This window comes from Dryobates pubescens, chromosome 22 (assembly GCF_014839835.1).
Source record: "Dryobates pubescens isolate bDryPub1 chromosome 22, bDryPub1.pri, whole genome shotgun sequence".
Lineage (NCBI taxonomy): Eukaryota > Metazoa > Chordata > Aves > Piciformes > Picidae > Dryobates > Dryobates pubescens.
In genome coordinates this window covers 4,018,450-4,269,750 of record NC_071633.1, presented here as the reverse complement: position 1 = coordinate 4,269,750, position 251,301 = coordinate 4,018,450, and the positions used below count along the sequence as shown (strand labels likewise).

The following is a 251,301-nucleotide window of genomic DNA, read 5'->3' as shown; positions in this document are numbered from 1 at the left end:
CGGGGCTGCGGAGCTTAGTTCCACCCAGCGCAGGCAGCTGCCCGCAGCGCCAAGCTGCGTTTGGGCGCTCAGTGGGGCTGCGGAACCTGCCCTTCTCCCCCAAAACTCAGCCCAGCTCCTTCACATCACACCTGGGCACTGCGGCTGGAAGCAGAAATCCTCCTGTCAGGCTTATTAAAGGCACAGCGAAAGCCAAGGAGACGGCGGCTAGCAAAGCAGAACGGTGGAAATCGGTTTTCCAGAAAAGATCACCCCACCGGCCAGACGAAAAATGCCCTCGCCTTGCAGCAGAGCATTTTACAACACACCTACTACTAACTTGTCCTGCTGCTGCTTCCAACGCATTCAAATACAGGGCCCTACCTATACCACAGGTATATAATAACAATTACAGTACACACATACACTATTCTCACACATACACACCGTCTGTGGAGGTTGTTGTAAGTTCCTCTCTTCAAATACACTCCTCTGCCTCTGTTCTACCCTCTGCTCTCCCCCGCTCTGATCAGAACGCGAGGGGCACACACAGAAGCTGGTTTCATTGGGGAGGGGAACAAATCGGTGGTGTTTTGTTGTGTTCTTTCAGAACAGAAGGATCTGTCGGGATGCAGGCAGCGAGCAGGGTCGTTAGCTCAGTTATGCTGCCCTTCAGCTCACATTAATGCCTCTGCAGGCATGGGACAAATTAAAAGCGACAAGGCAGCAGTCCAAGAAGAATTTTGGTCTCGAAGACCCTCAAACCTCATCTGGATTCGCAGGGTTGACTTATTTTGTTTTTTCAGGAAATTGACAAAACTCATTCTTCACTTTCTTTTCTAAGCGCTATTTTTTTGCTTCTTCCATCAGCACTGAAACGTGAAATCGAAATTTCACCCCTGGAAAAGAGGAATTGATCTCCTTTACTTTCAGGAGAAGCAGAGGCACCCCGCTTTGCCTCTCACTCCCAGAAAGGGCTCTCTCGCTAGGGCACGGCCAGGGGGTCTCACTGAGGACCGGAGCCGAGGACTTGTGCTTGGACAAGAGGGAAACCCACAGAGAAATTCATTCGGATTTCAGACATGAACATTTTCCCTAACTCTTCTGGCTATGGAAAGTGCAAATGAAGTGTCCCCAGCGCCCTGCTTATCCTCCATTCAGGCTTCAGATGGAGTCACGTCCCCTGGTCTGAAATGCTTAGTTCGGAGTTACAGTTCCCTTCAATACCGAACAAAATCCCTCCAACGTGGGCTTTCAACACCCCAGTTAACCACCAATAAGTTAATTTAAATGACTTTTCTCACCTCACCTCCCAAACACCTGTCCCGGGGCCAAATCCCCCCTCCACAGCTCCGAAGAAAAGTACCTGGCTGCAGCTCCCACCAAATTCTTGCTAGCCTCTCCCTCCCTCTTTGTGTGTGTGTGTGGGAGGGGGGAGGGGGGACGGAGCGGGGAGAGAGGAAAAGGTGGTCATCCACCCCCGAATAAGCCTGCCTTGCTTGGAGGAGTCCCTGCCCGCTTCTCAAAGCTGTGGCTACCGGTACAGGTCCCCGGGGGCCACCAGCCACTGATGATGGGATGGGAAGGGGAAAGGTCGTGGTCCTGGGAAAAAAAAAGGGGGGGGGGGCGAAGGGAAATAATAATTAAAAAATATTAAAAAGGGGGAAAAGGTGGGGGAAAAGGGGAAGGCACAGCCCCCACCTCCCCATTCCCCCAACCAACTCTTTATAGGCGGTCTGTTTGCGGTAACCCCCGTGCGGAGGCAAGGCTGCCCGCAAACCCGCATCCACCGCAGCCTGCGGAGTGGGCGAGCAAGTGCCTCCGTCTTAATTACTTTGTCAAGGATGAAAAATAGCAATTGATTTCTATTTCGTGCCTGGCTCGTCATCCCTCCTCCGCCCCTGCCCCCTCTTTGTGGGCAGGCAAACGCGCAAACGAAGAGGTAAAGCTGACACTGCGGGAAGGGCGTAGGGCTGCGCCGGGACACCCCGGAACCCTCTGCCTCGGAGGGTGCCCCCTCGTTCTCCCTTCCCTCATAATGCACACTCCTGCCCTTACACCGCATTCGTACCTCACCGTACCTCAGCGGGGGGGGGGATAAACCAAAACACAACACCCCAAAATCCCCCCAAACCAGCAAAACCAAACGAGTCAGATGACACCTCTCCAAAAAAAAAAAAAAACAAACCCTAAACAAGCCTACAAACACCCTGGGGTTCCCTTCTCTGCCATACAATCCCTGTCTTGGCTACTTTCTAACGGCGTTAAACGCTGCAGCTATTGCTCTTGAACTCGTCTGCCTGCCTGCCTTCCCACTGAAAAGTTTGCCTAGAACGGATGGAGGCAGTCGCAGTAAGAAACTTCATCCTCTTCCCCACCCGTTTTCTCCCGGGATTTCCAGCTGCAGCCTTCACACCCTCTGCCAGCAGACACCCTCTGAAGTCACGGCGTATCCATCCCGGCATGGCACACAGCGCAGTAACCCACGCACGGGACCTTTCCTTCCTCCCTCCGCTCCTTGGTCTCACCTTTTTTGTTTGTTTGTGTTCCTTCCCCCTCTCTCGCCCTTTTATTATTTTTATTTTTTTTTGGCACGGAGCTTTCCAGCAAATCCACAGCAAATCCAGAGCAAATCCAGAGCAAATCCAGCAAACGCCTCTTTGGTGGTTTCCCCCCCACCCAGAGCTCAGCCCTTTAAACTCTCCCTTAAGGCTAAAAGGCAAATGCAGGATGAGGACGGCTGTGAGGACCTCAGGGAATGCCTTTAAATACCCAGTTAGGACATGCGCTTGAAGAGCCTTTTTGTTAAAGGTAATTGGATTAGAGAGGTGTTAAACGTTCGCTCTGAAGTGCCCTGATTCCATCTGTACTTCGTGGATTTGGTGTGTTTCCATCCGATCATTACACTGAGGAGTAGGTGACACTGAAGCCAGGCAAGTCCCCAGCAAGTGCCAGGAGCTCTTTCTGCAGCCGGAGGGGTGGGCAGATTCCCGTCGGGTCTCTGCGCATGCAGACCCCATCTTCAGCTGCTCCCTGGGGAGTTAACCTGCTTTCACCTAGGGAGTGGAAATCGTACAGAGAAATTCCAGTGCTGGGTAACTTCGGCACGTTACTATATCTGTGTTAATATATATAAAGCCTTTGCTTAGAGCCAAAGGTTTTAAACCATTCTAATGATTTAACTGTAGCAATACACATGGCAAAGCCAAGAGCGTTCACTCTGCTGGAAATCAAACCCAGTGAAAGCAGGCATCGACGAGCCAGATTCTTCACCTTCATTCTTTTTTCTATTTGCCTTTTCATTCTGTCCCTGTACAGGAATGTTTATAGCTTTAATTCAACTGAGCAGTTTTCCTGTGCACAGAGCATGGACCTCTTCTCAAGACAAAGCTTCACCTTATCAGGCTGCAGTACTTTGCCTCTCTCAGTTAATTATGTCCATATAAAGAAGAGACTGTAAAATCTCTCAAGTGATAATTACCTGTTATTTCTCTCCCGTGAAACGCCTCAGGCTGAGGCTGCTATTTATTAGCTCTCCTGTACACTTTCTGAGGAGCTGGCTTCCAATTGCCTTCACCCACATCGCTCACTGGCTGCCCCTCGGGTGCCCAGATAATCCGACAAATAATCTCGGGTGCCCTAAATTGTGAAAAGGAGTCGGTTCGCCCAGGGATTCAACTCCTTCCGTGGAGCTCACCGGCAGTAACAGAATGAAAAGAAAGAGGGATCAGCTGGGGAGAAACCAGAAGCAGCTGGAGGAAATTTCTGCACCACTGGCCAGGCATTTCTGCTCCTAACAACCATTTAACCCACGCATAGATGTTTCTTCATTTGTCCAGACATTTGCCTTAGCCACAGGGCTCCGATGTCATAGTATCATAGTATCAGTCAGGGCTGGAAGGGACCACAAGGATCATCTAGCTCCAACCCCCCCTGCCATGGGCAGGGACACCTCACACTAGATCAGCCTGGCCAGAGCCTCAGCCAGCCTGGCCTTAAACACCTCCAGGAATGGAGCCTCAACCACCTCCCTGGACAACCCATTCCAGGGCTTCACCATTGTCATGGGGAAGAACTTCCTCCTCACCTCCAGCCTGAATCTCCCCACCTCCAGCTTCATTCCATTCCCTCTAGTCCTATCACTACCTGAGATCCTGAGCAGTCCCTCCCCAGCTTTATTGTAGCCCCCTTCAGATACTGGAAGGCCACAATTAGGTCACCTGGGAGCCTTCTCTTCTCCAGACTGAACAGCCCCAACTCCTTCAGTCTGTCCTCACAGGAGAGGTGCTCCAGCCCTCTGATCATCCTCGTGGCCCTTCTCTGGACACCTTCCAGCACCTCCATGTCCCTCTTGTAATAAGGGCTCCAGAACTGGACGCAGTACTCCAGGTGGGGTCTCACCAGAGCTGAGTAGAGAGGGAGAATCACCTCCCTTGCCCTGCTGGTCACACTTCTCTTGCTGCAGCCCAGGCTCTGCTTGGCTTTCCGGGCTGCAAGTGCACACTGAGAGCTCCTGTTGAGCTTCTCATCCACCATCACCCCCAGGTCTCTCTCCTCAGGGCTGCTTTCCAGCCAGTCCCTGCCCAGCCTGGATTTGTGCCTGGGATTGCCTCCACCCAGATGCAGGACCCTGCACTTGGTCTTGTTGGACCTCATGAGGTTGGCTTGTGCCCACCTCTCCAGCCTGTCCAGGTCCCTCTGTATGGCATCCCTTCCCTCCAGCTGTCTGCTGCACCACACAGCTTGGTGTCATCAGCAAACTTGCTGAGGGCGCACTCAATGCCACTGTCCCTGGCACCCACAAAGATGTTGAACAAGCCTGGTCCCAGGACTGATCCCTGAGGGACTCCACTTGTTCCTGGCCTCCACTGGGACATGGGCCCATGGACAGCCACTCTTTGGGTGCAGCCATCAAGCCAGTTCTTTATCCATCTAGTGGTCCACCCATCAAACCCATGTGTCACCAGTTTGGAGACCAGGATGTGGTGCGGGACAGTGACAAAGGCTTTGCTCAGGACCAGGTAAACAACATCAGTTGCTAACTCAGTCCAAATCAGTGAGTGGGTTGTAGGACATTCAGAACCTTTAAGGCCATGGGTTAAATCTAACTTAACATTTGGCTGAAGAATAAATGCTAGGGGTGAATCTTCAGCTACAGCTTTTCTCATGGGGGCACCCATGTGGAGGACATTAGTAATGACTCCTTCCTGAACCAAAGTGGTCCCAGCAAACTTGGACCACTTCTGTGGGAATATGCTGATCAACTAATTGCAGACTCCTAGCATAAAGTCCAGAGAGAGTCCCCAGCGTGGGGACTAAGCCTTGGGTACGAGCAAGCTGGGTATGCCAGCACTGTGGCAGCAGGGAACCACTCCATGGTTGAGGAACAGCAGATAAGGACATATTACACAGCCACTTTTCAGCTCCATTACACTGTCAGATGGCTCAAAGGGGCTGGCATCACAGCAGAGAATCTGCCTTACAGCTTGTACCCATGTGGCTGTTATTCAAAACTTCCTCAGCTGTTAATCAAAGCTACATCATCCCACAATGTCTGCACCTCACCAAGGGCAGACCTGTGCTCTACAGCCCTACAGTGCTGCTTCTGGTCATGCTGAACTGGACTCGAATTGTAGCATACTTTCAACCTGAGTTCTGAAGTGAGAACCCCAATAATATTTGCAACTAAAAAAATTGCATTACAAGCACAATTTACTCCCCAGGACAATCTGTGCATTCCATGGATTTAAACCAGGCACTGAAAGGCTGATAGAAAAAGCAAGCTTCTACCAGCTGACACACCAAAATCAGACTCAAGCATTGCCTGGAGCATAAATCTTCAAGCAGCTGGGACAACATTGCTCTCCTAAGCTACAAGCTGAATTATTTGAATGGCCACTTTGTTACTGCCTATGGTTCATCTTCTGAAATTCTGGGTGACTTCAATGTGGGATCCAAATGCACTTACTGCCTCGTGAAAAATTCACATGAACCACTACCTCAGCTGATGGGAAACTGAAGCCAGACCTAACTGTCAAGATCATTTTCATGCTAAGCTTCCCAGCTCACTCCTGCACTTGTCAGTGAGATGGTAAGAGAGGTGAAAAAAAGATCACCAGAGTTACTTCAGTAGCTGGTTTGTCCTGGCTATCTTTCTTTACCCTTTCCTAATAAAGCCACATTGATCTGGGACACTCAGAGGGTATTTTCTCATCACATTGCCAAGAACATCCAATATAGCTAAATACCATAGTTTCTGCAGCTGAAGAAGCAAACAGACCCAGCACACACTGGAGAAGGGAGGAACTTCCAGGGATGACATGAGACTGGAGCTTAGCTCTGCCAGCAGTCTCCCAGGTGACCTCAGGCACATCACTTCAACTGAGAGTTTGACTGAGTGTGGACAGTAACATCTGCCCTCTCCCCTGCTGTTCAGCAATGTACTCTTTGAGCTCAGGTCTGACTCTGAGGACTTAAACCACTTCCATATCCCCTTGAGTGACTTCTCAGTAGAGAGGCCAACAGTCTGGGCTAATAACATTTATATAGCTAACCTGAAAAAGCATTAGCCACCTTGATTTTAGGCAAATGCATGAGCACAAGGAGTTGAAACCTTCCCACTCCAAAAAACTCTGCTCTGCTGCTTTGAGACTAAGCCTCCAGTTCTCTTCAAATTGATCAAACAAACCAAAAACAAACACACACCTAAGGGAAACCTGCAATTCACATATCTGCACCTCCTGCATTGTGATTATAAAGTCTCTTACAGCCATAAGCCATCCCCTTTTAATTGCAGTGGGGCAAATGGGTTAAAAAAGGGACACTTTGCATGTGATGAAAGGCCTGGAAGAGACTTTTTGACAATGAAACAATCAAACAGTTGCTTCACAAAAGCACAGAATGTTAGAGGTTGGAAGGAACCTCAAAGGATCATCCAGTCTGACCCCCCTGCCAGGTCACCTAGCACAGGTCACACAGGAACTCACCCAGGCAGGGTTTGAATATCTCCAGAGAGGCAGACTCCACAACCCCTCTGGGCAGCCTGTTCCAGGGTTCCATCACCCTCACAGTGAAAAAAATTTCCCTCATGTTTCCATGGAACTTCCTATCCCTCAACTTCCACCATTGCCATTGTCCTGTCATTGGGCATCACTGAGCAGAGCCTGGCTCCATCCTCTTGGCACTCACCCTTTCCATCTTTATAACCACAAATGAAGTCACCCCTCAGGCTCCTCCTCCCCAAGCTAAAGAGCCTCAGCTCCCTCAGACTCTCATGAGGAAGGTGTTCCACTTCCTTAATCATCTTTGTGGCTCTATGCTGCACTCTCTCTAGTAGTTCCTTGTCCCTCTTGAACTGAGGGGCCCAGAACTGGACACAATACTCCAGATGCAGCCTCACCAGGGCAGAGTAGAGGGGCAGGAGAACCTCCCTCGACTTACTAACCACAGCCCTTCTAATCCCCCCCAGAATGGCACTGGCCTTCTTGGCCACAAGAGCACATTGCTGGCTCATGGTCAACCTTCCATCCCCTATGACCCCCAGGTGCTTTCCCCCTTCACTGCTTCCAGCAGGTCAGTCCCCAACCTATACTGATACTTGGGGTTGTTCTTTCCCAGGTGCAAGACTCTACACTTGCCCTTGTTGAACTTCATTGAATTTCTGCCAGCTGCTTGCAGGCAGTTGCATTTCCTTTCTGCCACCTCACTCTGGCTGTGGGATTTGGCCAGGTGAGGAGATGAGGTCTGCTGACTCACTCATGCTGTCCCCATCCCTGTCCCCAATGAGGAAACAGCCACGGGGCCACTCAAACTCGGTCTTGCATGGTATGGTCAAACATGTGGGACAATTTATGCCTGCACAGATGTATGCAGTATATCCACCTGGGCAAGCTAGTTACTTCAGTGTCAGCATTCTCATCCCTCTTATGTCAGAGGAAATTTTTCAGGGCAGCAGTCATCACTTCATAAAAACTGTTACAAAACAGACAGCACAGGGACACCTTTGATCCAGAGGATGGCTCCTGCCTCTTTCTACCCAATTTGCTCACCTTCAAGCAACACACCATTACTCACATTCGAGCAACACCATGTAGATAGACAGACAAATGAAATTGATTTTGCTGTCTGGAGACTTTAAGCTGCAGAATTTCACAAGCCTTGGCCAGACATTCCTTTCTCCAAAGTCCTGTGAGGATTGACAGTTATTAGTGGTTGCACTTCAGACAAAAAGAAACAAAGCCTGCTTGATCTGTAGCAGGCAGAGAGGCATATTGTGCAGGCAACCAGCACCAGAACAAGAGGACACAGTCTCAAGCTGCACCAGGGAAGGTTTAGGCTCGAGGTGAGGAGAAAGATCTTCACAGAAAGAGTCATTCGTCATTGGAATGTGCTGCTCAGGGAAGTGGTGGAGTCACCATCCCTGGAGGTGTTCAAGAGGGGATTGGACGTGGCACTTGGAGCCATGGTTTAGTAGTTATGAAGTGTTGGGTGAGAGGTTGGACTTGATGATCTCTGAGGTCTTTTCCAATCTTATTGATTCTATGATATTCCAGGTATCCCACAGCCCTGATTGAGGAAAAGTAAAGAACCCCCAAAGAAAGTGAAGCAGCACATAAACACAGGCTTCAATACAATCCTGATCAAGACAAACACCATATGGAAGCATGTGTCAGATACATGAGAAAAAAAAATGCCCAAACCAAACCAAAACCAGGATCAAATCAAACCAAACCAAACCAAACCATCAACAAAGAGTACAATCCAAGGAGAAGTAGCAAAAAGGTCTGCAAGACAAAATTGGGGTTTAATCTTGGTTTGTTTTTCTTTTACAGAGATGATCTAGACATGATCCAGACACTCCCAGCAGCTCATGGTATCAGCTAACAGAGTGAGCAGTGACCCAGGAGCTCTTTAAGTTTTGTTTATTAAGCATAGCAAGAGCTGATGCCAAACTCAGATCTAGTTAAAAGAACCAAGAGGACTCGGCATAGGGCTTCCCACTGGATAGTCCCAGGTGTGATTACCTAGAAAGCTTGTAACTGGAGCCACAGTACTAGAGACACCCACAGAAGGTTCTTATGACCCTTTCAAATCCCACACAGTCAGAGGGAAGCAAGCTGGTGCAAACCACTGTGCAGAGGATGTGCTAGAGGAAGGCTGAGTGTCATCCGTGTGATGTAGAGCTGGCCTTTCCTCAGACCCACACGTAACCCCCTGTAAAAATCCCCCAGGTCATAGCTCCTACTCTCCCTTCTGTTTCCATGCTACTGAGCATGAAAAATAGCTTCACAGTGCAAGCTGCAACAGGCTGGCAGGGAGGGAGAGGGAAAAAGAAGTAAGACTTGCAGAGGCTTCAGTGAAGTACAGAAGAATACGACGGGATCTGGTGAGGGTTTCTTAAACCACCCAGAGTTCTAAGTTGAGATAATGACTCTACCTGGGTCCAGGAAGGTATTTCATTGCCTTTTGTCAACTTTTCCTCCCATCCATACTATTGCTACCATCAATGCATCTGCATCACTTCCCTTAATTCAGCTTCAGGTAAATTACACTTCATAGAATCATAGAATGGCTCAGGTTGGACAGGACCTCAGAGATCCTCTACTCCAACCTCCCTGCCATGGGCAGGGACACCTCTCAACTGGACTTAGCTGCTCAAGGCCTCATCCAACCTGGCCTTGAAAACCCCCAGGCAGGAGGAACCCACAACCTTCCAGGACATCCTATTCCAGAGTCTCACCACCCTTGTACTGAAGAACTTCTTCCTAAGATCCAGTCTAACCCTGCTCTCCCTCAGCCTAAAACCACTCCCCCTTCTCCTGTTGCTAGACACTCTTATGAAAAGTCCCTCTGCAGCCTTCCTGTAGGATCCCTTCAGGAACTGGAAGGCAGCTCGAAGGTCCTCCCAGAGTCTTCTCTTCTCTAGGCTGAGGAAGCCCATGTGCTCAGAGAGTCTTCTCTTCTCCAGGCTGAACAATCCCAGCTCCCCCACAGCAGAGGTGTTCCAGCTAAGCAACTCCAGCTAAGAGTTTATCCTGTATGGAAGGCAGGGAAGAGCAAGCAGAGGTAAGACACTGTGGAAAGAGACTATGTCTTTTGAACAGATGCACACAACAGGTCAGCTTTGTCCCCCATCCTTTCTGGCTCTCCACACCAGTGTCTTTTCAAAGAGACTGGTGAAATATTGCTCAGTGCATAGTAAATGTCAAACAAACAAATCAAAGTTTGACTCTGGACCATTTCCCTTCTCCTCCCTTCTCTGCAAGCTGCACATATCAAAGAGTGAATGCAGATGGGGAAAGTGAGTTGAAAAGCTGTGTTTGTCCTCTTCCTAAGGACTGGCACACAGCAGTGGTTTTATTACAGCTGGCAACAACAGAATTTGCTGAAAAATAGAGTGACTTACTGAAAACCAGGTCTGCAGCACTGGTAATACATTGGCCACTGACTACTGGGAATGGCTTCCCTTTTGCTGGCAATGCTGTAGAAAAGATGTTCAAACACATGGAGTTATTGAAAACAGTCAAGCACAGAATGGTCCCAGAGGAGCCCTGGCAGAGCTCAGGAACAACACTCATGTTCTGGAAGGCATATTTTATCAACAAACTCCCCTGAAAGTTTGTTGAATGCCTTTCCCCAACTCTGAAGACCTTCAAAGCAATTACTTGTTTTGCTAGGAATAAATCCCCGTGGCGTAACTACTCAGCCATCACTTGCTTATCCCACTGACTGAAGGCAGAGTTTCAGATGGCAGCTCCCAAAGCAGGCTACAAGATGATCTCAGGGTGCTGATTCTGCTATGGTTTCCCTGTTGACAGCTCCCTCATCCAATTCCTTCAAGAATGTCTCAATTACTTCAGGAGTAATTAACTGTCATATGGATGAAGAAGTCAGGCATGAAGCATCTGATTCAACACTATAATTGTGTGTGGAAAAAAAACCCCATAAAATTGCATTAGGGTGGTGGATCATCCCTTAAGTCCATGCTGTAATCCTTAGCTGGATGTTGAATCCAGGTTTTAACTGGAATTGACCAACAGAATACATTGCAAGGCAGACTGAAAGTCATGAAAAATTAAGACTTTATTCCTGCCCATGTCTACTGCCTGTGGCTTTCCTCCCCTACCCCTCCTCTTTTTAATGTAAGAAGAGAGGAACAGAGATCACACAGATCAAGCTTTTAGGAAGAAATAATATCCAGAAAGTCTGTTTTAGAGAATACAATCTTAAACTATGGAATCATAGAATAGAATCATGGAATCAACAAGGTTGGAAAAGACCTCAGAGATCATCAAGTCCAACCTGTCACCCAACACCTCATGACTACTAAACCATGGCTCCAAGTGCCACGTCCAATCCCCTCTTGAACACCTCCAGGGGCAGGGACTCCACCACCTCCCTGGGCAGCACATTCCAACGGCTAACAACTCTCTCTGTGAAGAACTTTCTCCTCACCTTGAGTCTAAACTTCCCTTGGTGCAGTTTGAGACTGTGTCCTTTTGTTCTGTTGGTGCTCGCCTGGGAGAAGAGACCAACCCCCTCCTGGCTACAACCTCCCTTCCGGTAGCTATAGACAGCAACAAGGTCTCCCCTGAGCCTCCTCTTCTCCAGGCTAAACAACCCCAGCTCCCTCAGCCTCTCCTCACAGGGCTGTGCTTGCAGCCTCTCCCCTGCCTCATTGCCCTTCTCTGGACACCTTCAAGAGTCTCAAAGTCCTTCTTAAATTGAGGGGCCCGGAACTGGACACAGGACTCAAGCTGTGGCTGAACCAGTGCTGAGTTCAGAGGCAGAATGATTTCTCTGCTCCTGCTGGCCACACTATTTTTGATGCAGGCCAGGATGCCATTGGCCTTCTTGGCCACCTGGGCACACTGCTGGCTCATGTTTAAGCAGCTGTCAATCAGCACCCTCAGGTCTCTTTCTGTTTGGCAGCTCTCCAGCCACCCTGACCCCAGCCTGTAGCTCTGCCTGGGGTTGTTGTGGCCAAAGTGCAGCACCTGGCACTTGGACTTTTTGAATGCCATCCTGTTGGACTCTGCCCATCTGTCCAGTCGGTCGAAGTCCCTCTGGAGAGCCCTTCTGTCCTCTAACTGATCAACATCTGCTCCCAAGTTGGTGTCATCTGCAAATTTACTGATGATGGACTCAATCACAGTATCACCAAGGTTGGAAAAGACCTCAAAGATCATCGAGTCCAACCTGATCCCCTCATCCAGATCATCAGTTAAGATACTGAACAGGATGGGGCCCAGCACTGATCCCTGGGGGACACCACTAGTGCCTGTCTGCCAGCTGGATGTGGCACCATTCACCACCGCTCTCTGGGCTCAGCCCTCCAGGACACTGGAGAGGGGCCTTCCCTGAGGCTTGGCAAAAAGGTAAACTCCTGTAAAAATAAGAATAATAACAAAAAAAACCACACCTCAGTTTCAGCAGAGCAATAATATATATATATATATAATATATTAAAAATATAAAAATAGATAATATATATTTATATGCATACTATATATATATAAAATATATAATCACTTCAGAAAATGTTGATCACAGCTGAACAGAAGGAGATGATCATTTTTCCCTCAACCTCCTCTACTTCTGACAGCACTAATCTTTATTGGAATGTGCATAATTCCATGAAACCACTCTCCTTCCATCTTCCTTACTTGGCTGTCGATTGCAAGAGATGTTGGTTTGTCCTAGGTGACAAATAAAACAGATTGCAGCCACCCATCTCCTGCTAGGTGGCACAGTCCAGGGCGCTGTGATCTGGCACCCTGAAGGTGGTCAAAATGCCAGGCAAAGCAACGGCAAGAGCATTACCCTCTTTGTTCTCCTCACCTGCAGTACTGTGTACAGGTCTGGAGCCCTCAGTATAGGAAGGACATGGACCTGATGGAGAGGGTCCAGAGAAGGCTACGAAAATGATCAGGGTGTTGGAGCAGCTCTGCTATGAGGACAGGCTGAGGTAGCTGGGGGTGTTCAGGCTGGAGAAGAGGAGGCTCTGGGGAGACCTAATAGCAGCCTGCCAGTCCCTGAAGGAGGTCTACATGGAGGATGGAGAGAGACTGCGAAGGCCTGCAGTGACAGGACAAGGGGCAATGGCTTCAGACTAGAGAAGAGCAGATTTAGATGGGATATCAGGAACAAGTTCTTTACTATGAGGGTGGTGGAACACTGGAACAGGTTGCCCAGGGAGGTGGTTGAGGCCCCATCCCTGGAGATATTCAAGGTAGGGCTCGACAGGACCCTGGGCAGCCTGATGTAGTTGGGGATGTCCCTGCTGACTGCAGGGAGGTTGGACTGAATGAGCTCTGGAGGTCCCTTCCAGCCTGGATCATTCTATGATCCTACCTCTAGGGACACTGCCTAGTATCTGTTGCTCTGTTTTGGGGTCTCTGCAGACACAACAGCTGTGAATGCACTGAACACACAACGCTCCCAAAAGGAACATCAATGCCTCTGTTAACACAAGGCAAGAGACCTGAGTTTCCCTCTGCTTCATCTCAGTGGAAGGCTTTGCATTCTTTGTGGTTTCAACTCACCAGCAAGCTCTGTAGCACAGCTGTAACATCTGGGGTGCAGAGAAGTCCTCCTCCTCCTCACATCCAATTTTCCAGCTGAGTAGACTTTGTGTCAAGAACATCCAGGGTGGTGACAGAAGTCAATATTATTAAGAAATACCCTTTCTTCAGTGCTCTTCCTTTGCATAACCCATCACATGCTTTAATCAAAGGTCAGTTCTACTTACTGAATCCTACTTATATTTCAGGCTTAATTACCTAAACTGTCACTACCCAAACTGGATCAACATTCCTTCAAGGGAGCTCTCTTTGTGGTACTTCCTACTCAGGACCTGCTGCCAGTACATGTTGGGATGTGATGTGCTGGACAGCAGCCCCATGGAGAGGGGCCTGGGAGTGCTGGTGGATAACAAGTTCTGCATGGGTCAGCAATGTGCCCTGGTGGCCAAGAAGGCCAATGGGATCCTGGGGTGCATTAAGAGTGTGTCCAGCAGATCAAGGGAGGTTCTCCTCTCCCTCTATTCTGCCCTGGTGGGACCTCATTTTGAGTACTGCATTGAGTTTTGGGCTCACCAGTTCAAGAGAGACAGGGATCTGCTGGAGAGGGTCCAGTGGAGAGCGATGAGGATGATTAGGGGACTGGAGCACTGCCCGATGAGGAGAGGCTGAGGGACCTGGGGCTTTTGAGCCTGGAGAGGAGAAGACTTAGAAGGGATTTAATAAATGTTTACAAATATCTGAGGGTTGGGGGTCAGGCTCTACTCATTTGCTCCCTGTGATAGGACAAGGAGCAATGGATGTAAGCTGCAGCACAGGAGGTTCCACCTCAACACAAGGGGGAACTTCTTTACTGTGAGGGTCACAGAGCACTGGAACAGGCTCCCCAGAGAAGTTGTGGAGTCTCCTTCCCTGGAGACTTTCAAGGCCTGCCTGGATGCATTTCTGTGTGACCTGAGCTAGGCTGTATGATCCTGCTCTGGCAGGGAGGTTGGACTTCCAACCCCTGGTATCCTGTGACCCGTAGTTCTCCAGCACATCTCCTTTCTCTCCTGCCACCCTCAAGCTCCTTCTTTCAGCCAGGCAGACTGCAATGCACAGGCAGATGTAAGGCAGTAAAAGTTGGTAACTCTAAGCAAGACAGACTTTAGAAACTACTGTAAGTAGCAGTCCCAGAGGGGGTGGTACTAAGGAGCTGGCCAAACCTGTAATCACTTGTTGGGACAGCACTGGATGCACTGTGTCCATTCTAGAGATTTTAATTTTCTTAAAATCCAGGTCAATGAATATATACTGTGGGTACCAGTGGCTAAAGTGGAAACAAATTTAAGCCAGCTGTGATGAAACTGAGAGGAGCAGACATGGCACAGATGATATTCTGGTAGCATGGCATTATGAGATGGAATTTCACCAGGGGAAATTTCCCCACAGTAGGGATCTTCTAAGCAACTGAATCACACATCTCTTTGTTACTCACTGCACATGACAGATACTATAGAATCATGGAATGGTTTGGGTTGGAAGTGACCTCCAAAGGTCAGCTAGTCCAAACCCCCTACAGTCAGCAGGGACATCCTCCACTAGAGCAAATTGCTCAGAGCATTGTTGAGCCTGACCTTGAATATCTCCAGGGATGTGACCTCAACCACCTCCCTGGGCAACCTGTTGCAGTGTTCCACCACCCTCATGGTGCAGAACTTGCTCCTAACATCCAATCTAAATCTGCTCTTCTCTCATTTCAAACCACTGCCCCTTGTCCTATCACCACAGGCCTTGGTAAACAGTCCCTTTCCAGGCCCCCTTCAGGTTTCAAGGCACTTGGGAAAAAAAATCTATCCCTTAATTTTGCACAGCCCATGACACATCTCCAGATGCCAGAGTGGTAGGGAAGAAAAACACAAAAAGGGAAAAAATAAAAGAAAATGGGCATCTCCAGACTTGCCTGGAGGAGGAAAGGACTACTTGAAAAACCTCTCAATTACCACTGCTTCAGCATCTGCCAGTGGAATCCAAGGAGAATCATTTCATTTGGGTTGCAGCTCTTGCTTGGGAAAGGCTAACTTCACTTAGTGTGTTTTCCATGGGACATATTTGCTCCCACTCAGTTTCCACTGATGTTTGGAGTGGTACCCAAGTGGAAAATAGAATGAACATGTTGAGTAAGCTTTATTCCCCTTTAATTTGTTATTGCTGTCATTAGAGTCTTTTAATTTTACTTTGGCTAATTGTTACAGAAGAGCAATGGAAACGTTGCAAATCTGTAAGTTGAGTGTTCCCTGGCACAGTTTTTCCAGGGGGTGAGTCTTTTTCATGGAGCATGGAGGAGTCCAGAGAGTGCTGGAAACTGGAGGCATTAGCCAGCCAAATAAAATGAGTAACACTGGTGCCATTCACAAAGGGATCTCAATGAGGTTTCTGTTTTGATGTATGAGAATTAACAAAGTTGATTAAAATAAAAGCATCAGAACTAGCTGGTAAGCATCAGGGAGCAATCTGTTCCTCACAGCTTCGTGTACTGAGAAAGCCCAAGCTTTTCATAGACTCATAAAATTGTCAGGGATGGAAGGGACCTCAAGGATCAGCCAGTTCCAACCCCCTGCCAGGGGCAGGGACACCTCACAATACAGCAGGTTGCTCACAGCCACATCCAGCCTGGCCTTATAAACCTCCAGGCATGAGGCTTCCACTACCTCCCTGGGCAACCTGTGCCAGTGGCTCACCACCCTCATGGGGAAGAGCTTCTTCCTAACATCCAATCTGAATCTACCCATATCTATTTTTGTTCCACTCCCCCTAGTCCTATCATTACCTAACCCCCTAAAAAGTCCCTCCCCAGCTTTCTTGTAGCCCCCTTCAGTACTGGAAAGCCACAATAAGGTCCCCTTGGAGCCTTCTCTTCTCCAGCCCCAACTCCCTCAGTCTGTCCTCATAGGAGAGGAGCTCCAGCCCTCTGCTCATCCTTGTGGCCCTTATCTGGAGGTGCTGGAACATGTCCAGAGCCTTCCTGTAATAGGACTCAGTACTGGAGCCCCTATTACAATATTACTTCCTCTCCACGTGCACAGTCCCTCACTAGCAGTAAGGTTTCTTCTTGCCCCTTTGTGCCTTTCCCCCTCAAAAACACTGCTTCTAAGTGTGAAGTTAATCATCCACCTATGACTTTTATGCAAGCTCAAAAAGTAGCAGACAGCATCTGTTTAAACTCTTTTACCAAACCTGGAAAACTGAACCAGCTTCAGGTTCCCTTCCAACTATGTGAAGGCTAACTCCAGCTGACTGCTTTTCAGCCCCACTCAATCAACAGCCCTTTTGCAAATCTCCCTGCAGTGGTCATAACATCCCACATAAGCTCTGCTCTATGTTTCCTCTTCTCATGGAATGCAGTATTAGGCTTTTAACTGGGTATAGAATCAAAGAATCATATAATGGCCTGGGTTGGAACAGACCTCTGAAGGTCATCCATTTCAACTGCCTGCAGTCCCCTGCAGGGACACCCTCCACTAGATCAGGCTGCCCAGAGCCCTGTAGAGCTCCACTTTGTATATCTCCAGGGATAGGACCTCAACCACAGAATCACAGAAACATTCAGGTTGGTAAAGAGCCTCAGGATCACCAAGTCAAACCATTGATCCTGCTCTGCAAGGTTCACTCCTAAGCCATATCCCCAAGCACCACATACAAACCACCCTGAAACACGTCCAGAGTTGGTGACTCCACCACCTCCCTGGGCAGCACATTCCATTGCCTGACCACTCTTTCTCTGAACAAACTTTTCCTAGTGTCCAGTCTAAACCTACCCAGTGGCAGCTTGAGGCCATTCCCTCTTGTTCCATCACTAATTACCTGTGAGAAGGGACCAGCACCCTCCCTGGGCAACCTGTTCCAGTGTTCCACCACCCTTATGGTGCAGAACTTGCCCCTAACATCCAATTGAAAGCTGCTCTTCACTCATTTCAATCCATTGTCCCTTGTCCTATCACTGCAGACCTTTGTAAACAGTCCCCTTCCAGCCTCCTGTGGCTCCCTTCAGGTTTCAAGTCATTTTGGAAAAGGTCATTCTGCCCCTGTACTCAGCACTGATTAGGCCACACCTTGAGTCCTGTGTCCAGTTCTGGGTCCCTCAGTTCAGGAAAGATGTTGACTTGCTGGAACATGTCCAGAGAAGGGCAACAAAGCTGGGGAGGGGTTTGGAGCACAGCCCTGTGAGGAGAGGCTGAGGGAGCTGGGGTTGCTTAGCCTGGAGGAGGCTCAGGGGAGACCTTCTTGCTCTCTACAACTACCTGAAGGGAGGTTGTAGCCAGGTGGGGGTTGGTCTCTTCTCCCAGGCAACCAGCACCAGAATAAGAGGACACAGTCTCAAGCTGCACCAGGGGAGGTTTAGGCTGGATGTTAGGAAGAAGTTCTTCACAGAGAGAGAGATTGGCCATTGGAATGTGCTGCCCAGGGAGGTGGTGGAGTCACCATCACTGGAGGTGTTTAGGAAGAGACTGGATGGGGTGCTTGGTGCCATGGTTAAGTTGATTAGATGGTGTTGGGTGACAGGTTGGACTTCACGATCTCAAAGGTCTTTTTCAACCTGGTTAATTCCACTCCACTCCACTCCACTCATTGCCCCTTGTCCTGTCATTGGGCACCAATTTCAGTTTTGGTTGCCTGTGAGAACTCTTTAAAAGCAGTTCTTATGTAGTTAATCAATGCTGTAAAAGTAGGAAACTGTACTCCCAAGCCTGGTTTCTGAAAACAAACCCATCACCACGTCAGCCTTCACACAAGGCTTCAGTTTCCACTCTTGATCTTCCCAGCTGCCCCTCCAGTAATAGTGTGAGCTCTTCCTACTCCTCCAGCAAGTCACTCACTGCCTGGCTGTGACATTCTCCTAACCTTGGGAAATATTCACTTCAGCAATTTTTTTTCTTCAAATAATTTAAACCAAGGACAGAAAAAAACCCCTTAAGATACATCACCACAGGGAATTTCAGGCACTATTAAACAGAGAAACATCCTTGAAAGAGAAAAAGAATGGGTAAAAGCTTACCAGCAGCCTACCTTTTGCAGTTAGCAGCTGAATCTCCCAAACCAGCTTTCTGAATCCTCCATAGAGCTTTCTCTCTTCAAAGCTGAGGCTTTGCTTTTGTCTGGATCACAGGAGCTGGGTCTACCTCATTACAGCATACCCCACAGGAGTAAATTTAGGAGGTCAAACTAAGAAAAATCCTATTAGAGACCCCAGCATGATGCACACTAAGAGATACTCAGTAATGAAGGACCAGGAGCATCCAAGTTTGTCTTGCTTAGCTGCTCACTGGTGGGCAGAACCAGGAAGTTTTACAGCTAAGGCAGTTAAAACCTTTCAAAGCACTGCAAAGGACAAGGAAGATTCAGTAAGCAAAAAAAAATCATTGAAAGAAAAGGAGGGAAAAGCCTGTAGTTCAGCATCTAAATAAGAGTGGAGCCACAAGCATCCATGCTTTTCAGGTGGGGTTATCTTCCAGCACCTAGCACTTTGGGCACAGATTTGCAAGCAGCAGAAGGTAGGCCAACCTCCAGTTTTATCTGAGTAGTGAAAGTGCTTTTATGACCTACTAGTCAACCTTAATGCCTCTGACCTTGGGCTAAGTACAATATAAATTAGTCAAGTATGAATAAAGATTGAGAAGTGAGACTATACCTTGTGAAAAAGGTTAACTATTGGAGGAAATACTAAAAAGAAACCCTTCTGTATATGCAATGCTCTTCAGATATCCTTAACTTCAGCATTAAGCACAACAAACCCACTTACAAGCAATGGGAACACAAATGAGCCACACGGGAGGACTGCAAAGAAGTTGTCCAAGCAGCCAGGGAACAGGTTAGGAAAGTGAAAGCAGAGAGAGAATTAACCTGGCCAGAGCCATAAAGGGGATTAAGAGGTTCTTCAGGGAGATCAGGTGCATCTTCAGGTACATCAGGGCTAGGGAAGATGTGGGGCCTCTCCAAAAGGAGAGCAGAGACCTGGTTACAGACAGATATGGAGAAAATTGAGGTGCTTCACAACTGCTTTGCCTCAGTGTTCACTGGCAAGGGCTCTAGCTGCACCACCAAGCTCCAGAAAACACAGGTAGGGAGTGGGTAAAGATCTGCCCACCATAAGTGAAGAGTGGGTTTGAGACCATCTAAAGAACCTGAAGGTGCACAAGTCTGTGGGCCCTGATGAGATCCACCCCAGGTCCTGAGGGAACTGGCAGATAAGTTGCCAAGCCACTGTCCATCATATCTGAAAAGTCATGGCAGTCTGGTGAAGTCCCTACTGACTGGAAAAGGGCAAACATGACTCCTATCTTCAACAAGGGAAAAAAGGAAGATGCTAGATACTGTAGGCCAGTCAGTCAGACCACAGTGCCCAGCCAGGTCACGGAGCAGATCCTCATCTGTGGCCTTCCTGACAGCCTAAAAAGATCTGCAGCAAATGTACAAGATATACTGGGGGTGTTCAAGAGGGGACTGGACGTGGCACTTGGTGCCATGGTTTAGTCATGAGGTCTGTGGTGACAGGTTGGACTCGATCTTTGAGGTCTCTTCCAACCTTGGTGATTCTGTGATACTGGAAAGCATAACCTACTGATAAGCATCTAGTTCTGAACCAGACTGCCACTGGGTGGAGGCCTAGCTGTCAATGCTTGTTGGGATGTTGGCTGAGGCCAGGTGTGGCCCTGCAACGCCTCGGTCTCGCTTATCACAGCAGTTAGCTGCAGATGACTTCATGCAACGACAAGGGAACTGGCAACTGCACCACACACCATCCTTAGTTCATTTATTTAGCTAAATGTAACCCAAATGTGATACCAGGTTTTTAATTACAGAAGTGTAGCAAAAATAAAGTCTTTGCTGCTGCAATCCTGCAGTTGGAATTCCAAAACTTATCCCCCCCTGGGATTTTCCAGCTACTCTTGAGGTGTGCTCACACACAATTCACCTCCTTCTTTCCTCATTAAAACAAACCACACTAATTCAGGAGGATTTTGCCCATTGGAGAGTATGACATCGAGAGATCATGTTTATTGTTCCTCACAGCAAGCCTTTGTTGTGTTTTGTTTTTCTTCTCATCCAGCAGGCTCATGTAAAGCAAATCCTCTTTCTTGTCTTCCCCACCTCAGGTGGAACAGCTGCTTTTGTCCTCAGTCTCCACAGCCCAGCGTGAAAGCGTCCAAAGGTATTCTCAGGTCGAGGGAAGCTTTGCGTGTCCTGGGGTGTGCAAATGCATACACAGATCCAAGAGTTCACCACTTCTGGGTACTTACAAACAGTTATCAACAGCTACACCTAGCAGTTAAATTTGACCTTTCCCCAAGTCACATGCACAGAGTTCTCACTGCAGGCTGTAGGTCTGCTGCCTGTCCTTCACGGCAAGGGTTATGAAGAGGGACCGTGGATCCTTCCTGTTTTTGCGGACTGTGATCTTCCCTCTCAGGGCCTCTCCTGCAAAAGCAAACCAGAAATTACTATGGACTTACATTACTGAGTCACACATAGTAACAGCAAACCTGCTGAAGGCAGTGGAACATCTCCCTGTGAGGACAGGCTGAGTGAGATCATAGAATCAATAAGGTTGGAAAAGATCTCAGAGATCATCAAGTCCAACCTGTCACCCAGCACCTCATGACTACTAGACCATGGCACCAAGTGCCACATCCAATCCCCTCTTGAACACCTCCAGGGACGGGGACTCCACCACCTCCCTGGGCAGCACATTCCAATGGCTAACAACTCTCTCTGTCAAGAACTTTCTCCTCACCTCCAGCCTAAACTTCCCCTGGCACAGCTTGAGACTGTGTCCTCTTGTTCTGGTGCTGGTTGCCTGGGAGAAGAGACCAACCCCCACCTGGCTACAACCTCCCTTCAGGTAGTTGTAGAGAGCAAGAAGGTCTCCCCTGAGCCTCCTCTTCTCCAGGCTAAACAACCCCAGCTCCCTCAGCCTCTCCTCACAGGGCTGTGCTCGAGGCCTCTCCCCAGCCTCGTTGCCCTTCTCTGGACACATTCAAGAGTCTCAATGTCCTTCTTAAATTGAGGGGCTCAGAACTAGGACAATTAATCTATAGTTTGACCACACAAATTTTCAGAACTGCTACAAAGTGAATTTTGGGATATAGTTTAAGATCTGTAGTAACAATTTGTGAACCACTCATCACGACTAAAGAGCCTCTAAGAAGCAAAATCCCACAGCTTGCTTTAACCCCTGCTTCAACCTTACCATTTAAAACATTCATAGGAAATAACAAAGTACAAAAACTTTAAACAGAATTTCATAAGTGATAGCTGATTTCATAGAACAGAACCCTCAGATTCTGCTGGTGAAGGCAGCTAATGAAACAAAGCATTCCCTTGTTCTGTTTCCTGTGCAGTAACTACACGAACCCTGCCTTTCTAAACAGCCTTTTCAGAGGGCCGAAGCAAGCAGCAGCAGTGCAAGCAAGTAAGAGAAAGGCAGCTCTGAACAATTAATCAATGTCATGTAGATAGAAAATGACTGATGTTTTTTCCCCCCTTCTGCTGTCCTGTGAGCTGCCTGGAGGAAGCTGTCTCTGGGACACAGCTGCATCACCTTGCTCTTATCACGCTCAGCTGAATGCAAGGAAACCACACGGTGCCATTGCAGTTTGATTAGGACAAAACTGAATCCATTACCACCCCCTTCCTGCATTTTTATTACCCCTTGGGGAGCCCTGAAATTTGTCCCCAAAACAGAACAAAAAACCAAACCCTTCCAAAAGCATTCAGCAGGAGTGCTGCACAAGCTTGCTAGCACAGGGGGCAAAAAAAAGGCATCCCTAGGTCCACACTCACCCACTGCCAAATCACAGATGTCTACAGCAGCCCCAGTATACATGCTCTGAACACCCAAATAATTCATTTTGGTTCTGGCTTGTATGGTCAGTGAAGCTGTAATCAACTGCATCTTTCACTTGTTTGTGCAAGACAATCATCCATCAGGCAAGCCCACAGGCTGTGAGCAAAGCATCCAGCTCTGGAGCCCTCAATACAGGAAGGAAAAGGACCTGGTGGGAGCAGGTCCAGAGGAGGGCCACTATGCAACAGTGGGGTCTAGCATGCAAGTGAAGAAGTGGAGTTCTCAAAAGCATTACTCCAGAAGAGCTGGCTGGAAGGTACTTTCCATATTCAAAACAAAGCAAGATAAAAAGCATTTGGAGTGGGACCAAGTAACTTACTCTTAATCCTCCCATTTCATCTTCTTGAACTGCAGGCACTTGCAGCTGTACTCAGGCTGACACTTCCCACTTGGCCATGACTCTCACCAAATCCCCGAGGCAATGAGATCCAATGAGAGCAGCAATCACTGCCTTTTGGTATTACCCATCTGATCTAGGACAGCCTCCTTCCACCAGCTGGCTGCTTCTAGAAAGTAAGCAGCTGCTTGCCAGCTCCTTCCCTGTCACACCACTGTTTGCCCTCTTCTGAAGTTCTGCCTTCTCCTTTTCTGCTCTGTGTATCCTCTCTGAAGAGCTTTTGTACCCAACTGGCAGTTTTGACTCCCAAAACTACAAACCAGGCTGCTACAAAGAAGTCTGCACAGCCAGCTGAGTAAGGTAAGGCAGCCTTGTATGGCTCCCTAAGCTCATGTGCACACACTGCAGGTGCCCAGGATTTCAAAGGTAGCTCAAGAACCAGAAACAGTTGTCAGAGGGAACAGTGACAGCCAGATACGTGGTCCTCTACAATACATGGCTGCAGAAGCCAAACTCACTCACCTAGAACCAGCTTTAACTCACTGATTTTTGTAGTAGAGATCCTAAACTGTGCAGCCTTGCCCCAACCTCTCACTAGCTGTAACAACTTTCAGAGGAAAATAGATTGCTGCTGTATGAGCAGCATACTTGCCAAGTGGGGCACACAGAACAGCATGAGAAGCCCATCCAAGATTTCCTGCCTAGGTACAGAACTTTCAGTCTCTTTCAGCAAGATAAACCAGCCCTAGCATGAGATTCTTTTAATTTAGTGCCTCAAACATTTCCCAAAAGCCAACAGGATGATTTTAAACTGCAGATTTCATAGAATCATAGAATGGTTTGGTGCAGAAGGGACCTCCAAAGGCCATCCATAGAATCATAGAATTGTTAGGGTTGGAAGTGACCTCAAGGATCAGCCAGTTCCAACCCCCCTGCCACGGGCAGGGACACCTCACACTACAGCAGGTTGCTCACAGCCACATCCAGCCTGGCCTTCAAAACCTCCAGGGATGAAGCTTCCACCACCTCCCTGGGCAACCTGTGCCAGTGTCTCACCACCTTCATGGACCCCTCCAGTCCAGCCTCCCCGCAGTCAGCAGGGACATCCCCAACTAGGTCAGGCTGCCCAGGGTCTTGTTGAGTCTCACCTTGAGTGTCTCCAGGGATGGGGCCTCAACCACCTCCCTGGGCAACCTGTTCCAGTGTTCCACCACCCTCAGAGTGAAGAACTTGTTCCTAACATCCAATCTAAATCTGTTATTGCTCCTCATCCTTCTTGTAACCCGCTTCAGGTACTGGTGGCTGCTCTTAGGTCTCCCTGGAGCCTCCTCTTCTCCAGGCTGAACACCCCCAGCTCCCTCAGCCTGTCCTCATAGCAGAGGTGCTCCAACCCCCAGACCACTTGCGTGGTCATCCTCTGGACCCTCTCCATCAGGTCCATGTCCTTCCTATATTGAGAGCTCCAGACCTGCACACAGTACTCCAGGTGAGGTCTCAGCAGAGCAGAGCCAAGTGGCAGAATCACCTCTCTGGATCTGCTGGCAACGCTGCTTTGGATGCAGCCCAAGCTGTCATTAGCCTTCTGGGCTGCATGTGTAAGTTTCAAAGCTACAACATAAGAGACACAGGTTTTAGTGTGCTCTCCAAATTCAACTGCTAACAATTAGTAAATGTGAAAAGCAGGCATCACTTCTGGAGGTACTGCGTGCAAGCCAATAAGCCACAGCTTTCTACAGACACCGCGCTGCAGCTGCAGACAGGCAAAACAGGCACTCAAAATCTCAACCTGGAACCAAATTATCCAGCTGGGATGCACAAGATTGAAGCATTTCAGCAGAAGACTGAAGCATTCAGACAGATTGATTGTGCTGGTGTCATTTGCTCGCTTTTTACAAGGCTCTCCAGGCAGACAAAAGAGCATTTTTCAGTTTGTAACTTTACAGCTACCCAGTTATGGATACTGGGGAGTTAAGGATAATCAAGGATTTTACAGGGGCTTAGTCATGTCAGTTCTGCTTCAGCTTTGCTGTGCTAGCCCCTTTTAGCACCACAGAAAGACAAATCAAGGTTTTATTTCCACTGCAAGGCAACAGCAGGAACATAAACCGCCGACAAGATGATGGTTTACTGCTAATAGGCTTTGCCTGCATAAGGGCCTGGGTTTGAGCTTAAACACACTGCTCAGGAAAAGATTCTGTGGACCCCTTAAATTGATCACAAAAAATTATTTTATTTAGTAGAATCATAGAATTGTCAGGGTTGGAAGGGACCTCAAGGATCAGCCAGTTCCAACCCCCCTGCCATGGCCAGGGACACCTCACACTAGAGCAGGCTGCTCAGAGCTACATCCAGACTGGCCTTAAATACCTCCAGGGATGAGGCTTCCACCACCTCCCTGGGCAACCTGTGCCAGGGTCTCACCACCCTCATGGGGAACAACTTCTTCCTAACATCCAATCTGAATCTACCCATATCTATTTTTTTCCCTTCCCCCAGTCCTATCACTCCCTGACACCCTAGAATGTCCCTCCCCAGCTTTCTTGTGGCCCCCTTGAGATACTGGAAGGCTACAATAAGGTCGTGTCAGAGCCTTCTCTTCTCCAGACTGAATAGCCCCAACTCCTTCAGTCTGTGCTCATAGGAGAGGTGCTCCAGCCCTCTGCTCATCCTCATGGCCCTTCTCTGGACACCTTCCAGCACCTCCAGATCCTTCCTGTAATAGAAGCTCCAGAGCTGGACGCAGTGCTCCAGCTGGGGTCTCACCAGAGTGAAGCAGAGGGGGAGAATCGTTTCCCTCAATCTGCTGGCTGTGCTTCTCTGGATGCAGCCCAGGAACCCTTGAGATGAATGCTTGAGACAACCAGATGAGAATGCTATTCTGTATGTAATTTTTGATTTTTTTTTTTGCTTGTGTAACTCAGCAGGGGTATTTCAAACAAACAAACAACAGGAAAATATTGCTGTTTGGACCATTAATAAGAAAAGGCCACAGCTTTGGCATCCCAATTTCAGTTTTCAAAATAAAGACATTTTCTGGCTAATAAAAGGGCTAAGTGAAGCTCTGGACTCTGCAGGGAGTCTACAATTCAATATTCTTTTGTCTGAGAAAATCCAGTTTTTCTGGCAATATCATCTGTTTTCTTTCTCCAGGTTCTACTGCTTGCTAAGCAGTTAGAGCATAGCCAACACGCTGACCCTATCCTCTTTTACTTCATTGTACAGCAGCTTCAAGTCTCTCATCACAGTCTGTGAGGAAGAAAATCAGCTTTTCAGAAAGCATCAGTAGTAAAAGGCTACCCCTCCCTTAAATCTAAACCAAATCAACAGAAGTTTTCCATTAAGACTGTACAGAAAGCTGTCCACCATAGGCAGGTGCCAAGCTGAAGCTCAGTGGCAGATCAGAAGTATTAATTAGGTATGACTTCCACTGCCTCACTCTCCAGATCCCTGGACCTAGTGTACACCTCTCCCACTTCACCCCAGAGACTGCAAACCCTGCACACATGGTGTAGGCTGTGGCAGGAATGGCAGAGGGGGGAGGATCACTTGCAAGCCCCATTCTTTGGCTTCTAGTGGCTTGATTCTGTTAATAGTTAGAGATCAAAACATTCAGTCTTTTTTATGGCTGAGAAAATAGATCTATTTTTACAACAAACAGCCTGGCATCAACCAGCTGAGAAAATGAGCTAGTTCACACTGCAGAACAAACCAATTTTGCCATGGCATAAAAGGAGCTTTTTCTTGTTAAATACCCAACAAGTTCAGATAGCTGTAAGCTCAACCTCTTTTACAGAGCAAATCCAAACACAGCCACTGCTTTATAACCACTTCAGGCACATCTCCAAAAGCAATAAAGCATCTGATAGAGACTTTTAAGTCAGCCTCACTGTTCTCCTCAGAATGAGAAATCTGATGGCACCATTTTTCTTTACTGGGGGACACAAACACCCACTGCCCTGTCTGAAAGATGCTTTCAAGACAAGCAGACATTTTAAATGCATTTTCTACCACCAGATTCTTCTTCCATAACCTATTAAGACGGTGAGAGCAAATGAGATTTGTTGTGGGAATCATTTTAAGAAAGATGAGCTAATAAAGGGAAAGGAAGGAGTTAAGGCAAGAGTGATCTTGAAGGTCAGCTGGGTTGTGTTCACTGCTTCAAAGCACACCGTTTCTGGGGTTGCCTTCAGAAAGTCACTGCACCTGGACTACGATTCTAGAGCCAGGCACACCTCCCAGTGATTCCACACATTTGGTAAATGTCAAATGATCTATGCAGTATTAAATAATGTGCAGACTGTAACAAATGTCATGGCACTTAAGGAAAAAATAATCTCTCACTTCACACTGTGACATTGAAATTTAATGAGTTGCAGCAAGGAGACCTTAGTCTTGTCTAGAGAGAGAAACTGAACAGAACACAAGCACCAGTGCACCAATGTATATGTGCACCCCAAGGAGTGGCAGGACCTAGGAATATGCAGCTGGCAGATTTACTTACTAGTTCTTTTTTAACACTTATGTGCTTTTAGAGGTATTTTTTGTTTAAATTTAATGGTAATGATTGCCCATTGGAATGGGCTGCCTGGGGAGGTGGTGCAGTCACCATCATTGGAGATGTTTAGGAGGAGACTGGATAGGGTGCTTGGTTGCATGGTTTAGTTGGTTAGGTGGTGTTGGATGATGGATTGGACTCAATGATCTTGGAAGGTCTCTTCCAACCTGGTTTATTCCTTTCCTATTCCATTCCTTTCCTATTCCTTTCCTTTCCTTTCCTATTCCTTTCCTTTCCTATTCCTTTCCTATTCCAGCAGTGTAATGCAACTACTGTTGCACCACAACTGAATTGAAACATACCTGCTTCTACAGGAATTGGTTTCTCCAGGAGAAAAACTGTCTGTTTCCAGTGTGTCTTGGTACACTGGGGACCAGTTGAAAACAAGACCTGCAGTGGAGGAGTTCAAGAGCTTGATTAAGAACAACATTTTTGATATCACACCACATCAATCAATTACCAAACACACGCACATGAAGTGGTTGCTGCAGCAAAAAGAGATCCACTGCCAAACACCCTGAGGCAGAATAAAATGCAAAACTACCCTCATGTCTCAAATGCTTAACCCCAAAGACTCACCTTGTTGTGACAGTTCCTCTCAAAAAACACATCAAAATAACCAGCAATTGCCTATTAAGAGAAAAGAAAGAGAGCTAAATGCACATGAAGGAATAATAGTGGCACTCAAAAAAGAGGTCAGTCATTAATACATACATTTATTGTGAGTTCTACTCCATTTCAAGCCTTTACTAAGTGGGATGAGCTTAGCCTGATGCTAGAAATCTTAAGTCAAAACCATCAGCTGCCATTGCACCTCTGAGAACGTTCAGCCCACTCTAACAGCCTTTTATTACATGATCAAGTTTTAGTCTGAGCTTCCAAGAGGAGCCCCCCACCCTAACTGCACCTAGAGTGATGTATTTAGAACAAGACATTTAGGTGTGCACAAAATCCAGTCCTTGTCCCTAAGGTTCACTACACAGAGAGGCAGTAGAAGGCACTCTGCACGACATGTTCACTCTGCATAGCTCAACACTGTTTGCCACCCAAGCTCCCTCTGAACAGAGACAGGCAATATTTTCCTTCCTCTGCTACATAGAATACATAGAATAAACCAGGTTGGAAGAGACCTTCAAGATCACCGCGTCCAACCCATCAACCAATCCAACACCACCCAAGCAACTAACCCACGGCACCAAGCACCCCATCAAGTCTCCTCCTGAAAACCTCTAGTGATGGCGACTCCACCACCTCCCCAGGCAGCCCATTCCAATGTGCAATCACTCTTTCTGTATAGAACTTTTTTCTAACATCCAGCCTGAACCTCCCCTGGCGCAGCCTGAGACTGTGTCCTCTTGTTCTGGTACTGCTTGCCTGGGAGAAGAGACCAACATCCGTCTGTCCACAACCTCCCTTCAGGTAGTTGTAGAGAGTAATAAGGTCACCCCTGAGTCTCCTCTTCTCCAGGCTAAGCAACCCCAGCTCCCTCAGCCTCTCCTCATAGGGCTTATGTTCCAAACCCCTCACCAACTTTGTTGCTCTTCTCTGGACTCGTTCCAGCAAGTCAACATCCTTCCTAAACTGAGGGGCCCAGAACTGGACACAGTACTCGAGGTGCGGCCTAACCAGTGCAGTGTACAGGGGCAGAATGACCTCCCTGCTCCTGCACACACAGATAAGGAAAGATTCACAGATGCTTCATGGTGGCCTTTGCAGCAGTTAATAGTTTCTAATAGTAACTCTCCACAGGATTCCTTGGAACAGGTCTTCCATCCCTCCTGCCACCCCATTCCTAACCTCTGAAAGAGCCTCTCTCTTCACTGCAGAATTCATTAGTGGAACTTTCCTTCCAGCTTGAAGAGGGAAATACAGAACTGCACACTGAACAGTATACCCACACTGTTAGTTACACAGACTTTTAATACTGCTCTACTGATCTTTGAGGTCTTTTCTAACCTTCTTGATTCTATGATTCGCAGAAATTCAAAGCATTCCAGTGAACTGGACAAACAAGAAACATTCCAGTTCCACCTCAGAAATCCTGTCCATATCACAGTATCACAAAGGTTGGAAGAGACCTCGAGGATCATCGAGTCCAACCTGTCACCAACCTGTCACCACAGACCTCATGACTAGACCATGGCACCAAGTGCCACATCCAATCCCCTCTTGAACACCTCCAGGGATGGGGACTCCGCCACCTCCCTGGGCAGCACATTCCAGTGATGAATGACTCTCTTGGTGAAGAACTTTCTCCTCACCTCCAGCCTAACCTTCCCCTGGCACAGCTTGAGACTGTGTCCTCTTGTTCTGGTGCTGGTTGCCTGGGAGAAGAGACCAACCCCCACCTGGCTACAACCTCCCTTCAGCCACTCTGACCCAGCCTGTAGCACTGCATGGGGTTGCTGTGACCAAAGTGCAGCACCCGGCACTTGGACATGTTAAATCTCATGCCCTTGGACTCTGTCCATCTGTCCAGCCTGGCAAGGTCCCTCTGCAGAGCCCTTCTACACTCTAGCAGATCAAATCCTGCCCCTAGCTTGGTGTCATCCGCAAATTTACTGCTGATGGACTCACTCCCCTCATCCAGATCATCAATGAAGATGTTAGAGAGCATGGGGCCCAGCACTGATCCCTGGGGCACACCACTAGTGCCTGGCTGCCAGCTGGCTGTGGCACCATTCACCACCACTCTCTGGGCTCAGCCTCCAGCCAGCCAGTTCCTAACCCAGCTCAGTGTTGCTGTCTAAGCCAGGGGCTGCCAGCTGGGCCAGGAGTTTGCTGTGGGGAACGGTGTCAAAGGCCTTGCTGAAGTCCAGGCAGACTACATCCACAGCCTGCCCCACAGCCACCAGGCAGTCACCTGGTCATAGAAGGAGATCAGTTTGGTCAGGCAGGATCTGCCCTTCCTAAATCTATTCTGGGTGGGCCTGATCCCTTGGCCATCCTGTAAGTCCTTCATCCTGGAGGAGAGCAACACCCCTCTATTAGCTTTTCCATCCAAGGGAACTCCAGATGAGCCTGGAAAGTTCTCCACTCCCATGTGTGCAAATATTCTTAAAAACCCACGCAAACCAAGCCAAAGAGAACCAAGGAGACAGCGAAGAACCTCTGTGACAAATGAGCACCAGGTGCTGGAAACTGTGACTCTTCTGTCCCTTAAGTATAGTCCTATCACTCAATGCTGAGAATCTCATTCCCAAGTGACTTACAGCCTTGTCTCCAGTATGTCTTTTTGAGCAAAGGTTTTGACAAAGTTTTATTGACCGATCAGACTGCTCTTACTGATGGCACAGTCTTTTCTGGATGTTAGTCAGAGATCTGCTAAGTCATAACAATATTCTTCAGTCATCAGGTCAATACTGTTGATATGTTTACAAAGAAGACCTAGGGTATCATTACTGCAGAAAACAAGGTTGCAACAACAAAAAAATATGTTAAGAATTGAGGGTGGGGGAAAAAAAAAACCCTGGCTTCCAGAGAAAACAAGACAGTAAAGCGACAGGTTGGATCAGAAAGCTAAAAGCTGCAAGCAGACATACCTGGAAGGAGGCTGCAGCAAGGTGGGCTCTTTTCTCCCAAGTAACAAATGATGGGACAAGAGGAAACAGCCTCAGACTGCATCAGGGGAGGTTTACATTGGATATTTGGAAAACATTCTTCCCCAAGATGAAATTTCAAGCCCTGGGTAAGGCTGCCCAGGCAAATAGTACAACCACTGTCCCTGGAGATACTTAAAAGATGTGCAGATAGGGTGCTTAAAGACACAGCTTAGTGGTGGAGTGACAGTGCTGAGCTAGTGGTTGGACTCCATGATCTGAAAGGTCTTTTCCAACCTAAGTGACTCCATGTCACTAGCAAAGTATTCCTTACATGTTAACTTGTTCCTAGAACTCATTATAGAATCATAGACTGGGTTGGAAGGGACCTCCAAAAGTCATCCAGTTCAGCCCCCCTGCAGTCAGCAGGGACATCCTCCACTAGATCAGGTTGCCCAGAGCCCTGTCCAACCTCACTTGGAATATATCCAAGCATGGGGCCTCAACTACCTCCCTGGGCAACCTGTTGCAGGGTTCCAGCACCCTCATGGTGCAGAACTTGTTCTTAAAATCCAATCCAAATCTGCTCTTCTCTCATTTCAAACCATTGCCCCTTGTCCTATCACTGTAGGCATCTGCAAACAGACTCTCTGCAGCCTTCAGGTAGTAGAAGTCTGCTCCTGGGGCTCCCCAGAGCCTTCTCCAGGCTGAACAACCCTCAGCTCCCTCAGCCTTCACTACTCTACAACTACCTGTTGTAGCCAGGACTCTTCTCCCAGGCAACCAGCACCAGAACAAGGGGACAGAGTCTCAAGCTGCACCAGGGGAAGTTTAGGCTCGAGGTGAGGAGAAAGTTCTTCACAGAGAGAGTCATTCGTCATTGGAATGTGCTGCCCAGGGAGGTGGTGGAGTCACCATCCCTGGAAGTGTTCAAGAGGAGATTGGACGTGGCACTTGGTGCCATGGTCTAGCCATGAGGTCTGTGGTGACAGGTTGGACTCGATGATCCTTGAGGTCTCTTCCAACCTTGGTGATACTGTGATACTTCTTTGATAGTTTTGTGCTGAAACATGCATTACAGACCTTTCAGACTTAGGCACATCTCAGTGAAAGAGTTCTGTACAAGTGAAGTTTATGAAGGGCATTGAGACACTTGAATGTGCCCAGAGAAGGGCAATGAGGCTGGGGAGCAGCCTCAAGCACAAGCCCTACAAAGAGAGGCTGAGGGAGCTGGGGTTGTTTAGCCTGGAGAAGAGGAGGCTCAGGGGAAACCTCATTGTTCTTTACACCTGAAGGGTGGTTGTAGCCAGGAGGAAGTTGGTCTCTTCTCTTAAGCAACCAGCACCAGAACAAGAGGACACAGTCTCAAGGTGCACCAGGTTTAGGCTGGAGGTGAGGAGAAAGTTCTTCATGGAGAGAGTTGTTAGCCATTGGAATGTGCTGCCTAGGGAGGTGGTGGAGTCACAATTGGAGGTGTTCAAAAGCGGACTGGACGTGGTACTTGGTGCCATGGTTTAGTCATGAGGTCTGTGGTGACAGGTTGGACTTGATGATCTTTGAGGTCTCTTCCAACCTTGGTGATCCTGTGATACTGTAACACCTTAAAATTCCAGCTTGTTTTACAGCTGCTGCCCTGGGTTTCTTGTTCATCTGTGGGTGGGGTTTTTTTTAAAGCATAACTTATTTCTTCCATTCCAATTTTCCTCATCCTTTTTGTGCTCCACCTTTGACAGCTCATTTACAACCTCACTAATGACTAATCAGCAAGAACTTAAGGCTTTTCTGAGAGAATCTTTCAAGTGCCAGACTCTTGAATACCATGAAAGAGGAAAACAAAAATAATGACTTCTAGGCTGATAATAAATAACTGCAACTCCAACCTGACACATGCTCCGGCCTCAAAGGATGTTAAATATTAGGAAACACTGCAGAAATATTATTCTTCCTGTTTGCAAATAAATTGCCTCCCCTGGCCAGGGAGGTGGTGGAGTCACAATCACTGCAAGTGCTTAAAAAGAGATTGGATGAGGCACTTAATACTGTGGTTTAGTTGATTAGATGGTGTTGGGTGGTAGGTTGGACTTGATGATCTTAGAGGTCTTTTCCAACCTGGTTAATTCTGTATTAGCAGAGCTATGAGGACAAAAACCCTAACCCCCAAACCCAGTCTCCATACTTATCCAGGGAACTAAGAAGGTTAAATAACAAACTAAGGAAATAATTAGGAAGAGATGTACAGTACTGAGGCTGCAAAGCATCACCCCATAAAGGTCAAAGAGTTCACTGAACTAAAACGTTACTGAAATTACACAGTAGCAGCCACAAACTTTCAGCCCATTTTGCCAAACCCAAGTTCTGATGAAGGGTTCATGTAAAGTATCTTAAGGTCTGCATCCATCACTGAGGGTTTCTAAGGTGTTCATGCAAACATATGAAATAACTGTAACTGAAGCATGTCCTCCCAGGAAGATTTGCTGGTCTTAAAACACATTTTTCTTCCCTCCCAGATGAATGATTTTGAGCCTTTTCCTTCCCCCATTATTCATGTAACATGTACCAAAGACATGAAAACCACAGAATGATTTAACATGTGTAATAGATGAGTATTAGTATATTTTATTTATCTTCTCCCACTTGGAGCCCTTAGCTGGAACAGGAAGAGGAGTCTACATTTTAGATCGAAAATAGCTGAACACTAAGGCTAAGAAAATGGCTGGCTGTGCATGCAGCATTTTAACAGGATAAAACAAATGAGACTGCTTGATTCCTTCTGAGAACTCACAAAGGCAACCTTACCAAATCACTTAGGAGCAAGGAAATTAAAAATTATCATCATTGCTATCACCTACAGTGAGTAATTTATCATTCCTGCTCTTCACTAGTATCATGTTCCAACAGTGAGTGGCTACAACAAATACAATTAGACAGCTGGCCACAGAAGTGGGAGATAATGTGCTTTTGATGGAGTTTATCCAAGCATGGAGATGGAATGTTTGTCATCCACACAGCAGAGCTGCTGCATTTTTATCACAGGGAAAAGAAACCCCTTGCTATCCAAACCCCAACATCTTTGTGCTTTAAGAAGCCTAAGAAGCTGGAGCTCACCGCAGAGGAGGCTACCAACAATTAAACAGATAAGAAGGACCAGTTCTGGTTTGTACCAAGGTAAAGCAGTCTTTCCTTGGAACAGAAACTGGGCACTCTAGGTGTCATTAACTGTACCCAAAGCTAGACTTCCACCTTCAAATATGTAGTTTCTCACCTGAGATTGGAATGAAAGGCCTATATATGCTAGTACTTACTACTGGCTCCCAAGTGGAAGAGTGGACATGAAGAAATGAAACTGTCCAGCATTTATGATGCTTTTTAACAAAGAGTTCTCCTTCATGAAAATTTCCTCCAGTCATCTCAGCTTCCTTTATCCTCCTGAAGATTTTAATACATCAGTGTGGTAGGTTTTTTTCAACCCACCAGAGTCAGTCACTACCTTTGGTTCATTATCCTTCTTTCAGCCCCCTCCCTCCCTCCCACTTTTTATACACATCCCCTGCTCTTTGACAAGATCTCCTGGGAGCAATGAAGAGATGCTGCCATTTTCCTCCCAAGGGATATTGGTATTCAGCTAGGAAAGATCAACCTTGATGGACTCCCAGGGGAAATGCTCCCAAACAAAAGAGTAAGCTTGTCAATTGATTTCTACACTGAGAGTAATCACCATTATATTTTATCTCAAAAGCTCACACAGTGATCAACTCAGGATACAATTAATGGAATATTTTCCTAGCAGCATCTACTGACTGATATTAGCCAGATGTCTCATTAAAATCAGCAGTGACAAACCCTAGCTCTTTACCAGGGAAATGCACTTTTGCAGGCTAATTAGATTTATTTTTGGTCATTATCTTTGAATGAAATCAAGTCAACTCACACTGCAAGTGCCTCGAAACAATTTCATGTAACGGTTCCATGCAACTGTCTCATGCTTTGAAAAAAAAAAAAACAAACCTTCCATCTCTGCAAGCTAAAATAATGATAAATAAACTTAATGCTAGAAGATACCACTTTGTGGTAAACCACAGGAGGGCTGGAAGAAAAAGCCACAGAAAGAATGTGTGCTCTGGCGAAGCCTTGACAATGCTCCCACTACCTTCTGCGAGACAAAGCACCACATACAAGGTCCCATTGGAAATGTTTATTTGTTTTACTCAGTCTTTCCAGGTGCAGTAGGAAATTTCTTCTTCAAGGCTTAATTGACTGAACACCTGGAAGAAAAATCTATGTAGGGGAATAAGTATTTTTCTTTTGAATGGATATGACTCAAGAAATGCTCTCCAGGATCATCTGCAGTACCCTTAGGATGCACCTACAGAGACACATGAGGCTGACCTGCTATGACCATGACCCAATCAAGGGGTTTTTTTTGGCCATATCTAATTATCACCAGTTTCACCCTCCCAGGTGAAACTTTCCTGTATCCTTCATGAAATCCTCCCAGAAGTGTTCTCCAGAGCAATTTACAAGAACAGAAATTGAGTACAAGGAAAATTCACAAGAGGTCAACTTCTCTGGTGAGAATGAAAATAAACACAGAATTTCAGACAGGATCTACACAAGGGAGGAAAAAAAACACCACAAACAGAAAACCTCTAACAAACAAAACCACCACAAAACCCCCCCAAGAAAACAAAACCCAACATCACCACCACCTCCAAAACCCACCAAAGTGAAAAAACCAAACAACTAACAAACCAAAACCTGAGGGACAATTAAGGTCAGATTTTAGAGGCATTTAACATCTTGCCACAGAAATGAGAAGTGCAGCCTCTGCTGCCTGAGGGCTCCTGGGGGTGTTCCAAGTCATAATCAAAGCAAATGTGTTTATGAGCTGGTAAAAAGACTGTATTATGGCTCTGACTCCTGTCAGCTTTTACAGCTTGCTGCCCTGTTACCAAAACCATGCAAACAGATTGATGGGAGGAAGCAAAACAACCCCAACATGGATAATGCCTCCAGAGATGTCAGCAGAACATTCAGCTCCTGAAAGATTAACAATATGCTGCATAGAACAATGGAGGAGACCACAACTCTTCTGAGTACTTGCTAAATTATTTTCCACCAGGGCCAAACTGATGCAAATCCAAGCTGGGCAACAGCAACCAGGCAATTCATGCTGCCACCACGTTTCCATGTGACAATGTCCATAGCATACTCCTCTGCAATCAGGCACAAGGGGAAAGCAGCAGCATGGAAACCGCCTCCCTACAGCTCAGTGTACCTGATCTGCAGTAGGATCCACAACAGCACTAACACATGGCTGTTCACCTAAGCTTTCCATGTGTCTGGGTTTCCAAGACAGAGCACTTAACAGAGGAGGTCCCTGCATCTGGATCAGGCTAAACCCAGACACAAATCCAGGCTGGCTGCAGTAAGGGTTGAGAGTAGCTCTGAAGAGGAATAAAAACAAACCAAAACAAGACACTTGGGTGTATTGATTAATGAGCAGCCCCCCATGAGCCAGCAGTGCCCTCATGCAACCCAGAAGGCAGCTATGTGCTGGGCTGCAGCCAGAGGAGTGTGCACAGGAGGGCAAGAGAGGGGATTCTGCTCATTTATTCTGCTCTAGTGAGACCCCACTCCAGCAAAAGAAGGGCACAGAGCTGTTGGAGAGAGTCCAGAGAAGAGCCACAAAGATGATCCAAGGGCTGGAGCACCTCTGCTATGAAGATAGGCTGAGGGAGCTGGGGTTGTTCAGCCTAGAGCAGAGAAGACTCCTGGGGACCTGGGGGCCTTGCAGTACCTGAAAGGATCCTACAGGAAGGCCTGAGAGGGACTTCTCATAACAGTGTCTAGAGACAGGACAAGGGGAAATGGTTTGAAGCTGAGGGAGAGCAGGGTTAGACTGGAGCTCAGGAAGAAGCTCTTCAGTACAAGGGTGGTGAGATTCTGGAAGAGGTTGCCCAGAGAGATTGTGGATGCTTCCTCCCTGGTGATGTCCAAGGCTAGATAAGATGAGACCTTGAGCATCCAAGTCTAGTTAAGAGGTGTCCCTGTGCATGGTGGGGAGGCTAGAGATGATCTCTGAGGTCCCTTCTATGATTCTAGCTCTGCTTGCAACACTGGTCTGAAGGGAACACTTGCCTGCTGATGATTAAGGCCAGGCCTACTACAACCAAACAGGTTTTTATGGTTTTATGGCACAGAGCAGGCTGAGAAAAAGCTGCTTTGAAATGAACTTCAGTTTATGAGCTAAAAACTTGCTATGTGTAGAAATGTACAAGGACAGATTTCAAAGCTATGTTTTTAGTGAAGCAGAAGCATTTCCAAATGCTCATATTAACAAAATGCCAACAATCACAAGAGAAAAGCAAGCAGCTTTCTCACTTTGTGGCAACAGATGAAAAGCCAGGAGCACCACAAACCAGATGCAAACAGCAAACCATCAGCTGTTCTTCTCAAAGGATGAACTGCAAGCTTAAAGCATCTCCTCCAAAATTCTCAATATAAATAATGGACTTTTATCGTTCATTTACTGCAAGGTTAGGCAGCCTGATATGATGGATGAACTGTCAGCCCCCAACTAAACTTCTACAATCCATCACAGAAAGAGTGGAAATTTCACTCAGTGTCAATAAACCTAAATGATGAAGTGCAAAAGACTTCAGAGTTCTGCTCATTTTTTAGAAGCTGAATTCACCACAAAAGTTCAGAGCCCCTGCCCATCCCTCCCCTTCTCCCTGCAAGCCATAAAATGCAGGTGTGTATCTTGATTTGTTAAGTCAATGATACTATAGAACCATGGGACAGAAATGAAGGGTTTGTAAAGGTCTTGTCCTAGGGATAACAATGTTTTTGAAGTAAGCTATTTTACCCAGATTTCAGAAAGATCACCAAGATTTTCAGTCTGGAGAAGAGAAGGCTCCCAGGTGACCTCATTGTGGCCTTCCAGGATCTGCAGGGGGCTCCAAGAAGGCTGGGGAGGGACTGCTCAGGATCTCAGGTAGTGATAGGACTAGGGGGAATGGAATGAAGCTGGAGGTGGGGAGATTCAGGCTGGAGGGGAGGAGGAAGTTCTTCCCCATGAGAGTGGTGAAGCCCTGGGATGGGTTGTCCAGGGAGGTGGTTGAGGCCCCAACCCTGGAGGTGTTTAAGCCCAGGCTGGCTGAGGCTCTGGCCAGCCTGATCTAGTGTGGGGTGTCCCTATCCATGGCAGGGGGGTTGGAACTAGATGATCCTTGTGGTCCCTTCCAGCCCTGACTGATTCTATGATTTTGTAAAGGTTTCTGTTTAACTAATCACTTATTCAAATATAGCCACATTAAGAAAATTAAGCCAGGGCTGCACTGGGGCCTGGTCTCAAATCAAAGCTGATCCTGCCCTGAGGCAACTCAAATTATTCTATGCTTTCATGACAACTAAAAATAGACTTTTTGGGTGTGTTTGAATACAGAATAAACACAGAATCACAGAATTAACCAGGTTGGAAAAGACCTCAGAGATCATTGAGTCCAACCTACCATCCAACACCACCTTATCAACTAAACCATGGCACCAAGTGCCTCATCCAGTCTGTTTTTAAACACCTCCAGTGATGGTGACTCCACCACCTGCCTGGGCAGCACATTCCCATGGCCAATCTCTCTGTCTGTGAAGGATTTCGTCCTAACCTCCAGCCTAAACCTCCCTTGGCACAGCTTGAGACTGTGTCCTCTTGTTCTGGTGCTGGTTGCCTGGGAGAAGAGACCAACCCCCACCTGGCTACAACCTCCCTTCAGGTAGTTGTAGATGGCAATAAGGTCTCCCCTGAGCATCCTCTTCTGCAAGCTAAGCAACCCCAGCTCCCTCAGGCTCTCCTCATAGGGCTGTGCTCGAGGCCCCTCCCCAGCTTTGTTGCCCTTCTCTGGACACATTCCAGCAACTCAACATCTTTCTTAAACATTTGAACAAACCCCTTTTCTTTCAGAAAATGGGCTAGAGAACAAATCAGAATTACCCCAATGTGTGAAGTCTCCTTATCCTTCCCTTTCCTCATCTACCTGTAACACCATTACTGGAGTTTCACGTCCATCTCTCTTTACAAAAAGGCCTCACTTGACATCTCTGTACTGCAGAAACAAATGTTTCAGGGGAAGGACTGATGATAAATGAAGCCTAATGAGTGCACTGTCTATTAGTCCAAGGAGAGACTGACCACAGATGAAGAGACTAAAATTGTCTTACCGTACACTTTGTGCTCGTTGTAATCTTCAGGGTGAAATCTGAAGAGAACTCCAAGTCTGGAGTGGATGCAGAATTGCAGTCAATATGCTGTTGAAAGGAATCACAGAATGTTAGCAGTTGGAATAAAGCTCAATGGTCACCTAGTCCAACCCCCATGCCAGAGCAGAATCACCTATACCAGTTCACACAGGAACACATCCAGGCAGGTTTTGAATGCCTGCAGAGAGGGAGACTCCACAACCCTCCTGGGCAGCCTGTTCCAGTGTTCACCCCCACAGTGAAAATTTTTTTCCTCATGTTTACATAATACAGTTCTGTCAGTACCAGTGTTGAATTTAAGATCTTCCTTTGGATGAAGGTTGTTCAGTTGCACCCATAAAGAAGACAACTATTTGAGTGTAATACTATTCCAGCTCTTGGAGACTCAAACCCCACTGAATCCTACCTGCACACTGCTGACGTTAACACAAATCACAGAATCACCAAGGTTGGAAGAGACCTCAAAGATCATCAAGTCTAACCTGTCACCACAGACCTCATGAATAAACCATGGCACCAAGTGCCACGTCCAATCCCCTCTTGAACACCTCCAGGAATGGGGACTCCACCACCTCCCTGGGCAGCACATTCCAATGGTTAACAACTCCCTCAGCGAAGAACTTCCTTCTCACCTCGAGCCTAAACTTCCCCTGGTGCAGCTTGAGACTGTGTCCTCTTGTTCTGGTGCTGCTTGCCCAAGAGAAGAGAACAAACCCCTCCTGGCTACAACCACCTTTCAGGTAGTTGTAGACAGCAATAAGGTCTTCCCTGAGCCTCCTCTTCTCCAGGCTAAACAACCTCAGCTCCCTCAGCCTCTCCTCACAGGGCTGTGCTCAAGGCCTCTCGCAAGCCTCACTGCCCTTCTCTGGACACATTCAAGTGTCTCAATGTCCTTCTTAAACTGAGGAGCCCAGAACTGGACACAGGACTCAAGGTGTGGCCTACCCAGTGCTGAGCACAGGGCAGAATGAATTCCCTGCTCCTGCTGGCCACACTATTCCTGATAGAGGCCAGGATGCCACTGGCCTTCTTGGCCACCTGGGCACACTGCTGGCTCATGTTCAGCCAGATTACAGCACTGACATTGTCAGATGAAATGGCAACCTGCATTTCAGTATTTATTTATTGACATAGTTTGTTTGTGATTTTGTGGGGTTTGTTTGTTTATTTGTTCATAATTAATGGTTTTTGAAGAGCAGTAAGCTTCAGTTTTCAGTTAACAAAAAATCCCACCACCTTTTTTCCCCTGCATGAAGCTCTGGAGTTAGGCACTCAGTTAAAATGCTTTATCCAACAGCATCATATGCTGTTAGAGTTCAATGTCATACACATTATCAACCAGTATTTGGTGATGCTGTCTCATCTTTCTTTGGGAAATGTTTTGCTTCCTGAAAAGCTGCATTGCAAGCTACAAAACCCAATCAGCAGCTAACCTGAAAAACACAATACAACACCTTCTGAAATAATCACCTGATAAATTGGAACCTGCTTTCAACTTTCCCTCAAAAATGCAACCCATTTGTTCTGTGAAATGGCTATTGATCAAAACAATTTACTTATAATGCCACTGTTGCTCAACTCATTAATTTTACTACTCTACTCTGCACTGTAACTCCAGCAGCCAGCCTCGTGCACTGACTTTAGGTTATTTTAAAAGCCAGGGCTGCTAACGAGACCAAACCAGTCTAAAAGCATTAAGCGTAACACTTAGGGGCAATGCTGCGTGATGACAACATCTGCCAGGCACATACACCTGAGCTGGACACTGCTCAGGACAGTATGCATTAGAAAGGGACAGCAGCAGTACAAGTAAAGCATTAGGCTTCTAAAATGCCAACAGCTTATGAACTGCCTTTGGCATAGTTAACTATGCCAGGCCCTGGCTTGGACAGCAGCACTCTGTGCTGGGTTAGGAACCGGCTGGAGGGCCGTGGCCACAGAGTGGTGGTGAATGGAGCCACATCCAGCTGGCAGCCAGGCACTAGTGCTGTCCCCCAGGGATAAGGGCTGGGCCCCATCCTGTTCAGTATCTTTACTGATGATCTGGATAAGGGGATTGAGTCAGTCATCAGTAAATTTGCAGATGACACCAAGTTGGGGGCAGGAGTTGATCTGTTAAGAGTGTAGAAGGGCTCTCCAGAGGGACCTCGACCAACTGGACAGATGGGCAGAGTCCAACAGGATGGCGTTCAACAAGTCCAAGTGCCAGGGGCTGCACTTTGGCCACAACAACCCCAGGCAGAGCTACAGGCTGGGGTCAGAGTGGCTGGAGAGCAGCCAGGCAGAAAGGGACATGGGGGGACTGGTTGACAGCAGCTGAACAGGAGCTAGCAGTGTGCCCAGGGAGCCAAGAAGGCCAATGGCATCCTGGCCTCTATCAGGAATAGTGTGGCCAGCAGAAAAAGGGAAATCATTGTGCCCCTGTACTCAGCACTGGTTAGGCCACAGCTTGAGTCCTGTGTCCAGTTCTGGGCCCCTCAATTTAAGAAGGACATTGAGAGACTTGAAGGTGTCCAGAGAAGGGCAATGAGGCTGGGGAGAGGTCTGGAGCGGTGCCCTATGAGGAGAGGCTGAGGGAGCTGGGGTTGTTTAGCCTGGAGAAGAGGAGGCTCAGAGGAGACCTTATTGCTGTTTACAACTACCTGAAGGGAGGTTGTAGCCAGGTGGGGGTTGGTCTCTTCTCCCAGTCAACCAGCACCAGAACAAGAGAACACAGGCTCAAGCTGCACCAGGGGTAGTTTAGGCACAGTAGGACCATAGAATCCAGCACACATCCTCAGATACACATCCAGAGGGGTCTCTGGGCAACCTGTCACAGCATAAGTCCTGCTTCAAGTCCACATCATCACTGAATGACTGCAGGAGAAGGAGGGGACAGGCTCTGCTCATTTGTACCCTGTGACAGGACAAGGAGCAATGGCTACAAACTACAGCACAGGAGGTTCCACCCCAACACGAGGAGATAGGTACCTTAATAACAGTGGCTGTAGAGATCAGTGTGCTTGGATCCAGCACCTCCACCACAGCCTCGGGAATGACAGCCTTCTTCATGCAGGACATGTCAAAGCCATACACATCTTCCCAGAAAAGCAGTTTCTCCTCATGTTTATTCATGTCCCCAACAGCTACCAGACTAATGTTGCAGCTGTCAGGATAAACTGTAAGAACAGAAGCACATCAGTGACATTTTGTTTTAGACATGCATAAAGAGGACTTTTCCCCCCTCTCTGTGAGCGACTGACATCTTAGAACAACAAATGAAGGAACTTTTTACAGCTTTGGGAGAAAACACTTTCTTTGCTACTTTGTTTTCTGGAATCCTGTCTGTCTAGAGAAGAGACTAGACCCTGGAACTTCATTTGCCCACACTACTCTGACAACAGGAATTCCTGTTCATGATAAAATATCTTTGCAGTTGAATCCCATTGCCAGCAAATAACTGGAAAGTTGATGTCTGGGGGGAAAAAAAAAAAGAAAAAGAGGAAGTAATTTGTAACATTCTATTCTGGCCTCTACACAGAGACTGTCTCAAGGTGTATTTAGCAACTGTAGACAGCCCAGAGAGTGGTGGTGAATGGTGCCACAGCCAGCTGGCGGCCAGTCACTAGTGGTGTGCCCCAAGGATCAGTGCTGGGCCCTGTGCTCTTTAACATCTTTATTGATGATCTGTATGAGGGCATTGAGTCCATCAGCAGTAAATTTGCTGATGACACCAAGCTGGGGGCAGGAGTTGATCTGCTGGAGGGCAGAGAGGCTCTGCAGAGGGACCTCGACAGGCTGGGCACATGGGCAGAGGCCAAGCACAGGAGATTTAACACATCCAAGTGCCAGGTTCTGCACATTGGCCACAGCAACCCCAGGCAGTGCTACAGGCTGGGGGCAGAGTGGCTGGAGAGCAGCCAGGCAGAGAGGGACCTGGGGGTGCTGGTTGATAGTAGGCTGAACATGAGCCTGCAGTGTGCCCAGGCAGCCAAGAGGGCCAATGGCATCCTGGCCTGCATCAGGAACAGTGTGGCCAGCAGGAGCGGGGAGGTCATTCTGCCCTGAGTCCTGTGTCCAGTTCTGGGCCCCTCAGTTTAGGAAGGAGGTTGACTTGCTGGAGCGTGTCCAGAGAAGGGCAACGAAGCTGGGGAGAGGCTTGGAACACAGCCCTATGAGGAGAGACTGAGGGAGCTGGGGTTGCTTAGCCTGGAGAAGAGGAGACTCAGGGGTGACTGAAGGGGGCTACAAGAAGGATAGAGAGAGACTGGAAAGACCTGCAGTTACAGGACAAGAGGCAATGGCTTTAAGCTGTTGAAGAACAGATTTAGGTTGGATGTTAGGAACAAGTTTATTACTATGAGGGTGGTGGAACACTGGAACAGGCTGCCCAGGGAGGTGGTTGAGTATCTCTTCCCTGGAGATGTTCAAGGTAAGGCTTGAGAAGGCCCTGGACAGCCAGATCTCTTTGGGGATGCCCCTATTGACTGTGGGGAAGTTGGACTGGATGACCTTTGGAAGTCCCTTCCAGCCTGGACTATTCTATGATTCTACACAACCTTCACATCCGTGCTTTCCCTTCTGAGGATATCTTGGGATGTATGGAGTATAGCAGTGGAAGACTGACATCTGTCTTTTTAACAGCTGCCTATAGCAAAGCCAGGCAATCTCTTGGCAATCTCCACCTCCTGCTGACAGGGAAAGATGCAGAGAAACAGCTGCTATGCACGTGGTTGTCCATAGCACTATAAAGTATTTAAAGCAGCTCAATTGAAATTTCTCTAGCTTTCTTTCCACAAATTCCCAAGTTGTGTTTTTTAGAGTTTTAAAGCTTTTAAAGTAACCTTAAGCTGAATTCTTACCTAGGTTCAGAGAAAAATGCCTACTAATAAACACCTTATTTTGCTGTGTGTTTGTTTTTATTGATGTATTAAAAGTGGCAGTGCTAATAAAACTGAAGCTGTTTCACTATCCCTCCCCAAAATCTGGTGAACTGTAAAATTAATTTTGTCTTCAGGTCTCCTTGAAATTGCCAAAATGAGCATGGGGAAATCACTGGTACAGCACAGTGAGTCAAAAAAAGCAGTCGTTTTTGCCTTGTAAAATACTGAAGATAGAAACAGTAAATTGAAATTAGACCTTTCATACAGGGAGTAGATGTAGCCTGAAGGAAACATCTTATACATATTGAACAGAATAGAACAGAACAGAATAGACCAGACCAGGTTGGAATAGACCTTCAAGATTATCGAGTCCAACCTATCATCCAACGCCATCTAATCAACTAAACCATGGCACCAAGCACCCTATCAAGTCTCCTCCTAAACACCTCCAGTGATGGTGACTCCACCACCTCCCTGGGCAGCACATCCCAATGGGCAATCTCTCTTGCTGGAAATAACTTCTTCCTAACCTCCAGCCTAAACCTCCCCTGGTGCAGCTTGAGACTGTGTCCTCTTGTTCTGGTGCTGGTTGCCTGGGAGAAGAGACCAACCCCCACCTGGCTAAAGATAAAGAAGAGGCTTTAAAGAAGCCTTTTTTCGCTCATATGGAGACTTTACAGCAAGCAACCACCTTTACAGCTGGAGTTTATACAAAATAGGAACTCACTGCCATTCTTCTCACTCTCCAACTGTTTAAACCAGAACAAATAAATGAGTGTCTGAATGCTTCAATTAGAATCCCATTAGTAAGCTATCACCATCCCTACTTTGCAGATGAGGAAAACAAAGCAGAAGGTTTTTCCAGGTAGAGCCTACAATTAACTCAGAACTAAAAAAAGGCAGTTTGGTGAGAACCAAAGCAGGAAGGTGTTCAAGGTGTTCAAGCCCCATGAGAAGAGGCTGAGAGAGCTGAGGTTGCTTAGCCTCCAGGCTAAGCAAGAGCAGAGGTGGCTCAGGGGAGACCTTATTGCTCTCTACAGCTACCTAAAGGGAGGTTGTAGCCAGATGGGGGTTGGTCTCATCTCCCAGGCAACCAGCACCAGAACAAGAGGACACAGTCTCAAGCTGCACCAGGGGAGGTTTAGGCTGGGTGTTAGGAAGAAATTCTTCACAGAAAGTGATTGACCATTGGAATGGGCTGCCCGGGGAGGTGGTAGAGTTGCAATCATTGGAGGTGTTTAGGAGGAGACTTGATTGGGAGCTTGGTGCCATGGTTTAGTTGATTAGATGGTGCAGGATGATGGGTTGGACTCAATGATCTTGAAGGTCTCTTCCAACGTGGTCTATTCTATTTTGTACTTGCAGTTTAGCCTGTTAAGAGTAACAGTAGAGTAGACAATTCCTGTTCATAGATTCATAGAATGGTTGGGACTGGAAGAGACCCCAAAGATCATCCCATTCCAACTCCCCTGCCATGGGCAGGGGCATATTCCACTAGACCAGGTAGCTCAAAGCCTTAGCCAGCCTGGGTTTGAACACTTTTAGGTGTGTTCAGACTTCACCGAAAGAAATTCATGGTCCACAAACAGGGCACAGGCAAAAGGCTACAGCGATACATCAACTTTCAAATGCACAAAGCCAGCCATGTCCACAAGCACGTGCTACCATGAAGTCTGACTGGAAATGTAAGCATGCTACCTAAGTATCAGCCTAAATCATCTGAACACTGTCGAGTTTTGTCAGTGTTTTAAAAGCCTCTGCTTAAAACGGCATTTGCCACTTCACCCCTTATCCATTCCTCTGGAAATCCTCTGCTCTTTCTGCAGCCCTGGAAGGCTTCCCTGTGCAATCCTGGCAGATTTATCCTTTGGGCTTTTTAATTATTTCCCCCCCCCCAACCTTCTTTTCTGATTAAGCCTATCATTTAGTAATTATTCCTTCTCACAGGTGAAACGAACACAATGCTGATTGGACAGAAGCACACCCTCCTCACCCTTCCCACTGATTCATCGCTTTGACCATCTGTGTCCTTCTCGACTCAGTGCCCAGAAGTCATCTGTCACTGGTAACAGCTCACGTGGTGAGCAGAACACGATGGGAAATCCTTTATCCCTCAGCAACGCCTCACAAACTTCAGGATGCTGAAGGGTAAGGCAGCAATACTCCAGATAGATGGAGATCATTCAAAGCGAATGCCGGCGTCGCTCTGACGTGGACAAACAATCCTACGTCTTGAATGATGCCCTCCTTCCCTGTGCCCCTCCTCACCAGCGTGCACTGCACCCAAGTGCTTGCAAAAACCTACACTGAAGCAAGTAACAACTCTGAAAGAACAAACAGATGGGTCCTGGGCAAGCAAGAATTTTATGTTCCCAAACAAAGCAATTATATACTGTACACATTACCCTAGCCAGTTTGGCACAGTCCACTTCAGCATGCCAATAGGCTACATTGAAGCAAGGATGACATGACTGACTGCACACAAGTCTAGAAATTTGGATTCTATTCCCAGCTCAATCACAGAAAGATCTGGCCAAATCACAGCTGCTTCCACTGCTTTTTTTTTGAGTTTTCAATCAGCCCCTGTAATAATGGTCTTGGGCTCAACAGTACAAAGTGGCTTGAGACCAAATGAAGCTTTATGGCAGATGGAGGAGTCTCTCTGGTGAGACTTCACCTCAGAATGAGCTCTTAGTTTTGCCTGGTTTGAATTTGGATGTGCCCGTGGTTCTGCTGCTGTTCATCCACACTGCAGATGTGTCTGCCTTGCTAAACTGGTTGTGGAGCAGCTTCCTCAGCAGTTTCAGGCACAGCTCTTTACCTGTGGTAGGAGCTGGCAGAACAGCAGTTACCCACAGGCATCTTGAAGAAACAGTGTGCGGTGGGTTGAAACTTCCCCTCCAATATTAACTTTGCCAGATCAGCTCAGTTGTTCCATATACAGCTGGCCACACCAATCACTGTACAATGCTGTATGCTTTGGGAAGACTCAAGTAAGGGCCCAAGAGCACTCTCAGGCCACGAAGGGTAAGTGTACTGCAGAAGCAGCATATCCTGTCTCTCAAGAGAAGCTTTGGGAGGCACAAGCCACTACCAGAGGTACCAACACCACAAATAAAGAACGAGGTATCAGTGCAGTTCAGAGGGCAAACATTTCTGGCCCCTTTCAAAGGCTTTGGAAGTAGCAACTAAAAAAAATAAAAGATAAATTCCCTACCATTTTAAGAGATGTCCCCAGATTTAATTTCACTGCAGTGTGTTATCAGCATTCATCTATACAGAGCACACCACAGTGTGTTCCAGAGCTGGCTGGGCTACTCCGCATTAGTGAAAACAATGAAAGCTCTCCTTCTGACATGTTGGTTAAGTGGCTTCTAAATATTTTTAAGATATGAACAGCAACCTCTTGCTTGCAAATTCAGCTTTGTGGCCAAATGCTGAACAATGGCATAAAGCCCCTTTTCCTCTCCTGCACTTTGTAGCACACAAAAGCTCGCTGCGAAGGGAAGCGCTGCAGTGAGCACTGTTACACAGTCATTAATCCAATCATTAAGTCAGTGTAGTGAAACTAACTATGTGCATGGCTAGCACAAAAGGGGGGGGGAAAAAAACCCCAAACCCACCAGCCCAGACTGATGACTACGATTGAAAAGGTCAATATGAAATACAATACTGACAAAGGAATTAAGAGCAAGGAATAAAGCAAAGGCAGAACTCATGCAGCAAATGCATCATGTGAGGAAGAGGTATTTATAGGCATTTAAACACTGCTTAAGATGACACTATCTAGGCTACTTAAAAGGACAGAAAGACTTCCACTTCAAAATAAAACCTTTTGTTCTGTCACTTCCCTACCCTTCAGCCATGACAGAAATAAAGTGTCTGTTGCCACCATGACAGAGTCAATATGCTGAACAGAAACAATGTCATTCCATCAGTTATTTCACATGGAATCTTCTGTTTGAAGCTATGTTTTTCCCCATCCAACTTCCCTCCTGGAGGAAGATATCCTATCCCCTTTTCCTCTAATTCATATTAGCTTCTGGGGGTGACTAAAATCTTGTCTCTTCTGATGTGATTCAACAAAGATAAAATCATCTTTGCTGCTTGCCCAGACAATAGCTGATGTGTATTGGGCAGAGCCACTGGAACGACTCTTGGGAAGGTGCAAGGATAAAGATTGCTCACTGGACTACAGCTGGCCTGACAACAATAGACCGAGGCCACTGTTCCTGTCCTTCAGGAACATGCATAAGACAAGATCATCCCCACCCATCAGGTACCCTGGAAAGGGAGGATGGTAAGACAATGGATTCACCACCTGGCCACTGATGTGTATTGGATGTGTGGGCAGGTAAATGGAGGAGGAGGCAGAGCCCCCCCCAACTTTCCTCCAGACCCCTGTCCAAACACAAAGGAATACACAGGAAGATTTCCTGGGGAACAATACCTGGACACATACCTAAGGACTGAAAACCTGTATAAAAAGACCTGAGCAACTACTGGCTCGGAAGAAGAAAAGCACAGAAGGAAAACATAGGAGGAAAAGACCTAGACAATGCCACTGAGAAGAAAAAAGGGTGAGAATACCAGGACAGAGACATCACCATGTAGCTTGGAAGAGGCAGACCAAGAGGAACCCTCTCCCCATGTCCTAAGTTCCACCTGCTGCAACTCATGGAGCTGGAGAGGCTGCTCATGAGGACAGCACGTCCAAGCTGCAGCACCCTTCTTCTACAGCCTCAAACTGTCTTGGGGGGTGAGTAGTGTGGTAATATAATTCCTTTCCTCTTCTCTCTCACCCTCTCTATTCTGATCCACCCACTTCATTTGTGTAATAAATAGCCTCGCTGTTGATATTTTGGCCTCATTTGTGCCTCTAATTTCATAACACAGGAACATTCAAAAGAACTGAGGCTCTTTCCCTCTCCAGACCGAGACAGCTTCCTCAATATTGTATCTCAGAGAGCAGAACTTCTTCTCCTGTTGGTAGTTAGGCAGAAACTGGGATTTTGACGGAGGAAAACAAATGCCCATAGAAGTGGAAAGAAGTAGGGAGGAAAAATTTTGACTGTACTTAAGAATAAATAACCCCCTCTATTCTTAAAAACATCATTAACATGAGACCTTGATACCCTGCCTAATGTTCTTCTATTACCCATACAGTAAATTAATGCCTTGAAGCTCACAGTAATGGAAACATTTTTCATTTAGACGAGCAACTTTCTCATCCATGCATAGCTTACTCTGAGTCTCCAAATTCATTTAGTTTCCCCCCAGAGCTAAATTTATTAAGAGAATTATGCACACCAACCTGAGCCTCCCTCTGCCAGGTACTTGTCCTTTGCATAGATGACAGAATCCAGCATTGACTCGAAGAGAAGGAAATAACCCTGTTTGTAGGAAAGGGGAAAGATTTAATAATCATTACGCTGCTTCTCTGGCCTACTTAATCAATCTACAGATAGACTTCATCAACACAGCAATCACAGAATATTAGGGGTTGGAAAAAGCCCACTGAGTCCAACTCCCCTGCCAGAGCAGGATCACCTGGGGCATATCACACAGGAACATGTCCAGGTGGGGTTTGAAAGTCTCCAGAGAAGGAGACTCCACTGCCTCTCTGGGCAGCCTGCTCCAGGGCTGTGTCAGCCTCACAGCGAGAAAGTTTTTCCTTACGTTCACGTGGAATCTCCTCTGCTCCAGCTTGCACCCATCATTGTGCAGCACTGACCAGAGCCTGGCTCCATCCTCCCAACACTGCCCTGCACATCTTTATCAAGAGGAAGGAGGGCAGCCCTCAGGCTCCCCTGCTCCATGCTGAAGAGCCCCAGCTGCCTCAGCCTGTCTTCACAAGGGAGATGTTCCACTCTCTTCAGCATCTTTGTGGCTCTGAGTTGGACTCTCAAGCAGTTCCCATCTTGCCCTGACCAGCCCAGGACTGAACACAATATTCCAGATGCAGCCTCACCAGGGCAGAGTAGATGGACAGGAGATCCTCTTTGCACATAATCACCACAGCCCTTCTAATGCACCCCAGGATGCCATTGGACTTCTTGGTCACAAGGGCACACTACTGGCTCATGGGCATCCTGTTGTCCACCAGGACCCCCAGGTCCTTTTCCCCATGCTGCTTTCCATATCAGCATTGTCACTTCAAAACTTTAGTTAGGAAAAGTAACATTTTCAGTTTCCCAAATTGCAAGTATCTAGAAGTCAATGAACAATTAATTAATAAACCATAGGCAATAAATATCCAATCTACACCTCACAGAGTCTTAAAATAGCAGGAGAAATCAAATTCAACTCAAACCAAAGGAAAGGTTGTATGCATTGATTTTTCAGTATTAACTCTTGAAGTACCACACACAAGAAAATCAGATAAATTACCCCAAGAAATTCCCTTCCCACTTTTAACTTCAACTAACATGAAAATTGTCAGAAGAACACCAAATGAGGTACAACTTTGGTACTTCACATTTGTAACCTCATGGTACCCTGTACCATGAGGCAAGGCTCACTAAGACAGGTGGAAAGAAATCATACACCAAAGACAGGGGTTCTCTAGATTCCCTGCATCATTTACCAGCACCTGAACTCAAAAAGATCACAGGATAAAACCAGAACTAGATTTCACAGAATCACCAAGGTTGGAAGAGACCTCAAAGATTATCAAGTCCAACCTGTCACCACAGACCTCATGACTAAACCATGGCACCAAGTGCCACGTCCAGTCCCCTCTTGAACACCTCCAGGGACAGCGACTCCACCACCTCCCTGGGCAGCACATTCCAATGGCTAACAACTCTCTCAGGGCTTGGTTTTGGGATTGATTTTACAGCAGGTTAATCAAATTGCTATAGAATGACTTATTGTAAACTTCACCCAGCCATTTTCTGCAGCAGGGAAAAAACCCCTCCTTCACTGAACACTTTTGAGATACAAAACCCATTGCAGTATTACAGACAATCAGTGTTTTGTTTTATTTACACTGGGATTCTCAACTACTTCTAAAGAAACTGCAGATTTTCTAAGAGATGAACAGCCCTTAGCCTTGCAGTTGATTTACTGGTTTTACACCCTTCCTATCTTCCAAGTCTGAGGATGATCCTTATTCTTACTGGATGCTGTAACACATTTCATCCACCTACACCTGCTTAGGACACCAAATCAATTAAGACAAATCACACCAGCATTAAGGTTTGGATTTTCACAGTGTCCTAATTCTCACTCTGCTCAAAACACATCTTAGCCCTATGGCTTGATTTATACATTGCCAGTAGGGAACAACAAGACAGACAACTTCAAGTGCAGGCTCTGGACCTTCAGTCCTACAAGCCCAATCAGCAGTAACCTGTGAATCACAGAGCAGCTTAGGTTGGAAGGGACCATAGAGATCATCTAGTCCAACCTCCCTGGCACAGGCAGGGACACCTCTCAACTAGACTCAGCTACTCAAGGCCTCATCCAGCCTGGCCCTGAACACCCCCAGGCAGGAGGCATCCACAGCCTCTGTGGGCAACCTGTTGCAGAGTCTCACCATTCCTGCACCGAAGAACTTCTTCCTAAGATCTCATCTGACCCTACTCTCCCTCAGCTTCAACCATTCCCCCTTGTCCTGTTGCTGGACACCCTTATGGAAAGTTCCCTTCCAGCCTTCCTGTAGGACCCCTTCAGGTATCGGAAGGCAGCTCTAAGGTCCCCCTGCAGTCTCCTCCAGGCTGAACAATCCCAGAAAAAGCAAACCTAGGCCTTTTATCTTTCATCTTTCCTACACTTCCCTACTTGGACAATCCCCTCCTGAGCACTGCCAGGGATGGTAACTCCACCACCTCCCTGGGCAGCACATTCCAATGCTTAACAAGTCTCTGTGAAGAACTTTCTCCTCACTTCAAGCCTAAACTTTCCCTGGCTCAGCTTGAGACTGTGTCCTCTTGTTCTGGTGCTGGTTGCCTGGGAGAAGAGACCAACCCCCACCTGGGTACAACCTCCCTTCAGGTAGTTGTAGACAGCAACACGGTCTCCCCTGAGCCTCCTCTTCTCCAGGCTAAACAATCCCAGCTCCCTCAGCCTCTCCTCACAGGGCTTGTGCTCGAGGCCTCTCACCAGAGGCCCCCTTATGACCTTTAGGGACATCTTGTGAGGTTTCTAAACCAAGTCCCAAAATGAAGACTGCAGCTTAGTGAGCAGTGTGATTTTCAGTAAGCTTTGCAGAACAGCCGCAAAGGCCAGGAGCTCCAGCTGCAGCAGGCAGGGATGATTATTATGCCTACAGCAAGCCAAAAGCACAGAACAGAACCACAGCTTGCTTTCTTTTTTCTTTTTTTTTTTCAATCTTATTCTTGCAGTTTTAAAAATAGAATTTGTTTAGGTCATAACATTTCCTTTCCAATGCTAACTGAAAATGAGGTGCTTTCACAGCATTACAAATGTGACATTAAGACTGGTAAGTGAGAAATGGACATTTTTATGGGTCAGCTCTTCACTTACTTCTTCCTACCTAAACTGGCCATCACCTAGAACATCTGTGTGGCAGTATAGAATAGAATAGACTAGAATAGTATAGAATTAACCAGGTTGGAAAAGACCTTCGAGATCATCAAGTCCAACCCATCACCCAACACCATCTAACCAACTAAACCATGGCACCAAGCACCCCATCCAGTCTCTTCTTAAACACCTCCAGTGATGGTGACTCCACCACCTCCCTGGGCAGCACATTCCAATGGCAAATCTCTCTTTCTGGGAAGAACTTCCTAACATCCAGCCTAAACTTCCCCTGGCGCAGCTTGAGACTGTGTCCTCTTGTTCTGGTGCTGGGTGCCTGGGAGAAGAGACCAACCCCCACCGGGCTACAACCTCCCTTCAGGTAGTTGTAGAGAGCAAGAAGGTCTTCCCTGAGCCTCCTCTTCTCCAGGCTAAGCAACCCCAGCTCCCTCAGCCTCTCCCTCACAGGGCTGTACTCAAGGCCTCTCCCCAGCCTCATTGCCCTTCTCTGGACACCTTCAAGAGTCTCAATGTCCTTCTTAAATTGAGGGGCCCAGAACTGGACACAGGACTCAAGGTGTGGCCTAACCAGTGCTGAGTACAGGGGCACAATGACTTCCCTGCTCCTGCTGGCCACACTATTCCTGATAGAGGCCAGGATGCCATTGGCCCTCTTGGCCACCTGGGCACACTGCTGGCTCATGTTTAGGCGGCTGTCAATCAGCACCCCCAGGTAGCTCTCAGCCACTCTGACCCCAGCCTGTAGCTCTGCCTGGGGTTGTTGTGGCCAAAGTGCAGCCCCTGGCACTTGGACTTGTTGAATGCCATCCTGTTGGACTCTGCCCATCTGTCCAGTCTACCATAAGATTGGTGTACCAAAACAATTTCTTCTTCTCTTCTCACTTCCTCACTCTGGAGAGATACTAACTTGCTTCTGCTTGACCTTAGCTGCATTGTTTTGGTATTAATATTCCTCTGCTCCTTTCTCCCTTCTTTTGTACAGGGGTCAGAAAAGGAGAAGCTAATAGCTTCTTGTGTTCTTGTGCTGTTTGTTAATTGTAAATACCTGTAAATATTGTACATCCTGGATATTTTGTACACATTCATTGCATTCCACTGTAGATTGTGGTTTTCCCTGTAAATGCAGCTTTCATCTGCTTCCAGATGGGCTGGGCTGGACAAGTTAATGTTGGGGGGTGAGGGGAGGAAATTTCAACCCACCACAATCTGCATAGCAAGTGCAAGCAGCACAGCTGGAAGTCACACTGTCTCAGTGGCCCAGCCAGTGAGATTCTCCCTGTCCTTTCCCCAGCCTTTCCACGCTGGCACTGCTGGTCCTCCTCCAGCTCCCAGTTCTCACTTCCCCCCCCGTTCACTACAGCGTTCCTGTAAGTTAGATAAGGCATCAGTGGTGCTGAATCAAGTCATTTATTACTCACACCGAAGGCTTTGCTCTGTGTGCTCTGCTCATCTGTAGTGTAATTTAGAATGTAATTTCACAGGCTGCTGCCTCACCTGTAGGGGTGCTGTCTGGGAAGAGAATTATACCTGATGCCTCCTCCTCGTGATGCTCTGGGGCACTCTTGCTTCCACCCCAAGAATGTTCAGGGGTTTGTTTTTGTCTTTAGTGTGTATTAGCATCCTTAAAATTAATTACTGCAAAGGGATCTCCAGGATACAAATCTGTGGCTCTGCATATTAATAATTCAATTTGCTAGTGGCTAAACTAAGAGACATAAAAGAAAAGCTGGCCATTTGGTTTTTTCCCCTCCTCAAAATCAATGTGAAGTTCCTTATATTTAACATTTTCAAAGCTGAAATGAAATGGCTGTTCCCCAGCTAACAGCAGACACACATGCAAGCAGATCTGGACAAGAAGAGAACTACACAGCACTGAGGAATTACTCCCTTCAAGCACAAGCCTGTCCTATGCCATGCAGGCAACCAGTGACAGAAGAAGAGGACAGAGTCTCAAGCTGTGCCAGGGGAAGTTTAGGCTGGAGGTGAGGAGAAAGTTCTTCCCAGAAAGAGGAATTTGCCAATAGAATGTGCTGCCCAGGGAGGTGATGGAGTCACCATCCCTGGAGGTGTTCAAGAGGGGACTGGATGTGGCACTTGGAGCCATGGTTTAGTTAATCATGAGGTGCTGGGTGATGGGTTGGACTTGATGATCTCTTGAGGTCTTTTCCAACCTTATTGATTCTATGTCTGTCCAAGAAGTCAACTATCATAAACACAGCAGTCCACTCACACATTTGAATCCAGAGGAATGCGAGTATTCATCTGGAATACTGTGTCCAGTTCTGGGCCCCTCAGCTCAAGAAGGGCCTCAAGGAACTGATGATAGAGTCCAGAGCACATTCCAATGCTTAACAACTCTCTCAGGGAAGAACTTTCTCCTCACCTCCAGCCTAAACTTCCCCTGGCACAGCTTGAGACTGTGTCCTCTTGTTCTGGTGCTGGTTGCTTGAGAGAAGAGACCAACTCCCTCCTGGCTACAACCTCCCTTCAAGTAGTTGTAGAGAGCAATGAGGTCTCCCCTGAGCCTTCTCTTCTCCAGGCTAAACAACCCCAGCTGCCTCAGCCTCTCCTCACAGGGCTGTGCTCAAGGCCTCTCCCCAGCCTCGTTGCCCTTCTCTGGACACTTTCAAGTGTCTCAATGTCCTTCTTAAACTGAGGGGCCCAGAACTGGTCAACATCTTAAATCACAGAATGTTAGGGGCTAGAAGGGACCTTGAAAGATCATCCAGTCCAACCCCCCTGCCAGAGGGTCACCTATACCAGGTCACACTGGAATGCATCCAGATGGGTCTTGAATATCTCCAGAGGGGGAGACTCCACAACCTCCCTGGGCAGCCTGTTCCCAGCTGCACACCAAAAGAGCAGAGAAGTGATAACATTGCTGGTGCTGGCAAAAACAATTAAAATACTTCCAGGCAAGGAAATACAGTTCCTTTATAAAACCCATTTTGCTGCAAGGCCATGAAAGCATTCAGCTACTTAAAATGCTCCTGACCCAGCATTATTTAAAAAAAAACAACACAGAAAAGCTCAATTCTTACACAAAAATAGACATTATTACTCTGTGTATTTAGAAACAGAACACTTGTACTCCTAGAATGGTCTGGGTTGGAAAGGACCTCTGAAGGTCATCTAGCCCAACCCCCTCTGCAGTCAGTAGGGGTATCCTCTACTAGAGCAGGTTGCTCAGAGCCTTGTTGAGCTTGACCTTGAATATCTCCAGGGATGGGGCCTAAACCACCTCCTCAGGCAACCTCTTCCAATGTTTCACTACCCTCATGGTCAAGAGCCTATTCATGCACCTCCAAATGCTAACAAGAGACTATTAAGACTGCAGAAAGACAAGTAAGTGTTAAAAAGAAACACCATCACTGCATATCCATCATAGAAACAAGGGAGATGAAGGAGAGAAAAGATGGTTTCTAGGGTTTCAGAGATGCTCACTTCCTTGCTCTTTTCTCTAGGTCCTGAGTACCTACCATTCACAGCCCATCCTGGTATTACTTCAAAATTGTGTAATAAAAAAGGACAGGGGGGAAAAAGTATTAGCTACTTGAGCAATTACATGACTAAGAGACAAGAGCACTGGATTCAGTGCCTAGTTTATTTTAATTGAGTCCATTTCCTTCCCAGCTCTTCCTTGTGTAGAACTCGGCATACTCAGTACCACAAAGCACTGCATAAAGCAGCAGTTTGAGAACACACTGTACTCTTAACACTGTACTGCAGACAACCCCCTCAGAACATTGTCTCCCTTACAAAGGGAGAAATGGAGGCATTCTTTAAGCTAATAGAACTCTCAACCTCTGGCTTTCTAGCCTTAGCTACAGAAAGGCACCAAAAAGTTAGCAATAGGAAAAAACATAAATTTGCAAACAGAGGCAACTGGGGAAGAACATTCCAGAAAAACACACTGCACATAGAATGATAGAATGGGGTGGGCTGGAAGGGACCTCTAAAGGTTATCCAGTCCAACCTCCCCGCAGTCAGCAGGGACATCCCCAACTAGATCAGGCTGCCCAGGGTCTTGTTGAGCCTCACCTTGAATATCTCCAGGGATGGGGCCTCAACCACCAATCTGGGCAACCTCTTCCAGTGTTCCACCACTCTCATAGTGAAGAATTTCTTCCTAACATCCAATCTAAAGCTGTTCTTCAACATCTTAAAGCCACTGCCCCTCATCCTGTCACTGCAGGCCTTTGTAAACAGACTCTCCCCATCCTTCTTGTAGCCTCCTTCAGGTACTGACAAGCTGCTGTCAGGTCTCCTCAGAGCCTCGTCTTCTCCAGGCTGAACAGCCCCAACTTCCTCAGCCTGTCCTTGCAGCAGAGGTGCTCCAACCCCTTGACCATTCTCACTGCCCTTGTCTGGACCTGCCCCATCAGGTCCATGTCCTGCCTAAATTCAGCTCCAGACATATACACAGTAGTCCAGGTGAGGTCTAACAAGAGCAAAGCGGCAGAAATACCTCTCTGGATCTGCTGGCAATGCATCTGGATGCATTCCTGTGTGACCTGCACTAGATTCTATGTCCTGCTCTGGCAGGGGGGTTGCACTCAATAATCTCTGAGGTTCCTCCCAACCCCTAACATCCTGTGATCTTTTGATGCAGCCCAAGATGTGATTGGCTTTCTGGGCTGCAAGTGCACACTGTCTGCTCACGTTCAGCTTCTCATTCATCAGCACCCCCAAGTCCTCAGGGCTACTTTCTAATACCTCATCCCCTGGTCTATATTGATAGGGAGGGTTGCTCCGGCCCAAGGTGTAGGAATAACAGTAGTCCAGGTGAGGTCTCACCAGAGCAGAGCAAAGTGGCAGAATCACCTCTCTGGATCTGCTTGCAATGCATCTTTTGATGCAGCCCAGGATGTGATTTGCCTTCTGGGCTGCAAGCTCACACTGCCTGCTCATGTCCAGCTTCTCATCCATCAGCACCCCTAAGTCCTGTTTTGTTTCTAGCTGAGATGCAGTTGGTTAAGAACATTCCAGAAAAAACCCCACTACGTGCTTCTTGCTTCTTTCTGCACTCATCCTTTAGAGAGGCAGCCTATGAACTTTACAATTACACCACAAAATCCATGTGCAATAATAATGCAGCCACCTCTGAATGCTGATAGCAAATCTTTTCCTGCCCAGCACTCAGTACAACCAAAATTTAGCTTTCTGGTGCTCTAGACATAGCTCTAAAAACAAGCACTGTTCAGTGCTAAGCAAAACAAAGCTGTGGCCCCACAAAAAGCCTAATCTAAAAGCAACTCATTTGCTAAGCAAACAATGACTGCTCCCACTAAAATCTTCCTGCCAGTCTGCAGTGACTCTCTGAATAAAGAGCTGAAAAACTTACATACTGGATTCCTTTGGCTCTCCAGCATTTTCAAGCACTGACACCCACATTATTTACAAAGATTTCAGTGGTCAGTATCATGCAGGGAAGGAGAAAGAAAAGCAAATTCACAGGCAAAAGCCAGACAAAGAGGAATCTTCATTTGCATCTAAGCAACATAATGTTCCTTTCTGGACAGCATTGGAACAGCGTGCACCCTGTCCAGCTATCAATCTTACTTCCACACCATTGCCCTCTTTATCTCTGTATTGCAGCAACCTATAAAATGCTAACATTCTGGAATAGTTAGAATACCTAATTAAGTGCAATGCACATGGCCACCTAATTATGGCATTAAAAGGTGAATTAGCACACAAATGGGAAACATGGAACAGTCAGCCTACAAGGGCCGCTCCTCAAAATCCTTCCACCTCACCTTAGAGGCACTGATTTACAGCATCACTTCAGATCTTAAGTGCCCAAGGTGCTTTTAAAAATCAAATCTTGGGTTCCAGAATGAGAAATGTGATTTGGAGGACATAATTCTTGGTGCTCATATTAGGTAACTGATCAGAAGCCTCCCTATAATTAAACTCCTAGTGAAGTCACCACGCTGCCAGAAGTCACCAACCATAACACACTATTTTTAAACCACTATTTTAAGCCAATGGCTTAAATCCTTTGTTTGAAGCTAGTAGTCTCAGCAGTAAATTAAGCTCATTCTTCAAAAAGTCTTTACTGTTAGTAGTGAGGGAAAAAAAAACCACTTTTGCATATTTTCAACTCACTGAACAAGAAGATAATAAATTAAAAAGAAAAAAAATGCCCCAAACCCAGAAAAAAAAAATACAAACCAAATGATTTCTTTCCACCTCTGCCTGGAAACTAGTTTGATATGTATGGATCCATAGTGAACTTGCCCAAAGGCTCTTTTATGTAAGTAGAATCACAGAATTGTTAGGGCTGGAAGGGACCTCAAGGATCAGCCAGTTCCAACCCCCCTGCCATGGGCAGGGACACCTCACACTACAGCAGGTTGCTCACAGCCACATCCAGCCTGGCCTTCAAAACCTCCACAGATGAGGCTTCTACCACCTCTCTGGGCAACCTATGCCAGTGTGTGATCACCCTCATGGGGAAGAACTTCTTCCTAACATCCAATCTGAATCTACCCATTTCTAGTTTTGTTCCATTCCCCCCCATCCTATCACTACCTAACATCCTAAAACATCCCTCACCAGCTTTACTGTAGCCCCCTTAAGATACTGCAAGGCCACAATTAGGTCTCCTTGGAGCCTGCTCTTCTCCAGACTGAACAACCCCAACCCTCTCAGTCTGTCTCCATAGCACAGGAGCTGCAGCACTCTGCTCATCCTCATGGCCCTTCTCTGGATACCTTCCAGACCCTCCAGATTCTTCAAGTAACAGGGGCTCCACAACTGGATGCAGTAGTCCAGGTGGGGTTTCACCAGAATGGAGCAGAGGGGCAGAATCCCCTCCCTTGACCTGCTGGCCACACTTCTCCTGATGCAGCCCAGGACATGATTTGCTTTTTGGGCTGCAAAGTTCACCAAAGGGAAAAAATGCTTAAGGGAAGTTTCCCACCACAATTTTGGCAGGAGATAGACTTATCCAGTTGCTATGAAATTGAGCCTGGCACTGGGTCTTGTCACATAGATTTCTTTATTAGGATAAAGGGCAGGTAGCAAGTAGAGCTGTGTAACAGTCACCAGCCAGCACACTAAAGAAAGGCAACAGGCCCAGAACTGAAACCCAATACATTCCAGGAAATGGTCCATTTACACACTGCATGCTGCATTTCCTGTTGGACATCATCTTATTATGCACTTGTAATAATCACTTATTTTAACCTCCCACTAAAGAACTGCATCAGTAGTAACAACACTCTTGTCAAGACCTCCATTTGCAGATCTCCAGTGCTTGTGCAGCTCACCTCATGGTCATTCCAAGCACAGTCAGGGTGATCTTTAGCTGTCTTTGGAGTCTAAAGGTGTTTACTCATCAGAATGATCTAGCTGGATGACTAATGCAGTATTTCTCCATTACTTGCAACAGAGTAGCTCAGCAGATCTATGCACTCACTACATAACAGCAACTTAATGCTGTACCCAGCCTGCACAGCTGTAGAGAACCCATCACAAATAGAAGCTGAGTGAGAAGTGGCTCTAGAGCAGTCTCAAGGAGGACTTGGGAATGTCAGATGGTGATAAACTATACATAAGGTGGCAATGGTTGCTTGCAGCCCAGCAGGCAGCCATGTGCTGGCCTGCATCCAAAGCAGAGAACAGCAGGACAGGGAGATGATCCTCACCTGCAGCACTGCCTCCAGTTGTGGTGTCCCCAGCATAAGAGGGACATGGATTTGCTGGAGCATAGCTAGAAGTCCACCACGATGATGAGAGGGCTGGAGAACCTCCCCTGTGTGAACAGGCTGCGAGAGTTGGGGCTTTCAGCCTGGAGAAAGGAAGGCTCTTGAAGAGACCTTAGAGTAGCCTTCCAGTACCTGAAGGGGGATGCAGGAGATCTTGGGAGGGACTTTGTATAAAGGCTTGGAGTGACAGGATAAGGGGCAATGGCTTGAGGAGGGCAGATTTAGACTGGAGATTAGGAAGAAACTCTTCACAGTGAGGGTGGTGAGACACTGGAACAGGTTGCCCAGGGAGGCTGTGGATCCCCCCTCTCTGGAGGTGTTCAAGGCCAGGCTGGATGAAGCCTTGAGCAATTTGGGTTGGTGGGAGGTATCCCTGGCCATGGCAGGAGGGGGTGGAACTAGATGATCTTCAAGGTCCCTTCCAACTAAAACCATTGTATGAATTCTATGAACCTTAACTTAAAAGCCTGTGAACAAGAGGAATGAGGAGTTACACCTGAGTACCACAACCAGGACTGTCACCCCATCTCCCACACTGTCAAAGGCACTGGTGCAAGCATGACCATGACAGAATTTTGGTTGAAATAGAATTCCTTAAAGATCATTTTTCAACTTAAACAACTGTTTTGGTTTTTTTTTAAAGGAAAATAACTATGCCTTGAAAAGAACATTCATGCACCTTACCATCCATTCAGATACAATTACATCCACTTTCTCCAAAGGCAGATCTACTTCTTCAATTCTTCCTTTGACTAATGTAATTATGTCTTCAAGTTTATTTAATCTGTAAGCCACAACAAAAGCAAATTAGTTTTTATGTCCAATTTCTGCTGTCAAGAGAGATTTACTGATATCTTGTGTTTTATAGTTCTGCCCCCAATAACTTTCTAATCAAGGAAGCATTAAAATGTAATATCCCTCTTCTCATGTTGCAGAGGGAATGCTTTTTTTTAAGAGCCAAAAATTGCAGCAGATCAGGTGCCAGACAAGGATGGCAGACAGTAGATCTGTATCCCTCCAACATGCTGTGCATGCAAACCTGTTAAGCTTCAGCAACTAGGGAAACAGAGAAGAGGACAATTTGAAAGGACACTCCTTTTGACTTGGAGTTGCTTGCTCCTAGCTCTCCTTCTCTGACCCTGTAGCATGAGTGATTAGAGCCCACTCATCACAGCAGGACAGCAGTGGAAATTAACTTCCTCACAGAGCTGTTTTGCACAAAGTTCCTTTTTTTCTTTTATTTCACAAAACTAGCTGCAAAGTCACTGAGCATAAACATTCCCTCTAGATCAGGACTGGAATTGTTCCACAATGAAGGCATCCTTCCTGCTGTGATTCTGGCCAACATCATCTGCAGTGTCTAGCAGCTGCAGTACTCAGGGATTACCTTGTATGTAAGTAATGGTACAACCATCCTGTATGTAAGGAGGAAGGCACTGGATGTGACTAAGGGTAACAAAGTTGGTGAGGGGCTTGGAATACAAGCCCTATGAAGAGAGGCTGAGGGAGCTGGGGTTGCTTAGCCTGGAGAAGAGGAGGCTCAGGGGAGACCTTCTTGCTGTCTACAACTACCTGAAGGGAGGTTGTAGCCAGGTGGGGGCTGGTCTCTTCTCCCAGGCAACCAGCACCAGAACAAGAGGACACAATCTCAAGCTGCACCAGGGGAGGTCCAGACTGAATGTTAGGAAGAAATTCTACACAGAGAGAGTGATTGCCCATTGGAATGTGCTGCCTGGGGAGGTGGTGGAGTCACCATCGTTGGAGGCGTTTAGGAGGAGACTTGATAGGGTGCTTGGTTTAGTTGATTAGGTGGTGTTGGATGATGAGTTGGATGTGATGATCTTGAAGGTGTCTTCCAACCTGGTTTATTCTCTTCTATTCTAAAGGTTTTGTGACAACAACTGCATGACAGTGAAATCACCAAGTGCATACATTCTTGACACTTATTTTTCCTTCTCTTTAGTCTTGCTTGCACTTACCATTATCACATAGAGTGGTTATGCTGACAGAGGGCAGAAGAGTATTCCCACCCATCAAAACCAAATTTATCTTTCCACTGCAGTTCTTATCTCTGCCCCTTCCCTCCCTTTGCCTGATATCTTACTCTCACATTCAGTCTGGCTTTCATTGCAGACCAGGATCACATTAAAAATGCAATCTAAAACACAATGGCAGAATGATCAGAATGAAGAGACAGAAAGGAAAGGGTCAAAGGGCTACTTGAACATGTGGGCTGCTGGAAAGATCAATTAAATACACACAACAGTCTTCAGTTGGAAGAGTAGCAGTTCATCATGATTAGCATATTTAATGCTGTAAACAGAAGTAAAACCAGAAGTTCAAAGTGAGAAATGAAATGCTAAAGAGCTATCACTCACAACAGTGTTTTAAGGAGGACAAAGAGAGATCTAAGGATAACTTCCTTAATGACCAAATAAAAGGACATGATTTAAAATGAAAGAGGAAAAATGACTAATTCATTACACAGCTGCATATCCAGCAGGTTGAGGGAGGGGATTCTGCCCCTCTGCTCTGCTGAGACCCCACCTGGAGTACTGTGTCCAGCTCTGGAACCCCTATTACAGGAAGGATCTGGAGGTGCTGGAAGGGGTCCAGAGGATGAGCAGAGGGCTGGAGCCACGAGGATGAGCAGAGGGCTGGAGCTGCTCTGCTATGAGGACAGACTGAGGGAGTTGGGGTTGTTCAGTCTGCAGAAGAGCAGGCTCTGAGGAGACCTAATTGTGGCCTTCCAGTATCTGAAGGGGGCTACAAGAAATCTGGGGAGGAACTTTTTATGATGTCAGGGAGTGATAGGACTGGGGGGAATGGAACAAAACTAGAAATGGGTAGAATCAGATTGGATGTTAGAAAGAAGCTCTTCCCCATGAGGGTGGTGAGACACTGGCACAGGCTGCCCAAGGAAGTGGTAGAAGCCTCATCCCTGGAGGTTTTTAAAGCCAGGCTGGATGTGGCTGTGGGCAACCTGATCTACTGTGAGGTGTCCCTGCCCATGGCAGGGGAACTGGATGATCCTTGAGGTCCCTTCCAACCCTGACAACTCTGTGATTCTAATTGTAAGGTAGAAAAACCTCAGACAAACCAGGATAGTTTACACACTGCAGGGAAAGCTGCTGAAATGCTCTTTAGGAAGTATGCTTCAACTTTCTAGTCTAGCATAATAATGATGAATGACAAAGTCAAGTTGTTCACTGCACTAGAAACTTTATGGGCAGCTATTGACAGTAAGAGGCAAACATTTAGTGAAGAGTAAGTTCACAGTGGAACCCTGGAGGAGAATCATGCTGCTCAGGCCACTTATTCCACCTTACTTACACAGGTGGGTTGCACTGCTTCCAGTAATTAGCATAACAGAAAGCAACTCAGATCTTGGGAGAGACAAAAGCTCGTGAGCACACACCAGAACCACAGGTGGCTGCACACTGCTGCAGTTGGGTTTAAGCTGCAGAGAGTTGTTCAGTTGGTCAGCTATATTCCTTTAGGACAAGGAGGTTTAACAAGACAAATACAGATTGTTTTGGTGTCAGCTGAAGACTCGAACGCAAATCGAAGCTTTTATAGCAGGAGGTAACTACAAACGTGTGGCCTTACTGCTGGTTCACTGTGTACTCCAAGTGGCAGTTCATCACTCTTAAGAGTTTTGTTTCATTCTTTCTCTTAAAGGCCTTCCCTTCTCCTCACCAAAGGCAATGTGTTGGCTGATAGTTCTATCCTCCTCTAGGTGTAAATCAGACATAAAGGACTTTTTCCTGCACTTGTTGAAAGATATAAGCAATCCCAAGTTTGTCATCTGGTGCATTAGCAAGAGAACACTACTTCATATTTGTAACTACTCTGAAGATGTCAAGGACTCCTGGGAAAAATCCTCTTTACAGAACAGGGTTTTGTACCATAAAAGCTTTTCAGCTGCACCTAATGCTTAACACAGTGCTTTTCTTCAACAGGCATCTCTTTAGCAGAGTAATTTTACAGCAGCCAAGTGAGCAGTGTTGCATCTCCAGTGTGTGAAGTGGCATCTAACCTAAAAATTCTGCCTAGACAACCTTAATTTTGCCTGACTTATGCTTGCATAAAAACTGTCACTCCCAGATTTCTTAGTACCTTCCTGGGTTTTCTTTTTCACAGTTGCTTTTGCAAGAACAGTCAAAACATGAAAACCTACTCACCTCAGCTAGCAACAGTCCACATTTACATTCACTTTTCTCCTCCTTCAGGCTAGGAAATCCTTTTCAACTGTTCAGATGCCATTGCTTCATACACTCACAGTCTCCCTTAATACCCTCCATAAAGTATATTGCCAAAATGTGGAGTGGATAAATGAACCATTAGATGGGTGGGAAGCTGTCTAGACCATGAGCTTTGAAGAGGTGAAAGGAGGACTACCAAGTCTAACAGGTAGCTGGGTATCAGAGGTTTTCCTCAAGGTTCAGTGATAGTCCTGATACTAATTAACACCTTTATTAGTGACCTCATGGGATGGAATAAACTCTCAGCAAGTCTGTGGATGATGCTGAATTAGGGGGGAGCAGCTGATAAGCTAGAGGGTAGGGCTGCTGTTTAGAGGGACCTCAGAAGGCAGATATGGGCTGAGAGGAACATCAGAGATCCAGTAAAGGTAAAGACCTACACTTTGGCTGGAATGACCCCACGAAACAGTACAGGCTGGCTCCTGCTGGTCAGAAATCAGCTCTGCATGCTGTTCCTCACCCTGTCCTGACAAGGGGCCAGCTGGTGAACCAGCTGGACATAAGTCAGCAGTATGCTCCTGCAGCAAAAGTGGGTTTAGATGGTGGGTTGATGTGCCAACACACAGCGAGTGCTAGGTGATCAGGAACTCATACCAGCATGTCAGTAAGCTTTTACAGAAGTATTCACATTTCCTACCTAACAATGTCCATGGCTTGATAGATAATTTCAGATTGGTCCACTCCAATCACTTTCTTTGCACCTGCTCTGGCAGCAAACATGGAGAGTATTCCAGTTCCACAGCCAACGTCCAAAACCACCTGGAACAAACGAATGGAGGTAAAAATAAACTTCTCATCTCCCTTGCTACAATTTTTCTACACATCCCTCTCCGTCAGTGAGACACCATATTCCAACAGTAACACCAAGACATCATTGGAATCAGACATATGCAAGTCAAACTGCAGTTCTCTCTCTGCACTGCCTACTACCTTTTACAGACAGACAATGAAGCAAACTAGCTCATAACATCCATTTTCCAGATCTTTCACCAGCTTTGTGGTCCTTATCTGGACCTGCTCCAGCACCTGAATGTCTTTCTTGTAGTAAGTGCCCCAAAATTGAACATGGTGCTCAAACTTCCATGACATTATCTTCGGTAAATCATCCTGCACTGGTTAGGCCACACCTTGAGTCCTGTGTCCAGTTCTGGGCCCCTTAGTTTAGGAAAGATGTTGAGATGCTGGAAGGTGTCCAGAGGAGGGCAACAAAGCTGGGGAGGGGTTTGGAACACAGCCCTGTGAGGAGAGGCTGAGGGAGCTGAGCTTGATTAGCCTGGAGAAGAGGAGGCTCAGGGGAGACCTCCTTGCTCTCTACAACTACCTGAAGTGAGGTTGTAGACAGGTGGGGGCTGGTCTCTTCTCCCAGGCAACCAGCACCAGAACAAGAGGACACAGTCTCAAGCTGTGCCAGGGGAGGTTCAGACTGGATGTTATAGGAAGAAATTCTACAGAGAGAGAGTGATTGCCCATTGGAATGCACTGCCCAGGGAGGAGGTGGAGTCAGCATCATAGGAGATGTTTAGGAGAAGACTTGATGGGGTGCTTGGTTACATGGTGTTGGATAATAGGTTTGGCTCAATTATCTTGAAGGTCTCTTCCAACCTGGTTTATCCTATCCTATCCTATCCTATCCTATCCTATCCTATCCTATCCTATCCTTCCCTTCAAGGCCCCTTCCAACCCCTAACATTCTGTGAATATTTTTTTCCAAAGGCATCATTAAATCACTCTGGGACCAAGCCCACACTTGAGAATGACAATCTCAGTTTATAAAACATTTCAAGGCAACAATGCAACCTTACTGACAAACCTTCCAGCTTATGAGCTGTTGAGCATTCTTGCTTTGGCAGAGCAAAAACCTCACAGCTGTGCTTTTAAACTTCACCTGACAAACGGCATCAAAGCAAATACTTCCATGCTCTGCACAACAGGGCTGACTGCCTTCCCTTGTAGACAATTCTCTGCCTTCTGATGAGGGATACAGAACAATGACTCTGAAGCCAGCATGAATGAAAACAGCCAGTTATCCTCAGCAGCACAGTCTGAGCTCTGCTGGGGCGTACTGGGAAGCAGGACCCCTATCACGTAATACTCCAGTAGGTGTCAATTCCACAACTCATTCACAGGTTACATGTAACTATGTCATGGCTACAGGAATCTCTAGGCTGAAGTCTTCTGAATAAGAAGTAAAAAAGGCAACAAACAAAAAAACCAAACCCAAAAATCAATGTTCCTGCAGCAGCTGAAATCTCACACCCACCACCATCATCTATTCTAACGCTCTGCCCATGGCAGTTAACAAAAGAGCTGAGCCATGAAAGCTGCAAGTCAGAGCCAGGAATAAACCTCTGTGAAAGAATGATCTTGATGCACAGTTGCATGAAAGAGAGCAATCACCACAAATTGGAAAAAAATCAAAACAGACACCACTTTGGACAGCTGCCCTGGTCACTTAAAAACCCAGATGGAACTCATCTAGCCTTAGGCAGGGGATAAGGGTGGAGAAAAAGGCACAGGAGAGAAAATATACAAGCTGGAACACATCTGAGGAGGGGAAAGACAAGCAGAATGATCACCAATTAGCCTAAGGACAAGGGTCTGCAGCTGAAGTATTCTTGCCGTGATCACATATGGACTCTCACCAGAGATCTGGAGTAGCTGGCCCGGCAATTTGACTATACCATAACACAGTGCAGCACCACATCCTTCTCTGCAGTCTAATCAAAAATGATATTCTGCTTGCTGTAACAGGGGGAAAAAAATTACTTCAAATTCAGAACCACAGGAGGTCTGGTAATGTGGCCAATTACATCAATTCTATCAATGAACTTTGAGTGGGAAGGGACTTTGGACAAGGGTTTGTAGTGATAAGTCCCTGAAGGTGTTCAAAAAGGGACTGGATGTGGCACTTGAAGTCATGGTTTAATAGTCATGAGGTCTTGGGTGACAGGTTGGACTTGATAATCTTTGAGGTCTTTTCCAACCTTCTTGATTCTATGATTCTATGACAAGGGGCAATGCCTTTAAGTTTGAGGGCAGATTTAGACTGGAGATTAAAGAAATTCTTGACAGTGAGGGTGGTGAGACACTGGAACAGGTTGCCCAGGGAGGCTGTGGATGCCCCCTCCCTGGGGGGGTTCAAGGCCAGGTTAGATGAGGCCTTGAGCAACCTGGGCTGGTGGAAGGTTACATGTCCAACCCCCCTGTCCATGGCAGGGGGGTTGGAACTAGATGGTCTTCAAGGTCCCTTCCAACTGAAACCATTGTATGAATTCTATGAACCTTAACTTAAAAGCCTGTGAACAAGAGAAATCAGGAGTTACACCTGAGTACCACAATCAGGACTGTCACCCCATCTCCCACACTGTCAAAGGCACTGGTGCAAGCATGAGCTGGGCTGGTGGCAGGTGTCCCTGCCCATGGCAGGGATGTTGGAACTGGAGATGATCTTCAAAGTCCCTTCCAGCCTAAACCATTCTTTGAAGTCAGCGCAATCTCTCCTCACTGCAAGTGACATTACCAATTCCCAGGTTCAAGTCTCTTAACAACCCAGTCTGGAGAGTCTAAACAACAATCCATCAGCTGTGTCTGAATTCTTGGCCAGTTCTAATCACACAGTGCTTCTAGGATGTTTTTACTGTACCAGGCACAAACTGAAATGCCCTTAAATCCCAGTAAAGGGGCCGTCTAAGACAGATTCTGCTTAACAGAATAGACAAGGAAGGCTCAACTTAACCCCTCCAACATAATTAATGACCATCCTGACATGGCACACAGAACAGTGGCAACAGTGATCAGCACTTCTGTTATCAGCACTTTGCACCCTCCAGCAGTTCAGCAGCACTCCACCACCTCAATAAAGCCGGAGCACGTTAAATCAAGCCTTGTCACTGCGATTCTCCATTCCCAAAGCTACCAAGTAGCCAACCTGAAGGATTTCTACCACTGGAGGGCGGGGGGGGGGGGGAAATGCAGCAGAGAAATGATTGCATTTTCTGAGCTGTTTTACCTACCTTGTCCTTGAAGATCTGTGGGTTTTGATAGATGAAGTCTCGATAGCTTTCTGTGCGCACTTTATCCTACGATTTTAAGAATAAACACCTGGTCATTTTCTTCTGTTGAGGTACAGCACATTGTTCCAAAAATGGATGAAGATTCACTTTTTAACTTGGCCTACAGACATTGTGTGGCTACTGCACTTACAAAGGCTCTGCAGTCACAACACTTCCCATGCAATAATCTCTGGAGACTTCGTCTTTGCACATGAAGTCAGCTGAGCCTCCGGAGCGCAAAGAAATCAGCTTACAGCTCCCTGACCTGCTGCAGTTGGATGTTTCCAAGCTCTTAACACCCCTTTCCAGGAACAGAGTGGCAATGCTGCACCAGCTTTACCTGACAATGGTAAAAATTTGAGCCACAAGCCTATAGACATGTTTGGGCCATTTTGTTTTCTGCCACTGCTGTGACACACAGATTGCTTCAAAAGAGAGTTATGGATCAGATGAACCTTTTCTATTTCTGAACACACTGCAGGCATGCAAATCTGATGACAAGCTACTAACTGAATAGGATAGGATAGAATAGGATAGGATAGAATAAACCAGGTTGGAAGAGACCTTCAAGATCATCATGTCCAACCTATCATCCAACACCACCTAATCAACTAAACCATGGCACCAAGCACCCTAGCAAGTCTCCTCCTGAACATGAAGCTGCAGAGGCCATGCTGTCCAAGCCCAGTAAAATAAACACACAAACTCAACTATAATAGAACATGACCTGAGAAGCTGGAATGTTTTCTAGCATGTAACTAAATATTTGTAGCATATTAGTGTATGAGAGCTAGCAGCATAGCTACAACTACCAGCAAGGTAAGCTATCAAAACACTGATTCTCTTAACATGCATCAGCAGGTACACAAGCTGACAGCCAAGTATAGGGTTTGGAATTGCTGTTGCAGTTCAAGTGTCAGAACAAAGCAAAAGAAAAATGAAGTGATTTTTATCTAGCACAGTCAAGCCTATAAATAACACTGAAGTATAAAATCCCACTGTGTATATTTAAATTGCTATTTTCCTACTATGGCAGGTAAGAGATTTTTATAAACAACAGAGTAACTAACAGTTCTGGGCCCCTCAGTTTAGGAAGGACATTGAGACACTTGAACATGTCCAGAGAAGGGCAACGAGGCTGGGGAGAGGCCTTGAGCACAGCCTTATGAGGAGAGGCTGAGGGAGCTGGGGTTGCTTAGCCTGGAGAAGAGGAGGCTCAGGGGAGACCTCATTGCCCTCTACAACTACCTGAAAGGTGGTTGTAGCCAGGAAGGGGTTGGACTGTCTCCCAGGCAACCAGCACCAGAACAAGAGGACACAGTCTCAAATTGAGCCAGGGGAGGTTTAGGCTCGAGGTGAGGAGAAAGTTCTTCACTGAGAGAGTCATTTGTCATTGGAATGTGCTGCCCAGGGAGGTGGTGGAGTCACCATCCCTGGAGGTGTTCAAGAGCGGATTGGATGTGGCACTTGGTGCCATGGTCTAGTCATGAGGTCTGTGGTGACAGGTTGGACTCGGTGATCCTCAGGGTCTCTTCCAACCTGATACTGCAACAATAGAGTAACTAACAGCAACAATAGAGTAACTAACAGCAACAATAGAGTAACTAACAGCAACAATAGAGTAACTAACAGCAACAATAGAGTAACTAACAGCATTTTTTTCTCCAGGAACAAAATCTCTTTTATTAGAATAAGATCAAAAGCAGAGACTGAGAACCATGAAGAGGTTCATAAAAATTCCAGAGGCAAAAACTGTTCTGAGGCTTGAAAATCCTACAAGCCCATGCTTCAATTAAATTCAACCACACACATGAGACCCAAAGAGACAGTGATGGTTCTAGAAGAATTGTACTTTTAAACTGATACATCATTAAGATGAAAAAAGGGGAGAGAGATCCTTTTAAACCCATGCTGGTTTACCTATGACGTTAGAGGAACTATTTTTAGTCCTTCCCCTCCATTGCAGTGTATGACAAAATTTGCTGAAGTAACCAAAAAAAAAATCAAATAAAAATCAGAATGTTCAGCATCAATCGAGAAGGCAGTCAGCTGGAAAGCTCTCAGCCCTACACCCTGCCCACTCACACTGCCTCAGCACTGCCCCAACTCAATCGATGCAGTTCCAGCTGCCGTCGCCACCCCATGCACGGCTGCCCGAGTAAAGCGCTGTCATTCACTTCAGGTCCCTCTATTCATCAATCCCATTCTCCCACTTCCCATTTCAACCTCATGCTTTTGTTTGCTTGGTTTTAAATGAGAAATGGTGGGGATGTTTATTAAGATGACAGGCAAGAAATTCTTGAGGAAGCAAAGGCAGCAAGGGAAATGTGAACCATTTGGCCAGTGTAAAGTAACAGCTCTCTTGCCTCACCTCTGAAGCACCTGCAGCAAAGCTCACAAATTGGAAACTTCATCCAACCACTACCAGGCTTAAGGAAAACAAAACTAAATTATATAAATAAGGAAAAACAAAGAAAAAGGCAGGGATGAAAAATAATTTCATTTGCTAGCACACAGGAGAAAAAATTCAGTGCACATGGGATAAAAAGTAACTGGTTTCCTACATTTAGCCAAGTCCAAAGCCTTCCTAAAAACACTCCGACAAACATGCCCTCAAACCAAGAAAAGACAATTTTGGACCAATTGCCTTGTGCAGAGCTGTGTGATTTTGCTAATCAAATTGGTAAAGAGAAAAGCTTCCTCATCCTATAGCCTCTGACATCTCTAATGACATCTTTACACAACTGCAGAACCAAGCTTCTAGCATTTTTATTTGTCTTCAAGAGTAAAATCATCTTTCACTGTACATTCCTCTGCAGGCATCTCTGTGCTTCTGGAAAACCTGGCCCCTTCCTTTAAAATTAACCTCACACACATCCTATTTTTTTGCACCCCCATGCTATTTTTCAACACCCATTCACATGCATTTCTACACAGGGGCCATTAAATGATTTCCAAATCAGGAAACTCTATGTGCTTCCTGCACAGACTAAGTCACTTCATAACTCTGTGTTCTACCTTTATCTTAGAATAACAAAAATGTTTGTGTCTTTCACAGCTATGATACTTTCTAGGAAGCATTAGGAGACTTTGATTTCCAGGCCAATTGTAAGTTGTTGGGGTTTGTGTTTATTCAGAAGTTAAGAGGGCAGACACAGTTCTGCTTTTCAAGAGTTCAAAGCATGGATCTTTTTCCTTTCACCTTTACCATCTACAAGGTGTACATGATTTTTCTAGCTGTTCAATGTCATGTTACCAATACCCTGAACTATGCACAAATAACTTCAGTGTACCTAGTGCAAAAGGAAAACCACAGTATGGCAAATTCCAGTTGTTCAGAAAACAAACTAAAGGAAAATATTCACTGTCTGTGCCATGTTTTGCCCTTTATCTTTTCAGCACCAGGGAAAACGCTGCTTTTGGCAAGGTAAGGCTGTGGTACAGATGCTGCAATATATCTTCAAGCCTATCTAGAAATGATTTCATGTTCCTCGTGCTTCCCATGATGTAAATAAAGCTGACAAAAAGCTCTCCTAACCCATCTCCTAGGGGGAAAAAAATGTCACGTACAGAAAGGGTTAAAAATGCAGCTGCTCTGCAGTATATTTATGGGCCCACAGCCCACTTAGTTCCATCTTTTCTCTTCAGTCCTACTAAGACGCAGTCGAGATGACTTTCTAACCTTTAGCATCTCCTCGTGTATCCCATAATGCCCGTAGGAGCTGAAGTAAACACCATCCTCATCCTCCTGAAGGTCTGCAATGGCGCTGGATGACGAGCTGCTCCCCACGTCTGCCTTCAGCACAAAATCCTGGGCAAATAGTCTGCAATCGGTTTGAAATACACCCTTGAAACACGTTTACGGGAGACCACGGAGAGCAGGGGGTGAGGGGGGAGAAGGGGCTGGAGAGAAGGCATCCAGGCTGCAGCGGAGCTCCGGCAACAATGGCACCAGCGTGAGGTGTGCACCAGCTCCCCCTGCCGGCTCCTCCGGCCCACTGCACCACCGCGCTCCAGCCGGCACCCTCCGGCGAGGGCCCGCAAAGAGCAGCAGCAAAAACCCGGGGACTTCATTTCTATTCTGAAGGAGGAATTATCTCTTTTGCACTCCCTAGGACAAAAGCCAGCACCACAGTGGTGAGAACGAGACGTGGTTTAGGCTGTGTAACACAGAGACAGCCTCAGCGCAGCAGCACAGAAACTACGACCAATGCACCACTGCAGGACTAGGGGAGGGTTGGAAGCACTTCAAAAGTAAAGCTTTTGGGTGGAAAGAGAGAATCATAGAACAGTCTGGGCAAGAAAGGACCTCCAAAGCTCATCCAGTCCAATCTCCCTGCAGTCAGCAGGGACACCTCCAACTAGATCAGGTTGCCCAGGGCTTTGTCAAGCCTCACCTTGAATATCTCCAGGGAAGGAGCCTCAACCACTTCCCTGGGCAACCTGTTCCAGTGTTCTACCACCCCCATAGTAAAGAACTTGTTCCTAATATCCATTCTAAATCTGCTCTTCTCTAGTTTGAAGCCATTGTCTCTTGTCCTGTCACTGCAGGCCTTTGCAAACAGTCTCTTCCTTCCTGTAGCCCCCATCAGGTACTGGAAGGCTGCTCTTAAGTCTCCCCAGAGCCTCCTCTTCTCCAGGCTGCACACCCCCAGCTCCCTCAGTCTGTCCTTGTAGCAGAGCTGCTCCCACCCCCTGACCATTTTCATGGCCCTCCTCTGGATCCTCTCCATCAGGTCCATGTCCTTCCTATACTGAGGGCTCCAGACCTGTACACAGTACTCCAGGTGAGGTCTCACCAGAGCAAAGTGGCAGAATCACCTCTCCAGATCTGCTGGGAATGCTGCTTTTGAAGCAGCCTAAGATGTGACTGGCCTTCTAGGCTGCAAGCTCACTGTCTGCTCACATACCAGGGCTTAAATTCAATTTATTACTTTGATTTCATGCTGCTTATTTTTCCTCCTCCCTGATATGCATGCTCATTTATCACAGCAGTTTTGATGACAAAACACACAAGTTGAGAGCTTTACCATGAAAACACAATTAAGAGTTGACAAGCAAACAGCTCATACTATACCTACAATGAACTGAAAAAGCAAACATGCTTCAGCCAAACAATGTTCCCCCAAGCTCTACAAGGCCAACATCAAGAAAACTTGCAGCCCAGACCATTCCAAAGCTCACTTTCCTAAACAGGAGCTTAATGTATAGTAGCTACATTTAACATCTCATTACCAGTGCCACCCTTAGAGAGCAACAAACCCAAAAGTACCAGTTCAGTCCTGATGCATCACATACTTCCCTGCTAAACTAGCTTGGATAGAGAAGAGAAAGTGGCAAGGGAGCTTGTATTAAAGCTTTACCACTATCTGAAACTTCCTACTTCTGCTGACATGCAGGCACAGTCTGGATCTTGTTTTTAATACTGCTCTTTGCCATGGCAGTTTGCATTCTCCTTACTTTTAAGTAAAGAACAAGATGACAAAACCCTAAGCCTGCAAAACAAGAGATTCTGTGACATATGATTAAGCACAATCAGCCTGCTCTAAGATTTAAACCCACTCTTAAATGCAGATGTCTTTAAAAAGGATTCAGCCAACAGTTCCTCCAGCCTATGTATGTAATACAAGCACCAAGTAACATCTTGAGGCTGAACTTGTGCTCCTGACTTTTTAATTAAGAAAAAAAAGTAAGGACCCCAGGGATCAGTACTGGGTCCAGTTTTGTTCAGTATCTTCATCAATAACCTAGATGTGGGGATTGAGTGGACTCTCAGCAAGTTTGCTGATGATAGGAAACTAGAGGGGTGGCTGACACCCCTGTCAGGCTGTGGTGCTATCCAGTGAGATCTGGACAGGCTCAGAGGTGGACAAAGGGGAACCTCATGAAGTTCAAAAGGACAAGCACAGAGTCCTGCACCTGGGGAGGAATAACACCAGGCACCAGTACAGACTAGAGGTCATCCTGCTGGAAAGCAGCTCCATGGAGAAAGACCTTGGAGTCCTGGTGGACAGCAAGTTCTGTGTGGGACAGCAATGTGCCCTTGTGGCCAAGGGGGCCAACAGCCTCCTGGGCTGCAGCAAGAAAAGTGTGATCAGCAGGTCTAGGGAGGCTCTCCTCCCCCTCTACTCTGCCCTGGTAAGGCCACACCTGGAATACTGAGTCCAGTTTTGGGCTTCAAGAGTGGCAGGGTTCTGCTAGAGAGAGTCCAACTGAGCACAAGGAGGATGATTGGGAGACTTGAACATCCCTCCTACGAAGACAGGCTGCAAGGCCTAGGGCATCATCAGTGCTTAACTTCATCTCTAAAAGACTAAGGGAAAAAAAGTCTGAAAACCAAAGAATGGTCTGAAGCAAAATTCATGTTTCTGGGCCATGTGCTTATAGAAGTCAAACCTACAGTCCCAACACAAGTCATGACTGTTACTTCAGTTACATTCTAATACTTCTTGGAATTTCTATTGCCTTTGAACATGAGTATCTCATCTCACCTAAACCACATCAAATAAAAAGAAGCCTAGAACTTCAGTTTGAAACCTTACTTCATTTTCTGTAGATCATCTTGTGCTCTAGCCAAGGCTGCTTCTGCAAGTCTTGCTCTGTGTTCTGCATGTTTTAATTGTTCAAGGAGCATCACAGACTCATTTAAACCATTACAGGGCAAAACGTTTGCAGGCTCACAAAGATCTTCTATGTCTGATGGAACAAGGAGAGAAAAAAACCCCACAGTCAGATGTTTCTTCACAGCAGCTCGTAAGTATGTTCTCAGTGTCACTGTTTCTGTCTTTAGATGACTTGAGCAGTCTGTTTCCCAAAAGCATTACTGAGTTTCATAGGATTAAATGAAAAACAAGATACTGCTTAGTAGATGAAAATATGCTAGAGTCAGAGAATGGGTTGGGTTGGAAGGGACCTTAAAGATCAGCTAGTTCCAACCTCCCTGCCACAGGCAGAGACACCTTTCACTAGCCCAGGTCCCTCAAGGCCTCATCCAACCTGGCCCTGAACACCTCCAGGGAGAATAGAATAGAATAGAATAAACCAGGTTGGAAGAGACCTCCAAGATCATCGTGTCCAACCTATCATCCTACACCACCCAATCAACTAAACCATGGAACCAAGCATCCTGTCAAGCCTCGCCCTGAACACCCCCAGCGACGGCGACCCCACCACCTCCTCGGGCAGCCCATTCCAATGGGCAATCACTCTCTCTGTGTAAAACTTCCTCCTAACCTCCAGCCTAAACCTCCCCTGATGCAGCCTGAGACTGTGCCCTCTGTTCTGGTACTGGTTGTCTGGGAGAAGAGACCAACCTCTGCCTCACTACAACCCCCCTTCAGGTAGTTGTAGAGAGCAACAAGGTCACCCCTCAGTCTCCTCCTCCCCAGGCTAAGCAACTCCAGCTCCCTCAGTCTCTCCTCATAGGGCTTGTGCTCCAAGCCCCTCACCAACCTTGTCGCCCTTCTCTGGACACCCCCCTGGGCAACCTGTTCCAGTGTCACACCACTCTCACTGTCAAGAGCCAAGCTTTAAGTTAACAAAGCAAATAAATCCAGAATTCAGGCTTCTTTAGAGGCCAGTGTTTGATTACTGGTTATTTAATACATCAGATTTGCTCTGTAATCAACTGCAGACCTAGCCTCTATTTTTCCAGCTACACTGTGAGGCCAAAAGTGCTGTTAAAGGCAAAAAAATGTATATACATTAAAAATTTCTTAACTGGACAGTAACTCACAAATTTCAGTCCAATTCCTCTGGCTTTTAGAAAGCTTATGAACACATAAAACTCAAAGCAGCCTAAGCAGAATGAATCCAGATGAAATATTGCTTTGTAACTACCAAAACCCAGCCTCACCACCAGGTGCCATTCAACTCCTGGTAAATTCAACTGGTGGTTTCAACAGATGTTAATACATCAAAAATGGTGCTGCTGTGGCTTTGGATATAGTTAGGGGTTACTGCCAGCTTAGTGGGGGAAAGACTTCATTCCAAACCCCACAACAAAGCAGGTGTCTATTCCTTTTAATAATGGTAGAGTGACTATTTAGCCCATGGGACCATCTCTGCTATTATGCAGCAGGGTTTGCTTAAAAAAAAGCAAAACTGTATTCCAGACTACACAAAGGATGGGAAAAAAAATTCCACAAGCCCTAAGCACCTCCTGGTTTAGGTCAAAGAAAGATGCACCATCAAGTGCTAAACAGGAAGAAAGTGAGAGGGCAGCAAAAATAAGTCCAAAAGTCAGGACCACAGAATCACAGAACTGTTAAGAGTTGGAAGGGACCTCAAGGATCATAAAATTCTAACCCCCCTGCCATGGGCAGGGACACCTCACACTACAGCAGGTTGCTCACAGCCACATCCAGCCTGCAAACGCCTCCAGGGATGAGGCTTCCACCACCTCCCTGGGCAACCTCTGCCAGTGTCTCACCACCCTTGTGGGGAAGAACTTCTTCCTAACATCCAATCTGAATCTACCCATTTCTAGTTTTGTTCCATTCCCCCTAGTCCTATCATTATCTGACACCCTAAAAAGTCCCTCACCAAAGCAGACCATCTGATAGACTATCATGGAGAGGAACAAAGGCTGATTGGACTGATCACTAGAACCACTAAAGTAGCAGGAATCTTCTTTCCAGCTGCAGTGTCTTACACTGAGTTGGTCCAAAATGGATTAAGATCTTTTCCAGAAGGCAGATTACTTACTCCATCACTGGAGGTGTTTAGGAAGAGACTGGATGGGGTGCTTGGAGACATGGTTTAGTTATCAGATGGTGTTGGCTGGTAGGTTGGATTCAATGATCTCCAAGGTCTCTTCCAACCTGGTTAATTCTATTCTACTTATAGAATGCATTTTTTAATTAATGCAGCTGATCTTAAATACCTACACTGAGAAACTTTAAAAGCTTCACAAGTCTTCCAGGGAAGTGAAGTGCCTCTTTGACCTCCTTAATCACTATGCACAGCATCTCTGCTATGAGCACCCTATCCACAGCAGGAGAATGCAGGTAACAGAGCAGGGCTAAGGAAATCTCAGTCATTAAAAACAACAACCTGTAACACATGGTACAAACTTCAGAGCATGACTTAATGCCATTACTTCAGCTAGCATGTGCATTTTCTCATGTACACAAGCCAACTGAACACCAACTCTGCCAATACCACATCTACCCCATAATGCAGTAGAGTCACACTGAAAATATTTACTCACCAAACTGAAGCAGGAGATCATCTTCCAGCTCTGGTTTCAAATATTCCTCTCCTTCCCAAGGCAGTGGGCTGCTGACTGAACTCAAGTATGTTCCTGTTGGTTTCTAGGCAGAAGGAAGTAAGTATATAAGCTCAATGTCCATAAAAACACCAACCTTCCAATCTCACTCAAAAAAATTAAGACAAAGCTCTGCTCTTCCACCCATGAAAACCACTCTGCTAACATCCTGTTTATTGTGTTGCAAAGGCTGGGAAAGGTGTTATTTTAAACCAGGAACAGTGTTAACAGTGAAGAAATGAACTTCTGGTTTCTGTCTTAGCTCTGACAAGTCCTCACCTTAGCACACTGACAATACAACCATGATGGCCAGAGAACAGCATGAAACTACATCTATGAGCTCATCAGCCCCAAAGCCCAGGAAACTACAGGATCAAGGAACTGAGTACAAGCAGCAAAGCACAAGAGACTGACAGACACTGAAGGATGCTTGTAGGATTACACCACTGCCAGGAATCAAGTTTACTCAGGTGTTTGACTGTGTCAGACCCAGAACTTACAAGACAAATCAACAAATCCAAGATACTAGCAGAGTCAAGTGTGTCTACACAAACAGTGCTGTATGGACAAGAGTCAGAAGCACCACAGCCTCTCCTGTTTGCATCCTGCCAGCTAATACTTTGAGAAAAGGAGAGGTCAGATTCCATTCCTGTGCTTATCCTGCACAGCTAGTTAGGCTTTCAATAACTGTTTGATTATTTAAGACTTGAGGATTTAAGTTGAAAATGCTTAATTGCATGAGATGGTATTAAAGCTGAACCTAAATTTTTCAGGGAACCACCAAAGGAGATACTTCAAAGTCAGAGAACACACAAAATATGCCCAGGCCTAAATTAAAACTGAAAATTTCCATCAGCTTTCCTGATTCTGCTATTGCTTTGGCAGAGATGAATTGAAGCATCTGTGACCTAAGGGATCATGTGCTGCCCTTACTAACAGTGCAGCTCATGTCCCCAGGAAAGACTCTTTTGCACCAACACATGTGCAAGGACTGAGAAACTTCAGTCATCAAGAAGTGAACCCACTGCTGGAGTGAGACAGAGCAGAGCCAGAGGCCAAGAAGAGCAAAACAATACATAGAATACATAGAATAAACCAGGTTGGAAGAGACCTTCAAGATCACCGCGTCCAACCCATCAACCAATCAAACACCACCCAAGCAACTAACCCACGGCACCAAGCACCCCATCAAGACTCCTCCTGAAAACCTCCAGTGATGGCGACTCCACCACCTCCCCAGGCAGCCCATTCCAATGTGCAATCACTCTTTCTGTATAGAACTTTTTCCTAACATCTAGCCTGAACCTCCCCTGGCGCAGCCTGAGACTGTGTCCTCTTGTTCTGGTACTGGCTGCCTGGGAGAAGAGACCAACATCCGTCTCTCTACAACCTCCCTTCAGGTAGTTGTAGAGAGTAATAAGGTCACCCCTGAGTCTCCTCTTCTCCAGGCTAAGCAACCCCAGCTCCCTCAGCCTCTCCTCGTAGGGCTTATGTTCCAAACCCCTCACCAACTTTGTTGCTCTTCTCTGGACTCGTTCCAGCAAGTCAACCTCCTTCCTAAACTGAGGGGCCCAGAACTGGACACAGTACTCAAGGTGTGGCCTAACCAGTGCAGTGTACAGGGGCAGAATGACCTCCCTGCTCCTGCTGGCCACACTGTTCCTGATGCAGGCCAGGATGCCATTGGCCCTCTTAGCTGCCTGGGCACACTGCAGGCTCAATGTGATACTGCAAGTCTGAACATCCTCTTCTAGAAACAATAGAACTCATAATGCAAACTTTTTCACACCTATGTAAGCCAATCAATAGCCATTTTAATTCCTAGGCTTTCTTATTTCCAGATACAGAATACAAAGTTTCCCAGCTAATACAACAGGCAAACTGCCAGCACAGCATTTCCCATTCTCCAGACAGCTTACAGAAGTGCTAGGTGGCACACTTACCTTTAATCTAACAAAGTTTATTAGTTTCACATATCCATAAAAATCAAGTCCTGAAAAGAAAGAAAGGGGAAGGCAAAAAATTTAGAAGAGAGCTTACATTATAGGAAACGACACACACTTCACAGCTAATCATTTACAACAAAGCAGGAACAAAACCTTACCATGTTTCTTGATCACTTCACAAACATTAAAGTGATGCTCTGCTTTGCAGTGGGAGAATACATCTTCAGCAGAACTGAAGAACCTGCAAGTAACAACTCAGTCAATACACAGTACTAACACGTTCAGCAGTTGGAACACTGTTAGGAGTTAAGTGCTCTGTTCTGACCTAGGAGACAAAGAACACATTTTTGCCTTTAAGATGAAGAGGCAGCTGCTTACTCAGGTGATTCACAAAGAATCACTCCCCTCGACTGCTAAGTGCGTTGCAACAAAATCTTATCAATCCAATACCTGTGTTTGACAAGCCCACAAGCCCTGCTAACTTCCAAAAAGCCCTTAAAGAGTTAAGCCCAAAATCTAAGCAGCACACATCTGTGAGGCAGCCTGGCCAGCCGGATCTGCGGCATCAAAAGAAAGCTTTTGAGCTATTTACTAACAAGACGACAGAGAGAATCCAAGAAGCTTTTCATATTGATTCAGGACCAAGACAGACAATTATTACTCCCTCCTTTAGTCCAGATTTAACAGACTTTTAGCTCTCAAGATGCCGCACACACGATCCTAAGCCACAGAGCAGTGTCACAAGTCAGTTAGTCTTTATTTCCCTGCCGCGGCCGCCTCCCGCAGGCAGAGTTTGGGCTCCCGCACCCAGGAAGCCTCTCGGCCGGTGAGAGAAGCGCAGAGCCAACGAAAACCCACCGCGGCCCCACCTGTCGCAAAAGAGACAGCAGGTCCGCCGGTCCTCGGCGGTGCCTTCCCCTTCCATCTCCTCCTCCTCCTCCTCCCAGGCGTCCTCGCCATCGGACAGCTCGGGCATCTCCTCCTCGGCTGCCAGCCCGCTGGACCCTGTAGAACCCACAGCAGGAGGCCGTTACTGACAGCGCGATGAAGAAGGAGGCAAGCAGGGGAGAGAAGGAGAAGGAAGGGGAGGAAGGAAGGCGGCGCTCGCCGCAGCGGGGTACCTGCAGACGCCGCCCGGGACTCCATGGCCGCGGCCACCGCTACACGTGCGCCGCTTCCGGGTGCTGGCCCCGCCCGCGCGTCGCCACGGAGGGGCCGGTCCTAGAGGGCTAGCACGCCCCCTAGCGAGGGCCTCCGGCCGCTGCGCTTGAAAGGCGCGGGAGCGGCGGAGCGTGGGGTGGCGCCACCTTGTGGAGATTCCCCTGCCGCCTGCTGGGCGCTCTCGGGAGCAGCTGTCGTGGGTCACACCCTCGGCCAGCCTAAAATACCGAAGATTGGTGCTGCTGACGGGTTTGTGATTTTTACAAGTAGCGGGGCTGCGATGGGAGAGTTCAAGGAACTAGCACACCCGTGTCGGCTTTTACACCAGGGTTAGCCACAGGCTTTGGTAACCGAGGGTCTGGCTCAAATGCAAAAGTCAGAAAGTGGATTATAAAAGTAAATCTACAGAAAAACAAAGCACCCCCTCAGGCACCCGACATGGAATTAGCTACATCAAATTACTAAATCGAAGGATCCAGCCCTGCAGAAGAGTTACAGTAGTTTTATTTTATTTTTTTTAATAACATTCTGTACTTTTCATAGAATCAGTGAGGTTGGAAAAGACCTCAAAGATCATCAAGTCCAACCTGGCACCCAACATCTCATGACTACTAAACCATGGCTTCACGAGCCACATCCAATCCCTTTTTGAACACCTCCAGGGATGGTGACTCCACCACCTCCCTGGGCAGCCCATTCCAATGGCTAACAACTCTCCCAGTGAAGAACTTTCTCCTCACCTCCAGCCTAAACTTCCCTTGGTGCAGTTTGAGACTGTGTCCTCTTGTTCTCTTGCTGGTTGCCTGGGAGAAGAGACCAACCCCCATCTCACTACAACCTCCCTTCAGGTAGTTATAGATGGCAATAAGGTCTCCCCTGAGCCTCCTCTTCTCCAGACTAAACAATTTGGATCACTCACTCTCTGTGAGGACATTAAAAGCAACCCTTTTCTCTTCACCCTTTCAATTAGCAAGTTAGGATTGCCTCTGCTTTGACACTTCAATTCAGGAATCCAACATGTCCTTTAAAAGTATACTTGCTAGACTCCTCCACTTCCCATGTTTGTTCCACAAACACATTGCAGTGTGGTCTCACAACACATCAAAAGGCTTCCTTTTTTTCAAACGAAACTACCAGACTGCTCCAGGACCTAACTACAGCTCCTAGTCCAAAGTTAAAATCTTGAAGCATCCAGGTACTGAGTTTTCAGCACCAAATATTTTGCTGCACCACACTACTTGCAAGGACAGACATGGCAATAGTCTCCTCCCTTTTAATCTCCAGTCTTAGAATGGAATTAACCAAGTTGGAAAAGACCTTTGAGATCATCAAGTCCAACCTGTCATCCAACACCATCTAATCAGCTAAACCATGGCTCCAAGTGCCTCATCCAAGCTCTTCCTAAACACCTCCAGTGATGGTGACTCCACCACCTCCCTGGGCAGCACATTCCAAAGGGCAATCTCTCTTCCTGGGAAGAACTTCTTCCTAACATCCAGCCTAAACCTCCCCTGGTGCAGCTTGAGGCTGTGTCCTCTTGTTCTGGTGCTGGTTGCCTGAGAGAGGACACCAACCCCCACCTGGCTACAACCTCCCTTCAGGTATTTGTAGACAGCAATAAAGTCTCCCCTGAGCCTCCTCTTCTGCAGGCTAAGCAACCCCAGCTCCCTCAATCTCTCCTCTTATTTATCCTAAGCAGCTATTCTATATTATATTTCTTTAGCAAAGGCTTAGTCTGCAGCAGCACTCAATCTAGATCCATCTGTTACAGGAGCACTTCAGCTTCAATTTCCACTCAACCAAAAAGGTGGCTTCTCTGGCTTCTCTGCTGGAAAGATCCAGAGCAGGTTAACTGAATTCTAAAGTGAAAGAGAGCAGTGGCATTAGTGACAGCTCCCTCTCCCTCCACGATAGCCACGTAGGACACAGGACTTGCCCTCCCTGGATGGTCTTAGACAGCAGGTTGTTTGGTCCTTGGGGGTGATGTCTCCTTTCCACCTCCCCCTGCCTCCAAGTGCTCTCTAAAGAGAAGAGGTTCATTAAGGCACCCTGCTTGCAATGTGATCATCACATTTGACATCTCCCCTCCAGATGTGGGGCCAGGACTTCCAGGGCTTTGGTATTAATAATTCTGTGGGGTTTTTTTTGCTATGGCCAGAGCCTGACACAGGCAGCTCTGCTGGCCAGGAGAGGCCTCTACCTGGCATTTCAGACTGGCAGGAATAACAACTTGATTGGTGCTTTTCCTGGGCTGGCTTTCAGCTTTAATTGTGCAAGATGAAAGAGGAGAAAAATGTTAGCAACATGAGGCAGGAGGGAGAGCAGAAATAATTGCAATTGCATTTAGTCAGTGATAAGAATGGCTGCTGAGCTGGGCCTGGGTGGTTTCCAAGTGCAGCGAGAGCCAGCTTCAATTTCACAGCATAAGATTTCCTGTGCCCTTAAAATAACTTTTCCCTGCCCCCAGGGTGTCAGGGGAGCTGAAGAACAATGTGTGACCCTTCCTAAAGCAGCCCCACACTGCTCAGTCCTCATCTGGGGGCTGTTTTGAGAGTGGTTGTGTCACATAGCATGGTAGGGGTTGGAAGGGACCTCTGGAGATCATCCAATCCAATCCAACCCCCCTGCTAAAGCAAGGCACCCGCAGCATCTTGCCCAGGATCACGATGGCCAGGTAGGGTTGGAACCTCTATTTAGCCAGATTTGGCGACGACGGAGGTTCTTGGAATCAATACGGCTGACCAATATGATCGGGTATTGATCCTTTATTGTTCCAGTATTGCAGGCCTACTGTGCTTCCATGGCACAGTAAAGCATGGAAGGAAAGGAGATAGGACAGGCAGGAAAAGAAGAAGTGTGTAGCACGGGAACTGCTACAATTTATATAACCTTGGTGTGCCTTGTTGGCGTGGACTCATTGGTTCCCTATGAGTGACCACACATCACACTATTATAGATTATTGGTCCAACTACAGATGACACACGAGGTTTGTTGATGCAGGTGCATGTCCTGTTGTCCCAAGATAACTCACTATGTTTCTAGCTACCAGCGTCTTGTTTTAGTTACAGTGCCGCAAGCACAGCACTGTTTTGGTACACTGGTAGCTGGCTCTGCACTTCTGCTGAGCATGGCCTACCACCATGTCAGGCTCTAAGGCCTGCACTGCCAGATTGCTCACACCGCTCGTAGCTGGCATTCCCACACCACTCCAGAGAAGGAGACTCCACAACCTCTCTGGGCAGCCTGCTCCAGGCCTCCAGCACCCTCACAGCAGAGAGTTTTCTCTCAGATGGAACCTCCTGGCTTCCAGTTTGTGTCTGTTGCCCCTTGTCCTGTCACTGGGCACCACTGACAAGAGTCTGGCCCCAGCCTCTTGCCTCCACCCTTTAGCTGGACATTGATCAGATCCCCTCTGGGGCTGCTCTTTTCCAGGCTCAACTGCCCCATGTCACTCAGCCTTTCCTCTTCACAGAGATGCTCCAGGCCCCTCAGGGTCTTTGTAGCCTCCACTGGACTCTCTCCAGTAGTTCCTTGTGTCTCTTGAACTGGGGAGCCCAAATCTATGCACAATACTGCAGATGTGCCCTGACTAGGACAGAGTAGATGGGAGAGGAACTTTCATTGATCTGCTGGCCACCCTCTTTTTAATGCACCCCAGGAGACCATTGACCTCCTCGGCCATGAGTACACCTTAGTGGCTCATAGTGAACTTGCTGTCCACCAGCACACCCAGGTCCTTCTCTGCAGAGCTGCTTTCCAGCAGGTCAACCCCTCACCTGTACTGGTGCAGGGCGTTGTTTCTTCTGTGTTGTACCAAGGCACTGAGTCCCAGCTGAGAAGGCTGGAGCAGAAGGGAGGGGATGCTGTGCAACTGTGGTGTCCCCAGGCTGGCAGCAGGCAGGGCAGAGCTCACTCTCCTCAGTGTCCAGTGAAGAGCAGCTTTCCCTAACCACTGGGCAGAGCTGGGACCTCTTTACTGTCAGGGCTAATTGCTCATGTGAGCTGTATTTACAGAAGCTCTGTTTGTGCAGAGCCAGCAGACAAACAGACTCCTGTTCTGCCAGGCACCCTTTGTAATAGCTGGGGGATGGGAGGACTTCAGTGCAGCCATGGCAGGCCCAGTTTGTTCTGCAGGCATCAACTCTGCACCAGGCTGGATGGTGCCTGTGGGATGCTGAGCCCATGTCCTGCTCCCCAAACTCAGCAGGAGTGAGGTGCAGAGCAGCTGGCCAGATCCAGCCCACTGCTTGCTCTCAGCACAGCTGAGGGCGCACAGTACTCCAGGCTGGGCACTCGGGGTCTGCGAGGAAAAGCTTTGGCTCATGAGTCTCACCATCATCCCACAAATCCAGGGCTGCTTCCATTTCACAGAATCAGAATCAAGTTGGAAGGGACACTGAGGATGATCTGGTCCAACCTTTCTAGGTGATGGTGTAGGTGGAATAAGCTGTCCCAGCACCCTGTCAAGCTGAGTCTTCAAACTGACCAGTGTGAGCGACTCCACTGCTTCCCTTGGGAGAGGATTCCAATATCCAACAGTTCTCATGTGGAAACATTTTCTTCTGGAGTCCAATGGGAATGTCCTCAGCAGTAAATTGGCCCCATCACCCTTTGTGTTCTCCATAGGACTCCTTGTAAAAAGGGAGTCTCCATCCTCCTGGTAGCCACCCTTTATGTCCTGGTCCATGGTAATAAAGGTCTCTTCTGAGCTTTCTCTTCTCAAAGCTGAACAAACCCAACTCTCTCAGCCTTTCCTCATTTGTCTGTATGACTGCAAGGAGCAAGCTCTACCTGTGCATGTGCTCATCTCCTTGCTCTGCAGAAGACCTTATGCAGGCTTTGAGGTCACTCTGGAGGTGAGGTGGTGAACTGCTTTGTGTGTAGTCATACCAGAGAGACATGCCAGAAAGTTGCTCCTTGCAGATAGTGTCAAGGGCTGGTTCAAAGCATACAGGACTCTGACAAGCAGCCTGACAGGCTCTGCTCTCTGCTGGTTTGTGGTTTTTTTTCTGAGGTGAAGGCCTTGGGGATTTTTGCCATCTGGGAGAAAGATGCAGCAGTAGGAAAATAACACCAAAAAATTCTGGCACCATCTCCATCTTCCAGCTAAACCAGTGGGGATGGGCAAGCCCTGGCTTCCAGTCTGCATGCAACACCTTTTGCTCATGGGTACCCTACAACCCAGCCACACTGAGTGGACATGCCTCTCCATACTTAACAAATACATAACCTCTTTCTCACTCTGCCCTTCTCTCCACCCTGACACAGGCAGAAGGTTAAGAATAATTTTAGGGAAGAGCTTTATCAGCAAGGAAAAGTACCACCAACTACAACAGCTTCTCCTTTCTGAGGGGTCATTCAAACTGGCTAATGCTGGTCAGGCGTGGGTTTGATGACAGCCTGTCCACAATGACGTGGCATCACCAGCACTGGGACAAAAGGAAACCCACACTCATCCAGCTCACAGATTCCCTGACACAGACAGTTCAGCCCAGGCATACTGACCCCATGGGTGGCCACTGATGTGTCTGAAGCTTCCCAGCTGAAACTGGAACCCTCTTGGCTACTCTTCAATTCACTGAAGCAGGATTTTTGTGTTGCCTGCTTGGAAGAACAGAGAAACCCACTTAATTGTGAGCACTCCTAAGCAAGGAAGGTTTCTGAGCGCTCACACATCATCTCTCACAAGGTTTCTGATGCAGAGGGAAGCGTTTCTTTCATTTTTCCAGATGTGGAAGCTGAGTCGTGAGGCATCGCTCAGTCATACCTAATTAGTGGGGGGAAAAATAGCACCCAGTCACCACAAGTCTCGTGCTGTAACAGCCACTCAGAAGTCATGGTCTAAAAGGGGAAATGCCCAGTACTTCTCCTTGTCTGTGACTGGGAGAGACTGAACTTTGCTCAGCACCCCCTGGAAACACAGACACCCCCCAAGGGCAGATTTTTCAACCCTCCTCCCTGAAGCTTCAGCCCTCTCTCAGCCATATTTCCCAGCTAGTTCAGGACCCAAAATGCCATCCCCCCTCTCCCCCGCCAGCTGACTCCTTGGCAGGATTGATTGTCCTGTTGCAAGACTGTATCTAAACCATCTTACTATTACTGGCAGCAGTCAATATTTATAACCACTCACAGTGTTTATTTATAAAGAAATCAAACGTTCCAAGCCAGAAGAGCTGCTGTTATTAGGATCCAGCATGATTAACAATCACATTTGGGGGTTGCAGGCAGACCCACGCTGCCAGACTCATGCACTTTGCTTTTTCTACTGGCTCTGCAGGAATTTGAACCATAATATGTTTCATGGGCAGGGACAAAGACGTTTTGTCTCAGCAAAGGAGTACGTGGATGGTTTCGACTTAAAGAGCCAGTGCTGCATTCAGAGCTTCACAAACACATCATTTTGATCCCAAGCCCATCAAGCCTGCTGCATCTTCTCAGTGAGGGTGGATCTCCTCCTGCTGCTGAAGGCCTAGATCTGAGCAGCAGATTTGCAGCTTGCTGAATAATGTGTCTGTGTCAGGGCAGCCATCACCTGCTCTGCTCCTCAGCTACCCATGGGAAATAGCTCAGCCAGGCAAAGGCAAAGCCACATCTCTGCCTGCTGTGGCTTCTCAGCTGCCCACGGTAAGGTGATCTCCATAGGAATGATTTAGCCTCAGATCGAGAGGACAGGAAAGGAGAAACTTGGACCCGTTGGAGCAGGGACAGAGGAGGCCACTATAATGATCCAGGGGCTGGAGTCCTTCTCTTCTGTGAGGACAAGCTGAGAGAGTTTGGCTTGTTCAGCCTGGAGAAGGCTCCAGAGAGACCTTCTTGTGGCCTTTCAGTACTTGAAGAAGCCAAGAAGACAGCTGAGGACAGACTTTTCAGCAGGGCCTGTTGTGACAGGACAAGGGATGATGGCTTTAAACTAAAAGAGGGAGATTTAGACTGGAGAGAAGGAAGAAATGTTTGACACTGAGGGTGGTGAGACACTGGCCTATGCTGTCCAAAGATTTAGTAGATGCCCCATCCCTAGAACATGTGAGGTTGTCTGGGGCTCCAAGTAACCTGCACTAGTTGTGGATGTCCCTGCTGACTGCAGGAGGTTGGACTAGATGGCCTTTAAAGGTCCCTTCCCACCCAAACCATTCTATGAAAACTCATGCAGCCCTAAGTGATGCTGTCACCTCCTTTGCCTGTTCCTTCAGCCCTACCACAGCCACTTAGGGTGACAAGAGGGAGCGTGCAAAGCTGTTGTCAAATGCCAACTATGACACTGCTCACTCAGCCCCACATCAGACCTTTGGTGGAGAAGGAGAAGGTTGCCCAGGGAGGTGGTAGAAGCCCCATCCCTGGATGATTTTAAGGCCAGGCTGGATGAGGCTCTGGGCAGCCTGATCTAGTGGAGGGTGCCCCTGCAGATGGCAGGGGGGCTGGAACTAGATGATCCTTGGGGTCCCTTCCAACCCTGACAATTGTGTGACTCCATGAAGGAGGGACAGGTGTTTCTGATGCAATCTGCCAGGAAGGGAGCAAAGTTCAGCCCTGCTCCTCAGCACTCAGCCACGCAAGGCAATGTTTGCCCACCTGTGCCTTGCACTTTTCCTGCTGCAGGAGGTAATGACAATAAAATCAGAAGCAGTAAAGGGACCGAGCTGCAGAGAGATCGGTGCCTTGATTACTTCCTCATAGCTACTTGTCCTTTGCGGCGCTGCTTAATTGCCAGATGGGCAAAGCCAGCCGACTGCAAAGCCAATGTGAGAGGCAGCTCTATCTGACAGACGTTGTCTGTGCTGCTATCAAACATCCTGTTTTGCACAAATCTGGTCATGAGAACTGTGGGAGGGAAAAACAAGGAAAGAAATCTTCAGGCTTGCTGTTCCGTGGCGGCTCTCAGCCAGTGCTGAGCCAGTCTTGGGACTGTAGCATCACTCTTCAGGGGTTATGGGACCAAACAGAGCCCTCTGACAGACTGGGACAGCTCTCAGGTCCATGCTGTCTTGTACCTTGGCTTTTATACTGAGCTCTGCAGAGCTTTACACCACTGCCAAATCCTCATGTGAGAGCTTTGTCTGCCCCAACTCCTGTGGTCTGCACTGCATGAGATCCACCCACAGCCTCTCATCAGTCCCCAAAAAGCTTTGGAGCTGCTGAAGAACACCTGGGCACAAAGCCACTCTCTGCCTGGGGATCATGAGGATCAGGGCATGCACTTTTTTGGGTGTCCTCTTGTGCCAGCCAGGTCAGAGAATATGAGTGGAAGAACAAGGTGGAGAGGAGCAAGTGTAGGCAATACTGCCAGCGATGGGCAAAAGCTGGACAGTCCTGATTCTGCACCACAGCCACTCTTGCCCAGACTGCCTGGCAATAACCTTGCATTTTAAATCCTGTTAGGCACAAATAAACTGTGGGACAATAATCCAGGGAAGAGTCAGGGCAAAACTCTCCAACGTCAAGCACTACAACCCCCCCATGATCCTCTGCACTTCCTAGCATATCTGTATGCCAAGAACCCACCTTATATTGATGCCCTGCAGGTTCTCACAAGCTTGTTGCCCTCAACGAGGAACACCCTTTCTTTAGGCATGTGCACAGGGCACAGCACAAAAGAGCCCTGCATTCTGCCAGGCTTGCTATTGTCAGACAAATAACTTTGTAAAGGCTGTAGAAACAGAAAGGGAGTTGCAGAACAACCGCTGGAGACTGCTCTTGGATTTGCACATCCTTTGCTCTTCAGAGCTGCTCAGAGAGGAACCTGACTAAACAGGCATGAATGGGTCGGCCAGAGGGATTTCTGGGGTTCCCAGTGGCCGAGGGGAGAAGGGAAAAAGCAGGAGGTGCAATGTTGATTTGAAAATGCAAAAGGAATATAACAGGATCACCTTAGGTGAGATACAGATCAACACCTTCTGTGATTGGAAGGGGAGATACAAATGATTAATGAGCTGGATGTCCCTTGTCGGCATTTCTTTTGCACCAGTAATTCTGCTAGTGCCAGTTGCCCTCTATTTTCCTTGATACAATCAGGAGGCAAACAGCTAATCTGACATGACAAACTCATTGTATCAGAAGTCATCTCTGCTTTAAAACTTGTGTCATATGACTGAGCACCCTACTCCTGGTACAATGCAGCCCACAGTAAACTTGGATGGAGCTCATCCTCCGATGCCCTGCCAAAAATATTCCTAACAAAGGGCAACAAGAAAACATAATTCAAATGAGGGACATCTGTTCTCAAATGTTTGCAGATAATGACTGGATCAAGTGTCTGCATAAAGGATAATTATTTTCTGCAGATGGTTTGATCTGGTGTTTCAAAAATCCTCGTCCCAGTCACCCGGCAAAGTACGTGGGGTTGTGCTGCGGGGGACCTCTTTCTGATCCTCTGCTACAGCTTCTAAACGCAAAGATAAGCAAAGCTGGAAACAATTCAAAGATAAAATGCAGCCTTAAAGGCAAGTGCTCCAGCTGAACACGGGCAACGTGCATTTCAAACTTCCACTCGCCCACCACAGAGAGCTCTCAGGAGGGTGGCACAATAAAGCAGTTAGGTGCCGTGCAAAAGGGATTCCCAACAGATTTCAGAGGGAAGGTCAGCTCCAAAAGTGATACTGCAAGATGGGTTTTAATACAAAATGATTCTCCCACCTTTCCTCAAGACAGGGGGATACAAACCAAGCATGACCCAAGCACGTTCCTATCAAATCAACCCTGTGACACCCCCCTGCGATGCATCACTAGCCCTGGGGTAACACTGAAACTGTCACTGGAGTCAGTGTGATGGCTGGAGACCAGCTCATCTTCCCTGGAGAACTGGAGCCATGGGTGAGTGCTTGAGGGATGAGGGACTCTGGGGACTCTTACATCCACAGAACACAGGGCTGGGACACCCCATTTGTCCCCCCAGCATGGTGGGATGGAGGGCAGAACAGGGGAGCAGGATGATGGCTTCTGAACAGCTTCTCAAAGATGGCCCTTCCTCAAAAAGCTGGTGACCACAGGGAGTCCAATGAAGTAACTGTCACTGTCCCATAACACAAGTAGCTTTTAATATATGTGCCCAGAGCGTGGCATCACCCCCAGCACAGCTGCCTCTGGAAACATCTGAACCCTAAGCAGGTGCTGCTGATCAGAGGAATCGGTGAAGAGGACATCAGCCTCACAGCTTTTTGAAATGTTGTTCTGCAATGGTTTCCACAGGAAGGATTTCTCCTCTTTGAAACAGGATAATTTGCATCTCAAAGAGGTGTGGTGGGGGCTGTCTGTGGGTGTGGGCAGGTATCATCCCTTTGTTTTTGTGGAGTCCTTTTTTCTGGGGTGGGGAGAGAGGCCACAGACACCCTGCAAAGGGGAACCAGTGTTGTCTGCCAAGGGGCCGCTAATACACCAAGCTCTGCTAACCTGAGCTGCCTCTGTGTGCTGGGACATCCCAGGATGTTGGTTATCTCTGTAAGGAACTGAGAAAGGAAGGCTTTTGAGTCAGAGGAGATTCTGGAGCACAAAGTGCATCCAGTAATGGGAAGGACAAGGTGGATGAGCGAAGATGCCATCTTCTGTCCCATGTTCAAGGTGGTTCCACATTTCTCAGGGTGCTGCAATAGATGAGAACAGTGGTCTCTGTGCAGGAGCACCTGGGAGGTTCTCCTCTATTCTGTCCAGTTCTGGGCTCCCCAGTTCGAGACAGGGAACTACTGGAGAGTCCAATGGAAGCTGGGAAGATGCTGAGGGGACTTGAGTATCTCTGTGAGGAGGAAAGGCTGAAGGACATGAGGCTGTTGAGCCTAGAAAAGAGCAGACTAAGAAGGGATCTTCTCAGTGCTCAGCCACAGCTAAAGGGTGTGGGGCAAAAGCCTGGGGCCAGACTCTTTTCAGTAACAGGACAAAGGGCAATGGGCACCAGCTGGAACCCAGGAGGTTCTATCTAAACAGGTGGAAAAACTTCTTTGGTATGAGGGTGCAGGAGCCCTGGAGCAGGCTGCCCAGAGAGGTTGTAGAGTCTCCTTCTCTGGAGAGCTTCCAACCCCCCCTGGCCATTGTGATCCTGGGCAAGCTGCTGTGGGTGCTCCTGCTCTGGCAGGGGGGTTGGACTGGATGACCTCCGGAGGTCCCTTCCAGCACCTACTCTTCTGTGATTCTGTGGGTCAGTGCCTGGTTGCCCTGTGGGTGCTCCAGGCTTCCATCACCCTCACGAATTATTGTAGGGTGATGGTTGCCTTTGAGGATCTTAAAGGTCTTTTCCAGCCTTAATGATTCTGTAATCTTAAAGGTCTTTTTTTCAACCAAAATGATCCCTGTGCTCCCTCAAGGGCCTTGACACTGGGGTCCCATCAAGGGGGACAAGAAGGGTGCTTGAGGGCTGAGTTCCTGGAGACAACCCACAGCTCCAAGCCGGGAGAAAGCTCCAGGGGAACCACCGGGGTCCCTCAGGCCGCCAGCGCGTTAATGGCGGCAGCCGAACTCCACTTCCCAGCGTGCCGCGGCGGCGGCGGGGCCGGGGGAAGGCGGGGGCCGGTTCCGGGTTGGCAGCCGCTAGCCCCGTGTGTTTACTTCCGTCCGCCCCAGTACGGGAGTGTCAGGCTGCGGAGGGGACCCGCCGGCCGCCCCGCCCTGCTGGAGCCCGGCAGCGGTTGAAGGAAGGAAGGAAGGAGGGAGGGACCGAGCTTAAACGAAGGAAGGAGGAGCCCGGCCCCACGCCCGCAGCGGTCCCCATGAGCGGGCGGTGAGCGTGGAGTCGGCGGCCGCGGGAGCTTCCCGGCGCGGCGGGACCCAGCCATGGACTGGCTCATGGGGTGAGTGTGGGAGCGGCGCTCGCCGAGGCAGGTTGCTGCGCTCCCCTGCCGCTCCGCTCGGGCTGCCTGGGGAGGGGAGCCGGACAACCTGCCTCGGAGAGAGCCGTGAGGGGCTTGCGAAGGCGCTGGCCGGGTGCGGGGCAAATGACTAATCAGTTATCGGTGGTGGAGGTGACAGCGGGAGGAAGCGTTCGAGCCGAGCTCTGGGTGTAGCCGGTTTGTCTTGGAGGGGAGGAAGAGGTGCAGAGAAGCCCAAGCCTCGTCCCAAGCTGTTGTTGTCTGGGAAAAGTAACTTTTCGTTCCTTTTCTTTTTTCCTTATTTTCGGTTTGTTTTGTTGTGTTTTTTTTTTTGGAGGGTGTGTGTGTTGTGGGGGACGAGGGAAGGAATGGGGGATGTAGGAAGGCTGAACGCTGCAGGTCTCCCAGTTTGCCACCAGTATAAGTGTGGGGTTAATCCCTCTGCGGCAAGAGCAGCACTTGGAAGCGAAGGGCTTGCCAAGGTTTAAATGGCTTTCTGTGGAGAGGAAGGAGAGACCTCGGTAGAGATTAAAGCCAAATGAGAGCCACGCCGGGGGGTTTGGGATCGCCTGGGATTAATGGTGCTAATTACACAGAGACAGAAGGTAAAAAGCGCTTTGCTGCTGGTTTTAGGACTGGAAACCTCCGTGCAGGAGAGAGATGCAGTTTGATGGGAGTGACTTTGCTATGCTACCAGTATCCCAAGCAAGATAAACTCAGTTACTTCTTGCATGACTTGGTGCTGGTGACCTGCACTCAGGTGAACTGTGAAGAATCCTGCTTCAAAATTGCACGAGCAGTAGATCTATGCTTCAGCAAAACCAGTATTGCAGTGATAATTCATTGCCCTTAGTTTCTTCTTCACAGTAGCTTGGTCTCCTTCCTGAGTGTGAGCTTTACCACCTAGGTTGCCTCCTTTTGTAAGGTGATGTGCCTAGAATCCAAGCCATGGTTTCTCAATGTGATGGATTGGATTACACCAGTGGTCTTGTTTGCTGGTGCCAGCACAGCACTTGTTACTCCCCTTCAAACTAGATGTGCTCAACTCTTGAGCCAGTTGTCAGTATTAGTTACGTTTTCCTGCGGGCTTGACCCCTCAGTCTGATGGAGTAAATGCTGAATATGGGGGAGATCTTTCTGGCTGAGCAGCAGAAATGCTGTATTTACAGCAGGTGGAAGGAGTCGGTGTGCCATGTGCTGCAAGGCTTGTGCCTTCTAGCTCAGAGGGCTGCACTCTGTTATTAGGTGATCTGATCGAAAACACGAATGACAAGCTTGCTATGATTTGGTTCATCACAACCACGAAGCACAGGTGGGATGGTTTATTTGCTTTGTAAAAGTGAAAGCTGAAGCATTAAAAAGTGTCCCTGTAATAGCAGCAGCAGCAGCAAAATCAAACCCAGGACTTAAGCAAGACATTTGGCTGACTCCAAACGCCTCATTTAGGCAGTTGCACATATTCTGAGTGAATCTTGCTGTAAACCACAAAAGGATCGATGTTTAGTTTAGCCAAACTCTCAGGATGCTATAATGCCATTTCTCTTATGAAAAATATCTTGGGCTTTTTGAAGCTGCTATGAAAAAATTGGCATTTGTTCTGGACTCTTTTACCCGAGGTGGGTGGACCCGGCCATGTGTGGAAAAAGACTTGCCTGTTTTCCCTGCTGTAATGGGAATGGATCCTGAGTCATTTGTGTCTTGCTTGCTTGTTCTCGGCTGTTTCCTGATACAGTTCTCGCCTGACCAAACCCAGTATTGTCCTACTGATGCTCTTAATGTTTTCTCCTGTAAAACTTTGTTCTATTTGTGTGAATTTTGGGGGGGTGGAGTATGGCAGGAAGGACGAACGTAGATATTTTGAAGGGGGAAAGGGTGGGAGGCCCGGGGGACCCTTTCTTATTCTGTCCAAGTTATTAATGTTAGCAACTGTGTATCTACATGGAAACATCCTTCTTGGTGTTTGAGAATGAAACTGAGGACGTTCATCTGCCAGGGAAGAAGTTCGGGTAGTGTCACTCAGCCTGTCAGTGAGAACTTCAGCTGTTTGGGAAGCTCTTTGGGAACTTCAGTTGCATGAGAAGGAAAAGAAAGAGACTCACAACTGGTCACTCCCAGCAGCTCCTCGGTTTGCTGTCAATGCCTCTGGACAGCAATTGGTATTGGGCTGCTTCTTCGTGTTGTCACTCTTTCCTGGAGAGGTGTCACCTCTCACAGAGGTACCGTGATCTCCCCCATTCCAAACTGCTTTGATACCCTGCAGCTTTCCAGTGCAGCTTCCCACGTGCTTTCCATGCCCTTCTTGTGTATGTTTCATGGGTTGTGCTTTCTCTTAATCTTGAGAAACATTAAGAGAGAAATGTTGAAAGGGTGTGAGAAACACCCTCTGTGTTTTGACTTTGTATTACTGAGAAGTTAATCTTCAAGTGCAAGGGTGTTAAAGCAGGCAGCAGTAGCAGTTGTTTCTGCTTTCTCTACCCTTGAAGCTTGTGTCCCCTAGCTGACTTGAGAGTGAGATCTGGGGTTTGGTTTGTTGTTTTTTTTTCCTTGCTGGTCCTTCCCTTCACTTGTGGTCTCTTGGAAAGTGGGGGAAGGGCAAGTTCTAATCATACCAGAAAGGCAGCAGCCCGAGTGTCTCTGATCGCCTCAGAGTGCTTAATACACAAAAAAACGGAAGCTGAAGCTTATAAACAATAGTGAATTTATTGGGGATTAACTCACAGCTCTAGGCTTAGGTGGTCACACAGCAAAACTTCTCTGGGTGCTGCCTTCTGTTCAGTCAACTGCTTCAAAACCCAGTGGAGTCCTAGGGAAGAGAGCTAGAAAGAAATGAGCTGCTGGCATCTCACAGTGCTCAGTTGAGCACCAAAATAACCCCCAAGTCTTTTCTGTGGTTGGTGACCTATCTTTTACCCTTCTACGGAGCTTAATACTGGTACTGGTGGAAGACTTGGTTTCTGCAGTGCATTCTCTCAGTTAAAAAAGACCACTTTGAGCTTTGTTTTTGTAGCTGTTGTACATAGGATGTATTTTTAGTGCAATTTTAACTCGAGGTCAGTGTTGCTTAATTGCTTCTGCTCACCAGCATCTGACAGAGCTCTGCGTTACCCTCTTTGAAAGAGATTCCGAACTTTGGTGTTACAATTAGCATTGATCTGCTCTTGAAGTTCAAAGCAGCAACAAAGGCAGGCATTGTTCCTTCACTTATGAAACTTGCTTGTAGAGTTGTTCTAAAACCCAGAATTAAAAGGGAAATGTATTAGTGCTGCTTAGCAAACCTGACATGGTGTCAGTTATTTTTAATCTTCAGCTGGAAGGTCTGTTACTGTAACACATCTTTTCATAAGAGAGAAGGAATGTGTCCTGCTCTGTGAGCTGTTATGTAAAAAACAGGGAGAGAAACAAAACTGCTTTACCCACAATTAAGGACAAAACATCATGTGGGTGGGCTGCATCTCAACTGTAAACTTTGGAGTTTAGCAGGTTAACAGATTGAGAGTAAGGAAGCTGCAGCAGTGTGATATGGTTGTGATGGCAAAACACCTCTGTAGATGCTTTTTAAACCTGGGATATGCCTACCTCTGCAGAAATGAGCTGCTACTTGAAAAGCTTTCAGCATGTAGACCAGCACTATCAAAAAAGACCCCTAGTGAAGGAAATGGGCAGGGGGGGAGATGCTTCTTTTTACCCTTTGCAAGGAAGCCTCTGCTTCCCGCGACTCTTACTCAAGGATGCTGAGTTTTGCCTTGTGCTCAGAGGCATTCAAGAAGTGCAGTGCTACCTCTCAACTCTTCCATGAGGGTTATTTTCAGTTGAATGTGTATCAGTATTTTCTCTGCATCAGAGGACTGTGTTATTCCAGGATCAGTGTAAGCATCTCTCATACTTTGAGCTGCAGTGCCCTTCTGGTACCAGTAAGGTGGCTGTGCTCTGATGCCTGTGGCTTGGCTTCACTAAGAACTGCTCAGAGAGGAGGCTGCAGCATTTAACAGCTTGTTAAAAGTAACATTTTAGCTGGGAAACTTTTGCTGTGTAATCAAACTTTTTTTTTTTCCTCTCCAGTCAGCAGGGTGTGTAGCTCTTGCAGGGAGGGATTTAGGAAACAAGTTGTGGGAGCATGCTGACTTTACCCAAGTGTATTATTATCTCTTTGCCTTTTTGTACCTCACAGTGACTTGACAAAGATTCACAGCTCCTCCTTCCAGACTTAACAGTGTAAGTGGAATAAAAGAGAAGGAGCTGCAAGCAATAGGGATTCCTCTAGTCTTTAGTTTAAGTTGAATCATAGAATCAATAAGGTTAGCGAAGACCTCAAAGATCATCATCAAGTCCAACCTGTCACCCAAGACCTCATGGCTACTAAACCATGGCACCAAGTGCCACGTGCAGGTCTTGCTGTCCCTATTGTCACACCATCTATCTGCTCTTTCGTATGTTGCCTTGGGGACTTGGAAAGGAGGGCCTAAAAATGATCAAAGGTGATCCTGTTCTCATCTCTCACATCTTCAGCTTTAAGGACAGTTAGAAAATAATGGGCTGGAAAGATCTGGAAAGTTCAGATGGCAAAAGAAAGAAGCAAACTCCTGGTCAGGGTATTTGTGCCTGAAGACGGCACTGACAGATTTGGGCTGCTCAGGTGCTCTGTGATCTGCAAGGTAGAGCAAGTGGCTACAGCTGTAGCCTGAAGAATGTGTAATCCAATGTAACAGCCTTCACACTTGGAAATTTTGTTCCATGATGGCAATTAATTCATTAGAAACACCACAAATATACACTGCCTTGCGTAGAACTTGGTCTGTTCCACGTAGCAAGTGACAGGATGAGAGGGAATGACCTCAGGTTGCACCAGGGGAGGTTTAGGTTGCACATTAGGGAAAGTGTCTGGGGAAGAAGAGGGTTGTCAAGCTCTGAAACAGGCTGCTCAGGGCAGTGGTGGAGGTGTTTAAAAGCCTTGTAGATGAGGTGCCTAGGGACCTGGTCTAGTCATGACCCCGCAGTGCTGGGTTAGTGGTTGATCATAAAGGTGTTTTCCAACCCTAAACAGTTCTGTGATTCTGATTCTATAGTCTTCATCTGACCAGGAGAAGTAGCTGGAAAATGTGTCCTATTGAGGCAGTACAGTAACTGTACAAATTCAGTCTTCTTGAGTATGTGCTACACTGAGGAGTTTGAACTGACAGCACAGGAGGACTTCTTGAGGTCTGGGCATTGCTAGATTTGTCTAGTACCTAAGGCCTGTGTGTCAGACATTTATTTAGCTACAACTATCAGGGGTATAAAAGAAAGTAGAGCTAGAAGCTGTTCCTCTTGTTTTGGGTCTAGGATTTGGCCACAATATCTCATCAGTGATTTCTAAGGTGAGAAGAAGAGTAACATATACTGCTGCTTTGTTGTGTTTCAGTATGAATGTATTAAAAACATTTGAAATGATAGAATCCCAGCATGGTGGAGGGTGGAAGGCACCTCTGGAGACCATCTAGTCCAACCTCTTGCTAAAGCAGGGTTACCCACAGGAGGTTGCCCTGGATCACAATGTCCAGGTGGGTTTGGGTTCTCTCCAAAGGAGACTCCAATCTCTCTGGGCAGCCTGCTCCAGGGCTTCAGCACCCTGACAGAAAAGAATGTTTTCCTCCTCAGATGGAACCTCCTGGGTTCCAGTTTGTGTCTGTTGCCCCTTGTCCTGTCACTAGGCAAGGGTCTGGCCCCATTGTCTTGTCCCTCGCCCTTTAGCTCTTTAGTCTCAATGCTCAGATTCCCTCTCAGTCTTCTTCAGGCTGAACAGCCCCAGGTCCCTTAGCCTTTCCTTCTCACGGAGATGCTCCAGTCTCTTGGAAGTGTGTTTAAAGAGTTTCCTCATAAGGCTTTAAGACATTGGCCAGTTCAAGATACACAGTGGTGAAATGTGAGTTGTACAGAAAAGTCCCAGCCTTGAGCTGAAACAGCAAAGGACTAGATGTGAAAAAAAACATACTAGTCTGCTAGTTCTGAGTCAGGAGAAATCCAGCATAATCATTTTTCAGCTGTGAGACTAAATCATTGTTGTGTTAGAATGGGATGCATTATAGAATCAGAGAATATCTTAACTTGAGAGGGACCCATGAGAACCATCGTGTCTGGTAATTGTAAGGAGTGTGTCATGTGGTGGGAACAGTGGGAAATGATGCAGCACATGGAGCTGTCAGTCTGCCTGACAGCTGAACCAAGAGGAATGCTGCTGTCTTTGCCTAGCAAACCTTTGTGTGAACAGGTAGGAAATGATTTTGATTCTAGATGCTTTTGGAAAATTCCTAATTACTTCTCCCCCTTTGCTCTTGTGTGACCCCACCGCAAATACTGCATCCAGTTCTGGTGTCCCCAGCATAAGAAGGACACAGAGATGCTGGAGCAAGTCCAGAGGAGGCCACAAAGATGATCCAAGGGCTGGTGCACCTCTGCTATGGGGACAGGCTGAGGGAGTTGGGGTTGTTCAGCCTGGAGAAGGGAAGACTGAGGGGACCTTAGAGCTGCCTTCCAATACCTGAAGAGATCCTGCAGGAAGGCTGCAGAGGGACTTTTCATGAGGGTGTCTAGAGACAGGACAAGGGGGAATGGTTTGAAGCTGAGTGAGAGCAGGGGTTAGACTGGCTCTGAGGAAGAAGTTGTTCAGTACAGGGGTAGTGAGACTCTGGAATAGTTGCCCAGGGAGGTTGTGGATGCCCCCTCCCTGAAGGTGTTCAAGGCCAGGCTGGATGAGGCCTTGAGCAACCAAATCTAGTTGAGAGTTGTCGCTGCCCATGGCAGGGGATTGGAGTAGATGATCTCCAAGGTCCCTTCCAACCTGGGCCATTCTGTGATTCTAATTGTATCAAACATTTCTAGAGAAAGGAACAGCACTGCAAGTTCTTCAGCTGCTGCAAGCATGAGGAATGCTTTCCCCTTCCCTTCAGTCAGAACCAGTGAAGGAAGTCTCCTGCCTTTTAAGGCAGTCTTGCCCCTAGAAACTGCTGCAGCCTCTCACTTTTCACAGCATGCACAGTGTCTGTACTTGTGTTTTTTGACTGACCTCATGACAGGTGTTTCCCTTGCTTTGCATTCCCTGCCAATTCTTGGCTTCCCAGGCTATTTTCTCTGCTTTGGGGAAGCTGGAAATAACTCAGAACCAGTAAACCAGACGTGACCAGTCCCATTGAGCAGGAGATATTCATGTGTTCCTGATTTACTTCTATGTATAGCTGTAGCATTACCAGGGGGGTCCCTGGTTGTTCTCCCCACGTACAGGGGTCTGGGAGGTTTGAACTAGGGGAGTAGGAGTCCCATGGAAGAGACAAAGGGTAGTGGGTATGAATTACTGCTGGGAGATTCCCATTGGACTGTAGAAGAAAATGTTTCCCCATGAGAAGAGTTGGACATTGGAATCACATCTCAAGGGAAGGAGAGAAGTCTCCTACATTGGGCAGTTTGAAGACTATACTTGTCAGGCTGCTGGGACAGCTCATTTCAACTATCACCTAGGAAGATTGGGCCACATAATCTTTGGAGTCCCTTCCAACTTGGCATTCTGTGATCTTTAAGGTCTCTTCCAGTCCAAATCATTCTGTGATCCTGTGAAATGTAGGTCTATCTGTGAGCCACCTGCCCTCAGCTCACTGCTGACTTGTGAGACCTCAATTTTAATTCATAGATTTACCAGCCATGAGCAGGATCTTTGCTAAACCAGAAGTTACCTGTGAAAACAACTAGTAGAACAGGTAAAAGCATATGTCCATTAAATATTAACTTTTAATATTCATTAGTATAGTAGTGGAAAGTGCTGTTACTTTGAATCACAAGTTTCCAGGGCTAGCATAGTTGAGAGTAAGAGAGAGCCAGGAGTGGTTGTGAGCGATCTGAAACTCTTCTGATGTCTTGTTTGTTCCCTTAGGTCTCGCTGGTTCTGAAAGTTAGCACAGCTGAGGTTGTCACTGTTAAGGCTTTTCTGCTGTAAAGCTAGACAAATAAAAACCCTGCAGGTCCTTGCTCCCTGAAGTGTCCTGGTGTGGTTAATTATTGATTTCTTGGAGAAAAAAAGCCAAATAACCCTTGCATTTTGAAGCCTGTGTTGCTGCAGCAGACCACAGACTGTGTGTCAGTTGGGTAGTTGCTTTCCTTTGCTCATGTGAATACTGGCTTGGTCTTAGGATCTTTTTCCAGCAAGGGTTTTTATTGAGGGACATGAAGAGTAGATCAATCTCAAGGTCCCTTAAAGCAAAATGAACTGTTGCTTGCTTGTTGAATGCTGTTGAGCATTCTCAATTGGCAGCAATACTCATTCTCTCCTTGTCTCTCTGCAGGTTACCCTCTTCTCCTTTGTGCTAGCATAGAATCCTGGAATGGTTTGGGTTGGATGGGACCTCCAAAGGTCAGCTAGTCCAATCCCCCTACAGTCAGCAGGGACATCCTCAGCTAGATCAGGTTGCTCAGAGCCTTGTTGAGCCTGACCTTGAATACCTCCAGGGATGGGCCTCAACCACCTCTCTGGGCAACCTGTTCCAGTGTTCCACCACCTTCATGGTGCATAACTTGTTCCTGTCATTTAATCTACATCTCATCTTTTCTAATTTCAAACCATTAACCCTCACCCTGCCACTGCAGGCCTTTGGAAACAGTCCCTTTCCAGCCTTATTGTAGGCCCCCTTCAGGTACTGGAAGGCTGCTATTAGGTCTCCCTGGAGCCTTCTCTTCTCCAGGCTGAACATCCCCAGCTCCCTCAATCTGTCCTTGTAGCAGAGGTGCTACAGCCCCTTGATCATTTTTGTGGCCCTTGTCTGGACCTGCTTCCTCAGGTCCATGTCCTTCCTGTTGAGTGTGTTGAGGGCTCCATAGCTGAAAGCACTACTGCAGGTGAGGTCTCACCAGAGGCAGAGTCAAGTGGCAGAGAGGCAGAATGACCTCTTCTGATCTGTTGGGTGTGCTTTTTTTTTTTTGATGCAGCACCACTATTTAGGAAGACTGATAGGTTAAGATGTTTGTCTAACTGAAAACTAATCTTTGTATTGCTTTTTTTAACCTTTTTTCCCCACCACCCCCCCTCCTTTCCTGAGGTTAATTTTCAGCTAAATGAGTTGCCTGCAGCCTGTTTGTATAGCCACATGAATGTTAACAGCACTAAGAAGCTGCTGAGAACAGGGAGCTTAGGGAACATTCTTTTTTGGTGGCAGCAAGGACTTAAATCAATTGAATGTAATCATGTAGTAATGTGATTATTAGTGGTAATTACTCTGCAAATAATTAGCGATTTTCTGGTGATGTATCCTTCTGCTTGGGAGAGCTGCAGGATGGCTGGAAGCAGGAGATGCTCTGCTGCTGTTTCGGAGCAGGTAATGACTTTGGAGCAGCGTTTTGTCCTACTGTGTTGCATTCAGTGTATGGCTAAGCTAGAAATACAGTGAACTGGGTGTTTCTGAATGAGCTCTAAATGACCTTTCATCCACCTGAGAGAAGTGCTGGCCCTGCCACGGTGTGACTGTGGAGGAAGGTGGCCTTGTGGGTGCCTGGCTGAATCCAGCAGTCTGCTTCCAGAGCGTCTGCAGAGTGCTTGGTTCATGCATGATGGCCTACATAGCTCTGCCATATTTCACTGGCAGTTTCCATCTGTTACAGCTACTGGATGTGGGCCCAGAGCAAGCAGACTTGAAAGAGTAAAATTACTGAGGGCCTGCACTTTGGAGATAGCTGTGTATACAAGTTTGAACTCGGGGTTGCCAGATCTGCATATCCTGCAATCATTGCTGACCTATTAAACAGCTTCACTGTGGGTTTCTGCTGAAGGGATCTTGTGCATCATTTTAAACCCATCTACAATCAGTGATAAGGTTGTGAAGCTTCCTCCTTAGGTTCATTTCTTTTAATGCCCTCCTTCTCCCCCCCGCCCCCACCCCCCCCATCTGCAATTAAAAACTTTGATGGTGGCCTTCATTCTACTAAGCTTTGTAATGAAGAGATGTGATTCTGTGAATTTATTTTTGCAAGCCTGTTGTTTACTGTAGTTACTGGAGACTGTTTCATCAGTGAGACTGCTCAAGGAAGAACTGTTGTGTTCCAGCACTTCAAACAGTTTTAGTCTTGGAGCTTCCCTCCTCGTGAAATAGTGTGCAGTGGCTTTAATTTTGGAGTTGGAATGCTGAGTATCACTCTAAGTGCTGAACAGCACTATAACAATTTTAGCATTTGGAGGGGTAAAAATATGGCAGTTTTGTCTGAAGTTAGTTGCCTTGGATTCTGCTGGCCAAGAGAAACTGTTCAGGATGCAAGCCCTTCACGTAATCCACAAAGCTCTGGTTCTGGTGGTGGAGAAAGAGCTATCATAGTATCAGTCAGGGTTGGAAGGGACCACAAGGATCATCTAGTTCCAACCTCCCTGCCATGGGCAGGAACACCCCACACTAGATCAGGCTGGCCAGAGCCTCAGCCAGCCTGGGCTTAAACACCTCCAGGGATGGGGCCCCAACCACCTCCCTGGACAACCCATTCCAGGGCTTCACCACTCTCATGGGGAAGAACTTCCTCCTTATGTCTAGCCTGAATCTCCCTACCTCCAGCTTCATTCCATTCCCCCTAGTCCTATCACTACCTGATATCCTGAGAAGTCCCTCCCCAGCCTTCTTGTAGCCCTCTTCAGATACAGGAAGGCTACAATGAGGTCACCTCAGAGCCTTCTCTTCTCCAGACTGAACAGCCCCAACTCCCTCAGTCTGCCCTCATAGGAGAGGTGCATTGAACACACACACTAAAAACCAACAGCCCAAACAACCAGAACTTAGATACAACTTTGAAGGCCCTGAAGAATGTCAGAAATTAAACTGGAATCAAGGCAGGAATGACTGTCATAGATCAAATTCCTTCTTCCTCTGAGCATTCAAAGAGTAAATCCATGAGGCTAGAATGTAAGCATGCAGAAAACTCTGTAAATGATTCAGGTCTGGTAACTGAAGCTCTTCAGAATGCATCTGCATACTTTTCCTTTCCAGGTTAGAAAGGTGTTCATTGAATGTTTTTATCATCAGTGTTCAGTGCCTGGGTCAGTGCTGTCCTTTCTCTACACTGAAATGATTGGGACTTTCACCTGAGAAGCCTCCCAGTGTTTCTACAGGGAGCAGAGAATTTGTGTGAAACAAGTTGCAAAAGGTGAGCTTGAGTCTGAAGATTATTTTTTAACCACTCCACTTTACAACTCTAATATTCCTTCAGTCTAGAATCTCCTGGTTTAAAGAGCTGCTTTCTTTCCTGTGGCTCTTCATGACCCAGCAGGGAGTTGTTCAGGAAGAGCTTTGTTCCCCAGAGTCTCTCTTAACAGGTTATGCAAAAGTAGGTTTTTTTACCAGGAGGTGTTTGGTGTCTGCTTTGCCAATGGGCTCAGGTTACAGAGTTAACTCTGTGGTTTCAGGTTTGTGCTAGAAAGCTCTTTATCATTTATCACACCTTTTCAGGCAGTCTTTGCCCAGATAGTATCCAGGTGGTGCTGGAACTCCAGGCCCTAACCTTCATGATTGTCGTGTCCAATAAAGCATTAGTGTATGGCTGCTCTCCATCAGATGTCGAAGAGACTGAGTTTGTAGGAAGGGTTAATAACTTGTATTAGACCAACAGATGTACTTGGGGAAGGGAAAAAGGCTTCTGGGTGTGCTTTGTATCTCTTGTTGACAGACTGTCTTGGACAAGCCTGTGGTGGTGCTACAGCTCCTTGTCAGCTGGCTAAATCTCTCCAGGTGATTGAGCTGGGGACTGGCTCCTTTTTAAGGAGCTAACCAACCTGCATTCCGAAAGCCACAGGTGGGCCCTGGTTTTGCCGTTTTAAGTTTATCAGAATGCCTTCTGGGGAAGGAAAGAGATTAGAAGATTTGCTGGTTCTGGTTTAGAGTATCCAGATCCTTGCATATAGCTAATCCCCTCTGCTGTTGTCTTTTCTTTTGTTCCCTGATCCAGCTTCTCTGGGTTCATTTGCAATTCCTGGCTGGGATGCAAGTGCTAACCTGCAGCTCTGACGTAGTTACAGGTCCTGGCTCTGTCCCTGTGCATTTTTTTCTGTTAGCTAACTGATTTTTGAGGTTTGGAAGAAGTCTGGCTGCTAAGATATGGGCAGAAGAAAAAGCAAATGGGAAACTTTAGCCTAAACAGCTGGTTGCAATTCTAGTTTTAAGCCTGTAAGGTAGAGGGGCTTTTGGATTTCTCTCTGCTGCATGGTTTTTGCAGGTATTAAGGAGTCTTCTGCACAGTATTCCTGGCTGGGCACATAGCAGTAGCTATTATTGTGTCCCCTCTTCACTTGATCATCGTGGTGGTGGGGGTGATGAACAATTTCTGAAGTCCAACCTGAAAATTCAAGGTTTTCCTGATGGATTTATCATATGCCTAAAAAGAAACATTAATAGACTTCTACCATGTGGCCTGGCATAGCTCAGGTCTTCACTTTGGTTTGTGGGTACTGCTCAAAATGCTGACTTTGGTGATTTGCATCCTTGTAAGCTCAGTGTGTGTAATGAGGTATCTCACTTGCCCCACCCTGAGTATGAAGGTACTGGCCCAAGTTACTTGAGCTTGTTGAGGCTTGAGCTGGTGGAGCAGAGTGCTCTGGAAACTCCTCTAGGAAGAGGAGATTCTCTGTTAATGCTTCTCATGCACAGCTAGGTACTGAAGAGCAAGGTAACAGGCAGTGTGGTTAGCTTAGTTTGTAAAGGGTGACCTTTATAAGGTGGTGGAGTTTGTTCTGGGCTTTTCAAGTGCTTGGAAGTGTTTTCCAAGCTTGTTTCAGGCAGGATCTTCCCAGTCCTCCACTCAGATGGAGGAAGCTGTTGCTCTGTGATGTAACTCTCCAGGTGGGCAAAAATATTATCTACAATGTTCAGGCTTGCATTTTCTCATGATTGTTAATAGAACCATAGACTAGAAACACAGAATGGTTTGGGTTAGAGGGGAACTTTAAAGCCCATCCAGTCCACCCCCCTGCAGTCAGCAGGGATATCTGCTGCTAGAGCAGGTTGATCAGAGCCCCAAACAACCTGATCTGGAATGGTTCCAGGGATGGGACATCTTCCATCTCTCTGGGCAACCCAGGACAGGCTCTCACCACCCTCAGTATCAAACATTTCTTCCTTCTGAAGTCTGAATCTTCCTCCTCTAGTTTAAACCATTACCACTTGTCCTCTCACAACAGACCCTGCTCAAAAGTCTGTCTCCAGCTTTTGATGGACCCCTTTAAGTACTGAAAGGCCACCAGAAGGTCTCCCTGGAGCTTTCTCTTCTCCAGGCTGTGCAACCCCAACTCTCTCAGCCTGGCCTCATTGCTGTGGCCTCCTCTGGCCCTGCTCCAACAGGTCCCTGTCTGTGCTGAGGACTCCAGAGCTGCCCCAGCACTGCAGGGGGGGCCTCAGCAGAGCACAGCAGAGAGGCAGAATCCCTTCCCTGCCCCTGCTGCCCACACTGCTGGGGATCAGCCAGGACAGGCTGGGGCTGGGCTGGCAGCGCTTGCTGCTGGCTCATATCCAGCTTTTCACCCACCACCACCCTTAAGCCCTTCTCCACAGGGCTGCTCCTTTTTAAGTTCATCTTGGGTGCAGGTAGGGTGAAAACTTAGTAGTTTGGGTGAGTATCCTGGAAATTCACCACCTGGCTAATGGAGAACTGCAGTTCATGAAGCACTTAGAGTTTAGTTATCCTGCTACCTTGCAGGACAAAATCCCTGTGAGTTGGGGGGGTGGAGGGAAATATCCCTCACTTATGTTTTCAGTAGAAATGTCTGCAGTTGTTTTTCCAAGTAAATCAAGACATCCTTGCTACTTAGATGTGTTAAATTCCCATGTTTAAACATTTTGAAGTATGGGCCCCCCCCCCCTTTTTTTTTTTTTTTTTGGTTTTAATTTATTTTCTACTTGGCAAAAACATCTTGAGAAGGAAGTAACTTCATCATCAAGACAGCCTCATTTCAACACATTGGTTCTACTTGCTTAGGGTGTGTCAGCTCTCTGCAGGATTTCTGTGCCAAGGCAAAAATGTAAAAGAGAAAGGGTGTTAAATATTTCTGTGGGCATCACAAATTAAAGCTCCCGTGAAGGTTGCTTCACTTCTGAATGACAGCTTCCTTGAAGGTTTTAATGTGTTTTAACAGCTCCAATTCAAATTCACCCTTTTAACTTGTTTTGACTTCCTCTGTAGAAAAACAGGCCTGCAATGACAAGCAGCAAAAAAAGCAAGCCCTGGGAGTGCAGGAGGAGGATCACCGGGCTGCTGGTGCCCGGTGTTGAGAGCGGCTCTTTGTGTTCGAGCGAGCAGTCAGCAACGTGGACAATGGGATTGAGGCACCCTCAGCAAGTTTGTGGGTGACACAAAGATGTGTGGCCCAGTTTGACATGCTGGAGGGAAGGGATCCATCCAGAGGGGCTTGGACAGGCTGGAGAGGTGGGCCCAAGCCAAACTCAAGAAGTTCAACAAGGCCAAGTGCAAGGTTCAGCGCCTGGGTCCAGGCACTCCCAAGCACAAATCCAGACTGGGTGGTGAGTGGCTCAAGAGCAACCTGGAGGAGAAGGACTTGGGGGTGTCAGTTGGTGACAAACTCCCCAGGAGCCAGCAGTGGCCACTGGCAGCCCAGCAGACAGCTGTGTGCTGAGCTGCAGCCAGAGCAGGGAGAGCAGCAGCACAGGGAGGGGATTCTGCCCCTCTGCTCTGCTCTGCTCAGCCCCCACCTGCAGCACTGCCTTCAGTTCTGGGGCCCCCAGCACAAGGAGGATGTGGAACTGCTGGAGCAGGTCCAGAGGAGGCCCTGAAGATGATCAGTGGGCTGGAGAACCTCCCTGTGGGGACAGGCTGAGAGAGTTTGGGCTTAGAGCAGCCTTCCAGTATTTGAAAGGGCTACGGGAGAGCAGGGGAAGGACTTCAGACAAGGGCTTATAGTGCTGGGAAAAGGGGTGATGGCTTTGAGCTGGAAGAGGGCAGATTTAGACTGGAAATTCATGACACTGAGGTTGAAGCACTGCAAAAGGCTCCCCAGGGAGGCTTTGGATGCCACTGCCCTGGAGGTGTTCAAGCCAGGCTGGATGAGGCCTTGAGCAACCTGGGCTGGTTGGAGGTGTCCCTGCCCGTGGCAGGGCGTTGGAACTGAATGATCTTTAAGGTCCCTTCCAACCCAAACCATTCTAGGAATCTATGAATTTGAGCAAAGAGGAAGCAAATATAGGCATAAGGATGGTGCATCTAGATGTAATAAAGCTTTGGTAGCACATACATCATTTCCTGTCTGGAAATCATGGAAGATAATCAGGATTCCTTTATCATTCCTAGAGCCTGATGGTTGTATAAAATCCTGCCCACAACGTCATTACAAGCAGCTCTGTAGCTGTCCAAACCAATGCATGAAGAGCTGGGATCTGGGGAATTCCAGTACATGCCTGACCTAAAGGAGTGATTTATCCTCCACGCAGACACACATCTGTGGCCCCATTCCTGTGCACATGGAGCTGATAGATACCTGCAACATGCTCCCCGTGCCTCACAGCATGCTCTGTGTTGGGGTTTGCTGGTTAACTGTGGCTGGGAACACAGCAGGGACCTGTGTGTGCCTGCAGCTGCAGGGCGCTCAGAAGTGAAGGGACCTGGGGAGGTTGTGACTTTCTGTGACAAGACTGTGATAAGCTGGTCTCTTCCTTGAAGCAACAAGTGATAGGATGAGAGGTTATGGCCTCAAGTTGCATCAGGGGAGGTTTAGGTTGGTCATGAATGGAGATTTTCTCACCTTGAGTCCTGTGTCCAGTTCTGGGCCCCTCAGTTTAAGAAGGACATTGAGACACTTGAAGGTGTCCAGAGAAGGGCAACAAGGCTGGGGAGAGGCCTTGAGCACAGCCCTGGGAGGAGAGGCTGAGGGAGCTGGGGTTGCTTAGCCTGGAGAAGAGGAGGCTCAGGGGTGACCTCATTGCCCTCTACAACTACCTGAAAGGTGGTTGTAGCCAGGAAGGGGTTGGTCTCTTTTCCCAGGCAGCCAGCACCAGAACAAGAGGACACAGTCTCAAGCTGCACCAGGGGAAGTTTAGACTCGAGGTGAGGAGAAAGTTCTTCCCAGAGAGAGTGATTGCCCATCGGAATGTGCTGCCCAGGGAGGTGGTGGAGTCCCCATCCCTGGAGGTGTTCAAGAGGGGATTGGATGTGGCACTTGGTGCCGTGGTTTAGTCATGAGGTCTGTGGTGACAGGTTGGACCTGATGATCTTTGAGGTCTCTTCCAACCTTAGTGATACTGTAAAGAGGAAGGGCAGTTGGGCAGGGATTCTCAGTCTTGCCCCCCATCTGAGCTCCTAAATCCCAGTTAAGGCTCAAACCACCACACATGTCCAGCTTCTCATCCACAACCCATGGACTTCTTATGTGGGGAAATGTACATGAGGCTTGGAAGGACCTAGCAGCTGTGGGACCAACTAATGCCAATTGGATCCATTTTCCCACTGGCTATTAATACTGTGGCAGCTCATGGGAGCCGTCCCTGTGCCTTGTTTCCCTAAGAGCCCTGGAGGCCACTGGTGTGGGTGGAGTGCACAGGACATGATGTAAAACTATTGTGAGATAAAGCTGTCCAAAAAGGAGTCTGATCTCCCAGGAAGACAATGGTTATCACCTAGCTGTGGGCTACTCATTAACTTGGGGTTCCTAAAACAAATATCACTCCAGTGGAACTGCCAGCTGCCAACATCAAATGTTTGCTGACTTTTTAATCTCCTTTTTGGATATGCTGCTTTGTGCCAGTTTGGGGGAGTTCAGCAGTGAAATGACAATGTGAGTGTCACAGCAGGCAGGCACTCTCTCAGACCTCCAAAGAAAGAATGAATTGTCCAGAATGCTCATTACAAAATGGAATCCAGAAGAGCTTCAGATGAAGTAAATTTTAATAAATACTTGTTCTGCTTCATGGTGTGGAAAAGCAGCAGCAGGTTTGGGGTGGAATAGCTGCAGGCTGGGGTCAGAGGTGCTGGAGAGTTGCCAGGCAGAAAGGGACCTGGGGGTACTGGTTGATAGTGAGCTGAACATGAGCCTGCAGTGTGCCCAGGTGGCCAAGAGTGCCAATGGCATCCTGGCCTGTGTCAAGAACAGTGTGGCCAGCAGGAGCAGGGAACTCATTCTGCCCCTGTGCTCTGCATTGGTTAGGCCACACCTTGAGTACTGTGTACAGTTCTGGGCTCCTCAGGTTAGGAAAGATGTTGAGATGCTAGAAGGTGTCCAGAGAAGGGCAACAAAGCTGGGGAGGGGTTTGGAGCACAGCCCTGTGAGGAGAGGCTGAGGGAGCTGGGGTTGCTAAGCCTGGAGAAGAGGAGGCTCAGAGGAGACCTTCTTGCTGTCTACAGCTCCCTGAAGAGAGGTTGTAGCCAGGTGGGGGTTGGTCTCTTCTCCCAGGCAAGCAGCACCAGAGCAACAGGACACAGTCTCAAGCTGTGCCAGGGGAGGTTTAGGCTGGATGTTAGGAAGAAGTTCTTCACAGAGTGATTGGCCATTGGAATGTGCTGCCCAGGGAGGTGGTGGAGTCACCATCACTGGGGGTGTTTAGGAAGAGCCTGGAGGAGGCACTTGGTGCCATGGTTTAGTTGATTAGATGGTGTTGGGTGATAGGTTGGTTGATGATCTTGAAGGTCTTTTCCCACCTGATTAATTCTATTCTGTCTAAAAGGGGGTTAAAGACCACTGCTTTGCCAGCAGATTCAGACAATAAAGAATGGTTTTGGCATCTTGCATGACAACAGAAGATCTGAATACTGATAAACAGGAAAAAAAATTTGCATGTGGCCCGTAGCTGGGCTGTGGGATTTCAATGGTATGATTCACTAAGATAAATATTATAGCCCTGTAAAGATTAACCATGCTAGCAAGAGGACCAGGACTAGTTAGGATCATACTGGTTTCCAGTCCAAGCATCAAAGCAGAGTGGTCAGAGCCAGCAAGAAATTTCTCTTGGGATATGGTGTTGGGCAATGTGCTGCATTCTCAGAGATGCATGGGGCTTTCTGAATGGCTTTCATGGTGGCAATGCTGGCAACAGAATGTTGGGCTTGGTAGGGTGCTGTTTTGCATTATGCATGGTGCTCTGATGGGGAGGCAGATAGCCAGAATGTATTTACCTAATGGCATGGCAGACCTTCATCTTCTGTTTGCAGACACCTCCCCTGGCAGTGGACAGGAAGTTGAACTACTTCATAATCATCTAATTGTTAGAGGGTCAAAAATCTCCTTCCCTTCTAAAGTAACCTTTGTAGCACTCAGTTCCAATGTCTATTTCTTTCCCTGAAAATACTAAATGGATTGGTAGGTGATTTGATTTGAAGTTCAGAAAACAGCAGTAGTCATGGAATCTTCTCCTGATTTTTAAGTCAGGGCTATCTGTGTTGTGCAGAAAGATGAAGAAGTTGATCTCCCTTCTTCCTTGCTTTAAAACTTTGGACTTTTTGAATGTGTCCAGAGAAGGGCAACGAGGCTGGAGAGAGGCCTCAAGCACAAGCCCTACGAGGAGAGGCTGAGGGAGCTGGGATTGCTTAGCCTGGAGAAGAGGAGGCTCAGGGGAGACCTTATTACTGTCTACAACTACCTGAAGGGAGGTTGTATCCAGGTGGGGGTTGGTCTCTTCTGCCAGGCACCCAGCAACAGAACAAGAGGACACAGTCTCAAGCTGTGCCAGGGGAAGTTTAGGCTGGAGGTGAGGAGAAAGTTCTTCCCAGAGAATGTTGTTAGCCATTGGAATGTGCTGCCCAGGGAGGTGGTGGAGTCACCATCCCTGGAGGTGTTCAAGAGGGGACTGGACGTGGCACTTGGTGCCATGGTTTAATAGTCATGAGGTGTTGGGTGACAGGTTGGACTTGATGATCTCTGAGGTCTTTTCCAACCTTATTGATTCTAAGATTAAGCCAACATTTTTCAGATATATCTTTCACTGACCCAACTCTCCTGTTTGCTTGTTTCATTCTTGCTTTTGTTTAGCAGACCTGCTAGCTACCTTTCAGTATCTGAAAGGGACTTACAGGAAGGCTGGGGAATGACTATTTAGAAGGGCCTGTGCTGATGGGATGAGGGGCTGTGTTTTGAAACTGGAGCAGGGGAGATTTAGGTTGGACATCAGGAGGAAGTTTTTCACCATGAGAGAGGTAAAACACTGGAACAAGTCATCCAGGGATGTAGTTGAGGCCCTGTCCTGGAGACCCTCAAGATCAGGCTTGATGTGTCTGTGGGCATCTTGATCTAGTTGGAGGTGTCCCTGCTGGCTGCAAGGGGGTTGCAAAAGATGATCTTTGAGGCTCCCTTCCAACCCAATGCAATCTGTGAATCTGTAATTGGAGCATTTGATCCCTAAGAATGACAAAGTCACTCTTCTTCTGGTATTTACTGTTCCCTCTTGCAATGTCACCTTTGGGACCAGGGCTGTCATCACCCACATGTTAATCCTTGCTGTGACTTCTCGTGGCACTGCTAATGCAGTGAGCGTGGGGGAAAGAAATGAAATTGGTTCTGGGAGGAGAAGATTTGAAATTCCATGGAATAAAATTTATCCCAGGATGTAAGTATTCAATAGTGGTGGTGCTCTTCCTTCTTTACTACTTTCCTGGAGGTAAAAATACCCCCACACCTCTCTGCCCTCCCCAGGAAGGAGTAAGAATTAAGATGGAATCCATTTTGAACTTCAGCAAGCATGGACTGTACATTTGGAAACAAGACCACTTGGTTACAGATCTGAGTTGTGTTACTGATCTGCTGTTGTTTCCCTAACCTGAACTTGCTTGCTGCTTTTATGAAGCTCTCTCTCACTATCAAATATTTACTTGCCTTGGGGCTGTGTTTTCAGAGAGGACAGGTGGTCCATTGGCTTTGCTCATCCTTCAGTGGCATCCTGACATGTATTAGTAGGGCTGTGGTTAGTAGGTCAAGGGAGGTTCTCCTTCCCCTCTACTCTGCCCTGGTGAGGCCACATCTGGAATATTGTGTCCAGTTCTGGGCTCTTCATTACAAGAAGAACCTCAGGGAAGTGCTTGAAGGAGTCCAGCACAAAGCTGCTGAAGGCAGTGGAACATCTCCCTGTGAGGACAGGCTGAGGGAGCTGGGGCTCTTTAAGCTTGGAGAAGACGAGCCTGAGGGGTGACTTCATTCATGTTTATAGAGATGTGCAGGGCAGTGTCAGGAGGACAGAGCCAGGCTCTGCTCAGATTCCCAATGACAGAACAAGGGGCAATGGGTGCAAGCTGGAGCAGAGGAGGTTCCACATAAACCTCCTCTTTTTCACTGTGAGGGTGACAAAACACTGGAATGGGCTGCCCAGAGAGACTCTGGAGACATTCAAAAGCTGCCTGGACATGTTCCTGTGTGCCTCTCTCTAGGTGATCCTGCCCTGGTCGGGGAGTTGGAGTAGATAATCTTTTGAGGTCCTTTCCAACCACTAACACTCTGTGATCCTCTGATTCTTGGCTCTGCTGTGCTGCCTCAACAATTTAAGTGCTTAAAAGTTGCACATTCCTCTTGGCTAGTCTGAGCTGGAGTGTCTTGAGCTTTACTAAAGCTTTGTCACAATCTGAAGAGTTGGTTTCAGTCTAGGACAACTTTTTGTAGTGGGCTTGTTGGTAGTTTGTTTGGCTTTGGTTTTTGATTGGTTTGTTTTTTTATTTAGTTGTTTTTAAATGAAAACCAAACTCCAATATAATGTCCATGTTTAAGCACTTTGATAATTATAACAATCTCAACATGGTGGAGGCTGAAAGGGACCTCTGGAGAGGACCCTAAAGTGGGGGTCAACCACAGTAGCTTTCCCAGGATCCCAGTGTCCAGGTGGGTTTGGAATAGGTCTAGAGAAGGCAACTCCTCAACCTCTCTGGGCAGCCTGCTCCAGGGCTCCAGCACCCTCACACCAAAGGAGGTTTTCCTTACATCTAAATGAACCCTGCAGTGCTCCAGTTTGTGCCTGTTATCCCTGTTCCTGGGTGCCACTGACAAGAGTCTGGCCACTTCTTCTTGTCCCCCACCCTTTAGCTATTGCTGAGCATTGAGCAGATCCCCTCTGAGGCTGCTCTTCTCCAGGCTAAACAGACTCAGGAGCCTTTCCTCCTCAAAGAGATGCTCCAGGCCCCATAGCACCTTCATGGCCATTTCCCAGACTTGCTGCAGGAGTTCCCTGGCTTTAATAATTACAGAATAGAATAGAATCAATAAGGTTGGAAAAGACCTCAAAGATCATCAGGTCCAACCTGTCACCCAGCACCTCATGACTACTAAACCATGGCACCAAGTGCCACATCCAATCCCCTCTTGAACACCTCCAGGGATGGTGACTCTACCACCTCCCTGGGCAGCACATTCCAATGGCAAATTACTCGTTCTATGAAGAACTTTCTCCTCACTTCAAGTCTAAACTTCCCCTGGTGCAGCTTGAGACTGTGTCCTCTTGTGCTGGTTGCCTGGGAGAAGAGACCAACCCCCACTTGGCTACAACCTCCCTTCAGGTAGTTGTAGAGAGCAATAAGGTCTGCCCTGAGCCTCCTGTTCTCCAGGCCAGCAGGAGCAGGGAGGTCATTCTGCCCCTGTACTCAGCACTGGTTAGGCTACACCTTGAGTCCTGTGCCCAGTTCGGGGCCCCTCAGTTTAGGAAAGATGTTGAGACACTTGAATGTGTCCAGAGAAGGGCAACGAGGCTGGGGAGAGGTCTGGAGCACAGCCCTGTGAGGAGAGGCTGAGGGAGCTGGGGTTGTTTAGCCTGGAGAAGAGGAGGCTCTGGGGAGACCTTATTGCTGTCTATAACTACCTGAAGGGAGGTTGTTCTGGAGTGTCTAGAACTGGACACAATACTCCAGATGTGACCTGAGTAGGACAAAGGAGAGGGGGAGGAGAGCCTCCTTCCATGTACTGGCCAGAGCCTTTAATCTTTCAGTAGGAATTACCTGAGCATCTGGAAGTCTGAATGAAAAAGATCGCGGATGGAAGGTGCTTTCCCTAAATGTAATTGCTGCTTCCCATGATGTAAATGAAGTGAGTGTTCTTTCCCTGTAAATACTAATGGTGAGGAGCCTTGAGAGGAATGAAGAGAGATGACTTTTTGTCTTTGCTTTGCTTGATGGTGGGATTGTTTTGTTTTGGGTGCTTTTTATTTAATTCTCTTTGCATATGCACAAGGAAGATCTCAACACGCTTGGTGCTTCTGCAGGTTTTATAGTCAGTTGCATGCTGGTTTAATCCTAGCTTGATTTTATTGGTGTGGCATAAATACAGGAGGAGAAAGTCTTGATTAGGAGACAGCTAAATTGTATCTCAGTGTGTAGTTGAAGAAAACCATGGTTCAGTTGGGTGCTGCAAGGGGTAAACCCTAAGCCAGCCGGTTCAAACAGCTGATCAGTTGAATGCTACCTCTGGTTTGTTGGTCTCATGCTGAGAACAAATCAGGTTTGTCTAGTGACTGGAAATGACCTTTTTATGTTCCTTGGAACTGTTTTCACTTCAGGCTTTTGCAAACCCACTGCTCTTCTCTGGCTTTGTTCTTTCCCAGGTTTGAGTCCAAGTGTGAGCAAACCATTGTGTGCACATCATTGTGTAGAGAGATCTTTATGAGAGTTTGGATTGGTTTAATTAACTCCCTTCCAAAGGTGACTCAAGTCTGACAGTGCCCAGCATTGAGGCTTGCACCTCAGCTACTCCTGGTAAGGTTCCATCTCCTTACAATGCCAGTAGAACTCCACTCCTGCTTTTATATTCTCCAAAATCTCCTGGGGAAGATTAGGTGCTCAATCATCTAAAGGATGACCTCATCCTGTGCCAAAGGGGAACTGAAGCTGTAGGAGCTTTTAAGGGCCTTGGAGATGGAAAGTTGTGAGGATTTTCCAAGTGCTGTGTCTCCTTTGTCTTTTTCTCTCTTGAAGGCATGGTGAACCTTTTAGCAAAGCATGTCAATGAGCTGCTGATAAACTGTTTGGGCAACTTAGAAAACATTTCCCAGGTGGGAGTGGAAGGGAAACAAAGAAAAGTTACAAACCCAGAGCCTGCTTCCTCTGCTCCACTGTGGCAGCAATGTGTTTGTGACCTCCATGATGGACTTCAATCTGATACTTCTTGAGCCCCTCACTCCAAGAAGGACTTTGAGGTCCTGGAGTGGGTCCAGAGAAGGGCAATGAAGCTCATGGAGGGTCTGGAGAACAGGGCTGGTGAGGAGCAGCTGGGGGAACTGGGGCTCTTTGGCCTGGAGAAAGGGAGGCTGAGGGGAGACCTTCTGGCCATCTACACCTCCCTGAAATGAGGTTGGAGCCAGGTGGGGATTGATCTCTTCTCCCAAGTAATGGGACAAGAGGAAATAGCCTAAAGTTGTCAGGGAGGTTTAGGTTGGACATGAGGAACAATTTCTTCCCTGAAAGAGTGGTAAAGTCCTGTAACAGGCTGCCCAGGGCACTGATTGGATTCAGTGATCTTGGAGGTCTTTTCTGGCCTTAATGATTCTGTGGAAGCAGGAGGTTCCCCTTTTGCAGGGGAGAACCCTATAGCTGCCTTCCAATACCTGAAGGGATCCTATAGGAAGGCCGGAGATGGAGTTGTCATAAGGATGTTTGGAGACAGGACAAGGAGGAATGGTTTGAAGCTGAGGGAGAACAGGATTAGACTGGATCTGAGGAAGAAGTTGTTCAATACAGGGGTGGTGAGACTCTGGAACAGGCTGCCCAGGGAGGCTGTGGATGCCCCCTCCCTGAAGGTGTTCAAGGTCAGGTTGGATGAGGCCTTGAGCAACCAAATCTAGTTGAGGGGTGTCCGTGCCCATGGCAGGGGGGTTGGAGTAGATGACCTCTAAGGTCCCTTCCAACCTAAGCCATTCTATGATTGTCTTAAGCACAAGTAAGGATGTTGGTGTTCTGTGTTGATCTGTTAGAGTACAGCTGGGGCTGTTCTCAGTGTTTTGGGTGCTGCAGCAAATAAACGTGGCGATCAAAATCTGGAGTGATTGTCCATGTGCCACTGGAACCTCTGCTTGCTTTAACTCTAATTACTGTGCCTCTGAGGGAGATATTTTTACACAGCATCTGACAAGCCAATACCAATTTCTGTCCTGTGTGTCACTGTCACAGCTCCTTTGTCATAGCTCAATATTAGGAGAACAAAAGAAAGTGAGGGACCCTGGTGAGGGTGTTGGAGAGGGATTAGCAGAGCCTCGTAGCTATGGAGTTAAGCTGGGCTCCTGTTTTCACTACCAGTGACATCTTGATTTATGCATACTGGGGATGTTTTTCAACACCAGAAGCAATAGGAAAGAAGACAGTTTGCTTCCAGCCTGTGTTTCCTGCAGGGCTTCTTGGCTTTGCCTTTCTTTCAGACAACAGCACTGGGAGCACAATCTTCCTGTTCCCTCCTGTTACTGCTGTTTGTTTGTGTGTGTGAGGGGTTTTGGTTTGTGTTTTTGTTTTGCTTTTTTTTCCCCAGTTATGTAAAGCTCCAGGCTTGGGTCTGGTCTTTCTCCTTGTTCAGATCTTCCTTGAAGATGTGAGCTGGGAATCTGCATGCAAAAAAACCCCTCCAAAACAAACAAAAAATCCCAACAAAACACCCCAAACCCAACAAAATAGTTTCTTGCACACATCCTGTTTTCAAGTGATGTTGTTTCCTTCAGTCCTGAGCTCTGCTGGGGACATGGCTGGAGGGGTGACTTGTGCTTGCCTCCAACTGGATGATCTTAGAAGGTCTCTTCCAACCAAAACAGTTCTGTGACGGAGCTGGTGTGTGCTCTGGGCAGAAGTGTACGCAGTTCACAAATGCACTAAGAGCTGGACAGCCAGCAAGGTTGTGTTAACTACTTACTAGTGGGTTTAGAAGTATTTTGTGGTGTTCCTGACACTTCTTTATGGTGGGGAAGCACCAGAGCAGGCTGCCTGGAGAGCCTGTAGCGTTGTCTTCTCTGGAGACATTCAAAACCCACCTGGATGTGTGTGTGTGACCTGCCCTAGGTGACCCTGCTTTGGCGGGTGGGTTGGATTCAATCCCTGGAGGTCCCTTCCAACCCCAAGCATTCTCTGCTTCTGTGACCTGCCCTGGGTAATCCTGCTAAGGCAGGGTGGGTTGGACTAGATGGTCTCTGGAGGTCCCTTCCCATCCCTCAAACTGGTTCTCCTCCCCATGCAGTCAGACTCGTGGTTCTGGGGGGTGGTTTTCTTTCTTCTCAGGCAGCGTGGTCTGGTAGCAGTTTGAATATTCACGCTGTCATTGTGGAACAGAGTAACCACAGATGAACTTGCAGCACAAATACTGAGAGCAGCAGCCTGGAACAGAAATAGAAACTTCTGCCTTCCCACTGCTGCCTTTATTTCAAACGTGCAGATCGAGGGAAGCAAGCCTGCAGAGCTGGGGGGGCTTTGCCATAAACTAAGAGTTAACTGCTCTGCAAACAAGCCTCCTGCCATTACCCAGCACTTCTGAGGGGCCTGCTGCTGGTTGCTTCCTAAAAGGTGCTACCTGCCCTGTGGGGACAGGTTCAGAGAGCTGGGGCTGTTCAGCCAGAGGAGCAGGCTCCAGGGAGACCTGAGAGCAGCCTTCCAGTACCAGAAGGGTGCCTACAAGAAAGCTGGGGAGGGATTTTTTACAAGGGTTTGTAGTGATAGGAAGAGAGAATGGATTGAAGCTTGAAAAGGGTGGATTTAGGCTGGATATTAGGAAGAAATTCTTTACAGTGAGGGTGGTGAGGCACTGGAACCTGGTTGCCCAGGGAGGTTGTGGATGCTCCCTCCCTGGAGGTGTTCAAGGCCAGGTTGGATGGGACCTGGAGCATCCTGGCCTAGTGGGAGGTGTCCCTGGCCATGACAGGGGGATTGAAACTAGATGATACTTGAGGTCCCTTCCAACCTAAACCATTCTGTGACTGTATGACTGATTTCCAATCCTACTGGTGCAACAGCCCATTCCTGCCATGCTGCAGTGCTGCTGGGCATTTCAAGGTCTGCTCAGTGGAAATACCTTCAGATGATTTTGCTGATGGGTTTAGGACAAGAGCAGAATGATTGGTGGCAACAAAAAGAGGAGCTTTCAGGATCTATTCTATCTGTCAAAAGCATTCTGCTGGGAAGATGACACTAACCTCTAGCCCTGTCTCTGTGGTCTTTGGTATTAAATTGCTAATACAAGGTGCTGATTAGCATCTCCCTGCTCAGTGAAATGGCTCTTGCTTCATCTTCTTTTGTAGGCTGCTGTAAAACAACCTCTTAGCCTAATGTAGTTAGTGTTGATAAAAACTAAAGTATCCATGTTAAAAAGTGTATGAGCATAAAAGCTTCCCTGGCCCTTGAAGTGCTCTAAAGCAAGTCCTTTTTTTTTTGCTACAGATATAGATTATTTAACTGTAATACTTCAGGGATGGATTTCATCTTTCAGCCCTTCCATGGGGTTTGTGTCACTCATTTCTTAATTTTGTATCACCTGGAAATGGTGATATCCCATAGAATCATGGATTGGAAGGGACTTCCAGAGGTCATCCAGTCCAACCCCCTCTGCAGTGAACAGGGACACTTTCACTAGATCAGGTTGCTCAGAGCTTTGTCGAGCCCTACCTTGAATATCTCCAGGGATGGGACCTCAACCACCTTCCCAGGCAACCTGTTCCAGTGTTCCACCACCCTCATGGTAAAGAGCTTGTTGCCTAACATCCAATCTAAATCTGCTCTTCTCTAGTTTGAAGCTGTTGCCCCTCGTGCTGTCACTACAGGCATTTGCAAATAGTCCCTCTGCAGCAGCCTTGTTCTCCTTGAGGTATTGGAAAGCTGCTCTAAGGTCTCCCTGGAGCCTTCTCTTTTCCAGGCTGAGCAATCCCTCAGCCTGTCCTCATAGCAGAGGTGTTCCAGCCCTCTGATCATCTTCATGGTCCTCCTCTGGACCTGCTCCATGAGGTCCATGTCCTTCCTGTGTTGAGGGCTTCAGAGCTGGATGCAGTACTGCAGGTGAGGTCCCATCAGAGCAGAGGTGCAGAATCACTTCTCTCCATCTCTGGCCACACTGCTTTTGATGCAGCCCAGGCTGCCATTGGCCTTCTGGGCTGCAGGTGCTCATTGCAGACTCCTGTCTGCTGATGACACCAAGTTGTGTGGTGCAGCAGACACGCTGGAGGGAAGGGATGCCATCCAGAGAGACCTTGACAGTCTGGAGAGGTGGGCACAAGCCAACCTCATGAGCTTCAACAAGACCAAGTGCAGGGTCCTGCATCTGGGTGGAGGCAATCCCAGGCACAAATCCAGGCTGGGCAGTGAGTGGCTGGAAAGCAGCCCTGAGGAGAGAGACTTGGGGGTGCGGGTGGAGGAGAAGCTCAACAGGAGCTCTCTGTGTGCACTTGCAGCCCAGAAAGCCAAGTAGAGCCTGGGCTGCAGCAAGAGAAGTGTGGCCAGCAGGGCAAGGGAGGTGATTCTCCCCCTCTGCTCAGCTCTGGGGAGACCCCACCTGGAGTACTGCCTCCAGTTCTGGAGCCCCTATTGCAAGAGGGATCTGGAGGTGCTGGAAGGTGTCCAGAGCAGGGCCAGGAGGATGAGCAGAGGGCTGGAGCACCTCTCCTATGAGCACACACTGAAAGAGTTGGGGCTGTTCAGTCTGGAGAAGAGAAGGCTCCGAGGTGACCTCATTGTGGCCTTCCAGTATCTGAAGGGGGCTACAAGAAAGCTGGGGAGGGACTGCTCAGGATCTCAGGTAGTGATAGGACTAGGGGGAATGGAATGAAGCTGGAGGTGGGGAGATTCAGGCTGGAGGTGAGGAGGAAGTTCTTCATTGTAATAGTGGTGAAGCCCTGGAATGGGTTGTCCAGGGAGGTGGTTGGGGCCCTGTCCCTGGAGGTGTTTAAGGCCAGGCTGGCTGAGGCTCTGGCCAGGCTGATCTAGTGTGGGGTGTCTCTGCCCATGGCAGGGGGGTTGGGACTAGATGATCCTTGTGGTCCCTTCCAACCCTGACTGATTCTATGATACTATGTCCAGCTTCTCATGCACCAGAGCTCCCAAGTCCTTTTCTGCAGGGCTGCTTTCTGTCACCTCACCCCACAAGCTGGATTGGTCATAAGGATCTCTTGGCTTTGAGCTAACACATGTAATAACTTCTCACTTGAACAACATTTGAGGCTGGGTGTAGTGAAGCAGCCAATTTACAATGTGGAGATTGTTAATGATCCCAATCTTTTTTCTCATGTTTGAATTTTCCTCTCCTTGCTAGAATATTTTGCATCATTCTACAGGAGAAATGGTGCTAATGTTTGTTTTGTCTTAATAATGACTAAATCTGGTTTGGAAAGTTCCTCTCCCCTAATTCCTATCTTTAAAGCCTTTGTGCTGGTTCTAATTAGTAGGTATTAGCATATGCATCGAACTGCAGAATGTACAAGTGCTGTTTGGGAAATTAAATGCTAGGTTTAGCTCATAAGTTGGAATTACTTGGAACAAAACATGAGCAGAGTGAAGTAGGAAAGCTATAAAATTGTGGCATAACATCAGCATCAATAAAAATCTGTCATACATCCCCAGCTTTCCCTCTCCAGTTTCCATTCAGCTGGGGAGAAAAGCCCCCAAACAAACAGAAATGCAACAAAAGTGTTGCTGCTCTTTGTGCCTGAGCCTGGGGATGGCAAATGTGGGATTAGCAGTGTGGAGTTGAAGGCATAAGAACTTTCAAGTGCTTTTATGGCATTGAGAAGGAGGCAGTGGGGCAGAGCATTTGGAGGAGGAGGAGGATTTTCCTCTTGAGGGCACACCAAGTGTGTATTTGTCTTGCCAGTTGCAATAAAGGGCTACCCAATGTAGGTGCTGGTACCACGGTGTCTGTGGTAACCACAGCCACAGGGCTGGAAGAGCAAATTTAGCCCCAGTGAGTGCTGGCTGCAGTTAAGACCTGTGCCCAGCTTCTTCTAGAATAGAATATAGAATACAATTAAACAGGTTGGAAAAGACCTTCAAGATCATCCAGTCCAACCTATCACCCAACACCATCTAATCAACTAAACCATGGCACTGAGTGCCTCATCCAGTCTCTTCTTAAACACCTCCAGTGATGGTGACTGCATCACCTCCCTGGGCAGCACATTCCACTGGCCAATCTTTCTGTGAAGAATGTCTTCCTAGCATCCAGCCTAAACCTCCCCTGTTGCAGCTTGAGGCTGTGTCCTCTTGTTCTGGTGCTTGCTTAGAACAGACCCCACCTGGCTACAACTTCCCTTCAGGTAGTTGTAGACAGCAATAAGGTCTGCTCTGAGCCTCCTCTTCTCTAGGCTTCAAACTGGAAGAAGTTTGATTTAGATGAGACATTTGGAAGACTAGATGATCATAGTATCATATTATCAGGCAGGGTTGGAAGGGACCACAAGGATCATTGGATCATCTAGTTCCAACCCCCCTGCCATGGGCAGGGACACCCCACACTAGATCAGCCTGGCCAGAGCCTCACCCAGCCTGGTCTTAAACACCTCCAGGGATGGGGCCTCAACCACCTCCCTGGACAACCCATTCCAGGGCTTCACCACTCTCATGGTGAAGAACTTCCTCCTTATGTCTAGCCTGAATCTCCCCACTTCCAGCTTCATTCCATTCCCCCTAGTCCTATCACTGCCTGAGATCCTGAGAAGCCCCTCCCCATCTTTCCAGTATCTTCCAGATACTGGAAGGCTACAATTAGGTCACCTGGGAGCCTTCTCTTCTCCAGACTGAACAGCCCCAACTCCTTCAGTGTGTGCTCATAGGAGAGGTGCTCCAGCCCTCTGCTCATCCTCCTGGCCCTTCTCTGGACACCTTCCAGCACCTCCAGATCCCTCTTGTAACAGGGGCTCCAGAACTGGTGGGGTCTCACCAGAGCTGAGCAGAGGGGCAGAATCCCCTCCCTTGCCCTGCTGGCCAAACTTCTCTTGCTGCAGCCCAGGGTCTGATTGGCTTTCTGGGCTGCAAGTGCCCATTGAGAGCTCATGTTGGGCTTCTCATCCACCAGCACCCCCAAGTCTCTCTCCTTAGGGCTGCTTTAAGGTCCCTTCTAAGCCAAACCCTTCTGTGATCACACACAGACTATTTATTCCATAATTCAGTGAGCACTTTGGGCCCACTGGACTGCTACGAGAAGTCATCTTCCACCTTTCCAGCTGTTAATTCCCCTCTCTGCCAACTCAAGGGCTTCAGGGATCTTATTAGGAGTGGGATTCTGCTAGTGAGGTGGGTTAAAAAGTTAGTGAAAAGAAAGCAGCATTTTGGTGTAACTGGGATAAGTTTCTAACCCAGTTAACTGTAGTGCTGCACTAACACCTCTGCAGGAGAGAGGCACAGAGGCAAGATTGAGAGACCTGGAGTGGTGGAGGGCGAGTGGAATCAGCTCTAATGGTGGCAGTGACATTTTTGCTGGCTTAATGTATTTGTGGAACTGTGACATTAGATGCTGTGGTCCCTCTCAAACTCATTATATACCAGACAAGATGAAACATTTTTGTTTCTATAAAAGATGCTGAAAAGAATCCATTTTCAGTTGACTAATATGACCTTTGAGAAATAATTGCTCAAATGTCTGTAAGGTTCTTCCTGTTGTTTGCTGCAGCTGTGGATCCAGAAATGTCCTTGGGACATAATATGCTTCTGTTTGGAGGAAGAAAACTAACTTCAAATCTGATAAGGCCACATCTGGAGTACTGGGTCCAGTTCTGGGCTCCCCAGTTTGAGAGAGAGGGAAGGAAATGCCAGAGAAAGGCTATAAAGATGCTGAGGGGCCTGGAGCATCTCTGTGAGGAGGAAGGGCTGAGAGCCCTGGGGCTGTTGAGCCTGGAGAAGAGCAACCCCAGAGGGGATCTGCTCAATGCTCAGCAAGAGAAAGGCAAGAGGAAGGGGCTGGACTCGTGTCAGTGGTGCCCAGGGACAGGACAATGGGCACAAACTGGAGCCCAGGAGGTCCAATCTGAAAAGGAGGAAATATTTCTTTGGTGTGAGGCTAAGCAGCAGTTACCAGCCTGGACGCTCTCAGCTGCTTGTCAGCTCCCAGGTATCCTGGTTAGAGGACACAGTCTCAAGCTGTGGCAGGGGAAGTTTAGGCTTGAGGTGAGGAGAAAGATCTTCACAGAGAGTATTGCTAACCCTTGGAATGTGCTGTCCAGGGAGGTGGTGGAGTCACCATCCCTGGAGGTGTTCAAGAGGGGATTGGACGTGGCACTTGGAGACATGGTTTAGTAGTCATGAGGTGTTGGGTGCCAGGTTGGACTTGATGATCTTTGAGGTCTTTTCCAACCTTGTTGATTCTATTCTATGATTCCATTCTATTCTAATTGCTGTGGATCTCAGGGGGGTTTGCTGTGGTGATTTGTACAGATCTGGGTGGGCTTTAGGGGGAAAAATGGTCATTAGGTTGATGTGTCTTAAGAGGTGCTTTAGCTCACTTCTTGTCAGTGTAGTTTTTAGCTGAGATTCAGCCTTTTCAAGTTGATCAGCATTGTTGGAAGCACAGTTTGTGGATCAGCTTATTTTCTGCTAAAATTAGATGAGCTCTCTTTTATATTCAAGTTGCTTTGCTACAGCAAAGTCGAATGCAAATCAGACTCATTCTGTATCATTTCTTTTCTGTTCTGTCACCTTCTATGGTAACAGCCACCAAAAAAAGCTCAACTCCAAGTTATATCACTCTTTTTGCTAGGTATTTGTTATTGACATAACACTCCCTAACTGGGCTGCTGGGTGTCCTGGGAACAGGAGTGGATTCCGTGCGTTGGGTGGCCAGATAGCTGGAACACCTCTGCGATGGGGACAGGCTGAGGGACCTGGAGTTGTTTAGTGTGGAGAAGAAGAGGCTCTGGAGGGACTTTAGTACTGCCTCCTAATACTTGAAGGAATCCTACAGGAAGGCTGGAGAGGGACTTTTCTTAAGGGCTGTCTAGTGATAGGACAAGGGGGAATCATATGAAACTGAGGGAGAGTAGGTTTAGACTGATTCTTAGGGACAAGCTCTTCAGTATGAGGTGGTGGGAGTCTGGAATAGGTTGCCCAGAGAGGCAGTGGATGCCTCTCCCTGGGGGTGTTCAGGGCCAGGTTGGATGAGGCCTTGAGCAGCCAAGGCTAGTTGAGAGGTGTCCCTGCCCATGGTGGGGAGGCTGGGGGGGGATGAGCTCTGTTTCACAGGTAATTGATGATAGAACAAGAGGGAACAGCCTCAAGCTGCACAAGGTTAAATTTAGGCTAGACATAAGGAATCATTTTTTCACTGAGAAAGCAGCCAAGCATTGGAACAGGCTGCGCAGGGAGGTAGTGTCACCATCCCTGAAAGGGTTTAAAGGTCATTTAGATGTGGTGCTTAGCGATATAGTTCAGTGGTGAACTGGGTAGAGTAGGGCTAATGGTTGGACCTGATGATCTCAAGGGTCTTTTCCACCTGGAATGATTCTGTGGTCTCTCAGATCCCTTCCAGCCTGAACCCTTCTGTGAGTGACTTTAATAAAGCTCACTGCCCACTGCTGGATGCAAGTGTTCTGCAGGAAATCTCACTTATTGAATATGCAGTTACAGCAGAATAAATTGTGTGTTCTCTCTCCCAGTGCCACAGATGGCAAATTCATGCTGGTCAGGGGACCGAGGAGAAGTTAGGCAGTGGGATGATGTGCATGCCATGCTGTCCTTTTCCACATGCTCCCAGCCAGATGTTTGGTGATGTGCAAATGGAGCATACAACTTCTAAACCAGAAATGCATGCAGTTCACCCCTCTTCCCTGCCCTGGAAGGGAAGGGAATACTGCAATACTGCACCCAGTTTTGTGCTCCCCAGTTTGAGGGAGGCAGGGATCTGCTGGAGAAAGTCCACTGGAGGCCATGAGGATGCTTGCTGGACTTGAAGATCTCTCCTGTGAAGCAAGACTGAGAGGCCTGGGGCTATGCAGCCTAGACAAGAGAAGGCTGAGAGGGGATCTGATCAATGTCCATAAATATCTGGGGGCTGGGTGTCAAGATGAAGGTACCAGGCTCTTTTTGGTGGTGCCCAGTGATGGGCAAGGAATAATGGATACAAACTGGAACACAGGAGGCTCCACCTCGACATGAGGAGACACTGCTTTATGGGGCAGGTGATGGAGCCCTGGAGCAGGCTGCCCAGAGGGCTTCCGGAGTCTCCTTCTCTGGAGACTTCCAAAACCCACCTGGATGCTTTCCTGTGTGACCTGCCCTAGGTGGTCTTGCTTTGCAGGGGGGTCAGGCTTGATCTCTAGCAGTCTCTTCCAACCCCTACCATTGATTCTATGAAAATCGCTTCCAACAGAACGTTCTTAATTCCCTCTCTCTGCAAGTTGTGCTTTGTCTTGCCTGTGACTCACTGAAGATGACTGTCAATTCGTTCAACCTGAAGTCACCCAGCTGCTCTAGAGAGCACATTGATTCCTGTGACTCAGTGACTGCCTCCTCTCTAAAAAGGGCCTGGTTTGGGGCCCCCTTTCCCCCAGTACTCTGTGCCTGCAGGGTGCGAGGGGCAGCGCCTCAGGCCGCCCGTGGCGGGAGCGGGAGGGCCGTGCTCGGGCGCGCTGCTGCCGAGCTCCCCAGGGCCTTGTGAAACGCAGCCGCGGAGCTTTATCAGCGGCAGCTGGTTTTGTTCTCTGGACGGATCCATCTGGGGCCAAGGGGGGAGTGAGCAAGCGCTGGTGGCTTTGAGAGATTAGCTGGTGACGGTTTTGCTTGGGAAGGGTACCAAGTTGGAGCAGAGCTACTGTGGCAGAGATAGGAGGGGAACAGGGCTGGGGAAATATACCCAAGCTCTACTAATCTTTGTGTGTCAGAAGAAGCCTTCAGGATTTGGTTATCTGCCTGCGGGGCTAAGTGCAGCCTTGATTAGAGGAATGCCCAGCACTTCCTAGCTCAGTAAAGCTCTGGCTGTAAAGAGCTGCTGCAGCTGACGTTTGGCCATACAAGGGCTAGCTGAGGAGTTGGAGCAGCTGTGTCCTTGTGCAGCCCAGAGGGAGGCTGCTGGCTTTATTGGATTACCTCTTGTCAGATCATGGCAGTGCACACACTGCTGAAATCCCTCAGGGCAGGCAGGGAGTGGCCAAGAACCATGGCTTGGCTTAGGTAAACTGATTTAGACAGCAGGCTGAGTTCTTGTCCCTCTGCCCCTGAGAAACATGAGAATGCTTTACCGAAGGGTAACACTCAGGCTTGAAAACCTTCGCTGCTGCTGTGGTATTTTGTGGGCAGGAGATGTGTGGCAGGTAGGAGCTGGGCAGAGGGCCTGCAGCAGCTTCAGTAGTGTCTGTGCTGTTTGGCTTCAGGAGGTGGTAGGTGAGACCTTGCTTTTCATGCTATTCCTATTTTTTTGCTGCTTCTTTCTTCTCCCCCCCCCCCCCCCCCCCCCCCCCAGTATTTGGAGACAGACTTCTCAGTGCTCTTGTGCTCTATTTGTATGCTCAGGTTTTTCATCAGTTTCTTAGTATGAGCTGCAAGCACTTTGCTCTCCAGCTGAGCAGAAGAGAGCTGAGAAGACTGCCTTTCAAAGAAGTACCATATTTGGGTTGACTCTTTTGGAACGGACAGCCCCTAGCAGAACATTGCTGCCTGGTTGGTTTGTCATCTTTAGGAGACTGGGGGATTCTGCACCAACAACTTCTCTCTGCACTCAGTGAGTGGGGGACAAGAACTTGCATAGAGCCATAGGAGCTCTTTGTTTGGAAGAGACATTTAAGATCATTGAGTCCAACTGTTTATCTGTCTCTACCAAGTCTGGTGCTAAACTGTGTCCCTCAGCACTGCATCTTTTAAATGCCTCCAGGGATGGGGATTCAACCACCTCCCTGTGACAGTCTATGAGAACCCTTTCAGTGAAGAAGTTTCTTCTAAAACCCAAGATGAACCTCTCCTGATGCACCTCGAGGCCATTTCTTCTTACCCCATCACTTGTTACTCAGGAAGAGAGACCGACATCCACAACTTTGGGGGGGTTGAGGTGGGCTGAAGTTTCCCCCAACATGAACTTTGCCAGACCATCTCGGTTAGCAAGCAAATGAAGCTGTATTTACAAACAAAAACTACACTATGCAATGAATGTATACAAAATATCCAGGACTTACAATATTATGCAGATACTTACAATTGATAGACAAGGACCCTCCATGCCAAGGACCAAGGGAAGCTACTAGCTTCTCCCTCCCTACCCCCATTACCCCCTGTACAAAAGGGACAAGAGAAAGGAGCAGAGAAGTTAGACTTAGCCAAGGCCAGCCAAAAGCAGGTTCTCTCTCCTGAGTGAAGCAATACCAGCCAGAGATCAGAAGAGAAGTCAGAAGGGAAGACTTATGGCACAGCTCCTCTTATTCCAGATATTTACCCAATGAATTTGTTTAGAAGAATCTTTTGTTTTCCTTTTTACCCCCAATAGTGATTGATTTAGTTATCTTTTTCTCCTTTTCTGCTCTAAATCTGTAACTAAATTTTAAAGGCATAGCCTAAGACCACCAGAGGGATGAGAGAGACAATTGATGGGGGGGGGCAGAGACATACAGATATGACTTTTAATGTTGATAATAACAAACTGATTGTTGAAAATGTACTTAATAAATCAGCTCTGAGTGGGCCCAGGTAACCTTATTGATTCTATGATTCTAAGTGTAAAACTTAAGTTTTGGAAGCTGCTTGGAAGGGGTTTGTGGAAGATAGAATAGAATAAACCAGGTTGGAAGAGACCTTCAAGATCATCGCGTCCAACCCATCCGCCAATCCAACCCACCTAAACAACTAAACCATGGCACCAAGCACCCCATCAAGTCTCCTCCTCAACACCTCCAATGATGGTGACTCCACCACCTCCCCAGGCAGCCCATTCCAATGGGCAATCACTCTCTCTGTATAGAACTTCATCCTAACATCCAGCCTAAACCTCCCCTGGTGCAGCCTGAGATCACTAAGTGAAGAAGCTCATAGCACTTGAGTGATTCTCTAGTGATAAACTCTTAACAGGGGAGGTTCAGGTTGGATCTTAGGAGCAATTTCTTTGCTGCAAGTGTGGTCAGGCATTGGAACAGGCTGTCCAGGGAGGTGGTGGAGTCCCCATCCCTGGAGGTGTTTGAAAAACATGTGGGCATGGCACTTGGGGGCATGGTTTGTGGGCATGGTGGTATTAGGTGGATGGTTGTACTTGATGATCTGGGAGGGCTTTTCCAATCAAAACAGTTCTCTGATGGAAGAAGTGCTTGGAGTGATCTGAGTGGATTTGCTCACTTCGAAATGCTACATCCAGCCCTCAGTTGTTTCCTAAAATCAAGGCTTATGAAGCCCTGTGCTTTAACTGTGAATTGTGCAGGTCTTTGTCCTTCCTTGCTGCTGCTCGGTGTAATTTGGAGCGCTTTACAATGGTAATGAACTTGGCAAGGGAAGAGCCCTTTGCCTGCTGCCAGAGGAGAGCAAATAAACAAATAAGGGAAACAAAAGGAGCTGCCTGGCTGTCCCCTCGGCGGGTTGCAGGAGCGGCTGGCACCGCTGGCCATGCTGGCGGAAGGGTGGAATGTCCTGCCGAGCACTCCACGCAGATGGCCTGGACCCCGGCCACCCCAGCAGGGCAGAAAACACCAGGCTCTCAGCCCTGCCTCTTGGGATTGAGTTGGAGCTGAAGCTAGCTTTCCAAAGTGGTGCCTCATCAAATAAAGCTGGCTTGCTGTGTGGTCAGGAATGACACAGTGGCTTTGGTGGTCTTGCTTGCACAGGAGGAGTTGAATTCTTCCATCAGACATAGGTTGGTGGGATCTTCATCTACAGGAAGATGTTGATCTTTCCTTTTGGGGTACCTTGCAGCTAAGTTTTGGTTTCCTCATCTGAAGAGGGCACAGGCATCATTAGGAAGAAATTCTTTACAGGGCTTGTAGTGATAGCATGAGAAGAATGGATTGAAGCTTGAGGAGAGGAGATTGAGACTGGAGATGAGGAAGAAATTCTTTACAGTGAGGGTGGGGAGACACCCTGTGTTGCCCAGGGAGATTGTGAATGCTCCCTCTTTGGAAGTGCTCAAGGCCAGGTTGGACTTGATGATCTTTGAGGTCTCTTCCAACCTTGGTGATTCTGTGATATGGCCATAAGCAGCCTGGTCTAGTGGAAGGGTCCCTGCCCATGGCAGGGGGGTTGGAAATAGATGCTCTTTGAGGTCCTTTCTGACTCAAGTCATTCTATGATCACCTGAAAGGAACATTTTTTCTGTAGTCACCACTTCTGGTTCTGAGCAAAATGCCAGCCTTCTGCTTTCAAGAATGGCCACATTGTGCTTCCTGTGTAGCAAATACCCCTGCAGATCTCAGGAATATTTGGGGCAGCGTTGTACTTCCAGACTGAGTTTTAGATGTTGTTGTGAAGATCAGTGGTGACTTCTAGAATCACAGAATCATTTTGGTTAGAAAAGACCTCCGAGGTAATTGAATCCAACCCTTCTCTACCTCCACCAAGGCTGGTGCTAAACCATGGCCCCCAGCACCACATCTCTGCCTCCTATAAACACTTCCAGGGATGGGGATTCAACCACCTCCCTAGGGAGCCTGTTCCAGTGTTTAAGAATCCTTTCAAATGAGGAGGTCCAAAAGGAAACACACCTTGTAGTACTCTTGCAGAAGCTTCTGCTCTGAAACTCTGAACTGGGATTTGAGTATTTTGTTTTGGGATTGACTGCAGAAGAAATGTGCTGGTTCCTGCAAGACCAGGTACTCACCTCAGCTTATCTTGGGATTTTGCTGTCTGCAGCACTGACTATGACAACATCTTGAGCCAGCAGTGTGCCCAGGTGGCCAAGAAGGCCAATGGCATCCTGGCCTGCATCAGAACAGTGTGGCCAGCAGGAGCAGGAAAGTCATTGTGCCCCTGTACTCAGCACTGGTTAGGCCACACCTTGAGTGCTGTGTCCAGTTCTGGGCCCCTCAATTTAAGTAGGACATTGAGACTCTTGAACATGTCCAGAGAAGGGCAACAAGGCTGGGGAGGGGTTTGGAGCACAGCCCTGTGAGGAGAGGCTGAGGGAGCTGGGGTTGCTTAGGCTGGAGAAGAGGAGGCTCAGGGGAGACTTTATTGCTGTCTACTACTCCCTGAAGGGAGGTTTTAGCCAGGAGGGGGTTGGTCTCTTCTCCCAGGCAACCAGCACCAGAACAAGAGGACACAGTATCAGGCTGTGCCAGGGGAGGTTTAGGCTGGATGTTGGGAAGAAATCTTCGTAGAAAGAGGGATTGGCCATTGGAATGTGCTGCCCAGGGAGGTGGTGGAGTCACCATCCCTGGAGGTGTTTAGGAAGAGCCTGGATGAGGCACTTGGTGCCATGGTTTAGTTGATTAGATGGTGTTGGGTGATAGGTTGGACTCAATCTGAAAGGTCTTCCAACCTGGTTTATTCTATCGTCTTACCATTACTCACATCTGCAGGTAGCATGGGAGAGGAGTGGACCTCTTTCCTGGTAGCTTTCAGTATTGTTTGGTCAGTGGGTGTTAAGGAAGCAAAACCCTGTGCCCTTAATTGAAGGAGGCAATAATGATGCTTTGTAGTTATTTAGCCGGCAAAATGTGACATCAGGCAGGAAGCAGAACACCCTTTCCTTAATTGAATGGTGCTTTGGAGCCATCTAGTAGGCAAAGGCTGTGCTTAGCCTCACGTATTGTTTGAGGGTCTGGAGAAGGAGTAGCCAATGTTTGTGGGATGAGAGAAGATGACTTCACCTAATTCACATCTTGAACGCTGGCCGGCTTCTGTTTTGGGGCCCTCACTACAAGGCAGACATTGAGGTGCCTGAGTGGTTCCAAAGAAGGACAACAAAGCTATTGAGGAGTCTAGAGCATGAGTCTTCGGGCAGTAGTTGAGGCAGCTGGAATTGTTCAACCTGGAGAAAGACCAAGGGAAGATCTCTTTGCTCTCTACAGCTCCCTGAGAGGAAATTTGAGCCAGGTGGGGCTTGGTCTGTTCTCCCAAGTGACAGGACAAGAGGAATGGCCTCAAGTAGCCCCAGAGGAGGGTTAGGTTAGACGTAAGGAAGGATTTCTTCCCTGAAAAGAACAGGTTGCTCAGGGCAGTGGTTGAACTATCATCTTTGAAGGGATTTAAAAGCCCTGATGTGCTGCTGAGGGACACTGGTTTAGCATCTGACTTGGCAGTGTTGGGTTAAAGGCTGGACTTGATCTTGAAGGTCTTTTCCAGCCTGAAGGATTCTGTGATTCTCATTCTAATTCCTGAGTGTCATCTTTGTGAAGCACAGGGTCCCTGTGTTCAGTGCTCCCCAATGCTTGGCAAGGAGTTGTTCCTCACCACTGATGGACACCTAAAAGCTGGGGCATGGCTTCCCCGAAGCATTTAGTGACTGGAATGACTGTGCCCTTCAGAAACACTTCAGGGAGTCTGTTTGCACCAAAGTATCTCCAGAATACAATATAAATCTGTGTATTAGAATAACAAAACATGAATCAGATGGCAGCTTAAAGCCAAATCTTTCTAGACAGCTGCTGAAAGCCTTCTGAAAGGGGGCATGCACCCATTGAATGAGTACCTGCCACCTGCAGGCCCCCAGTTCAGGAGTGCAGATGGAGAGGTGAAGCTCTCCAGTCTTCTTTTGGTTTGCAGGATTATTCTGTGGCCTTGTGTGCTGGTTCATGGGGACTGTGACAACATAACCAGGGAGCTCAGAGCATCTCTCTGATGAGGAAAGGCTGAGAGAGCTGGAGCTGGAACCTTGAGGAAAGGCTGAGAGGGCATCTTCTCAATGCTGAATAGCTAAAGGGTGGGGGGCAAGCAGATGGGGCCAGGCCCTTGTTAGTGGTGCCCAGTGAGAGGACAAGGGGCAATGGGCACAAACTGGAAGCCAGGAGGTTCCATCTGAACAGGAGGAAAACTTCTTTGCTGTGAGGGTGCTGGAGCCCTGGAGCAGGCTGCCCAGAGAGGTTGTGGAGTCTCCTTCTCTGGAGAGATTCCAACCCCACATGGCCCTCATGATCCTGGGCAAGCTGCTGTGGTGCCCCTGCTCTAGCAGGGTGGTTGGTCTAGATCTCCAGAGGTCCCTTCCAACCCACACTGTGCTGGGGTTCTGTGTAAGATAGAGGCAATTCCCTGTGATGAGAAGAAGCAGCAGCTGCTGGGTGAGTGTATTTTGTTGCCCTACCAGAGTTTGATTCCCATTTGGGTAGCACACCATGGACCTCTTTGATAACTCTGTGGCACTGGGTCCTTCATGTGCCGGGTTTTGCAGGGTGGTTACCTCTGTGTTATTGCCACCCTGAAAGTGAAAATGGAGAAACCCAGCAGTGCACTACAAGATTTGGTGTTTTGCTTCAACCTGTAGCTCTTAATTTCTTGCTGCTGATGTTTTAAATCTTCATGAAACCCTGGTACAGAGCAGTTTGCTTTGCTTGTGCATTTAAACCACATTCATGTACAAGTTTCATGCTGATGTTGGCTCCAGCTGTGCTGGGTTTCTAATTCACTCTGAAGTGTTGTTTGTTGGTTTTTTCCCCCCTCAGTTTAACATCACTTTCATAAACAAATAAGGAGACAAATCCCTTGCAGTGCCACAAAAATGGAGACTTGGCTCTCTGTTGAAGAACTTAGCTTTTTTAAAGGTTTCTTCTATCTTTCATAATGTCTGTTCTCAAATGTCCAAAGGCAATAACCAAAACCATGCTGGGTAATTAGAAGAGAAAAGACCTGCCTGCAGCTGTATTATTCTAACTTTACCTTCCTGCTAATTACAGTTGGGGGGGAGAGGGGGAAATCACCTCAGTCACTTGAAGCAGACAGCAAACCTGCAGCTTTCCCCATTGTTCTCAGCACTCCTTTGCCTGCTTGGTCAAGCTGAAGGGTGAAGTCTGAAAGTGCATCCATAAAATCACAGAATGGCTCAGGTTTGAAGGGGCCTTAAGGATCATCTATTCCAATCTGCCTGCCACCTCTCAATTAGACTTGGCTGCTCAAGGCGTCATCCAGTCTGGCCTTGAACCACCCCCAGGGAGGAGGCATCCACAACCTCCCTAGGCAAGTATTCTAGAGTCTCACCACCCTCATACTGAAGGGCTTCCTAAGATCCTGATTTACTCTTCCTTAGTTTCAAACCATTTCTCCTTTCTCTACACACCCTTATGAAAAGTCTCTCTCCAGTTCTCCTGTAGGCTCTCTTCAAGTATTGAAAGGCAGCTCTGTGGTCCCCCCGGAGTCTTCTCTTCTCCAGGCTGAACACCCCCAGCTCCCTGAGCCTATCCTCATAGCAGAGGTGTTCCAGCCCTCAGATCATCTTTGTGGCCCTCCTCTGGACTTGCTCCAATGGCTCTGTGGCCTTGTGTAGATATGTATTGTACCTATGAGTGCTCCAGTTCTCTGACCAGCTTGGTAAGACCCAGACTAAGTATCTGCAGGTTATCACCACACTGAAGTGTTTTAACATCATTGTTATCAGTAGGTCTTAATGACTCACCTGGGAGTTCCCCAGTTTAGAAGTGGAAAGTGGAAGACAAAAAAGGAACTGGAGAGACGTGTCTGAAGTCACCAATCCATTAGCATGCGGTGGTCAAACTGAATGTCAAGATCTCAGAGTCCTAGGCCAGCACTCTGCAGCCACAGCAAGAAAAGCTGAAACCCAGTTAGTCACAGGAGCAGCTCTCCTTCCAGGAAAGAGTATTTAGCACTGGACCTGGTAGAGTTATGGCAATGTTTAGGCTGGAGGTGAGGAGAAAGCTCTTCATTGAGAGAGTCGTTTGCCATTGGAATGTGCTGCCCAGGGAAGTGGTGGAGTCACCGTCCCTGGAGGTGTTCAAGAGGGGATTGGATGTGGCACTTGGTGCCCTGGTTTAGTAGTCATGAGGTGTTGGGTGACAGGTTGGACTTGATGATCTTTGAGGTCTTTTCCAACCTTGGTGATCCTGTGATTCATGATCTTAAAGGTCCTTTCCAACCTAAAGAATTCTCTGATTCCATGATTCTGTGCAGTGTTCACCAACATTTCTTAGTAAATTCTCCTGGCCAGTATTTCTAGCAACATGGACACAGAATTCTCTTCCTTCCTCCTCTGGAAATGTAAGGGAACCTACTTGCAAAAAGCAAGATTAGATCCTCATCTGAAATGGTTCCTCAAGGACTCAGAGGGTGGAGGTCTGGATAACTTCTCACATCTGCATCAAGAGGAGCATGGCCTGCAGGGCAAGAGAGAGGATTCTGCTCCTTTGCTCTGCTCTAGTCAGACCACAACTGTGCCCAGTTCTGGTTTCCCTAGCCTAAGAAGGACACAGAGCTGTGGGAGCAAGTCTGGAGGAGGCCATAAAGATGATCCAAGGACTGGAGCACCTCTGCTATGAGGTTAGGCTGGGATTGTTCAGTCTGGAGAAGAGAAGCCTCTGGGGAGACCTTCTGGTGACCTTTCAGTCCTTAAAGGAACTGATCTGAAAGCTGGGGACAGACTTCTGAGAAGGGCCTGTTGTGACAGGACAAGGGATGATGGTTTAAAAGAGGGAGATTCAGACTGGAGAGAAGGAAGAAATGTTTGACATTGAGGGTGGTGAGACCCTGGCCCAGCTTGCCCAGAGAGGTGGGAGGTGTCCCATCCCTGGAACCATTGCAGGTCAGGTTGTTTGGGACTCTGAGCAACCTGCTCTAGTTGCAGATGTCTCTGCTCTCTGACAGGAGGGATGGACTTAAATGACCTTCAAAGGTCCATTCCAACCCAAACCAGTCTGTGATGCTGTGACTGGAGAAGGAGCAAGACTCAGAAAATTCATTTTCAGCTGCTGGAAGGAATCTGGCAAATAAGTGCTTTTAAAGTGTATGCTTTAAAAGTGCCTCTTGGGTGTACATTTTGTACTCTCCAATCTCAGAGGGATGGTTTTGCTCTGTTAATATTCTGATTTGCAGAAATGATATTGTAGGCAAGAGTGGGAGGATCCAAGCACTCCTGGATTCCAGCTGAATGGAACAACTCACTGCAGACCATTTGAAGAAGCAAGCTGGAATATTGTTGTGCAGATGGATTTATGTGGGCTTCTGGAGAATGATGCTTCATCCATGGAACCTCTTCTCTGAAATGGGGAAAAAAAATCTGACTTTCTTTCCTGTCCAACATGCTTCTATCTTAACTGCTTAATAAAAAATAACCCTACTGCTGTAGCCCCTCAAATAAATGGTCATGAGGATGATGTTTTCAAATGCAAAGATTTGGATTCAGCTTGGCTTGCTTATATGTTTCCAGAGTAAGTAGGAGTTCATAGAATCAGAGAATGGTAGGGAATGGAAGAGACCTCTGGAGATCATTGAGTCCAATCCCACTGCCAAAGCAGGATCACCTAGGGCAGGTTACACAGGAATGCATCCAGGTGGGGTTGGAGTTTCTCCAGAGAAGGAGACTCCACAACCTCTCTGGGCAGCCTGCTCCAGGGCTCCATCACCCTCACAGCAAAGAAGTTTCTCCTCATGTTGAGGTGGAACCTTCTGGCTTCCAGTTTTGTGTCCATTGCCCCTTGTCCTATGACAGGACACCATTGAAAAGTTCTGGTGCCCTCTTTTTGAGGTGCTGTTGTGTTTTGTTCCCAAGCTGTGTGTGAAGCACCACCAGAGGCTTCAGATCCATGTGGCGTCACAATGAAGTGGATGAGTTCTGGCAGCATTTGCAGCTGAAAGTTCTGAGCAGTGTTTTGAGGACCTCAAGTCTCAGAGCAGCTCAATCTCCTCCTTGCAGCACATTTCCAAGGGAGCCTCTGTGGAAGGCAGTGATGCAGCAGGTTTGTCACAGGGGGATGTGTTTTACCATTCTGGATGTGGTGGTTTTAACTTTTGGGCCAGAATATCTCCAGGCTTCAGTGAGAGAAATGTGACACTCTTGAGTCCTGTGGCTTCAGCTTAGGTTTCCATCGATGCTGTTGCTCAGGCTTTGAGTTTTTTATTGTTGCTCTGCTGGTAACATGAGAGCTGTGAGGATGTTCTTCACTAATAATTTTTCCACAGTGATCTGGGACATGTTTGTTTGGTGAGGATCAGAACAGCAAACACCAGCTCTAAAGTGAGTTGAAGGTGCTTGTGTTTAATTGTCTGGAGCATGCAGCACCCTGGTTTTCACTAAGAGCCCCTCCACTTCACTGTCAGCTCTGTCTGCAGTGCTTATGCCTGGTGGGTGATGTGTGAGGTAACTGGCTCAGTCAGAGTGTTCAAGGGCCATGTCCCTTTGCTGTGCACTGCTTCATCTTCACAAACATTTGCAAACCCTAAAAGGTGATGTAGTAAGAAGACTGAGGCCAGCGGTTGAGGGAGGGTCTCCTTTCCCTCTACTCTGCCTGAATCAGGCCACACCTTCAGTAGTGCATCCAGCTCTGGGCTCCTGAGTTCAAGAGAGACAAGGAATTACAAGAGAGGGTTCAGTTGTGGCTACAAAGATGCTGAGGGGCCTGGAGCACTTCTGTGAGGAGGAAAAGCTGAGAGCCTGGAGAAGAGCAGCCCCAGAGGGCATCTGCTCAATGCTCAGCAAGAGCTGAAGGGTGGGGGGCAAGAGCGTGGGGCCAGACTCTTGTCAGTGGTGCCCAGTGACAGGACAAGTAGTGGGCACAAACTGGAACCCAGGAGATGAGGAGAAACTTCTTTGGTGTGAGGATACTGAAGGCCTGGAGCAGGCTGCCCAGAGAGGTTGTGGAGTCTCCTTCTCTGGAGAGATTCTAAACCTGCCTGAATATTGTGATCCTGGGCAAGCTGCTGTTGGTGCCCTGCTTTAGCAGGGGAGGTAGTCTGAGTGATGTCCAGAGGTCCCTACCAACCTCCACTATGCTGGGACTCTGTGAAGGTAATTCTTCAGAAGATTGCAGTACCTAAAGGAGTGACTTCCTTCAGAAAGGAAAGTGAGGTTGGGCTGAGAACTTTATTTAAAAGGAAGACCATCACTAACTTTAAGTATCTCAACTATTCAGTCATCTCTTTCTGATCTGTGGATGAATTCTGCTTCAGCTTTTTAGTTTAAAGCCACCTTTCTGCTTGTAAAAAATACCATCTGATATATGAGGTACAATCTCATTACACAGGGAGATTTTGCTTTGCCATTGGCCTGTCCTTAAGCTGCTGCCATGAACTGACAGCTCTGCAGAGCTGCACAGCTTCTTAAGCTTAGCCAGTTATAACTGGTATTATACTTGTTATAAATGGTATTCCTCATAATGACCTTGGGAGGTCAATACTCTGCTTCCCAGGCCTAGGTGGACAAGACATAGAACACTGTGCTGTGGATCTCCTCTGCTCTGCTCTTGTGAGGCCTCACCTACAGCACTGTGTCCAGTTCTGGTGTCCCCAGCATGAAAGGACATGCAATGGGTGCAGAGGCCACAAAGATGATCAGAGAGCTGGACCACCTCCCATGTGGGGACAGGCTGGGGGAGGTGGGATTGTTTAGCCTGGAGAAGAGAAGGTTCCAGGGTGACTTCAGAGCAGCCTTTCAGTACCTGAAGGGAGCTACAGGAGAGCTGGGGAGGGACATTTCACAAGGGCTTGGAGTGATATGATGAGGAGCAATGGGTTTGAGCTGAGGAAGGGGAGATTGAGACTGGAGATTAAGAAGAAATTCTTAAGGGTGAGGGTGGGGTGACACTGGAACAGGTTGCTTGGGGAGGTCATGGATGCTTCTCCCTGGCGGTGTTCAAGGCCAGGTTGGATGAGGCCTTGAGCAACCTGGGCTGATGGAGGTGTCCCTGCCCATGGCAGAGGGGTTGGAACTGGATGATTTTTAAGGTCCCTTCCAACCCCAAACCATTCTGTAGAATCATAGGGAAGCAGTGATCAACCTGAGCTGTTCTTAGACATTTCCCCAGGAAGGCTGTGCAGCTCGAGGCAAGCCAAGAAGATCCATGTTTACATGGAGGAGGATGCTGCTGCTGTTGTGAGTTTAATTCTGGAAGCATGATGAGAATGAGAGGAAGTGGAGGACTTCCTGCATTAGTTTTTGTGGCTTTGTGAGGGGCCTCTCTAAGCTGCAGCTGTGTTGCACAACTGATAAAAGCCCTGCTAGGTTGGGATAAGTCTCCTGAGATGTGAGCTAATGCAGCTCTTTTAGCTATGTGCAGTAGGGTTATGTTTTATGAACCTGGAGTCAACCCCCTGGCAGCAATGGCTGTGCCTGGCCTCTGTATGTCACCTTAGTTTCTTGCTTTCAGATGAAGTCATGCCAGACTGTATCCTCAGATAGGATTCACCCTTTGAGAAAAGCTTCCACAGTAAGTTCAGCATGTGAGGAAAGGGTCTGTAAGGTGGGAGAAAGAAAAGAGCAATGGGAACCCTTAACATAGTGGCAATATGTCCCCACACAACTCTCTAGACAAGAAAGCAGGGGAGGAAGCTCTTAAACAGAGTGGTAAAATACTGGAACAGATTGCCCAGAGATGTGGTTGAGGCTCTGCCCATGCAGATATTCATGGTCAGACTTAATGTAGCCCTGGGCAGCCTGCTCTACTTGGAGCCCCTCAGTTTAAGAAGGACATTGAGACACTTGAATGTGTCCAGAGAAGGGCAACAAGGCTGGGGAGAGGCCTTGAGCACAGCCCTGTGAGGAGAGGCTGAGGGAGCTGGGGTTGCTTAGCCTGGAGAAGAGGAGGCTCAGAGGAGACCTTCTTGCTCTCTACAACTACCTGAAGGGTGGCTGTAGCCAGAAGGGGGTTGGTCTCTTCTCCCAGGCACCCAGCACCAGAACAAGAGGACATAGCCTCAAGCTGCACCAGGGGAAGTTTAGGCTGGAGGTGAGGAGAAAGTTCTTCCCAGAGAGAGTTGTTAGCCATTGGAATGTGCTGCCCAGGGAGGTGGTGGAGTCCCCATCCCTGGAGGTGTTCAAGAGGGAATTGGATGTGGCACTTGGTGCCATGGTTTAGTCATGAGGTCTGTGGTGCCAGGTTGGACTTGATGATCTTTGAGGTCTCTTCCAACCTTGGTGGTACTGTGAGCTAGGTGCTCTTTAGGGTCCTTTCCTACCCAACCCATTCCATGGTTCTGTGATTGATGACTGTGTCAGACTTGTGCACTTTGAGTTTGCAAAGTGAATTGGTGAAACATTGCAAAATTCCTGTCATGGTGGTGACTGTTGAAGTGTTACTCATGTGGTTCTGTTGCAGGTTTCACTCAACTATCTTTAGTGTTTTCCTCTTAACTCCCAGTCTTAGTTTCTTTTTCACCTGTGTGTCCTTCGGACTTCACTGTAGGATTGAAGGGGAATTGGAGGCCAGTATGTGAGACATTTATTTAAGGTATAAGGGGAGATGAAGACTGCATGGATTGGAGCTGGAGGAGGGCAGATTTAGACTGAAGATTCCAGTGAGGGTGGGGAGACACTGGAACAGGTTGGTCAGGAAGGTTGTGGATGTCCCCTCCCTGGAGGTGTTCAAAGCCAGTGTTGTACCATAGCCAGGCCGGATGAGGCTTTGAGCAACCTGGGCTAGTGGGAGGTGTCCCTGCCCAGGGTGGGGGAGTTGGAGCTGGATGATCTTCAAGGTCTCTTTCAACCTAGACCATTCTGTGAATCTATGAATCTCTTAATTTCCCCTCTGGCTTTGATCTCTGTGCTTTTGTGGGGGTGTGATTTTGTACCTTCTTGACAGCAGGGGGAAGTGTTTTAGAAAGTCCATCTTTGGGAAGTGATTTTTACCCAAATACAGCTGAGAAGTGTTCCTGTGCTGGTCAGGGAGAGAGCTTTTCAGAAACAGTACAGAGTTTGGGATCAGCTCAGCCTTGCTGCCTGGCACTGATTGTGATTGATTTATTTTTAATACACTGTAGTCAGGTTAGGAGTGGGGGAAAAAACCCTTGGGTAAAAATTTCTTGCTGCTTCTGAGTATTTGTTTTTCTCAGAGAAGAGAATTCCTTGTGAAAAGCAACTTGATTTTCCTGTCATTGTGCTCTGCTGCAGGTGTGGATATCCTGTATTAGAGCAGGCCAGCTGGAACAGTACTGGTTCCCAGGAACCCAGTGGGTGTGTGTTTGCCTCTGATAACTGCAGTCTGCTCGCCACTGCTTAGTCACTGATAACTGAGGACTCTCCTGCTTTCAGTGCAGAGTAAGATCATAGTGTCATAGAATCATAGACTGCCTCAGGGTGGAAGGGATGACAGAGGTCATCTACTCCAACCTGCCCATGGTAGGGACACCTCTCAACTAGACTCAGCTGCTCGAGGCCTCCTCCAGCCTGGCCTTAAACACCCCCAGGAAGGAGGCATCCACAGCCTCCCTGGGCAACCTATTCCAGAGTCTCACCACCCTCCTATTGAAGAACTTCTTCCTAAGCTCCAGTCTAACCCTGCTCTCCCTCAGCTTCAAACCATTCCCCCTTGTCCTGTCTCTAGATACCTTTATGAAAAGTCCCTCTCCAGCCTTCCTGTAGGCTCCCTTCAGGAATTGGAAGGAAGCTCTAAGGTCCCCTCAGAGTCTTCTCATCTTCAGGCTGAACGACTCCAGCTCCCTCAGCCTATGCTCATAGCAGAGGTGCTCCAGCCCTTGGATTAGGTCATCCTCTGGTTATGATGCTGACACTGCAATTAGCTAGAGACAGAAGATTTTCTTCTGAGATACCGAGTTTGTGGTTTCGGTTACTGTAAAAACAAAACCCAGCCACCAATAAAGCAGAGAGGAAAGGCAAGGATGGCAGCAGCACTCTTAAAAGCTGCTCCATTATGTAACATTAGGATGAAAAGCAGTAAGGAGAAGCTGAATTTTCCGAGTCCAGCTGCTTCCCAGGCTGCAGTGCTATAGATAATGCACAAATAATTGATATCAATGTGCGCTGAGAGCAATGCTTGCATCTTCCAGCTGCTTAAAAAGGCTGGCCACTAGAAGTTGTTCACAGGCATTGCAGGCCATGTGTTTGCCTTTCTCCTCCTGCTGTGTTTTGATGTCTTTCTCAGCAGTTTTACTTTTGAAGCTAAGACACAGATTTCCTTTTCTTAAAGAGGCTCATACAATCCTTCCAGTTGGAAGATTCTCAAGATCAAGTCCAGCCGTTATCTGACTCTGCCAAGGCTGGTGTTAAACCATGCCCCTCAGCACCACAGCTCTGCCTCTTTGAAACACCTCAAGGGATGGGGATTCAGCCACCTGCCTGGGGAGCCTGTTCCCGTTTTTGAGAACCCTTTCAGGGAAGAAGTTTCTTCTACTATCCTAGCTTACTATCCCAAGTTTCTTCTACTATCCTAGCTTACTATCCCTTACTATCCCAAGCTAAACCTCCCCTGGTGCAGCTTGAAGCCATTTCCTCTTGTGCTATCACTTGTTACTAGGAAGAAGAGACCAACACCCACCTGTCTTCAGCCTCCTTTCAGGGAACTGTAGACAATGAGGTCTCCCCTCCGGAAACCTCATGTAGGAACTGACCCTTCCCCACAGGCTGTATCAGGTGGGAGAACTAAGTTTGCTCTCAGTTTCTCTTTGTCTGGCTTTGAGGTTTCAGTTCTTTTATCCACATGGGTGTAAAAGTTCAAGCCGTGGGCCGGTCTGCCTGGTCTCCTGCACGGGCTGGGATTGTTCTCAAGCGCTGGGTGAGGACAACGTGCCAGAATACTTCAGTCTTCTCAGGCCTCATCAAAAAGATTTCCAAGGTCAGATAGTGGCCTAATTAAGGAGAAAAATCTGTTTTCTTTCTGCACATTCATTATCAGAAATACTTTACATTCCATGTCTTATTATTTCCATTTATTGCATCACCATCACCTTCCAAGGGAGGGACTGAGACTCCCAGTTAGTCTCTTCTCCAGATAATTTGCTCTAGGCAGCTCCTTCTGGCTGTAGTGCTCAAATTGTCACAGTATTACCAAAAAAACCCAAACCCAACCAACTGAAAAACAGGCAAGGGCTTGGTTTTTTAACTACTTCACCTCCTTTGCTGAACATCTGGATCACTTCCTCCTCCTTTCTATATCTGTGAGCTGCAGACACCACAGCCATAGCTGCACTTCAGCTGTGCAAGGAGTAGCAGCGAGGATACTGGCAGTGGAATTGAGACCTTTGGTTATTAAATAGCTGGAAATGATGTAACCCATGGAGAGACTTGTCAGGAAGCCTGAGGTAATCAGTCATTGCAGTCTTTGCTTACCTGGCTTCCTTTTAAACACACAGAAGAAACCTGCATGGATTAGAGGTCATGGTCTGTGTGTTGCTGCCCCAGAGTGCATCATGGTAGCAAACCTGTACATCTTGTTCTAGGCTCTCAAGTCTCTCAGGGCTGTAGTTCCTTAAGAAGGGTGGAGATTCACAGAATGGTTTGGGTTGGAAGGGACCTTAAAGATCATCCAGTTCCAACCCCCTGGCCATGGGCAGGGACACCTCCCACCAAGCCAGGTTGCTCGAGGCCTCATCCAGCCTGGCTTGAACACCTCCAGGGAGGGGGCACCCACAATTTCCCTGGGCAACCTGTTCCAGTGTCTCCCCACCCTCATTGTCAAGAGTTTATTCATAAGCTCCAGGCTAAATCTCCTCTCCCCAAGCTTCAATCCATTGCCCCTCATCCTCTAGTTGAGGATGCCCCTGCTTACTGCAGAGGGGGTTGGACTAGATGACCTTCAGAGGTCCCTTCCAACCTGGAGCATTCTATGATCCTGTCACTACAAGCCCTTGTAAAAAGTCCCTTCCCAGCTTAAACTTGTTTTGTTTTATTACTGCAAGGTGAAACAAACACATTTCTTGTGGTTTAGAACAGAATAGAATTAAGCAGGTTGGAAAAGACCTTCGAGATCATGGAGTCCAACCTATCACCCAACACTATCCATCCTCTGGGTGTATTATCTGCCCAGAACACTCTTCTTGTCATCACACCATTTGCCTGTAGCTCCCCATATAGCCTGGCAGCCTGAATCCAGCCTGACTTTTCTGAAGCTTTGCTGTTTAAACTATTCATGATGGAGAAGATGTGCTGAAAAGCAGCTTTGGAATATGCTGTTGTTGACAGACAGGTCTCACCCGTGGCTCCTCAGGGGGATTCCTGGAATGTAATGAATTCCTCTCGTGCAGGATGATAAATCTCATTGAAGCTGTGGATTACAAAAATTACATGTCAGTTCCTGCTAGCCCCTTCTTATGCCTGCAGACTAAGTGTTGCAGCAGGCAGAATATCTCCCAGCCCAAGAAACTGAGCATATGGCTGCTGAAGTAAAGGAGTGATAAAGCACAGCGAGGCTGCCAAGCAGAAAGATCCTGCTACAGTGACAAAGCATGTGGCAGCTCTCGGGGCTTGCAGACAGATCAGCAAGCCATGATGCTTCTGATTTCCAAAGAAGAAACTGCTGGAACCATGATGCAGTTTAATCTCAACATGACTAACTTGGACTGGGCTGGATGTGTTTGTTGCTTCTTACTGTTGCAGGAACAATTTGGCTTCATGTTTTTGGTTTTTTAATAGATTCTTTTTTTTTTCAATGTTGCTATCTGTAGGCTTCCCTCAAAACAAAAAGAAGCATTTCCAGAAGGTGCTGCTTTTCTCAGCTTCAGCATGTTCCTCCAGCTCTGTGGTAATGAGGAGTACCTTTCTGTAAGGGAAATGTGGTCTGTCTGCCCTTAAATAGAATAGAATAGACCAGGTTGGAAGAGACCTTCAAGATCATCACAGGGGTCCAACCTATCAACCAATTCAACCCACCTAAACAAATAAACCATGGCACCAACCACCCTATCAAGTCTCCTCCTGAACACCTCCAGTGATGGCGACTCCACCACCTCCCTGGGCAGCCCATTGCAATGGGCAATCACTCTCTCTGTATAGAACTTCTTCCTAATGTCCAGACTAAACCTCCCCTGGCACAGCCTGAGACTGTGTCCTCTTGTTCTGGTGCTGGCTGCCTGGGAGAAGAGACCAACATCTGCCTGTCTACAACCTCCCTTCAGGTAGTTGTAGAGAGCAATAAGGTCACCCCTGAGTCTCCTCTTCTCCAGGCTAAGCAACCCCAGCTCCCTCAGTCTCTCCTCATAGGGCTGTGTTCCAAGCCCCTCACCAACTTTGTTGCCCTTCTCTGGACACATTCCAGCAAGTCAACCTCCTTCCTAAACTGAGGGGCCCAGAACTGGACACAGTACTTGAGGTGTGGCCTAACCAGTGTGGTGTACAGGGGGAGAATCACCTCCCTGCTGGCCACACTGTTCCTGATGCAGGCCAGGATGCCATTGGCCCTCTTGGCTGCCTGGGCACACTGCAGGCTCATGTTCAGCCTACCATTGACCAGGACCCCCAGGTCCCTCTCTGCCTGGCTGCTCTCAGCCACTCTGACCCCAGCCTGTAGCACTGCATGGGGTTTTTGTGGCCAATGTGCAGAACCTGGCACTTGGATGTGTTTAATCTCCTGCCCTTGGCCTCTGCCCATCTGCCCAGCCTGTCGAGGTCCCTCTGCAGAGCCTCTTTACACTCCAGCAGATCAACTCCTGCCCCCAGCTTGGTGTCGTCAGCAAATTTACTGCTGATGGACTCAATGCCCTCATCCAGATCATCAATAAAGATGTTAAAGAGCATGGGGCCCAGCACTGATCCCTGGGGCACACCACTGGTGCCTGGCCACCAGCTGGATGTGGCACCATTCACCACCACTCTCTGGGCTCAGCCTCCAGCCAGTTCCTAACCCATTGCAGTGTGCTCCCATCCAAGCCATGGGCTGACAGCTTGGCCGGGAGTTTGCTGTGGGGGATGGTGTCAAAGGCCTTGCTGAGGTCCAGGTAGGCTACATCCTCAGGCCTCCCCACATGATTAGTCCTGCAAGTGAACTAATCCAAACCATCACATCTGATATTTGCACACAAGCACAGCTGAAGGTGGGGACAAAAGGAGGTTATTCAGTGAAGATAGTTCAAGGTGAGCAGCCTTAACTGATGGGGTTCACGTGGGGGTCACAGTGCAAACAGTGGCTTAGAAACTTCTATATATTAGATGTCATTTCCAGAGTCATAGAAAGGTGGGGATTGGAAGGGACCTCTGGACATCACCCAGTCCAACTCCCCTGTTGAAGCAGGGGCACCCACAGCGACTTGCCCAAGATCACAATGGCCAGGTGGGGTTGGAATCTCTCCAGAGGTGACTCCACAACCTTTCTGGGCAGCCTGCTCCAGGGCTCCAGCACCCTCATACCAAAGAAAGTTTTCCTTCTGTTCAGATGGAACCTCCTAGGTTCCAGTTTGTGCCCATTGCCTCTTGTCATGTTGTTGGGCACCTCTGACAAGAGTCTGTCCCCAGCCTCTTGCCCCCTGCCCTTTAGCTCTTGCTGAGCATTGATCAGATCTCTGGGGCTGCTTTTCTCCAGGCTCAACAGCCTCAAGTCTCTCAGCTTTTCCTCCTCATAGAGGTGCACCGGGCCCCTCAGCATCTTTGTAGTCTCCACTAGGCTCTGTCCAGTAGTTCCCTGTTTCTCTTGACCTGGGGAGCCCAGAACTGGACCCAGTACTGCAGACATGGCCTCACTAGGGCAGAATAGAGGAGGGGAGGAGAACCTTCCTTGGCCTGCTGGCCACATTCTTCTTGCTGCAGCCCAGTATGCTAAACTGCTGCAGTTCTGATTTCATGAGGAGTTAACAAAGCCTAATTTAAACAAGGGCTTTCCCCATGCCAGCAATGACAGCTTTGCTTTGGCCTGCCATTTCCTTAAGGTCTCCATCTAGTTGTTAATTCACAAATGGGCTTTTGGCCTCCTGTCCATACAGAGTGGCTTTGTTACCAGTGATTTTTTTGTTCCTGCTCCATGAACTAAAAAAATGAAGATAAGCTTTCACATTTTGGGGTAAAGATTGACTGGGGGAGATGTTTTTCCCCACCTAAAGACATGAGGGATTCATCTTAACGGCAGCAGTGTGCAAAAGTGAGGTTAAACTGGTTCAGATTATGTACTGGGGTTCATTTCATCTACTCTAATGGCTTGAAAATCTGTTAATAAATTTCATCCTGGTTTCTTCTGCTCTAGCTGGGCTCTTTTTTGGGTAACAGCTACCAACACTGATCATTCTAGAGGACTTCATAAAGGCTGTGAACATTTTTCTGCCTTTTTTTTTAGTTATGTTTTGGTTTTTTTTCTGTATTAAAAGGGACAGCCAAGATCTGCCTTGAACAGCCTAGGCTGGCTTCAAGTATTTTCTTGACAAGAGAAAGCATCCTCCCCACAGAAGTGTTGTGTGAAGTGAAAGGTCATTCAGAGTTGCAGCTCATATAGAGAACAGGAAGAATAAAATATTCAGTGTTATTTAAAACAAGCCCTTCTGTTAACCTCTGCTCTTGAACATGCACTCTAAGAAATGGGCTGCAGGGACACCACGCAGCAGCAGGTCAGGCCCTCTTCCCCTTGCCAGTTGAGTCATCTCTCTCTATTTTTTTCCCATATGATCATTGCTGAAAAGTGAGACAGGGCTCTGGATTACCCTGTGTGACATGATGGTCACTGCCTTTTCAGGGAAGAGGACCTGTGGGCCAGCCTCTCTGGGCCAGCAGCCAGAGGGCTCATGCCAGTGCTTCCATGGAGGCTGAGGCACTGTGGGGAGGTTGGAGTGTACTGGATGATTTTGAGGGAATGGAGTCAGGCTCCAGATATGGAAACTTGCTGAAGTGCACCCAGTGTCCTCACAGCACCTTTGAAAAACCTGCTGGCTGCTGCCAGCTGGGATTTGGGGCTGAGGTGCAGGTTCTCCCAGTGCCTGGGCATCAGAGCTCACCTGCTCCTGAAGTCATGCACTTCAAACCATCCTAGGGATCTATGAATATGGCTTGGAAGGGACCTCAAAGATTGTCTAGTTACAATTCCCCTGCCATAGGCTGGGACACCTCCCACTGGCCCACATTGCTCAAGGCCTCATCCAGCCTGGCCTTGAACACCTCCATGGAAGGGGCATCCACAGCCTCCCTGGGCAACCTGTTCCAGTGTCTCCCCACCCTCACTGTAAAGAATTTCTTCCTCATCTCCAGTCTAAATGTGCCCTCCTCAAGCTTCAATCCATTCTCTCCTACTCTATCACTACAAGCACTTGTATAAAGTCCCAGCCTGCTTTTCTTGTAGCCCCTTTCAGGTACTGGAGTGACATGATTCTGTCTTTTCTGCAGGTTCTGAGGTGCTGCATTCAGCTAGTTGAAAACTTTGTGCTCCCTGGTCTTCCAAGCCAATGTACTGTTCAGCCAAACTAGGTTTCTGTTGCTGAAAGCTCTACATCTTCAGAATATGTTCATTATTTCAGTCCTCAAGTTAGTCAGAGTTTCAAATTGTTATGAATATCTACATCTCAAAATAGAGCAACTGATTGTGAAAGGACAAGAGGAAATGGCCTCAAGCTGTACCACAGAACGTTTAGGTTGGACATGAGGGAAGTTTTCTTCCCTGAAAGGGTTGTCAGGGCCTGGAACAGAGTGCCAAGGGCAGTGGTGTGCTGCCCATCCATGGGTGGGGTTTCAAAGCTGTATAGATGTGATGCTGAGGGCCGTGGTTAGTAGTGACTGCTGGGTTAACAGATGGGTTCCATGAGCTTAAGTCTCTTCCAACCCAAATAGTTCCATGAAACAGAAATGTTACAAGGTTTGTATCAGAGAAAGTAATGTGCTTGCTGTTAGCAGTCAGCTTTAATGATGATATATTTATTAATTCAATGCATTGAATCAATGTGCTTGTGTGTTCTTGAAATACCTGGGGTTTACTACCCAAAAGAACATCTCATGATGCTGTTGTGTGACTGGGGCACCGCAGGTGACAAAGGAACACTTTTAAGCTCCTTATTTGGGGGGTTAATTTTGAACACCTCACTTTCTATTGTGTTGTTTTGTATGGTTCTCTGGTTCTTGTGTTGCTAAAAACAAGCTGCCTGCAGTGCTCCAGTGCAGCAGCTCTTGCATTCTGCAGTCTGCATGTGCTGGGATGGTGTTAGGGCATGGAACCATGGACATCCATCTGATGCTTCTGTCTCGTGGGGAAGAAGCAGCAGGAAAAAAATATGATCGCCCAGAACCATGCCTACGGCAAAGGCTTACAGATAAGAAGGAAAAGCACAAAGCAGAAAACCAGAATGGTTTGAACGTTGCTGCAGCCTTCATGTGCAGGCTCCTCTCTCAGCAGAGGGCACTACTGGTCCAGTCTTCTTCACAGAGCTCTGGAGGCACAGGGTTGTGCTGTTAGAACCCAAGCTTTTAGGAGTGGCTCAGCGCAGACATTCAGCTGAGTTTCTAAGAGCTGTCTGGAGGAGGGCTGTGAATGGCTTTCAGAATACCTGTGTGAAATTTCAGTCCAGTTCTGTTAGTCATTGAGCTATTCTCAGTGGTCAGGTTGCTATGTTCTTTGTTGGCCACATAAATCCATCTGTGATTCCCTGGGTTTTGTGCTTACAAATAGAACAAATCCCAGAACAGAACAAAGAGAACAAGTCCCAGTCGTGCAGAACAGTGCCCGGGAGGCAGCCAGCACAGTGAGAACCAGCCCTGCTGTGGACTGCTTGTGCTATCTGCTGGTTCAATGCAGGATGACAATTCCATTGCCACAAATAAACCCAGCTTCTCATCCCACTGCTGTTCCCCAGGCTGCTGGCGTCTCTGCTGGGGCAGACTGCATTTCAGAGGGGCTGCCTTACCGTGTGTCTGATGGCAATGTGTAAATGCCAAACACATTGTGAACGGCAAGCTCTGACTCTGCCCCTTGGAGCCCCTTTGTATTTTTCTAGGGATCTTCCACACGGTGGAGCTTGAAGGCTCTGCAGCTGGGAATTCTTCCCTCTTGACTAAGCAGAAAGGTGGATGGAGTTTATGGGATCTTTTAAACCAGATACAAACCGACCCTCTCAGAGCTTTTCAAGAAAGTGGGTGGGCTTTATTAGAAACAACAGGCTCAACAGATATTTTGTGCTCTTGAATATGTCTGAGTCACAGGAATTAATGTTGTAAAGGAGGAAAGGAGGGGTTGGGGGGAAAAAATAGTTCTCATTACTTATTTATTCCTTTGGAATTACTGTTTCTTTGCTTCCAAACTGACTTGAAAGGTAGGCAGTACTGGATTGAGGAGAGTAATATCAAAATGCTCCCTGAAAGAAGAGGGAACTTTAGACAGGAGCTATTCCAGTAGATGAAAGAAAGGCAGAAAGCGTGTTCCTTTCTTGTGCACAGCTCTTCTTTCCAGAATGAGCTATGGATGCCCTTTCTCTAGGAGAGGAGCTTTTTCTGTTTCCCCTCTGCCTGCCAGAAGTTGCATTTTGCTGACTTCTGGAAAAGTGCTACCAGGATTTCAGGCTGTGTTGCAGGCATTGGTTATCTTGGGCTTCCCACCTTCCTTTGAGTATCCCAACTGCGCGCTACTCTCTCGCCCTCTTGTCGGAAATCCCCTGCTGCTGAAGCTGTTGGAATGGAATTCATCCTCTGCTGGCTGTGCTGCTGCTGGTAAGCCAGTTTTGTACATGAGCTAGCCCAGGCGTGTGTGGACAGGAGCAGCCTGCAGACAGACTGGGGGAGAATTTAGCTGGAGAGGGGGAAGGATGACTGGAGCTGGGGGAGCAGAACGGAGGGAGAAACTGAAATCTGCAATGTCTTCACTGTCCAGTTTTTCTGCCTCAAGCTAGCTTTTCTCTGGTGCTAATGTGGGACAGCAATGTGCCCTTGTGGCCAAGAAGGCCAATGGGATCCTGGGGTGCATTCAGAGGAGTGTGTCCAGCAGATCAAGGGAGGTTCTCCTTCCCCTCTGCTCTGCCATGCTGAGACCTGACCTGGAATATTGCATCCAGTTCTGGGCTCCCCAGTTCGAGAGGGACAGGGATCTGCTGGAGAGAGTCCAAGGGAGGGCTACAAGGATGATGAAGGGACTGCAGCACTGCCTGATGAGTAAAGGGTGAGAGAACTGGGATTTTCTGGTCCCGAGAGGAGAAGACTGAGAGGGGATTTAATCAATGTCTATAAATATCTGAGGCTGGCTGTCAGGAAGGGACAGGGACAGCCTCTGCTCACTTGTGCCCTGTGACAGGACAAGGGGCAATGGATGGGAAACTACAGCACAGGAGGTTCCACCTCAACATGATGAAAAGCTTGTTTACTGTAAGGGTCACTGGGGCAGGCTGCCCAGAGGGGTTGTGGAGTCTCCTTCTCTGGGGACTTTCAAGCCCCATCTGGATGTGTTCCTGTGTTACCTGTGCTGGATTCTGTGGTCCTGCTCTGGCAGGGGGTTTGGATTCTGCAGAGGTCCCTTCCAACCCTTAACATCCTGTGTTCCTGAGTAATGTGTTTGCCACATCTTTGTGTGGAGCAGAACTTGAGGATGGAAGCAGTTCACTGAGCACTTGTTACAACAGCTCATTCCCTCTCATCTTCCTTCAATCAACTCCTGCATTACTTTCACTATATTTAGACCATTAGTGCTTTCTACAGGGTCTGCATTTTTGTTTTGTGCTTGACTTGAGTTGCAGTTGAAGGTTGTAGAGCATTCCTGGTCAAGGGAGGGGATCCTGTCACTCAGCTTCTCTCTGCTGAGACCGCCCCCCTGCAACACTGGGGCCAGCTCTGGAGTCCTCAGCACAGACAGGGACCTGTTGGAGTGGAGCCAGAGGAGGCTACAGCAATGCCAGGAGGGCTCCAAGCCCTCTGCTGTGAGGCCAGGCTGAGACAGTTGGATTGTTCAGGCTGGAGAAGGTTCCAAGGAGACCTGGTGGCCTTTTGGTACTTCAAGGGGCTGAGCAGAAAGCTGGGGACAGACATTTGAGCAGGGCCTGTTTGTGACAGGACAAGGGGCAATGGTTTGAACTAAAAGATGGAGATTCAGGCTGGAAAGAAGGAAGAAAATTTTTACCCTGAGGGTGGTGAGAGCCTGGCCTGGGGTCAGAAAGGTGGTGGGTGCTCCATCCCTGGTACCATTGCAGGTCAGGTTGTTTGGGGCTCTGAGCAGCTTGCTCTAGTTGCAGGTGTCCCTGCTGAGTGCAGGGGGAGGTTGGATGAAATGACCATTAAAAGTCCCTTCCAACCCAAACCAGTCTGGGATTCCATGAGTTCCTCGAGATAAATTATTGCTGTTGTCATTTCCATGCCTTGCAGCTGGTGTGCTAGCATGCAGAAGACCAGAAATCAGTTATCTTTATTTTGTGGTAGGACCCTTGAGAGCATGGAACAGAAACTGCAGATCAAAAATCCCCTTTCTCCATTCCTTATGTTGCTACCCCTCCCTCTTCTGATGGTCCTCTCCAGTTTTAGGCACAGAAAATAACATATGGCAAGTGCAATAGAAAGCAGCTGTTCTTTCTGCCTAATTACAGTGAGTGAAGAGCCTCTCTGGACAGACTGACTGCTACTGAGCTCTAGGCTGCACACAGACCAGTGGCTGAACCAGTCTGCGATGCTGCTGGATCTGCTGCAGATCCCAGTCAGAGCTGTTTAAACTTCAGTTCCCTCCAAAGACTGTGAGAGCATCTGCATGAAGAACTGTCTAAAAACTATTTTGCTTTTAGATCTACCTCTTGGGTTTTTTTCAGGTGTTGTCATCATGCCATGTTTAGGTATCCATTTGGTACTGATTAGATGTGAAGGTGGTTAGACACTGGAACAGGCTGCCCAGGCAGGTTGTGGATAACCCCTCCCTGGAGGTGTTCAAGGCCAGGTTGGATTAGACCTTGATCAGCCTGGTCTAGTGGAAACCGTCCCTGCCATGGCAGAGGGGTTGGAACCAGATGATCTTTGAGGCCCCTTCCAACCCCAACCCTTTCTGTGCATCTCTGTATCTGCTGGTGTGGATGATGTGGCTGTTTGGACAGTGTGTGAAGAGCCTTTCCCTATAATATGATGTTAGGTTAGATCTCTGAACCACAACCTCAGAATAGATATGGGACATGCAACAAAGAAATGAGAAATGAAGTAATAGGAGCAGGGTGTTGGAGTGAGCTTGAAAGCCTGGTTTTATTTTGGGGTTTTTTTTTGCCCAGCTCTTATGGGATGTGGTTGTGTATGGCAGCAGTTCTTGCCCTTCCCTCCCACTGCTTCTGCCAGTATGGATATCCAGTTCCAAGGACTCTGAAGTGCTCCACCCCTTCTGTTTCCTAGCTCTAGCAGAAAGTACCTTTCTTTCCTGAAAGCAGCAGTGTCACAGGGTTTGCAAGGGACTTCAAGATTGAGTCCAGTCCTCCTGGTAATGCAGTGTCACCTAGGGCAGGTCACACAGGAACACATCCAGACAGGTCTTGAAAGCCTTCAGAAAAGGAGGCTCCACAGTCTCTCTGTGTTCCAGCACTTTTACAGTAAAAAAATCTTTTCCTCCTGTTGAGGTAGAACTTCCAGTGTTCCAGTGTGTGCCCCTTGCCCCTCACCCTATCACAGATAGCCATATCAGTTACTTAAATTGTAGAGGGAGGCTTTCCCATAACCCTTACATTTTGTAGGAGAGGAGGGTTCTCTAGCAGTCAGTTCCAAACTCCACTCCCTGTGTCTGGAGCTGGATGAAAAAAATTACTCCCTGCCCACACAGCTTTACAGAAACAGTGATTCTGACAGGGAGTTTCAGGGGGAAGAAGAGATAACCAAGCACAAGAGATCCAGGGTATATTTACCAGGAGTAAATGTTTCTTTTTTATATTCCACAGGCCAAGGCCCTATTGACCAAACCCCCCCTGAGCAGACAGTTCAGAGAAATTCTTCTGTTGGTAACTGAATACACTTGTCTGGGAGCAAAGATTTTTCTTAGCACTTATTAGCCCAAAGATTGGAGTTGCTTTATTTAAACAAACTTTGGTATGAAGACATCAAAATAGCAGCCTGAACCAGATGCTTCCAGGGAATACACACAGAAAGGGGCTAAGTGCAGCCTTACCACCCTTAGAGAATGGAACAGGCAGTTGGTGGCTGCTTAACTGGATTCTCCTATGGCCTCTGTTTGCTGCAAGCCCTGTTTTTCAGAAGAGAATGTGGGAAAAAAATGCAGTGTTGCCATTTTAGCTGCAAATCAGTGTGGAAAAAGTCCCTGTGAGGCTTGTGAGGAGAGATGAGGGATACAATGAGATTTTAGGCTGATAGGGGAAAATGTCGTGGCTGGGAACGTAGATGCTGTCTGCACTAAAGCTGCCTATGGATTCAGCATCTGCTTTTTGCAGGTTTCCTGTCCTGTAGGTTTATTGTCCCATCTTCTGTGTTATTGTCTTGATGGAGCGGGTACAGAGGAGGCCACAAAATCATCAGAGGGCTGGAGCACCTCCCCTCTGAGTACAGGCTTGAGGGAGCTGGGGTTGTTCAGCATGGAGAAGAGAAGGCTCCAGGGGGACCTCAGAGCTTCCTTCCAATACGTGAGGGAATCCTACAGGAAGGCTGGAGAGGGAGTTTTCATAAGGGTGTCCAGGTAGAGGACAACGGGGAATTGTTTGAAGCTGAGGGAGAGTTAGACTGGACATTAGGAACAAGTTCTTCACTATGAGGTTGTGGGAGTCTGGAATAGGTTGCCCAGGCAGGCTGTGGATGCCTCCTCCCTGGGAGCGTTCAAGGCCGTATCGGAGGCCTTGAGCAGCCAAGTCCAGTTGAGAGGTGTCCCTGCCCATGGCAGGGCGGCTGGAGTAGATGATCTCTGACATCCCTTCCAACCTGAGCTGTTCCCTGATTCTGTGATCATGTAGAACTAACTGATACAGCAGTCATCAGCTCCCTTTATCATAACCAACGTTCATTCACATTTGTCCTTTTACTCTGTTAGCATCTCCTGGTTATTGTCTTCAGGTGTAACTGGAGTCACCATGATTTCCTCTCCACTTCCCCTCACTCACTTGGCTCCCATGGACTTCTCTGTATACTTAGTTCTGCTTTTTTTGTTAGGTTTTCTTCAAAGCATAACTTATTAGATGAGTTTTAAAGGAAATACTGCATCTCTCTTCATTCCACACACACATTCTGGAAGCTATTCAGGCACTAGGGAGCCAGGTAGGGAAAGGTTGGTGTGAAAGCTCAGTGCCAAGGGTGTGACACAGCTTCAGAGCAGAGGCCAAAAGTTTCTCTCCATACTTCTTGAATTTCAATCTACTCCCTGTGAAACATCCTTACAAGTCTCTGGTGTCTGTGTGGCAGTTCAGGCTGGGTGCCTCCTGTTGCTGCCACACAAGTTACACCTCCGGTGTCCCCAGTGTCCAGCCCTGTAGGTGGACACAGGAAACAGCCTGTTTCATACCCACAATATCCTGCACCCTGTAAGTCCATCTGCAAAGTCATTCTCTTCCTTTTTCTTCCCTCTCTGCTCCCGTGGGAGATGCTCCCTATTGGGTAACAGTGGGGGAGTATCTCAAGGCCTTAGTCCTTTCTAGGCCTAATGCCAGGAGGAGAGGGGGAGTGGCAGTCTCAGATCTGGCCAGCCTGAGACCAGCCTAGCAGTGGAGGGGAAGAAAGAGCCCTGGGGATTTTGGGTACACCCTCAGGTGAGAGAAGGGAAGTGTTGGGGGCCTTTGGGTGTGCTGTGAGGGACTCTGTATGCTTTGGGTTTCTTTTGTCACTATGCTTGTAGCTTTCTGTAAAACACCAATTGGTTTTCCATTTCAACTTCCCATCTCTTCTGCAATCCATTTGTGGTGTTGTGTGTCAGCAACCCTTTCCAAGGGCAGGAGAGGATCTGCCTGGCCTCAAACCCGGACAATCTGTTTAGCAAATCACTGAGTGAAGCAGAGAGAATCTCTCTTTCCTGTGGTGAGGGGATGTATGCAGCCTGGGCTAGTGTGAGGTGTCCCTGCCCCTGCCCACCGTTCTATGATTCTGTGCTTCAGACCATGATGGGGTGGTTGACTGTCTCTCCTTATGTTGCATTGCCTCCATAGCTGATGGACTTAATTTCCTGTGACTTCAGCACCTGGCTCACTCCACTGACGCTTTTGTTACCTGACTCATACTAAGGTTTCTAGGTGGTCTCTAACTGATTTCAGTTTTAGATTACATAGTTTTTGGGTCATATGTTCTATTCAGGGAATGGGGTGATGTTCTAGTAGTAGTCAGCTGTTGGTTGTGGTTGTTTAAACTGAATTTAAACAATTTCTACTGAACTCCTCCTCTTTGTTTTTTTTCTTCTGTTGAGAAACTAAAGAAGGGAGGAGATAAAACAGGAATTTAAAACCAGTTCATCAGCTGCAGCTATTACCTGGTAAATGACTGCAGATCACACAGTGGTTATTTCATAAGGGCAGATAAATCTCAGTTAGACAATCCTAACTATTTCTGGGAGGAGCTATGGATATGACCCTAATGAGCTAATAGATCCCACTCTTTAAATGAAAGGAGTTACCTCAAAAAGCTTTGAGCTATTGAAATTGGTTATGAGCTTTTATGCATCTCTCTCACAAAGATTGGTTTCTAACAATGGACATATATTCAGGAAGATAAAAACAGAGTATAAGTGATAGAAGTCTGGCCAGGGTGTCTAATAGAGCTTATTTATAGCACTTGGTTTTCAAATTATCCCTTGAAGCAGTGGTGGTTTTCCACCTGCTCCTTCCACAGATTGCATTGGATTGGAAGGGACCCTCAAAGGTCATCTTGTCCAACTCCCCTGCAGTCAGCAGGGATACCTCCAACTAGATCAAGCTGCCCAGGGCCACATCCACTCTGATCTTGAATGTCTCCAGGGACGGGGCCTCAACCACATCCCCGGGCAACCTTTTCCAGTGTCTCACCACTCATTGTACAGAACTTCCTCCTGATGTCCAACCTAAATCTGGCCTGCTCCAGTTTCAAACCATTGCCCCTCCTCCTACCACCACAGGCCCTTCCAAACAGTCCCTCCCCAGCCTTTCTCTAAGTCCCCTTCAGATATTGAAATGCAGCTCTTAAGATCTCCCTGGAGCCTTCCCTTCTTCAGGCTGAACAGCCCCAACTCTCTCAGCCTGTCTGCATAGCAGAGGCTCTCCAGTCCTCAGATCATCTTTGTGGTCTCCTCTAGACCTGCTCCAGCAGGTCCATATCCCTTTTTGTGCTGGGGGACCCAGTGCTGGACACAGCACTGTAGGATGAGGTCTCACCAGAGCAGAGTGACAGAATCACCTCTCTTGAACTGCTGGCCACGCTGCTTTTGATGCAGCCCAGTATATCATTGGCCTTTTTGGCTGCAAGTGCCCATTGCTGGCTCATGTTCAGCTTCTCATCCACCAGCACCCTCAAATCCTTTTCTGCAGGGCTGCTCTCCATTTCATCACCCCCCAGCCTGTAGTGACAGCGAGGATGCTATTGTACGACGATAACTTTTTGGTGGTCAAAACGAGACTGAAGTTCTCCTCGCTCAGGCAGTGTTGTGACAAATGCAGCTGATAAAAGGGACAGGAGATAGTCAGCTACCATTTGACATCACTGCTAAACCTGAAGAACCAGAAGTGGACTGAAAAAAATAAAACCAGCATCACATGCATGCAGTGCATAATGTTGCCTCTAGATTGTGTTGCTTTTCCCCCCAAGGAAGGTGCTTTCTTATTTTATTAGCTTTCAAAGGACAAGGCCACATTTTACCTAATTTTCCTCATCACTCTTCTGATCATTTCCTTTGAGGAGCTGGATTTTTACAGTCCTGCCTGAAACTGGGAAGTTTTCTGGGCTGCTGCAGCTTCTCCTTAACTCCTTTCCTATTTCAGTTGGGTTTTACTGAAGATCTGGGCCCCTCCGTTTAAGCAGGACATTGAGACACTTGAACGTGTCCAGAGAAGGGCAACGAGGCTGGGGAGAGGCCTTGAGCACAGCCCTGTGAGGAGAGGCTGAGGGAGTTGGGGTTGTTTAGCCTGGAGAAGAGGAGGCTCAGGGGAGACCTTCTTGCTGTCTACAACTGCCTGAAGGGTGGCTGTAGCCAGGAGGGGGTTGGTCTCTTCTCTTGGGCAACCAGCACCAGAACAAGAGGACACAGTCTCAGGCTGTGCCAGGGGAAGTTTAGGCTGGAGGTGAGGAGAAAGTTCTTCCCAGAGAGAGCTGTTAGCTATTAGAATGTGCTGCCCAGGGAGGTGGGGGAGTCCCCATCCCTGGAGGTGTTCAAGAGGGGATTGGATATGGCACTTGGTGCTATGGTTTAGTCATGAGTTCTGTGGTGACAGGTTGGACTTGATCTTTGAGGTCTCTTCCAACCTTGGCGATCCTGTGATCTCCAGTTTTTGTTCTTTCTCTTGCAGTTCATTTCCTAAATGAATCTGTCTAGCCAAGAGCTACATTAGTCTCCCTGATAGCTCTGGTCTTTAAGTGGGGTCCTGGCTTTGCTGACTGCATTTGCTTTTAGAATAGCTGATGCCTAAATATATTCTGAAGCTTCCAGATTTATTTCAGATTTAAATCCTCTTGGGTCTTGCAAGTGTTGTTTCATTTCTGTACAAAATCAATCCAGTCATGTCATAGCCATTGGTATGAACAGAGTTAGAGGAATGCTGAAGAGACCTTACTTCATCTCACAAAACTGCTGTTGAGTGAAGCTTCAGTTGGAAGCAAGCACTGGTTTTTAATTGCATTTTTCTACTGACTTTGGCAAAACTTTGAGTTTCTCAAACAAGAGACTTCAGTCATGCTCTGAAGCTTGTATGTGAGTGTATGGTGTTGGTGAGAATGCTGGGTTGGCCTTTGTGAATACACAGCAGTCTGCTTCTGTTGGCCCAGTGCAGACAAGGACTGGGTATTCCAGAGAGGTCCAGTCTGAAAGGTGATGGTGGACCTGGGGATGTTGGTAGACAACCAGCTGAAGATGAGCCAGTGTGTGCCCAGGTGGCCAAGAAGGCTACCAGCATCCCGGCTTGGATCAGGAATAGTGTGGCCAGCAGGACCAGGGCAGGGATTGTCCCCCTGTGCTTGGCACTGGTGAGGCTGCACCTTGAGTACCAGGTTCAGTTTTGGGCAAGAGGAACATTGAGGTGCTGGAGCAGGTCCAGAGAAGGGGTGATGAAGGGTCTGGAGAACAGGGTTGGTGAGGGGCAGCTGAAGGACCTGGGGTTGTTTAGCCTGGAGAAAAGGTGGCTGAGGGGGAGACCTTCTCACTCTTCAACTCCCTTAAAAGAGGTTGGATCCAGGTGGGGTTGGTCTCTTATCCCTAGTAACAATCAACAGGACAAGAAGAAACATCCTCAAGTTGTGCCAGGGGAGATTTGGGTTGGACATGAGGAACAATTTCTTCCCCAAAAGGGTTGTCAAGCCCTGAAACAGGCTGCCCAGGACAGTGGTCAGGCCTCCATCTCTGGAGGGATCTAAAAGTCATGTAGATGTGGGGCTGAGGGACATGGTTTAGTGTTGGGTTAATGGCTGGACTTGATCTTAAAGGCTTTTTGCAGCTGAAATGGTTCTGATAGTCTAATTCTATGGCCCTTACTGAACTTGAGTATATGAACTACTGTGTTTGTGTCAGAAAACCTCTTGCAGGTGACAGAGCTCAGCAAGACCCAAACCTATCACCTACCTTTGCTCTTAGGGCATCTGCTTTGCAGGGAGGCAAAACTGAGGCTCTGGCTGTCCCTTGTAGTATTGCTTAAGCCTCCTTTCCTTTGCCCTTTCATTGGCTTTCTGCAGCTTTGTAGGGAGTAGATTGTACAAAGCATGGCCCTGGAAAGCAGAGGCCGTTAAAAGGTTTAAGACAAATTTGTTTGAGGACAAAGAGGGCATTGAGGAGAGCTGTGGAGAGGGATTGAAGGGCTTTTGCAGTGCAACAGAGCCTTGTCTGTGCAGGACTCGGCCTGCCTCTCAGTTCCAGCAGGCTGCTGAGAGACAGGCCAAGAAAAGACTCTCCAAGACCCTGTTCCCTTCATCTCAAGCCTGCCATCTGGACAGAGGATGGCTAGAGGGTTCCTGGAACATATAGAAAGGAATCTTGAGGGCTCAAAATAAATGCCAGCGGAGACAGGAAGCGTCTGAGACGCAGGAGGGTTGGAGGAGGGGAGCTGCTTAGCGTCACTGCTGGGTAGGTCACAGTGCTGGTGAGGGTGAGACAGATAAGGAGAGTCTCTCTACTGCCCTTTGAGGTGCTCAGCCTTTCCTTCAAGCCTCCCTCCCTTCACTGCTTTATAGATGTGAAGGTAATTTGCTTGTTTGTTCCATGGCTTCATCTGAATGATTTGGATCTTTTTTCCCTTGCAGGAAAGGGTGCTGAAATTTGTAGCACTTGGCATGCTAGGGACTGGTGATAGAGAAGGTTTATGGAAAGACAGAATGGTGCCAGCTGGTCTTACATGCTATCTTGCTGCTGCTGTGCTGGAGTTGTCACAAAGCTGTGTGTTACTTCAGCATGGTGTTTGGTGGGGGCTGTGGCAGTCGGCTCAGATGATGTTACGAGTGGACTGTGCTGCCCTGAACGATTTTTCTCACATAGTAAAGCCAAGGAGCTGGGGAATTTTATTCCTTTAGAACACTTATTAAAGTGTTACAGTGCTGGAGAACAATATCCTTCCTTTCTGGGTCATGAGGGTGGCATGGTCTTTGTACCCTTCCCAGAATGGAAATGTCAGCTCATCACACCACCCGTCTTTTCTTCCTGTAAGAGCCTCTTCCACCTCCAGAGAAACCTTACAGCGAGAATTGTTTGCATCACCTGTTGTGGGGTAGGGAGGATAACCAGGCAGATAATGGTGAAGGGTTTTGCTTTGTGTGCTGGCCTGTGGGTATTCTGCTGAAACAAGGTAGGTTTTCATTTCTCAAGATATTTTAGAGCATGTGGCCATGAAGCAGCTCTTTATCAGTGAAAGGACAAGAAAGAAACAAGATGAAGAAACAACTCTCCACAAGATTTCAAGGTCATTATCATCTAAAGAATGCTCTCAGAAGGCCGAATCACTGATAGTAAGTTAGACTTTGTGCATAACTGAGTTATTTGCCTGCACTTGGTGCTTCTGAAAAGTGAAAAACGAGAGGATTTTCACCTGTGTAGCCCTTGTGACTGTGTTGGTACACTTCTTACTGCTGGCCTTGGAAGTGGAGTGTGCTGCTGCTGCGCTGGAGTTGTCACAAAGCCGTGTGTTACTTCAGCGTGGTGTTTGGTGGGGGCTGTGGCTGTCGGCTCAGATGATGTGGACTGTGCTGCCCTGAATGATTTTTCTCGTAGTAAAGCCAATGAGCTGGGGGAACGGTTCCAGGGATAGGACATCTCCCAAAACTGTTTTGGGACCCACTCAGGGCAGCCAGTGACTTGCAGTCCCCTTTCAATGGCTCAGTTCTGGCACACTTGGGTTTGAACTGTCCCAACATGCTCCTGGTGCTCCAGATCCCAAGCTGGGGTCTGCAGGATTCTTTGGGAACGGACCCTTGCCTCTGGCAACATTCCACGACTGCAAAGATACAGCCAGACGATTGCTGTTAATTTGCCTTTATTTTTAAGGTAAAGAAGTGAGTTTTACTCCCATTACAAGTGAATGCTAAGCTTGCCCCATCTCTTTAAACATCTGACAGAAGATGGTGTCGGCTGGACAAGGGCACGGTCTGCAAATGGCCCATTATGAGCTACTCAAGCTCCTGGAGTTTGGACTCTTAGCATCAGACCCTACTATGTAACCTTAAGCAAATGAATCCATTTTTGTGCCATTTCTCTGTCTAAAAGTGGAGAGGGCTCCACATTGCAGAGGTGTAAAGGCCTTGATTAAGGATGTGATAACTGTCCTGTGGAAACTATGCTAATTAGTGTGGCTTTTGCTGGTGGTGTGTTCCCTGCACGCAGACAAGACTGCTTTCAGGACTGTGGCTTGGTAATTTCAAGCAAAATTACATGAACGTGGATCCAAAATTCCTTTAAAGGCAATCGAGTCCATTTCCACTTCTCTCTAGTCTGAACCTCCATGTTTAGTTCAAACCATCACCCCTTGTCCTGTCACGGGAGGCCCTGATAAAAAGTCTCTCCACATCTTCTTGCTAACAATTCTCTTCCCCATCTGGAAGAGGGCAGATTTAGACTGGATACCAGAGGAAATTCTTTACAGTGAGGGTGGGGAGACACTGGAACAGGTTGCCTAGGGAGGCTGTGGATGTCCCCTCTCTGGAGGTGTTCAAGGCCAGCTTGGATGAGGCTTTGAGCAACCTGTGCTGGTGGGAGGTGCCCCTGCCCATGGCAGGGGGGTTGGTACTGGGTGATCTTAATGGTCCTTTCCAACCCAAACCGTTCTGTGATCTTTCTTGTAGGCCTTTTAGGTTTTGAAAGGCTATGACAACAATACCATCAATAAAACCTCAGCAAAATAGTAGCTGCTCCAGAATAGCATGTAAGGAAAATCCCCCTTCTCAGTGTGCTGCGTGGGCTTCCTCTTGCCCATCTGCTGGGAAGCTAAAATTATCTGTAGAGTGGGTTGTGTGCTTTGGCTTTTGAATCAATTCTTCTGAATCCTGAATGCAAACTGACAACTCTGTGGCTGTGACCCTGGACAGCATGCTTCATACATCCAGGATTGGGGTGGAATCCCCAAGTGTGGCAGTTGAAACTCTCTGAAAGGGCACGTGTCTGGAAGCAGCAGCTTAAACAGGTTCCCTTGAAAATGAGTTCCCAACCTCTGTGACTGTCATGCCTGGATTTCACCCACTGCAGATAATGAATAGAATGGAACAGAATAGACCAGGTGGGAAGAGACCTTCAAGATCATCACATCCAACCTATCAACCAATCCAACCCACCTAAACAACTAACCCATGGCACCAAGCACCCCATCAAGTCTCCTCCTGAACACCTCCAATGATGATGACTCCACCACCTCCTTGGGCAGCCCATTCCAATGGGCAATCACTCTCTCTGTATAGAACTTCTTCCTAACATCCAGCCTAAAAAAAAAAGCTGTGCTGTAGTGGAATTATGTGGGCAAATCATAGAATTGCTTGGTTGGAAAAGCCCTCTAAGATTGAGTCCAAGCATCAGCCTAACACCACCGTGGCCATTAAGCCATGTCCCAAAGTGCCACGGCCACACCTCCAGGGATGGGGACTCCACCACCTCCCTGGGCAGCCTGTTGCAATGCCTGACCACACTTGCAGGAAAGAAATTGTTCCTCATGTCCCACCTAACTCCCCTGGTGCAGCTTGAGGCCACTACCTCTTGTCCTGTTGTTAGTTACTTGGGGAGAAGAGGCCAGCGCCAGCCTCACTACAACCTCCTTCTGAGTAGCTGTAGAGAGGTGATTATGGTTGGACTTGATGATCTAAAAGGACTTTTCCAACTAAAACAATTCTGTGAATGAATCTGTGGTGAGCTTGGGGAGGATGTGCGAGTGCAAGCTTGAACAGGAGATTGAGAAAGTGAGGGCCTGACCCTTTTGTTTCAAAGGAAAATGATTATAAGGACGGAGCCCATAGCTGTGTATCTTACTCCCTGTTGTCACTAACCTATATGCTGCATGCAGTCTGTCTTAGAATATTTAGATCCTTGTGTTCCTGGTAGCTCTGGTTTTTTATTGATTTGTTCTGTGTTTGACCAAAATTGCAGCCCTTTAAAAAAATATTTAGAATCATAGAATCGTTTTGGTTGGAAAAGGCTTCTAAGATCAAGTCCAAACATTATCTAACTCCACCAAGTCTGGTGGAGTCCCTCAGCACCACCTCTCTGCCTCTTTTCAACACCCCCAGGGATGGGGATTTGACCATCAGGTGAATAAACACCCCCAGGGATGGCGATTTAAAGCATTTCCCTTCCTCCCCTTTGTTCGAGGTTCAGTTCAACAGAAAGTTTCACCTGCGGAATGCCAGCTTTCCGGGTTGGAATCTGGCTACTGCTTCATTCTGAACAAAACCAATCTGCTTTTGGTTTGGTTCTTTGTAGCAGAAAAAAATGCCTTGCAGCTTTTAGCACCTTGGTGTGAGACCACTTAGCTCAATGTGAAAAGAAGGGAAAAAGGAAAGCAGCAAGTTCTGCCGCAGCAAACTTAACTGCTTTGCCTTTCTGCTTGCTTTGTAGGCTTCAGGGATTGGTAGGTGCCTGATGGTGTGTGGTTAATTTTAGCTAATGTCTCTTTCTCAGACGTTCCTCTCCTGATCTCCCTCTCTGGCACTTCCAGGCTTTCTCCTGGATTGTATCACTGGCTAAATTTTGCAGCAGGGACTTTTATACCAGCTGAGCCTCCTTGGGTGGGGCATTTTGGTAAGTCATACAGTTGTTTCCTGTTCTTGGGCTGACAGGGCAGTGCCTGCTCTAAATTACCTGCTTGCTCTCATGCCAAGAACATCAGTCCTCTATTACTTATTCTGTTACTTTATGAACCTCCCTTTCAGATGGGCAAGGTTTTGGGGACTGATCTGAATGGGGGTCTTCATGCTCTGCAGCCCTGTGCCACAGTTACATAAATAGCTCTTGTCCACGTGGCTGGACTTAGTGCCCATCTGGGTGAAGCAGGGCAGCTCTCACCTCTCACTGAAGAATTTGCTTGGCCACAGCATTTGTTAACCCTCTGTAAGGACCTCCCTTCAACACTGAAATGATTAAATTCTGTCTTGCTGCTCCTGGTTTTAAAGCCCAGGAATCGTTGCAGATAAGTTACAAGTACTGGGGGGGAGCGCTGTGAAGCCTGACGCCAGCCCGGGCATGACACTAACTCCTTTGGACAACCCTTCCAAAGAGCCACTTGGCCCTGTGCATTTGCTCCAAACCAACCTCCAGGAAGCTGCCCAAAGTTGGGGGGATCAAAGCAGGCAGGGTGCCAGAGGTTTGTGTTTCAGACAGCTTGGCACAGGCTGAAAGCTTGGGCTTTCCTGTACTGAGCCGTGGGCAGATGTCCATTAGGAATGATTAGGCAAAATTCATATAAAGGCCTTATAAAATCTTGTGGGTTTGGGGTTTTTTTTTTCTTCCTTTTTTTTTTTTATTTTTTCCCCTCCCCTTGCCCTATCCTCTTACTTGAAGCTTTGTGTGGGTGTGTATTTTTTGCTATATTTATCAGCCCTGGCTTTTGCCCTGCTGGGGCAGAGCCTGCTCACCCACCCTTTTCCGTTTCCAGGCGGATTGCTTTGCTGTTAGTTCAGCTCTCCAGCTTTCTCCACCACTCTCCTGTTTTGCCTCTTGTGAAAGGCCTGCAATAACCCTTTCAGTACTGCTGGCATCTGTGCTTTAAGTCAGGACTAGCTGTTGTCATCATGTAAGAAAAATCGCCTTCAGAAGTAGATTAAGGACTTCTCCTGTGTTTCAGCTCTCTGTACGTACGCAGGGCATGGGATCTGGCTTTCACCTCTATGTTGGCCATTGAGGTGTCCCCACTGTCACAGGCTGAATATCATCACAGGGTGTCAGGGATTGGAATGGACCCAAAGAGATCAAGTCCAACCCCCTTGCCAGAGCAGGACCATACAATCTATCTCAGGTCACCCAGGAACACATCCAGACAGGCCGTGAAAGTCTCCAGAGAAGGAGACTCTACAACCTCTCTGGGGAGCCTATTCCAGTGCTCTGTGACCCTCATAGTAAAGAAGTTCTCCCTTGTGATGAGGTGGAAGCTCCTGTGCTGCAGCTTAAATCCATTGCTTCTTGTCCTGTAACAAGTGAGCAGAGCCTGTTCTGTCTCTCCTGACCCCCAGCCCTCAGATATTTATAAACATTTATTAAATCCCCTCAAAGTCTTCTTCAGACTAAACAGCCCCAGGTCCCTCAGTCTCTCCTCACCAGGCAGTGCTCCAGTCCCCTAATCATCCTTGCAGCCCTCTGCTGGACCCTCTCCAGCAGATCTCTGTCCTTCTTGAACTGGGAAGCCCAAAACTGAACGCAATACTCAAGATCAAGTATCACCAGGGCAGAGTAGAGGGAGAGGAGAACCTCCCTCGATTTGGCTCATCAACCATCCTCACATTCAGTTCAACCCATGACACCCACACAGGGCTTTTTTATTCTTTAAAATACTAAGTGAAGTCAGAACCCCTGCTGATGTGAATTTTCTTTACAGCTTTGGCAAAGAAATCCACTCAGAGCTGGTGCTGAAGCAGCACTGTCACAGAATCCCAGCATGGTGGTGGTTGGAAGGGGCCTCTGGAGATCATCCAGTCCACCCCCCTGCTAAAGCAGAGCACCCACAGCAGCTTGCCTGGGATTACAATGTCCAGCTGGATTTGGAGTCTCTCCAGAGAAGGAGACTCCACAACCTCTCTGGGCACCCTGCTCCAAGCCTCCAGCATCCTCACACCAAAGAAGTTTTTCCTCCTGTTCAGATGGCACCTTCTCAGTTCCAGTTTGTGCCCATTGCCTCTTGTCCAGTGGCTGGGCACCACTGAAAAGAGTCTGGCCCCAGCATCTTGGCCCCCACAGGTCATTTAGCTCTTGCTGAGCATTGCTCAGATCCCCTCTGGGGCTGCTCTCCTCCAGGCTCAACAGCCCCAGGGCTCTCAGCCCTTCCTCCTCACAGAGCTGCTTGAGGCTCCTCAGCATCTCTATAGCCTCCACTGAACTCTCTTCAGTATTTTCCTGTCACTCTTGAACTGGGGAGCCCAGAACTGGATGCAGTACTGCAGGTGTGGCCTCACTAGGGCAGGGCAGAGAAGGAATCAACAAAATAAGGAGAATTTGAGGAAAACACCCCCCAAAAGAACTGGCCCAAACGGTCCTGTTGAAACTCCCCACAGAAGCAGAGCAGTAGCTGGACAAATTTTCAGCCTGGAAAGGAATTATCCATGCTATAAGTCATGGATTCTGCTTGGGAAGTGGAATAAAAGAGAAGCAGGCTGTAAAGCTGCTTTATTTGTCAGGAGGGATCTGAAGGAGACATAAAGATGTTCTCCCTCCTCCCATGAGTTTTCACCACAGCAGTGATGATTCAGCTTGTGTGTGCTCTCTGGAATGTGGATGTGTAGGAGAGAGGGGAGAAAAGGATCTCTAGGTGCAGCTCATTGGGAATGCTGTAGGAGATCCTGGGTACAGCACATTGCCTCACCAGAGAGTCACCTGCTTCAGCAACTTTATCACCTTTCCTTTCTTGCTGACTGAAAACAGGAGGCTTCAAATCACAGAATGGGAGGGGTGGGAAGGCACCTCAAAAGATCATTGAGTCCAATCCCCCTGCCAGAGCAGGATCACCTAAGGCAGGTCTCACAGGAACACATCCAGGTGGGTTTAGGAAGCCTTCACTGAAGGAGGCTCCACAACCTTTGGAAACCAAATGCCTTTCTGCAGGAGACCTCTCTGAAGCAAGAGCCCATTGTTTGTGGAGTGGTGGCGTTGGCAAGTAGGCTTTAGCTGTGTTCCTGTGGTGAGTTCTTTTGTCCATGATAGCATTTTGGGATCCCAGCATCCATGTGGCTGGCTCCAGCTCCCATTGGCCACTTTATATTTAGTTGCTGGTTTCCTATAATAGTTTTCAGATGGAGATGTTGAAGAACACATACCCTTGTGCTGCTGTAATCCCTGAAGGAGCTGAGGGTGGGGGGGGAAGGGAGGTGAAAAAGGGGAAAGCATTGATGCCTTTGGGCAGAAATAGAGCTTGGAAAAAGCAGCAGCTGCTTGCAGCAGCAGAGTGGTGGGATTTACTTTGAAGAAATTAGGTAGCCAGTGAAAAGAACATACCCAGAAAATCCAGGGGTGTGTGGCTTACATTCTGCATCCAGAGAGGAGCCTTTTGTTTTAACAAAAACTACAACAACTGGTGGGTTTTTCCCCCCGGGTGTACAGGAGCAGTCAATCACCATGAAGCAATTGTCACCAAACACCACCTCAGGATAGCTCCTGTGTCCCACACTGCTGGTGCACTGCCACTGCAAATCAGGAGATGCCCCCACAAACCCCAGTGTCACCTAGGCTTTAATTATCTTGGCAGAGGTATCTTTTACAGTCTCACAGTATCACTAAGGGTGGAAGAGACCTCAAAGATCATCCAGTCCAACCTGTCAATGCAGACCTCACGACTAAACCATGGCACCAAGTGCCACATCCAATCCCCTCTTGAACACCTCCAGGGATGGGGACTCCACCACCACCCTGGGCAGCACATTCCAATGGCTAACAACTCTCTCTGGGAAGAACTCTCTCCTCACCTCGAGCCTAAACTTCCCCTGCTGCAGCTTGAGACTGTGTCCTCTTGTTCTGGTGCTGGTTGCCTGGGAGAAGAGACCAACACCCTCCTGACTACAACCACCCTTAAGGTAGTTGTAGAGAGTAATGAGGTCTCCCCTGAGCCTCCTCTTCTCCAGGCTAAACAATCCCAGCTCCCTCAGTCTCTCCTCACAGGGCTGTGCTCAAGGCCTCTCCCCAGCCTTGTTGTCCTTCTCTGGACACTTTCAAGTCTCTCAATGTACTTCTTAAACTGAGGGGCCCAGAACTGGACACAGGACTCAAGGTGTGGCCTAACCAATGCAGAGTACAGGGGCACAATGACTTCCCTGCTCCTGCTGGCCACCCTATTCCTAATGCAGGCAAGGATGCCATTGACTTTGGCCACCTGGGCACACTGCTGGCTCATGTTTAGGTGTCTGTCAATCAGCACCCCCAGGTCCCTCTCTGTTTGGCAGCTCTCCAGCCACTCTGACCCCAGCCTGTAGCACTTCATGGGGTTGTTGTGGCCAAATTGCAGCCCCTGGCACTTGGATTTGTTGAATACCATCCCATTGGACTCTGCCCATCTGTCCAGTCAGTTGAGGTCCCTCTGCAGAGCCCTTCTGCCCTCTAACAGATCAACATCTGCTCCTAACTTGGTGTCATCTGCAAATTTGCTGATGACTGACTCAATGCCCTCATCCAGATCATCAATGAAGATGTTAAAGAGGATGGGGCCCAGCACTGATCCCTGGGGGACACCACTGGTGACTGGCCTGAAGCAATATCAGCTTTTCTCTGAGGCTGGATTCAGGACCACCTCTCCAGCATTCTTGCCTTCCAAGTTCAAGTTTTCTTTTGACTCCCAAGTTTGCCAAGCACTTGGATGACTTTTAGATAAATTGGTTTTATTTATTAGCTTTAATGATTTTTTTCCCCTCCCCTCTTCTCTAAATTATTAACCAAATAAATCATCCTAGTTTTCTTTGAGAAGCTTCCAGGAATGTGTCTCTGCTTTCTCCAGTGTTGGTAAGCAGCTGCCTGCAGGGACCTAAATTCCAGCTCTTCTGTGGCCACGCTGAATCTTCAGTCACTCCTGATGGGCCTGACCATAGCAGTTGAAAGAATCAGGCTGTGGTGCCAGCCAGCATCTAGGTAGGATCTTTGCTGTAGTCTGGTTTGAGATAGTCTAGTTTGCCTCCTGTGGTTGCACAGCACCATTTTCAGTCTCTCTACCAGCTTGTATCAGGAGCAAATCATCAAAAGCTGGGGATGAGAGACTCATGGAGGTCACCCAGTCAGTCCCCAGCTCTGGGGCTGAGATCATCTCCAAGACCTGCAATAATCAAGGCTCTGTAATCTGTTCATGGTCTTAAAACAACCAACCAGAACAGAAAACCAACCAACCAAAACAAAACAAACCACAAAAAACCAAACCAAAACAAAGCCAATAAGCAGACAAAAAAATCCCAACCCTCCTCAAACAACAAATAAACCTAACACTGCCCTGGCTTGTTTCTTGCTTTGTTGAAGTTCCTTTGTGATGAATGGAGCAGAAGGAACATTTGGTTTCCTTTCTCCATCCAGCAGTGTTGTACATTCTTGGAAGGTGCTATCTTGTTTTCCTCCCTTAGTTTTCTTATCTGTGAGACAGATAATGTTGTTCCTGGTACTCTCTGGGCTTATTCTACATCTGCCTTCAGCTGGGATGCCAAGGGTTGGGCACTGTGTTTCAGATAAGGAGCTTCAGAGGGTTGCTTTCTGTCTTCTGGATGCAGCAGATCTGTACAGTCCAGTCTCAGTGCCTTTTACCAACAGTATGACACTTCTGGGTTGTTTGGCCTCCAATTTACAGCATCACACACAACCCCAGCATGGTAGGGATTGGAAGGGACCTCTGGAGATCATTCAGTCCAACCCCTCCTCTCTGCTAAAGCAGGGTCACCCACAGCACCTTGCACAGGATCACAATGGCCAGGAGGTTCAGAATCTCTCCAGAGAAGGGGACTCCACAACCTCTCTGGGCACCCTCACAGCAAAGTTTTTCCTCCTGTTCAGGTGGAACATCCTAGCTTCCAGTTTGTGCCTGTTGCCCTTGTCCTGTCACTGGGCACCACTGACAAGAGTCTGGCCCCAGCCTTTTGTCCCCAGCCCTTTAGCTCTTGCTGAGCCCAGAAGATTTTAACCCTTTTTGCTCTCACCATCCATGATCTAATCAGTACCTATGTGGATTTACTTGGTTACATCCAACTAGAAGATCAGGAAGAAATGAAGCAGTTCTCTTAGGCTGCTTTTCTACCACTGTTCCATTTTCAGATGACACATCTGAAAGACCAGTGCAAAGATGGGATCAAGAGGAAAATTCAGCTTGTCTTTAGACATTTGGGTCACTAAAATACAGAATAATGTTGTACTTAGGCCACAGTTCTGTAGGACCCTGCTCATTGCTTCCCTCTTTGAGGTAGTGAATATTTAATCCTTCTGTTTGGCCAGAGTGCAGTTTCCCCCTTATCCTTCAGTGGTTCCACAAGTGGCAGTCATTTCAGCATGTTGTGAAAAATGGGATTTATTACTTGAGTCAGCCTTGATTTGCTCACACACAGTAAGTGGTCAACATTTGATCTGGAGGAGAAGGACTTGGGGGTGTCAGTTGGTGACAAACTCCCCAGGAGTCAGCAATGGTCCCTGGCAGCCCAGAGCCAGCTGTGTGCTGAGCTGCAGCCAGAGCAGGGAGAGCAGCAGCACAGGGAGGGGATTCTGCCCCTCTGCTCTGCTCAGACCCCACCTGCAGCACTGCCTCCAGTTCTGGGGCCCCCAGCACAAGGAGGATGTGGAACTGCTGGAGCAGGTCCAGAGGAGGCCACGAAGATGATCAGAGGGCTGAGGAGAACCTCCCTGTGGGGACAGGCTGAGTGAGTTGGGGCTGTTCAGCCTGGAAAAGAGAAGGCTCCAGGGAGACTTAAGAGCAGTCTTACAGTACCTGAAGAGGAGAGCTGTGGAGGTACTTTCTATAATGGCTTGTAGTGGTAGGACAATGGCTTTGAGCTGGAAGATAGCAGATTTGGACTGGAGATTAGGAAGAAATTCTTGACAGTGTGGTGAGACACTGGAACAGGTTGCCCAGGGAGGCTGTGGATGCCCCCTCCCTGGAAGTGTTCATGGCCAGGTTGGATGGGGCCTTGAGCAACCTGGGCTAGTAGAAGGTGTCCCTGCCCATGGTAGAGGGGTGGAATTGGATGATCTTTAAGGCCCCTTCCAACCCAAACCTTTCTAAGATTCCATGAACAATAATCTGGAATAATGTTTTGCTTTCTCACCCTTTGGGTCCAGATGTTGAGCTATGAGCTGTTCAGTTCTCAGCTCTGTGGGACTGATGGAGTCAACAGAGAGGGAAGGGAGCAGCCTGGCTGGGGACAGTGCAGTGGTGTGATTTGTGCAGGGCAGCCAGCCCAGGACTGCGCTCCCTGCTAGAGCATGTTTTTTCTGCAGCATTGGAGCGTGGCTTCAGATCTGCCTGCTTTAAACTTTCTCCAAGGAAAAATGAACCTTTTAGCCACTAATTGTGTGCCACTTTCCACTCGACTTGGTATTAGGGGGAGAGAAAACCAGAGAAGAGCCGGCGTGTTTGTTATTTACGGCTTGTGTAGTTGCCTTGAGCTGCTGGGGAGTGCTGAATACTTGAGTGATAGCAGGGCTGCGGAGAAGGAAGGAATAGATCTGAAGCTGCTTTCAGACTAATCAGCAGCTCGCCCATAAAACACAGCTCTCTGCAAGGTTTCTGCTGTCACATGCAGGGAGGGTGTTTTATATGCACTTAACAAAGCCCATTCTCCGGGAATTTTTTTGCCGCTGCTCCTCGGAGGGCTGCAGGGCTCTGGCAGAGGTAGGCTGGGGTGATTTTTACGCCTCCGGACTCTTGTTTGGCTGCAGGCAGTTTCCTCTGAGCTTCCTGCTCTGTGGCTCTGGTGGCGCTTTCACATTGTTCCTCGCATTGTGACTCAGAGAAGCAGGAAAGAGATTCCCTGCTGAACAAAAAGCCCAACCACCAAACAGGTGCCTGTAGTCTGCTCCGGCAGAGGACAAACCACCTCAGTCTGGATTTTTTCCTAAGATTCTTATCTGCGAGTATGAGGCTCAAGAGGAATGGTTCCTACACGCTGACCGGGTAAGAAGGAGCCTGCGTCCTCTTGTGGCATCTTCATCATTCAGTCCACCTGGAAAAGGAAGCCTTTTATTTTCCTTTCCAGGGGCATGACATAACGAGCCAGGCTTTGTCTTGGGAGCGCTGGAGGAGCTCAGCACGTCAGGCACGAGGCTTATTTCCCTGGCTCCTGCACTGCTCTCCACTTGCTCTTAAAGCATTGAAAGAGTTGGAGGGGACAGGTTAGAGCTGTCAGTGTGGTGACATGAGTAAAGCCACCAAAGCCTGACTGAAAAGCTGTGAGTCCCAAAGAGGTGCCTGGGGTCAGCAGCCCTATGGGGAGAGGCTGAGGGAGCTTGGGTTGCTTAGCCTGGAGAAGAGGAGGCTCAGAGGAGACCTTCTTGCTCTCTACAACTACCTGAAGGGAGGTTGTAGCCAGGAGGGGGTTGGTCTCTTCTCCCAGGCAACCAGCACCAGAACAAGAGGACACAGTCTCAAGCTGCACCAGGGGAGGTTTAGGCTGGATGTTAGGAAGTTCTTCATAGAAAGAGAGATTGGCTATTGGAATGTGCTGCCCAGGGAGGTGGTGGAGTCCCCATCACTGGAGGTGTCTAAGAGGGGACTGGATGTGGCACTTGGTGCCATGGTTTAGTTGATTAGATGGTGTTGGGTGATAGGTTGGATTCAATGATCTGAAAGGTCTCTTCCAACCTGGTCTATTCTATTCTATTCTATTCTATTCTATTCTATTCTATTCTATTCTATTCTATTCTATTCTATTCTATTCTATTCTATTCTATTCTATTCGTGCCAGCAAGCACTCTGTGATTTTGGTAGGAACCAGAGCTAAACCCATTAGGTGTGATGCTGCCTGACAGAGAATGCAGATGACATTTAGTCTAAAAAAAAGAATTTAAATAAAATTAGCTTCTAATAAAACTGCTTTCAAATTAGTTTCAGGTCCTTAAACTGCTCTGAGCTACTTGACTAGTTCAGTGAGTTTACAAATACTGAGTTATTTCTCTTTCTCTCCCTCTCATTGCTGTTAAATGCTCTAAGTAACAAAGCCACTACTGGCAAGAGGACAACTGGGTAGCCCCCTTGCTTAAGGGATCTTTCTTATAGTCAAAAGCAGAGAATTTTCAGGTGAGATAAGGGTGTTTTTCCCCCCCCTCTTCTAATTGCATTTTGGTTTAACTAAAGCAGATTCTTGAACCCGGATGGATGCGCTCCTGTGTGGTCTGGTGTAGCCGATGCTGCTCTGGCAGGGGGGTTGGTCTGGATGATCTTTCAAGGTCCCTTCCAGCCCCTAACATTCTGTGATTCTGTGAATAACTGAAGCAGGTTCTTGTACAACTGAAGCAGCAGATCCTTGTTTATCTTCATGCAACTTAAGGGGTTTGTTGCTCAGCGCAGCACACCTCAGCTGGATTTGTACTTCCATGATGTTGTGTTAACTCTTTCTTAGTCCCTGGCAGGTGACCTGACAAGTGAAGCAATTTGTTGCTCTTGGAGTGTTCGTTTTCCTTTGCTGCTGCTTTCAGCCTCCTGTAGGGAGTAAATGATGTGTTAAGTGCTTCGTGCTGCATTCCAAAGAAGCCCAGCAAAAAGATCTATTTCTGAGAGCAAGTGTGCAGACCAGCCCTAAACTACCTAGCTGCTTTAAACTCACGGTCCATGAGTTTTTTCTCCACTGGAGGAGCAAACAGCCAGGCAAGTGGATTCAATAGGAAATGCACTGCTCTGTGCTGCTTTAGCCTCCCTGCCTTGTGCAGTGCCACTTAGAAGCATCTCCTGCTTTGCTAACTTCTGTTTAAGACAGTGAGGTGCTGCTGAAGCATGTCCAGAGAAGGGCAATGAAGCTGGCGAGGAGTCTGGAGAGCAGGTCTGGTGAGGAGTAGCTGAGGGAACTGGGCTTGATTAGTCTGGAGAAAAGAGGCTGAGAGGAGACCTCATTGCTCTCCCTGAAAGGAGGTTGGCTTGAGGTTGGGGATTGGTCTCCCAAATAACAAGTGATAGGATAAGAGTAAATGGTCTCTAGTTGTGCCAGGAGAGGTTTAGCTTGGTCATTAGGAACAATTTCTTTACTGAAAGGCCTGAAACAGGTTGCCCAGGGTGGTGGCGGAGTCTCTGTCCCTGGAGGGATTTAAAAGCCCTATGGATGTGGTGCTGAGTGCCATGGTTTGGTGGTGACCTGGCAGTGCTGGGCTGATGGTTGGGCTGGATGATCTTGAAGGTCTTTTTCAACCTTAATGATTCTACAAGGTGTTTAAATTTGTACTGGATGAGGGTTTTTAATGGCAAAGCTGATGGATGCCAACATCTTCCTGCCTGATCCTTAACAGCTTTTTAACCCTGTAATAAAAATTCCCTTATCTGACTGCATACAAAATCAAAGGGAATTGGCAGTTCCTATCTTACAGAACTTGGGTTTAAGAGAGGTGAGTTTGTCACATGGTGGGATTGAACTTGTAGTAGAGGTTCATTCATTCACAGAATTGTTTTGGTTGGAAAAGACCTTTAAGATCATCAAGTCCAACCATAATCATCTCTCTACATCTACCTGAGAGGAGGTTGTAATGAGGCTGGTGTTGGCCTCTTCTCCAAAAGAGGATTGGACATGGCACTTGAAGCCCTGGTTTTGTTGTCAGGAGGTGTTAGGTATTAGGTAATAGGTTGGACTTGATGATCTCTTCCAACCTGGCTGATTCTATGATGTTTCTATGACAAGCAGCCTCAAGCAGCTTAATGAACAATATATTAGCATTCATAGTGTCATAGAATCAGTCAGGGTTGGAAGGGACCACAAGGATCATCTAGTTCCAACCCCCCTGCCATGGACAGGGACACCCCACACTAGATCCGGCTGGCCAGAGCCTCGTCCAGCCTGGGCTTAAACACCTCCAGGGATGGGGCCTCAACCACCTCCCTGGACAACCCATTCCAGGGCTTCACCACTCTGATGGGGAAGAACTTCCTCCTCACCTCCAGCTTCCTTCCATTCCCCCTAGTCCTGATATCCTGAGCAGTCCCTCCCCAGCCATCTTGTAGCCCCCTGCAGATACTGGAAGGCCACAGTAAGGTCACCTCAGAGCCTTCTTTTTTCCAGACTGAACAGCCCCAACTCCTTCAGTCTGTCCTCACAGGAGAGGTGCTCCAGCCCCCTGATCATCCTCGTGGCCCTTCTCTGGACCCCTTCCAGCACCTCCAGATCCCTCTTGCAATAGGGGCTCCAGAACTGGATGCAGTACTGCAGGTGGGGCCTCCGCAGAGCTGAGCAGAGGGGCAGAATCACCTCCCTTGCCCTGCTGGCCACACTTCTCTTGAAGCAGCCCATTAACTGAGGGGGTTTTGGCAGAGGTGTTTTGACCATTTGAGAGATGACCTTAAAGAATCAGACCATGGTGCTGGGCTGCAAAATGTAACTGATACTGCTCATGATCCAGGAATTCCATTTTTTTAGGGAAGCACAACCTTCAATTGCTTGGAGCTTCATTAACAATGCAAGCCTGGTGCAGAACTCCAGGGCAGTTGGTTGTGCAAGCTCCCCCTGTGCATCTCCTCAGCCTTGTTCTGACTTGCAAAGACACTCTGCATAATCATTGGGAGGAATTTCACTTGTTGTGGCCCGGTGCATACCTGGCATTGTGTTTTATGGCAAGCATTTAACTGGAAGTGTTGGATTACAGTGAGTAAAGCCAGCAGCAGCCAACTGAGAAGGAAGCTTCAGCTGTGAGTTTGTGGGAGACTCCAATATTATCTGATTCTACCAGGCTGGTGTGCTTTGCTCTGCTAAACAGCAGCTGCTGAGGAGGGAAGTTACCTAATGAAAAGAAATTCCTTTTATGTTTATCTCTTGCCTCGATGGTTTAATAATGCAAGGTAATGGAAAAAGAGCTTGGAGTGTGTTTTCCTGTTTAGCCTAAAATTTGGCATGTCAGCAAAACAGGCGTGTTCTGTTCTGTAGTGGCTTTTTGGTTGGGACAGGAGTGTTCCTCTGCTCAGGTGGAGCAGTGGTTTGAGGAGAGGGGAGCTCACCGGGGTGGGATGTTGTAGGGCTGACAAAAACACTGCTGTAACCTGCACAGGATGGGGATGTAGCTACCACAGGATTACTCTTTAGTGTATGAAAGATATGCAGTAATACAGGAAAGATCTGGACGTGCTGGAACATGTCCAGAGAAGGGCCACAAAGATGAGCAGAGGGCTGGAGCTCCTCTCCTATGAGGACTGGCTGACGGAGTTGGGGCTGTTCAGTCTGGAGAGGAGAAGGCTCCAAGGAGACCTTGCTGTGGCCTTCCAGTATCTGAAGGGGCCTACAAGAAAGCTGGGGAGGGATTTTTTTGAGTGTGGGGTAGTGATAGGACTAGGGGGGATGGATGCAAGCTAGAGAAGGGGAGATTTAGATTAGATGTTAGGAAGAAGTTCTTCCCCATGAGGGTGGTGAGACACTGGCACAGGTTGCCCAGGGAGGTGGTGGAAGCCTCATCCCTGGAGGTTTTTAATGCCAGGCTGGATGTGGCTGTGAGCAACCTGCTCTAGTGTGAGGTGTCCCTGCCCATGGCAGGGGGTTGGAACTGGCTGATCCTTGAGGTCCCTTCCAACCCTGACAATTCTATGATTCTGTGAAAATGCTAAGCTTCTCTTATGTGAAAGACAGGTGGTTTGTACAGCCAAGAGAGAGCACCTCCAAATAATCAGTGTGTTCAGAGGTGTGAGCACAGGGCATGGCCATGGACTTGCTGGGTATCCCCTGAACCAGTTAAGTTACGCAGAGTGTGTAGCCGTGTTACAACTTGGAGGTTGTGCATGGAGAGCAGTGGGTGGGAATTCTTTACATCAAAGGTGGCTTTGTTTGCACCTTCCTGCTGCACTGAATCTTGTTTTGTAAGCTGGAGCTATTGAACCTGCAGGAAGCTCACATTAGAGGGTGTAACTTGGCTTTTGTGAGGGAGAGCAAGACTCCGCTTCTGAGAGGAAAGTACAACTTCACCTTGCACCCTGTGTCCAGGTGGGCTTCAAAAGAAATAAACCATTCCTCACTCAGTAAGCTCTCAAATGAATTTATCAAGCTCTAGGTGTCTTCTTTGTGTGTCAGGTGATACTGGTATTTTGAATCACAGATTGTTAGGGGTTGGAAGAGACCTCAAAAGATCATCCAGTCGAACACCCTGCAGAGCAGAAGCACCTAGAGCAGATCACACAGGAACACATCCAGGCAGGTTTTGAATAGAATAGAATTAACCAGGTTGGAAAAGACCTTTGAGATCATCAAGTCCAACCTATCATCCAACACCATCTAATCAACTAAACCATGGCACCAAGTGCCTCATCCAGGCTCTAATCACCTCCAGGGATGGTGACTCCACCACCTCCCTGGGCAGCACATTCCAGTGGACAATCTCTTTCTGTGAAGAACTTCTTCCTAACCTCCAGCCTAAACTTCCCCTGGCACAGCTTGAGACTGTGCCCTCTTGTTCTGGTGCTGGCCACTTAGGAGAAGAGACCAACCCCCACCTGGCTACAACCTCCCTTCACATAGTTGTAGAGAGCAATAAGAGCTTTGCTGCAGTGTTAATGAGACCATTGTAGAAGTGAAGAGTTGCTTTGGACAGCTGGCACCTTGCTGACCTTGCTTTAATTATGATCCTTCCAACCTTATTGATTCTATTCTATGATTCTATGATGAAGGGACCTGAACATCACTCCTGTGAAGACAGGCTGAGAGACCTGGGGCTGTTTAGTCAGGAGAAGAGAAGGCTGAGAGGGCATTTTATCAATGTCTGTGACTATTTTGAGGGGTTTGTGTCAAGATGAAGGTGCCAGGCTCTTTTTGATGGTGCCTGGTGGTAGGACAAGGAACAATAGGTATAAGGTAGAACACAGGAGGTTCCACCTCAACTTGAGGAGAAACTTCTTTGCTTTGAGGGGGCTGGAGTGCCAGACAGGGCTGCCCAGAGAGGTTGTGCAGCCTCCTTCTCTGGACGCCAGCCTGGATGTGCTCCTGCGGAGCCTGCTCTGGGCGACCCTGCTTTGGCAGGGGAGTTGAACTCCATGATCTCCGCAGGTCCTTCCAACCCCTAATATTCTGTGATTCTTATCCTGCTGTGACTGAGGTGGAAACCTTACTTGCCAGCATTTCCTTGCCACTGTTAAGTCAGCTCTGCTGCTCTGTGCTAACCTGCAGTGTGCTGATTGTATTTCTTTGCATTGCAAGGTTCCTTACTATCACTGGACTCTTTTGAAGGTCATCCTGACTTGGGAGCTCTCCCTTGGTGAGCTTGGTGCTGTGTTTGTTGACAGTGAAAAATGCACAGCTGCTGTAAGCATTGCAGCATCATTTGTTTTTTTTGTCTTTGCAAATGCTATTTTTTTTGGTCTTTTTGTTGTTGTTGTTCTTTTAGAACTTGGAATTCCTGATAGGGGAAGTCTCTGCAGACTGCTCAGGTGTCAAGTGACAAATATTGTTTATTCTACTTCCATTTTACTCTTTTTACCCCCCCCAAATGTGTGAAGTTTAAGGATGGGTGGAAATCCAAGCATGCATTTCACAAGATATGACCTCAGCACACCCAGAACAAATATGCAGCTTGAACTTTGGTGCTGTGATCCAAGCTTCCTCTGCCTTTTAGAACCATGATGTGTGAGCCTATGTGTGCCTGGAAGCTGTGTAGTGGTGCAGCCAGAGCTGGGCCAGTGCCACTTGACTTTCACCATGCCTGCTGCAGGAGAGAATGGAGTAGAATAGAATAGGATAGAATAGAATAGGATAGAATAGAATTAACCAGGTTGGAAAAGACCTTCGAGATCATGAATCCGACCTAGCACCCACCATCATCTAATCAATTAAACCATGGCTCCAAGCACCCCATCCAGTCTCTTCCTACATGCTTCCAGTGATGGTGACTCCACCACCTCCCTGGGCAGCACATTCCAATGGCCAATCTCTCTTTCTATGAAGAATTTCTTCCTCACATCCAGCCTAAACCTCCCCTGGTGCAGCTTGAGACTGTGTCCTCTTGTTCTGGTGCTGGCCACCTGGGAGAAGAGACCAACCCCCACCTGGCTACATCCTCCCTTCACATAGTTGTAGAGAAGCAATAAGAGCTTTGCTGCAGTGTTAATGAGACCATTGTAGAAGTGAAGAGCTGCTTTGGACAGCTGGCACCTTGCTGACCTTGCTTTAAATATCAGATCATATGCTGGCAAAGAGGCTGCTGGGGGAAATTGGACCTGACTTGGCTGCCTCGTTGCTCTGTTCTGCGCAGCCTGGTGGTTTTAACACGGCCATGCAGCGCCCGCTTGGCCTGCAATCTTTCCTTAGTCCAAGTTTAGACACCTTATGACTTCTCTTGGCCACAAAAAATGACCTGAGGACTGGTCCTTAGGCTGAAAGAGCTGGGGCTGTTCAGCCTGAAGAGCAGAAGGTGCTAGGGAGACCTTCTGGTGGCCTTTCAGGACTTAAAGGAGCCAATCAGAAAGCTGGGGACTATTTAAAGCAGGGCCTGTTGTGACAAGGCAAGGGGTGATGGCTCGAACTAAAAGAGGGAGATTCAGATTAGATACAAGGAAGGCATTTATTTTGTTCTGAGGGTGGTGAGACACTGGCCCAGGTTGCCCAGAGAGGTGGTAGATGCTCCATCCCGGGAACCATTCCAGGTCGGGCTGTTGAGGCTCTGAGCAATGTGCTGTGGTTGCAGACATCCCTGCTCCCTGCCAGAAGGGTTGGTACTAGGTGACCTTTTAAAGGTCCCTTCCAACCTAAAGCATTCCATGATTGCATGACTTGGTAGGTCTGAAGATGACAGTTAAAACTAAGCAGTGGTCTCTGCCACTCCTGCACAGTGGCTATTCCAGACTTGTGGTAATGGAAACTGAACAGCCTGTACAGGAGGCTGTTTGTTGAAACAGATCTGTAGCACCAAGTAAAATGTTTAAATGTTAGATAAATAATTTTTATCTTCTCCTCATCACTGTGCCTGACTCTGCAGTGCTGAGTAGCTGCTGTGGGATGTGACTTCCTGGGGTGTTTTTAAGTGCCAAAGGAGCACAGAATCATAGAAAGCAGAGAGTCACTAAGGTTGGGATAGAATAGAATTAACCAGGTTGGAAAAGACCTTTGAGATCATCGAGTCCAACCTATCACCCAACACCATCTAATCAACTAAACCATGGCACCAAGCACCCCATCCAGTCTTCCTAAGCACCTCCAGTGATGGTGCCTCCACCACCTCCCTGGGCAGCACATTCCAATGGCCAATCTCTCTTTCTGTGAAGAAATATCCAGCCTAAACCTTCCCTGGCACAGCCTGAGACTGTGTCCTCTTGTTCTGGTGCTGGTTGCCTGGGAGAAGAGACCAACCCCCTCCTGGCTACAACCTCCCTTCAGGTAGTTGTAGATAGCAATAAGGTCTCCCCTGAGCCTCCTCTTCTCCAGACTCAGCAACCCCAGCTCCCTCAACCTTTCTTCATAGGGCTGTGCTCCAAACCCCTCCCCTGCCTTGTTGCCCTTCTCTGGACACCTTCCAGCATCTCAACATCTTTCCTAAACTGAGGAGCCCAGAACTGTACACAGGACTCAAGGTGTGGCCTAACCAGTGCAGTGTACAGCGCAGAATGACCTCCCTGCTCCTGCTGGCCATACTGTTCCTCATCCAGGCCAGGATGCCATTGGCCTTCTTGGCCACCTGAGCACACTGCTGGCTCATGTTCAGCCTACTATCAACCAGTGCCCCCAGGTCCCTTTCTGCCTGGCTTCTCTCCAGCCTCTCTGACCCCAGCCTGTAGCACTGCCTGGGGTTGCTGTGGCCAATGTGTAGAACCTGGCACTTAGATGTCATGCCATGTCTTATGCCTTTGGCCTCTGCCCATCTGTCCAGCCTGTCAAGGTCCCTCTGCAGATCTCTCCTACCCTCTAACAGATCAAATCCTGACCCCAGCTTGGTGTCATCTGCACATTTACTGATGATGGACGCAATCCTCTCATCCAGATCATCAGTGAAGATACTGAACAGGATGGGGCCCAGCACTGATCCCTGGGGCACACCAGTAGTGCCTGGCTGCCAGCTGGATGTGGCACCATTCACCATCACTCTCTGGGCTCGGTCCTCATAAGCTCTAAGATAATGAAGTCCAAGCATCAACCAAACACCACCATGGCCATTCAGCCATGTCCCAAAGTGCCATGGCCACAGGTTCCTTGAACACCTCTAGGAATGGTGACTCCACCACCTCTCTGGGCAGCCTGTTCCAATCCCTGACCACTCTTGCAGCAAAGACATTTTTCCTAATATCAGTCCTAAGCTCCCCTTAGTGCAATTTCAGACCATTTCATGCATTGGGGAATCTGGCAGGGGTGAGGGCTTTGAAGCTGTAGTGTTTGCAGCTCTTCAGTCAGTGCCTGTGCTGCTGAGGAGCGCTTGCCTAACCTCCTCGGGAAGTTTGTGTTTAACTTGCGATGTCCAATTCCAAACAGTTTAGCGTCTCCCTTCCCCTGGGCCCATCTGAAAGTGCTCTTTGAGTTGTTTTAATAGTTTAGGATTGAGTAGTAGTAAGCTGGACTCTTCAATGAGTTTCAGAGCACTGTGGGAAGAGCAGATTTAGACTGGCTGTTAGGAACAAGTTCTGCGCCATGAGGGTGGTGGAACACTGCAACAGGTTGTCCAGGGAGGTAGTTGAGGCCCCATCCCTGGAGATATTCAGGCTGGACAAGGCTGTGAGCAACCTGACCTGGAGGAGGATGTCCCTGCTGATTGCAGGGGGGTTGGACTAGATGACTTTTGGAGGTCCCTTCTAACCCAAACTGTTCTAGGCTTCTGTGATTCTAATCTGCACAGCGATGGGCTTTGGTGTGGTGCTGCTTTCATCTCAGGACTGTGTTCACATGAATCATAGAATCATAGAGTCCATAGAATCAGTAAGGTTGGAAAAGACCTCAAAGATCAAGTCCAACCTGTCACCCAGCACCTCATGACTACTAAACCATGGCTTCAAGTGCCACGTCCAGTCCCTTTTTGAACAGCTCCAGGGACGGTGACTCCACCACCTCCCTGGGCAGCACATTCCAGTGGCTACCAACTCTCTCTGGGAAGAACTTTCTCCTCACCTCCAGCCTAAACTTCCCCTGGTGCAGTTTGAGACTGTGTCCTGAATGTGGTTCTGTATAATCCAAGTCAAAAGCAACCCGTGCCTTGAAACAAACTCAGGTTGGACTGGGACAAAGTGCCGAGGAGTATCTTGATGATAAATGGATGCTGAGCTGACTCTTGATTAAAATATTGCTGGCCCCAAGATCTGTTTCCTCTGCTGCAAGCCACTGCTTTAAACTAATGACTCTTGATTGGGTGCCAAGCACTGAAATTGAACAAGCATTTGTTTTTCTTGTGTGCTTCCGTCTTGGAGTGACGCAAGGCAAGGCAAGCAGCAGAAGTGCTGCCTGAATGTTTGCTTTGCCCAAAAAAGCAGAAAGAGGAAAGAGCATCAGAAGTCTGCTTCAGGAGGCCTTTTGGTGAAGCATTGTTGCAAGGGCAGGAAAAATGGCATTAAAGGATGTGACAAACGGCTCATGAAAGCCTGCTGAAATCACTCATCTGGCAGGCAGAAGTAGAGTGAACACCCAAATATCTTATCCGAGGAGAAGCAGCTGTTTGAGCTGCTTTGCAGTCCTCCCAGATTGCCACAGGTCCTATCAGGAGAAAAGAGAAAACACCTAAGGGCAGCAGCGTGGTTAGCCTGGGAAAGCACAGCCCAGCTCCATCAGACCAAGAAGAAGTAGGTTACCAGAAGTGTAGGTTATCCGCTGCAGTGTTTGTGGGGCTGGGACTCCGTTTTTGGAGAGTCTTAACTTCAGAGGGCTTTGTTGTGTCAAGAAATGTAAGCCAGGATGAGATGCCAGCGCTGCTGCCTGAGCTCTGCCTGCTGTGGTGGGACCTTGACACTTCCTTGGCCAGCTCCAGCCCTCTGTGCTTGTTTGAAACTTGGGTTACAGGTTTCTCTTCCATCTTCTGAAGCTGATGGTGGTATTTGGTCAGCATGCTTCAGTTCCAAAGTCAAGTGTGTCCAGCAGCTCTAGGGAGGTTCTCCTCCTCCTCTGCTCTGCCCTGGTGAGACCACACCTAGAGTACTGTGTCCAGTATTTGGGCTCCAAAGATCAAGTGAGACAGGGATCTGCTGGAGAGTCCAGTGGAGAGATGTGAGAGTGATGAAGGGACCTGAACATCACTCCCATGAGACCTGGGGCTGTTTAGTCTGGAGAAGAGAAGGCTGAGAGGGGATCTTATCAATGTCTATAAATACCTGAGGGGTGGGTGTCAAGATGAAGGGGCCAGGCTCTTTTTGGTGGTGCCCAGTGATAGGACAAGGAACAATGGGTATAAACTGGGACACAGGAGGATCCACCTTAACATGAGGAAAAATGTCTTTACTGTGAGGATGCTGGAGCCCTGGAGCAGGCTGCCCAGAGGGGTTGTGGAGTCTCCTTCTCTGGAGGCTTTCAAGACTCTCCTGAATGTTTTGGAGCAGGGCCAGAGGAGGCCACAGCAATAATGGAAGGGTTGGAAGCCCTCTGCTGTGAGGCCAGGCTGAGAGAATTGGGGTTGTTCAGCCTGGAGAAGAGAAGGCTCCAGGGAGACCTTCTGGTGGCCTTTCAGTGCTTAAAGGGGCCACTGGAGACAGTCAATTTAGCAGAGCCTGTTGTGGCAAGACAGAGGGTGATGGTTTGAACTAAGAGAGAGAAATTCAGATTGTGATAGAAGGAAGACATGTTTGACCCTGAGGGTGGTGATAGCCTGGCCCAGTTTGGCCAGAGAGCTGGTAGTTTCCTCATCCCTGGAACCACTGCAGGTCAGGTCATTTACGGCTCAGCAACCTGCTGTAGTTGCAGGTGTCCCTGCTGAGTGCAGGGGGCTTGGACTAGATGAGCTTTTAAGTTGCCCTTCTATGATCTGTGATTCTGTGTCCTAGGCAGTTCTGCAGCTGCCTACTACACATAAGAAGGTGATGGGTTGTTTGCCAAGTGGAGGGAGATGGAAATATGCTTCAGAAAGACTAAATCACTTGTAGAACTGTGATCCTGAATCTTTTGAGTTCATCTTCCCCTTCATGAATGACATGTCTCCTACAGCAGACCCTGGGCATTACTGCTGTGGCTGTTGTCCTCTCTGTTCAACCTGGCTCTTCTGGCAGAATTTGTTCTAACACCACCACATTTGTGTCTCCCTGGGATTTTGGTTTTTTACCCTGTGTGGTCATTCAGGAGCAGCTGAAGCATTTTTTGTGTTCACTACCAATGCATGTGTGAAGATTCAGACTGCCAACCTTATATGGGGAAAGTCCTACAGATGTGGTGCTCCTAAATAGGTTGCATTAGAACTGCCACTGTGAGTCATTGTTGCTGTATTAATAGAGCTCTTCCCAAACAGGGGTTTGGAACTGGGCCTTCTTCACAGGGAATGCTGCAGAAGAGTCATGGAAAAGAAGTATTTACATTAAATATGAAAGGGTTTTTTTGGGGGTAACCTCTTAGTTATTTAGCTCACAGAAGTATGTAGAATTGTTTCAGTTGGAAAAGCCCTTTAAGGTCATCCAGTCCAACCCTTCTCTACCTTCACCAAGGCTGGTGCTAAACCATGGCCCCCAGCACCACATCTCTGCCTCCTTTAAACACTTCCAGGGATGGAGGTTCAACCACCTCTCTGGGAAGCCTGTTGCAGTGTTTGAGAACCCTTCCAGTGAAGAACTTTCTTCTAATATCCAACCTCCATCTCCCCTAGTGCAACTTGAGGCTGTTTTCTCTTATCCTGTCACTTGTTACCTGTGAGAAGAGCCCAACCCCCACCTGGCTCCAACCTCTTTGAGGGCCTGGTAGAGAGCCAGAAGGCTTTCCCTCAGCCTCCTCTTCTCCAGGCTGAACACCCCCAGTTCCCTCCTCACCAGCCCTGTTCTCCAGACCCTTTACCAGCTTTGTTGCCCTACTCTGGACACAGTCCAGCCCCTCAGGGTCTGTAGAGATGCTGTATTGGAATCACCTTGTACTGTAATTCTGATCTTGTGCTACTTTATACTTGATACTGGAGTCAGAAAAGTCTTTGGGTTTATGTGAAAGTGACTAAGAACTAAAATTCTCAGCTTGGGACACAGAGATGCTCACTTAAATGCCTCCTCCTAGAGCTGGCCTGATCACTTGCTCTCTTACACTTTGGAAACAGTTAAGGATGAATCTCTATCATCAGTCTCTTAGCTTATTTCCCTGCTCCATCTCTGTAACTCTTTACAAATACTTCATCAGTCTCTACCAGTGGGAGAGACTGACCTTCAGAACTGTTCAGTCTGGAGAAGAGAAGGCTCTAGGGAGACCTTAGAGCAGCCTTCCAGTACCTGAAGGGGGCTACTGGAGAGCTGGGGAGGGACTTTTGACAAGGGCTTGGAGTGCTAGGACAAGGGGCAATGGCTTTGAGCTGGAAGAGTGCAGATTTAGTCTTGAGATTAGGAAGAAATTTTTGACAGTGAGACACAGGAATAGGTTGCCCAGGGATGCCCCCTCCCTGGAGGTGTTCAAGGCCAGGTTGAATGAGGCCTTGAGCAGCCTGGACTAGTGGGCTAAGTGATCTATGAGGTCCCTTCCAATCCAGACCAAACCAAACCATTCCATGGATCTCTGAACTCCAGAATGTGTTGCTTGGAGGGCTTGTGTTTGATTCTCTTTCTGCCCCCATAGTGCAACCGCTGCCTGGAAATGCCTCACCTCCTGAATTAAAACAAGCTTGTGGCACACATTGAGGAAAGCTGTCAGCCTTGCTCTTCCACAGGCTCTCAGGCAGTGATAAATGCTCAGATTAGCATTGGAGTCTTACAGAGGTGTTGTTCCATTAACAGCCTGGGGCCAGCACAGGGAACAACAAAACACTTCAGGCACTTAACTTTTTTTTCTCTTCCTGTTTTCTTTTTGGCACTTTCTCTGCCCCCCTGCCTCCAAATGAACTGCTTTGGGCAGTGCATTGTATGGTCAGGGCTTGTAATGAAGTCAATACACATGCAGGGTAAGAAGTGCTCACTATAAGGAGCCATATAACTTATTTGCTCTACTGCAGAACTATTAACATCCCCATTTATAGCTCATTAATAATAATTGGGGCAGTAAAGTAGCTGTAAACTTTCACACCAGCTACTGATTCAGTAGCTGGGTATGCAGTGGAGAGTTGATTTTTTTTGCTTCTTACCCTTAAGATGCTCTGAGGACTGGAGCTTTTTCATGGGTTAGTACCATGAGAACATAATGAACAATTCTATTAGCCATTTGAAAAGCTTTTTTTCAGGTGAATTCAAGCTTTCCATTAAAATGGAACAGGAGCTTGTTTTCTTCCCTTACTGTCAAACCATACCTATAGTAATGAGGTAAACTAAGGTTTCTTTCCTTATGGCTATGTTGAGGGACTCTAGAATAGAAGAGAATAAACCAGGTTGGAAGAGACCTTCAATATTATCGAGTCCAACCTATCATCCAACACCACCTAATCAACTAAACCATGGCACCAAGCACCCTATCAAGTCTCCTCCTAAACACCTCCAGTGATGATGACTCCACCACCTCCGTGGGCAGCACATTCCAAAGGGCAATCTCTCTTCCTGGGAAGAACTTCTTCCTAACCTCCAGCCTAAACCTCCCCTGGTGCAGCTTGTGACTGTGTCCTCTTGTTCTGGTGCTGGTTGCCTGGGAGAAGAGACCAACCCCAACCTGGCTACAACCTCCCTTCAGGAAGTTGTAGATAGCAATAAGGTCTCCCCTGAGCCTCCTCTTCTCCAGGCTAAGCAACCCCAGCTCCCTCAGCCTCTCCTCGCAGGGCTGTGCTCCAAACCCCTCCCCAGCTTTGTTGCCCTTCTCTGGACACCTTCCAGCATCTCAATGTCCTTCCTAAACTGAGGGGCCCAGAACTGGACACAGGACTCCAGGTGTGACCTAACCAGTGCAGTGTACAGGGGCAGAATGACCTCCCTGCTCCTGCTGGCCACACTGTTCCTGATACAGGCAGGACCTGCCCTTCCTAAATCCATGCTGGCTGGGCCTGATCCCTTGGCCATCCTGTTAGTGTTGTGTGATTGCACTCAAGATTATGGTCAAAGAACAGTAGGGGTTGGAAGGGACCCCTGGAGATGGCGTCCAAACCACTCTGCCAAGGCAGGTTGATGTAAAGAATGTCACACAGGAGTGTGTCCTGGGGTGTTTTAAATGTCTCCAGGGATGGAGACTCCACCACCTCTCTGGGCAGCCCGCTTCAGAGCTCCACTCTTAAATTATAGAAGTTCCTCCTCCTTCTTAGATCAAACTTCCTCTGTTCCAGTTTGTCTGTCACTGGGCACCACTGAGAAAAGCCAGGTCCCATCCTCCTGACATCCACTCACCCTTTTAAGTATTGATTAGCATTGATCCTCCCCCCAACCCCCTAGTCTGCTCTTTCCCAGACTAAACCACCCCAATTCTCTCAGCCTTTCCTCATAAGAGATGTTCCAATCCCCTCAGCATCTTTGTAGCCCAAGCCACAAATGAAGAAAGAAAACCAAAGCAAAACCTGTCAATACTTTGAACATTCCCAAAGCCCTGACCTGCCAGCACTGAGGGATGAGCCATCCCTGTGCTCAGAGCTGCCAGCTCAGCTGAAAGACAAAGTCAGTTCTTCGACTTCCTCTGTGTGGGAGAGGAGTGATGCTGATGGGTGCTGATGATAACGAAGCACTGAGCATTGGCAGGGCAGATCCTGCTGCTGGATGTTGGGTAGCTGACAGCACCACGGTGGCTTTATGTGTCTGTCAGGTTTTATTGGCTTGGGAGCTTCATCTCACAGCAGTTGCGCAGCTGGAGCACTCCAAAGTGCTGAACCTGTTCTTTCAGAGACAAGCCTGAGCTTTCCCAGGCACTTTTAATTAGGAGTTAATTCTTGCTGCAGTAACACAGCAGCTTTCTGAGGGGAACTGAATCAGTTTTCCATCATGATTTGATTTCATGGAGCTTGTTAGAGGATTTTTGAAATCACAGAATCCAGGTAAGTGTTGGAAGGGACCTCTGGAGATCATCCAGTCCAAACCCCCTGCTGAATCAGGGCACCCACAGCAGCTTGCCCAGGAGCGCAACGGCCAGGTGGGGTTGGAATCTCTCCAGAGGAGACTCCATAACCTCTCTGGGCAGCCTGCTCCAGGCCTCCAGCACCCTCACACCAAAGAAGTTTCTCTTCTCGTTCAGATGGAACCTCCTGAGTTCCAGTTTGTGCCTGTTGCTCCTTGCACCACTGTGGAGTCTGGCCCCAGATGGGTCACGGCTCACAGAGCACTGAAGAGGATCTACACTGACTACATGGCTGAATGTTTTTATGGGGTTGGAGGTTGTGTTTTTAATATGCTCACAACTCTCTCTGCACTTAAGATTATTAAAACAATCTTTTGTCAGCTCCAAAAGCCTGTTCAGTCTGACCTCAACAGGCATAAATTAAGGTAGTTATCCAGGAGCCAAGAGAAATCAGTGTTTTTTGCAGGTTGATTCCAGCTTTTCACTACAATAATGTGGTTTCTCAGTGGCTTTGTAGGACATCTTGACTCCCATCCAGTTTAGCACTCTAATACTAAGCACTTTGGGTGTTGGATCCTTTCTGTGATGGTGATGATGTGCCAAGCTCTGTGTGTGATGCAATCAGTTTATTTTAGTAGTATCTTATTTTTGGGTAGCCCATCCACTGGTAGCTTTAAACCAGCATCTCAGGATTATTTGGGTCTGAAGAATAAGTGTGAGGAGAAGTGGCTGAGGGAACGGGGATAGAACAGAATAGAATCATAGAAACCATAAGGTTGGAAAAGACCTCAAGGATCATCAAGTCCAACCTGTCACCCAACACCTCATGACTACTAAACCATGGCACCAAGTGCCACATCCAATCCCTCTTGAACACCTCCAGGGACAGTGACTCCACCACCTCCCTGGGCAGCACATTCCAATGGCCAATCTCTCTCACTGTGAAGAATTTCTTCCTAACATCCAGCCTAAACCTCCCCTGGCACAGCTTGAGACTGTGTCCTCCTGTTCTGTTGGTGGTTGCCTGGGAGAAGACACCAACCCCCTCCTGGCTACAGCCTCCCTTCAGGTATTTGTAGGCAGCAATAAGGTCTCCTCTGAGCCTCCTCCAGGCTAAGCAAAGAGGAGAGGAGGCTGAAGGGAGACCTTGATGCTCTTTACTACTCCTTGAAAGGAGGCTGGAGTCAGGTGGGGGTTGGTCTCTTCTCCCTTGTCTCAAGTGGTAAGATGAGCAAGTGGCAGCCTCAAGGTGTACCAGGGGAGGTTCAGGTTGAATATTAGAAATAATTTCTTTGCTGCAAGAGTGGTCTGGCATTGAAACAGGCTGCCTGGGGCAGTGGGGGAGTCACTGTCCCTGGAAGTGTTCCAGAGATGTGTGGCCCTGGCACTTGGGGACATGCTTTAATGGCCACAGTGGTGTTGGGTTGAAGGTTGGCCTCAGTGATCTTAGAGGGCTTTTCCTTTTCCAACCTGAACAACTCTCTGATTCAATATTTCAGTGGAGAGCCTTCCTTCTGCCCATGCTAATCCCTGTGGCTCGCTTTGAACAGATCTTCCCAGAATACCCTCAAGATGAAGATCTGCCCTTCCAGACACACAAATCACAGCCAGCAAGTGGCTGCCATCCCTACCAGCCCCACAGACTTTTCTGTCCTGATGACTTTATATTTTCTTTTGCTCCCCCCCCTGAGCTAAAGACAATATTGCTCCTAGCTTATGTTTTCTGAAGGGGAGGTGTAGAACTTTGCTGTGTGCTCTGGGGAGCTATATTCTGCACTTGAAACAGTATAGGCTCATTTATAAAATGGGGATAAAAATGTCTAGCCACTTTATAAGGAGCTTAAGAACTAATTAACTTCTGCAGTTCTTTCTAAAAAGCCTTTTTCTTCCCATTTGTTGCCTTTCTCTAAAGGTAAATAAAGTCTCTGCAAGGGTCTAACCACCTGAAAACTCAGGTAAAAATAACTGATTGCTACATTTATGGGCAGAGTCTGCATGAAATAGAACTGCATTTGAAAAGAGCAGCAGCAGGGTGAGCAAACATTATTTAAGTCCAGCCATCCTGTCTCTTACCTTGGAATAATCACTGGGCTGCATTTGAAGAACAAGTCTCAATGTTGCCAAACTCCACCTTTTTCCTGCCTGGGCTGTATGTGGGAGAGTCTTTATAAGACTCAGTTTCCTGTTTCCCAGACAAGGGAGGGGGGAAAGCTGTGTTTTCTCCTTGTTCTGACAAACAAAAGGCAGGCAGTGACTGCATACCCGTGGCGGCTGCCAGCCTGCACCCCAGCCTGCAGACAGCTGAAGGCTTCCTCGGCTGGAGCCTTGGCAGGGTGGCACATTGCTGCTGCAGCCTGCCTCCTTTGGGCTCACCTCAGAGCTTTATGACAGAGAAAACTGCCCAAAGGGTCTTAGGACAAGCTGACAAGGAGGCTTTGCTCCCTCACTTGGACCTGAGCTGTGATGCACAGAAGAATTCATAGAATTGTTTGGATTGGTGAAGACCTCTAAGCTCATCGAGTGAATTGCCAGCATCTTCCCTCTCTCCTTGCAGGATTTCTTCCCAAGCCCCTTGTTTTCAGTTCCATGGATTAGTTTTTGTGAGCAGATGATTGAGCTTTGGAGAGTGGGTTGTGCAAGGAAGGGAGGATGGAGTGGCAGGAGGTACCCAGTGCTTAAGCCACTTAGAGACTAATTGCAGCCCTTTCCAGGTGCCATGCTGATCAATTTCTACCAACACTAAAATCCCCCAGGGGAGCAACTGAATGCTTTGGGGTTTCCTTTTTGACTTGGGAGGGATGTCAGTGGAGGTGTAGCAGCTGTGTTTGTCCAAGACCAAGAATCTAGCCATTTAGATTCTGATGGCTGCTCTAGTTCTGTCCCACGTCATGTGAACAAGAGTAGCTCCAGCCTTTTCCTTCCTTAGGTTTTGAACATAGATTCATAGACTGGTTTGTGTTGGAAGGGACCTTAAAGATCTTCTAGTTCCAGCTTCCTGCCATTAGACAGTTTGCTCAAGGCCCCATCCTTTTTTGGAGCAGGCCCCAACCTTCTTTTGAACACTGCCAGGCTTGGAGCCTCCACAGCTTCTCTGGACAAGCTGTTCCAGTGCCTTACCACCCACGTGGGAATGAATTTCTAATTCCATCTTCTTCCAGTCTGAAACCATTACCCCTTGTTCTGTCACTCCATGCCTTTGTGAAATGTTCCTCTCCTGCTCTCCTGTAGCTCCTTCAATACTGAAAGGCCACAAGAAGGTCTCTGCAGCCTTCTCCAGGCTGAACAACTGCAACTCTCTCAGCTTGTGCTCACATGAGAGGGGTTCCAGCCTTTCAGTCATCTTTGTGGCCTCCTCTAGGCCCCCTTTAATATTTCCATGTTGTTCTTGTGCTAGAGGCTTCAGAGCTGGACCCAGCATGGCAGGTGAGATCTCAGGGATGTAGTAGAGGGGCTTCCAAGTAGAGTCCCCTCCCCTTAGCTGCTCTCCTTTAAAGGAAATGAAGCTAGACTTTTGCCATCTGTGGCAGAACTTTGCAGACAGTAATGCAGTAGGTGATTTATTTTTTTCCACAAGGGCTTGGTTGTGATAGGACAAGAGGGAATGGATTGAAGCTTGAGGAGGGTGGATTTAGGCTGGAGATTAGAAGGAATTTCTTTCCAGTGAGGGTAGTGAGACACTGGAACAGGTTGCCCAGGGAGGCTGTGGATGCCCCCTTCCAGGAAGTGTTCATGGCCAGGCTGGATGAGGCCTTGAGCAGCCTGGGCTAGTGGGAGGTTGGAACTAGATAATCTCTAAGGTCCCTTCCAGTCCAAACCATTCAGTGATTCTCTGACTCCATAGTGGAATGCTCAGGTACAGTAGCATGTATCAGCAGTAGTGTGCAGTAGAGCGAGTATCAGGTCTCCTAAAATGGTTGCAGCAGGGGTTTGGTTCTTTCAGAAGACAGCTGTGGAATGATCAGTTCCCTTGCCTGTTATGCTCCACAAAGGAGATCTGCTGTATGTGAGTTTGGTGCTTTTGCTCTGCCCATTGGGACACAGACCAGCTCTGGTAGTTCTGAAGGGCACATGGGGGGAGGGAGAGAGCTTTTTAGTGTTCTGCAGAAACTCAGTGGATTTAATAAATTGAGCTTTTAATATTTTATGTGTATTAAAAATCTAGTGCCTTGCCACTGTCAACAGGAGGAAGGTGAATTTCCACTTCTCCCCATGCAGGATGGTTTATCATTGCCAATCAGCCCCGCAGCATGAGTAAGTGTGCTAGTGAAGAGGCAGTTTCTGTGTTACAGACTGTATTGCAATACAGGAGAGATGTTTTCATTGTCACCTTGTTGAAAGCTAATTGCAGTTTGTTGCCCTGGAAGTAGCTACTGGAATATGGCAATGCTCTTTCAAAACAGATCCATCTCTGAGGGCTAAAAAAGATATAGGGGGATTGGGCTAGATGGTCTTGTAATGGCCCTTCCAATTTAAGGTGTTCTGTGATTCTGTGATTTATAAACTTCATAGATTCATAGAATGGTTTGGGTTGGAAGGGACCTCAAAGATCATCCAGTTTCAACCCCCATGCTGTGGGCAGGGATGCCTCCCACCAGCCCGGGTGGCTCAAGGCCTCATCCAGCTGGCCTTGAACACATCCAGGCAGGGAGCATCCAAAACCTCCCTGGGCAACCTGTTCCAGTGTCTCACCACCCTCACTGGAAAGACTTTCTTCCTAATTTCTAGTCTGAATCCTCCCTCTTGTAGCTTCAATCCGTTCCCTCTTGTCCTGTCACCCCATCCTTAGGAAATTCCTTGTTTGCCCCCAAAATTTGCCCTTCAAGCTTCATGCAGGCTCCAAGATTCAGACATGCTGCTCAGACTTGATTTTCTTTTATTACTTATCACTTGGAATGGTCTTTCAAAGGCTGGTCAGGAAACTGCAGGACAGGGAGGAGGTTATTGTCTTCTTGTAATGCACGACTGTGGCCCTTGAGCTGTTTCCTGACATGTGCTGAGCAGCTCCTCTTGGGCCGTCCCCCTCCAGTCTCAAGTCCAAGTCCATGTGTTTTCCTGTGTTCTGGAGCACTTCTGGCTTCCTGCTACAGCAGTGGTTAATTTAACACCTCATCCTGGCAGCAAGGAACAATAGCACAAGTAGCTGTCATGTTCCTCTTATCAGTCTCATTTATGGGAACTGATAGAGCTGCCCCCGTTGGAGGTTATTCTTCACAGGCACATGTGTGAAGTGATCAGCGGAAACATGCTGCTGAACAGCAAACCTTCCCTGAAAGGCACTTCCCATCCCCAGCTGGGTTGCTGCTCTTGCTTTTCTATCCCAGTGACTCTGAGATTGCTTTGTGGTGAGCCAGCAGTGTGCCCAGCTGGCCAAGAAGGCCAACGGCATCCTGGCCTGCATTAGGATTAGCGTGGCCAGGAGGAGCAGGGAAGTCATTGTGCCCCTGTACTCTGCACTGGTTAGGCCACACCTTGAGTCCTGTGTCCACTTCTGGGCCCCTCAGTTTAAGAAGGACATTGAGACTCTTGAAGGTGTCCAGAGAAGGGCAACGAGGATGGGGAGAGGCTTTGAGCACAGCCCTGTGAGGAGAGGCTGAGGGAGCTGGGGTTGTTTAGCCTGGAGAAGAGGAGGCCCAGGGGTGACCTCATTGCTCTCTACAACTACCTTAAGGGGGGTTGTAGCCAGGTGGGGCTTGGTCTCTTCTCCCAGGCAACCAGCACCAGAACAAGAGGACACAGTCTCAAGCTGCACCAGGGGAAGTTTAGGCTGGAGGTGAGGAGAAAGTTCTTCACCGAGCGAGTTGTTCACCATTGGGATGTGCTGCCCAGGGAGGTGGTGGAGTCACCATCCCTGGAGGTGTTCAGGAGAAGATTGGACGTGGCTCTTGGTGTCATGGTTTAGTCATGAGGTCTGTGGTGACAGGTTGGACTCAATGATCTTTGAGGTCTCTTCCAGCCTTAGTGATACTGTGCTACTGTGAGCTGTGTCACAGGGTGAAACTGGCAGAGAACTTATGGAAAATGCACCATTTCCAGGGGGCAGGGAGGAATAGGTGGGAATAAACCTCTTGGAAGCAGCTGGCTGGTAGAGGGGCTTAGGTGTGGCACTAAAAGATGCTGTCCAAAGGCTGTGGCACTGAAAGATGCCCTCAAAATTCCTAGTGGCATTTTTGTGTTGCTAAACTACTGGAGAGCATTAAGAGAGGGGTTGCTGAGCTGCATTTGATGACTTCGTAAGCACTGTTTCATAGAATGGTTTGGATCAGAAGGGACCTCTCTACTTGTCTAAAAGTTATTTAATTTGAAAAAAATGATCTTTAAGGAATGCTATTTCAACTAAAATTCTGTCATGGTCATGCTTACACCAGTGTCTTTGACAGGGTGGGAGATGGGGTGACAGTCCTGGTTGTGGTACTCGGGTGTAACTCTTGATGCCTGTTGTTCACAGGGGGTTTGGACTAGATGGTCTTTTAATGTCCCTTCCAATTTGAGGTGTTCTCTGATTCTATGATTTATAAACTTCATAGATTCATAGAATGCTTTGGGTTGGAAGGGACCTTGAAGTTCATCTAGTTCCAACCCCTCTGCCATGGACAGGGACACCTTCCACTAGCCCAGGTTGCTCAAGGCCTCATTCAACCTGGCCTTGAACACCTCCAGGGAGGGGGCATCCACAATCTCATCCAGCATCTCCCCACCCTCACTAAAGAATTTCTTCCTAATCTCCAGCCTAAATCTGCCCTGCTCAAGCTTCAATCCATTCTCTCTTGTCCTATCACTACTTGTCAAAAGTCCCTACCTGCCTTTCTTGTAGGCCCCCCAGGTACTGGAAAGCTGCTCTAAAGTCTTTCTGAAGCCTTCTCTTCTCCAGGGTGAACAGCCCCAGCTCTCTCATCCTGTTCTCACAGAGGAGGTGTTCCAGCCCTCTAAGATTTAAGTATTAATTTACATTGAAAAGGTTTTTAGCAGTGAAAAGATTTCACTTAGAAGTTGTAGAGTATCAGAATGCCAATCCAGCTTTGCTTCTCTGTATCCATTCAGCCAATTTGGGCCCAGCACTGCAGTTCTTGGCTTATCCAGTATTTATATTTGCACAGAGCAGCTGTTTGTTGGCTCCATGGAGATGCTGTTTGGGGAAGGTTACACAAGTAGGACATCAGCCAAGCTGCTGCTTTGTTTCTTGTTGCCAGACAGTTTGTCTTAAGCAACAATCTGTTAGTAGACATTGTGGTCCAAAAGCAGATGTGTGCAGTGCAGGAGGACAGTCTGGCTTCCTTTGTTGTGTGGTGGGGAGAGCCTGGGCTTTTGAGTTGTGTTGGAAGTTGATTATCTGGAGTTAGAAGTGAGGCAGTAAATGAAGCCTCAAAGAGGGTGAAGTGCAGCTTTCACTGCTCATAGAGGTGGAACATGTTGAAGCTGGGAGATGCCTGCAAGTTCTGACTTGCTAATGGCACTGTTACACCTTGGCTTTCTCATCCAGCAGGCAACCCAACAGTCCTTGAGTCTATGGAGTGTGGTTGTGGAGAGGGTGAGGGGGAGGAATGTGTTTCAGAGAGTTCAGGTGTGGACAGATGGCATTTCTCTGAGTTCTGTGTGTTAACAGCTGCCCAGAGAGGTGGTGGAGTCTCCTTCTCTGGAGACTTTCAAAGCCAGCCTGGACATGTTCCTGCGTGGCCTGCCCTGCGTGATCCTGCTTTGGCAGGGGGGTTGGACCAGATGATCTCTGGAGGTTCCTTCCAAGCCCTGACATTCTGTGATTCTGTTATTGTTGAAGTGAGGCAAAGGATAATGAGGGAGTCAGGAGGCACAACTCATTTTGGGGTGGTGAAGGGTCTGGAGAACAGGTCTGATGAGTGGCTGAGGGAACTGGGATTGAAGAGGAGGGGGCTGAGGGGAGACCTCCTTGCTCTCTACAACTCTCAGAAAGCAGGTTGGAGCCAGGTGGGGGTTATTCTCTTCTCTCTAGTTTCAGGTGACAGGATGAGAGGAAATGGCCTGAAATTGTGCCAGGGAAGGTTTAGGTTGGACATCAGGAAAAATTTCTTTGCTGCCAGAGTGGTCAGGGATTGAAAGAGGCTGCCCAGGGAGGTGGTGGAGTCACCATCCCTGGAGGCATTCAAGACACCTGTGGCATTGGCACTTGGGATAGGGTTTAATGGCCATGGTGGTGTTGGGTTGATGCTTGGACTGGATAATGTTAGAGGGTTTTTCCCACCAAACCAATTCTATGGTTCTCTGGTTCTGTAATGAGGGAGTTGGGAGGCACAGCTTGGGTCTTTTGTTGCTGCTCTCTGAATATGCTCCTTGTAAAGGTTAGGAGCAGACATTTGTTCTTTGAGTGTACGGAAGGAGAGCGAGAGAGGCACTGGAGACAGCAGGCAGTAAAGCAGAACTGAGCAGCTTCCCACACTAATGGTTATGTTAGCAGATGAGAAGACATCCTCCATTCAAGTCTGAGACTGTCTCAGCCCCCCTGCTCGTTCCTGCACAGTCCCATGGGTGAGATAATTCGACCAGGCTCAATTGTGCTGCTCTCTCAAGGGTGTCCAAGGATTGCAGAGGAAGCAGCACACTGAGAAGGAGCTAATTTGGTGTGGAAGAGGACACAACGTTCTTACTGCGTGCCCTGCACTTGTGTCCTACAACCTAAATCTGAAGGAGCATGCTGTGGCTTCTCCTCCTCCTTGGTGGTTGTGAGAGAGAAAGTGAGAAAATGGATTACAAGAAAAACAAGCTTTGGGTTTTATCTTCTGGGGTTTTTTTGGTTGGCTTTTTTTGTTTCTCTTTGAGGTTTTTAATTGAAGGTAGCACAACCTGTGTGGGATGGAATGATCCTAATTGTTCCTAAGCTGATTAAATATTTATAAACCCAGGGCTGTATTGTATTTATAGCTCTTCTGGCTGGAGAACAGAGGTAAATGGATGGTTTCATTGCTCAGGTGGTGAGTGCTGGTGTTATTTCTGTTGTCTTAGGATGCAGAGATTCCCTAGATGATCTTTAAGGTCCCTTCCAACCCAAACTATTCATGGTTCTATGGATTTCTCAGTGTTAGGAACTGAATGGAGTTTGGAGTGAGGTGGGGGTTGGTCCCCTCTCCCTAGTATCAGGTGATAGGACAAGAGGAAACAGCCTGAAATTGTGTCAGGGGAGGGTTAGGTTGGAGATGAGGAAAAAATTTTTGCTGCAAGAGTGGTCAGGGATTGGAACAGGCTGCCCAGGGAGGTGGTGGAGTCACTGTGCTGGAGGTGTTCAAGAAAGCTGTGGCCATGGCACTGGGGACGTGGTTTAATGGCCATAGTGGCCTTAGGTTGACAGATGAATTTGATGATCACAGAGAGCTTTTCCAACCAAAACAGTTCTGTGACTCTGTTCTGTAACCTTGCAACATTATTAAATGAGAAGTGGCCCCTGGATTTGTTAGAGGATGAAGATCCAGATTGAGTTCTGTGGGGTTATCCATCCCTCTTTAAGATTTCAACACCAGCTCCAGCTCTTTTCATCAGTTGTGCTGACATCATCTTCAGCAGGCACTTGGATCCCTTCTGAATTAGAAAAGCAGAAAATACCTGCAGGATTTAAGGTAAGAAAGAAGTTCTAATAATGAGGGATAAGGAGATTTTATTTGAGTTTCTCAGAAGGTCAAGAGGTAACTTTAACATCTAGTTAGTGAAGTTAAAAAGGAAGAAGGAGAAAGGAAGGACGGCAATTGTAGTTGGAACCTTAAATGGAAGGTAAAGCTAGGATGCTTCAAGCAGAACCATAGAACTGTTTTGGTTGGAAAAGCCCTCCAAGATCACTGAGTTCAACCATCAGCCTAACACCACCATGGCCATTGTACCATGGCCACATTTCTTGAACACCTCCAGGAATGGTGACTCCACCACCTCCCTGGGCTGCCTGTTCCGGTGCCTGAGCAGCATTTAGATGATGTGCGTTTTAGCCATGGGTGTGATCAGCCTGGGAAACAAACTGCTGAGCAAAACAGCTGATCCTTCTTGTTGGATATCCCAATTAAAGGCAGATGCCTTTCTGGATGGTGTGCTCTAGGCTACTGAGACTTTGGGATCACTACAGGGGTCAGGAGATGGAAGGCAGGCAAGAGCTGAGGGCTGGTCCTGACCCCAGAGCCTGCTGCTCCCTTGCTGTGGAGGGCTGCTGTGTTGCGTACCCCAGTATCCCACCTCTGCTGGCTCCTTCTGTGGCCTGCTGCTCCTGTCCCTGGATCCCTGAGGGCCAGGAGCTGTGGATGTGGCAGGCAGCTCAGCATGGCTGCTGTCTTGTGTGTGCTCCTGAGCAGGTGCATGGGCAGTGCCCTGGCCTTGTGCACCGCCGGCAGATCAGGCTTGGCAGGGCAGGCTGCCGCGGGAGGAAACGGCTGAATCACCCCGGGACAGCCTGCACCTCACCCTCTGCCTCTTGTCTCTGTTCCAAATGGCTTCTGGCCTTGTTGCTTGGGCTATGGAGAAGGTTTTTGAGTACACCTGTGCTGGAAGAAAATCAAGTGCAGCTAGGCAAAATGTGGGTTTTGTGTTTGGGGGTGTGTGTGTTTGTTTGCTTTTCACTAGTGCAGCTTGTTTGTCTTGGGCAGCTCAGAGGCATGGGGGAGAGGTGGCTTTTGGAACAGATTCACGCAGTCACAGATTGCACTGGGTTGGAAGGGACCCTCAAAGGTCATCTTGTCCAATCCCCCTGCAGTCAGCAGGGACATCTCCAACTAGAGCAGGCTGCCCATAGCCACATCGAGTCTGATCTTGAGTGTCTCCAGGGACAAGGCCTCAACCACATCCCTGGACAACCTGTTCCAGTGTTTTTCCACCCTTGTTGTGCAGAATTTCCTCCTGATGTCCAACCTAAGTCTCCCCTGCTCCAGTTTCAAACCAATGCCCCTCATTCTATCACTACAAGCCCTTCTAAACAGTCCCTCCCCAGCCTTCCTGTAGGTCCCCTTCAGATATTGAAATGCTGCTTTAAGGTCTCTCTGGGGCCTTCTCTTCTCCAGGCTGAACAGCCCCAAGATGTGTGTGCAAAGCACAGGTCTCCTAGCAAGTGCTGTGTCTACAGCTCTTTGTGCTGTATTTGTGTGGGCAAAATATCTTCTAGGATCCCAAAAGTGCTCATTTGCCTTGGGAAGCCATTAGAATGAGCAAGCTATGAAAACCAGGGTGGGAACACAGCAATTCAGTTTATCTAGGGGGTTAGAAGAGACAAACTTAACCACAAGGAGGGGTGTGCAGTGCTGATGCTATCTACCTTGGCAGATCTTGTCTCTGTGTAGATGTTAAGCTGTGATAAGTGTTGCATATTTGGTCTTGTCTTTAAAACTGCTGTCCCCCAACAAGCTATTGTTGAAGACAAAGCTGTCTGGTATGCAGAGCTCCTCTTATCTTTCATTACAGGACAGGCTGTAGAGTTGGGCAGAAGGGAACACAACAGAGTTCAAAAAGGCCAAGTGTAGGGTCCTGCCCCTGGGTTGCAATAACCCCCTGCACCGGTACAGGTGAGGGGTTGACCTGCTGGAAAGCAGCTCTGTGGAGAAGGACCTGGGTGTGCTGGTGGACCAGTTCACCATGAGCCAGCAAGGTGCACTCATGGCCAAGAAGGTCAGTGGTCTTCTGGGGTGCATTAAGAGTGTGACCAGCCGTTCAGGGGAGGCTCTCCTATACCTCTGCTCTGCCCTAGTGGGGCCTCATTTGGAATACTGTGCCTTCTTGGCTAAGGCACAAGCCCTGTGAGGAGAGGCTGAGGAAGCTGGGATTGCTTAGCCTGGAGAAGAGGAGGCTCAGGGGAGACCTTATTGCTCTCTACAACTACCTGAAGCATGGCTGTAGCCAGGACAGGGTTGGTCTCTTCTCCCAGCACCAGAACAAGAGAACACAGTCTTAAGCTGTGCCAGAGGAAATTTAGGCTGGAGGTGAGGAGAAAGTTCTTCCCAGACAGAGTTGTTAGCCATTGGAATGTGCTGCCCAGGGAGGTAGTGGAGTCACCATCCCTGGAGGTGTTCAAGAGGGGATTGGACATGGAACTTGGTGCCATGGCTTAGTAGTCATGAGGTGTTGGGTGACAGGTTGGACTTGATGAGGTCTCTTCCAACCTTATGGATTCTATGATTCTCTGACAGTGAGGAAAGCTGAAGGAGGAAAAGTCAATACCCACTTCATAGCCCTAACAAGATGCAGAGTTCCTCCAATGAGAAATAACTGTTCCTCTCCTGAGCAAAGCCAATGAGAAGGGTGATGGTGCAGCACGTGTGTGGGTGTGCTCCTGTTTATGTAATGTGGGAAAAAAAATCGTCTACCAAACTAAGAATAGTGGTTGAATGTTTGTCCTCCTGGTAGTGTCCTAGTCATGATGCAATTCTCAGCCAAACACACTATAATTACACAGGGAAGTTGCTATTTGTGTAGTGGAACACAATGTATTTTGCCTACTTTCAAATCCTTTTTAGTGCAGAATGTCAAAAGAGAAAGGTTCAACTGTGGGGGGTTGGAGAATGTTTGCTTGATGGCCCTTCCAAGTGCTGAAGTAGCTCAAGATGCAGAATGGATGCCTGTTCTAGTGTTTACTTTCACCTCCTCGGCAGAACAATGCAGAGATACTCCAGGTGGTGTGTCACTGCCTTTAGAGAAAAGCAGACAGAGCAAATCAAAAGCAGTGAAAGCAGCAGAACAGGGAGGGGATTCTGCCCTCTGCTCTGTTCAGGCCCTGCCTGCAGCACTGCCTCCAGTTCTGCTGCCACCTGCTTAAGAAGGACATGGAACTGTCAGAGGGCTGGAGAACCTCCTTATGGGGACAGGCTGAGAGAGGAGGAGCTGTTCAGCCTGGAGAAGGCTCCAGGGACACCTTAGAGCAGCCTTCTTTACCTGAAAGGGGCTGCAGGACAGCTGGGGAGGGACTTTTGACAAGGGCTTGTAGCGACAGGATGAGGGGCAATGGACTGAAGCTTGAGGAGGGGAGATTTAGACTGGAGATTAGGAAGAAATTCTTGACAGTGAGGGTGGTGAGATGCTGGAACAGGTTGACCAGGGAGGTCATGGATGCTCCTTCCTGGAGGTGTTCAAGGCCAGGCTGAATGAGGCAACCTGGGGCTGGTGGGAGGTGTCCCTGCCCATGGCAGGGGGGTTGGAGCTGGATGATCTTAAGGTTCCTTTCCAAGAACTTCTGAAATACCTTTTACACATTTCTCCTGTAACAAACTGCCAAAGAGCTGCTCATTCATTTCAAGTGGCCTCAAATGCTGACACAGCAACAGGTTAGGTATGAGGATTCCTCAAAGGTAAGAGCTTCATTCGTTTCCTTCCCCTGGTGTTTGAAATGCACTCCATCTCTGGAGGCATTCCAAACCCTGCCTGGTTGTGTTCCTGTGTAATTTACTCGAGGTCATCCTGCTCTAGCCACAGGGGTTGGTCTAGTTAATCTTCAGAAGTCTCTTCCAACCCCCACCACGCTGGGACTCTGTGTAGCATCAGCAGAGGTGAGCCCCAGTAACAAACTCCGTGTTGGTGTCTTTCTGCAGCCTGGTGTCCATCTCCAGCACACCCCTTCACACACACACTGACCAGACAGGTTCTCCTCCTGAGCTGTGAGCTGGCCTCCCCTCTGGGCCGAGCTGCTGCAATGCAAACAGCACTTACACAAGGCTGGGGGAGGGCTGGAGATGTTTGTGTCTGTTTCCTACATGTGAACCACGTCAGGTTTGAAGTCAGATACTTCATGGTGTCATTTACGTGGCAGAAGCTGCTCTTGGCCTCCTGTTGCTCCCATCCAGGCTGGGCCTGTGGAGCATGAAGAAGTCAGACCAGCATCAGTGTTTTGAGGTGTATGTGGAATGCAAACATGCACTGGGCTGGGTGTGAACCGAGTTCATTTGGTGACTTCTGCGTTTTGTGGTCCTGCTCTTTAGAGGTAGTAGCTAAGGAATTATCCTGTGAGTGCCAGGAGAGACAATGAATAGTTTCCCCTGTTGACTCTTACCTCATGTAAGCTGTGTCTGATATTTTGTAATGCATATGCCTGGAGAAAAAGCTCCCAGAATATTTCTCACACTTATTTCAGGAATACTTCCCCCCCGCCCCCCGTGCTGTCATCTGAACGTGACATTAGCAGATAAAATCATTTGCTGTGCTGAAATGAAGCCATTCTTAGCACCAGAAAAAGAGGGAAGCTTGTATTTCCTTAGCAGCTCTCCATCTGTCTAGAGAAATTCTACAAGTTCTCTCCCAGCATCTCCCTTTTTTCCTGCTGTGCCTTTCCCACCCAAGTGCAGGTAGTCCTGCCCAGCAACAGTGCTGACACAGAGACTCTCCTTTCCTGTGCTGATTGTGCCTCTGCCTTCTCAGTGTGGAGTTCCATGCCATTAGAATCACAGAGCCATAGAATGGATTGGGTTGGGAGGGACCTTCAAGATAGCCAATTCCAGCCTCTCACCAGCCCAGGTTGCTCAAGGCCTCATCCAGCCTGGCCTTGCACACCTTCAGGGAGGGGGCATCCACAGCCTCCCTGGGCAATCTGTTCCAGTGTCTCCCCACCCTCACTGTCAAGGAGCTCTTCCTAATCTCCAGGCTAATTAGGGTTTTGTTTCCCATGCCATGTTTACCCAAGCCTGTGAAAGCAGGAGCTGTGCTGTGAAACTCACAGGGAGAGTTCTGGGTGTGCTTAACAAGTAGCTCTGAATATGTTAAATGATCCCCAGAGAGAACTTCTTAGCCAGGTTTTAGAAGTTTTACCTCTTTATATGCAGTTTGAAGCTCAGTGTAGTTGGAGGAGGGAAGGAACAGAATAAGACTCTTTCATTTCTTCCCCTTTACTCTGCTCTTGTGAGATCCCACCTCAAATGCTGCATCCAGTTCTGGTGTCCTCAGCATAAGGACACAGAGCTGTTGGAGCAAGTCTAGGGGAGGGCCACAAAGATGATCCAAGGGCTGGAGCACCTCTGCTATGAGGACAGGCTGAGAAAGCTGGGGTTGTTCAGCCTGGAGAAGAATCCAGGGGGCCATAATAGCTGCCTTCCAATACCTGAAGGGATCCTACAGGAAGGCTGCAGAGGGACTTCTCCTGAGGGTGTCTAGAGACAGGACAAGGGGGAATGGTTTGAAGCTGAGAGAGAGCAGGGTTAGACTGGATCTGAGGAAGATGTTTTTCAGTAGGAGGATGGTGGAACTCTGGACTTGGCTGCCCAGGGAGGCTGTGGATGTCTCCTCCCTGGGGGTGTTCAAGGCCAGGCTGGATGAGGCCTTGAGCAGCTGAGTCTAGTTGAGAGGTGTCCCTGCCCATGGCAGGGGAGTTGGAGTAGATGATCTCTAAGGTCCCTTCCTGCCTAGGCTGTTCTGTGATTTTATCTTCTGTGCACCAACTACACATTGCACTGATGCTTCCCTGCAGTGCAGCCTGGTTAAACTTGAATTTTAGGGCAGGAAAAAGGAAAGGGAAGGGAAAAATATGAGATGAAATTCTCACTTGTATTGTCTCTAGGAAAGAACTGACAGCAGCTGCAATGACACAAACTCAGCATCTCAGTCTTCATGCTGGGAGCACCCCATGGAGCCCACCAGCAGGTGCTCTGCTCAGTAAGACTTCCTCTGACTTCATCTCTGGGATTCATAGAATGGTTTGGGTTGGAAGGGATCTTATAGATTACCTAGTTCTAAACTCCCCAACTGTGGGCAGGGACACCTAGAGCAGGTTGCTGAAGGCCAGCTGCAGCATCTTGTCACTTAGAAATGTGCTCCTTTGAAGCTGGATCTTTTCTGCACAAACTTTCTGCAGTGTGTGTGGCCCCAGTTGATAAAAGGCTTCTGTATCACAACACCCTGTGTGGTCAGGAAGACTGATTTCTCCTGCTCTTATCTCATGAGTGGAGCTGTAACTCTACCCCTGAAATCTGTTACTTCCCCCCCACTCCCCATGACTACCTCCAGTCTGCTGTTAGAGACTCAGATAACTTTGAATTGAGTCTGGTTTTGTCCTAAATCCACACCTTTACTGTCTGCATGGAGCAGAGCTGCTTGTGCCATCTTTGCTGCTGTGTAAGGGTGGAAACTTGAATCTCAGCTGAATTACCACTTAGAGACAAGTGAAAAGCTAAAATGGGCTCCTTGCTGATTTTGAGTGGTTTCAGAGCCTTGGGGATGTAGTAAGGTGACTGGAAAGGGTACTGGGCACACTAAAGCCAAACAAAAGGACTAAGCAGAGTTGCAACGTTGGCAGGCAGGGACACGCAATAACCTTCAGTTCAGTTTAAATCTGATGTTATAAAGGCCTCATTTCTATACATGTAAGTGCTGAATGGTGCCTTAATCAAATGATGGTTATGGTTTTTTTGTTTTCTCTCCCTCCCCCTCCTCATTTTCTTGTCTGGGCTGAAAAGTTCTTTACAATGAGGGTGGCTGAGCACTGGAACAGGCTGCCCAGAGAAGTGGTTGAGGCCCCATCCCTGGAGATGCTCAACAATGCTCTGGGCTCTCCCTGATCTAGTTGAGGATGTCTGGACAAGATGACCTTTAGAAGTGCCTTCCAACCCAGGTGATTGTATGATTCTATGACTTGTTTGTTTTGCTAAGCCTCTGAGTACCAACATACATCCCCGAGGTGGCTGCTTCACACTTCAGTTTTATGGAACTGTAAAAGGGGCAAATAAATAGGTAATTGTGACCTGCTGCAGCTCACATTAGGACAAACACAGAGCATTATTCATAAATACCATCCCTTGGCTTCCTAGCTGGGATCAGTTTAGAAAGCTTGCTGTCAGTGTACTATAAACACCTTTAGTCATGTTAAGTGGGAAGCAATGTGGCTTCTGTCTCGTCATGGCCTTCTTTGTGCCCCTCCTCTGTGCCACTGGTGATGGTGTTGTTTGCTGAGGCATCTGTAGGACCCATACAAGTCATGCAGCTGGTGGTAGGTCTGTGCACAGGTATTTCTGTGAATGGGTTGGTGATGGTTTCAGTACCCAAGGCTGGCAGGTGGGTCAGGGATGTGCTTGGAAGGAGGTTGCCACTACTGAAGCGCGTGTGCTAAGGTCACAGAACCTCAGCATGGTGGAGGTTGGAAGGGACCTCTGGAGATCACAGCTTCACAGATTGCATTGGGTTGGAAGGGACCCTCAAAAGTTATCTGGTCCAAGGCCCCTACACACAGCAGGGACACCTCCAACTACACCAGTCTCAGGCTGCGCCAGGGGATGCTCAGGCTAGATGTTAGGAAAAAGTTCTATACAGAGAGAGTGATTGCCCATTGGAATGGGCTGCCTGGGGAGGTGGTGGAGTCACCATCACTGGAGGTTTTCAGGAGAAGACTTGATGGGGTGCTTGGTGCCGTGGGTTAGTTGTTTGGGTGGTGTTGGATTGGTTGATGGGTTGGACGCGATGATCTTGAAGGTCTCTTCCAACCTGGTTTATTCTATGTACACCAGGCTGCCCAGGGCCACATCCAGTCTGATCTTGAATATCTCCAGGGACAGGGCCTCAACTACATCCCTGGGCAACCTCTTCCAGTGTTTCACAACTCTCAATGTAAAGACCTTCCTCCTGATGTCCAACCTAAATCTCCCCTACTCCAGTTTCAAAACATTGCCCCTCATCCTATTGCTACAGATCATCCAGTCCAACCCCCCTGCTAAAGCAGGGTCACCCACAGCAGCTTGCGCAGGATTACAGTATGCAGGCGGGTTTGGAATCTCTCTGAGCAGGAGACTCCACAACCTCTCTGGGCAGCCTGACAGAAACTGTCAGATCCTGCAGTTGTTACATGTGGAGGGTGTTGAGGAAGCAAGTGACAGAGAAGCCACAGATGGATGTGAATAGGATATGGGATGTGAATAGGATATGGGATGTAAGCCACACCATCGAGGAGGTGCAGATAGATGCCCTTCAGAACATGCATACATGGAGAGCAGAGCGGGAGCTGTGCTCAAATAAATGCATTGCTTTTAGCCTGAGCACTGCTCTTTCTGGACACAGCAGCTTCTGACTCAACCCATTTGTGTCTGCACATGTGCTCCAAATCCTGCTCAAGTGCATGAATCCAGAGCATGCATGTGGCTTACATTACTTGTGTCAATGGCGTCTAAATAAAGTGTGTGCGCTGGAGTGGTGCTTCCTGTAATAACCTGTTTTCAGGTTTATTTTGTTGGAGCATTTAAAACTGACTTGGAGGTGCTGCATTTTCCCCCAACTTGCATGAAACCCCAGTGCTCCAGGGAAAGTGGAGCATGCAGCTGATCCCAAAAGGGGATACTGCTTGAAGGGAGGAAAACTGACAGGTGGAGAGGCGGCCAGAAGGGTGCTGCGGGGCCCTGCGGTTGAGGAAAGGGTGAGGAAAGCGCTGGTTTGATGCAGAGGCCAGCAGAACAGACAAGTGGCTCATTTATTTGGATCAAAGGAGAAAGGGATCCGGTTGAAAAACTTCTACTTCAGTTGATCTCTCAGTTCCTAAGCTCTGTAAGGACCACTGAAGCTCCAGCTCTGAAGAGCTGTTTAGCTGCGGGAGTCAGGGAGAGGCCAGCTTCCCTGACACACCTCTAGCACCACGGGGCTGTGTTTACTTTGGTTTGACCCCTGGATTTTTCTGTCATTTACTTTGGATAGGCAGACCTTTATTAAAACTTAAGCTGCTTTCTGTCACGGGCTTGTTGCTTTTAGGGTTGGTTTTTTAACAAACAGAATTCTCTCTGTGCGGATCTCGCTGGTGATGGAAGCGAAGGGTGACTTGCCCTCTTGGCAGGTGTCCCTCCTCTGCTTGCCAGGACTGTTGCTTTTGAATGGTACTGTGACAAGCTGCTGTTACCTGGGGGGAAAAGATGGAGCAAGCATCAGATTTTTTTCCAGGGTTGGATAATCTGTATGAAGCACTGAGCTGCAGAGTGCTGGTGTTCAGCTGCAGGCTTCCTCTCTGCTATCAGTGAAGTCATTAAAACTCCCTCTGAAGTGGACTGCTTGGAGAGTGGGAATAAAAATGCCTCCTGCTTCACAAGGGTGTGGAGGCCTAACTTGGATGTGTGACTGAAGGACACAGCACAGAGCCAACAAAAACCCCTGCCTGGGTGGGTGTGTTGGGACCAGGGTGCACCACCTTGTTCCTCTCTGTTGCATCACGTGGCTGCAGGTTCTTGGGCTTGTGCAGACAGCAGCCACCTTCCCACATCTCTGACCAAGTGATGGCTGAGGGGAGGTCTCATTGTTCTCTGCAGGTCCCTGAGAGGAGGTTAGGGCTGGGAAGGTGGGGGCTGGTCTCTTCTCCCTAGTATCCAGGTGACAGAACAAGAGGAAATGACCTGAAATTGCACCAAGGGAGGTTTAGGTTGGAGATGAAGAAAAACATCTTTGCTGCAAGAGTGGTCAGGCACTGGAGCAGGCTGCCCAGGGAGGTTGTGGAGTCACCATCCTTGGAGTTGTTCAAGAAACCTGTGGCCATGGCACTTCAGGACATGGTTTAATGGCCATGGTATTGTTAGGTTGAAGGTTGGACTCGATGATCTTGGAGGTCTTTTCCAACCAAAACAGCAGTGATGTGTGCTAGGGTTAATTCAACCAGCCAGCAAGGGCAAGCCCACCATCTTCTCAGGTGCCATGGCTCAGGTTTTAGTCATAGAATCATAGAATGGCCTAGGCTGGAAGAAACCTTAGAGCTCATCTACTCCAACCTCCCTGCCAGGGGCAGGGATGCCTCTCAAGTACACCGGGCTACTGAAGGCTCCATCCAACCTGGCCCCCAGGGAGGGGGCATCCACAACCTCTCTGGACAATCCATTCCAGAGTCTTGCCATGCTTGTAGTAAAAACTTTCTTCCTAAGATCCAATCTAAATCTGTTCTCCTTCAGTTCAAATGCACAGCATGCCAGAGCAAGTGCTGTCCTCAGGACTTGGTGTTCTGGGTCATGTCAGGCCCCACCCATCGCATTTTCTGTTGTGATTTGGCTCTAAATTGAGCATCAGCAAGCTGCAGGCAGAGCTGCTTGTCCAAGAGGTGCCTGTGGAGGGTTGGTTAGGTGGCGTGGCTGAGGAGCTGGACATACAGCACTTTCCTGTGAGGACAACTCCTGGCAAAGCAGTTTCCCCACATAAAACTGCTGGTGTGTCACAAGGGACTGCATCTTTGGGGATGCTGCTTCATCACTTGTCCTCTGAGGACCATTGCTCAAGTGCCTACTCTTAACTCTGCTTGTAACAGCAAGGTGGCTCTTGCTGCTTAAGGTTTTACTTTTCCTCTGTTTAAAGCCCTCTGATGAAGGTCTGGGTGTAAAACCTCTCTGGCTCTGCTCTTGGGCTAGCTCCTGCCCTTGTTTGTCACAGACTCCTCAGAGAGCAAAGTGAAGCCTTGCTCACAAAAGGCGTCCTTATTCCTGCGTCTCACTAGAGTCCAGCTCGGTGGCAGCCAGTAGCAGTAGTGCGTCTGCCCTGTGTCCCACAGCGTCGCTGTCCTAGCAAATCTACTTTGCCTTCCTGATTTTATGGCTCCAAAACAAGTAGCAGAGGACTTTATTACTGATGGTGGTGCTTGTGTTGGGCGCAGCTGCTTTGGTGGACTCTCTAGTCAGGGCTGGGGCTGCTCACTCCCTCCTGACCTGCTGCTTGCTGACCTGTTCCAGCCCTGCACTTCCTTGCAGTGTTTTTCTTATCGTGGAATCCCAGACTGGTTTGGGTTGGAAGGGATCTTTCAGGGTCATCTAGTTCAACGCCCCTGCACTCAGCAGGGTCACCTGCAACTGGAGCAGGTTGCTCAGAGCCCCAAACAACCTGATCTGGAATGGCTATAGGAATGGGATATCTACCCTCTCTGGGCAACCACCACCCTCAGTTTCAAACATTCCTTCCTTGTATCTAGTCTGACTCTCCCTCTTTTAGTTTAAACCATCACCCCTTGTCCTGTCACAACAGACCCTGCTCAAAAGACTGTCCCCAGCTTTCTTCTTGTCTGCTTTAAGGACTGAAGGGCCACCAGAAGGTCTCCCAGGAGCCTTCCCTTCTCCTGGCTCTGCAACCCCAACTCTCAGCCTGGCCTCACAGCAGAGGGCTTCCACCCCTCCCCAGCATTGCTGTGGCCTCCTCTGGCCCTTCTGCAAGAGGTCCCTGTCTGTGCTGAGGACTCCAGAGGTGCCCCAGCACTGCAGGCGGGGGTGGGGGTGTGTGGAGGGTGGGGGTGTGTCCGAGCAGAGCACAGCAGAAGGGCAGAATCCCCTCCCTGCCCCTGCTGCCCACACTGCAGGGGATCAGCCCAGGACAGGCTGGGGTTGGGCTGGCAGCACCCGGTGCAGGCCTATGTCCAGCTTTGCACCCTCCAGCACCCCCAAGTCTTTCTCCACAGGCCAGGCTAGGCTGCATTGGTACCAAGGGTGGCACGACCCAGGTGCAGGATCTCACATTTGTCTCTGCTGAACTTCATGAGGTTGGCATTGCTCCTCCTTAAACAGAGGACAGAGCTGATGTTTTTCACCTGCGCTGCAGTCAGCCCTCCTGTCCCAGGTGCAGGACCTTGCACTTGGCGTTGCTGAACCTCACGAGGTTCCTGCGGCCCCCCTCCTGCAGCCTCAGCAGGCTGCTCTGGCTGGATCCCGTCCCTCAGGTGTGTCCCGCCGCCCGGTGCCAGCTTGCCGGGGGTGCGCTCGGTGCCCCCTCCTGTTTCGGGAGGGTACTGTAGCGCCCTGCCCGGCTCCGGGGAGGGGCCGCGGGCCGCGCGCCCTGCTCTCGGCGTTCTCCGCGTGAGGGCCGTTCGGGGGCCGGCCCGGGGCGGGCGGAGGGGCCCGGGGCCCGCCCGCCTGCCCGCAGCTCCGCGGCCATTGGCGGCGCCGGGCGGGGCGGGCGGCAGGCCGGGGAGCGGCGGAGCAGCCCGTGCCGAGCCGAACCGAGCCCGCCGGCAGCCCGGCCTGTCCCCGCCGCGCCGAGCCGCGCCGCGCTCCTCCCGCCGTACCATGGTCGGGGATCACTGCAGCCTCCCCGCTGAACGGCCCGTCCTCGCCCAGAGCACCAAACCCGGACTCAGCTGCAAAATGGTGCTGCAGGCGGTGGGCAAAGTGCTACGGTAAGGACGGGGCGGGCGGGCAGGGGCTGTCCGGGCTCGGAGAGTGGGGTTGCCCCCGGAACGGCCCCGGGAGAAGCGAGCTGGGGCTCGAGGGGGAGATCTGGCTCCGGCGCCGTCTGTGCTCGGCCCCTCTTGTGTCTGGAGGAGGGAGGCTGTTCTTGGCTCCCGCTGGATCTGGTGTAGCAATCCGGGAGGGTGGAAGTTCGAGCAGCAATAGTTGCTGGAGAGGGGCATTCGTTCTCTCCTCACACCGCAGTCGAGTTGTGTTTGCGCTCCCCGAGAACTCAGTTTCCAGGACGTCAGCAGCCAGCGAAGGTCCTGGCTCGGCTGGATGAGGAGGCTGAGCAAGGCGCTGTGAATACTTTGGCATGTTTTCTGCTGGAATGTCGTAAGATGAGGGGAAAATATTGCTCATGGAGTTCCGAAGGGCTTGTGCGAACACTGAGACGTGTATGACTCCCGAGACCAAAACCAGACTCCTTGGCAAAGGACGAGCAGTAATTTGATTCGGAGGAGTTCGGACCCGTTCTGCTTTGCAGGGGAAAAAGAGTCACCGCAAATATTAGGATTAGCAGCTACGCTCTTCAGCGGCCGCAGCTCTTTTGTTTTGGTTGCGATCAGCTATTTTTCTGGAGTCTACGAAGAGCAGCAGCGCTGCTTAAAAAAACCCAACCCCAAACAAAACAAAAAAGGAGCCTTGTTCCTCCAGCATAACTTTATTTGGCAAGCTCTGGTTTGTCCCTCGTTCCTGCTATCTGCTGCCAATTGTTCAGTGTTTGTCAACAGAAACATTATCCCTCTCTTCCTCTGTTGACTCACGGCTCTCCTCTCCCCGAGCGAGTTTAGGGGAGCCAGTTATTAAAACTGCTCTGGTCGCTTCCAGCTTCAGCTGGAGAAGTTCACCAGGCTTAAAGTAGCCTTGGCGAGAAGAGCTGCTTTGAGTTGCTTATAAAGAAGTGATCTATTGCCGTCTTTTTTTGCTTTTGCCCCCTGTTAAAGTGTTTCCCTTGTAGAAAACATTAGTTGAAGCAACCCAGGTTTCTCTTCGAGCTTTTTACCAAGTCGCCATCCCTTTTTTTACGTGTTGGGTTAGGGTTTTGGGGGGGGGGGGCTGTCTATAATTCAAGATGGTGTGCCACAGCTGGTCATATCGTAAAATCCTTTGGCCAGCGGCTTGCTATTCATGCTGGGAGCCTTTTGAAGTTTTTTGGTAGCTGCGCGGTTGGCAGCGCTCCCAGATGTAAATAGAGGATGGGTGCCTCTGGAGGGAAGAGTTGCCAAACCTTTTGTTCAGCATCTATGGCAGTTTGGTTTAAAGCCTAGGTAACTTCCCGGGACTTAGCAGTGAAACGCTTCTTCCAAAGCAGAAAAATCTTATCCCAGTGCCTCCTCCCTTTCTGCTCCAGTTGGAGTCCGGAGCGAAACGGTGCCTAATTTTATTTGCCTTTCTCCCCCCCACTGCCCCCGAGGTTTGTTTTCTATATATACACCATAGAAGTGTTGTGAAGGCAGGAAAAAGTTGTTGTCTTACATGGAGTATTTTGGGCTGAGGAATGAATAGCATAACTTTATTTTGCTAAGCTGTACTGGGGGTGGGAGGGTGGGGGAGGATAGTGATTACTGGTCTGTAGAAGAGTAGTTTGGTTCTTTTTAACGGATCTCCTCATTCTGGGTTGTCTCCTTTTGTGCACCCAGGTAGAAATGGGAAGTCACAACGACTGTAGATGCCTGACTGGTTCTCTTGTTTCTCTTCTTGAATGTGCTTCACATGCCTTATCTGACTTTGTATGTTGCTTCATCTTGCTATTCCTCAGCTTTTCTTTTGTAAAACATAATCTCATCTGTTCTGCAGAGCTCAGGCAGTGTAAGAGCACGGGTACTATCTGGGAGCTAAGGTAAATATCAAGTCCAATCAAAGTTTCCTTATGGCTGAAATCAAATGTTGGAGCTTAAGAAAGTGGGAGCCTGGTGTGATGGTGAAAGAAGGAACCACAAAGTCCTTTAGACCAGAAACGGTGGCTTGTTGGTGACAGCTGTGGTGGGATCTCCTTGAACACAGGCATTCACAGCTGAGCTTTATCCACTTCATTGTTGGTAGAGAAGAACAGGGAGCTCTAAGATGTGGTTGAACAGGCTGCCCAGAGAGGTTGTGGAGTCTCCTCTGGAGACTTTCAAACCCTGCCTGGATGTGTTCCTGTGCAGCCTGCCCTGGGTCATCCTGCTCTCAGTGATCTCTGGAGGTCCCTTCCAACCCCTAACGTGCTGTGATTCTGTGAATGCAGAGGTGCCAACACCAGCCTGGTACAGGGTGACCACCTCACTCATTAGCACTTGGCTGCTAACAAATGAAGTGAAATGAAAAGAGTTCTGTGTTACTGCATCAGGTTATTCCAAAGTGCAGGACAGAGGGTATCAAATAGCCTGAAACACTGCTGATGGAGTTTTTGCAGTCTGTACAGAAGATGAATCAGTATTAGCCTTCAGATGAATCAACATTAAGCTTTGGATGAAGTAGTTTTTCTTCTCTTGATCAGGCTGACGAATGGCTTGGTGATGAGATCAAAGGATATCTTGCTTGTGGTATCTTGCCTGGTGTTACAAACAGCCTACTGCCTTTTAGGGGGAACCATCATCATCATCAGATGATGTGTCCAGAGAAGGGCCACGAGGATGAGCAGAGGGCTGGAGCACCTCTCCTATGAGGACAGCCTGAAGGAGTTGGGGCTGTTCAGGCTGGAGAAGAGAAGGCTCCCAGGTGACCTCATTGTGGCCTTCCAGTATCTGAAGGGGGCTACAAGAAGGCTGGGGAGGGACTGCTCAGGATCTCAGGTAGTGATAGGACTAGGGGGAATGGAATGAACCTGGAGGTGGGGAGATTCAGGCTGGAGGTGAGGAGGAAGTTCTTCCCCATGAGAGTGGTGAAGCCCTGGAATGGGTTGTCCAGGGAGGTGGTTGGGGTGCTGTCCCTGGAGGTGTTTAAGCCCAGGCTGGATGAGGCTCTGGCCAGCCTGATCTAGTTCCAACCGCCCTGCCATGGGCAGGGACACCTCACACTAGATGATCCTTGTGGTCCCTTCCAACCCTGATTGATACTATGATACTACTATGATACTATGATCACTGCCCCCTCCACAGGCTTTCAAGGACTTGTAGAAATCCACAGTGGAGAAGGGGTAGAGTGTTTGTCTTCTGTCTGTGTTGCCCTCCCTTTCTGTCTCTCTCCTGGTGGTGTGCGTGATAAAGCTCAGTTGTTCCGGTCTGATACTTCCTGGGTAAGATTTTCCTCCCCAGCAAATTAGCTGTACCTTATTCACCCAAGCTGTACGGACTCACAACTAACTCACTGTCTTGGAGCTGTTTTCATTAGTTAGTAGGTCCAAGTTCTCCTAGCTGCTGGGTGCCAAACAGCGTCTGTGTCACACACAAGTCCAAACAGCTGCCGAATCGGTGTGGGGAGGGAAGTGTGAGGAAGCACAGAGGCTTCACCAGGAGAAGTAGCAGCCCTGAGAACTTGAGAAGAGTTTCGAGGAGCGTAGGGAGAAGACAACTGAAGCAGAAAGGGGATAAAAATGTAACAAAAGCAACAGATGTGCTCTCAGCCTGTTTAATTAATATTTCATGCAAGCTACTGTTAGGTTTATGACTCTTTTAAATTATTAGTGATTCAGCTACGAGGAACTTTGGAGCTGCTTGGCTCTTTCATTACAAGGCTTAGTAAACTGTGTTTAACACTTCAGGGATGGGACCAAGACTTGGGACTTGTCAGGATTAAGGGGGGAAAAAAAAAGACCCATGAAATTAAAATACCACTAGAAAAGTGTCACCTCCCCTGGAAATTAATCACAGCCTAGCTGGGATGGAGTTCTGTGTGTTCCTTGGCAGGGTGTTTAATTAGGGCTCTTCTTTCACTTCAGTTGGGTTTGAAACATGTTAATCTCTCTTCTTTTTGTTGTTGTTGGTGTTTTGGTGTTTGGAATATGTTAATCTCATTTTGTTTGTTTGTTTGCTCTTGGAATATATTAATCTCCTCTTCCTCCTCACCTGTAATGGATTGGGTAATTGTTTGGCCCATGGTGAAGGGAGGTTTGGTTTGTTCTAGGTGGTGGTTTTCTTTCCTACAAGTTTAGGGATTTCTGAAGAGGGATGCAAAAAGGGGGTGGGGGGGAAGTAGAATACAAAAATGTGGGGTAGTAGTCTGCTTTTGAACAGAATTTAATTAATGGAGTGGTTTGGGAGGCATCTCCTTGCAGAGGTGTGCTTTGTACTGGCCTCAAGCAGCACAAGTGGGAGGAAGACTTAGACACATGAATGAATGGCCTGGGTTGGAAAGGACCTCCAAAGGTCATCTAGTCCATCCCCCCCTGCTGTAAGCAGAGGCAGCTTCAAGTAGATCAGGTTGCCCAGAGTGCTCTTTGAGAGGTCTCTCCTCTCTTTGGTTCATGAGGTCTGTCCCCTCTTTGGTCCCAGTGGATAGGTGCACTGGCCGTGAGCTTTCTTCAGAGCAATGTGCTGGTGACACAGGACGTGGTGTTCTTGAATTTCGCTTTAGACACTCAAGCACAGCTCAGGACTGCAGCAAGTTTGCTGTGCCCTGGCACTTGGTGTCCTCTGTGGGTCATTTTCAGAGGCTGCTCCTCATGCAGCTTCAGTGTGTTTCCTTTTTAAGTCCCCAGTGAAGCCAAAGCCCTCTAGGGTGGGTGATTAGTCAGTGATACGGTGTCAGGAATGATGCAGAGTTGTGATGTCATTGGGTAATGACTTCTGATAAAGTCCAGCGTGGTTTATGTGTGCACACAGGCCAAGGTGAGTGTGGGAACGGAGAGCTTCAAAATCCTCTTTCTCACAGAGCCTCCCTTCTTACAGTGGTTGGTTTGGATAGCAACCAGAAAATAAACCAGCCAGCCCCAGGCCTTTTGGTGGGTGGAGTGTGACCAGCAGGAGCAGGGCAGGCATTGTCCCCCTGTACCCAGCATTGGTGAGGCCACATCTTCAGTACTGGGTTCAGTTTTGGGGTCCTCACTGCAAGAAGGACACTGAGGTGCTGGAAAGGGTCCAGAGGAGGGTCTAGAAAACAGGGCTGGTGAGGAGCAGCTGAGTGGCCTGGCACTGTTCAGCCTGCAGAAAAGGAGGCTGAGGGGGGAGACCTCATTGCTCTCTACAACTCCCTGAAAAGAGGCTGGAGCCAAGTGGGGGTTGGTCTTGTCTCCCAAGAAACAAGTGACAGGACAAGAGGAAACTGCCTCTAATTGTACCTGGGGAAGTTTAGGTTGGATATAAGAAGAAACTTCTTCACTGAAAGGGTTCTCAAAGACTGGCACAGGCTGCCCAGGGAGGTGGTTGACTCTCCCTCCCTGGAGGTGTTGAAAAGAGGCAGAGCTGTGGTGCTGAGGGACATGGTTGAACACCAGCCTTGGTCGAGTTAGAGGATGGTTGGACTTGATCTTAAAGATCTTTTCCAACTAAAACAATTGAATGATTCTATTTTTACATCAAGAGGTGAAATTCCTTGCATTTTCCTCAAGTAATTCATAGCAAGATCAGCAAGGAGCCAGGTTAAATTCGACTTTGGATTCTGGTTTTGAAGTGCTCGTGGAAAGTCATCTTGATCATGTTCAGGGAACAGGACACAGGCAGAGTGCTCTGCTTCAGAAGAGAGCAGCTGTCCACGATGCTTCTCTGGGTCAAGAAGCCTAAAAGGAAAGATGTTAAAAAAAAACCCCAAATAATCAAACTACCAAACTTGTTTTACCCTAATTTAGGTAGCAACATTTCTCAGTAACTGAGTGCTGCCTGCGCTGTCAGAAAGCAACCGAGAGGAGCCTTGTTTAAAACGAGCTAATCTGATTAATGGCAAAGTCTGGGGACAGGCAGGAGGGGAGGAGGGCATTGTGCAGGGAAGGGGCTTGTAGGCAAAGTGCTCCTCAGAAGCATGGCAGCTATTTTTGTCCTGTTCTTTTTCTTTCTCCCTCCCACAACTTTCCGTTGTACCGAAATAGTTCAAAATGTTTATGGTTCAGGGCAGCTGACATCGCTGATTGTCCTGCTGTGTCTTGCTGGATGCTGTGACAGGAGCTGATTCCTTGTTCAGTGACAGCCCTCAGGGCACTTGGAGAGGACCAGTGACACTCTGGGACAGTAACATAGAATCATAGAATGGTCTGGGTTGGAAGGAGGAGCCTCAAAGGTCATCTAGTCCAACCCCCTCTGCAGTCAGCAGGGACATCCTCAACTAGACCAGAGCCCTGTCGAGCTTCACCTTGAATATCTCCAGGGATGGGCCCCAACAACCTCCCTGGGCAACCTGTTGCAGTGTTCCACCACCCTCATGGTGAAGAACTTGTTCCTAACATCCAATCTAAATCTACTCTTTTCTAGTTTGAAGCCCTTCCCTCTTGTCCTGTCACTGCAGGCCTTTGTAAACAGTCTCTCTCCATCTTTCTTGTAGGGCCCCTTCAGGTACTGGGGGCTACTCTAAGGTATCCCTGGAGCCTTCTCTTCTCCAGGCTGAGCAACCCCAGCTCCCACAGCCTGTCCTCATAGCTGACATCTTGTGCTTTGGCAAGGTGTGACCAGGCAGGGGGAACTTTGAGGTAGCTGTTGTGTGAGTGTGGAAGCACAGATGTGCCTGTGAAGGTTGCTCTTTGACACAAGTGTCTCATCCAGGACTGAGCAGGTTTCTGTGGAGATAGATCTGAGTGGCATCACCAGCCTGGTGCACTCATCCCTCTGGGAAGTGCCCTCCCAGGGGGTAGGTCTCTCTGCTTGTTCAGGTAGGTCTTCTCCAGCATACACAGGTAGGAAGGTCTCCCCTGGTCATGGCTGCAGAGCTTGGAGTGCTCTGCTCAATGTTCAGCCCCATTGAGCTGTTGGATGCTTCTGCCAAAGCCATGCAACAGCCTGGTGTCCTGAGCTGCATGCAACAACCTGGTCTCCTTCATGGAGCTCAGGACTTGAGGCTGTGCTCTGGAGAGGTGCTGTGTGTCACTGGTGGTCCAGAGAGCTGTGAGCTTCTCCATTTGTTTGGGCCTGGCTGTTCACTTGGCTGCAGGAGTATCGTGACCCCGGTGTGTTTGTGGAAGTTGGTGACCCATGTACAGTCTGTTACTGAAGGGGGGTGGGTGTCTGTCTGCAGAGGTGTTTACAGCATGGAGCTGGGCTTTGGCTGTGTGTTCTACATCCTGGGAAGTGATAGCCAGAGGAAGAGGACTGCTGAAAGTCTTCTGCATGTTGAAGTAACTCTGTAAGGTGTCTCCAGGAAGGGCACCTGCCCAAGGTCCAACAGCATTTCCTTCTGGTTTAAGGGCAAAGGTTTGCTGCCTTTTCCTGGAGACTTCATCTGGTGGTAATCTCAACATCTGAAATTATTCACTCTTCTGTATCTTATTTCCTTGGGATGCATTTGCTCCAGATTTTAGCTGCTTGTTTCTGCCTGGAAGGTGATTTCAGTGTAGAGTTGTGCAAAGTATGAGTGTGCACCATTCATCCTTCTGGGAGCTGACTGCAGTGCCTGCTTTGTCTCCTTTGTTTCCTGTGTTGTAACAGTCCATGTTTCACACTTCCTTCCACAGTATCACAGCCTGCCAGGTTGGAAGGGATGCCAAAGATCATCTGGCCCAGCCTTTCTAGGTCTCAGTGTAGCTGGAATGAGCTGGCCTAGCACCCTGTCAAGCTCAGTCTTCAAGCTGTCCAGGGTAGGGGACTCCACTGCTTCCCCTGGGAGATGATTCCAGTGTCCAGCTCTTCTCATGGGGGAACATTTTCTTCTGCAGTCCAATGGCAATCTCCCCAGCAGTCACTTGTCCTCATTATCCCTTGTGTTTTCCATGGGACTCCTTGTCAAAAGAGAGTCTCCATCCTCCTGGTAGCCCCCCTTTATGTCTTGCTACATTTCCACCCACTGCTCTCAGCTATCCCACACCCAAGTAGGTTTGTAGGAGGAAAAAATCCTCTGCAGAAGAGCTTTTCTCTTTCCAGTCTTTGATGATCTTTGCAGAGGTGACCATAGAATGGCTTAAATTGGAAGAGACTTTAGAGATGATCTACTCCAACCTCCCTGCCCTGGGCAGGGACACCTCTCAACTAGACTCAGCTGCTCAGGGCTTCTGGATATATTGTCAGGGATGAGATCTCCCACTGGTTGTTGCCTTGGCTCTTAAGATGGCTAAGACAAAATTTATCTGTTCCCCTATCATACATCAAACTGGAGTTTGATGAAATGTCCTTTGGTTGAGAGGGATTTTCTGATCCCTTTTCTTAATCCCTGCTGCCGTGGGGCTCAACAGCATCTTAACTAAGCCTTGAGCAAATGGCTCTTAGAGAAGATGAGGTCTTGCTTTGCTTTTAAGAGCTGCCAGCACTTGGTCTCTGGCAAGGATGTATGGGTGCCAGGATGTATGGATTAACCCTTTCTGAAGAGGGAAAAAAGCACTTCTTGGGGTTTGCTGGAGTCACTGAAGCTGGGTTGTTTGAGCTTGATAGAGAATGCTGCTCTGTTCACTTTGCAGCTTCCATTCTGTCTGGTACTGAAGTAAATTTAGAAGTGCTTTTGCTCAGGCAGCAGGGCCCAGTGGTAGCAGCAGCTCCCCAGGTGAAAGGAACAGTGTGGATTTCTGAGCAGTTCCTTTTATCTTCACAAAGGAAGCAGCAGCAGCAAGTGCAGCTGTCCTCAGAAAGACAGGGGGGGCTTGAATGTGAAAACTCTGAGGACAGCTGAATACAATAATCCCAGCACAGCACACAAAGTGCATGCAGTTAATGAAGGGAGGAGGCTTGGGCATCTTCATGGGAGACCTCACAGCAGCCTTCCTGTACCTGTAGGGGGCTACAAGAAAGCTGGGGAGGGACTTTTTACAGTGCCTTGTTGAAACAGGGGCAGAGGGAATGGATTGAAGCTTGAAGAGAGCAGATTTAGACTGGAGATTAGGAAGACATTTTTTACAGTGAGGATGGGGAGACACTGGCACTGGCTGCCCAGGGAGGTTGTGGATGCCCCCTCCCTGGAGGTGTTCAAGGCCAGGCTGGATGAGCCTTGAACAAACTGGGCTGGTGTGAGATGTCCCTGCCCATGGCAGGGGGTTGGAACTGGATGATCTTTAAGGTCCCTTCCAACCCAAACCACTCAGTGTCTCTGTGGCACTTTATAAGCATCCCAGGAGAGATGCCTTTCCAGAGCACCTTGGTAGCTCCACTCACACTGCAGCCACTTGGCCAAGATCTGCTCCTCAGCACAGTGTGACCACAAATCCCAGATTCAGAACACAAAAGCCCTGCAGGGAAAAGTGCTGACAATCAGCATGATGTGCTTAGCAAGAGAAGGGAAAGGAAACTGTGGTAAACAAGGCTGTGCTGGTTCCTCATGACGCCAAGTCCTCAGCTGTGACGTGCCTGCCTTATTTCGTCACAGCAAACCTGTGCAGGGGACAGATAACACTGGGGCCAAGACCCCCACCTGTGTGGGACAGAGGGAAAACTCTGTTTTGTCTCAGCTGCAGCACTTACTTCTCTGCAGTGCTTTAGCAGGCAAAGATACTGTTGGTTTTTTCCATGTCTAGTTGAAATCATTCAAAGACATCGTCTTAAATCCGCACAGTTGGTGTGTGGCCAGGTGTCTGCCTGGTGAGTTCAGTTCCAAGCTTTTGGAGAAGGATTGCAACTGGCTTTTGTAGTGAAAAAATCAATATTGAGAAGTAGTTGGATCACCCAACAATGGTTTGGGTTAGAAGGGACCTTAAAGATCACCTAGTTCCAACCCCCCTGCCATGGATGGGGACACCTCCCACCAGCCCAGGTTGCTCAAGGCCTCATCCAGCCTGGCCTTGAACACCTCCAGGGAGGGGACATCCACAGCCTCCCTGGGCAACCTGTGCCAAGTGTCTCACTGTCAAGAATTTCTTCTTAATCCCCAGCCTAAATCTGCCCTCCTGAAACTTCAATCCATTGTCCCTCATCCTGTCACTCCCAGCCCTCCCCAGCTACCCCTTCAGGTACTGGAAGGCTGCTCTGAGGTCTCCCTGGAGCTTTCTCTTGTCCAGGCTGAACAGCCTCAGCTCTCTTAGCCTATCCCCACAGAGGAAAGGCTGAGAGAGGCTTTGATGCTTCCTCTGGACCTGCTCCAGCAGCTCCATGTTCTTGTGCTGGGGGCACCTGAACTGGATGCAGTACTCCAGGTGGGGTCTGACAAGAGCAGAATCCCTTCCCTCATCCTGCTGGTCACAGCTCTTTTGATGCAGGTCAGCACATGGTAGCTTTCTGGGCTGTTAATAGCCATTGCTGGTTGATAAGAGTGAGATAGAAGGCGGCTCTTGAGAGAGAGTTCTCTGTGCTGAGGGATCATCTTCAGTTCTTCACGGTGGAGCTGCCAGCACAGCTATGTGCCAGTGTGGGGCTGCACCTTGGCACAACCAGAATCAGGTGTTGGTTCACACTGCATTTCCACCCACCCTTCTCAGTGCCAGGAACTCAAACTGCTCAGGCAAGTTGCAGGCTGAGCTTGATGAAGGCTGGTCACAACCATCCCTTGATGTCAGGGTCACAAAGGCCTGACTTCGCTTCGTGTGTTGAGGAGGAATCTCAGCTGTGGGCCTGAACTGATTGATGGCAAATCCACCTGAAGATCCCAGTTGGCACTTGCAGGTGCAGCCAAGGGAGTGGTACAGATCCAGCACACAACCATGCAGCTCTTGAACAGTTCCCTTTGGAAATTGCTGGTCTCCCTTAGCCCATTTCTCAGCTGCACTTTCAGCACTGAATTGAAAGACTGACTTTGTGTTTCAGTAAGCCCTCAGAGGGAGCACTGCAGGCCTGAATATCTGCTGGTGGAAGTGCTTCTGCTTAAGCTTCTCAACTTCCCTTGGAGTATCCTGAAAAGTAGGAAATTAGGGTTTGGAATCACTGCTGCCTCAGCACTTAATGAAGAGTGGCTGAGCTCACTATGCCAGTAATTGGATTCTTATCTACCCTACTGTTTTTTCAATCAGTCATTCAAATATTCATGGAATCATAGAGTGGGGTGGGTAGGAAGGGACCTCCAAATGTCATCCAGTCCAGCCCCCCTGCAATCAGCAGGGACATCCTTCACTAGATCAGGTTGCTCAGAGCCTCATGGAGCCTCACCTTGAATATCTCCAGGGATGGGGCCTCAACTGCCTCCCTGGGTACCCTGTTCCAGTGTTCCACCACCCCCATGGTGCAGAACTTGTTGCTAACATCCAATCCAAATCTCCTCTCTCATTTCAAACCATTGCCTCTCATCCTATCATTGCAAACCATCCCTCTGCAGCCTTCTTGTGGGCTCCTTCAGGTACTGGCAGGCTGCTCTTCTTCATTTTGCTCCCTGTTTTTAAACAGGTTTTCCTTCCTCTGCTGTGCAGAAAGCACAGCTTTACTGGGCTGTTTTCTAGGGGCTAGTGAAGTGCTGAGGACTGTTGATGACCAAACTGAACAGAGAGCACTGCCCCATGCTGTCACCAGGCTTAAAAATTAACTGCAGGTTAGAGGAGTGAAGGTTTTGTACGTACCATTTGTTAATGAAAGTTGCCTAATTAAGATAATGCTGTGACTGCTTTACCTTCAACTCTTCTTCACCCTCTGAGGAGACAGTTTTGTGCCTTCTCACGGTGGATTTGGGAGGTTTTAGTTTAACAGGATGGCTCATGCTGAGACTGAAAGGCACAGTTTCTTGTCACAGGGTCCAATCTAAGGCACACCAGGAGAGGTGAGACTAACCTTCAGCTAGCATTGCTTTAAATTAAAGCCAAGATATTAACAAAAGGGGGGAGGGGGGGAAAATCCATTTTTGATCTTCACAGCTGCCATTGAGAGAGTGCTGCCCTTGGCTCATGGGCATTTCTAGTGAATAAATCTCCTCCTGAAGTGAAATGCTGTGGTTAAAGTGTAAGAGATGAGCTTGTGGAGCTTGCTGCAGTGGCTGGAAGTGTCAGGTGGGGCTGCTGCTGTCCAGCCTGCTCGGTGACTAATGACTGGGTAAGAGATGGAGCTCCTCATGGCCACGTGTCCCAGTGCATCACGGTGCACACGGTGTGTGCTACCATAAATGCTTCAGAAGTGAGATGAGAGGTGCAGGCATCTGAAGCTGCTCATCAAGAGCGCAAACAACTGAAGTTGTTCCCCACGCTGTATGATGAACTGAGTTTATATTATTTGGGGAAGCCCCTGCAAGAAGAGCTAAGAGGGTTGAAGTGGTGATGCTGCTAGCTGTGTGTATCTGTATGCTCTGGGTTGTGCTGTGTCCTAGCAGCTCTTCTGTCCTGTTAACCTGCCCTTCTTTAGCTCTAAAGCAGCCAGTGTTGATGTGGAGGATTCAGCCCTGCCTGCTGTGTGATTACAAGTAGGTGAGGCTTGCAGAGGTGGAGCTGGAGCAGCAGGGCAGGTGATTCATCTGTTTTCACCCTTTTCCCCACAAAAGTAGCAAACTTTATCCTACAACAACGCTGGGGAGGGACTTTTTACAAGGGCTTGTAGTGACAGGATGAGGGGCAGTGGATTGAAGCTTGAGGAAGGCAGATTTAGACTGGAGATTAGGAAGAAATTCTTTACAGTGAGGGTGGGGAGACACTGGAACCAGGGAGGTTGTGGATTCCCCCTCCCTGAAGGTCTTCAAGGCCTCAGCTTGGATGAGGCTTTGAGCAAGCTGGGCTGGTGGGAGGTGTCCTTGCCCATGGCAGGGGGGTTGGAACTGGATGAGGTCCCTTCCAACTCAAAGCATTCTATGATCCTTCTAATGTAAGACACTTTTTGTGCCTAAATAGTTGTACTTTGCCCAGCCCTGTCAGAAAGCACAGACAGTGCTTCATTGTCCTGTGCCTCTGGGGAGCTGAGGAGGGAGACAACAACTGTGCCTGAGCTCAGCTGCAAGCTGACATGTTGGCCCATGTTGAAGAAATAGTTCTCCATGGAGAGCACAGGCTCTGGAGTGAGCACTGCCAGTAGCTGCTGGGGGAGCAGCGTCCAGAGCATGCTGCCTTCCTGCAGGCTGCAGAGCAGAGCTGCAGAGAGTGTTTGCAAACAGCTTTGTAGGCTTTGAAAAGTTGAGAGCTATGAAATGCAGCTTCCATTAGGCATTGTATCAACCTGCCTTCCAAAACACAGGGTGAGCTTGGGCTGCCCAGCCAATGGATTTGAAATCAGAGAGCCATTTAGCTTGGAAAAGAGCTTGAAGATTGAGTGCAGCTGTTGAGTTCACAGGGTGCCAGGTTGGGAGGGACCCCAGGGATCATCTGATCCAACCTTTCTAGGTCACAGTACAGTTGGAATGAGCTAGCCCAGCACCTTGTCACAGGCTGAGTCTTCAAACTGTCCAGTGTAAGGGACTCCACTGCATCCCTTGGGAGATGATTCCAATGTCCAACTGTTCTCAGGGGGAAACATTCTCTTCTGCAGTCCAATGGAAATCTCCCCAGCAGTCACTTGTCCCCATCACCCCTTGTGTTTTCCATGGGACTCCTTGCCTCCTGGCAGCCACCCTTGATGTCCTGGTTTATGGTAATAAGGCCTGCCCTAAGCCACCTTCTCTCCTCCCAGCTCTCTCAGCTTTTCCTCCCATGGCAGGGCTGCCTCTGTCAGAGGTTTTCCTTAGGCTCCAGTGGTACTTAAAGCTAGCTGGTATTGTTGGATCAGTGTTTCTTGCTGCACAAAGAGAGCTTGCAAGGCAAAAAGGCAGCAGGGAAACGAAACCGCTTAGTACAAAGACAAACCTGTCTGTGCCCTGGTGCTCCCTGAGCAGAGTGGGCTGCCTGCCTTTGTATATCTTGGGCTATACAGCCAGAAGTTTGACTGTTGAAGCCAGGTTGCCATGGTGAAATAATTCCCAGCAATTAAAGCAGGGTTCTGTCCTGAAAAGCAACTCTGTGCAGGCTGCTTGGTGAAATCCCACACTGACAAGGCCGTCAGGTTTCCAAATCCAGTCTGCTGGGCTTTCAGAAATGAAAGGATAGCTTTGCAATCTGCCAGCTCTGCAGCCTCCAGGAGGCTTGGAAGATAGCAGTGGCTGCGGTGGGTTGTGTGCTCCGGGGGTGCAGAGGTGGCCTGCAGGGTACTGAGTGTGCTCTGCTGGCAGGAGCGCAGGGCTGAAACGACCGGCGCTCGGGTTTCGCCGTGACGCAGGAGTCGGAAGAGCTCTGCTGGAGAGTGTGCCACTAACAGCAGAGTAAAGAAAGAAATCGCTGCCTCAGCCCAGCTTCATGAAGTTCTTCCCAGCAAGAGAGACTGCCCATTGGAATGTGCTGCCCAGGGAGGTGGTGGAGTCACCATCACTGGAGGTGTTTAGGAAGAGCCTGGATGAGGCACTTGGTGCCATGGTTTAATTGATCAGATGGTGTTGGGTGATAGGTTGGACTTGATGATCTCAAAGGTCTTTTCCAACCTGGCTAATCCTGTCCTGTCCTATCCTGTCCTGTCCTATCCTGTCCTGTCCTATCCTATCCTCACACTAATGCTAATTAAGAAGTTACTGGGCTTTTACTACAGGACATTTACATGTTCTTTCCATTTGCAGGATCTGAAACCCTTAGAAGAGAGGGAGAGAGATGGGCTTTTTTGGCCAGTTAGCTTCTTTGTAGTTGCTCCTTTTTCTTCTTTTTTGGCAAGGAGTAGCACTCTTCAGAGTGTGCTAATAAACCTGAGAAGGCCCTATGGTTGCCTTCCCTGAAGTGTAAAAGGTGTTGACAGCCACCTCAGAACTTACTTGCTTGTAGATCTTGGTGCAAGTGACTTGTTCTCGTGGCTCTCTGATCTTCCCACAGCAGCATCTGTAACAGAACCAGGCTCAGTGTCTCAGCCTCTGCCTGCCCTCAGCTGGGACCCACTTTGGAGGTGGTGGAGTCACCATCACTGGAGGTGTTTAAGAAGAGACTGGATGGGGTGCTTGATGCCATGGTTTAGTTGATTAGATGGTGTTGGGTAATAGGTTGGACTCATGATCTCAAAGGCCTCTCCCACCCTCTCCCACCCTCTCCTTTGTGAGTTCAATTCAAGAGCTATAAGGTGTGCTGCAGATCTCTGCCTTGGAATGAAATGTTTTCCAGTATAGAGGAAAAGTTTCTCTCTGCTGACTTTGAGAGGTCCTTTGAGAGCCAGTTCACCATGGCTAGGTGAAGCCAGTCCTGTTCCTGCTGCAGTCCTGGGGTATATTTAGCAGTGGAGGATGATGAGGAAGCAGTTGTGTTGCTGGAATACCAATGATGTTGTTCCTCTGAGGGAGGCAGGGATACAGGAGCATCCTTATCTTGGTGGTGTGTGATGGGTTGGGAGGATGTGCCTGGGGACCAAAATGAGCTCCCTGCTCACAAGGCAAAACCCCAGAGCACCAGACTCCAGCCTGTGTTTTCAGCTGGTGCAGGGCTGAGCTGGGGTGCCCTGCAGAGTTAGTGTGGCATGGCCTCTCCTGTCCTGGGTGCCCAGCACCCTGGGCTGCTCACGGTGCCCTTCTAGGGGAGGAGGAGTTGCAAGCAGGGGAGGCTATACCGTGGGACACCTTCTCAAGCAGAGGTTTGCCCTCTTTCTGCTCGGCTTTCGGCCTCCTTCCTCAGCCAGCCAGAGGCCCCTTGCAACTGGAGACCTGCAAACAGCCCCCCCAAAGCCAGGCAGCAGCCCCTGTGCCTGTCACAGGCCCTGATGACGCAGTGCTCTGTTCTCTGCTTTGTTCCCAGCCCTGCAGAAAGGAATTGTTGCGACACTGTTAATCTGTGACCTCCTGAGTCCCTCTTACCACAGACCTAATTTGGCTCCACGTAAAGCCCTCGAAAATAAACATTAGGAAAGATTTGTCTCCTTTTTCTTTCCTAATCCCCAAATTACCAAATATCTGGGCTGTAGTAAATCACTTAGGAAGAAACATCTTGCTGAGGCTTCGTGTTGGCAGCTCCTGCTTGGCCTGTGTGAGGCTTTTTGGCACGAAGGTGAGAGAGAGCCTTTCAATAGAAGAACAGGAGGGCATTTGCTTGGGTAATTCTCTGCTCCTGCTGGTGAGTGGGTCCATGGAAATTGCATCACTGGCTCCTAGAAGTAAATAATCTGTCTCCCATCTGACTTTGCTTCCCTGGTGTGCCTGGGGCTCCCGAGTGTGTGGACTGGAGGGGAACCTGGAGCAGCGCGAGGGTGAGAGAGTCAGGAGATCCTCCCCAAAGGGCAAGCAGAGAGGCTGGGTACCTCCTGTCAGGCTGGGGAGGAGTTTTGGCAGGCATGGCCAGAGAAGAAAGGAAGCTGGAGCCCGGTGGTGTTTCACCACAAGAATGCACTCTGCGCTCCTGTAGCATTAACTGAGCTGCTCACATGCCTGGCCTTGCCTCTGGAGCCATCCTTCCAGAGCTGCACTGAGGAGAAGACGAGGGAGCCCGAGCAGAGGGGAAGGAGCAGCTGTGGTTCTTGGCCACTGGCACCTCTCTGGCAGTTTCAGCACTGCACTTGGAAAGGCAGTTAGTGTGCAGCTGACGTGCCACTGAGGGCAAGTGCTATGGCAGACACTGAGCCAGAGATGGGACAAGCAGGAGGAGAGAGGAGGAGGCAAAGAAGTCGAATCATGGAATCATTTTGGTTGGAAGAGACCTTTTATGATCATTGAGTGCAACTGTAAGCCACTGACAGGTCACCACCAAGCCATGTCCCTCAGCACCACATCTACATGGCTTTTGAATCCTTCCAGGGGTGATTACTGCACCACTTCCATGGACAGCCTGCTCCAGGGCTTGACAAACCTAACCCTTCTCCAACCTAAGCCTCCCTTGGTGCAACTGGAGGCCATTTCATTTTCCTTTAACTTGTTACTGGTGAGAAGAGACCAAGCCCCAGCTGGCTCCAACCTCCTTTCAGGGAGCTGTAGAGAGCAATGAGGTCTCTCCTCAGCTTCCTCTTCTCCAGGTTGAACAACTCCAGTTCCCTCAGCTGCTTCTCACTGGCCCTCACCTCCAGACTCTTCCCCAGTAGGTGGCTGGGGAGTCCTACCAAAGGGAACATAAAGCCGCTGATGTGCCAGAGATGTGGGCAGGCTCTCCCTGTTCTCCTTGCCATGCCAGGAGCACCAGCTGGAGGCCAGCTTGGCCCTGCAGAGTGTTTTGGGCTCTCTGCTGAGGAGCAGCCTTCTGAAGCGATGTTATGGCACTTGTCATCCTTAACATGCCTGCCATGCCTTGGCACCGACCCCTTCCAGCAGAGCATCCGGAGCCCAGGCAAAGATTCCCTTTTAAGGCAAAGAGCCACTATGAGAATCCAGGAGAAAAAGTTTCCCTGGCATCTGGGGCACATTCTTTTTTCCCTCCTCCTCTTAAATAAACTATTAGTGACTTTTAAAAACAGAACAAAAATGAAGAAGCAGGGCCAGAAATGCTGCCAGAGACATTTTATTCCGCACAGCCTCCTCAGACCTGAGCAGCAACCAAGGCCTGGGGCTAACCCGTGGAGGAGAAGGGGAGGAAGGACACTGGGGTCAGAAGGGTCTGTTGGAGCCCTGGGGTGAGAGTGGGCCAGAGATTGTCTCCAAAAGCTTTGCCTCCTTCCCTCCCCCGGGCCCTGGAGGAACGTTCTGATGGCAGCAAGCTGTGCACAGCTGTACTGTGTGCTGCTCTGGGCTTAGGGCTCGCTCCCCAGGGCCTTACCCAGCTCCCCTGCCCACGGGGTGTCCTCTCCACCGCCTTGCCAGTCCTCACCATGTGTCCTCACGCCAGGCTTTGTGTCCTGGGCGTGCTGCCACGTGGCCTTCTCAGCTGAGGGCTTAGCAGTGGTCAGGGTTAAAACAGGACATGGCAGAAGAGTCTCCACAGAGATTTAACGCTGTATGCTTCTAAAGAAAGGGAAATACAGAGAGAGAATCAGAGGCTGGGCTGGGGGGGGACCTTTAAGGTCCTGTAGTCCAACTCCCTGCAGTGAGTAGGGACATCTGCAGCTAGAAGAGCTTACTTAGAGCCCCACACAACCTGACAGGCAATGGTTGGAGGGATTGGGGCATCTCCCACCTCTCTGGGCAACCTAGGCCAGGGTCTCACCACCCTCAGGGTAAAAAATGTCTTCTCTCCAGTCTGAATCTCCCTCTTTTAGTTTAAGCCATCACTCTTTGTCCTGTCACAACAGGCCCTGCTAAACAGTCTGGCCCCAGCTTTCTGACTGAACCCTTTAAGTCCTGAAAGGCCCCCAGAAGGTTTCCCTGGAGCCTTTTCTTCTCCAGGCTGAACAGCCCCAACTCTCTCAGCCTGGCCTCATAAGAAGGATGTTGCCTTTTCTCAAAGGAAGGACAACTCTACAGATCATCAAATGAATTCCCTCTTCCTTGCATGCTATCCAAATGAATAAAACCACCAAGAAGTGGTTTTGAAGCTGCCCTGGCCCCCCTGAGCTTCCAGGCCTCGTGCTGAACTGAGGAGAGGAGACTATGGGCTGCTGGGGCAGGAAACCGGACAGCCTCTAAGAGGTTGTTGCTGTGCTGTCCAGACTGGTGTGACCTGCTGCTTCATTGTTCTTCCTAGAAGCTTGGCACTGGGACTCATAAATTTTAGCTCATAAAACTGTTTCCTTCCTGCCATGAATGGGTTCAGGACTCCCATGCCCACAGAGAACATTTCAAACCGGTCACTGCTTTCCAGTAAAGTGCCACAGAAAAGCCAGAGAGGTGACAAGGAAACCTGTGAGCAGCTGACCTGCCTCTCCTCACAAAGCTGGAGCCTTCTGTGGATGGCTCCAATCCCTCTGCCAAGGGAGATGTCAGGTGGAATCACAGAATGGTAGGGCTTGGAAGGGACCTCTGGAGGCCATCAAGTCCAAGCCCCCTGCCAAAGCAGGGTCACCCAGGGCAGGTCATGCAGCAGTGCATCCAGATGGGTCTTGAAAGTCTCCAGAGAAGGAGACTCTACAACCTCTCTAGAGGATAGAATAGAACAGAATAGACCAGACCAGGTTGGAAGAGACCTTCAAGCTCATCGTGTCCAACCTATCATCCAACACCACCTAATCAACTAACCCATGGCACCAAGCACCCTATCAAGTCTCCTCCTGAACACCTCCAGTGATGACTCTCTGGGCAGCCTGCTCCAGGCCTTCAGCACCTTCACACCAAAGAATTTTTTCCCCATGTTGAGGTGGAACCTCCTGGGTTCCAGTTTGTGCCCATTGCCCCTTGTCCTCTCACTGGGCACCACTGACAGGAGTCTGGTCCCAGCCTCTTGTCTCCCACCCTTTAGCTCTTGCTGAGCACTGAGAAGATGCCCTCTCAGTCTACTCTTTTCCAGGCTAAACATCCCAGGTCTTTCAGCCTTTCCTCATCACACAGATGTTCCAGTCCCTTCATCATCCTCACAGCCTCTGTTGGACACTCTCTGACCTATCCCTGTCCTTTTTCAACTGGAGGGAGCTTGCATATTAGGGTTTTTTTTCCCACCTTAATCTGTTTTGCACCCTTTTCTATTCCACTCGCATCCCTTTTGACTCCTTGTCTAAAGAAGGGAAATCCACTTGAATTTTGGATTCACTGGCATTCAGCATTCACCCTTATTCACTGGGAAACATGGAAGCAGTGATCAGTTCTTAGAGTCTGGCCACTGGTACACTGAAAGTGCTGGCTTCCTGCCCCTCCAGTTCTGTGTTTGAAGGAGCTAACCCCCATCCTCACATCACCAAGAGATCAGGTGTTGGCAGGAGCACTTCCCTCTCTAGGGCACTTCAAACACAAGAGGAAAGGAAGGAATTACAGGGTGAAAATCAAAGGCCAAGGTAGCTTGAGATATCCAGTAGTGCAGAGGCACACCTGGCTGAGGTGGAACCTGGTGCTGCTGTTGCAGACTGCAGGTTTCCCACACAAAGGTTTTAGCTGGGAATGGATGCCACAGCTGCCAGGCTGTGAGCCACACAGCACAGGTTGGGCTCCTTGGAAATAACCCCCAAGACCTCAAGTGGTTATCAGTTGGTGTGACTTGGTGCTCTTTTCTGGTCTTCCTTTGGTTGGATGCCCTTTTCTGTGGTCTTCCTTCAAATTACTTTTTCTTGCCACTTTTGCTGTGACCCATGAGGCTTTTATCCTCCTGTGGGCAGCACTGATCACATCTCAGTGGGGTTGGCCACAAGCAAGATGTGTTCTACATTTGGAGAACTCCATGAGGCTTTTACCCTCCTGTAGGCAGCACTGAACACATCTCAGTGGGGTTGTCCACAAGCAAGATGTGTTTGGCCAGCACCAGAACAAGAGGACACAGTCTCTAGCTGTGCCAGGGGAGGTTCAGGCTGGATGTTAGGAAGAAGTTCTTCATAGAAAGAGAGATTGGCCATGGGAATGTGCTGCCCAGGGAGGTGGTGGAGTCACCATCACTGGAGGTGTTTAGGAAGAGACTTGATGGGGGGCACTTGGTGTCATGGTTTAGTTGATTAGATGGTGTTGGATGATAGGTTGGACTTGATGATCTCAAAAGTCTTTTCCAACCTGGTTTATTCTATTCTCCTATTATTCTATTCTATTCTATTCTATTCTATTCTATTCTATTCTATTCTATTCTATTCTATTCTATTCTCCTACATTTGGAGAACTCCATGGGGCTTTGACCCTCCTGTAGGCAGCACTGAACACATCTCAGTGGGGTTGTCCACAAGCAAGATGTGTTCTCCTGCATTTGGAGAACTCCATGGGGCTTCTACCCTCCTGTCACCACCACTGAACACATCTCAGTGGGGTTGCCCACAAGCAAGATGTGTTCTGCATTTGCTGGAGACCTCCAGCAGTTTCTCAGGTAAGGAAGGGGGTCAGTTGCTAAAGCAATTAGTGTTCTAAAACACAAACCAAGCATCTTGGTCCTGTAAGGTTCCTAATCGGTGGTGATTTTCATCCTCACAGCCCCGAGATGGTTTGTGAGCTTTGAGGTTTGCAAGCAGGGAGACAGATTTGCCATGGGAGGCCTGTTGGACCTGTTCTGTCGATTTTCAAATGGAAATCAGGGTGTTGGAGACTTGGCTAGGACCTGCAGCTGGTGCATGATCCAGAGGGCACAGAGGGTTTGGCCTACAGCTCCACTGCTCATCATAACAGGGGTTTTTTTTAATCAACTCTTTAACTTTCTTAAAGTTTCAAAATCAACCCTAACAGACCACATTCCAAAGAGGAAAGCCACTGATCACTTGTGTTTCAGAAGGAGAGGCTAAACAGTCACTTACAGAAGCAGTTAGCTGAGTAGGAAGGATAGGAGAGGGCCGTTGGAGCATCATCCTTTGCCCTCAGTGGGATTGCAGTTTCAGATGCAGTGTAAGGAGCTGCACAGCTTGCTGGGGACAGCAAGAAGTGGTCAGAGCTGTGCTGGTTCCCTCTGGAAGAGAGGAATCCACTTTGCTGAATCTTCTTCTAGACTTTCAGACAAGTGACCTCTCTTGTGCCATCCCTTCTTAGTCCTGGGTGTGGCTTGGCCTGTGGCATTGTGTTCAGTGCAGCACACAGACCTCTCCTGGCAGTTATCTCAGGAGCTGCTTTGTGCTCTGGTTTGCCTGTCAGTGAGAACTGATGAGTGCTGTCTCCTTGCCTCCCTACAGATGTTTCTTTCCTTAATTAGTAGTTAAGCACTGATGGACAGGTTTGGGTCTAACCTCTTGACAGACCTTCCCCAAAGGGCAGATTTAGACTGGAGATAAGGAAGAAATTCCTTAGAGTGAGGGTGGTGGGACACTGGAACAGGCTGCCCAGGGAGGTCATGGATGCTACTTCCCTGGAGGTGTTCAAGGCCAGGTTGAATGGGGCCTTGAGCAACCTGGGCTGGTGGAAGGTGTCCCTGCTCATGGTGGGAGGGTTGGGACTAGGTGACCTTTAAGGTCCCTTCCCATTGTGTGAATCTCCTGAATGGATCTATGGCACTGCTGTGATCCAGCTGTTCCTGCAGCTGCTGTGGAGATCTGGCTGAGCTGCCATGGATGTGTTGAGACACAGCAGAAGTCTGTTCACCTTTATAAAGGCAGGCACAGGTGAAACATGAATCAGGACCTGGGTTTACTTTAGAGTGCCCAATGCTGTGTTTGGAAAGGTACTGCCCTTTTTAGAGCAGGCTCACAGAACTGTTGAGCTTGGAAGAGACACTTGAGATCATCAGGTCCTGAGAATGCTTGGGCCATGCAGTGCCCCAGCTGCCCTGTTTGCAGGCCATGGAAACCTGCTGCCAGAAACAGTTTCTGTGTCTTGCTTTAGCTCTCAGCTTCTGCACCAGGTTAAGAAGCAGTTTTTGCTGCACACGGTGATGTGCTGCTCAGGCTTCACAAACCCTCTGATAGCAACCATGATGGGCATTTGGCAGGTTAGGGCTGAGACCCATGAGTCAGAATCTTTGTTGAAGTCAGGCAAAGCTTTGGAAAGGGGCAGAGCAGGGGAGCCTGCAGAAGGGTGCTCTTTGAAGTGCTCCAGTTCCAGCACAAGGTGGTTGTGGAAAGACCTACAGAAAGAATCATAGAATTGTTAGGGTTGGAAGGGACCTCAAGGATCAGCCAGTTCCAAACCCCTGCCATGGGCAGGGACACTGAATAGACTGAATAGAATTAACCAGGTTGGAAAAGACCTTTGAGATCATCAAGTCCAACCTATCACCCAACGCCATCTAATCAGCTAAACCATGGCACCAAGTGCCTCATCCAGGCTCTTCCTAAACACCTCCAATGACACCTCACACTACATCAGGTTGCTCACAGCCCCATCCAGCCTGGCTGCAAAAACCTCCAGGGATGAGGCTTCCACCACCTCCCTGGGCAGCCTGTGCCAGTCTCTCACCACCCTCATGGGGAAGAACTTCTTCCTAACATCCAATCTCAATCTGTCCACTTCTAGCTTTTCCCATTCCCTCTAGTCCTATCACTCCCTGACACCCTAAAATTCCCTCCCCAGCTTTCTTCTAGGCCCCCCTTCACCACAGTAATATCTCCTCAGACCCTTCTCTTCTCCAAACTGAATTCCAACTCCCTCACTCTGTCCTCATAGGAGAGGAGCTTCAGCCCTCTGCTCATCCTTGCGGCCCTTCTCTGGACACGCTCCAGCACCTCCAGATCCAGAACACTGGCAAGAGGTGGAGTGGCTGCATTGTTCTAGATCTGAGAGGGGACTGATGTCTGATGTGGAAGGCTGGTGCAGGGTGACAGAAGTACATAGGTTAGCCACAAACACACAGAGGTTGTACGTCTGGGGGGTGAAGGCTCTTGTTAGCTTTGGAGGTTGGAGGTTTGGTAGGCTTTTTAACGTAGGTTTGGGTAACTCTAGAAGAATGGGGAGCCTTCAGTCTTTGGTTTGCAAGACCAATGCTTTTTATAACCTATTGAGAGTGGTTTAGTGATTTAGTAGCTTGATTTCTAGGCTGCTGATGAGGGGGAAGGGAATTAGGATGGTGGTGAAGTAGGTGATGGAGGCTAGTTGGCCAGCGATGAAGGGGTTGTTCTACTGCTTGGCTGCCCACCCAGGTGAGGATGAAGAGGTTGGCAGCTAGGGTTCAGAGCAGTGATTGGGGGAGGGGTCAGAAGGCTGTTGTGGGCTGTTTGGATATGTGGAGAACTGGAGCTTTAGCTGACTGGTGAAAGACAGTCTTGAGCTTTTAGTTTCTTTTCTTGACATGGGGGCTGAGATGCTGAGGTGAGGAGGTGCTCACTACCCATTTCTGCTCAGTGGTGGAAGGCTTGTCTCAGCCTCCTGTGTCTGGCTTCCTCCTGTGGTTTCCCTCCACAGCCTGGCTCTGTGACAGACTGTCTTTGACCTCTCCATCTCTCTCCCCTCCTCCTCCTCTCAAAAGCCTGCTCTTAGCTGATGTGGCACAGGCCTAACCTGGGGCCCTTGACTGAAATATCTTGAAGTTAAGCAAAGACACAAGCTCTGTTCTATCCAAACTGCTTCTTAGTGATAACTTCTCACCCCCAGTGTGGTTAATGTGGTTTCTCAAACCAGTCTGTGAAGCTGAAGGTCTTTTCTGCATGATTGTTACTGGAGTGGCTTTCAGCTTGAGGAGGGCAGATTTAGACTGGAGATGAGGAAGAAATTCTATCCAGCAAGGGTGGTGAGCCACTGGAAGAGGTTGCCTAGGGAGGTTGTGGAGGTGTTCAAGGCCAGCTTGGATGAGGCCTTGAGCAACCTGGGCTGCTGGAAGATGTCTCTGCCTATGGCAGGGGAGTTGGTACTCAGTGATCTTTAAGGTCCCTTCTAATCCAAAGCACTCTGTGAATCTATGAACAAGAATTTCCTTTAAATAAAGCCTTTTCCTTGAATGCCTGAATCCTGCCCCCTCCCAAACCAAACCCAAACTCACTGGATCCAGCCATCTGAAAACAACCCTAAAGAATACATTCTGCATCAACCTAGACCATGCCTGTTGGAGGCCCAGCAGGTATGAAGGTGCTCTATGGAGTGTGCCAGGCTTGGTCCCAGCAGCGTAGGAGTAAGGCAGCCTGTGCTGGGAATTAAGCAAATCAATAGCCTGGAGGGCTTTTGACTAGCTGAGGGCCAAGTGCATAGTTTCAACTGGATTTATGCTCTTGACTGTCAGGGTAAGGGAGTTTCAAGTCTTAACTTGAAGGGAAGGGGTCAAACGTGTTGCTTCCTCTGCTGTAAAATCAGGTTGTGGACTATCAAAGGAGATGTTCTCCTTGACTCTCCATCTCATCTCCAGTTCTGTGACAATCTGAAGTCTCAAGCCTAAGAATAAATGTTTCAGAGTTTCTTTAAATACTTCTTTGAGGCTCTCCTGCAGTTCTTGCTTTCATGGACTGTTCTGTCTTATCTGGCTTCTTTTTCCATGGTGAGGTTCAAACAAATACAAAGACTTTGAAGACCAGAATAGTTAGCTGGAAAGCAGAAGCTGCTGGTCAAACTGAGGAGCACCTCTGTACAAAGAGCCTTGTGCTGAGGAACATCTGACTTCACATGTCCCAGAACAGCCCTGCTTGGAGCTGCTGTGAGAGTTAGGCCAGGTTATGTCAGGAAATGTAGCAGGCTTTCTTGACAGTGAGGGTGAGGAGACACTGGAACAGGTTGCCCAGGGAGGTCGTGGATGCCCCCTCCCTAGAGGTGTTCAAGGCCAGGTTGGATGTGGCCTTGAGCAGCCTGGTCTAGTGAAAAGTGTCCCTGCCCATGGCAGCAGGGTTGCAACTAAATGGTCTTTGAGATCCCTTCCAAGCCAAACCCTTCTGTGCATCTATAAACCTTTAAGGCTGCTGGTGTCGGGGAGCACACAGGGCTGGAGCAGCGAGGAACATGCAGCTGTGGCTGAGCAGTGCCAGCACCGTGTGTGGAGGGAGCATTTCTCCAGCTGAGAGCTATCTTCTCGTGGCAGTCTGCTCTTCCTGTCCCTCAGACTGTCATTCTGCAGGGCACAGTTGGCTGCATGCAGCAGCAGGTTGTTGGTACAGCGGCAGCAGAGCAGCTTCCCCAGGCACGCTGCCGCTCTGCTGTCACCGCTGTTCACAGGCTAAAGAGAGGCTGTCGCTCTCCCAGGAGTTTGCCATCTAAACTGGCAGGAGGGCAGTGGAGATGGAGCAGCTCAGGCTCAGAGCTCAAGGAAACTGCCTTCTGCTGAGGGGAAGGAAAGCAGGAGGAGCAAATGCAGGGGTTTGGATAAACCAGCTTCAGGTCTGTTCATCAGCACGAAAGGTTAACCTTTCTTCTCCCTTTTCTGTCTCTTGCAGGAAGTCCAAGGGAAAGCCAAACGGTAAAAAGCCAGCACCAGAAGAGAAGAAACTTTACCTGGAGCCAGAATACACAAAATCCAGAATTACTGACTTTGAATTCAAGGAGCTGGTGATGTTACCCCGAGAAATAGACCTCAACGAGTGGCTAGCCAGCAACAGTGAGTATGGTGGTGCTCCAGCTCCTGGCCACACCCAGGAAGGCATTCAGCCACTCTGCTGCTTTTTACTGGCCTCAGTGCTTAGCAAAGCCCTCAATGACTGTTTATCTTGCTCCATAATGCATGTCATTATAGCTTGGCTAGTAATTAAGCTGTCCTACCTACAAACCAGCTGTGCTCAGCAGCATGGAAGTCTTGATACGTTTCCTCCTCCCAGCTCCCTCACTGTGGCACTGAGAGTGCTGGGAGAGGATTTGATGCTCTTTTGAGGGCCATCAGGTGCCCTTGGACTGTGTGTTACAGTGGCTGGTTCAGCATGGTTTTGGTTCAAGTCATTTGGCTTCCAAAAAGTACTGTGAAAATGTTTCTTTATTAAGACTTGTATGTAAAGCAAGTTGTAGAACCACAGAATCACTGCCTGGTTTAACCCCCCCTGCAGTCAGCAGGGACATCTGCAGCTACAGCAGCATGCTGAGCCCCAGGTGGTTCCAGGGATGAGGCAACTACCACGTCTCTAGGCAACCTGGGATGGGGTCTCACCACATTTCTCCCTTCCCTCCGATCTGAATCTCCCTTTTTTAGTTCAAACCATCATCTCTTGTCCTGGCACAACAGGCCCTGCTCAAAAGTCTGTCAGTCCCTTTAAGCACTGAAAGGCCACCAGAAGGTCTCCCTGGAGCCTTCTCTTCTCCAGGGTGAACTGCCCCAACTCTCAGCCTGGCCTCACAGCAGAGGGGTTCCAGCCCTCCCATCGTTGCTGTGGCCTCCTCTGCCCCCATTCCAACAGGAGTGTGCTGTGCTGAGGACTCCAGAGCTGCCCCAGCACTGCAGGGGGTGCCTCAGCAGAGCAGAGGGGCAGAATCCCCTCCCAAGTTATGCCTAAAGCCAGAAGTTTGGAAGTCTTCTGGTTGGATTCCATCTCCTCACCCTTCCAAACTTTGGAGGAGTGACTCTGAATTTAAACTGCAGCCAGGCAATACCTGGGAGACATGACTGAGGCTGTGACTCACCCTGTCTGTGCATCTCAGGCCTGATTTAGTGCCTCCCTCTGCTCCTGCTTCACCTGCCAGCCCTAACCTGCAGCTCTCACCCAATCCTGGTTGCACTGCCTCAAACTGCACCCTAGGAAAGTTTGTAGAGACCCACTGGGCAAAAGTGAGATACTTCCCAAGGAGCATCAAGACCTTAAATGATCTCAGGAGGTTTTTGCAGTGTTTCAGGTTGGGTTTTCAGGGAGATAATGTCGTGAGAACTACTCATGCTGCTTTCCAGCCACTGCACATTTTAAGTCTGACTTCAAAAGAAGGCAGCAAATAGTTTGCCTTCAGCAAACTTGTAGCAGTGTTCCACTGCAGAGGTGAGGCTGGTGATGGAGACACTTTCCAGTCTTGCTGCTTAGTGAGTAATAAGAGGTGATGCATCATGGTGCTTTCATCTTCAATCAAAACAAGAGCTTTCTTCCTTTGGTTTGCAGCTCCTCATTAGGCTCATTTAGCTCAATCACGTTGGAGTTCATTTGCAAGCTCAAGCCTGTGAGGTCACTTCACTTGTTCTGTGTCAGTAATTGTCTGGAGGATGAGCAGGGTTTGAAAGTGTTTCCCTTCTCAGTTTTCTTCCCTTTTGTGTTCTGTTTTTCAGCAACAACATTCTTTCATCACATCAACCTGCAGTATAGCACAATCTCAGAGTTCTGCACGGGAGAGTCCTGCCAGACCATGGCAGTGTGCAATACGTAAGTCCCTCCTTACAGCCACCTGCTTTCCATGGACTCCTTGGAGTTCCTTGGGTGGGGAGATGTTGGGGCTGGATGGCACTGGGCAAGTCTTTTACAGCACATCTTGACTCAGGGTGTGCCAGCTGCACAGAATCACAGAGTTGTATGGGCTGGAGAAGCTCTCTGAGATCATCGAGTCCAGCCATCGACCCGGTACCACCATGGCCATCAAACCATGTCTCAGAGTGCCATGGCCACACATTTCTTGAACACCTCCAGGGATGGGGACTCCACCACCTCCCAGGGCAGCCTGTTCTAATGCCTGACCTCTCTTGCAGCAAAGAAATTTTCCCTCTTGTCCAACCTAAGCCTCCCCTGGCACAATTGCAGGCCATTTTGTGTCATTCTATCACCTGGTACCAGGGAGCGGAGCCCAACCCCCACCTGGCTCCAGCTTCCTTTCAGGGAGCTGTAGAGAGCAATGAGGCCTCCCCTCAGCCTCCTCCAGGCTAAACATCCCCAGGTTCCCTCAGCTGCTCCTCACCAGCCCTGTTCTGTAGACCCTTCACCAGCTTTGTTGCCCTTCTCTGGACATGCTCCAGCATCTCAATGTCTTTCTTGGAGTGAGAGGCTCAAAACTGAACAGTATTCGAGGTGTGGCCTCACCAGTGTGGAGTGCAGCTGTGAAGGGTTGTGGACATCTGGTTTTGTGGAGGACTCTAAGGATGAGAATCTTTGTTCTGAGCTGGTTTTACAAGGTAAGATCAGAAGGACAACCAGCCATGTCTCTTTTCAGTGGTGCTCTCTCACCTGACAAGGGCCAACAAACAAGAACACAGGAGGTTCAACCTCAACATGAAGTAAAACTTCTTTACTCTGTTCCAGGGCTCCATCACCCTCAGGCTGCCCAGAGAGGTTGTGGAGACATTCAAAACCCATCTGGATGTGTTCCTGTGTGACCTGCCCTCAGTGATCCTGCTTTGGCAGGGGCATTGGACTTGATCTTCAGAGGTCACTTCCAAGCCCTACCAGTCTATGATTCTGTGCGTTGGGGGGAGAGAGGGGAAGGAGAGCAAGGCAGAATTATCCTCATTGGTACCAGTGCTGGGATTCCATAGAAGGCTGGGTAGGATTATGAGAACCTCAGAGGCTGCTTTGGATAGCTGGAATGCTGACAGGGCACCAGGCTGTGGCTGGACAACCTCTAGCCTGACGTGAGCCACTGGCTGGCTGCCCAAGCCCCTGGGCACAGAGGACACAAGTGGCAGCTTTGCACAGAGCAAAGGAAAACGTTTTGGTTTGGCACTTTCCCCTGTAGGATTCAGTAGAGGGTTTTTTTTCATGTTGGCTAGCTGTCACTTCTGAAAGAAGGCTTTGTAGTCCCACTGGACATGGTGAGTAGAACAAAAAGTTACCATAAACTCTGCTCTTGATTAGCAGAGCCCAACACACTGCAATGTGAGATCCAGTGGGGTATGAATAAGCCTGTTGTCTTGTGGGTTTGGGGTTTTTTTTTCCCCCCTCCAGCACATGTGTTGAAAGTCCTGTCCTTCCCTCCTCCTGCATTCCCTGGGATTAATCTAGTTGAGATGGATTTGAAAGCAGAAGACTGAGCAGCTAATGTTGTGGTTCATCAAAGGTGCCAGGGAGCGTTTACAGCAGAGCCAGGCCTCTGTATTGTGTCTCCAGCAATTCCCTAGTGCTTGGAAAAGGAATCCTTGCCTGGTGTCCTGGGCTGCCTTGGACACTTGAATCTCAGGGGCTTTCTCTGAAAGCACTCTGAGGAATGCAGAGGGGAGGGAGGGCATTTCTTTTTTGGCATGTAAAAGTTGGAAAGATAAGTGTCAGGGGAGAATGAGAGGCTGTGCTGGAGCCTTTGAAAGCAGGCTGCAACAGAAAGTCATAAATCTCTGCAGGACCCAGATTTTATCAAAGGGAGACAGCCTGTCTCTGCAGCAGAAGGAGTGATCAGCATGGCCACTATTTTGTTGACTCTTGCTCCCAGGCTTTCCCATGTCTTAACTCCCGGTGCAGCACTGCTGCCCAAAGGGCTGACTTAACTCTTTAACTGCATCAAAAGAAGATTGAGAGGGGTGATTCTGCCTCTCTGCCCTGGTGGGACCTCACCTGGGGTATCAGGAGCCCCCTACACCAGTGGGACATGGGCCTGTTCAAGCAGTTCCAGAGGAGGCCAGAAAGATGATCAGAGGGCAGGAGAACCTCCCCTGTGAGGGCAGGCTCAGAGAGTTGGGGCTGTTCAGCCTGGAAAGGAGAAGGCTCTGGGGAGACCTCAGAGCAGCATTTTAATATCTGAAGGGGACCTACAGGAAGGCTGGGGAGGGACTGCTCAGAAGGGCCTGTGGGGATAAGACAAGGGTTTAAAACTGGAGCAGGGGAGATTTAAGTTGTACATCAGGAGGAAGTTTTTCCACAATGAGAGTGGTAAAATACTGGAGAAGGTTGCCCAGGGATGTGGTTGAGGCCCTGTCCCTGGAGCCATTCAAAATCAGACTGGATGTGTCCCTGGGCAGCCTGCTCTAGTTGGAGAGGCCCCTGCTGTGTGCAGGGGGTTTGGGCAGGATGCCCTTCGAGGGTCCCTTCCAACCTGATGCAATCTGGGAAGCTGTAAATAGAGGCTAAAAGGAGCTGGGAGGCTGGGAAGCCATTCAGTAAGAGCTGCTCCATTCTGCTCCAGTGAGCCTCCAAGAAGGGTTGTGTGGAGCAGTTCAGGCTGCAGCATCAAGAGAGGAAGTGGCCGTAGGCGGCTCCAGCTGCAGCCTGGGTTGCGGTGCTGAGCACTGATAGCAGAATGTTCCTCCTCTTTGTTTTGGAAAACTGGAAAATTGGGCTGGCTGGGAATAACAGGAAGCATGTCTGCACTTGGGTGAAGCACTTGAAACACTCTGTGTTTAGCTGAAGCATAACAAGTGAAGTATCTTCCTGTACTCGGGGGCAGATGACTGATCTGTGTTTGCAAACTCTGGGCTGCATATTTCATCCTGCTGTCAAGGGTGCAGGGCTGGGAAGCCACAGGGTGAGCTCACCCAGCTGCACCCTCAGCACAGCTCTGCTTTGAAGAGCCTGCTCACAACCCTGCTCTCAGACAGCTCCACTGACACTGCTGGATGGTCCTTATCTTTATGTTCTACCTTTCCCAGCTCTTCCCTTTGGAAGAGAGCTGCCTAAATGGAACATGGAGAACTGCTCCAAGGTGCCCGTGTGCTCCTATCCAAAGCCCTGCTTTGCTTCCTCACCTTCCTCCTTTTGTTTTCTAAATCTTACCTGAACAAAGTATTCCTGGAGGTGTTTACAAGAGGCAGAGATGTGGTGCTGAGGAGCATGGCTCTGCAGCAGACTTGGTAGAGGTAGAGAAGGGTTGGGCTCCATGATCTCACAGGGCTTTTCCAACTGAAACAGTGCTGTGATTCTACAAGGTAAGGCCTTGCTTATTGTGTTGGAGCAACCTAGCTGACAGGATTATTGTGCCTCTGACCTGGCTCCAGCATTTCAAGAGCATCACCAAAAGACGGGAGTCAGGTGCTGATGAACCTGATGGACACTCCACACTGCACCTCCTGTAGCTGGTGCTTGGGCATACACTAGCACATTTAATTGCTGTGGAATTACAGCACCCTGGGAGCAGGTTGCCATGTGTTGCAGTGCTGACTTCTCTGGTAGTTCAGTGGGGAGGTCTGTGTTCTGTTCCTCAGGCCCACCTCAAAGGTGTGTTCTGGATCTCACCATTCTGGTCATACCCAAGGCAGGCTTTTGTATGGCTGAGATGTTAAATAACAGCTGAGAACCGGTTCTCTGTCAGGTTCCTTTGCATGCAGCTGCACAGCAAACACTCAGTCTGAAGTTTAGAGGCTTTGCTGGCAAAACAACCACCAGTTGCAGTTAAATATTTGAGGCAGGGTTTTCACATCTCAGAGGGGCTCCAGCCAACTGCCACACTGCAGACAGATGCAGCTCCCAGCCCTCTGCCAGACAGGCAGCAGAGCCATCTGCATAGCACCAGGAGGAGAATTCCTGCCTAGGGTCACTGAGAGACATCTGACCAGAACTCAGGCTGCCTCTGGGACAGATGGGAGCATTTGCTGGCAAGGTGGGACAATGCCAAGAGAAATACCAGACTGGCCAACTAACCTCAAAAGGTAACCAGGGGAGCATGGATGTCACCTTGGGAGTGACTTCATTTTGCTCATCCCAGTGTTTACCACTTGCTGTAAAGCAGGTCCTGTGTTTGTAACACAGGGGCCACTGTTTGGATCTGGGATGCTGCATAGCTGCTTGTTACACAGACCAGCAGCACAGGCTGGAAACTGGTTTTTAGCTGATCTTGGGGTGAAAATCCTCCCAAGTGCTACAGTAAGCTTCTCCAAATGAGCTGAGTAACTCAGAGCTGAGATGCCAGAACCCCTGAGGCCAAGTCAGAGATGGATACAACCCTTTAGGCAGCCCACAGAAAAGAGTGAAGGGTCTCATTTTGGTCCAGTGGAATCCCATAACTGGTAACTCCTTATCACTCATCTTGGTCAAGATTTCATCACACAATCACTTTGGTTGGAAAAGACCTTGAAGATCACCCAGTCCAACCATTCTCTAACTTGACCAAGGCTGGTGCTAAACCATGGCCCTCAGCACCACATCTTTACCTCTCTTAAACACCTCCAAGGACAGGGATTCAACCACCTCCCTGGGCAGCCTGTTCCAGTCTTTGAGAACCCTTTCAGTGAAGAAGTTTCTTGTCATATCCAACCTAAACCTCATGCAGTGCAGCTTGAGGCTGTTTCCTCTCATCTTATCACTTGTTACTTGGGAGAAGAGGCCAACCTCCACCTGGCCTAACCTCCTTTCAGAGAGGTGTAGAGAGCAAGGAGGTCTCCCCTCAGCCTCCTTTTCTGCAGGCTGAACAACCCTAGTTCCCTCAGCTGCTCCTCACCAGACCTGTTCTCCAGCCCCTGACCTTAGAGTCTCCTCTCTCTACCTTGCCCCTGGTCTCTCTGCATATGAAGGCTATTTCCTGCTGGGGAGCTGACCCCCAAGCTTGTAGATTGTGCATTTTCCCACAGTTCAGGTCCCTGAGCTGTGTGCTTCTCCACAGTGGCTCCTGTCTCTTCAGACTGCTCTCTTCATAGCCCAGCTTTTGGCATTTTCAGCAGGACTGTTTTCTCCTTCCTTTCCAAACCACATCATCTCCTAAAACTGTCACACCACAGCATTTGTCTTTCCCTCCTTCCAGAAGCTTTTCTTAGACACTGATGTAACTTCTGTTCTGCCTTGGCTTCTGTGTCATCAACCTAAACCCAGAATGTTTGAGAGGACAAGGATAAAGCAGATATCTGAGATGCAGTTCTGTGCCTTCATACATGTTCTGCTTCATTAGCTGTGTCATAGCTGTGTTCAACCTCTCCTCCTCCTGAGGATTTAGAATGGAGCTGCACATTCCTCATGCTCTCCATCCTGGGGAGGCTTTAAATCTGCCAGAGTTGCACAGAATAAATAACATAATCCAAGTCTGCAGCCTAGATTCATAGAACAGTTTGGGGTTGAAAGGAACCTTAAAGGTCATCTAGTTCCAAGCCCTGCTGCCTTGGGCAGGGACACCTCCCACCAGCCCAGGTTGCTCAAGGCCTCATCCAACTTGAACTCCTCCAGGGAAGGGGCATCCACAACCACTCTGGGCAACCTGTTCCAGTGTCTCATGGTGTGAGCACTTTTGGGAAGTGCCTTTAAGCATCATTCTGTGCTTTCTGTGTCCCATCCATCACCTAACACAGGGCTGGACTGCCAGTGGTGGAATGCAGTCAGGCTTCTGTGTCCAACCAAGCCTTTTGGTGGCCCAAATCAAGCCCTTTGGTGTCCCCACCCTGCTCCAATCTTGTTAACAGAGAGAACTCATCTTCACAGGGTGCTTGGCCATCTCATTTAAACTGTATTCTTACCCTGAAGAGGTGGACTAGATGATCCTTAAGGTCCCTTCCAACCTGGTGTTCTATGAATCTGTGAAACCCCAGCGTGGGTGTGAGCTACAGAGCAGGTGTGAGATGTTCCTGGCCTGTCAGGGGCTCCTGTCTTCCTGCAAGACCTGGGGAGGCTCTGTTCACAAGTCCTGAAACATGAGGACACAGTTCTAATCAAATCAACAGGACAATCCTTGTAGCTATTCCTTTAATCTCAGTGATTCTTCTTTTAAGTTCCTCTTCTAAAGGAAAGGCAGGAAGGGTGCTCAGTGGGATGTTACAGCAGCTTTATTCACTTACACAAAGGTGGAACTGAGCTTGTACCCTTGCCCAACTGCTGCTTTTCACTAAAATCCAAGTATCCAGATTAATTTTCTGCCTAAGGGCAGCCCTGTGCTTTCTGTCTGGCAGTTGGGGATTGCTGTAGCAGAAGGAAACTGCTGTGGTGCAGTTTGGCTGGGCTCTTGACAGCAGCCGTTGGCCTAAGACCCACATCAAGCCTGAGGTGCCTGGAACTGCTATACTGCAGGGCTGGGTGAATGAGGTGGCCTCTGCTTGTGCTCACAGTACCACCAAGGTTGGAAGAAACCTCAAAGATCATCAAGTCCAACCTGTCACCACCGACCTCATGACTAGACCATGGCACCAAGTGCCACATCCAATCCCCTCTTGAACCCTTCCAGGGATGGAGACTCCACCACCTCCCTGGGCAGCACATTCCAATGGCTAACAACTCTCTCTGGGAAGAACTTTCTCCTCACCTCCAGCCTAAACTTCCCCTGGTGCAGCTTGAGACTGTGTCCTCTTGTTCTGGTGCTGATTGCCAGAGAGAGGAGACCAATCCCTTCCTGGCTACAACCACCTTTCAGGTAGTTGTCCTCTTCTCCAGGCTAAACAACCCCAGCTCCCTCAGCCTCTCCTCATAGGGTTGTGCTCAAGGCCTCTCCCCAGCCTTGTTGTCCTATCTCTGGACACCTTCAAGTGTCTTGATGTCCTTGAACTGAGGGGCCCAGAACTGGACACAGGACTCAAGGTGTGGCCTAACCAATGCAGAGTACAGGGGCACAATGACCTCCCTGCTCCTGCTGGCCACACTGTTCCTAATGCAGGCCAGGATGCCATTGGCCTTCTTGGCCACCTGGGCACACTGCTGGCTCATGTTTAGGTGGCTGTCAATCAGTACCCCCAGGTCCCTCTCTGTTTGGCAGCTCTCAGCCACTCTGCCCCCAGCCTGTAGCTCTGCATGGGGTTGTTGTGGCCAAAGTGCAGCCCCTGGCACTTGGACTTGTTGAATGCCATCCCATTGGACTCTGCCCATCTGTCCAGTCGGTCGAGGTCCCTCTGCAGAGCCTTTCTACCCTCTAACTGACCAACATCTGCTCCCAGCTTGGTGTCATCTGCAAATTTGCTGATGACTGTCTCAATCTCCTCATCCAGATCATCAATGAAGATGTTAAAGAGGATGGGGCCCAGCACTGATCCCAGGGGCACACCACTGGTGCCTGCTGCCAGCTGGCTGTGGCACCATTCACCACCACTCTCTGAGCTCAGCCCTCCAGCCAGTTCCTAACCCAGCTCAGAGTGCTGCTGTCCAAGCCACGAGCTGACAGCTTAGCCAGCAGTTTGCTGTGGGGTACAGTGTCAAAGGCCTTGCTGAAGTCCAGGTAGACCACATCCACAGCCTCTCCCCATCCACCAGGCAGTCACCTGATCATGGAAGGAGCTCAGGTTGGAGAGGCAGGACCTGCCCCTCCTAAATCCATGCTGGCTGGACCTGAGCCCTTGGCCATCCTTCAGGTGCGCAGTTATTGCTGCCAGGATAATCTGCTCTGCATTGTGTAACTGCTACGTGGATGGTATGAAGGAGTAAGCAATGAGGAAGAGCAGAGACTGCCCAAGGGCCCAAATGTGATGCCTGACACAGCTCTGCAAAGGCCTTCTGACTCCTGCTGGTTTCATCCACTGCCTCCCCTCCCCGTGCCCTTTAGCATCTTCCTGCAGTAAAAGAGAGACACCAAGCCCCACTGGCTGAGAATGAGCTGAAAGAAAAGGTCCAGACCTTCACTGGCTGCAGAACCAGTGTCCAGCTGTCTTTCCTCTCTTTGGCTTTGAGCTACTTGTTTCTGCAGCTTCCTGTGGCTTGGGGCAGGACCAGTGTCATTAGTGTCCTCACCTCACTACCTTCAGGTCTGTGAAGAGTCTTTGCAGGCAAAGAAGACAGATTGTGCTCCTTCCCGTTTTCTTTTAGCTGCTTCAGGACTGTTCTGCTGGGCAGTGTTACATAAACCTTCACAGACTGCAGCGGGTTGGAAGGGACCCTCCGAGGTCCCTGCAGTCAGCAGGGACAAGTGGCACACATGGATCCTTCCAGTTCAATGCAGTCCTGTTAGACACAAGAAACCCCACATTAAGTCTTTATCTTCCATGCCAAAAAATAAAAACACACCCCAAAAGTGTGCAGAGGAAGGTAAGTCTCACACTGAAGTCATTTTCTGTCTGGGGCTCAAGTGAGGCTCCTTCAGCCAGTCCAGAGGAGGGCCACAAGGATCATCCAAGGGCTGGAACACCTCTGCTATGAGGATAGGCTGAGGGAGCTGAGGTTGTTCAGCCTGGAGAGAAGAAGACTCCAGGGAGGACCTTAGAGCTGCCTTCCAATACCTGAAGGCTGGAGAGGGACTTTTCATAAGGGTCTCTGGAGACAGGACAAGGGGGAATGGTTTGAAGCTGAGGGAGAGCAGGGTTAGACTGGAGCTTGAGAAGTCCTTCAATATGAGGGTGGTGAGACACTGGAACAGGTTGCCCAGGGAGGCTGTGGATGCCTCCTTCCTGGAGATGTTCAAGGCCAGGCTGGAGGAGGCCTTGAGCAGCTGAGTCTGGTTGAGAGGTGTCCCTTGCCTTGACATAGGGAGGTTGGAGTAGATGATCTCTGAGGTTCCTTTGAAGCTAAGCCATTCTGTGGTTCAGTGCCTGGTGTGAGGAAGGTCAGATCACAGATCATCAGCCAACACCAACAGAGCTGGAGTGAACAGACAGGCAGAAAATGGATCCTGGCTTTATGGGCTCATGTACTGGGTGAGGTTCTAGCCAAGTTCTGGTGCTCACACCACTTCTGTTTCCAGAGGCAGGCAGCAAACCCCAGCTGTGCTGTGTGCTGGGAACAGCAGTACAATGGATTTCTTGCCTATCCCATAACGATCTAGGACTGTACCTGGAGCTTAGACTGAAGGAAAAGCTCAGGAACTGGCACTCAAGAGACTTCTAATGTGACATGGGCAAAAAAACCAAACCACAAAAGGTGTTTTGCCAAGTTCCTGCTCTGTAGAACACCTCTCCCTGAGTGTGCCTAACACAAGGGCTCACTGCTCCTGCATTCAGAGGAGCTGTAATTAATTAACCATGACTTAAAGAGAAGAAACAAGGACCAGACCTTCAGTGCTTTGGCAGCCTTCAGGTTCTCCACCAGGTGAGGGATGGCTGCAGTTAACCAAAGCTGTTATGGCTAACTGCTGGCACTGGGGTTGCTTTTGAAGAGCCAGACAAGAAGCTAATGTCTGCTGTTCCTTAATGTCCACCATTCACCAGTGGCAGAGTCAAATGTAAAGCCAAATGTTTTGGGGAGTCTGTGATTGCAGCCAAAGGCGCTGAGAGCTAAGGCAGGCTGGTGGGGATGTGCAGGAGGTTCCTGAAAACTTGCCCTGGGATGGAGTTTGGAGCAGGATTTGTGCTGAGAGCAGCAGCTTGGAGGCGCTGGCGGAAGCTGGTGCTTTGGTGCCACCTTCTGGCTCTGCGGCAGCACTGCACTGCCAGGCGCCAGCGCTCCTGTGCTCTGCTCGTCAGCATCAGAAAGTGACCACTTTCATGAAGCTTGAGGAGGGCTGACTTAGACTGGAGGTTAGTGAGGGGGGTGAGACTGAAACAAGTTCATAGAATCAATAAGGTTGGAAGAGACCTCAAGGATCATCCAGTCCAACCTCTCACCCAAGACCTCATGACTACTAAACCATGGCACCAAGTGCCACGTCCACTCCCCTCTTGAGCACCTCCAAGGATGGTGACTCCACCACCTCCCTGGGCAGCACATTCCAATGGCTAACAACTCTCTCTGGGAAGAACTTTCTCCTCACCTCCAGCCTAAACTTCCCCTGGCACAGCTTGAGACTGTGTCCTCTTGTTCTGGTGCTGGTTTCCTGGGAGAAGAGCCCAACCCCCTCCTGGCTACAACCTCCCTTCAGGTAGTTGTAGAGAGCAAGAAGGTCTCCTCTGAGCCTCCTCTTCTCCAGGCTAAACAATCCCAGCTCCCTCAGCCTCTCCTCATAGGGCTGTGCTTGAGGCCTCTCACCAGCCTCGTTGCCTTGTCCAGGGAGGTCATGGATGCTCCTTCCCTGGAGGTGTTCAAGGCCAGGCTGGATGAGGCCTTGAGCAACCTGGGCTAGTGGGAGGTGTCCCTGCCCATGGCAGTTGGAACTGGATGATCTTTAAGGTCTCTTCCAACCCAAACCATTCTGTGATTACTGTGCAATGCTGTTGGCTTCCAAAAACAGGTAAAGAATTGTTTCCTGGACAGTTCTCCAGGCTGTGCATAATCCCTGCCTGTCCTGGACAGGAGTTTCCACAGCCTTAGCAGAGCTACTCTCTACAGAGATGTGTCAGCAGGCTTGCTGTGCTCAGTGCTACCTGCACTTAGGCAAGAGTGGGGAACAAAACTGGCCAACAGAACCTGAAGAAGTTGGATGTAGAAGGACAGCCCAGAAGTGAACCTCTTCTGAAGTGAGAGGGATGAAGGGAAAGTTGTATGTGAAAAGGCTGAGGAAGCTGGGGGTGTTCAGCCTGGAGAAGAGGAAGCTTAGAGGGGACCTTATCACTCTCTACAACTACCTAAAAGGAAGCTGTAGTCAGGTGGGGCTCTGATTCGTCTCCCAGGCAGCTAGCAACAGGACAAGAGGGCATGGGATGAAGGAGGTTTAGGTTGGATGTTAGGAAGCCCTTACTCACAGAAGGGCTGATCAGGCGCTGGGATGGACTGCCCAGGGAGGTGGTGGAGTCCCCACCACTGGAGGTCTTTAAGAAAAGGTTGGATGTGGCACTTGGCAGCACGGGTTAGCTGATGTGGTGGTGCTAGGTCAGAGGCTGGACTGGATCCCAGGGGTCTGTGCCAGCCTCAGTAATTCTGTGGGTCCGTAGCAGCGCTGATGTCTTTTGGTACAGCTGCAGCAGGCATTTTCTGTTAGTCAGGCACTGAGGTGTGAGAGGAGCCAGGCTGTGGAGCCAGGGTGTGCTGTGGTGACACTGCCAATTCTCCCCACAGACAGTACTACTGGTATGATGAGCGGGGGAAGAAGATCAAGTGCACTGCTCCTCAGTACGTCGACTTCGTCATGAGCTCGGTGCAGAAGCTGGTGACGGACGAGGACGTCTTCCCGACTAAATACGGTACGGCTGCTGCGGCCAGGGGCTCTGCAGGTGCTGCTCAGCTGCCATTCAGCACACCTCCTAACACCAGGCAGCTCCCCACTTGTTTGATGCTTTGGGGGTCGGTCTCCTGAAGGGGGATTTTGAGCCTGGTTCGTTCCTGCAGCAAGACAAAGTCGTGCTGCTGGCGCACGAGCTGTGGTGAAAGCCTCAGTCCTGTCCCCTGGGCTTCTCCATCAGCAGTACGTCTTCTCCTATGAGAAGGTTTGAGATCTTCTAGCCTGCAGAGCGTGAAAAATGCCAGCATGTACATGTTCAGGACAGCCTGCCGAGTAAAACTTAACCTTCTGGTGGTTTTACCACTTGCTGTAAAGCCCCAATGCATTAATGGGGAAATCAATTGGATTTCCAGGAATGGGGCTTGGCTTCCTCACCCCACCAGGCCTTGTCTCTCTGATCATCTCCCTCCCCTTCCCAACATTCAGAATGTGGTTTTTAAGAGCTGACAAGCAACAGGAGAGCAGTTTTCACTCAGGCTGGGATCCTAACGAGCTTGCTGCGTGCAAGAGACGAAACGGGAGAACAGGGAGGCCTGAAGTGGGCTTCGCCAGGATTGAAAGCAGTTGCCTTCTCCAGCCAGTTCAGCAGCTAATTGGGGAACCAGGGACATTGCAGTGCAGCAGCCATGAAGCCAGCAGCCTTTGCTTCCTAGCATCAGGGACTGGTGAGGCAGTGCCTGGCCAGCCAGCTGCAGCTGGAGGCTGTTTCATTTTAAGTACTCATGTTCTAGGGCACTGGGGAAGTTTCTTGCAGGTGATGTGTGCCCGTGGCTGAGGTGCCCTGTAGCCAGCACCACGCTTGTCCTCTGCATTGAGCACAGGGGGGCTGCTCCTGGACAAACTAAGGACCCAGAAGAACCTCTCATCGTTTTTACAGCAAATAACAAATCATAGTGTGGCTTTAAAGCATAATTCCATTTCCACCCTGATTTCTGAACCCTTAGGGTTTGAAGTTCAAATGAAAAGGTTTGAGACCTTATAACTACATTTCAGTATCTGAAGGGGACCTACAGGAAGGCTGGGGAGGGACTGTTTAGAAGGGCCTGTGGGGACAGGACAAGGGGCAATGGTTTGACACTGGAGCAGGCCACATTTAGGTTGGACACCAGCAGGAAGCTCTGCACAAAGAGTGGTGAAATACTGGAACAGGTCACCCAGGGATGTGGTTGAGGCTCCATCTGGGGACACATTCAAGATCAGACTTGCTGTGTCCCTGGGCAGCCTGCTCTAGTTGGAGGTGTCCCTGCTGAGTGCAGGGGGGTTGGACAAGGTGACCTTTGAGGGTCCCTTCCAACCCAGTGCAGTCCATGAAAACAAACATTCCCCAGCACTGAACACTCCTCAGATCCAGCTGACAGGGTACAGGGCCAACTCGCCTAGACCCTGCCTTTCCCAAGAAAGGTTGGGGCAGATGATCTTTACGGTCCCTTCCAACCTGGTGCAATGAAAATGCTTCAAATGTCCTTAGCTGCTTTCTCCTGAATTCCTGTAATAGGAAGGTAAGAGGAGAGGGCAGGGGGAGAGACAGGGGCTGCAAGGGGGGGGCAGGGAGAGAGACAGGGGCCGCAAGGGGGGGGCAGGGGGAGAGACAGGGGCCACAAGGGGGCAGGGGGAGAGACAGGGGCCGCAAGTTGTCTGCTGTATAAGGTGGCCTAGTTGCTCTTGAGGGATCGAAGGTGAGCAGCTGGAGCTCTCATGGTGTTTCTCCCTCTTCCTTTTAGGCAAGGAATTCCCAAACTCCTTTGAGTCCCTAGTGAAGAAGATCTGCAAGTACCTGTTCCACGTGCTGGCCCATATCTACTCCTCACACTTTAAGGAGACTTTGGCACTGGAGCTGCACGGACATTTAAACACACTCTACACACACTTTATCCTATTCATCAGGGAGTTCAACCTCGTGGACCCTAAAGAGACCACCATCATGGATGACCTCACAGAGGTCCTCTGCAGCAGCAGCAGCGGCAGCAGCGGGAGCAGCAGTAACGGCAGCGGCAACGGGAGCAGCAACGGCGCGGGAGCACAGAACCACGTGAAAGAGAGATGAGCCCTCCCGCGGGAGCCCAAGTACCAGGACAAACAAGCCTAGCTCCTCTGTGTGGACGTGGATGGACATGGTCAGCTATACATACAGGGGGACCCGGCCGGGACAGCTGCCCCCAGGGGCCGCGTGGCCGCCGGGGACCGGATGGAGCCTTGGGGCCAGGCGCTGCCGGCGAGAAGTTGCACCGGTTGGATTTTGTTTCCTGTCCGCTCCTCCTTTCACCTGCTGAGATGGATGGCAAGTGCTGGCTTGAGAGAAGAGCCAAGCTGGAGAGTGGGGCCACGCTTGGCTTTGGGGTTGGTTTTTTTTTGGTTGGTTTTGTTATGGGGTTTGGTTTTTATTTTTGGTTGGTTTATTATTTTTGTTTTGGTTGGTTGTTTTGGTTTGGTTTCCTTTCTTTGGTCCTTGAGTGCAAGCCCTTTACCTTTCGAGGATGGTGGTCCTGCCATTTAAAAAACACAAATCCTCTGTTCTATTGTAAGAAGTGACTTTTACTTTGAAGTGGCTTAAAAACTGCAGGTTTGTTTGGGGTTGGTTTGGGTGTTGGTTTCTTTTTTTGGGGGGGGTGGGGGTGGGGGTTTCTTTTGGTTTGGTTTTACATAGACTGCCCCCTTAACCCTGCCAAAAGCTCCCCAGTTTGGTGCATCTTGCCCTCTGTTAGCTTGGAATGGGAAGAAACTCCTGGCTTGACTAGAGTAGCAACTAGGGGCTTGCTACCTGTTGGAAGGGCTGCTGGTTCTCCAGTTGTCCCACTGACCCGGTCACACCGTGTCGACGTGCAAGAGGATCCACGAGCCTATCTGCTT

At 48.6% G+C, this 251,301-nt stretch overlaps 2 protein-coding genes across 4 annotated transcripts; one reads left to right on the top strand and one right to left on the bottom strand.

Annotated features, from left to right (window-relative positions):
• Positions 1–20,284: 20,284 nt before the first annotated feature.
• On the bottom strand, positions 20,285–80,687 carry PRMT3 (protein arginine methyltransferase 3). Its single transcript, XM_009905477.2, has 15 exons — positions 80,556–80,687; positions 79,845–79,927; positions 79,684–79,733; positions 77,684–77,786; positions 75,015–75,168; positions 72,155–72,296; positions 68,434–68,499; positions 65,058–65,179; positions 60,840–60,939; positions 49,247–49,325; positions 42,041–42,228; positions 39,032–39,118; positions 27,855–27,905; positions 27,578–27,665; positions 20,285–20,954 (listed from the first exon to the last, which is right to left on the bottom strand). Exons 1-15 carry the CDS (start codon positions 80,660–80,662, stop codon positions 20,845–20,847), a joined length of 1,530 nt encoding a protein of 509 aa, XP_009903779.2. The 5' UTR covers positions 80,663–80,687; the 3' UTR covers positions 20,285–20,844.
• Positions 80,688–92,382: 11,695 nt separating this feature from the next.
• MOB2 (MOB kinase activator 2) lies at positions 92,383–250,818 on the top strand. 3 transcript variants are annotated; one of them, XM_054171835.1, is made up of 5 exons: positions 92,383–92,619; positions 235,149–235,309; positions 236,948–237,041; positions 248,292–248,416; positions 250,176–250,818. In XM_054171835.1, exons 1-5 carry the CDS (start codon positions 92,603–92,605, stop codon positions 250,496–250,498), a joined length of 720 nt encoding a protein of 239 aa, XP_054027810.1. In that variant the 5' UTR covers positions 92,383–92,602; the 3' UTR covers positions 250,499–250,818. The 3 variants fall into 3 exon arrangements, with proteins under 3 accessions (XP_054027810.1, XP_054027809.1, XP_054027808.1); XM_054171834.1 differs by lacking the exon at positions 92,383–92,619 and adding an exon at positions 171,404–171,492; XM_054171833.1 differs by lacking the exon at positions 92,383–92,619 and adding an exon at positions 209,392–209,531.
• The last annotated feature ends 483 nt before the right edge of the window (positions 250,819–251,301 follow it).

What these genes read in the sequence shown, in the direction of transcription:
- PRMT3 (XM_009905477.2), bottom strand. Translation starts at nt 80,662, where the DNA reads ATGCCCGAGCTGTCCGATGGCGAGGACGCCTGGGAGGAGGAGGAGGAG. An exon ending in GATGATCTACAGAAAATGAA is followed by an intron (nt 72,297 to 75,014) that starts GTAAGGTTTCAA and finishes AACCGATTGCAG; the next exon opens with ACTATTTGCCCAGGATTTTG. An exon ending in ACCAATTCCTGTAGAAGCAG is followed by an intron (nt 20,955 to 27,577) that starts GTATGTTTCAAT and finishes TTGCTTTTGCAG; the next exon opens with GAGAGGCCCTGAGAGGGAAG.
- MOB2 (XM_054171833.1), top strand. Translation starts at nt 209,422, where the DNA reads ATGGTCGGGGATCACTGCAGCCTCCCCGCTGAACGGCCCGTCCTCGCC. An exon ending in GCGGTGGGCAAAGTGCTACG is followed by an intron (nt 209,532 to 235,148) that starts GTAAGGACGGGG and finishes TGTCTCTTGCAG; the next exon opens with GAAGTCCAAGGGAAAGCCAA. An exon ending in CGTCTTCCCGACTAAATACG is followed by an intron (nt 248,417 to 250,175) that starts GTACGGCTGCTG and finishes TCTTCCTTTTAG; the next exon opens with GCAAGGAATTCCCAAACTCC.